The sequence below is a fragment of the Rana temporaria genome, chromosome 12 (genome assembly GCF_905171775.1).
Source record: "Rana temporaria chromosome 12, aRanTem1.1, whole genome shotgun sequence".
Classification (NCBI taxonomy): domain Eukaryota; kingdom Metazoa; phylum Chordata; class Amphibia; order Anura; family Ranidae; genus Rana; species Rana temporaria.
In genome coordinates, this window is record NC_053500.1 from 47,818,236 (window position 1) to 48,106,593 (window position 288,358).

Genomic DNA, 288,358 nt, shown 5'->3' on the forward strand with positions numbered 1-288,358 from the left:
GGAATGCATTATTTATAATGGTAACCAAACACTTGGGACACCAACATAAGAAGACCCACCTATAGGGAAGGATTTATATATCATGGAATGCATACTTCATAATGGTAACCAAACACTTGGGGCACCAACATAAGAAGACCCACCTATAGGGAAGGATTTATATATCATGGAATGCATTCTTTATAATGGTAACCAAACACTTGGGACACCAACATAAGAAGACCCATCTATAGGGAAGGATTTATATATCATGGAATGCATACTTCATAATGGTAACCAAACACTTGGGGCACCAACATAAGAAGACCCACCTATAGGGAAGGATTTATATATCATGGAATGCATTATTTATAATAGTAACCAAACACTTGGGACACCAAAATAAGAAGACCCACCTATAGGGAAGGATTTATATATCATGGAATGCATACTTCATAATGGTAACCAAACACTTGGGGCACCAACATAAGAAGACCCACCTATAGGGAAGGATTTATATATCATGGAATGCATACTTCATGATGGTAACCAAACACTTGGGAACCAACATAAGCATATCTATCTGTAGGAAAGGACTTATATATCACAGAATGTATACATCATAATGGTAACCAAACACTTGGGACACCAACATTAGAAGACCCACCTATAGGGAAGGACCTATATATCATGGAATGCATACTTCCTAATGGTAACCAAACAATTGGAAAACCAACATAAGCAGATCTATCTGAAGTGAAGGATTTAGATAATACATAAAATATACTTTTTAATGGTAATCAAATACTTGGGGCACTAACATAAGAAGACCTACTTATAGGGAAGGACTTATATATCATGGAATGCATACGTCATTTTTGAACCAAACCCTTGGGACACCGACATAAACAGAACCTTCTGTAGGGAAGGATTTATATAATATGCAAAATATACTTTATAATGGTAATTAAAACACTTGGGGCAGCAGTATAAGCAGACCCTTTTGTAGGGAAAGACTGATATAAAGAGGAATACTGTACATAATTTTTAAATGGTACCTAAACACTTAGGGCACCAGCATAAGCAGACCCATCGATAAGGAAGGATTTGGTCATAATAAACACAATGGGCCAGATTCAGAAAGCATTTACGTCGGCGTATCTCCAGATACGCCGCCGTAATTTCAAATGTGCGCCGTCGCATCTTTGCGCCGATTCACAAAGCGAGATACGTCCAAAAACATGGCTTCAGCCGTCCGACGTAACTTGCCTAGGCCGGCGTATCGTGGGCGCATAGTTCCGCTGGACGCATTCGGCGTTCCCATTATAAATATGCAAATGAGCTAGATACGCCGATACGCTGTTTACGTAAGGCGTACGACCGAAGTAACTTTACCCCTCATAAAGCAGGGGTAAGTCATGTTAAGGTATGGACGTCGGAACGACCGTCGAAATTTACGTTGTTTACGTAAGTCGTACGTGAATAGGGCTGTGCGTAAGTTACGTTTACGTCGTAGGCAGTGTTCGACGTATCTTAGGCATTCTAGCCGACGTGATTTTGAGCATGCGCACTGGGATACGTCCACGGACGGCGCATGCGCCGTTCGTTCAGCCCCTCATTTACATGGGGTCACGGCTCATTGTAATACAACACGCCCACTGCCTTGATAATTTGAATTAGGCGGGCTTACGCCGGTCCATTTACGCTACGCCGCCGTAACTTAGGGCGCAAGTTCTTTCTGAATACGGTACTCGCCTCTCTAAGTTACGGCGGCATAGCGTATATGAGATGCGCTACGCCCGCCGAAAGTTACACCATTCTTTCTGAATCCGGGCCATTGTGTTTATATTATATATCATAAAGGGCTCATTCTGGTACCCTCTAAATGTATTCTGAATTGCATCTTTGGGTTTCCCCCAGAAAATGGAAAGGGAGTCTGGTACGTCATCCTCCTTTAAATAAAAAAAAAACTGTCAACCTTGTGAGCTGCCCAAAAAAGATAAGCAATGAACAAAGGTCTAGACGCCATTGTTACCTGTAGGCTCACTGCAGCTGTTTTCGTCCCCAATATTGACTTATTGTATTTATTTATGGTATTTTTATAGCGCTAACAATTTGCAAAGCCTTTACATACAGTATATATTGTACATTCACATCAGTCCCTGCCCTCATAGAGCATACAATCTGAGGTCCCTAACTCATATTCATACATACATATACTAGGGTCAATTTACCTACCAGCATGTATTTGGAGTGTGGGATGGAATCAGACAACCCAAGGGAAACCTTTACAATCTCAGGTAGAACATGCAAACCCCAGACAGGTGGTGTCATGGGTTGAAATTTGAACTGATGACTACAGTGCTGTCAGATAGAAGTGCTAACCACTACATCACTGTGTTGGCTTACCATGCCATATTCTGTACTGTGTCCCTGTACAGGAGTGACCATTATGTCAGAGTTTCCCCCCATGATGACTGGTGATCTTATAACTGGTGGAGGAAATATTCAAGAAGCAACATGAGAAGTGTAAAAACCACAGATCCAGAGAAAAATGAAACAGAAGTAGTGAGATCCGAGCACTGCAGCTTTCTCTCCAACAGCGAGCAGTACAGTAGTGTTTATTATCACCAAATCTACCAAATCACTACCAATTTCAGTGCTTTAGAAAATCTCACATATAAACAGGAAGACAAAACTAGACAAGACAAGACAAAAGCTACGTTTTTTAGAGCCGGTTCACACAGGCGCGACTCGTCAGGGGACATAGCCGCCTGACAAGTCGCGCTCCCTTCTGTACTATGGAACCGTTCTAATAGGAGCGACTCAAGTCCTGTACTACTTTGGGACAACTTCAGGGCGACTTTTATTGACTTCAATACAGAAGTCATTTTGCAAGTCGCCTCCGAACTCGTGGGCAGATCGCCTTGCCGAGTCGTTCGGCAAGTCGTGCTGCCTCTGTGTGAACTGGCTCTAAGGCCCCGTACACACGAGAGGATCGATCCGCTGGAATTGATCCGCGGACCGGCTCCAGCGGATAGATCCCCTGGTGTGTACGATCCAGCGGATCTGTTTCCGCGGATTTTTGTCCCCGGGGATGGATTTCCAGCGGATCAAAATTTCTTGACATGCTAAGAAATCGATCCGCTGGAATCCAGTCCAACGGATTGATCCGCTGGTCTGTACAGACTCACCGGATCAATCCGTCCGAATCCATCCCCCGCATGCGTCGTAATGATTCGGCGCATGCGTGGAATTCCTTATATGACAGCGTCGCGCACGTCGCCGCGTCATCATCGCGGCAACGGCGCGACACGCCACCGCGGACGGAATTCCGCGGGGATTTTGATCTCGTGGTTAGTACAACCATGAGATCAAAATCCGCCAGAGGATCCAGCCCTGTGAGCACATCCAGCAGCCGTGGTTTGCTATCATATCGGGACGGGGGCACTGCAGATATGGATTTGATTAGATCTTTACTTTGTGAGTTGCAATAACAGTTTAATAGTGTCCCCGTCCTGCCAATGATAGCAAACCACCGCCGCTGGAGGTGCTCACAGGGCTGGAGGAGATGTCCGCCCCCAAGCTGACATCACTTATACCCACAGGAGTCCCAGAACTTATCCTCCAGCCCTGTGAGCACCTCCAGCGGCCATTGTTTGCTATTATCGGCGGCGACGGCAGGACAGAGACATTGCAGATATCGATTTGATTGGATATTTACTTTGTGAACTGTTATAACATTTTAATAAACTATTGCTGTACTACATGGTGCTTCGTTTTCTTTCCTGGATTCACACACACAGTAGGGGTGGGAGAAATCACATGCAATTCTGACAGGAATCGCACTGCATTCCTGTTTAAATCGCATGCAATTCTTTGTATTCCGATTTGTGCCCAGTCATTTTGTATGGACGCAAATTGCACCGCAAAGAATCAGTACTTGGTATCGGCGAGTACTTAACCAAAAGTATTGGTACTTGAAGATAAAAAATGGTATCGGTGCATCCAGGGCCGGCCCTATGATGGGACCGGGTGGTACCATGGGTACCAGGCAGCACTTTTAGGGGGGAAGCATACTGATGCCCGCCAGCCCGTTCCGCCAGTTCCGCTACCCAAATAAAATTGATATCCTTTTTTTCCCACAAATAGAGCTTTCTTTTGGTGATATTTGATCACCTCTGCGGTTTTTATTTTTTGTGCTATAAATATATATATTTTTTTACTTTTTGCTATAATAAATATCCCCAAAATTTTGAAAAATAAACGATTTTCTTCAGTTTAGGCCAATATGTATTCTTCTACATATTTTTGGTACCAAAAAAACCCACAATTAGCATACATTGATTAGTTTGCGCAAAAGACATTGTGGTCGCCGGCAATTCACAGGTCCCTTTATACTCCTGGATACATGTATAGAGCCATGGCAGGTCCTTTTATACGCCTATATGCATGTATAGAGACATGACAGGCCCTCTTTATACATCTATAGAGCCATGACAGGCCCTTGTTATACTTCTTTATACATGTATAGAGCCATGACAGGTCCTCTTTATACATCTATAGAGCCATGACAGGCCCTCGTTATACTTTTTTATACATGTATAGAGCCATGTCAAGTACTCTTTATAGTCCTTTATACATGTATAGAGCAATGACAGGTCCTCTTGATATTCCTTTACATGTAAAGGGTCTCAACAGGTCCTCTATATACATGTATAGAGCCATGACAGGTCCTCTTTATACTTCTTTATACATGTATAGAGCCATGTCAAGTACTCTTTATAGTCCTATATACATTTATAGAGCCATGACAGGTCCTCTTGATATTCCTTTACATGTAAAGAGTAATGACAGGTCCTCTATATACATGTATAGAGCCATGACAGGTCCTCTTGATATTCCTTTACATGTAAAGAGTAATGACAGGTCCTCTATATACATGTATAGAGCCATGACAGGTCCCCTTTATACTCCCATACATGTATAGAGCAATGACAGGTCCTCTTTATACTCCTTTATACATGTATAGAGCCATGATGGGTCCCCTTTAGTTATCATGATATAAAATAATGAATGTGGGGGCCTTTTGATTGGCGTGATTTTTTTTCTGGGGGGGGGGTGGGGCAGCATTTCATTCTTGGTCCCAGGCAGCATAATGTCTTGGGCCGGCACTGGGTGCATCCCTAGTATTGGCCAATGGAGAAAACTATCATCTGTTACATCATTTGTTGCTATAGAGAAGCACTAATCTGCCCAAATTGAGCTACAAAAGTACAGTAAAACCTTGGATTGCAAGTATAATTCGTTCCAGAAACATGCTTGTAATCCAAAGCACTTGTATATTAAAGCAAATTTCCCCTTAAGAAATAATGTAAACTCAAATGATTCGTTCCACAACCATTTATTCATAAGTCCTTCAGTCTATAGTCCATATAAAAAGATTATAGCAATGTGATAGGTTGTGTAACCATAAAATGTCCATCCACAAATGGAAGCCTCCTCAAGGGAATTAGAAGCAAAATCCAGTAGGCGCTACAGAGAATAAAAGAAGAGAGACGCCTCTAAGTGTAGCAATATGTTGCAAAATGTTGCACCTTCATTAAATGTAACCATATTGCTACACTTAGAGGCTTCTCTCTTCTTTTTTATAGCCAGTTGTGACATGACGCTACTCTTATATCAAGACATCGCTTGTATATCAAGTCAAAATGTATTTAAAAATGTAGCTTGTCTTGCAAAACGCTCTCAAACCAAGTTACTCTTAAACCAAGGTTTTACTGTAGCTCCAAAACTTTTTTGTGCTTCGGGCCTTTGGCCTCAGACATTTTTTTTTCTCCCTGAATGCTCCAAAACTTTTAGATGTGAATGGGGCCCTAGAGTGGCTTCCAGGAACATGCAGAGTGACAACAATGTGCCAGGTGCTGGAACCTTCTCTGTGCTAAAAAGCACCAGAACCCTTAGGTGGAGTAATCTCTGCTTGACAGTAAAACTATAGCACTGGCCCAACTGGGCTTAGTACGGGAGCAGGTGTTCAGGTAGGTAAATAACACTTATACTAGAGGGGTTATTATTATTCCAGCCAGCCACTGACCAACAATGCTGGAAGAAGGTTATTTTTTACAGCTTTTATCCAGCATGGGGGTTATTGCAGCCACCCACACTAGTGCTGGAGATTAATATTCCTGCCAATGACGCCAATGCTGGGGTTATGACTACTGCCTAGGACACCAATGCCAAGGCTTATTTTACTCTCACACTACAAGCCATACACAGTAATTCCACACCCATTTTGTTGGTTATGCCTCCACGTGTTCAGCATCCCTCCTATTTTCAAATGTTGGTAACGATGAAAGTGAGAGTCTTTGGGCTCCTACACTATGGACAAAATGCTAGGTTCAGTATCTCTGCAAAAAGTTGCAACCATACTTACAGCTGCTGTTGTCCACCCCAACTGGCTAATTCTACTCCCACCCCTAGTGTGCGCGACTTTTAATTTAATTATTATTGAAATTAATTGTGATATATGAGGGGTCTGTTAAAAAAAATGTACTTTCCCCAAGTCCAGAAACCCCACTAAATGAAAACCCAGATCTATAGGACTTGAGCTTAGTAGTCATATTAAAATTTTCTTCATTCCTTTTTATGTTTTGTTTTTCAGGAGCACATGGTAAAATAGCTGGCGGTGACCATGGTCCATAAAAGCAAAGCATTTTGGATTGGCAACTTTAAAGATCACGCCATTAACATAAATATTGGAGGATTGAAGAAGCGGATTAGCTCCATCATGCTATCACAGTTTCCAAACACCAGGCTGGGGCGATTGCTTTTCTGCGATTCTGAAGAATCCATCCTACAGATCTGTGATGACTATGACTTGGTGTCGAAGGAATTCTACTTTGACCGAAACCCTGGCTTGTTCCCATATGTTCTTTATTTTTATGAGACGGGAAAGTTGCACATGATGGATGACTTATGCGCTTTTTCATTCTCACAAGAAATTGAATACTGGGAAATAAGTGAATTTTTTTTAGACTCTTGCTGTAGTTATCGATACCATGAGCGTAAGTTAGAAAGTAGAAGACGGAACTGGGATGAAGAGAGTGAAGTAAGCAGTGTGGATACATCTGTAGATGAAATTTCTGACTTTAATCAAGACCTCATGCACTTCAACACACTGCAGTGTGGCAATTTGCGGAAAAGGCTCTGGCTGACTATGGAGAATCCCGGCTATTCAATACCAAGCAAAATTTTCAGCTTTATTTCTATCTGTGTAGTTATTCTATCTATATCAACAATGTGTATTAACAGCATGCCAGAATATCAACAAGTAGACAAGGATGATGTTCCCATCGATGACCCTGTCCTCCACAATCTGGAGTATTTCTGTATCTCCTGGTTCACATTTGAAGTGTCTTCTAGGCTACTTCTTGCTCCCAGCCTGAAGAAGTTCTTTAAGCATCCATTAAACCTGATAGATATTGTGTCTGTTCTACCCTTCTACTTCACTCTTTTGGTAGACTTGACCATTGGCAGTGATTATGAGTTGGGAAATTTGGGTAAGGTTGTACAAGTGTTTCGACTTATGAGGATTTTTCGAGTCCTCAAATTGGCACGACATTCAACTGGCCTTCGGTCACTTGGAGCAACGCTTAAGGTAAAATACTATGTAAATTATGTTTATAATTTTCTTGGTTTTTCACAAAGACATCACCTAAAAGTATTGGGCAACATCGTAAAATTAAAGTTAGAAAACAGAATAACAACTCTGATAGAATACCAACTGGCTTGGACAATATTTACAATTTTTGCACTGAATTGTATTTAAACCCAAAAACAAATATATAATATATTGCAATTTACCAATCCTTAGATGTGGTGGCTGCTTTAGTTTGAAGGCTATTTTTCCTTTATTTTAATTAGATGGGCTGACCAATAACACACTTGCCATCGTAAGCTGGCCATAAACGAGTAGACTTTTCCTTTAAAATGTTTAGTTTTAAGGACATTCATTTGACCTTCTAATCATTAGTGGGGTCAAACGGACGTATGTTTTAGACTGCAGTAACATGAAATTTACTGGATGGAAATTTTTTCTCGAACTAACAGATTTCAAACAGTGTACACACGATAGGATTTTCCGTTGGAAAAAGCTTGGCTTGCATACACATGGTCACACAAAAGTTCTCTGAACTTTCATCCGGCAAGAACGCGGTGACATACAACACTAGGACGAGCCTATTGCTTCAGACGATCAGATTTTCCAGATTTTCCGATGGAGCCTACACACGGTCGGAATTTCCTTTCAAAAGCTCACATCAGGACTTTTGCTATCGGAATTTCCGATCTTGTGTACGGGGCATAAGTGTCAGGTTATAGTCAGACCATTGTTCCTAATATTCCTGGACAGCATACCAGCTGATTGGAGAAAAGCCAATGTGGTACCAATATTCAAAAAAGGACAGAGACAAATCCATGGAAACTACAGGCCAGTCAGCCTAACATCAATAGTAGGTAAATTATTGGAGGAGATAAGGGACTATATCCAAGAATTTACAGAAGAAAAAAATATCATTAGTAGTTATCAGCAAGGGTATACGAAAGGTCGTTCTTGCCAGACCAATCTGTTAATATTGTACGAGGATGTGAGCTGCCAATCTAGACACGGGAAGGAGGCTTGTGGATTTAGTGTACCTGGATTTTGCAAAAGCATTTGATATAGTCCCCCATAGAGGTCTGCAGGCAAGGACCACAAGGTTTGTTCTCGGGTAAAAAAATGGTTACAGGGGCATGTCCAAAGGGTGGTGATAAACAACATATGCTCAGACTCGTCTGGAGTGGTGAGTGGGGTACCCCAAGGTTCTGTCTTGGGACCAATTCTATTAAATGTATTCATAATACAGGATAAGATACATAGTTCAATCTCAGTTTTTGCAGACGACACAAAATTATGCAGGGCAATAACTTCCCATCAGGATATAGAAATTTTACAGAAAGACCTGAACAAAATAATGGAGAGGGCAAATACATGGTAAATGAGGTTTAATATGGAGAAATGTAAAGTAATGCACTTGGGGGGCAAGAAACATAAATACAAACTACTCACTAGGGGGAGAACCGCTGGGGGAATCAAGGAAGGAGAAAGATTTGGGGGTCCTAGTAGATGAAATATTAAGCAATAGCATGCAAGGTCAAGCTGCAGCTACCAAAGCTGGTAGAATATTAGCATGCATAAAAAAGGGGATATTCTCCAGAGATAAAACTATAATCCTGCCACTTTATAAAACTCTGGTTAGGCCACATCTAGAGTATTCTGTCTAGTTATGGTCACCAGTCCTCAGAAGGGATGTTCTGGAACTGGAGAGAGTCCAAAGAAGGGCAACAAATCTAATAAGGGGACTGGAGGACCTCAATTACGAGGAATGCCTGCAAGCACTACATTTTTTCTCGCTGGAGAAACAACGCTTGAGAGGAGACATAATAGCGATTTACAAAAATCTCAATGGTGACCACAACATAGGAAAAAAACAATTCAGTCTCAAGAAGTGTAAGAGGACACGGGGCCACACAAAGAGATTAGAGGAGAAGAAGTTTAACCTTAAGCTGCGCAGGGGGGTTTCACTGTCAGGGCAATAAGGATGTGGACTCTTGGATGTGCATCTTAGAGAACAAAACATACAGGGATATGGGAAATAACTATAGACACTGACACATGTACACCTACACAGGTTAAACTTGATGGGCTATTGTCTTTTTTCAACCTTACCTACTATGTAACTATGTAACTATATGCATTTGTTCGGGAAAGCCTGTTCATTCCAAAATGAAATGTGAAAAGCAAACAAAACTTTGGTTGACCTGCATATACTGAGAATCCTCATATAACTTTTCATATAAATGTTCCTTCAAAAATCTACTAGTGTATACTTAGGGTGACTCACCTATATAATATATATAGAGGATCAACAGAGACACCTTTGACAGCAGCATTGTCGGAAGACAGTATTGTTAAATGGACTGGTTTATTTAGATGGATTTAATTAAGTGACTAACAAATTAAATTCAACTCCAGCTACCACTTTTTAAGCAGTTACAGTTTTTTTTCTTTTGAGATAAAGATTTTACATGAATAAATAAAATCTGACCATTGTAAGTACCCCAATTAGTGTTAAAGGGTTTGTCTCAACCCTCTAGCTGCCACTTTTGCTGTCAAAGGAATTTGAAAGATATCATACTTAGGCTTGCTTCACATATATGTGAGCATTTTTAACCGCATTCAATTTGCATAACATGTGAACATGTGAACCGTCTTTTGATGGAGCCAGTTCATACACGTGTGGGGGTGGCCGCGGTGCAGTTTTGAAAAGGGTCCTGTTTTTGGGTCTGGTTTAGGTGTTATTTCAGGTAAAAATTTGCACCTGAATTGCACCTGAACCGGTGAACAGAACTCCACCGGACTGCCACAATGAAACTATGGCCACATATGTGTGAACCCGGCATAACTGACTGAATCAATGGGTGAGCATAAATAAAAAAAAGCCTAACAAATAAAATGAATGCAGCCACCACATTTCTAGCATTGGTAAGCTGCAATACAGTATATTACATTTTTGCTTTTGGGTGAACTAAGGTTCACCCAAAAGTAACTTCAGACCATGGGTCAGGAGTCTATTAGAAAAGAGATGGTAATCTGCTACTACCCCTCAATACAATCACATAGGGGGCTTGTCAGCCCACTTGTGATAGTAATAAAGTTAAGAAAAAATAAAATTAAAATGATTAAAAAAAGAAAGCACAAAAAAACAATGTAAATATGTATGTGTCATACCTGGACGATCCCCTGGAAGCTGAAAAACACTGTAGCAGGCACCACTGCTGGAGTGATCACCGATAGTTTCTGGGTCACAAACGCCATTCAGAGAACACTTTCTCTGAATATCCCCACCTCCGCCCAGCCTCTCCACTTCGTCCAATCAGAGAATGGTTTACGTTAATTGAGAAAATGCAAAGTGTTCTTTGAATGGCTCCTATGCCGAGCATCCATTCCTCTCCATAATATATCCCCATCTCCACCCAGCATCATCCATCCCTCTCTATAATAAATCCCCACCTCTGCCCAGCATCATCCATACTGGGTGTGGATGGGGATATATTGTGTAGAGGGAAGGGTGATGCTGGGCGGAGGTGGGGATATATTGTGGAGAGGGATGGATGATGCTGGGCGTAGGAGGGGACATATTGTGGAGAGGGATGGATGATGCTGGGCGGAGGTGGAGATATATTGTGGCAAGGGATGGATGATTCTGGGCGGAGGTGGGGATATATTTTGGAGAGGGATGGATGATGCTAGGCGGAGGTGGGGATATATTGTGGAGAGGGATGGATAATGCTGGGCGGAGGTGGGGATATATTGTAGCAATGGATGGATGATGCTGGTTGGAGGTGGGGATAAATTATGTAGAGGGGTGGATGATGCTGGGCGGAGGTGGGGATAGTGTTTAAATAAAAATGGGTGCACCAAAGTACTCAGTGGGACGGCCAGTGGGCGGGCCCTGGGGAATGTTGGGGGTCAGGCCCCTCTGGGCCCAGGCCTGAAGCTATGTAGGGGGCCCCAACATTTTTGATGGCTGCCCTGCACAGGTGTGACACACATACTTATATTGGTCAAGGCTGGACCAATGCAACTATGTAAAAATAGCCGTAGCTTTGTGGCGCACTATAGCGCAAATAGGTCTACTGTGTATGTGTGTTGATGTTCCATTCAGTAACATAGGGGATTTTAACACACATTACTGCAAGACAACCATTTGGAGCCTATCCAAAAAGCCTAATACATACTATTAGAATGGAAAAAAATGCCTATATAGCAAAACATTAGGTTTGCCCAGATTCCTTAAACATTCACACAAGATCTCAATTTCTCTGTATTTCCCAAATTTGACTGCCCACTCTGTACAATAATCTATGGCATATTTAGTGTATTGGGCCATCAATGTGCCTACATATGAACTGTAATTTAATATGTACTGTAATTTCCATAATGTGCTAAACATTCATTCACCAGTCCAAATGAACTCATTGATTGTGGAATATACAGCACAGTGCTCAAAGAAAATTGAAAAAATAATCTAATGTAAACAGATCTTGTGTATGGCTACAATACCTGGTGAATAATGAGAGTTGAGTCTCACAATATCAGATTATAGTGAAAAAAACAATATGTGACACAAAAAACATATAAGTATAAGTGCAAAAAAGTTAAAAAGGAAATAAAGAAGAAAAGTCCCACTACATTTGATGAGTAAAAAAATATAAAAAATCTATCCACATGGGATAAAGCTGTCCTCATGGAGTTAATCCAAATGGTCATCCAAAAGATTGGTAGAAGGATAGAGCGAACTTCATCCACCAGAAAAAGGCACCCATGAGTAGTATTGCAGTCTCCTTACCCTAGTTACGTTCACAGATTTGCTTTAAATTGCTCTGAAATTCACAATCGTTCCTAAACTTAGGAATTTTCAAAGCTGTAATATCCTTAAGAACCATCTCCTTGAAAGTTTGAATAGAAGGGGCAAGGAAACTCGTGTATTAAATAAAGAGGCATTTGAAAAGTTGGTATGACGAGTTGGGACCGTATTAACGGTATTGGTCAAAGTACTATTTACTGGCAAAGCTTCTGATTCTGATGTTGGAACTCTAATTGCAGGAGCTATTTAACTAGAATTCCCCATAGGGTTGAGCAAAAAATGCCTTCTAATATTCATTTTGCGAATAAATTCAAGGGCATCTATAAATGTCTCAAATTTGTTCAATGTATGAGAGGGTGCAAATTTGAGACCTTTACTGAGCACCAATTGTTCACCCTGTGATAATTGAGCAGAGCTCAAATTAATGACACCATTGATGGTTATTGCTTCCTTTTTTTTGGACCTGATCCTCCTACCCCCTCTAGTTCCTCTCTGTCGTCGTGTCCCCTTTTGGGTCTGAAGTTGGCCAATTGAAAAAAACGACGAGATTGATCGAATCTTCCAACATTAGAGGGGGTTTCCTGTTGAACCTGTCTATACCCAGTAGAATGTTCAACATACTGATTGGGATGTCTGGAGATAACAGGGTCATCAACTAGATTGTCCTCATACTGCTGCGAGAGAGGGGCAAATCTATTATATGTAGAGGCCGTGTTATTTCTAGATGTAGATTTTGGAGGCTGATTTAGAAAGGAATCCCTAAGGTCATCTCTCGAATTATCATATCTGTGACGTCTGTCATATGGGGAACCATAACTGCCTCTAGGGTCACCATACCCTCCATGGGTAGAGTTATAAGAGTGAGTTGATCCCCTCATCGGAGGCCCTCCTCTATGGAATTCCTGAACTCATTGATTGCCATATGCCAAATTAGAGTTGTGCACTGTCCCTAAATCTCACAATTACTCTAAATTGCTTTTACAAGGTCAGGCTGCACATTAAAGCAAACTGTAGTTTTCCTGTTCATGGTAAATAACCGATTTTCTCGCTACCTGAGCATGGAGCAGCTCAGCAGCTATGAAAGGAGGGGGAGGAGAGGAGAAGCTGGATTGAACTACAGGTTTCCTGGCCATTCCCGGGTGTGCTGTGGATGTTCCGCGAGTGATGGAAGGTGTTTCTGAACTTTCTGGTGCTGTGGAGAGCCTTAGTTAGCTGGTATCTTCGGCGGTGATGTGAAGGTGTACACCGCCGAAGATACCAGCTAACTAAGGCTCTCCACAGCACCAGAAACACCTTCCTCCGCTTGCGGAACATCCGCAGTACACCCGGGAATGGCCAGGAATAAATGCACCCTACCAAGCTCCCACTACTCATTCAGCACACCTCGAGCGCACCAACTGACACTCCCCTGTCTAAAGCTATTTGTCCAACTGTGATGGGGCCCCAGGTGAACGTGGGGCCCCCGGGCTGTGCCCAGGGGTGCCCACTCAGTAAGATGGCCCTGGGCAGTGGAGGAATCCCACTGTCAGAATACAATAGCGCAGCAGGTAGGATTCCTTTACCAACCTTGAATTTGTGGATGAGGGAATCCGCTCCGTGTTTTTTGATCAGCCGGCCAGCTGATCAAAAATAAGTCACCTATAGTCTACTTTAGCCAGCCTTTCTCAACATAGAGGAACCCTTGAAATTATTTTAAGGTCTTGGAGAACGCTTGCTAAACCCAATTTATTGGTGATCAGTGTTAAAAAATGTCTCTGAAATGAATGGCTACTGGAAAAAATGCCCTCTTTACAGTGGTGGTCAGAATGCCACCTTTAACACAGCCAAACAGATCATCTGGGTTCATTCAGCTGGCTCTGCCAAGTGACATTGACCCCAAAACTATGCAGGCACCATCAAATGGGAGGTCAATCAGAAACAGCTCAGGGAAACCCTAGCAACCTTTGGAGGAACCCTGGTCTAAGCGAATCAAGACACCCTAATTCACTTCAAGGAACTGTGGTGAACTATTCAGATAGTTCACATATAATAGCAATACCCTATGATGCTCACAAACTACAAAATATCTTCACTAACCTAAGTGCCTTCAGCCTTTTTAGAGAAATATAATGTAATTGCCCACAGGTCTAGAACAAAGAACAATGTCATGTTTTTGTGAAGAATTCCAGGCCAGAGGCGGCTCTCTAATTAGGCGGTCGCCTAAGGCCTTGCACTCACAGGGGCCTTGCGGCCGCCTTATTTGCTCGTGATCAATACTAATGTTGGTGCCATCGGATCTCTATCACCCCTCTCTCTTTCTCACCTCCCCCTCTCTTCCCCCCTCTTGCATTGGCTGAATATGTCTGAAGGGTGAGGAGGGTGCCCTGGAAATGGTGCTGATCACCTGTGTGCTAGATCCGTGCATTTTCTGCAGCCATTTTTCTTGCTTGAATTATTTTTCCCATTATGGGCGTGAGTGGGGCCTCATGTCTAATTTTTGCCTAAGGCCTCACAAAGCCTAGAGCCGCATCTGTTCCAGGCCATGCTTACAAATCCCACACAACTGCCATATATCATAGAAGAGGATTATTCTTTGTGGTTAGAGATGTTTGGGGTAATTTTAATATTGGTAAATTTGAGAATTTTGTGAGTTAATTGCAGGCCCTGTGTTATATAGCATCCATGGAAGCACAGGTCTGGGGCGTAAAAGGTTGGTTATTTACAGGGGTTCCCTGATGAGATTATACAGTGGGTATAGAAAATAATCACCCCCCTTTAAAATAATCACATTTTGCTGCTTTACAGCCTGAAATAAAGACAGACACAGTTTTTGTTTCATCCAGCTGTATTTACTAGTACAACGTATAACTTCCAAGTGAAAGATATAAAACCAACATGTCAGAAAAAAAACATAAACAAAAACAAAAAACAGAATCACTGAGTTGGAAAAAGGATCACCCCCTTGTGTTAGTATTTTTCTGAATGACCTTTTGCTTTAATTACAGCCTTTAGTCTGTTGGAATATGTCTCTATTAACTTTGTCCATCTAGACTTTACAATATTTTCCCACTCTTCTTTGTAGAACTGCTCAAGTTCAGTTAAATTTGATAGTGACCGTTTGTGGACTGCAGTCTTCAAATCATTCCACAGATTTTCAATGGGGTTTAGGTCTGGGCTCTGACTAGGCCATGCAAGGAGATTCACCTTTTTCTCCTTCAACCACTGCATGCTCATTTTTGCTGTGTGCTTTGGGTCATTGCCATGTTGGAAGCCTTTCTGGCAGAGGGCAGCAGATTTCCCTCAAGAATTTGATGGTATTTTGCCCCATCCATTTTCCTTCTATCCCGACAAGTGCTCCAGTCCCTGCTGCAGAGAAACACCCCCATAACAGGATATTATCACCTCCATGCTTTACTGTAGGAATGGTGTTATTTGGATGGTGAGCTGTACCGGATTTCCACCAGACATATTTGGGTAGATTCAGGTAGGGGTGCGCAAAACTAGGTCGGCGTAGCCTAGCGTGTTTACACTACGCCACCTTAAGTAAGAGAGGCAAGTACATTCTCAAGGCACTTACCTCCTTACTTAGGGCGGCGTAGTGTAAACACGGCGGGCGTAAGGGTGCCTAATTCAAATGGGTTGGAGGGGGGCGTGTTGTATGGTAATGAGGCTTGACCTCACGTTTTTGACGTTTTTTGATATTGCGCATGCGCCGGGCGCCTACATTTCCCAGTGCGCATTGCGGCTAAGTACGTTGTACGGGCCTATTGATTTCGACGTGGGCGTAAACAGCGTAAATCCCGATTCGCGGACGACTTACGCAAACGACGTAAAAAATTCGAACCTCGCGGCGGGAACGGCGGCCATACTTTAACATTGTTATTCCACCTCATAGGTGGAAAAACTTTAGGCCGCCTAAGGCCTTACGGAAACGGCGTAAAGCGACTGCGGCGGCCGGGCGTACGTTCGGGAATCGACGTAGAAACTCATTTACATATTCTACGCCGGCCGCAATGGAAGCGCCACCTAGCGGCCGTCCGAAAAATTGCAATCTAAGATAGGACGGCGCAAGCCGTCGTATCTTAGATATGTTTAAGCGTATCTCTGTTTGAGCATACGCTTAAACATCCGTCGGCGTAGATTCTGAGTTAGACCGGCTTATCTACTGATAAGCCGGCCTAACTCTTTGTGAATCTACCTAATTGTTTGTTGTCGAGGCCAAATAATTCAACTTTAGCCTCATCGTACCATAACAAAATTTCTCCATGTGGCCTTAGAATCTTCAAGGTGCGTTGTTTAAGGTGGTCAGATGGTACTCTCTATGACATATGGCATCCACAGATGATACAGATCCATGGGATACAAGAGAACAGTTGTCCTTGTTTGTCTGAAATGGTTGAAGGTAATGGGGCTAGTTGTCAGAAACCATGAATCAGAACGAAACAGAAGTACAGTTAAATCACACTTGTTTAATAATAATAAAAAGATAAACAGAGTAAGCGTAGTCAAAACATAGCCAGAGTTCAGGAACCGGATTGGATAGTCAGCCAAGCCAAATGTCAGAGAGCCAGAGATAAACGTAGTAGAACAGCATGTAGGGTCTGGAGCCAGAAGGAACATCAGCCAAGAAAGTCTTCAACAGGAACGCAGGAGATAGTCTCTGTGATGTTGACCAAGGCGAAGGCAGAGATCATCTGAGCTGGAAGGCTTAAGTAGGCAGGACTGACGAGCAAGATCATCAACAGGTGAGTCACTGTGGAGAGATAGGAGCTGGCAATTAGCCGACAGCTGAGCGGCCAGCTCAGAGAAGGAAGGGCTGAGCCCAGCCCTGACAGTAGTTTAGAAATTTAGAGGTTACGTAGAAATATGCTATGGTGTGAGAAAGGGAAGAAGATAAAATTACATGATGTATGGCAACTATGAATATAGTATGTTCCTAGGGTACATGGTATTGTTCTCCCCATAAAGTTAGTAAAATTAGACATATTGCAGAAACGTACCAGGCTGTGGGGATAGAAAAAGGCATGAAAGGTGCCATCCTTTTCATTAGATATGGAATCCCCTGGTGCTGCAGGTCCCAGGATGCATGACAGAGGTTTTTCTTTATTCCCCAATGGTTAGTGAGACCAATTTTAGTATTTTACAAGCTCAAAATACTGCAAAACTGTTAAAGTGTAGGAAAAGGGGAAATCTATGAAGTTGTTTATCCCCACTCAGATATATGGCATGCCTAGATGATAAAGGTCCCGGAAATGCATGAGAAAAGTTGAACACACTCACCAAAAATTGATAAGGCTCCATTCACACTTGTGCAACCTGTTATGCAACTTTGGACATCAAAGTCGCATGACAAGTCGTTTCCCATGTTTTCCAATGATAACCATTCATATACACTATACTGTCAAAAGTATTGGGACGCCTGCATTTACACACACACAAATTTTGATGCCATCCCAGTCTCACTCCATAGGGTTCAATATTGAGTTGGCCCACCCTTTGGAGCTATAACAGCTTCAACTCTTCTGGGAAGGCTGTCCACGAGGTTTAGGAGTGTGTTTATGGGAATGTTTGACCATTTTCTCAGAAGCACATATGTGAGGTCAGGCACTGATGTTGGACAAGAAGGCCTGGCTCACAGTCTCTGCTCTAATTCATCCCAAAGGTGTTCTATTGGGTTGAGGTCAGGACTCTGTGCAGGCCTTTCAAGTTCCTTCACCCCAAACCCACTCATCCATAACCCAGAAAGGGGTCATCCCAAAACTGTTCCCACAAAGTTAAGAGCATGAAATTGTCCAAAATGTCTTGGTATGCTGATGACTTAGGAGTTCCCTTCAAAAACTGCTGATTTTATGGGATTTCCACGCACAACCATCTCTAGGCTTTACAGAGAATGGTCCAAAGAAAATATTCAATAAATGGCAGTTGTTAATGTCAGAGGAGAATGGGCAGACTGGCTCGAGAGGATAGAAAGGCAACAGTCACTTAACCACTTCATCCCCAGAGGATTTGGCTGCCCAATGACCAGGCCAATTTTTGCGATTTGGCATTGCATTGCTTGAACTGACAATTGCGCGGTTGTGCGACGTGGCTTCCATACACAATTGACGTATTTTTTTTCCACAAATAGAGCTTTCTTTTGGTGGTATTTGATCACCTCTGTGGTTTTTATTGTTTGCACTATAAACCATAATGTTTTTAAAAAAATTGGAAAAAAATTTAATATTTTTAACTTTTTGCTATAATAAATATTTAAAAAAATATATTTTTTTCTCAGTTTAGGCCAATACGTATTCTTCTACATATTTTAGGTAAAAAAACGCGATAAGCATATATTGATTGGTTTGCGCAAAAGTTATAGCGTCTACAAAATAGGGGATAGTTTTATGGCATTTTTACAAATATGTTTTTTTACTTGTTATAGCGGCAATTAACGATTTTTATCGTGACTGCAACATTATGGCGGACATATCAGACACTTTTGACGCTATTTTGGGACCATTGTCATTTATACAGCGAACAGTGCTATAAAAATGCACTGATTACTGTGTAAATGATACTGGCAGGGAAGGGGTTAACCACTAGGGGCAGGGAAGGGGTTAACCACTAGGGGGCAGGGAAGGGGTTAAGTGTGTCCTAGGGAGTGATTTTAACTGTGGGGGGATGGGCTACCAGTGACACGACATTGATTGCTGCTCCCGATGACAGGGAGCAGAAGATTAATGTCCTATCACTAGGCAGAACAGGGAAATGCCTTGTTTACAACGGCATCCCCCCCATTCTGGCATGATCGTAGAAAACCGGTGGACATCGAGTCTGCAGGTGCGGCGGGCACTGTCACGGAGCTTGTGGCGGGCGCGTGCACGGCTGGAATTTCAAAGCAACGTACCCATACGTTGCTTTGCGCAAGGTGTACCTAATAAAGTGGGTGTAGATGCCCATGATTTCATCTCCCAATTAAATAGACCATTGCTTTAAATGGAGTGGTACCCACTGTTGTTGTCTGTAGTGTTTTCTGTATGGGTGTTCACTGCCCAGGAGGAATTTCAATATCTATAGAGTGACTTGATGACACTTCCACTTTAAATGTGAGCACTGAGCAGGGAAGCACTACTTATTAGAGATGCACACTAAACAATTCAGCTCTGAATTAAGCTTATGAAATAAAGATAAGCAAAGCTTTTATGGTGCTTTCACCCTAGCCACTACTTACTGTGAAAAGAGTGCGATTATCTTGTTGGAAACATTCCCACTGAAGTAAAAGGCAAAGGAGATTTTAGCACCACTAAAACAACCCAGTGTTTCACCTAATGCATTCCGCAATAGGTTACCCGGAATAACTTTGGTAATTCAAGCTGAGCTCCGGGCAAACCACTAAATGCACCGATCACATGCTTAGAAAGAAGCTGTTTTACCTGCCCAGATTCACAGAGATCGGCGTATCTCTGTGCTGGCGTAGCGCATCCCATATGCGCTACGTCGACGTAACATAGAGAGGCAAGTACAGTAAGCACTTGCTCCTTAAGTTACGGCGGCGTAGCGTAAATGGGCCGGCGTAAGCCCGCCTAATTCAAAGTAGGCTGGTAGTGGGCGTGTTGTATTGAAATGACTCGTGACCCCATGTAAATGAAGCGCCGAACGAACGGCACATGCTCAGAATCATGTCGAATTTACGCCGTAGGATACGACGGCTGAATGGCAACAACGTGAACGTAGCCTACGCCCAGCCCCATTCACGTACGACTTACGTAAACGACGTAAAATCCGACGCTTGTTCCGACGTCCATACCTTTGCATTACTTGCGCCTCATATAGCAGGGGCAACTTTACGCCGGACGTACACCTTACGTAAACGGTGTAGCTTACTGCGACGGGCTCAAGTACGTTCGTGAATCGGCGTATCTAGCTCATTTACATATTCGACTCGTAAATCAACGGAAGCGCCCCTAGCGGCCAGCGTAAATATGCACCCAAGATTCGACGGCGTAGGAGACTTACGTCGGTCGTATCTTGGCAAAATTCAGGCGTATCTTGTTTCCTGAATACAGCGCATAGATACGACGGCGCATCCTTGAACTTACGCCGCGTATCAATAGATACGTCTGTGAATCCGGCCCCTTGTATTTATGTCAATCCAGTTCTCAGATTTACACAGCTCTACCACACCACTATGTCTGGCAGGGATGGAGAACTCATTTTTCTCTGCTGCAAGAGTTAAGTTACTCACACAGGTCTCCTGCCTGTCTTGTGATTTGACAGTGAAAAGAGAAGCAGCAGACAGCATGACAATTTTTTTTAAAGAAAAACAATATTTTTTACTTTTTGCTATAATAAATATCCCCAAATTAAAAAAACAAAAACAAATTTCTTCCTCAGTTTAGGCCGATATATATTCTTCTACATATTTTTGGTAAAAAAATTGCAATAAGTGCATATTGATTGGTTTGCGCAAAAGTTATAGCGTCTAGAAAATATGGGATAGATTTATGGCATTTTTATTGTTACTTTTTTTTACTAGCAATGATGGCGATCTGCGATTTTTATCTGGACTGCGACATTGTGGCGGATCATTGACATTTATACAGCGATCAGAGCTAAAGATAGCCACTGATTACTGTATAAATGTCACTGGCAGGGAAGGGGTTAACACCAGGGGCCGATCAAGGGGTTAAATGTGTTCCCTGGGAGGTGTTCTAACTGTAGGGGAGAATCTGGCTGACTAGAGGAGAAGACAAATTTTTGTTCCTACTTAGTAGGAACACACGATCTGTCTCCTCTCCCCTGACAGAACCATGATTTGTGTGCTTACACACACAGATCCCGGTTCTCGCTCTATCACAAGCGATCGCGGGTGCCAGAGTTCATCGTGCCCGCTGGACACTCGTATCGGCTTCGGGGACAGGTTGCGGACGCCCACAGTTTGACTTTAAACCACTAGAACACATTTCGGCACAACAGTCCAGCATACAGGGGTAGGTAACCTTTTGAGCTGAGTGTGCTGAAAAATGTTTTCAAAGAAATTGAGTGTGCCGATTTTATAACAAAAAAATTTCAACTTCACGCTCCACCTCCAGTGCTCAGGATCAGCCCCAATTTCTGCACCTCCAGTGCTTAGATCAGCCCCAATTTCTGCACCTCCAGTGCTCAGATCAGCCCCAATTTCTGCACCTCCAGTGCTCAGATCAGCCCCAATTCCTGTACCTCCAGTGCTCAGTTCAGCCCCAATTCCTGTACCTCCAGTGCTCAGATCAGCCCCAATTCCTGCACCTCCAGGGCTCAGATCCACCCCAATTCCTGCACCTCCAGTGCTCAGATCAGCCCCAATTCCTGCACCTCCAGGGCTCAGATCCGCCCCAATTCCTGCACCTCCAGTCCTCAGATCAGCCCCAATTCCTGCACCTCCAGGGCTCAGATCAGCCCCAATTCCTGCACCTCCAGTCCTCAGATCAGCCCCAATTCCTGCACCTCCAGTGCTCAGATCAGCTCCAATTCCTGCACCTCCATTGCTCAGATCCGCCACAATTCCTGCACTTCCAGTGCTCAGATCAGCCCCAATTTCTGCACCTCCAGTGCTCAGATCAGCCCCAATTCCTGTACCTCCAGTGCTCAGTTCAGCCCCAATTCCTGCACCTCCAGTGCTCAGATCAGCCCCAATTCCTGCACCTCCAGGGCTCAGATCCACCCCAATTCCTGCACCTCCAGGGCTCAGATCTGCCCCAATTCCTGCACCTCCAGTCCTCAGATCAGCCCCAATTCCTCCACCTCCAGGGCTCAGGTCAGCCCCAATTCCTGCACCTCCAGGGCTCAGATCAGCCCCAATTCCTGCACCTCCAGGGCTCAGATCAGCCCCAATTCCTGCACCTCCAGTCCTCAGATCAGCCCCAATTCCTGCACCTCCAGTGCTCAAATCAGCTCCAATTCCTGCACCTCCAGTGCTCAGATCCGCCACAATTCCTGCACCTCCAGTGCTCAGATCCGCCACAATTCCTGCACCTCCAGTGCTCAGATCCGTCACAATTCCTGTACCTCCAGTGCTCAGTTCAGCCCCAATTCCTGTACCTCCAGTGCTCAGTTCAGCCCCAATTCCTGCACCTCCAGTGCTCAGATCAGCCCCAATTCCTGCACCTCCAGTGCTCAGATCAGCCCCAATTCCTGCACCTCCAGTGCTCCGATCCGTTCCAATTCCTGCACCTCCAGTGCTCAGATCCACCCCAATTCCTGCACCCCCAGTGCTCAGATCCGCCCCAATTCCTGCACCTCCAGTACTAAGATCAGCCCCAATTCCTGCCCATCCAGTGCTCAGATCAGCCCCAATTCCTGCATCTTCACACCTCAGATCACTGTACCCCCTGCAAATCTGTTTCACCACTGTACCACCCTGCCCATCTGTAGTAGGAGAGAGGGTTACCACTAACAGATCACTTACAGACTTCTTGGATCTAGAAAAAGTACAGCTTCACAGTACCAGAATCTTTAACCACTTGACCACTGGGCACGTAAACCCACTTAATAACCAGATCAATTTTCAGCTTTCGGTGCTCTCACAATTTGAATGACAATTACTCAGTCATACAACACTGTACCCAAATGAAATTTTCGTCCTTTTTTTCACACAAATAGAGCTTTCTTTTGGTGGTATTTAATCACCGTTGGGTTTTTTATTTTTTGCGCTATAAGAGAAAAAAGACTGAAAATTCTGTAAAAAAAAATAATTTTTCTTTGTTTCTGTTATAAAATTTGGCAAATTTAGTATTTTTTCTTCATTCTTTTGCATAAATGTGAAAGATGAAGTTACGCCGAGTAAATAGATACCCAACATGTCACCCTTCAAAATTGCACATGCTCGTGGAATGGCGCCAAACTTCGCTACTTAAAAATCCCCATAGACGACGTTGCAGGGTATTGTGGGGTATTGCGGAGTATTGTGGGGTATTGCGGAGTATTGTGGGGTATTGCGGAGTATTGTGGGGTATTGCAGGGTATTGCGGGGTATTGTGGGGTATTGCGGGGTATTGCGGAGTATTGCGGGGTATTGCGGGGTATTGTGGGGTATTGCGGAGTATTGCGGGGTATTGCGGAGTATTGCAGGGTATTGCGGAGTATTGTGGTGTTTTGGGAGGCATTGCGGAGTTTTGCGGGGCATTGCGGAGTATTGCGGGGCATTGCGGAGTATTGCGGGGCATTGCAGAGTATTTTGGGGCATTGCAGAGTATTTTGGGGCATTGCAGAGTATGGGGGCATTGCAGAGTATGGGGCATTGCAGAGTATGGGGGCATTGCAGAGTATGGGGGTATTGCAGAGTATGGGGGCATTGCAGAGTATGGGGGCATTGCAGAGTATGGGGACATTGCAGAGTATGGGGGCATTGCAGAGTATGGGGACATTGCAGAGTATTGCACAGGGAGGGATGGATGGCTGGATCTGTGACTACATGTGTCACAGATCCAGCCCGCAGCAGCAGCTGCTGCTGCTTCCGCTCTCTCCCCTCTCCTCTCTCACACTGTACCGTTCGGTACAGAGAGGAGAGGGAGGAACCGGCGTCATCACATGACGCCGGTTTGTTTACTAGTGATCGCTCCGTCATTGGACGGAGCGATCACGTGGTAAACCGCCGCTATCAGCGGCGATTTACCGTGATCCGTGATCAGCCGGGTCCGGAGGACCCGGCGTTCACGGAGACTCCCGTGTGCGCGCCCTGGGAGGACGTACATTGACGCCCTCCCAGAGTTAAGCAACCGCCTTGTAGACGTATTTTGTCTATAGGGCGGTTGCTAACTGGTTAAGCCGACCTGGCGATATTGCAAACACATTTTAGATGTAGAACAAGATTCAGCTTCACAGTGTCAGAACCTTTAAGCTGACCCGGCAACACTGTAAGCACACTTTAGTTTGCATCCTCCAAAGGAGTCACTAGGTCCTTCTGAGAGATCAGCCTTCATTCTGGCTCTCTCCATCAAGGGTCCTCCCCTGGATCTACTCATCTTGGCTTGGCTTCTTCCACGCCAGGCAAGACAGCCTAAGGACCACCTCAGGATTGGTAGGCCCCACACAGCCTTCTAGGCCTACTTGCAGAGCTCACTTGAGCAACGTGTCCTCAGGCCAGGAGGGCCTGAGGCAAAAGAGCTGAAGTACATGGCCCGCCATAATATATATCCTCTCCCAGAATGCACCAGTGGCCAAGAACCTCCTACTGGGCTGGCTGGAAGAAGAATAAATATTCATAACCCAACCTAGTTATACTATGTCATACTGGTCTGTGGTTTCAGTGACACCTACTGGCAACAGTGAGAAATGCACAACCTAATTACTATTAGGGAAAGATCAGATAAAATGTACAATCAGTCTGAGCTGTCTACAGGCCAGCCAAAACATAAATTTACATTATAGCCCCAGTTTAGGACCAGAGGGCTACACACATATATATATATATATATATATATATATATATATATATATATATATATTCTGAGGGGGTTAGCCCGGCAGCGGGTGTGTGTGACCCCCTGGATGGGTTCAGCACACAAAAACAATTAGGCACAGCAGACGGTGGTAGGAGGAAAACAAAAAGGTGCAGGTTTTATTTGAACTATATACAAAAATAAATGTGACAGAAACAAAAGAAACACAAAATAAACCCTGGTCACTTGACCGCTCACTAAACACATCGGTGTCCCTAACTAACACCTGGGTACAGCCTAATGCTGCCCCAGTCCCTAACTCCCTTTGTCTCACCGCACAGAAAACACTCCCCAGACTATTCACACAGGTCTGGTTCCAAGTTGGAGCACATCTCTCTGCATGCTGGGAGTTTTTGTAGAGGACCTAACAAGCCCACCTAATTCAGCTGGGCTCATAAAGTCCTCCCAGCAGGACTCCCAGCACTCCCCCTAGAGGTATAAACTGGCATAAAGCCTGAACCTAGGGGATATATACATTGTATCCTGGATGCAACCAGGGAATTTAACCTGCCTGCTGCCACAATATATATATATATATATATATATATTTCAACAAAGTTCCCAGAAGCTCAACAGTAATTCCACAAACTGTCACCTGATTGTGGTTTTCTCAATCATAGTGAAATCCCTTCTTTCTGAGATTGGTAGTGGCAACCAAGCGACTCATCTTCCTCCAAATGGTGGGTGGGGCTAGCAGTACTGTTATTTGGCTTTAGCAGTGGCCAATGACAGTGCTCCCTCCCTGGAAACAGGGCCCCCCCCCCCCCAGCAGAACTGCACCCAATCTCTTTACCATCACAAATACTGACTATCGCATCTACAGCGAAGTTAGAGAACAAAACAATGTTTCCCATCTTTTACAATGTGTGGGGACACAGTGCCTCCCCCTCAGTGAAGGTGTGGGGGCACAGTGCCTCCCCCTTAGTGCAGGTGTGGGGGCACAGTGCCTCCCCCTTAGTGCATGTGTGGGGGCACAGTGCCTCCCCCTCAGTGCAGGTGCGGTGTGGGCCGTGGACTTCTGAGATTGGAATGCAACAGTGCGGCAGAAGCTATTTCTTACTGACACTTCCCTGCGCTGCTCTGCTGATGGGGAGGGAGTCGTGTTCTGGCAAAAGAGGCTTTACGTGCCACTTGTGGCTCCCATCCCAGGGGTTGCCTATACCCCTGGACTAACATATCAATTATTAGCAAGTGAAAATGTTTAGTCTAGTAATCTAGTCCAGTCAGAGCAACTCTCAGTTCGTCTCAAAAAAAAACTACCTGAAGTTCACAGCAAAACAACAGCCATTATACTCACCTCTCCAGGGATTGGAGGAATAATGCATTGGTATCCGACACTCCTGGAAGTGTCAAATGCTGAAGAGCCTTATGGAGGTTGCAGCTCTGGAATGGAGAAAGGGTAGGAGACCAAGGCCATCAGAGATGTAGGTAAACTTGCTCTATTGTTGCAAGGAACCTGGGATACAATTGTTTGGGGGGACTGAGTGTGTTTTTGCAGATATCTGACAGCTTTTTAGGGAGATCTGCACTCTGTAGAGAGTAGTGCCCTCAGGATGCTGGTTGAGTGTGCTGGCTTTAACCACTTGAGATCCGCGCTATAGACGAAATACGTCCGCAGCGCGGCTCTCAAGTGCCAAGTGGCCGTTTAAAAACGGCCTTTTATGTGCATTACCCGCGCGCGCCACTGGGTGGCGCGCGGCGGGTAAAAACTGTCCCGACGCATCGCCGAAGACCCGATGCGTGTACCTGGCGGCCGCGATGTCCGCCGGGTACACGCGATCGTCGGTGACACGGCAGGTGACAGCAGGGACGTGGAGCTCTGTGTGTAAACACAGAGCTCCACGTGCTGTCAGAGGAGAGGAGACCGATCTGTGTCTCTTGTACATAGAGACACAGCATCGGTCCCCTCCCCCAGTCACCCCCCTCCCCCCACACAGTTATAACACACCCAGGCTACACAGTTAACCCCTTCCTCACCCCCTAGTGTTAACCCCTTCACTGCCAGTCACATTTATACAGTAATTCGTGCATTTTTATAGCACTGATCGCTGTATAAATGTGAATGGCGCCAAATTTGTGTCAAAAGTGTCCGATACGTCCGCCGCAATATCCCAGTCCCAATAAAAATCGCAGATCGCCGCCATTACTAGTAAAAAAAATAAATAATAAAAAAAATCATAATTCTGTTCCCCATTTTGTAGGCGCTATAACTTTTGCGCAAACCAGTCGCTTATTGCGATTTTTTTTTTTTTTTACAAAAATATGGGATATTGGGATATTTATTATAGCAACAAGTAAAAAAAATATATTTTTTTTTTAAATTGTTGCTCTTTTTTTGTTTATAGCGCAAAAAATAAAAACCGCAGAGGTGATCAAATACCACCAAAAGAAAGCTCTATTTGTGGGGAAAAAAGGACGCCAATTTTGTTTGGGAGCCACGTCGCACGACCGCGCAATTGTCAGTTAAAGCGACGCAGTGCCGGACGCTGAGATTTCGCCTGGGAACGAAGGGGGTTTATGTGCCCAGTAAGCAAGTGGTTAATGCTCTGCATACATTCCTATGGACTGGACTCTAGAAGGCATAGAATGCCTTAAGATAAAAAAACGTTCTGCCCTTACAACTCCATTAAGTCTGGCAGGTCAGGCCACATGCCCTCGACATGGGGGGGGGGGGGGTGCTTTGGGACACCTTATCCCCATGCCCCATGTTGATGGGGACAAGGGCCTCTTCCCCACAACCCTGGCTGGTGGTTGTAGGGGTCTGCAAAGCGCACTAAAAAACAGATAGGTGTGAACCTAGACTTACAACTAAACATTTCTTTGAAACCAATAGGTTACACATCAATTATCAACATCACTGCACATTAAAATGGATAATCTGACAGAGAAAATGATATACAGGTGAAATTCGAAAAATTTTAATATCGTGCAAAAGTTCATTTATTTCACTAATGTAACTTAAAAGGTGAAACTAATATATGAGGTAAACTCATTACATGTAAAGCAAGATAGTTCAAGCCGTGATTTGTCGTAATTGTGATGATTATGGCTTACAGCTCATGAAAACCCCAAATCCACAATCTCAGAAAATTAGAATATTACATGCAATCAATAAAACAAGGATTGTACATAGAACAATATCGGACCTCTGAAAAGTAGAAGCATGCATATGTACTCAGTACTTGGTTTGGGCCCCATTTGCAGCAATTACTGCCTCAATGCGGCGTGGCATGGAAGCTTTCAGCCTGTGGCACTGATGAGGTGTTATAGAAGACCAGAATGCTTCAATAGTGGGCTTCAGCCAGGGCCGATCCTAGGGTCACAGACGCCTGGGTGCAGAAAAATTTCTAGCGCCCCACATGGGCGTGGTCATCTTACTAACTCCTCCCCTATACAAATGTTTCTATGGCTACGACTCAAACACAGAGATGCTCTTCTAAGAAGTCTTCATTAGTGTCCCCCATTAGAGCCCCCCACAGCAGGTGTCCCCCATCAGAGCAACCCCACAGCAGGTGTCCCCCATCAGAGCCCCCCACAGCAGGTGTCCCCCATCAGAGCCCCCCACAGCAGGTGTACCCCATCAGAGTCCCCCACAGCAGGTGTCCCCCATCAGAGCCCCCCACAGCAGGTGTCCCCCATCAGAGCCCCCCCACAGCAGGTGTCCCCCATCAGAGCCCCCCCACATCAGGTGTCCCCATCATAGCCCCCCACAGCAGGTGTCCCCATCAGAGCCCCCACAGCAGGTGTCCCCCACCAGAGCCCCCCCCCACATCAGGTGTCCCCATCATAGCCCCCCACATCAGGTGTCCCCATCAGAGCCCCCACATCAGGTGTCCCCATAGATCAGTTCCTGTCCAATAGATCCCTGTAGCTCGGGCGTGCTGGGAGCAGAAGCCCATTACAGGGGGCGGGGCATACGTGGCATCTTTGGTTACTTGGAAGGTGGCACTCGGAGAGCATTTCTGGGAGTGCACGGGATGATTGGCAGCAGCTCCGGCCAACCCAGAAGCCTCTCATCACACCACCTATGGGAGAAGAGCCGACACACGCAGAGGGGGCGGGGCAGACAGGAGACTGCTCCATGCACACCGGACAGAATTAATTAGTGGAGCCTAGTGCCGAAACGTGTTCCGGTACTAGGCTCTGCTGTGGTACCCAGCCCGGATTCCGGGGACAACAGGAGGTATGCACTCTTGTCAGTTGCCAGCGGAGAGAGCAAGCGGGATGGGGAACTGCAGCACCCGCTGCATGCGCTCCACCTCTGGACAAGGAGGAGGGAGGGGAGCACTTTGGAGCTTCGGTGCCCCCACCTCTGCAGCGCCTAGGATCGGCCCTGCCTTCAACTCTTCTGCATTGTTGGGTCTCATGTCTCATCTTTCTCTTGGCAATGCCCCATAGATTCTCTATGGGGTTCAGGTCAGGCAAGTTTGCTGGCCAATCAAGCACAGTAATCCCACGGTCATTGAAGCAAGTGTTGGTGCTTTTGGCAGTGTGGGCAGGTACCAAGTCCTGCTGGAAAATGAAGTCAGCATCCCCATAGAGCTCATCTGCGGAAGGAAGCATGAAGTGCTCCAAAATCTCCTGGTAGACGGCTGCGTTGACCCCGGACTTAATGAAGCACAGTGGACCAACACCAACAGATGACATGGCTCCCCAAATCAACACAGACTGGAAACTTCACACTGGACTTCAAGCATCTTGCAGTGTGTGGATCTCCATTCTTCCTCCATACTCTGTGTCCTTGGTTTCCAAATGAGATGCAAAATTTGCTCTCATCAGAAAAGAGGACTTTGGACCACTAAGCACCAGTCCAGGTGTGTTTTTCTTTAGCCCAGGTAAGACACTTCTGACGTTTGTTGGTCAGGAGTGGCTTGACAAGAGGAATACGACATTTGAAGCCCATGTCCAGGACCAGTCTGTGTGTGGTGGCTCTTGATGCACCGACTTCAGCCTTAGTCCACTCCTTGTGAAAGTCCCCGACACTTTTGAATGGCCTTTTCCTGACAATCCTCTCCAGGCTGCGGTCATCCCTGCTGCTTGAGCACCTTTTCCTTCCACATTTTCCCTTCCACATAACGTTCTATTAATGTGCTTTGATGCAGCACTTTGGGAACATCCAACTTCTTTTGCAATTACCTTTTGATGCTTTCCCTCCTGATGGAGCGTGTCAATGATGGTTTTCTGCACAACTGTAAGGTCAGCAGTCTTTCCCATGATTGTGATTCCTGCTGAACCAGACTGAGAGACCATTTAAAGGCTCAGGAACATTTTGCAGGTGTTATGGCTTAATTATCTGATTAGAGTGGGACACGTTGAGTCTAGAATATTGCAACTTTTCACAATATTCTAATTTTCTGAGATTGGGGATTTGGGGTTTTCATGAGCTGTAAGCCATAATCATCACAATGATATTAGTTTCACCTTTTAAGTTGCATTAGTGAAATAAATGAACTTTTGCATGATATTCTAATTTTTCGAGTTTCACCTGTAGAAAAAATTCTACCAATTTGTCCTCCATCCAGAGGTAGTATATAATAACAGATCAAACGCATTCCCTATGCTAGACTGTTCCCTGTACACAAAGCAAGGTCAATAAAGACATGGATGAGCGCGTTTGGGGTGGAGGAACTTGACTAGCCTGCACAGAGACCTGACCTCAACCCAATAGAATACCTTTGGGATGAATTAGAGTATAGACTACAAGCCAGGCCTTCTCGTCCACATCAGTGCCTGACCTCACAAATGCACTTCTGTAAGAATGGTTAAACATTCCCATAGACACTCCTAAACCTTGTGGACAGCCTTCCGAGAAGAGTTGAAGCTGTTATAGCTTCACAGGGTGGGCCAACTCAATATTGAACCCTACAGACTAATAGGTAGATTCAGAAAGACTTAGGCCGGCATATCAGTAGATACGCCAGCCTAAGTCTGAATCTGCGTCGACGCAAATTTAAGCGTATTCTGGTAACCAGATACGCTTAAATTAGGCTAAGATACGAGCGGCGTGTATCTTAAAGTGTAATTTTTAGGCTGGCCGCTAGGTGGCGCTTCCATTGCGTTCGGCGTAGAATATGTAAATCACTAGATACGCCTATTCACGAACGTACGCCCGGCCGACGCAGTACAGATACGCCGTTTACGTAAGGCATTTTCAGGCTTAAAGTTGTTCCAACAAATAGCTGGCCTAGCCAATGTTAAGTATGGCCGTCGTTCCCGCGTCGAAATTTGAAAATTTTACGTCGTTTGCGTAAGTCGTCCGTGAATGGGGCTGGACGTAATTTACGTTCACGTCGAAACCAATATGTCCTTGCGGCGTACTTTGGAGAAATACACACTGGGATATGTACACGGACGGCACATGCGCCGTTTGTAAAAAACGTCAATCACGTCGGGTCACCAAACATTAACATAAAACACGCCCCCCATCCTCATTTGAATTAGGCGCGCTTACACCGGCCCCATTTACGCTACGCAGCCATAAGTTAGGAGGCAAGTGCTTTGTGAATAGCCTCTCTGACTTAAGGTGGCATAGCGTAAATACGATACGCTACGCCGCCTTAAAGATACGCGTCCCTACCTGAATCCGGCTAATAGTGTGTTTTTTAAATTTGGAGAAATCCCTGGCTTAACATGTTGCAACCTAACTGTGTTTTGCTCTTATTTTTCAGCACAGCTACAGAGAAGTTGGCATCTTACTACTGTACTTGGCTGTTGGAGTCTTAGTCTTTTCTGGAATGGCGTACACGGCAGAGAAAGATGAAGACACGGGGTTTGACACCATCCCATCCTGTTGGTGGTGGGGAACTGTAAGCATGACGACTGTAGGCTATGGCGATGTTGTCCCAGCCACCGTAGCTGGAAAATTAGCCGCTTCCGGCTGTATCCTGGGTGGGATATTGGTGGTGGCCCTGCCGATAACTATAATATTCAACAAGTTTTCACATTTCTACCGGAGACAGAAAGCCCTGGAGAACGCAGTGAGGAACAGTGACAGGAGGCCGAGCCAGGAACCACAAGACGATAGCGATAAAATATCAGAGAGCCTTACAGAACTATAACCAGCAAATGGAAGCTGTGCGGCAAATGAATAAACAGAGACATTGCACACCCTACAATAGTGAGCAGCCAATGAATAGTTCCAGGGTCATGACCATAAGCCAGTAAGGTCCATGATCCTGTATTATATATAAAATATGGTGTATATATGGTAATTCCATTGTGCAGTGTTGAAGATGCCACTAATGTTACCTCCTTTAGTAATAAGCATAGGCATGCGCAGGGGGTGTGTAATCACTCTGTACAGTGCAGTTTCCCCCTACTATCTGGGCTTCCCCCATGTTGCCCTCCGCCCCACAGTGCTGCTGGTTTCCCTCATCTGCTGCAGGGGATAGTTCAAGATGGAGAGTGGGGGGAAAGTGATAGTCAATATGTAGTTCACCACCCCCTTACTTTTTTAAATCAACACAGTGAACACAATCACTCACTGTGTTCATTTACAACTGAAGCATAGTAAACTGTGTTTGTGAATGAACAGGAAGCCTCTCAGCACAGAGCACTTCCCATCCATTCACTGTCCAGTGCAGCTGAGGCTGCAGAGGAAATCATGGCCCGTATTCACATACATTGGCGCATATTTATGCCGGCTTAGCGTATCTAATATGCGCTACGCCGACATAGCGCAGAAAGGCAAGCACCGAATTCACAAAGCACTTGCCTCCCAAACTACGCTGGGTTCCCTGGGCGTAAGCCGGCGTAGGTGGAAGTGGGCGTGAGCCATGCTAATGAAACGTGACCCCATGCAAATGATGGGCCGAGTGCCATACAAGTACTTAAAACGAACGGCGCATGCGCCGTCCTATGGACGTATCCCAGTGCGCATGCTCAGAATCACGTCGGAACTACTCCCTAAGATACGACGGATCACTGCCTACGACGTGAACGTAACCTAGGCCCAGCCCTATTCACCTACTACGTAAACAACGTAAAATACGACGGCTGTGTTCCCTGGTCCATACCATAGCATGAGTTGCGCCTCATATATGGGGAATAACTTTACGCCGGACGTACGACTTACGCAAACCGCGTATATTTTGTGCCGGGCACAAGTACGTTCGTGAATCAACGTTTCTCCCTCATTTCCATATTTGAATAGGAAATCAATGGGAGCGCCACTTGCGGCCAGCGTAAATATGCGACCACGATACGCCGGCGTAGGAAAGTTACGTTGGTCGGATGAAGCCTATTTTCAGGTGTATCTTGGTTTCAGAGTCCGGCGCATAGATACGACGGCGCATATTTACACTTACGCGGTGTATCTCGAGATACGTCGGCGTAAGTGCTTTGTGAATCCGGGCCCATGTGTGCTTGAGCTGTGGGCTGCACACCCTGATGAAATAGGCTATGACAAAAAGATTTGCCTTCTGTTATACTTTAAAGTGGTTGTAAAGGCAAAAGATCGTTTTACTTTGCATGCATTTCCTGCATTAAGGTAAGAAAAAAAATCTTCCAATATCAGCACCCCACAGCCCCCCTCTAACCACTTGCCGACCAGCGCACGCACTTTTACGTCGGCACAATGGCACGGACAGCCAAATGGGCGTACAGGTCCCTTTAAATTTGCTGCTGTGCGGGCGCGCAAGCACCACCGGCGGCGCGCGCGCCCCTCCCGCGAGCTCCGGGGCCGTGCCCACGGGACCTGCAGACTCGATGTCCGCCAGTGTCCCGCGATCGAGTCACAGAGCTGCAGAACAGGGAGAGGCAAGTGTAAACAAGGCATCTCCCCATTCTGCCTAGTGACACTGTCACTGATCGTCTGCTTCCTCTCATCGGAAGCAGCGATCAGTGACGTGCCACGCCCCCTAACAGTTAGAATCACTCCCTAGGACACACGTAACCCCTTTATAGCCCCCTAGTGGTTAACCCCTTCCATGCCAGTGTCATTTACACAGTAATCAGTGCATTTTTATAGCACTGGTCACTGTATAAATGACAATGGTCCCAAAATAGCGTCAAAAGTGTCCGATGTGTCCACCATAATGTCGCAGTCACGATAAAAATCGCTGATCGCCGCCATTACTAGTAAAAAAAATGATTAAAAAAATGCCATAAAACTACCCCCTATTTTGTAGACGCTATAACTTTTACGCAAACCAATCAATTTATTGCTTATTGCGATTTTTTTATCAAAAATATGTAGAAGAATACATATCGGCCTAAACTGAGGAAAAAACTTTTTTTTTATATATTTTTGGGGATATTTATTATAGCAAAAAGTAAAAAATATTGAATTTTTTTCAAAATTGTCACTCTATTTTTGTTTATAGCGCAAAAAATAAAAAAACGGCAGAGGTGATCAAATACCACCAAAAGAAAGCTCTATTTGTGGGAAAAAAAAGACATCAATTTTGTTTGGGAGCCATGTCGCACGACCGCGCAATTGTCAGTTGTGCCGAATCGCAAAAACGGCTCTGGTCTTTGGCCAGCCAAATGGTCCGGGGCTTAAGTGGTTGTAAAGGCAAAATATATTTTTACCTTGCATGCTTTTCCTGCAATAAAAACATACTTGATTTCTGTATCGATCCATGCCCAGCTGTAGTTCTGCTCTCCACTCCCTGTAATCTGACAAGCTTGGTTGAGAGCATTCAGGAGTCATTGGCTCCTGCTGCTGTCAGTCAAATCATGCGAGGAAGGAGCAGGGGGTGGGGCCGCGTGGTGTGTGTCTATGGATGCACAAAGCCCAGCTTGCACAATTGCCTTTATTGCCAATTGCTGCTTACTATGGGGCACTCACAGAAGAAGAAGAGCCAAGAGCGCCACTGGGGGACCCCAGAATAGAGGGGTTTGGGCCGCTCATTGCATAGAGCAGGTATGTATAAACATTACAATAGCACAGTAAAATGTCTAAACATTTTTTTTTTTACAAACACTTATATTTACTCCTATTAATCTGAACCTGAACTAAAAAAATAAATAAAATAAGATTTTTTCAGGAGATTTGGTGATACTTTACTACTGTGCTTCTCACTGTTCTCCTTGCTGGAGAGGAATCTGTACCTAAAGACCTGCAGTTCAAGGATCCCCTTGTTCCTGCTTCAATCATTTTGTGAATCTGTGCTTCCTTTGCTGCTTCTTGCGTATTCCCCCACCAGTTAATGGGGGTCAGTTCTGACATGATGAAGTTAAAGCATAACTAAAGACAATAGCCTGGATTCACAGACGCTGGCACACATTTAAGCCGCCGTAGCGTATCTCCTTTACGCTACGCCGACGCAACGCAGAGAGGCAAGCACTGAATTCACAAAGCCAGTGTTGCCAAAACTGTGCTGGGTTTCCTAGGCATAAGCCGACATAGGTGGAAGTGGGCGCGAGCCATGCAAATGAGGCGTGACCACATGCAAATGATGGGCCGAGCGCCAGACAGATACGTATAACGAACGGCGCATGCGCCGTCCCGTGGACGCACCCCAGTGCGCATGCTCAGAATCACGTTGGTACTACTCCCTAAGATACGTCGGATCACTGCCTACGGCGTGAATGTAACCTACGCCTAGTCATTTTCACGTCCTACAAAAAATACGTCGGCTTGTGTTCCCTGGTGCAGCCATTTGCATGGATGCTGCTGAGTTACACCTTCTTTATGGGGCATAACTTTACGCCGGACGAATGACTTTACGCGCACTGCGTCGGACGGACGTACGTTCGTGAATCGGCGTGTCTCCCTCATTTGCATATGTGCATTTGCAAATACGTCCAGCGTAAATATGCGCCCACTCTACGCCGGCGTAGGCAAGTTACGTCGGTCAGATAAAGCCTATTTTCAGGCGTATCTTAGTTTCTGAGTCCGGCGCATAGATACGACGGCGCATATTTGCACTTACGCTGCGTATCTGGAGATACGTCGGCGCAAGTGATTTGTGAATCCGGGCCAAAATGTTTTATTTTTATTTTGTAAAGAGTGGAGATGGATTAGAACACTTGTCAGTTTGTATTGCTGTCTTCGCCCTCGTTAAGGAGAATCTCTTTCTCTCTCTGTTTACCATTATTATTGAAAGTAAAAGACAAAAACAAACCTTGGCTTGTCCCCAAAAAAGTATTAGAGGGGAAATCTTCCACAGTCGCCATTTCTAAAGTGCGCATGCGCCATAGACATCGGCGCCCGTCTCATTTGTAAATATCTCCTAAACCGTGGAGGTTTGGGAGATATTTCAAGCACCTACAGTACAGGTAAGCCTTAATATACAGTAAGCTTACCTGCAGGTAAAAGTGGTTGTAAAGGGTTTACGTCGACTTTAAGCCCCGTCTCTGCCAAAATGGTCACTACTACTCTGTGACACTGGGTAGATTTACTAACACTGGAGCACTCAGAATATGGGGAAGCTCTGCATGGTAGCCAATCAGCTTCTAACTTCAGCTTGCCCAGTAATCTTTGGCAATAAAACCTGGAAGATGATTGGTTTCTATGCAGAGCTGCACCAGATTTTGCACGCTTCTGTTTTAGTAAGTGAACCCCACAGTGTTAAAAGTATCATGGTAAATCAATTATGATGGAACGATCAGATGCAGAAAGACTGGTGACTTAGTCCTTTGCTCCCTTCTTGCCTTTATGGGCACAACTTCCACAGTTCAGATCCTATTTATCTTGAAAAGGCTGCTGGCACAACTATTCTGTATGAAGTAAATATTGAAGAATGAATGCAGACAGATGTTATTAACAGCAGGGATTACCTCCGTTATTCACACTTATTTCTACATCTTGGCCATACATTGACCTGCTCCTAATCTCCCAACACATCATGTATGTTATAAAGTGGATTGCATCTAACATTGATTAGATCATTATTGAGTTCTGTGATTTGTAGAGTTGATGCAGTTATACAAGGATGTCATTAGTCTGTGGATGAATAAATAAATTATATAGTGTATATATATATATATATATATATATATATATATATATATATATATATATATATATATAGTATCTCACAAAAGTGAGTACATCTCTCCTTTTTGTAAATTTTATTCTATCTTTTCATGTGACAACACTGAAGAAATGACACTTTGCTACAATGTAAAGTAGCGAGTGTACAGCTTGTATAACAGTGTAAATTTGCTGTCCCCTCAAAATAACTCTTAATGTCTAAACCACTGGCAACGAAAGTGAGTACACCCCCCTAAGTGAAAATATCCAAATTGGGCCCAAAGTGTCGATAGTTTGTGTGGCCACCATTATTTTCCAGCACTGCCCTAACCGTTATGGGCATGGAGATCACCAGAGCTTCACAGGTTGCCACTGGAGTCCTCTTCCACGATGACATCACAGAGCTGGTGGATGTTAGAGACCTTGCGCTCCTCCACCTTCCATCTGAGGATGCCCCACAGATGCTCAATAGGGTTTAGGTCTGGAGACATGCTTGGCCAGTCCATCACCTTTACCCTCAGATTCTTTAGCAAGGCAGTGATCGTCTTGGAGGTGTGTTTGGGGTCGGTATGTTGGAATACTGCCCTGCAGCCCAGTCTCCGAAGGGAGGGGATCATGTCTGCTTCATTATGTCACAGTACATGTTGGCATTTATGGTTCCCTCAATGTAGCTCCCCAGTGCCGGAAGCACTCATGCAGCCCCAGACCATGACACTCCCACCACCATGCTTGACTGTAGGCAAGACACACTTGTTTTTTTTACTCCTCGCCTGTTTTCCGCCACACACACTTGGCACCATCTGAACCAAATAAGTTTCTCATCTGACCACAGGACATGGTTCCAGTAATCCATATCCTTGGTCTGCTTGTCTTCAGCAAACTGTTTGCAGGCTTTCTTGTACATTATCTTTAGAAGAGGCTTCCTTCTGGGACGACAGCCATGCAGACCAATTTAATGCAGTGTACGGCATACGGTCTGAGCACTGACAGGCTGACCCCCCACCCCTTCAACCTCTGCAGCAATGCTGGCAGCACTCATACGTCTATTTCCTAAAGACAACCTCTGGATATGACGCTGAGCACGTGCACTCAACTTCTTTGGTTGACCATGGCGAGGCCTGTTCTGAATAGAACCTGTTCTGTTAAACCGCTGTATGGTCTTGGCCACCCTGTTGCAGCTCAGTTTCAGGGTCTTGTCAATCTTCTTATAGCCTAGGCCATCTTTTGTAGAGCAACAATTATTTTTTTCAGATCCTTGAGAGAGTTCTTTACTATGAAGTGCCATGTTGAACTTCCAGTGACCAGTAAGAGAGTGAGAGCGATAACATCAAATTTAACACACCTGCTCCCAATTCACACCTGAGACCTTGTAACACTAACAAGTCACATGACACCGTGGAGAGAAAATGGCTACTTGGGCCCAATATGGACATTTTCACTTAGGGTGTAATCACTTTTGTCTCCAGTGGTTAAACCCTAATGGCTATGAGTTGAGTTATTTTGAGGGGACATCAAATTTACACTGTTATACAAGCTGTACACTCACTACTTTACATTGTAGCAAAGTGTAATTTCTTCAGTGTTGTCACATGAAAAGATAGAATAAAATATTTACAAAAATGTGAGAGGTGTACTCACTTTTGTGAGATACCGTGTATATAGATATATCTATATTCACACAAACTTACCGAGATTTGTATTTGAAGGCACTTAAACTTGGTGCTGCATATTTTAAAGCCCAATTCCAACTATATACACTTTGGGGCAGAGTCATAAAGACTTACGACGGGCGTATCATTAGATACGCCGTCGTAAGTCCGAATCCGCACCGTCGCAACTTTAAGCGTATGCTCAAACTGAGATACGCTTAAATGTTGCTAAGATACGGCCGACGTAAGTCTCCTAGGCCGTCGTATCTTAATTGCATATTTACGCTGGTCGCTAGGGGCGTGTACGCTGATTTACGCCTAGAAAATGTAAATCAGCTAGATACGCCTATTCACAAACGTACGCCCGGCTGTCGCAGTAAAGATGCGCCGTTTACATAAGGGGTTTTCAGGCGTAAAAATAAATTACCAAAAACATGGCGCAGCCAATGTTAAGTATGGACGTCGGAACCGTGTCGAATTTTTCAAATTTTACTTCGTGAATGGGGCTGGCCGTAATTTACGTTCACGTCGAAAGCATGACGATTTGCCGACATCATTTGGAGCATGCGCACTGGTATACGTCCACGGACGGCACATGCGCCGTTCGTTAAAAAAGTCAAATACGTGGGGTCACGAGTATTTTACATAGAACACGCCCCCAACCAGCCTATTTTGAATTAGGCGGGCTTACACCGGCCCAGTTACACTGCGCCACCGTAAGTTACAGCGCAAGTTCTTTGTGAATACAGGACCTGCTGCTCAAACTTAAGGCGGCGTAGTGTATCTGAGATACGCTACGCCGGCCCAAATCTACCTGAATCTAGCCCTTTATTACCAAAAGTATTGAGATGCATGCCTTTACACGCATATGAACTTCCCAATGCCAGTCTCAGTACGTAGATTTCAATATTGAGTTGGCCCACTGGTTGCAACTATAACAGCTTCAACTCTTCTGGGAAGGCTGTCCACAAGGTTTAGGAGTGAGTCTATGGGAATGTTTGACCATTCTTCCAGAAGCGCATTGGTGAGGTCAGACACTGATGTGGACAAGGAGTCCTAGCTCACAGTCTCCGCTCTAATTCATCCCAAAGGTGTTCTATCGGGTTGAGGGCAGGACAGTCAAGTTCCTCCACCGAAAACATTCATATCCATGTCTTATGGACCTTGCTTTGTGCACTGGTCCAAATCATTTGGTGGAGGGGGGATTATGGTGTGGGGTTGTAGTTCCAGTGAAAGGAACTCTTAAGGTGTCAGCATACCAAGACATTTTGGACAATTTCATACTCCCAACTTTGTGGGAACAGTTTGGGGACGGCCCCTGCCTGTTCCAACATGACTGCGCACTAGTGCACAAAGCAAGGTCCATAAAGACATGGATGAGCGAGTTTGGGGTGGAGGAACTTGACTGGCAATGCAAAACCCATTTGAAGCCGGTCAAATGTAGGGCAAAGGAGGTCAATGCACCTTCCAATGAGTTCTGAATGATCTCCGAAGTACCAGTATCTCAAACTCATTCTATCAACACAGGCCCTGTCAGGATCCTATTGGATGTTCACTGAAACAGAAAAAACAGTTGAGCCAAACAAAAACCCGTCTGACACAGGCTCTTGCTTGCTGAAACATGAACTTTTGTCTGGCTCCATTTTGTATCTTTTAAAATATTTATCTAAATTTTGTATCGCCAAATTTTCTCTTTAATCTAACATGATGCCCAGTCTATGCTGAAGAAGAACAGCTCCACAGCCTATGCTACCGCCATTATACTTTGCATTAGGCATGTGTGGTGGGCAGTGCTGAATTTAGGTTACATTTACTGCTATTAACTTTGGCTAAAAACCTCGGTCTTATGCCACGTACACACGATCATTTTTCAGCATGAAAAAAAACTTAGTTTTTCAGCATGTCGAAAAAACAAAGTTTTCCCAACCTCATCATTAAAACGATGTTGCCTACACACCATCGTTTTTAAAAAATGATCTAGCAAAGCGCGGTGACATACAACACGTACGACGGCACTTTAAAGGGGAAGTTCTATTCGCCTTTGGGCTGCTTTTAGCCTATTCCTTGTTAGTAAAAGACGATTTGCGCTTTTCTGTCTGTTACAGCGTGATGAATGTGCTATCTCCATTATGAACGGTAGTTTTACCAGAACGAGCGCTCCCGTCTCATAACTTGCTTCTGAGCATGCGCAGGTTTTTTACGTCGTTTTAGTCCACACACGATCATTTTTTACAACCCGAAAAACGACATCGTTTAAAACAACGTTAAAAAATGTAGCATGGGACGTACATCATGGCGGGATGTGTGAGAGAGGATTGTGAGGTGAAAGCTCTGAGGAACTGTTTTTCTTCATTTTCACAGCCCTCATCCCTTCCATGTCAGTGGAGCATCACCTACTCAAGTCAAGTCACGTCAGATCAAAGGACTTGGCACCTCCCACACTGACAAAAGTACCAATACCTGGTCACATGATCATGGTATCACTGTGCTTGATTGGCCAGCAAACTCACCTGACCCAAACCCCATAGAGAGTCTGAGGAAGATGAGAGACACCAGACCGAACAATGCAGACAAGCTGAAGGCCATTATCAAAGCAACCTGGGCTTCCTTCCATAAGACCTCAGCAGTGCCACAGGCTGATCACCTCCATGCCACGCCGCATTGATGCCGTAATTCATGCAAAAGGAGCCACGACCAAGCATTGAGTGCATTCTATACTGTACAATGGACAGACTTTTCTGTGAGCCAACATTTCTGTATTAAAAATCCTTTTTGTATTGGTCTTATGTAATATTCTAATGTTCCGTGATACTGAATTTTGGGTTTTCACTATCTGTAAGCCAAAATCATCAAAATTAAAAGAAAGAAATTCTTGAAACATCAAAAAAAAAAAAAAAAAAAATGTAGCATGTTCTAATTTTTTTTTGTCGTTTTTCAGAACCTGAAAAATGATGTTAAGCCCACACACGATCATTTTAAATGACAATTTTGAAAAACAACATTTTTTTCATGCCGAAAAATGATCGTGTGTACGCGGCATTGGTCTCATCCAAGAAACCCTTCCCCACGTCACAGCTTGGTAACTCGCTTTTTTTTTTTTTTAACGTGGTTTATTTTGAATGGAGCTATGTGAAAAATGAAATGCGCAAATCAGCACTCAGCGGAGTTCCAGTGCCCTAAAATATACTGTAGCGTAGGATTTGTTATTCAGTAAAATAGAAAAAGAGGGTTCAGCAATATATTTTTACATATACAGCGATACAAGATGCACACATATATGTATATGTCCATTTGCATACATTACAATATGCTTGTCTTGTTTATTTGTCACCTTGGAATTCTGAACTGTAAAATATATCTTGCTCTGTGCTGCTAATGCCTGTATACAATAAATGGACAAAATCGTTTTTCCCTTCATGGTTCCAATTATGAACACTTACAGACTGAGTCACTCACTATACAAGGTCCATATGAATATGTGCATATTGCAGTATCTATGATTTTTATTTGACTGCAGTCAGATCAATAAAAAGCATTCTGTTACCAATTTGGCCTACTGAACTTTCTATGATTCTCCGTCTTGCTGCATAAAGAACGTGCAAAGCATTGCACTGGTTACATGAGTAGAGGTCGACCTATTTGGGTTTTTCTCTGGCCGATGCCAATATTTAGAAACCGCGGCGGCCGATGCCCGATATATGATGCCGATTTTTTTTTTGGGCCGATATATTTATTTTTTCCCTGCCCTTCATCTCATGAAATCTAACAGTTAGACCCCTTTCACACTGGGGCGTTTTTCAGGCGCTTTTGGGCTAAAAATAGCGCCTGTAAAGTGCCTGCAAAAACGGCTCCCCTGCAGTCTGTGTAAACGCCCGAGTGCTTTCACACTGAGGCGGTGCGCTGGCAGGATGTTAAAAAAAAGTCCTGCAAGCAGCATCTTTGGAGCGGTATATACCGCTCTTCCACCACTCCTGCCCATTGAAATGAACGGGCACCGATGCCGAAGAGCCTGCAAAGTGCAGCCAAATAGCGCCACTAGAATGACGGTCCAGTGTGAAAGCAGCGGAGTTCCGCTGAAAAAGAAATTTAAAGTCAGCAGCTACAAATACTGCAGCTGTTGACTTTTAATATATGGACACTTACCTGTCCTGGGCGCATGCGATATCGGCACCCGAAGCCGATCTCTCCCTCAGGTGCTGCCGCCGCCATCTTCGGTAAGGGAATCAGGAGCAGCTTCATTTCCTGGTTCCCTACTGTGCAATGCGTGAGTCCCGCTGGTCCCTGCTGTCTTCTGGGACCTGTGTGTCTCCCAGAAGACAGCGGGGGGCGGAGTAGGCACCAGATTACACAGGTATCTGCTCCCTCCTGAAAGCTGCCAAATGTGACACCGGAGGGGGGGAGGATTCCGAAAAGTTCCATTATTACTCCACTAAGTAATAAGTGATACAGAAAATTTCTTACATTTAAACATTTATTTTAAACACAACAAGCCTCCAATCAGCGCACTTGTATGTATAATTTAGATTAAAAAAATAAAATAATTGATATCTTAAATACACAAAAACAGGTAATCAAAACTTTGACGGAAAAAATAATATGGGCTAACTTTACGTTTTTTTTTTTTTTTTTATTAGTTAAAGTGTATTTTTTCCCCAAAAATTGCGTTTGAAAGACAGCTGCGCAAATACCATGTGACATAAAATATTGCAACAATCGCTATTTTCTTTCCTAGGGTCTCTGCTAAAAAAAAATTATATATATAATGTTTGGGGGTTCTAAGTGATTTTCTAGCAGAAAATACAGGATTTTTACTTGTAAGCAACAAGTGTCAAAAAAGATTTAATCTTTAAATGGTTAAACTGAGAACTTCTACACACGGAGTTCAAAACTTCCCAGGCAACTTGCATTGACTTCTATTACAGAAGCCATTTGAAAATCGTGCTGAAGTTTAATCAGCTTTTTTTCCCAGCACAATCGGCCGATGCCGATTAATTAAAAAACGCCAAATATCGGCCGATATATCGGTCGACCTCTATGCAGGAGTATAAAAAGGGAAATCACTATCACCAATGAACTTGACAAAACAAAATGCAGAGTGCCATATACAGTACGTATAATTGTGTAAAAACCTAACCATGTAATCATTGTATAATAAATACTGAGGAGGTCGACATGTGAGATCTTGGTGTTCTTCATAAACTAGTGAGCAGTAAGGATGGATTCGCCCTTCATATGAACAAAATGGTAGGACATGCAGACATTTAAGGCCGTTGTTAGTCCATTATTATGTTGTCCAAACAGATGCTTCTGTCCATTAGTTTATATGTGTAGTTTACAGAATGTTTCATTGTGCTTTTAACAGATTTCCTTCAAAAGAAAATATTCCACACCACAAACCCAGTGGCGGTGCGTCCATAAGGGACACCGGGGGCGCCGACACTCTCTCCTTCCTCTGTTCTCCATCCTGAAACACAGCCGGGGGGAAGGGAGAGGATGGAAGCCAGCAGCACTTTGAGGTCGGGGCCAACAAGTGATTAAGGTGTGCCCAGGCACACCCCCTACAACTCTCCTTGGGGCACCCAAAGGCGTCCCAGGTCTTTTATAATTCTATAGTGTATACTACAGAAAAAAGAAATTGGCTTTGTGCCGCTAAAGTGTTCGGGTTGGCTTGAAGAAAAGGTGGCAACCCTAGGTAGGAAGTGTGGACCATAATAAGAGAAAACAAATCCAACATTTTTTAAAACACAGCACTGCCGACTCCACACCGCACCCTATGGACTCTTTTACAGGGGGCGGATCATTGATGATCCGCCCCGTGAACCTCCGCTTGCTCAGTGGGGATCGCTCTGCTGATTCCCGCTGAGCCGGCGGATGACAGGGCGGTCCCCGCACACTGTGCAGTGACCGCCCTGCCTTTTCTCCGCTCTCCTCTATGGGGGGATCGGATGAACACGGACCGTCTTTCCGCGTTCACCTGATCCGATCCACAGACGGATGGGAAAATTAGGGTTTTCCTCTGTCTGCAGAATCGGAGGATTGCGGAACCGGGTGAGATCAGGTGTCAGCGGATGTTCATCTGCTGACACCTGAAATCTCATAGGGACCAATGTATGTCCCTTTTTCATCCGTACACGGATGGATGAAAAAGCGGACATACGGTCCGCCCATGTGAAAGAGCCCTATTCAATCAATCAATCAATGTCAACAAAGAGTGGAAAGCAAGATCTACTCTCCATTATACTGTAAATGGGCCCTAAATATGCACATTACAAAACACAAGCAATTTTCCATTTCATACACAAAACATTGTTTTAATCTTAATAAATTCTATACATCCGAATGAAAATCAATAAGACTCATCTCCAAAATATAAAATATTTAGCAATAAAAAAAAACACAAAAGTTATATATTACAAAATATAAAAGTCAAGTCATATTTAAGATGGTATTAAAAAAAAAAACACAAAAAAAAGTAATATTCTAAAGTAAGTTAACTACAAATACTCTCCAAAAAACTGCATCTGGCCTAGAGTTAAAAATCTAGCTCCTCGTACCTAGAGATTTTCTGACTGTGAAATGGTCCTGCCTTCAGACATGGTGACTGACCAAGAGGGGGGCTAAGTCTACAGCATAAGTGGCCAAGGTCTATACGTAGGGCAGAAAAGATTGTGAAGACATGGTAGAGACAGTTGGGAATAAGGTGATGCACTCAGTTCTCCAGAAGGCTTAGGCGCAAGATGAGAAATACCGGCCTCCACTTCTCAACCCAGGAAATGAGGTTCATTTTTTCTAGAGCAACTCAACTTCTTGTTGTGTTGATGAAAAGCTGAGCCCCTGGAAACGTAGAGTTTGTCCCATGTGTTCTTCCATGGCTAAGCTTAAAAATTTTGCTGCCTTCGTTTTTTGGAATCAATGGCTTCTAGTATAGGCTGCCGCTTCGATTGGTATCTTTGATGAATTTCTTCAATTTCCCGATTCATCATTGGATCCAGTTCGTTTAGTTTCGTCTGGAGTTCATCAACACTCCAGTCTTTTAACTAGAAAGATAAAAAATATAAGAATGAATAATTCTGCATTGGACACACAGTATAGAATGAAATACCGTATTTATCTGCGTATAACACGCACACTAACTTTAACCTCTTGACGACCGAGGACGTCCTCGGCTTTGTGTGGTGATATCTGAATGATGGGTGCAGCTACAGGCATCATTCAGATATCGCCGTCTTCAGCCGCTGATTCTCTGCACCATAAGAACCATCAAAGCAGCGGTTCCGCCGCTTGATCATTCTTAGAGGCAGCGGGAGGGGACGTCCCTCCCGCCACCATCCGGTGCTTCTCCGGGCTCTCCCGTGCCATAGGGGGCCCGGAGAGCGAATCGGGTGGCGCTGCTGGAAAGCATAGAGATGACTGGTGACCGGAAGTAAACAAAGCCACAATCGCGGCTGTCGCATGTGATCGGTGATTTTTTTTTTCACCGATTTCATGCTTGTAAGCCTGGAGGAGAGATGTGGGGTCTTATTGACCCCCACATCTCTCCATAAAGAGGACCTGTCACACTGATTCCTATTACAAGGGATGTTTACATTCCTTGTAATAGGAATAAAAGCGATCAAAAAAAAAAATGTAAAAAAAAGTGTAAAAATAAAAAAATGAAGTAAAATAAAAATAAAATAAACATTTTTTTTTTCAAAACGCCCCTGTCCCCGTTATCTCGCACAAAGAAGCAAACACGCATGCAGGTCCCGCCCACATATGTAAACGCCGTTCAAACCCCACATGTGAGGTATCTTTGCGTGCGTTAGAGCGTGTGCAACAATTCTAGCACTAGACCTCCTCTGAAACTCGAAAATAGTAACCTGTAAAAAATGTTAAATCGTCACCTATGGAGATTTTTATGTACCGAAGTTTGGCGCCATTCCATGAGTGTGCGCAATTTTAAAGCGTGACATGTTGGGTATCTATTTACTCAGCGTAACATCCTTGGGCAAATTGGGCAAACTTAACTGTTTTGTTATTTTTTAATTCATGAAACCGTTTTTTTCCCCCCCAAAAAAGGCATTTGAAAAATTATTGCGCAAATACCGTGCGAGAAAAAGACAATGACTGACATTGTATTCCCTAGGGTGTCTGCTAAAAAAATATATATAATGTTTGGGGGTTCTGATTAATTTTCTAGCAGTAAAAAAATGTGATTTTTACATGAAGGAGAGAAGTGCTAAAATTGGCCCACTGGTAAAGTGGTTAAGAGAGAAGTTTCAGGGGGAAAAAAAACCTTTCCATAGCCCCCTGCGTATAACACGCAGGCACAGTTTACCCTCTATTTTCAGGGTAAAACAGTGAGTGTTATACACCAATAAATACAGTATATATATTGTTAATAGTAAGTCAATGCCAGGCTTCTCCCACTCTGCTTCTTGAAACATAGTCCTTCCTGTGCAGGGATTATAGACAGTAAAACGGATGTGGGTAACCATTTAGTACAAGTGAGAACAATTGCAATAGATTTCCTCCAGTCCGTTGGACCGCCATTCATTTAGAAGAGATGATGCAAAAATGTATGGTTACTAAACTTTATGAATAATTTATAAAAATTACAATCTAAAAGCTATGATATTTTCAAACATGCTCTGAGCAAATTTGCAACTTTTTTTTTTTTTTTTCAATTAACAGTTTTTATTGGACACGAGGTAACCCCCGTGCCAGAAAAGATACGGTACAAGGATGCCATCAGAGCATCAACAGAAAAGGAAACAGTGCATAGCATATAACAGTACAGTACAAGGCAGGTATCAGGGGGAGCTCAATAACTCCGCTCGTAAGCAGCCAACCTAAAAACACAAGCTGCCAAAAGACAAAAGTAAGCACGTGTAGAACAAACCCCTGAGTAGCAGAGGCAAAGGAGGAAACAAAAAAGAGGGAACCAAGAAAAAAAAAAAAAAAAAAAAAAAAAAGGAAAAGGGAAAGAAAAAAAAAAAGAGGTGGAGAAAGAGCAGAGGAAGGAGACTGCAAGCGCAGATAGACAGGGAGAGAGAAAGAGGGGGGGGGGGGGGGTTAAGGGGTGGCTCGACTCGTGGTTCAAGGCGGATCCTCCCGACGATGCCATTCCGCCCAAACTGCATCATGAGTGTCCAAACTATCTCGTAACCTGGCAGTCATTTTTTCCATTAGTTCAATATCTTTGATCCTGGCGTAGAGGTCAGATTGAGAAGGGGGTGACAGGCGCTTCCAATGGAGGGCAACTAGGCATCTCGCAGCCGTCAATACATGCCTCAACAATTTCTTGGAGGACTTGGAGATCCGCAGGGCTGAGACTCCTAGTAAAAACAGTTTCGGGGACCAGGGAACCAGCACTCCAAGGAGGCGAGATAGCAACTGCTGGGTCTCCGTCCAAAACGGTACTATCTTGGGGCAGGTCCAGTAAATGTGGTACAAGGTTCCCCTGGCTCCCTGACAACGCCAACACCTGTCTGAACTGGATGGATAGATAGCGTGGAGGATAGCCGGCGTCATGTACCAGAAATACAATATTTTATAGGCATTCTCCTTATACAACGTACAAAGAGAGCTTTTAGCCGCCTGGGACCAGATCGTCTGCCACTCTGTCTCCGAGATCTCCTCCCCGAGCTCCCTCTCCCATCGCAGCATGTATGCATGCTTACCCTGGGTGGGGAAAGAGCGAGAGTTCAGCAACCGATACGTATCAGATATCAACCCGCGTCGAGCCGATCCCTCCAGTACCAGTTTTTCGAAAGGCGTTGGCGTTGAAAATTGGAGCCCAGGGGCAAATGATTGTGCATAGTGTCTTATCTGCAGATACCCATAGAACACCTGGCGGGGTAGGTCAAATTTCTTTTGCAAATCGGAAAACGATAGGAGTTTCCGTGTTATGGGGTCCACTAAATGGCCAAAATTAAAAAGATCACGCGACGCCCAAGGCGACGACATCTGATGGGTCAAACTATCAGGCATCCTGGGGTTGAACAGGAAGGAGGTCAAAAGAGACCGCTCCGAGCTCAGGCTATGCGTCCGGGACAGTCTGCGCCAAAGCGTCCTGAGGTGAAGCATGGGCCCCAAGAGTCGGCCCGGATCCACCTCCGCGCCTGCATTCCATAGTAGGCTATTCGGGTGTGCGGGAGCCATCCAAATTTTCTCGATTTGTGTCCATATATTATAAGAGCGCTGAGGGAACCAAGAGGTAACGGCGCGCAGCTGAGCTGCCTGATAATATTTAAGCAGGTCAGGGAACCCCAGTCCCCCGTCAGTGCGGGATGCTGTCAAGACCGTCCGTGGGACTCTGTGTCGCCCGTAATTCCAGACGAAGCGGACCAGATCCGCTTGGAGCTTACGTAGGTCCGCGTATGGGACTGGTATGGGCAACGTCTGGAATAAATAGAGGAGTTTGGGAAGGATGACCATCTTAACAGATGCCACCCTACCCAGAAGGGAAATGTGATGGGCCCTCCACTTCTGCAAAAGTTCTCTTATGGAGCGATAGAGGGGGGGGAAGTTGGCCTTATATAAAGAGTCAAAGGACGGGGTGATCTGCACCCCCAGATATTTCAACCCCGCTGTAGCCCAGTGGTAGGGAAAGCACTGCTTTAGATGTCGAACCTCCTCGTCGGGGATGTTAATGGGGAGAGCTACCGACTTGGCCGCATTTATCTTATAACCCGACAGGGACCTATACAGATCGAGTTCAGCGTGGAGGTTAGGCAGGGAGATTCTAAGTTGGGTCAGGGTCAGAATAACGTCGTCTGCGAAAAGCGCCAGCTTGAATTCCCTACCCCGCACCAAGACACCCCGGATATCCGGGTTCCTGCGAATCGATGCCGCCAGGGGCTCCACGCAAAGCGCGAACAGAAGTGGCGAAAGTGGGCATCCCTGGCGCGTTCCATTTGCTATCGGGAAAGAGGGAGAGTGGGCAAAGGGGGTCTTAACCTGAGATGTAGGATTCGTATAGAGGTGCTGTATGGCCTGCAGGAAGGGGCCGCGAAGTCCTATGTGTTTTAACGTGGCAAACAGGAAAGGCCAGCTGAGGCGATCAAATGCCTTTTCTGCATCCAAACTAAGGGCTAACGACTCCTGGCCCTCCCTGTTCACCACATCTATCAGGTCGATAACCCGTCTGGTGTTGTCCCCCGCTTGGCGGAGAGGGACAAAGCCCACCTGGTCCTTATGAACCAATGAAGGGAGCAGCACATTTAGACGCAGTGAGAGGAGCTTGGTGAAAATTTTTAAATCTGAGTTAAGTAACGCGATTGGCCTGTAGCTAGCGCACAGCGAGGGGTCCTTGTCGGGTTTGGGGATCAGAGTTAGAAACGACCGCTGCATGTCCGAGGGGATAGGGGTCGTTTGAAGGAAGGCATTAAACAGCTTGCACATGCGCGGGAGGAGGATGGGGAGAAACGTCTTATAATATTCATAGGGGAGACCGTCTGGGCCAGGGGATTTATGTGCGGGCAGGGACTTAATGGCAGCCGTGAGTTCCTCCTCTGTCACAGAGGCGTTAAGGGAGAGGAGGTCAGCAGGCTGGATCTTAGGGATTCCACTGTGTTCCAAGTAGTCACGCAGACGATCAGCCAGGTCAGGGGGTGAGGGGTCATGCGGTATGTCAGGGTCGCTATATAAGGCTGTGTAAAATTCCTCAAAAGCCCGAGCTATGTCCCGAGGGTGGGTCAGAAGGCGGCCCGTACCATCTTTAATCTGGTGAGGGGTGGTCATGTGGGAGCGTTCCGATAGCTTACGCGCCAGCAGAGAGTGAGCCTTATTTCCCTTGTCATAGTACCTTTGTTTTAGCCGGAGTAGGGCCTTCTCCACCTGGCCTAAGGCCAAGTCCCGAAGTGTTGTGCGTAGGCATACTATCTTTTTAAGAAGGGGTATGGATGGAGAAGTTTGCAGTTGGCTCTCTAGTGTCCTCAAGTCCCTCTCTGCCTGCACTTTGGCTGCTTTCGCATCCCTTTTCATGGCCGAGGAGAGCGCCATGCAACGACCCCGAAGGACTGCCTTATGGGCCTCCCAAAGAGTGGCCAGGGAGACGTCCGGGGTATCGTTTTCGACGAAATAGTTTTGCAATGTCTTCTGCATTTCCAACCTAGAGGGGCTATACTGGAGTAAAAAGTTGTTCAGCTGCCAGTGACAGGGCCTGTGGTTAGGGGCACCCAGGTCCAGAGTCAGGACCACTGGGGCGTGATCAGACCAGGAGATCGGTAATATTCGGGCCTCCCTAGTAACACGGAGGGTGGCGTTGTTAACAAAAAGGTAGTCTATACGGGAGTGCATGCGGTGCGGAGCAGAGTAGTATGTAAACTGTTTATCCCCCGGGTGAAGGGCGCGCCAGGAGTCAAACAGGGCATAACGTCTAGTAAGCTGGCGAAAAAGTTTAGAGTCTCTGTGGGCCCGGGTCTGTGGGTCCGACGGGTTCAGGACCAGGCGGTCAAGGGCCACCGACTGGCACAAGTTGAAGTCTCCTCCAAATAGCAAGTATTCGTTGGGTGACCGGAACAACCGCGCAAGTACTCTAGAGAGAAAGTGAATCTGGTGGGTGTTGGGTGCATATAGAGTGCATAGCGTAACTGGTTGCTGCTGCCAGAGGCCCCTCAGGATGATGTAGTGCCCTCTAGGGTCAATAAATGACTCTGAGCATTTAAAGGGGGAACCTTTCCTAAAAAGTATGGCCACTCCCGCTCGCTTTCTAGGATTGAACGCCTGGAAAATCTGGGGGTACTGTCTGGACGCAAACCCAAAGGAGTCCCCTTTGTCGAAGTGCGTTTCCTGGAGAAAGACAACGTCCGCCCCAGAATGCCTGATCTCCCGCAGTGTAAGATGTCTCTTCCGATTTGAATTTAGGCCGTGGACATTGAGGGACATAATCTTAGCCATGGTCATGGGTATGTGCAAGCAAGAAGGTACTTATCTGATCCCGCCGCGAGGATATGCCGGGGCCCGCCTGGGGGAGACGCCATTCCGCAGACACAGTCCGGACAGCCGCCAGGAGCACGAGCCGAGCCACGGGAGCAAGGGAGGGGAAGAAGAAAGAGAAAGAACAAAAGGAGGAGAAAAAAAGGAAAAAGACAACATTAAATGCAATGCAATCAAAATGACATTGAGTAAAACGAGGCCCGAGTGCACCGCGCCACTCAGGGCCCAAAGGGTTCCAATAAGTCCTCCCGACCAGGGCCCCCCAAAAGGGAGAGGGTCCAGGCCGGGGGGACATAGAGAACTACAGTAACCAGTAACAACAAAGTACAATAGGGTACCAAGGGAACTTCTAGTAGGTCGGACCTACAGGGGGGGTGGGTGACCAGAAGTCTCCAACTGCACGTGCCCAATGAACAAAGCAAGTGTCAAGTGGTGGGCCCAGGGGAGGAGGGGTTACAAATGGAGCTGATGGGTGGGTCAGGGGGGGTCAAGCAAAAGAGGAAGTCCGATAGAATCAGTCATCAGCCATGACCAGATTGAGGGGGACCGCGGGGGGAGCCCCGGTCCCGGGGTCGCTTGGTCGGGGGGACCTTTTGCCAAACCGTGGGAGGGGGCGGGGGTGTAGCCACCAGGTCCCACTCTTGAAGGCGGGGGACAGGAATGTCCATAGTTTCGCAAAAGGTGTCAAGGTCTTCAGGATAGCGGAGCACCGCTGATTGACCCTGTCGGCGGGCTGTGAGGCTGAAGGGGAAACCCCAGCGGTAGACTATGTCGCGTTCCTGCAACAGGAGCAGAAGGGGTTGCAAGAGTCTGCGCTTCTGCAGGGTTATCCAGGACAGGTCCGGGTAAAGCTGCAGTGGGACGTTGCCCAAGACCACCTTTCTGGCGGTGCGAGCTTTACGCATGATGTCTTCTTTCAGGGGAAAGGAGTTAACTTTGCAGATGATGTCACGAGGTCTGGAGGCAGGTCCCTTGGGGCGTAGGGCGCGATGCGCCCGGTCCATCTCTATTGGTTTGTCCGGGGGGTCTCCCAAAAGGTCATTGAAGAGGGTTTGCAAGGTATGGTGGAGGTCTTCAGGGCCCTCCGATTCAGGCAGGCCTCTAAACACGGATGTTGTTCCTGCGCCCCCTGTTGTCCAGATCTTCCAGCTGGCGCTGCATATCTCTGAGCATTAAACGATGATCAGCACTCTGCATTTGCGTGCGATGAACTGCGATTTTGGTTTCCTGGATTTCCTCCTCCGCCATTTCCACCCTATCAGATAGATGTTTAAAGTTGGCATGTAGAACTTGAATTTCGGCTCGGCAGGCCGACTTGACCTCCTCAATGAGCAGCTTAAAATCATCTTTAGTCGGTATGGCCTGGAGATACGTCTGCCATGGAGGGACAGCTTGGGGAAGGGGGTCAGCCCCCTGGACGGGCTGGGGAGATAACAGAAGTAAGGGGGGGTCCCGACGTGACATCGGATGAGCCCCAGGCTTGGGTTGCACCCAGGAAGGCGACCGGGGTCCCCGCGCGTTCGACCATTCTGGAGTGCACGGAGTGGGCGCCCGGCCATCCATGGAGGTCACAGCGGGGGATCCAACTGCTTGGGCATAGGAGGCTGCTGTGTCTATCCCCCGCGAAGCAGACCTGGGCCCCGTACTGCGGGAGAGTCTCTGTGGCTGGGGGGGAGCAGATGGCAAATGAGGGGCATGCTGGGGCTGATGGAGAGAGGGGTGCTCTATCCGTGGACTTCCCAGGGTCCAGGCTGGATTGTGCACTGACAGGGGGGGGAATTCCTCTGACATGGTGGGGGAGGCAGAGGAGACGGGGCTCCCGAGAGTCAATTCTGAGGGAGTCATTTCTGTGGGAGTCATTTCTGTGTCCGGGGCGGTTCTGAGCAGTCTTGGTACTGCCTCTGAGCACTGTGTCAGTGGGGTTCCAGCGAGGCCCAGCGGGGCTTGTCCGGAGCTATGCTGCAGGAGTGCTGTCTGAAGAGACTGGGGAGGGGGAGACGCCGGGCGCAGTGCAGGCTGAGGCCTATGCAGGCAGGGGTGTTGCAGGCCCCCCAGAATCCAGGCCTGGCTGGGTTCCGTCAGGGGGGGAAAGTCCTCTGATGTGGCAGGGGGGACAAGGCTCCCGAAGGTCATGCCCGGGTCCGAGGCCGTCCGGAGCAGCCTCGGGACAGCCTCCGAGCACTGCGTCGGCGGGGTCCCATTGAGGCCTAGTGGGGCCTGCCCAGAGCTGTGCGGCGGCGGCGCCGCCTGGAGTGGCTGGAGCGGGGACAGACTCACGGTTCCCGGGTCCTGGCGGTGGTGGGCTGAAGGTCCCCAGGCGGATGGCGGCTGATCCCCCGAGCCGGCAGGCGAATAGACGCTGTGGGAAGGCGGCGGCCGCATGGAGGAGTCCGGCGCCATCTTGGGCCCCCCACCTCGTGCCAGAGGCGGCGGCGAAAAGTACCCCCGGAGGGTCGCAGAGGATCCGGGAGGCGGCTGAGAGGACCCCCGGATCTTAGAGGAGCGGGTGCGCCGTGATCCACCCATTTTCATGCGGTAGGTGTCCCCTAAACAGGCCAAAGTGCTGCGGGCTGTGAGAGAGCTAAGGGCTCACACGTCCATGCAGGGCTACGTCCGGCCACGCCCCCTTCAAATTTGCAACTTTTAATGACTGACAACACAGGTACAGTGGTCTCTGTGGTCAAAACATTTTTTGAAGCTGGTTGGTGACTCAACCAATAGCATTTAACTGAATCTGATGTATTTTGGGAGACTTGTAAACCTTCGTGTTTTTTCACCTTAATGCATCTTATGTATTAGCCACTTAAGGACCGCCTCCTGTAAATATACGGCAGCAGAATGGCACGGCTGGGCAGATGTACGTACCGGTACGTCCTGTACATCTACCCAGCCGTGGGTCGTGGGTGCACGCCGGCGACCCGGTCCGAAGTTCCGGGACCAGGACCGCGGGACCCGACCGCTGCTGGGGTCCCGCGATCGGTCCCCGAAACTGAAGAACGGGGAGAGCCGCGTGTAAACTCGGCTTCCCCGTGCTTCACTGTGGCGGCTGCATCGATCGTGTCATCCCCTTTATAGGGAGACACATTAGATGACGTCACTCCTACAGCCACACCCCCCTACAGTTGTAAACACACACTAGGTGAAACATAACTCCTTCAGCACCCCCTGTGGTTAACTCCCAAACTGCAACTGTCATTTCCACAATAAACAATGCATTTTTTGCTGTGAAAATGACAATGGTCCCAAAAATGTGTCAAAATTGTCCGAAGTGTCCGCCATAATGTCGCAGTCACGAAAAAAATCGCTGATGCAATAAAACTATCCCCCATTTTGTAAACGCTATAAATTTTGCGCAAACCAACCGATAAACGCTTATTGCGATTTTTTTTTACCAAAAATATGTAGAAGAATACGTATTGGCCTAAACTGAGGAAAAACACATTTTTTTTAATATATTTTTGGGGGATATTTATTATAGCAAAAAGTAAAAAATATTGAATTTTTTTCAAAATTGTCGCTCTATTTTTGTTTATAGCGCAAAAAATAAAAACCGGAGAGGTGATCAAATACCACCAATTTTGTTTGGGAGCTACGCCGCAAGACAATGCAATTGTCAGTTAAAGCGACGCAGTGCCGAATCGCAAAAAGGGGCCTGGTCCTTTACCTGCATTTTGGTCCGGGGCTTAAGTGGTTAAGGTGAAAAAACACCTTGCAGTCACCCCCCCCCCCGGTTTTACTTACCTGAGCCCCGAATTTCAGTGGGAGCGATCCCGCGTCATTCTCCCCATGCCTAATCGGCTCTTCATTAGATAGATTGATAGCAGCGCAGCCATTGGCTACCGCTGCTGTCAATCAAATCCAATGACATGGCCGCTGGTGGGTGGGGCCGAGTCATACAAACAATGGCTATGGACGCTGCATGTATGAGACGGGAGCACGCCCGCAAGGCTAACCCCCTCGGGAGAGCGCTTCCCAGAGGGGGTTATCTAATGCGAGGAGGAGATGCAAGAGCTGCCGTGGGATCCCAGAAGAGGACGATTGGGGCCACTCTGTGCAAAACTAACTGCACAGTAGAGGTAAGTATGGCATGTTTGTCATTTGAAAAAAATAATAAAATAAATGTAAGCTTTAGTACCACTTTAAGCCACACTATGAGCAGATCAGACATCCGATTTTCCACAAAAGTGCATACTGTATCATGATGTAGTCAGAATGGTATTGACGTAAGGAAATTCTCCGACAAAGGCAACTGTAGCTACGTTCTAGTGTAGTAGAAGAGGAAGTGTAGGGTGGTTCTTTGCTTCTGATCATGCATGTTTTTTTTCCATTTGATTTCCGTATGATTACTGTACACATTAAATAAAAATCAGATGTATGTGTTCACGTATAATACAATTTTTGTAGCTTGCACCCTCAAAAGCACTATATTAACCATCAGATAATCTTATTGTGTATACCTTTTACTTTTAATTTTGCAAACAACAACCCGACAAGAGAGAGGTGTGTATGTGTTGGGGGGGGGGGGGGGCTAATGGGGATAGCTCTAGGACAGGGGTCTCCAGACTTTATAAACAAAGAGCCAGTTTACGGTCCTTCAGACTTTAGGGTGGGCCAGACTAGGGCCATTGGGAGTAGAAAATGTCCAGTGGGAGTAAATAATGCCATATCTTTGGTGTCAGTGGGAGGACTAGTGCCCCATCATTGGTGTCAATGAAAGAATTGATGGTGTCAGTTGGAGGAGTAGTGCCCCATTGTTGGCAGCAACAAGAATTATGCCCCATTGGAGTTGGATGGAATAGTGTCCCAAGGGCTGCATTAAGGTACGCAAAGGGCCACATTCGGCACCAGGGCCGCAGTTTGGAGACCCCTGCTCTAGGAGATTAGACACTAGTCAAAGCCCCATCTAGTGCCTATACATCTAAGGCCCCGTACACGCGACCGAGTTTCTCGGCAGAATTCAGCCAGAAACTCGGTCGGAGCTGGATTGTGTACACTTTTCAGCGAGGAACCCGTCGAGGAACTAGTCGGGCCGAAAAGAGAACATAACTATAAACAAGTGATAAGCGCTTCAAATCGGTGATCGTGACCATAACAGAGGATGATTCCAATAATATGTGTACACATATAATCAATAACTGCACTGTGATAAGTGAAAAATTATCAACTGGGACACAAACAAACCCAGAATTAACACAAGGATGTGGACATGAAATGATAAAATGAATGAATAAATAAATCTCTGTGTGCTCAAAAGTGTCCAGAGATGGTAAAGTGCAAGTGCTGAAGCTTCAAAAAATATATTAAAATAAATAAAAATAAATAAATAAATGAATAAAGAAGATCCAAAATGATAGACAGTCTCTATGCCAGGTGAGTCTGAAAAGGTGAACTTCTGAAACTCTATTTTCCTCCCTTAGACAATTAGTGGACTATCCTGATAGGTAATGTAGTACCCTTACCTGCAGGGTGCTATATATAAGCATATAGTAAGGACTCCACAATGAATAATCTTGCGTGCCCGACTGTGGATCACTCCTACTGCTCCGGCTGTTAAATAGCTCCAGGCTCCATGGTCCTCAGTACGGGTGGAATGGGGACAGAGAGGGAAGAAAAAATGCCTCCGATAGTGTAGTATATTAAAGCTTGCGCGCATTTATTTGTAGCAAAAAAATATTGAAATCAAGTAAAGCAAACAGAGCAAGGATGGGCGCATGCAATGTTGTGTGTTTAAAATTCCCGGGGACGCGGCGTTCTATGTACCGCCTGACGTCCAGTGGCCTCCGGCTTGTGCGGATGTAAATCTCGGTCTGACTCCCTACGGCGTTACGTCACGCACCTCGTGACTTCATCAGGGGAACCCTATTGGCTGTCAGGCCGTCAATTAAATAGTGACAAACCGGAAGTAAACAAGCTTCCATTTTCTTGTAGTCCATATCAATGGATATAGTGATACATGAAGCGAGTCTAGTAAGGCATCGCTGAACGTTGCTGAGTTCTGTATATGTGGTCAAAGCTACAAAGTGACAGAGCTGTTGTTAATAGGCAACACGGACAGTGCAAATATAGTTATGAGAGTGCTTCTCATTATATATAACAATGGAATAAAGTGTACTGGCCATATGTATATTTAAAAATTAAATAAATAAATCAAGCTCTGATGTGCACATTGTATATAATGTTAAAATCAATAAATAGGGATTGCATAAGAGTTAAAATATGAATAGGATAAAATGAGGTGAAGGCATTTACTGATAGTTAGATGCAGGACATATATTGGCAATACAAATGTCCAACATTAGTGTAAATGCACATATCAGTGTAAATGTCATCTGGTTAATAAATGATGATTAGACCACATATTTAATCATAGTACCAATATAATATTGAAACCATTCAGGTTGACTGAACTATATGTAACAATAGAGCCAACTTGAGAGGAAATGAGAATTAGAATATATATATAAAATTAAGTTAAAATACACGTAAAAATGAGGATAGCAGTGGAATGTGTTTTTCTACAAATATATATATAGTTATGTGTCCATAGGGGTATGTATATGTCAAAATATTGTTATTGGAGTATTGTGGGGCCTGGTGTACTGGACAATGGGGATACTCATAGAGGGGCATCTCACACAGTTAGAGGTCCATAAGGTTGCGGTTATAACCCAAAATGTCTCGGGGGTAAAGTGTAGCAGTGCCATAGGTGGATTCACCTACACCCCCACAAACCCGAGGCCACCACATCAAATATAACATACTCTATCAATGAACACAATAAATGAAGAACATATATAGAACATCAATCCTCTATATAATACCATTCATGTTCTACTGGTTAAAATGAAATAAAATATAATTAAAAGTTGTTTAAAAAACAATTGAGATCGAAATCCACATTCATACCCCCCGGGGTAAGTGTGTTGAGGGTATGTATCCAGCGGGATTCTTTTTGACTAATAACCCGTATTTTGTGGCTACCTCTCCAGGATGCCTTATATTTTTCTATACCCCAAAATTGTAGTGTACTGGGATCCTGGTTATGTTCTTTTGCAAAATGTCGTGATACACTGTGTTTGGGATAGCCCTTGGTGATATTTCGTACATGTTCCTCTATTCTTAATTTAAGTTTCCTTTTTGTCCTGCCCACATATTGTAGATTGCAACTACATTGGAGCACATATATCACACCCTCCGTGTGGCATCCAATAAAATCTCTTATTTGGTGTGTGTGCCCTGTGTTGGTGCCAATGAAGTCTTGCCGTTTGCCTTGAAATAATTTGGCGTGTCTACAGGCAAAACAGTTCCTACATGGATAAAATCCCTTTCCATTAAAGAAAGAGAACATTAGTTTCGGGGGCGAGGCAATCACAGATTTGACCAACATATCTTTAAGGGTTGGAGCCCGTTTATATATGATTTTAGGCTTAGTAGGGAGTATTGTGTTAAGATCCTTATCGTTCAATAACACATGCCAGTGTCGTTGGATGAGTTTGTTTATGTCTCTATATTGGACATTATAGTCCAATATGAGACACGGTGCCAAGTCTGCTTGAGATTTTCTATTGGTTGTCTTGTTTTCAAGCATAGGTCTTCTGTCCAGTTCCTGTACATTCCGTATTTGTTCATTTAACCAGGATTTATCATAACCCTTTTCTTCAAACCGTTTTCCGATGAATTGGGCCTGTTCCCTAAAGTCATCTTCCCTCGTGCAGTTTCTTTTTAGCCTGACAAGTTGTCCTTTCGGGATATTATAGAGCCATGGTTTGTGATGGCAACTTTCAACTGACAGGTAACTGTTTGTATCGACGGCTTTGAAATAGGTTTTGGTTATGATTTTATTTCCTTCTAATGTTATGCTCAAATCCAAAAAGTCAACCGTTTTTTCATCTATTTTCCAAACCAGCTTGATGTTTTTCTTGTTCTTATTTAGATTTTCCATATATTTCTCCAAACTATCTTTACTGCCATTCCATAGAATGATATCATCTATGTACCTCTTATACAATAGAAGTTCAGTCGGTGTATGGTCATAGATGGCAGATTCTTCCCATTGAGCCATAAAGGCGTTGGCTATGCTTGGGGCAAATTTGGCGCCCATAGCTATGCCTATGGCTTGTTTAAAGTAGGTCTGGTTGTGCCAAAAATAATTATATTTAAGGCAAAACTCAAGGCATTTGATTAAATATTTACGTTGTTTGCATGCCATTTTACTATGTTCACGTAATAGCCACTTGGCTGCGTGGCATGCATCGTGGTGGCCTACTATAGTATATAGTGACGAAACGTCCGCTGTGGCAAGGATCGTACTTCCTTCTGCCACAGGGACTGTGTCGAGAAGTTGGAGAATATGTTTGGTGTCTTTTAAATATGCTCTCGTATTTTGTACGGCCGGTTGGATGAAAAAGTCGATATATTGTCCCATTCTGGAAGTGAGTGACTCGATGCCGTTAACTATCGGTCTTCCAGGGGGGTTATCTTTGGACTTATGGATTTTGGGCACAGTATATATTACTGGAATTCTACAGCATTCCGGCACCAGATATTTGGCCTCTTTTTTGTTCAGTATATCTCTCTTCACTCCTAGGTTTACCACCAATTTAAGTTCTTTCTTATACGTGTTGGTGGGATTTCCTGGTAGTTTGACATATGTCTCTTCATCCGACAATTGGCGATCTAGTTCTCCCAAATATTGAGATTTAGTTTGTATAACTATTGCTCCCCCTTTGTCCGCTGGGCGGATAACTACGTCGTTTCTTTCGGTCAATGACTTAATTCCCTTTTTCATATGTATCGGGTCAAATTTTTTCTTCACTTCCAATGTGTCAAGGTCTGCTAGGACTAATTTCTTAAAGACCTCTATATGTTGATTATCTGACACTTGTGGATTAAAAGTGGAATTGTTGCGTAGCGTACTGTATGTTGGTTGGTTGTTTGGAGGTTGTTGTACAAGATGTGAAACCTTATCACCAATGAAATATTTCTTCATATTGAGTTTTCGGATATATTTCCGAATCCCAATATAGGTATCAAATTTGCTAAGATTTTTTACTGGTGCATGTTTTAATCCCCTATCTAGGACAGCTAGTTCTTCAGATGTCAGTTGGATGGAGGTTAAATTCACCACGTTCTCTCCTCGTCTTTTCTTTTTCTTTTGTTGTCCCTTTCCTGCTCTGTTTCCCCTCTTGTTTCTGGACTTGGTTTTGTTGTCGTTTCCTGTGTTCTTCTCCTGGGTGAGCAGTGCGGGTCTGGTATCAATCTTCGTGGGGAATGTTCCCTCCTTTCCCTGTCTAAAAAAGATGACCGAGGTGCTGTATATTGTTGGTCATAGCTTGAACGTGAGTCCTCATAATATTGTTCCTGTTGTCCTCTAAGGGGTTCAAATCTATTATGGGTTACTATTGGTGTTCTATAGTATCCTCCATATTGGTCCTGTGCCTGCGGAGGTCCTCTGTTGTAATTTCCATAGTAATCATAAATTTGTGGGGGTGGAGGTGGTCCTCTATGGTAGCCACCATATGGGTCATGTGGTGGAGGCGGGGGGCCTCTGTTGTCTCTTGGATTTCTTTCATTCTGTTGTCCATTGTTATGTTGTCCATTGTTATACGGTTTCTTGTTTGGTTTCTTAAATGGTTTCTTCCACTGTTTCTTAGGTGTATGATAAGTATATTGACCATTGTGATGATGGTCATATTGTGGTCTATTATTTTCCCTGTATCCAGTTTGATCCTCCCATCTAGGTGGGGGTCGCATCTGTGATGCTGTGGGATCTTGGATTCTCACTTCTTTGACTGGAGTCGATTGTGTAGAGCTTGGTTGGGCCAGTTCTAACTTATGTTGCCATTTGAACACACGGTCGGTTTTGTAGTCGGCCACGTCTCGTTGGAATTTTTTGATTTTACGTTGTTGCACTTCCTGATCTTTAGCTACCAAGTCTTTGTTCAGTAATGTGGACAACTTCTGGAAGTCACTAGACTCTTTAAAAGGCTCTAATTTCAATTTTATGTCTTCAATTTGTTGTTGTACTGTTCTTAATTTCTTTTGTTTTCTTTTTAGAAGAAATTTAACTCCTTCTACACTTCTGTTGTTAAAAAACTCAAACCATTCGTCTAGTGATACTTTGTCATCTAGTCCATCATTCGGTGGCATGTCCCATCTGACTCGTCTGGGTGCTATGTTATCTTTGATATATTGGTCAAAGGTGTGTATATCCCACCAGAGGGATACCTTTTTTTCCATAACATGTCCCAATTTCCTGATCAGACTGTCTACATCCGTGTTGTGCGTTATAGTGCGTGTATTAAAAACCTCTTCTAGATTAACATTTCTGTTCTCTATGAAAGTAAATACTTCCATCGTGGCTGCACAGAATGGAAGTGTGAATAACCGTGAATGAAAAAGTGAAAAAATTCAATGCGCTACTGTGAGTATACAGTGATGATAATGAAGCAGTGATCATACATATATATCTGATGCAGCTATATCTAAGAGTGTTCACATAACACAAAAATCAAATAACTATAAACAAGTGATAAGCGCTTCAAATCGGTGATCGTGACCATAACAGAGGATGATTCCAATAATATGTGTACACATATAATCAATAACTGCACTGTGATAAGTGAAAAATTATCAACTGGGACACAAACAAACCCAGAATTAACACAAGGATGTGGACATGAAATGATAAAATGAATGAATAAATAAATCTCTGTGTGCTCAAAAGTGTCCAGAGATGGTAAAGTGCAAGTGCTGAAGCTTCAAAAAATATATTAAAATAAATAAAAATAAATAAATAAATGAATAAAGAAGATCCAAAATGATAGACAGTCTCTATGCCAGGTGAGTCTGAAAAGGTGAACTTCTGAAACTCTATTTTCCTCCCTTAGACAATTAGTGGACTATCCTGATAGGTAATGTAGTACCCTTACCTGCAGGGTGCTATATATAAGCCTTTTAAAGAGTCTAGTGACTTCCAGAAGTTGTCCACATTACTGAACAAAGACTTGGTAGCTAAAGATCAGGAAGTGCAACAACGTAAAATCAAAAAATTCCAACGAGACGTGGCCGACTACAAAACCGACCGTGTGTTCAAATGGCAACATAAGTTAGAACTGGCCCAACCAAGCTCTACACAATCGACTCCAGTCAAAGAAGTGAGAATCCAAGATCCCACAGCATCACAGATGCGACCCCCACCTAGATGGGAGGATCAAACTGGATACAGGGAAAATAATAGACCACAATATGACCATCATCACAATGGTCAATATACTTATCATACACCTAAGAAACAGTGGAAGAAACCATTTAAGAAACCAAACAAGAAACCGTATAACAATGGACAACATAACAATGGACAACAGAATGAAAGAAATCCAAGAGACAACAGAGGCCCCCCGCCTCCACCACATGACCCATATGGTGGCTACCATAGAGGACCACCTCCACCCCCACAAATTTATGATTACTATGGAAATTACAACAGAGGACCTCCGCAGGCACAGGACCAATATGGAGGATACTATAGAACACCAATAGTAACCCATAATAGATTTGAACCCCTTAGAGGACAACAGGAACAATATTATGAGGACTCACGTTCAAGCTATGACCAACAATATACAGCACCTCGGTCATCTTTTTTAGACAGGGAAAGGAGGGAACATTCCCCACGAAGATTGATACCAGACCCGCACTGCTCACCCAGGAGAAGAACACAGGAAACGACAACAAAACCAAGTCCAGAAACAAGAGGGGAAACAGAGCAGGAAAGGGACAACAAAAGAAAAAGAAAAGACGAGGAGAGAACGTGGTGAATTTAACCTCCATCCAACTGACATCTGAAGAACTAGCTGTCCTAGATAGGGGATTAAAACATGCACCAGTAAAAAATCTTAGCAAATTTGATACCTATATTGGGATTCGGAAATATATCCGAAAACTCAATATGAAGAAATATTTCATTGGTGATAAGGTTTCACATCTTGTACAACAACCTCCAAACAACCAACCAACATACAGTACGCTACGCAACAATTCCACTTTTAATCCACAAGTGTCAGATAATCAACATATAGAGGTCTTTAAGAAATTAGTCCTAGCAGACCTTGACACATTGGAAGTGAAGAAAAAATTTGACCCGATACATATGAAAAAGGGAATTAAGTCATTGACCGAAAGAAACGACGTAGTTATCCGCCCAGCGGACAAAGGGGGAGCAATAGTTATACAAACTAAATCTCAATATTTGGGAGAACTAGATCGCCAATTGTCGGATGAAGAGACATATGTCAAACTACCAGGAAATCCCACCAACACGTATAAGAAAGAACTTAAATTGGTGGTAAACCTAGGAGTGAAGAGAGATATACTGAACAAAAAAGAGGCCAAATATCTGGTGCCGGAATGCTGTAGAATTCCAGTAATATATACTGTGCCCAAAATCCATAAGTCCAAAGATAACCCCCCTGGAAGACCGATAGTTAACGGCATCGAGTCACTCACTTCCAGAATGGGACAATATATCGACTTTTTCATCCAACCGGCCGTACAAAATACGAGAGCATATTTAAAAGACACCAAACATATTCTCCAACTTCTCGACACAGTCCCTGTGGCAGAAGGAAGTACGATCCTTGCCACAGCGGACGTTTCGTCACTATATACTATAGTAGGCCACCACGATGCATGCCACGCAGCCAAGTGGCTATTACGTGAACATAGTAAAATGGCATGCAAACAACGTAAATATTTAATCAAATGCCTTGAGTTTTGCCTTAAATATAATTATTTTTGGCACAACCAGACCTACTTTAAACAAGCCATAGGCATAGCTATGGGCGCCAAATTTGCCCCAAGCATAGCCAACGCCTTTATGGCTCAATGGGAAGAATCTGCCATCTATGACCATACACCGACTGAACTTCTATTGTATAAGAGGTACATAGATGATGTTATCATTCTATGGAATGGCAGTAAAGATAGTTTGGAGAAATATATGGAAAATCTAAATAAGAACAAGAAAAACATCAAGCTGGTTTGGAAAATAGATGAAAAAACGGTTGACTTTTTGGATTTGAGCATAACATTAGAAGGAAATAAAATCATAACCAAAACCTATTTCAAAGCCGTCGATACAAACAGTTACCTGTCAGTTGAAAGTTGCCATCACAAACCATGGCTCTATAATATCCCGAAAGGACAACTTGTCAGGCTAAAAAGAAACTGCACGAGGGAAGATGACTTTAGGGAACAGGCCCAATTCATCGGAAAACGGTTTGAAGAAAAGGGTTATGATAAATCCTGGTTAAATGAACAAATACGGAATGTACAGGAACTGGACAGAAGACCTATGCTTGAAAACAAGACAACCAATAGAAAATCTCAAGCAGACTTGGCACCGTGTCTCATATTGGACTATAATGTCCAATATAGAGACATAAACAAACTCATCCAACGACACTGGCATGTGTTATTGAACGATAAGGATCTTAACACAATACTCCCTACTAAGCCTAAAATCATATATAAACGGGCTCCAACCCTTAAAGATATGTTGGTCAAATCTGTGATTGCCTCGCCCCCGAAACTAATGTTCTCTTTCTTTAATGGAAAGGGATTTTATCCATGTAGGAACTGTTTTGCCTGTAGACACGCCAAATTATTTCAAGGCAAACGGCAAGACTTCATTGGCACCAACACAGGGCACACACACCAAATAAGAGATTTTATTGGATGCCACACGGAGGGTGTGATATATGTGCTCCAATGTAGTTGCAATCTACAATATGTGGGCAGGACAAAAAGGAAACTTAAATTAAGAATAGAGGAACATGTACGAAATATCACCAAGGGCTATCCCAAACACAGTGTATCACGACATTTTGCAAAAGAACATAACCAGGATCCCAGTACACTACAATTTTGGGGTATAGAAAAATATAAGGCATCCTGGAGAGGTAGCCACAAAATACGGGTTATTAGTCAAAAAGAATCCCGCTGGATACATACCCTCAACACACTTACCCCGGGGGGTATGAATGTGGATTTCGATCTCAATTGTTTTTTAAACAACTTTTAATTATATTTTATTTCATTTTAACCAGTAGAACATGAATGGTATTATATAGAGGATTGATGTTCTATATATGTTCTTCATTTATTGTGTTCATTGATAGAGTATGTTATATTTGATGTGGTGGCCTCGGGTTTGTGGGGGTGTAGGTGAATCCACCTATGGCACTGCTACACTTTACCCCCGAGACATTTTGGGTTATAACCGCAACCTTATGGACCTCTAACTGTGTGAGATGCCCCTCTATGAGTATCCCCATTGTCCAGTACACCAGGCCCCACAATACTCCAATAACAATATTTTGACATATACATACCCCTATGGACACATAACTATATATATATTTGTAGAAAAACACATTCCACTGCTATCCTCATTTTTACGTGTATTTTAACTTAATTTTATATATATATTCTAATTCTCATTTCCTCTCAAGTTGGCTCTATTGTTACATATAGTTCAGTCAACCTGAATGGTTTCAATATTATATTGGTACTATGATTAAATATGTGGTCTAATCATCATTTATTAACCAGATGACATTTACACTGATATGTGCATTTACACTAATGTTGGACATTTGTATTGCCAATATATGTCCTGCATCTAACTATCAGTAAATGCCTTCACCTCATTTTATCCTATTCATATTTTAACTCTTATGCAATCCCTATTTATTGATTTTAACATTATATACAATGTGCACATCAGAGCTTGATTTATTTATTTAATTTTTAAATATACATATGGCCAGTACACTTTATTCCATTGTTATATATAATGAGAAGCACTCTCATAACTATATTTGCACTGTCCGTGTTGCCTATTAACAACAGCTCTGTCACTTTGTAGCTTTGACCACATATACAGAACTCAGCAACGTTCAGCGATGCCTTACTAGACTCGCTTCATGTATCACTATATCCATTGATATGGACTACAAGAAAATGGAAGCTTGTTTACTTCCGGTTTGTCACTATTTAATTGACGGCCTGACAGCCAATAGGGTTCCCCTGATGAAGTCACGAGGTGCGTGACGTAACGCCGTAGGGAGTCAGACCGAGATTTACATCCGCACAAGCCGGAGGCCACTGGACGTCAGGCGGTACATAGAACGCCGCGTCCCCGGGAATTTTAAACACACAACATTGCATGCGCCCATCCTTGCTCTGTTTGCTTTACTTGATTTCAATATTTTTTTGCTACAAATAAATGCGCGCAAGCTTTAATATACTACACTATCGGAGGCATTTTTTCTTCCCTCTCTGTCCCCATTCCACCCGTACTGAGGACCATGGAGCCTGGAGCTATTTAACAGCCGGAGCAGTAGGAGTGATCCACAGTCGGGCACGCAAGATTATTCATTGTGGAGTCCTTACTATATGCTTATATATAGCACCCTGCAGGTAAGGGTACTACATTACCTATCAGGATAGTCCACTAATTGTCTAAGGGAGGAAAATAGAGTTTCAGAAGTTCACCTTTTCAGACTCACCTGGCATAGAGACTGTCTATCATTTTGGATCTTCTTTATTCATTTATTTATTTATTTTTATTTATTTTAATATATTTTTTGAAGCTTCAGCACTTGCACTTTACCATCTCTGGACACTTTTGAGCACACAGAGATTTATTTATTCATTCATTTTATCATTTCATGTCCACATCCTTGTGTTAATTCTGGGTTTGTTTGTGTCCCAGTTGATAATTTTTCACTTATCACAGTGCAGTTATTGATTATATGTGTACACATATTATTGGAATCATCCTCTGTTATGGTCACGATCACCGATTTGAAGCGCTTATCACTTGTTTATAGTTATTTGATTTTTGTGTTATGTGAACACTCTTAGATATAGCTGCATCAGATATATATGTATGATCACTGCTTCATTATCATCACTGTATACTCACAGTAGCGCATTGAATTTTTTCACTTTTTCATTCACGAAAAGAGAACATGTTCTCTATTTCCTCGTTGTTCAATGAGGAAAGTCGGCCAGCCGAGCTCCTCGGCGGCTTCCACACTGAACTCGACGAGGAACTCGATGTGTTTGGCACGTCGAGTTCCTCGGTCGTGTGTTCGGGGCCTAACTGTGGGAACAGGTCAACAATGCAAAAAGATTAACATAAGAGGTAAGGCAGCTGTATTCCAGAATTAAATATTGAATAAAAAAAATAAAAAAATTCAGTACCTACATAAAATTCTGTGTTAACTGTAAAACAAAGGCAGTTAAAGTGGTTGTAACCAAAACATAAGGCACCTCCTATGGGACTTTAGGGCACTAGATAGAGCGTAAACAAAGTATATAAAAAAGTATACATTTTATTACAAATGATTAAAACCAGCAATTCATAGGTATTGAATAAAAACATTGAACCATCATATAACAATCAACGTACAATCGCATACAATACTCTGAAATAGAAGGTTGGTGGCCCCAGGTCATATAAATATGGACTTAGTCATACATTGGGGTTCACCAAGGAGTCACCCACCTTCTATTTCAGAGTATTGTATGCGATTGTATGTTGATTGTTATATGATGCTTCATTGTTTTTATTCAATACCTATGAATTGATGTTTAAATCATTTGTAATAAATGTATAATTTTTTATATACGTTGGTTACGCTCTACTACCCTCAAGCACTTCCATACCAGGCCTATTTTGGCACTTCTCTCCTACATGCAAAAATCATATTTTTTTTTGCTAGAAAATTACTCAGAACCCCCAAACACTATATATGTTTTTTTAGCAGACACCCTAAGGAATAAAATGGCGGTCATTGCAACTTTTTATCTCGCACAGTATTTGCGCAATAATTTTTCAAATGCATTTTTTTTGGGGGGAAAAAACGGTTTTATGAATTAAAAAATAACAAAAAACAGTAAAGTTAGCCCAATTTTTTTGTATAATGTGAAAGATGATGTTACGCCGAGTAAATAGATACCTAACATGTCAAGCTTTAAAATTGCGCACACTCATGGAATGGCGCCAAACTTCAGTACTTAAAAATCTCCATAGTTGTCGCTTAATTTTTTTTTTACAAGTTACCAATTTAGGGTTACAGAGGAGGTCTAGTGCTAGAATTGTTGCTGGCGCACTAACGCACGCGGCGATACCTCACATGTGTGGTTTGAACGGCATTTACATATGTGAGCGGGACTTGCGTGTGCGTTCGCTTCTGAGCGTGAGCTACCGGGATAGGAGTGCTTAAAACATTTTTTTTTTATTATTTTATTTTACTTAAAGGGGTGGTTCACCCTAAAAACTAATTTTTTTTATTACACTGGCCCCCCACATTACAATACGATTAAGGCTATTATTATTTTTTTTATGCTGTACATACCTTTGTACAGCATATTCACCCGTGGCTTCCGGCTTGCGAGTCCCACGGGAGTGGGCGTTCCTAACCTGTCTGTGATTGACGTTTTGACCGAAAACGAGCTCCCCCCCGTCGCGTAAGCCGCGTCACGGTTGGCGAAAGGAGCCGAACGGCGAGTTGGCGCTATACTGCGCATGCGGGACTCGCAAGCCGGAAGCCACAGGTGAATACGCTGTACAAAGGTATGTACAGCATCAAAAAAATAATAATAGCCTTTAATTTATTTAATTTTTACACTTTTTTTTACATTTTTTTTTTTTGATCACTTTTATTCCTATTACAAGGAATGTAAACATCCCTTGTAATAGGAATGGTTCGTGACAGGTACTCTTTATGACATGAGGGAGATGGTGACATCACCCACCCAGTGAAAGCTTGGACACCATAGAACATAGAGCTTACACAGGGATTGACTTCTGGCTCTGAAGAAGGAATATTAGCGTATCATGGCAGAGATGGGTATGAAAGAGATCTGAATAGAAAAAGTGACAGGGCCTCTTTAGCAAAGAAATTTGAGGAAATCTATTGCTTGGAGCACTGCAAATACAGATCTGACAGCTGATGGGAATACAGATATTACTGGTGTAACTTTCTAATGACCTTGGGGCAAATCCACGTATGCATTATGTTTAAAATAAACATGGATTGATTTAAAGGAGAGAAAACACATCACAACAGAAACCCATACTGAGCTGAAGTAAAGACTTTAGACCTTATTGATCTCTGACTTCAGACCTGCTGTATCGAATTACAGCACTTGCTCCACCATTGAAGATAACAACGCTTTTTAGCATGAAAACATCTGATATTAACCAGGGAGAATTCTGTTTATGTTCTCATATATCCTGATAATCGGACTTTCAGAAAATAGCGCGGGCAGCGCTCTAAAGCTGCATATTGAGAAATATAGCATAATTCAAATGTTACTCTACCCTTTGGACATTTTTTAACCACTTCCATACCAGGCACTTACGCACCTTCCCGCCCAAGCCAATTTTCAGCTTTCAGCACTGTCGCACTTTGAATGGCAATTGCGCAGTGGCTCCCAAACAAAATTGGCGTCCTTTTTTCCCCACAAATAGAGCTTTCTTTTGGTGGTATTTGATCACCTCTGCGATTTTTTTTTGCGCAACAACTAAAAAAAGACTGAAAATTTTGAAAAAAATATTACGTTTTTATTTTTTTCTGTCAATTTTTTTGTAAATAAGTATGTTTTCTCTTTCAATTACGGGCACTGATATGGCGGCACTGATGGGCACCGATGAGATGGCACTGATGGACATCGATGAGGTAGTACTGACGGGCACAGATGAGGTGGCACCGATTGGTGGCGCTGGTATGCGGCACTGATGGGCACACATAGGCGGCACTGATGGGCACACATAGGCGGCACTGATGGGCACACATGGGCGACACTGATGGGCACTCATGGGCGGCACAGATGGGCACTCATGGGCGGCACAGATGGGCACTCATGGGCGGCACTTATGGGTGGTCTGATGGATACTTATGGGTGGCACAGATGGGCACTGATAGGTGGGCACTGGGCATGGATGGGCACTGTGGGGTGGCACTGATGGACACTGTGGGGTGGCACTGATGGACACTGTGGGGTGGCACTGATGGACATTGTGAGGCAGCACTGATCTACCCATGTTGCCAGTCAGTGCCCATTTGTGGGCACTGATTGGCATCTTTTTTTTTTTTAAGACTTTTTTTTTTCAATGCTTTTTTTTTTTTTTTGGCCCACCCTGGTGGTCCAGAGTGGGCTTCCCTGGTGGTCCAGTGTGACGATCCGAGGGGGGGGTGCGCTGATAAAAAATCAGCACGAACCCCACCTGTCAGGAGAGCCGCCGATCGGTTGGACACGGCTGATCACGTGGTAAAGAGTCTCCGCCGGCCGCATCGCCGCGCTGCGCACCCCCACTGGCGCGCGCGGCATGAAATCCTGCAGGACGTCCATGGACGTCCTGTCAGGATTTCAGAACCACTTCCCGGACATAAATCGGCCATAGGCTGGGCGGGAAGTGGTTAATAAATACTGCCTACTCACAAAATTGTATTTTTAATAATCTTATTCCTTAAAGTGGAGGTTCACCCTAAAAACATGTATATAACATTACATTCTGCATACTTCCAACATTTACAGTATGCTGTTTGTTTTTTGTTTTTTCTGTACATACCGTATTATTGCTATTTTCCACCCGGCTTTCGGGTACTCACTCCCGCGGGAGTAAGCGTTCCTATGCAGAGGCGCAGTGTCATGTGGGACTTCGCCCAGATGATTGACGTCTTGAGAAAAACTTCCCCCCGGTGGATAAGGCGTGTCACGAGTTTCCGAAAGTAGCCAAACTGCGAGTCGGCTCTAAACGGCGCTATACGGCGCCTGCGCACCGACTAGGAGCTGTGTAGAGCTGACTGTGCAGGTGCCGTATAGAGCCGACTCCCAGTTTGGCTACTTTCGAAAACTTGTGACGCCAAGGGGAAGTTTTTCTCAAGACGTCAATCATCTGGGCGAAGTCCCACATGACACTGCCCCTCTGCATAGGAACGCCTACTCCCGCGGGAGTGAGTACCCGGAAGCCAGGTGGAAAATAGCAATAATACGGTATGTACAGCAAAAAACAAACAGCATACTGTAAATGTTGGAAGTATGCAGAATGTAATGTTATATACATGTTTTTCGGGTGAACCTCCGCTTTAATGTCCAAGCTTTTTGCAAATTGGTGGGAAATGTTTACGGTCCCCTTACTGATGAGCATGTGCTCCATTAGCAACCGAAAGATGTATGAGGATGTATGAGTTCATGATGGTTTCTGCCCTCTAGTGTTCAGTACCAATTTTGTATATAAGTAAGTGACGAGAGAACCGATGACCCATACTGCCTCACAGAAGAAGTCCCATTGGACGAAACGTACGTCAGGCTAGGCACGGAGTAGTGGTGACGTCGTGGCACCCGTGGAGGGTGTAGGACGAACATTTGTTTCCAATAAGCCTATTGTTACATCTTTGTTGTAAGTAGAACCTTGAAATAAACTTGTGTGCTCTTAACCACTTGCTTACTGGGCACATATACCCCCTCCTGCCCAGGTGAAATTTCCCCACAAATAGAGCTTTCTTTTGGTGGTATTTGATCACCTTTGCGGTTTTTATTTTTTGCGCTATAAACAAAAAAAAGAGCGACAATTTTGAAAAAAAATTCAATATGTTTTACTTGTTGCTATAATAAATAGCCCAATTTTTTAAAAAATACGTTTTTTTTCTCAGTCTAGGCCGATATGTATTCTGCTACATATTTTTGGTAAAAAATAAAATAAAAATCGCAATAAGCGACTGGTTTGCGCAAAAGTTATAGCGCCTACAAAATAGGGGACAGAATTCTTTTTTTTTACTAGTAATGGCGGCAATCTGCGATTTTTATTGGGACTGCGACATTATGGCGGACACATCGGACACTTTTGACAAATTTTTGGCACCATTCACATTTATACGGCGATCAGTGCTATAAATATGCACGAATTACTGTATAAATGTGACAGGCAGGGAAGGGGTTAACACCAGGGGACAAGGGACACAGCATCGGTCTCCTCACTCCCTGACACAGATCCACGTTCTTGTCTGTGTAACCGCCGATCGCGGGTTACACACGCGCATCGGCATCTCAGTGATGCGGTGCGCTCTCGCGCCCCCCCAGTGGCTGGAGGCCGTATATAGACGGCCTCCTGGCAATTGGGATCCACACTGCGGCCGTACAAAGTCGTACGGCCGGCAGCAAGTGGTGAATGTTGCGCAGTGAGTTTGTTTTCCTCTTCCATACGATATACCGTGTTATCGGGTTTTGGAGTTCCCTAAAGGATGATTACTGTGGGGAGTTGCATCATTGGAGTCCACTAAGTAGGCTGAACAGCTGAGGCGGTATATACCCAAAGTGAGGGGTGATTGCTGACTGATGCGCATATAGACCTTGGAAGGTCTTAATATCTGGTAAGCAGATATATTTGCCATATCCATCCTGTGGGAAGTACTGGGTGTTTGCACCGATTGAAATTGGAAGGACACTCTTGACTTTCACCTTGTGGATCTACAATTGGTTTTGGACTTTTACATTTATAAGTTTGCACATCTATTGTAAAGATGGACTTTTGTTTGCCTAATCATAGATAAGGCATGGTATCACATATACAGTGGGGCAAAAAAGTATTTAGTCAGCCACCAATTGTGCAAGTTCTCCCACTTAAAAAGATGAGAGGCCTGTAATTGTCATCATAGGTATACCTCAACTATGAGAGACAAAATGTGGAAACAAATCCAGACAATCACATTGTCTGATTTGGAAAGAATGTATTTGCAAATTATGGTGGAAAATAAGTATTTGGTCTCCTCTACAAACAAGCAAGATTTCTGGCTCTCACAGACCTGTATCTTCTTCTTTAACCACTTAAGGACCGCCTCCTGCAGATATACTCCCTTCAGAGACTGGGCTGCAGGGCAGTATTCCAACATAACGACCCCAAACACACCTCAAAGACGACCACTGCCTTGCTAAAGAAGCTACAGAGGGTAAAGGTGATGTACTGGTCAAGCAAAAAAAAAAAAACAGAAAAAAAAAACCCAACAAAAAAAAAAACAGCATGGGGGTTCCCCCCAGGATCCATACCAGATCCTTATCCAAACACGTAGCCCGGCAGGTCAGGAAAGGGGGCGAACGAGCGCGCCCCCCCCCCTAGACCATACCAGGCCACATGCCTTCAACATGGGGGGGGGGGGGGGGTTGGTGCTTTGGGGCAGGGGGGGCACTGCACCCCCCACCCCAAAGCACCTTGTCCCCATGTTGATGAGGACAAGGACCTCTTCCTGACAACCCTGGTCGTTGGTTGTCAGAGTCTGCGGGCGGGGGGCCTTATCGGAATCTGGGAGCCCCCTCTAATAAGGGAGCCCTCAGATCCCGGCCCCCCCACCCCATGTCACATTGGGTTTAAATTAGTGGTATTGCCACCTCTTCCATGACTTCCAGGGCTTTCCACCAGTCCAAGCATGGTTATCGGCGCCCTTTCTCTATGTCAGACCAGCGAGCCAGTTGGATGGTTTTAACCCTTTCCCACCCGGATGTCATAAGTGGTATCGTTTGCTTTAATAATTTGTCATCCATTTTGTCATATATGTTGGAGACTTATGAGTGTAGTTCTTTTCAGTTTTTCAAGTGTTTTGTAGCCAATCTCATCTTGGTTTGGCCAATAAAAACAGTTTTCTCATATACTAACTTTATTTACATGTACTCCTTGGATTTAACCCATAGAGCGCTGCTCTAAAGTTCTAAAGAAATGTTTGACCCCTGTGATTGCAAACAAGGGCTTTGCCACCAAGTACTAGGTCATGTTTTGCAAAGTGGTCAAATACTTATTTCACTCATTAAAATGCAAATCAATTCATAACTTTTTTTGAAATATGTTTTTCTGGATATTTTTTTTGTTATTCTGTCTCACTCTTTAAAATAAACCTACTATTAAAATTATAGAGTGAGAATTTCTTTGTCAGTAGGCAAACCTACACAATCAGCAGGGGATCAAATACTTTTTCTCTCACTGTATAAGTGTACACCTAATGCTCAAGGTAATCTAATACACCAGAGGAGGACGTAGCATAATTAAATATGGAAGTATCTATTGTTAAATGGGTTTCTATCGAGCATGCATTCCTTAATATTGAGACACACTGTACTGCACAAAGAAGCTCAAAGTGCAGGTTATCATATCATTCCTGCATTAGAGTACCTCACTTCCTAATTTTATAATCCTAGAATAAAAAGTATGTTAAGGCCTAGTGCACACTGAAGCATTTATTGAATATGGCAGCCTTACCAGAGAACCAAATTTCCATTACAAACTTGGCTTACAATCATGTGAAAAAGTAAGTGCACCTCATAGAGGCTGCCCGATCACTTTTATGGGGTTCTGAAAGCTAATCATCCACAATCTACGCTTGATTAGCTGCAGTGGGGGGCAAGAGACATCATAGACCTCCTGATGTCTCCATAAGGAGGACCTGTCACCTGCCATTTCTATTACATAGGGGGGCTTGTTAGTCCCTTTGTTATAGCAAAAAAGTAAAAAAAAAAAAGTGTAAAAAAAAAATGATTTATATAAAATAAGTACAAATAATAAAAGACATGTATAGCAAACCATAACACGATGTCCCATGCGCTACTCTGCAATGCATGTGGTGGGAAAAACAAGCACAAAAACGCACAGTCCAACAAGTAAAGGAGTTATCCCTCATTTCGTGATAGTGAATGGAACCATGCAAATCATTTCTTTAAGCTCACTAGCTACTGTTCATCCAGAGCCGCTGGTATGTAGCATCCTATAGACATTACATGAATTCTGCTGTGTACCTGCACATAAGCATCAAGTGAATGTACATGCATGGTCCTTCTAAAGCAGTGGTTCTCAGCCTGGGGGTCGATTGATGATTTGCCAGGGGGTCACCAAATCCTGGGCTGTCCCTGAAGCCTGCACTGCTCTCCCAGCCTTTTCGCAACCGCCTATTCAGTTCACGTCATGGCTGGGGGGCAGAGACTAGAAGTCAACTGACTGGTGAGGAATGTGAAGTGGGAGGGGCTGGAGGAGACCCTATCTCCTGATATTGGCATAGGTGTCACTGCTGCGAGACACCACAAAGTCTGAGACACAGTGAGTAACACTACCTGTGATTATAGTTGCCATTAAAAGTCCCCACTACAGTTCTCGGATCAGCAGATGACCTTGATCAAGACCCCCTAAGTTGGCTAATCAGGTTTCCCCCAGCACTGCCACTGATCCCCCCCCCCCCCCAGCACTGCCACTGATCCCACCCCCCCCCAGCACTGCCACTCATCCCAACTCCCTGCCAGCACTGCCACTCATCCCAACTCCCTGCCAGCACTGCCACTGATCCCACCCCCCCCAGCACTGCCACTCATCCCAACTCCCCAGCCAGCACTGCCACTCATCCCAACTCCCAGCCAGCACTGCCACTCATCCCAACTCCCCGCCAGCACTGGCACTCATCCCAACTCCCCGCCAGCATTGCCACTCATCCCAACTCCCCCGCCAGCACTGCCACTCATCCCAACTCCCCCGCCAGCACTGCCACTCATCCCAACTCCCAGCCAGCACTGCCACTCATCCCAACTCCCCGCCAGCACTGGCACTCATCCCAACTCCCCGCCAGCATTGCCACTCATCCCAACTCCCCCGCCAGCACTGCCACTCATCCCAACTCCCCCGCCAGCACTGCCACTCATCCCATTACCCCCTGCCCCCCCCCCCCCTTAACATGAATTTCCCCCCTCTGCATCACACTGCTGCCTTACAGACTCATTGGATCTCTCCTCCTTATTAAGTCATGTGCTCGGTATCGTGCTTCCTCCCAGTCTGTGATCAGCGCTGCCATTGGAAGTCCCCTCCTTCACCTCCTGCTCTCCGTGCTACTCCTGGCGTCTCCCTCTAAATTTATAGGAGCTGTAACTACAGAGAATGTATCGGTATCAATGCACGCTGATAGTATTGAATTTTAGCACGCATTGAGAACACCAATGGACACAACATTGGGTGGTATGCATCTGCCACAATGTTTATTTGGGGCAGAACCTCTGTGAACCACCAACATTTTCTTGTGGACCATTAGTGGTCCACAGACCACCAGTTGTCGTCTGCTGATATACTGTATAGTACATATGACCTTTATACTTCAGGATTAATCAATACTCACAAAGCTGTAGTCTCCATTCAGGGGTATCTTCCATTCAAAGGAACTGGGAGACTCTACTGCACTGCTCTTTTCTGTGGCACCCAACTGGCTCTCATTCTTCTCAAAATACTCCATGAATGATGGTTTGGAAGGCTGTTCAGGTTGACTGCTTTCTGTATTAGTAAAAGGACAAAGTTTTGTAGTTTAATTAAAAATCCATTATCATTCTAGGTTTTCCTACACAATACAGTCATTTGATTAAAAGCCACAAATGCATTTAAACACAGCTTGTGTGTTGGGCACCAATAAGTGTGTATTTTAGAGTGTACGGGGCACTAGGGTACAGAAGCTGCATAAACCAGCATTCTCTTCCATTCATAACCCTTGTACCATTAGTTATCTGCTGTTATTAACATGGCAAAATAAAAAATAAAACATCTTCAGTACATCTCCACAATACATGCACATTTCTGCTATTGGTTAATACTTACGATAACAAAGCAATATATATAAAAATATAACATTTTAACGGTTAGAAAAATAGAAATGAAAAAACATTTATTAGGAAAATTAATGTTTAGGGAAGAAGGGGGAGGAGTTAGAGGCTGATTGCAAGGACCATGCACATTTTGGTTGGGGTGGGGGCAGGAATCCTGCTTGTGTGGATGAGAAAACGCGTTAATTTTTTTAATTTTTATTTTTATTCAGCCAGCTAGCGGAATAAAAAGAAATACCCGTCTAGGGCCAGCTTAAAGTGGTTGTAAAGGTTCCTGTTTAAAAAAAAAAATAACATATTATACTTACCGCCACTGTGCAGTTAGTTTTGCACAGAGTGGCCCCGATCCTCCTCTTCTGGTGTCCCACGGCGGCTCCTCCCCGCAATAGATAACCCCCTATGGGAAGCTCTCTCCCGAGGGGGGTTACCTTGCGGGCGCGCTCCCGTGTCATACACTTGGCATCCATACCCGCTGAGTGTATGACTTGGCCCCGCCCCCCGGCACCAGCGTCATTGGATTTGATTGACAGCAGCGGGAGCCAATGGCTGCGCGGCTATCAATCTATCCAAGGAAGAGCCAAGAACCCATGGAGAGAGCAACGTGGGGCTCAGTGGGGGACGACGACACTGAAAGGTGTTTTTTCACCTTAACGAATAGGGTGCATTAAGGTGAAAAACACGAAGGTTTACAACCCCTTTAACCACTTCCAGACCTTAGGTGTTTTTCAGATTTGGTGTTTGCAAGACTAAAACAGTTTTTTCTGCTAGAAAATTACTTAAAACCCCCAAACATTATATATTTTTTTTCTAACACCCTAGAGAATAAAATAGTGGTCATTCCAATACTTTTTGTCACACCGTATTTGCGCAGCGGTCTTACAAGCGCACTTTTTTTGGAAAAAAATCACTTTTTTGAATTAAAAAATAAGACAACAATGAATTTGGCCCAATTTTTTTATATATTGTGAAAGATAATGTTACGCAGAGTAAAATGATACCCAACATGTCACGCTTAAAAATTGCGCCCGCTCGTGGCATGGCGTCAAACTTTTACCCTTAAAAATCTCGATAGGCAATGTTTAAAAAATTCTAGAGATTGCATTTTTTGAGCTACAGAGTAGGCCTAGGGCTAGAATTATTGCTCTCGCTCTAACGATCGCGGCGATACCTCACTTGTGTGATTTGAACACCGTTTTCATATGCGGGCGCTACTCGCGTATGCGTTCGCTTCTGCGCGCGAGCTCGTCGGGACGGGGCGCTTTAAATTTTTTTTTGGGGGTTTTGTTATTTATTTTTATTTATTTTATTACTTTTTACACTGAAAAAAATAAAATAAAAATTGATCACTTTTATTCCTATTATAAGGAATATAAACATCCCTTGTAATAGAAAAAAGCATGACAGGTCCTCTTAAATATGAGATCTGGGGTCAAAAAGACCTCAGATCTCATATTTAGACTAAAATGCAAAAAAAAATAAAAAAAATTTGAAACTGTCATTTTTTCAAATGACAAAAAAAAAATTGTCTCTTTAAGAGGCTGGGCGGGACTGACGTTTTGACGTCACTTCCGCCCAGCAGAGCTATGGGGACGGGCGAAGGAGATTTTTCCTTCAGTCTCGTCCCCGCTCAGCTGCCGAACGCACGCGATCTCTTCCGCCGCTACAGACGGCTCCGGTAAGCGGCGGAGGGCGCGGGAGAGGGGGGGGGGGGGCACCGTTATCGTGTACCAGACCGCAAACACTAAAGATCGATACCTCGGTTGTGGCAGCAGCTGCTGCCGTTACCGAGATATCAATCTTTAAAAATAGGACGTACATCGTCGTGCGCAGGTCTGGAAGTGGTTAAAAGGGGTTGAATGGGAACAAATTTTATTTAGAAAAAACACTTATTTTTTTACTCCTCAGGTTTTCTTTAAAGCAGAAGTTTAGTCATATTTGTTGGGTATACAGCACCAAGCACATTATATACCGTATTTATCGGCGTATACCGCGCACTTTTTTGCCCTGAAAATCAGGGCAAAATCGTGGGTGCGCGATATACGCCGATATACGCTTTCTTGCGCCGAGTTTGAATACTGCGCCGATATATACCGAGCGCAGTACACTCGTGTATAGTCGGCCAGTCTCGGCTCCTCTCACGCCGACGTCCTGGACGTACAGGACGTCAGCGCGAGAGTAGCCGAGCCTGCCCGACCATACACGAGTGTACTGCGCTCTGTATATGTCGGCGCAGTATTCAAACTCGCCGCGGGAAACGAGCGGGGAGGACGCCGCAGAAGGACGCTGGACCCGACGAAGGACACCCGAAGCCGCAGAAGGACGCCGGACCCGACGAAGAGGACATGGAAGCCGCAGAAGGACGCCGGACCCGACGAAGAGGACACCCAAAGCCGCAGACGGACGCCGGACCCGACGAGGCCGCCGATGGATGCTGCGCAAGACACCATAACTGTAAGTACAAAAAATCTTTTTTCCACAGGAATTTCGGGCAACTTTAGGGGTGCGCGCTATACCCCAATAAATACGGTACTTGCAATCAGGGCACCTTTTCAGCAGGAATGCAGGTGGGGGTGCGGTTTTGGCACCTCCAGCACTAAATGTATGTAATGACAAGGGGTGCTGAAGGGTTTATTGATGCTGGCTGCTGGGGGATCTATTGTTGGTGGAGGGGATCTATTTTTGCAGGCAACGTGTATTGATGCTGGCTGCTGGGAGATCTGTTGTTTCTGCTGCGGGTCTATTGTTACTGGGGTGGTATTTTGTTGTGGGGTCCAATGTGAGGATCATTACCGAATTCCATACAAAATTACTTAGCACCCCAAAATAATACTTGACTTTGGGGCGGTACTGAGATGTGGGAAGGGGGTGGAACTAAGGGATGGTGCTCGGAGGTAGGTAGGGGGGGAGTTCTTGCACCCATTACTTGAGAAAAAACGTGCAATTGTGTGTATCCCATCTCCTGCTGCTTCTTGTAAAAATTCTCCCTTCCTAGTAGAGCTGCACGATTAATCGTCAAGAATCGTTATCGCGATCTTTTTCCTGTTGCGATTCTTGACACAGGGTTTTACCATCTTTGACATGAAAAGAATTTTCTCTCTGCACTTTGGTATGCAAAGAATTTCCGCTCTGCTCTCAGCCAAAAGTCAAAGTCTGGGCAATCTGCCAAGTTTTGAAAACATTCTTAATCAGTGGAAAGTAAAGTCTAAACATTGTATCACATTTACTTTTACATCAAAGAAATAAACTTCTGTATGTAAATTAGGAACGTTTAACCACTTAAACACCAAACCTTTTTCTGACAGCTCTTTTCAAGTTAAAATCATTATTTTTTTTTGCTAGAAAATTACTTAGAACCCCCAAACATTATATCATTTTTTATTAGAGACCCTAGAATAAAATAGTGGTTGTTGCAATATTTTATGTTGCACTGTATTTGCGCAGCAGTCTTTTTAAATGCAATTTTTTTGGAAAAAATTACTTTAATGAAGTAAAAAAAAAAAAATAGCCAGTAAAGTTAGCCCATTTTTTTTTTTTTTTGTATAAATGTAAAAGATTTTACTCCGTGAGAATCGTGAGAGAATCGTGATCTTCATTCTAAGCAAAAAAATTGTGATTCTCATTTTGGCCAGAATCATGCAGCTCTACTTCCTAGCCAACAGATATTGCTCTGAGCGGCTATCCTCTGAGGCTGAGCCACTGCTAGTACGAGACGTTATAGCCCTTAGCCACCCCCTTCTGCACTCTCTGCCATTCAGAGGCCTCACACTAGTATTCTCTCACAAAGTATCATGGTCTGTGAATGGAGGAGGAGTGGATGAATGACGGGATCTCCCCCGCTCAATCACAGAACATGGTGCATTGTGGGAGAGTATTAGTACAAGGTCTCTTAATCGCGGAGAGGGCAGAAGGGGGCAGCTGCTGTTAACCCATAAAGGGAGCTATGAAGGCAACATGAACAGGGATGTTTTACAAGAAGCAGCAGCCTGCAGAAAATGTTAGACATAAATTATGTATCTTTTGCTGTATTAAAAAAAAAAAGAAGACTAAACTTCAGCAATAACTGACATCCTATGCAGATCAAAGCCCATACCTTTGATCTGCAGATGAATGAAACTGAACACATAAAAGTAACAATGTCAGCTTGTGTCTCTATCTCGTATCTTTTTTTTTTTTTTACAGTACGTCATTTTGACAGCTGGGAATTGCCAGCAAGTGTGTGTTTGTGCGTGTGTGTGTGTGTGGGGGGGGGGGGGGGGGGGGGATTGCGACTGCATCTAGGCTACACCTTTCTGTTCTCCAACAAACTGTTTGGGAGTGTGTAACGCGCCCAAGGTCCACAACTGGTTAATATACAACAGACTGGGCTCAACTGTACAGAAAATGTATATTCAATGGTATTTATTGAAAAGATTTAAAAGATATATACACAACAGTACAAAAGCATTTCCAGAAAATTTAAATATGTCATCACACATCTCCCATTTACAGGTGTGGACATTTTTACCTGCAATTTATGAAAGTTACTTGTTTCACGTAACGTTATTAGGACGTTACATTTAAGTCTCTCTTAGGGCCTGTGTTGACAAGCGTTTATGTCTAAATGGTTTTATACAAGTCAACGGGATTGCAAAAGCAGTTTGTTGCAGTTTAACCCTTTTCGCTGCCAGAGCAATTTTTGCATTTTTTGCACACGTTTAGAAAATCATTTTACATAAAACCCCCGAACCATTATATATTTTTTGAAAGCAGATATCCTAGAGAATAAAATGGTGGTAGTTACAATTTCTTAAGTCACACGATATCAGCACAAGGGTTTATGAAATACAAAATTTCAGTCAAAAATACGCCTAAAGCGGACCTTCAGTAATTTTTTCATCTTTCCATCTATTAAATAATTCTGCCTTTGTTGTGTTAACTTTTGTAAAACATTTTTTTTCTGCCAGTAAATACCTTATACAGCCCACTTCCTGTTTCTTGTCTGGTCATTAGCCTAGGTTTATAACATCATGCACAGCTCTCTCTCTCACTCTCGTGAGAGTTTGCCAGGAAAGGAGAGGGGGACGAGTCATTAGAGAGCTAATGAGAGCTGCCGATGCGCGTCTCTGTGTCTGTGTAAATCCAGGAAGTGAACAGGCAGCAGCTTCAGCTGCCCACAGTTAAAATGGTTGCAGCCAGACTCAGTGGAGGGAGATTTCTGCAGCATATTTGACAAGTACAAAATCGCAGTATATATAAAATAATGTGCAAAGTGGTTGGAGGGATCCAACATTAGAGCTGGGGTCGATTTTGGCCCCCAAAAACATCTGCGATTTAAAAAAAAAAAAAAACTTGATTGGCGATTCAAATCGAGTTTTTTTTCCTATTAGACACCACGGCGGTCCTAAGATTTTAGGCAAGGCCGCGGCTTCAGCCAAGTCCGTCGTGATCCTGGGAAAGGGCTGCGGACTAGGCCGAAGCCGCGGCCTTGCCTAAAACATCCTGCCCGCAGATCGCTGCGATTTTTTAGGGGAGGCTGCGGCTTTAGCCTAGTCCGCGGAGCGCTGGTCCTATGGAAAAAAAAAATCGATTTAGTCAAAATCTGAATCGATTTGCCCTCGCAACTCGATTCAAGATTGAAATCGTTTTTTTCCCCAGCCCTACGCAACATATTGCCCAATTGTTTGGTAAAGTATGAAAAATGAAATACGAACTTCAATCGGTTAACGTGGCACCAAGTCCAGTAGGAAAAATTTACAATACCTCTATAAAGATAGAAAAAAAAAAGACTTTAAAGTCTGCCACTCATAACCCCAAACAATATACAGGAAATAAAGCACTAGAGATTGTCATATAGCAAAACAATATACAAAGTTTATTAAGCATACATTAAAAGGTATTGTACCGTTTGTCCCTGGCAACTAGGGCCCACAAGAACTTCAAACTCATCTCCCAGTGGTATCAGTTCCCGACGCTGCTCAATCTGATTTTTTCTGCCCGTTTCAGAACTATGCTGGTGTTACCATTCTGCCAGGGGCTCCCTCTTGCATATCTGGTGGGAATGCCCCCCATCCATGATTTATACCACTGTTACAGGGGTAACTGTTCCCTACACTCCACAAATCACTTTGTTCTCCATCTTAGCCAGCTCTTTTAAATGTATCCTTAGGCATTATTTGACAGCAGCGAGATTCCATTGGTGGACGACCCAACTTCCTTCTTCGACTTAGTGGGTTACAGAGATGGATTACATTGAGGGGATGAAGTCCCTCCTGGAACACGAGCTGGATACATACAAACAATGCCATCAAACATGGCTCTCTTGAAAGGTGTCCATGGAGTCATATGAACTGCGAAACGTCCTTGTCGGACAATCGTAGGCCTTTACTTGGTTTGAGCTTGTGTGAAGTCTCTTCTGGTTGTCCACCCCTGGCTGTCTTAGCCTTTCTTTCTTCCCCTGCTCTGTTTCCTGCCGTTTCTTTACCTCCTGGCCTCCCCCTCAACCACCCTTCCTTCACCTTTTTACCTTTCTCTCCCCCCCCCCCCCATTTTTTTTAAAATTCTTTATTCAATATTAAAGACCAGTTAATATTGGATTATAATTCACACCGATGCTGTGAGTTCGTGGCGTGCTCACATTTCTTTTGAGCGTAGTAATTGGTGCTCTATAGATTGAGACAATGTTTCAGATATATGTTTTTTTATTTTATATTCTGAAGACCGGTTGTTGCGTTTTCCTTTTAAAACTGAAAAGCTTGCGGTTGCACCTCTCATCGCTGCAATTATGCAGGTAGCCTCTGGTTTCCATGACGCATGGGATTGTGTGTATACAAGTGTGGGTAGACTACGTGGCTCCGTTCCCGCTGTCAAAGTCCCGCCTACGGACGTAACGCGTAGGGGGAGGGGCTATGTATGACGTCACCTGTGGAAACCTTATTGTTTTTTTTAGCTATAACCAGAGCGCTGTTCAGATGCACCAGGTACAAGTGCTTTACTTGTAAGTTCTTTTAACAGTTTTTAAATTAATTTTGAGATAAAACAGAGCAGATTCTGGTATTATTTTATCCACATATATATTCCGCAGAGAGAGATCGTCTTCTGTGCCATTGATTGACCATTGGAGGATTGTTATCTCCACAATGTGGGAAGGCTTATTCAGACTTTTTGGTCATATTAATGAGGTGAGCGGCTGATATTTTTGGTGGATGGGCTAGACTCACTTTGACACTTACATGCTTGGCTTAGACATACATCCTCACAGTGGCAAACACCCAGGGCCGTTTGAAGGAATTAGGGGGCCCCAAGCAAAATGGAGGCCCCCCCGCACGCACAGCGCAGAACCACAGCAAGCAGAAAACCAACAGCCGGGTGGATGGAAGGGGTGATGGTGGGGCAAGATGAATCACTAGTACCCCAGCATAGCATGAAATATAAAAGAGGGCTCCATATGGTGTAGATCAACCAATGAATTTTATTTATAAAAATATCTTACAAATCAGTGTAAATATAGCCAATAAAAGTTATCACAAAATGGTAAAATATGAATAAAAGCAATGTGGGAAGCATAAAGATGCCAGCATGACCTACCTGATCCCTACACTGACCAACCTGATCCCTACAGTAACCTATCTGATCCCTACACTGACCTGCCTGATCCCTACACTGACCTACCTGATACCTACACTGACCTACCTGATCCCTACACTGACCTACCTGATCCCTACACTAACCTACCCGATCCCTACACTGACCTACCTGTGATCCCTACACTAACCTACCCGATACCTACACTGACCATTACACTGACCTACCTGATCCCTACACTGACCACTACACTGACCTACCTGATCCCTACACTGACCACCATTACACTAACCTACCTGATCCCTACACTGACCATTACACTGACCTACCGGATCTCTACACTGACAAACGATGTCACTGTTCCATCAAATGCTCCTACTGTGCCCCCCCTGTCTGATAGAGGGGGTGGCTGGAGAGAGGGGGGTGGCGCCCTTATGGACACACTGCCTCTAGATAAACAAGACCCCCAGCTAGGAAGACTGTGTGTGTGTGTGTGGGGGGGGGGTGATAAGAAGGGTCCCTAATAAAGGAATCCCCCTCTCTTCCCCCTCCAGTTATGAGGATTGCAGAGGGTGATATTAGGGGACCCCCATCCAGGAAAATAGGAATTCCCCTCCCTCCCCCACCAGTTAAAAAAGACCCCCAGCTTGGAGAACTGCAGGGGGGTGATGGGAGGACCCTGCTCACCCCCTCTAATAGAAAAAAAGAGCACTGGCCAGGAAGACTGCAGACCCCCCCCCCCCCCCCCAGAAGGTGAATAGTGTGTGGTTACTAGTGACTGTGAACAGATGCAGAAAGTCATTATACACACAGCAGCCCCAGGGGGGGGGGGGGACTCACAGTAAGATAAGGAGGAAGAATTTCTGCACAGCTCCGATGTCTGCAGCTCTGGGCTGTCACTGCTGCCTCTGTTTTCCATGCTGCTGAAACTTCTCTCCCTTCACCAAGTGTGGACAGACGATCCCAGGCTCTGCACAAGGGGGAGGGTGGAGGCGGGGAGAAATTTGTGCAGGGAGTTGAAGTGCCCCCTTCCCTTATTGGTCAAAGCTGTGAAAGCGGATAGTAAGGGAGAGGAGGATTGGTGCTACAGGGCTGCCACTGATTTGATCGGGTCTCAGGCAAATTCAAAACCAAGCACTAGTGCAGAGGAGGAGGAGAAAGTGAAATCCTCCTCCACCTTCAAGCTGGGCAGTGACGTCACTGGTTGCCAGACGCTAGGCGGCTATAGCAACCAGTGATTTGGTGTATAGTCAGGTGGAGGCAGAGCCAAAGCTATGGTGGCTCAGTCCGCCTCTGTCCCATGATTTCCTGAATGTTCCCAGTGTTCTTTTCATTCTGGGACAATGTACGTGGGCACCCTAGTTGGGGGCCCCAAGCAATTGCTTGCTTTGCCTGTCCTGTAGTGACGGGCCTGCAAACACCCTGTTTATTTTTCTGTCGAGCTGTTGTGTATTGACCTTGTAGTGTTCAGCCAGCAATCAGAATAGATAGAGATATATATATATATATTTATATATATCTATATATCTCTATATCTATATATCTCTATATCTCTATATCTATATATCTCTATATCTATATATCTCTATCTATATATCTCTATATCTCTATATATATATATCTCTATCTATCTATCTATCTATATATATATATATATCTCTATCTATCTATCTATCTATATATATATATATATCTCTATCTCTATATATATATATATAGATAGATAGATATACATACACATACGGTATATAGATAGATAGATATATAGAGATATATATAGATAGATAGATTATATATATATCTATATATCTATCTATCTATCTATATCTCTATCTATCTATCTATCTATCTATCTATCTATCTATCTATCTATCTATCTATCTATCTATATATATATATATATATATTAGGGTTGTCCCGATACCACTTTTTTAGGACCGAGTACAAGTACCGATACTTTTTTTCAAGTAGTCGCCGATACCGAATACCGATACTTTTTTTTAATGTCATGTGACCGTTTTCAAACCACAATACAGACCAAAGATATTTTCTTTAGAATTATGAAGAACTGGTACATCATGGTGTGGGGCTGTTTTTTAGCATACGGTACTGGAAAACTACATATCATTGAAGGAGTGATCACTGTCAGTGCAGCTCATCGGTGCCAGTGCCCAAGCGTGCAGCTAGCCAGTGCCAGCTATCAGTGCAAATCAGTGCCCATTAGTGCATCAGTGCAGGGAGGCAGCTTATTAGTGCATCTCATCAGTGCCACCCAATCAATGCCAGTGCCACCTATCAGTGCCATCCATTTATGAGTGCCATTCAATCAATGCCAGTGCCACCTATCAGTGCCATCCAATGGTGCCATCCAATTTGTGTTCGATGTCACAAAAAAAAAAAAGTATTCTATTTTGGTATCGGGAGTATTTGCGCGAGTACGAGTACCAGCGCAAATACTCGGTATCGGTCCCGATACCGATACTGGTATCGGTATCTGGACAACCCTAATATATATATATATATCTCTATCTATATACTGTATGTATATATATATATATATCTCTCTATCTATCTATCTCTCGATCTCCATCTATTTATGTGTGTTATTTGGGTTGTTGTCTGCGCTGAATATATTTCTTTATTTGCTATCTGGCCTATCATCTCCTTTTATAGTTATGCTCCTGTTTCGCCCTATTTTCTTTTGTATCATCACTGGTTTTCCCCAGTAAACTCAGATTGAACATAAAATTCTAATCAAAAAAGGTGAATTGCAGGCTAACTGCTCCTGTCAATGAGTTCTGAATATTGTCAGAACCATTCGAAAACGGATGTTAAATTCAAGCCAGAATGCACCTGAACGTAAACGACATGTTCTCATTAACGCAAGGTTTGTACAACGCCTGGGGTGCAAATTCAAGTTTAGCGTAATATACTTATCAGCGGAAAAAGGGAAGCAATTTAAACCAACTTCTACACCTCTCCCAGCTTACATTCAGAACACCAAATACTCTCTTCTGACCGATCAATATTTTATTTTGCGGTTAGAAGTATTTCATTTCAAACTTTCTTCTTTGTGATTTGGTCTCTTCGATTTCATTGTTTACTAGAACGTTTTAGCATCCGTATTATTTATTTGAGCTGTGGAATTGTTCTACAAGACTGATGGAAATTCTTTTTGCGCACTGTGGTCTAGAAATAATTAGGAGCCTGTGACCTTGACAGAGCCGAGAAGGTTCTGACAGCAGGAAAAAGCCTTTCTTCCTCTGGGAGGATAGTCTTTCACATGGATGTATTGGTGAACTTGCTAAGAACAAATTAAAGATTGCTGTGAGATACCATTACCTTATGTCAGTCTACAAGGAGAGATGGAAGAGGAAACTAACAGAAAAGAGCAAAAAAAGGGCAAAATGGATTTCACAGACAAGGACACAAGACAGATACAGTACAGGGACAAACTTCAATTTTTTTTTTACTAAATTATTATTGTTATTATTCAGGATTTTTTATAGCGCCAACAGTTTGGGCAGCGCTTTACAATATAAAACGAGATAATACAGCAACAATAATATTCAATATATGAGGGTTAGGAGGGCCCTGCCCCGGTGAGCTTATAATCTAATAGGGAGGGACTGGTGAAACAAAAGCTAGTAACTGAGAGGGATGAACTGATGGGAGAAATAGAAGATTTGGTTGTTAGCTGAAGGCAGGATAGGCCTCCCTGAAGAGGTGAGTTTTGAGGAATCGCCTAAAAGTGGACAGAGTAGGAGATATGCGGACAGATTGGGGTGGGGTGTTCCAGAGGATAAGGGTAACTCAAACTGTGTGGAAAATTTGAGCAAATATATAAAATAATATAGCATTTACAACAACTGCAACACAGGCCATATTGTAATTTAACGAGAGGTACTCTTTATAGAGACATCTGGGGTCTATTGGACCCCTGATGCCTCCTCTGACCTCCAAGGCAGCTGATCAATCACAGATTTGAAAACGGAATTGATTAAATCCTTGTCATTTTCGGCTTTATCACAGAGAAGATGGGGAACGTATGTTGCTCCATCTTTTCTGTGGGCACCTGATGGCAGCAGTGGAGGGGGGGGTCTGAATCACTGTAAAAGTGATCGGGCGGCTGTATAGCTGCCGGGATCACTTTCACATTAAAGTAGTCTGCAGCCATGGTCCTGGTAAAACCACTTGGCAGGTCTCAGGATGGGAGGAGAATCAGGAAGACAATAGTGAATATTAATTCGCTATTTTCACACAATTGGGTGGGCTCTGCGCCCCGAGCCCACGTTTTTTTGAAGCCTACAAGAGCCTCTGGCTCTAATCACATGCTGCTAAAAAACAAAACATTGGAATCCATGCGTTCGGTTAGGGTTAGGTTTCTAAAAGTAATGCAGACGCTGCAGCTTTCCTCATTAGAACACTGAGAGTGCAGCTGGTGTATATAATCCAGACCCTCCATTCAGAATCAGTCTGCAAAGGACATGATGAAACAAACAGCTATTTCCTAAGGAGTAATAAACTGTAGGAATCTGCTACAAAATTTGTTAAAAATCCTTGAAATGCACATTGATCATCCATAGGGGATATTTTTTTACAACAAAATGTATGTTACTTCTTAAATAATAAAAATATGGAAGGGAAGTTAAAATAATTCAAAATTAGAAGGCCTGCTTATATAAAATGATAAACTGAATCCTGTATGTCCGTTTTCATATAAATTATTTTTGCCAAAGTATTTAAAAAATAAAAAATTGAAAACAGTGCCCAGGTTTAGGTGCGACGTTATTTCCATAAAAAAAGCAAGTTGCAGAGGTAGTCAGTGCTGTGTAGGTTAATATATTTTTGCTTAGGAATAGACATAACAATGATCTAAAGAAAGCCATTTTAATTCTCCATTGGGTCCATAGATTGAGAGGGGTGGGATTGAATAGATTACATAAAGTGGTATGAACCAGTAGGGGATTGAGCCAAGTCCTTGCTAGCTCAGGTGTAATGTAATGAATTGAAGAACATGATGGATTAACCCAATTGTTCCGACTCCTTCTACTTATTTGAGTATGTAAGTGCATAGTAGGCTGAATGTTGGAGAACAGTTTGACTTTACAAAGCGGAATCTACTCAAACTAAAATTTTGCTCTTACTGTATATTCTTATTTTGTGGATTTTACAGTGGAATTCAGTAAAATAACTACCCCGCTGGGTCAACCGGACACAGCGGATGACTGTTCAGTGTACCCGCCGCTGCCAGTAGCATGTGATCACTGTGACCAATCACAGCAGATCACATGACAATTTACATGAATAAAAGCTATCCATTCTGTACATTTGTTGTATACTGTGTTGATCTCTGATTAGTCGCAGTAATCACATAGTAAAGTCACCTCCCATCTGTATCATGTGATTAGCTATGGCCAATCACAGCTAATCACAATAGTACACACTGAATGAATGGATTTCATTCAGAAAAAAATTGTTGATTATAACAGTGATCAACACGGTTATAAGTGATCATAGTGTGAAAGAAAAAAAAATCCTGTTCACCTCCTCAGAGTAGTACAGTGTTACTATGCTCAAAGTATGTATATGTAGAACTACCCCCGAAGGAGCTGCTGGTTTGTTTTGGGTGGCATGTTACCTCTGTATCTCCGCCGTCTAGGGTACTTGATGAGAGTTGTAGTAAATGGAATACAAGAAAAAAAGACAAGAAAAAGACTTTGACAAAGCGTCTGGCACGCGAAACATGTCAGTCACGGCTCACCCCCATCTCGTTTGATGCCCCCACTTGTTCATAAGAAGCCAGTTTTTGAGACACTGATATTCTGGGAATCCCTCCAGTGACGCCAGCGTTTTGACCTATACTGCTTGTTTGTCTCTTCCACTGATTGGCCCCTGGAGTCACATGATCCTTGAGGGATAGAGTCCGGACTTTACTCCCTTCCCCTTTGTGTGACGCAGCGGAGATTCCGCCCCTCCCTCCTCGCCTTTGACCGACGCGGCGGCGTCTTCATACTGGCCCGGTGGTTCCCATCCAGGATCTTCCCCACTGCCCTACACCTTCGTCGCGAGGAGTGATCTCGCTCCCATCGGCCTCCCTGTTGGTCTGGATCCACAGCATTATCTTCCTCTGCAGGTGAACCGCACTAACGTTTACTTTCAGCGTGGATGTCATCTCCCCACTGCTTGTTTCCATCTCCCTGCATAGAGGCATTCAAACGGCTGTATCACCTCCACATACCACTGTATGTACACCAGTTGGAAGCTTTTAACATCCTCCCAGTAGTGATTTGAGGTTGTCATCCCACTATCACCATATGACTTCTGTACATGTGTTGGGGACCATTAATTAGATTCCATTTTAACTGTTTGCCATCTGCATATTACTTTTTTTCAGTTCATGTATATACATTGCACTAATTTTAAGACTATAAAGTGATTCTTACCCCACCCCTGAGCGCTGTATTTTTTGTTGTAGTAAATGGAATGTCCACTCAACAGGTGTCTTTTCTGTGCTTTTATTACCCAGCCAGGTAAAAACAAACAATTAAAAGGTGAAGGGATAGCAGAAATGGTGAACAACAGATTCAGGTGTATGTAGATGGGAAACAGTCCTGCTTCCAACGACACTGTACTTCGCCACTCCAGCTGGAATGGATTTAGCGCACCTGGACAGGCCTCTCTCACAAACCTGGCAGCCAGAATGTCACTCGGAAGTTGGGGCTAAGTCTCTGCCACAGACCCTCCCAATGGTTGAAGAAACAAAGTGGTTCAGAATCCTGCCTATTAGATTCAACACCCGGATCTCCTTCAGGTAGTTTTGGTTAGGTTACAGACTGATAGGCGACCAACGTCCAGCCTCTCAGTACCCGGTTTTCCTGGTCCCCCATGGATGGGCAGGCCCGTATTGGAACACCAGCCTCTCTTGGCACTCCTCAGGCAGACTCTCCACTGGACAGCTTCCTCCAACAGTACGGACAGCTTAGGACCTCAGCAGATTGGGGACCCAGTCGTTCACTGGGCCCCGGCATTAGATCAGATGCTCCGGGCCAACGTGGTCCCGGAACCAGGATCGCTGCATAGCACGCACACCCCAGAAGGCCATTTGCCGGGGTCCCGTGGAATGGCTACCCTGAAGGTGGGCGCCCCACGAGGAGAAGACCCAAGAAAATGGCGTCTGCCCCATAAATACCCCTCCCCAGCATGCACAGCGAGGAAGCCTCCTCCTGATAGGCATCCAAACCCTTGACTCCGCTGCTGCCACCTGTCGGCCTAAATACTGAAATTTGCACTTAAACCTGCAACTTTATAACTTTTGGAAATGCCAGTAAAAGTTTGGCTGTGCCAGTAAATTTTGGGTGTTGTGTCAGTAAATTTCAATCGGTTAGGTTGGCAACACTGCTTCCAGCAGGACAACAACCCTAAACATACAGCCAAAGCTACAATGGAATGGTTTAGATCAAAGCATATTCATGTGTTAGAATGGCCCAGTCAAAGTCCAAACCTAAATCCAATTGAGAATCTGTGGCAAGACTTGAAAATAGCTGTTCACAGACGCTCTTCACCCAATCTGACAGAGCTTGAGCTATTTTGCAAAAAGAATGGGCTCTCTAGATGTGCAAAGCTGGTAGAGACATCCCCAAAAAAACTTGCAGCTGTAATTGCAGTGAAAGGGGGTTCTACAAAAGTATTGACTCAGGGGGGCTGAATACAAATGCACACCACACTTTTCACATATTTGTAAAAAAAAAAATTAAAACCATTTATCCTTTTCCTTCTACTTGACAATTATGTGCCACTTTGTGTTGGTCTATCACATAAAATCCCAATAAAATACAGTTACATTTTTGGTTGTAACATAAAAAAATGTGGGAAATTTCAAGGGGCATGAATATTTTTTTAAGGCACTGTATAATTAAAGTCTTTGCAAATTAAATTTTTACGAAACATGTCAGGGCGGAGCTACGCACTGACGTCACCGCGCTCTACGTGACCCCGGAAGCACGGGCGATCGTTTTTTTGTTGTTATTACTGCCGGCTTTTTTAAATTGTTGTGCTTTTATCCATTGTTGCCATTGTAATTCTTTTTTTTTCATAAAAATTGTGGAAAACTTAAAAGGATAACGCACTATAGTACTCCCTTCCGTTCCCCCACAAGCTGTTTTTTCACATCCGCGAGCGAGTTCATCACCCCACTAGAGGGAAGTACCCTCTCCTTGCTGTTCGGATATCAGACGTGGTAAGAGTGGAGGAGTTCGGGAGCTGTGAGACATCCGTTCCTGGGATTCACTAAAGACCCCGCAGAAGGGTATGTCTGCAGGCGTGAATGACCTTGCTCTTATAGAAGGTCCACCGCAGCTGGTAAGGGTTTCATTCTGCATTTAGATGTGATTTAAGGAGCACCGTTTTCTACATCACTCTGGTGGCGGTGGGATTACGTCTCAATTTTTGGTTTCATCCCAAAGCAAAAAAAAAAAACGTTTTCTTCATTTGTTCCTTCAAATTGGATGTATTGACTTCATTTGTTGGACTTGGCTCTGTGCATGGACTCATTCACATATATATATATTCTCTGTTGTCTACATATATTATTTATGTCTTGGATTCACTACTTTGCTATTTGTATATATATGTGTGTGAACTTATTCAATTGAATTTCCTTTGCACTATTTTTATTAATGTGGCTACCCATTTATTGCATATTTGTGGGTAGAGGACACTTTTACATTATTTAGTGGTCCTTCCATACACACATTTTGTTTACTTTTACCAGTTAGACACTGTATTTGAAGTAGCGCAACTCTTTTTTCCCATTCCATAAATTATATATACAATTTCCTTTTTTTCAATTGTACAGTTTCGAGCATCCCTGCTCTTCATCAAGCTGTGTGATGCTCGAAAATGTACAGTTCATGACTTGTATGGATAATTTATATTCAGTAAACCTTTTGCATTGAAGACCACTCGTGTATATATACACAGTACACACACACACACACATACACGTTTTTAATAGCGATCTTACGTTTCATAGTGCCAGATTCCTCCTCCTCCTCATCATCCTTGTTTATTAACATGGTGCCAAGCTGGGTCGTCAGATGTTCATTTTCCAACATTGTGTTAGCAGCTTCTTCATTCATGGTACTAAACTCCTGCATTGTGCCCATGTCTCTGCCTCGCGCATTGACCATTGTCCCAGAATCTGGTTCATCATCATCATCCTAAAATAGAGATGCAATGGTAAACGACTACTACCGCAAGCAGTATTGTATTCTGGCAACTGTGTGTGGGTTACATTTGTACATTTGTTCAGTATAGTCACTTACAGTAAAACCTTGGTTTGCGAGCATAATTCGTTCCAGAAACATGCTTGTAATCCAAAGCACCTGTATATCAAAGCATTTTTTTTTACAGGGTATAAAAGAGAAGAGAGGCACCTCTAAGTGTAGCAATAAGTTGCTAAATGTTGTACCTTCATTAAATGTAACCATATTGCTACACTTAGAGGCTCCTCTCTTCTTTTTTATACTCAGTTGTGACATGACGCTACTCTTATATCAAGACATCCCTTGTATATCAAGGCAAAATGTATTAAAACATTCTGCTTGTCTTGCAAAACGCTCTCAAACCAATTTACTCTCAAACCAAGGTTTTACTGTATTTGTATTTCTTGTTCCTTTAATTATATCGTATCCGCATGTACATGCAGACCTATTAAGGGCTTGTTTATACGTGCTTTGACCCCTGAAGAGCAATACACATTCGGATTGTTCTTCAAAGAGCCTTTGACAGGTGGTGAGGAGGAGCTGTATCACCTCCTCACCACCTGCTTTAACCTCTTAAATGCCCCACTTGTGGGGTGCTTGCAGAGCAGCCCCATTGCCTTGAATGAGTGCTGCTGCAGCCAGGAAACAAAGCATCACGCCCGCAGCATGTGTACGCTGCTACCCGCTGCAGCCAAAAGGGGAGCAAGTGGTGGGCGATCAAAACACTGCTTAATCGCGGGAACGAGTCCTCAAAGTCAGAGAAACAGAGATTGGAAAAAAGTATAAAATAGTTGGGGTCAGCTTGTATGCTCAATGTTATAATCTTCTTGTTTAATTCAGTAATGAGGAGAGATCATCTGGCAGGGGAAGATCAGTATAGGTTTATCCCCGGCCAACCCACTAGCATGAATATCTGAAGGCTCTTTCACAATCTACAATATCCTCATGGCTATTCCAATAAATATGTAATGGTGTCTTTAGACACTTGTAAGGCCTCGTACACACGCTCGGGATATCCGACGGGAAAAAGTCAGTCGGGAAGCCGTCTGACTCAGGACCTGCCCAGGACCACGAGTAAGCCTCTCAGGACCACCAGGATGGCCATCCACACTGGACCACCAGGTATGCCCCCCTAGACCACCAGGGAATGCAAATCTGTGCCCAAGCAGCTGTCAATCAATGCCCACTCACAATGCCTACCACTGCCAGTGCCACCAGGGATGCCCATCAGTGCCACATATCACTCAGCATCACGTATCAATGCCCATCCGTGCTGCCTATCAGTGCCATCTATAAGTAGCCATCTTTGCAGCCTTTCAGTGCTCAATGTAGCCTATCAGTGACCACCAGTGCCACCCATGAGTGTTCATCAGTGCCACCTATCAATGCCCATCAGTGCTGCATATCAGTGCCAGCCAGTGTCCGCTCATTGGTGCCACCTCATTGGTGCCGACTTATCAGTGAAGGAGAAAACGTACTTATTTACAAAATTTTATAACAGAACGAATGCAAAACCTTTTTATTTTTAATTCAATCTTTTTCCATTTGTTTAGCAAAAAATAAAAACCTCAGAGGCGATCAAATAACCACCAAAAGAAAGCTCTATTTGTGGGAATAAATTCTGTTTGGGTACAGTGTAGCATGACCGCGCAATTGTCATTTAAACAGCGACAGCGCTGAAAATGGCCTTGGGCAGGAAGGGGGTGTAAGTGACTGGTATGGAAGTGGTTAGAGTGTTGTGTATGCTATTGTACTCTGTACCTGCTTTTTTGACTAGAATATCAATAAAAATCTATCTTTAAAAAAGTAAAAATACCAACCGCATTTTCTTCCTCTTCAGCTTCCAGTTCACGCTGCTGTAGTTCGTTCCGTATGATCTGTGCCTCCATGGCTTCATTTATTAAATGTCGTAAGATGGCTGCTCCTTTGGTTGTTTTCACAAATGGGTGCTAAGTCATAGAAATATCAATATGCATTAGATATTTTGAACTCTATAGCATATAGGTGCAATATTAGAGACTGAAGAGAAAATTAAATCAATGAGGAGATACAAAAAGATTGAAATAAGTCCCCATAGGCAACGTGCTATATACATTTTGCAACTGGTAAGTTATTTGAAAATCTCCATTGCTTGACCCATAACTCCATGTTGGATTCCCCTTGCTTTCTACTTGTTTGTGGACGAAGCCCATGGCTTTTTTTCAGTGGGGAAACGCAGTTCCGGCACCTCCATTAATGAATGTATGTAATGCAGAGGTGTCCAAACTTTTTTCAAAGATTTGATTAAGTGAACATGCGCGAGGGCCGACTATTTTGCCTGACATTCTTTGAACCATTAAAATTCGGTCTAAGTGTGTTCGTCCAAGCACTAATACACTGCCCAACAAGAATTCTCTTGCCTTTATTGCTGTGTGTGGTGAAGAGATGAGCTTGGGTGTGTTATTTGGATATACTGTATATCAGGGCTCAAAATTTCAAGTGAGCTACTAGCCAGGCCTCAAGAGTTACTCGCCACCAGTTGCCCCACCTAATTCATACACTGCCCTGCGCCTAATTGCACCCATAAACACGCCCTCGTAGATTATCTCATGGAATGACAATGTTTTATGCATAATCAAGTTACAAAATTAAATATTACCAACAACAACTTTAACAAAATGGGACAGGGCACTGGGGGCAGACCAGAGGGACAGGGCACTGGGGGCAGACCAGAGGCACAGGGCACTGGGGGCAGACAAGAGGGACAGGGCACTAGAACTGGGTCTCTTCCCCATTCTCTTGCTGTCTCATCCATCCTCTCTCTCTCTCCCATTCATCTCATCATCAGGAGCCTGTGTGTGCGGCTCCACGCTTGCATGTCCCCACTTCCCCCTTTTATTCAGGCTGGCAGAGAGGAGAGGAGCTGCAGCACAGCGGGGGGGGGGGGGGGGGGGAGTACAATCCAGCACTGAGATCCACACAACTGCACAGCCATTGACACCATAGCACAGCGCACACTGACAGCGCACAGCACACATTGAGACCAGTCTGTTCACAGTGCTCAGGCTAAACTGTTGGACACCTACATAGAGCACAAGGAGAAGAAAACTGCACAAACTGGAAGGCTGCCGCTCTCATGTCAGGGCAACTTTCAGTGAGCGCTGCACCGGAGTGGTAATTTTTGCAATCCTCCACCTCAGGCTCAGAGAGGTCATACTGTTAGGTCCCATGGCTTAATGAGAATTGTAAGGAGAGCACCTGTGTACTGCTCTGCCTGTGCGGCTCACCAGACTACTTTTCCCGAGGATGCACCTTTCCTCTTCGGCCGCCAATCTCATCTGGACTCTAAGTGTAGGCACAGATTGGAGGGAGATTGTTCATGCAGCCCTGTCATCACTCGCCCCCAGCTTAAATCCACTCGCCAAATGCTAGTAGGCGAGTGGAAATTTTGAGGGCTGCTGTATATATTTCTTTTGTGGCCCCAACGAATCCCAGAGCGTTGTTCAGGACTAAGGATGAGCTTGGGCGTATTATTTGGATATATCGTATTTATCGACGTATAACACGCATGGGCTCACCATTGCCATGAATGCAGCCTCACCATTGCCATGAATGCAGCCATACCATTGCCATGAATGCAGCCATACCATTGCCATGAATGCAGCCATACCATTGCCATGAATGCAGCCTCACATGTGCCATCAATGCAGCCTTACCGTTACAACCAATGCAGCCTCACATGTGCCATGAATGCAGCCTTACCATTGCCATCAGTGTAGCCTGATCGATGCCCATCTGCAGCCTCGGTGGGCAGAGGGAGGGGGGCGGGAAGAGATTGCCGACAGATTACAAACAGGAGAATCTCTTGTTTACTCTGTGGCCTCTTTAATACAAAGTCCAGCCTCCTATGATAGACAGAACAGTCATCCTATGGCATCCCAGGAGGCGGGACTTCCAATATAGACGCTGCTGAGTAAACAGGAGATTCTCTTCATGTAATCTGATGGCGCTCGTCCTACCCCTCCCTGTCCCCTCCAAGGCAGTGCCGATAAATACGGTATATATTTTTTGTGGCCCTGGGGGCCACAAACAATATATACATCGAAATCCCCAGGGGTTCAATATCAAATCAACAGGGGGGGCCGCATTTGGCCCACGGGCCTGACTTTGGACATGCCTGATGTAATGGCAAGGAGTGCTGGGGTGTGCTGGAGGGTCTATTGATGCTTGTTACTGGTGGGGATCTACTTTTGCTTGGAGGTCTATTGTTGCTGGGTAGATCTTTTGTTGCTAGTGGGGGGGGGGGTCTTAGGTTTTTGGGTAGGATCTACTGTTGAGGGAGAGGTCTATTGTTGCTGCCTCATGGAGGGTCTATTGATGCAGTCTGCTTTGACATCTGTTGTTGCTCCAGGGTGTCTATTGTTGATGGGGTGGCATTTTGTTGCCTTCCATTGTTGTGCGAGGGCCCTATTTTTGCTGGGTTGAGGGTCGACTGTTGCTGCGGTAGGGTCGATTTTTGCTCATATTACTGTCTTTGTTATCATTAACAAATTCCCTGCAAATCACTTAGTAGCAAAATATATACTTGGTTCTGTATTCTCTAAAATGGGCAGCACTGGGAGGTTGGTAAAAGGTGGAACCAAGGAACGGTGCTCAGGGGTGGGTAGGAAGCAGAAATAAAGGGTGAAGGTTGGAGTTCCTGCACCTATTCTCTGAGAAAAAGCCCTGACTAAGCCAATAAATGTACATATAACTGTGCACATAGTTTTTAATCAGTTTATTTCCATTTCTTATTACATATAGATATTTAAAGAGTACATAGTCCTAATGACATCAGCTAATGTCCTTACTAGAGTTATACAAACACACATACATACTGGGTTGAGTTTCATCAGAAACCTGACGCAAGATTTTGTGCTGAATCCATATTACCATATGTGAAAATAGCACCACTTCCAGCCTGAGGTTGAGGTCCTCAGTGGCCACAAAACATACTGTAGCTCGGTTTAATGGTGGTAAATAAATGGCTTGCCTATAACTTCTCCTTATGGTATGCCAGTAACATTTCTACAAATGGACCCTGCAATTTGATGGTTCCATCTGTCATTGCCCCCAGGAACTCATGGTCTATGGCTGCAAGATGTGCACTGAACTACAGAAGAATTTTGGAAGCCAGATTATCAACACAAAATCCACACAATTTAACCACTTAAGGACCCGCTCATGTACATACCGTATTTATCGGTGTATACCGCGCACTATTTTGCCCTGAAAATCAGGGCAAAATCGTGGGTGCGCGATATACGCCGATACCCGCTTTCCCGCCACGAGTTTGAATACTGCGCCCGCATATAGCGAGCGCAGTACACTCGTGAATCTTCGGGCAGTCTCGGCGCCTCTCGTACTGACGTCCTGACGTCCTGAGCGTACAGGACGTCAGTGCGAGAGGCGCCCGAGCCTGCCCGAAGATTCACGAGTGTACTGCGCTCGCTATATGCGGGCGCAGTATTCAAAGTCGTGGCGGGAAACGAGCGGGAGGACGCCGGACCCGCCGAAGATGGACACCGGACCCGCCGAAGATGGACACCGGACCCGCCGAAGATGGACACCGGACCCGCCGAAGATGGACACCGGACCAGCCGAAGATGAACACCGGACCCGCCGAAGATGGACGCCCGACCCGCCGAAGATGGACGCCCGACCCGCCGAAGATGGACGCCCGACCCGCCGAAGAGGACACCCGACGAGGCCGCAGAAGGACGCCGGACCCGACGAGGCCGCAGAAGGACGCCGGACCCGACGAGGCCGCAGATGGACGCCGCGCAAGACACCAAAACTGTAAGTACAAAAAAACAAAAAATCTTTTTTTCCCACAGGATTGGGGGCCACTTTGGGGGTGCGCGGTATACGCCAGAGCGCGTTATACCGCGATAAATACGGTATACGTCGGTACTTTAAAGATGGATATCTCGGTAATGGCAGCAGCTGCTGCCACAACCGGGATATCCATCTTTTCTTTGAGCGGTCCTGTAAACGATAACGGTGGTCTCTGCGGCGGATTCGCCGCGAGATCGGCGACGGGAGAGGGCCCCCCCTCTCGCCGCTCTCCCGCGCCCACCGCCGCTTACCGGAGCCGTCGGCAGCGGCGGAGGCGATTGGGTCCCTTTCTCTCCTCGGCTGGGATACGAGTGAGGGCAAGATGGCCCCCACCCGTCCCCATAGCATAGCAGGGCGGAAGTGACGTCAAAACGTCACTTCCGCCCATGCTTCTTAAAGCAATATTTTCTAGTTGTCATTTTTTTGCATGCAAGTCTAAATCAGGGTTTGACAAATTTGCTTGGAATCTAGGAGCCAGCTAGAAAAGTTAGGAGCCAGAAAACGCACCCCGTCCCGACGAGCTTACGCGCAGAAGCGAACACATACGTGAGCAGCGCCCGCATATGTAAACGGTGTTCAAACCACACATGTGAGGTATCGCCGCGATTGGTAGAGCGAGAGCAATAATTCTAGCCCTAGACCTCCTTTGTAACTCAAAACATGCAACCTGTAGATTTTTTTAAACGTTGCCTATGAAGATTTTAAAGGGTAAAAGTTTGTCGGCATTCCACGAGCGGACGCAATTTTGAAGCGTGACATGTTGGGTATGAATTTACTCGGCGTAACATTATCTTTCATAATATAAAAAAAAAATGGGGATAACTTTACTGTTGTCTTATTTTTTAATTAAAAAAAGTGTAATTTTTTCCCAAAAAAGTGCACTTGTAAGACCGCTGCGCAAATACGGCGTGACAGAAAGTATTGCAACGATCGCCATTTTATTCTCTAGGGTGTTGGGATAAAAAAATATATAGAATGTTTGGTGGTTCTAATTAGAGGGAAGAAGATGGCAGTGAAAAATAGTGAAAAATTACATTAGAATTGCTGTTTAACTTGTAATGCTTAACTTGTAATACCAACGGCCACCACCAGATGGCGCCAGCTCACATCTGGTGGTAATAACTTGTAATACCAACGGCTCACCACTAGATGGCGCATGCCCACCTTCCAAGCCAAGACGCCAGGACACTATTTCTAGTCGCCATGGCGACCTGGCGACCGGGATTTGTCGAGCCCTGGTCTAAATATGGGATCTGAGTTTTTTTTTACCCCAGATCTCATATTTAAGAGGACCTGTAATGCTTTTTTCTATTACAAGGGATGTTTACATCCCTTGTAATAGGAATAAAAGTGACCCATTTTTTTTTTGTGTGTAAAAATTAATAAAATAAATAAAAATAAATAAGAAAATAAAAATATTTTTTTTAAAGCGCCCCGCCCCAACGAGCTCGCGCGCAGAAGCGAAAGCATATGTGAGTAGCGCCCGCATATGAAAACGGTGTTCAAACTCCATGAAATCCTATATATCCATGTACGTATACACTTTTAGCAGAGTTTAGGAGGTGCTGTGGTTAGGAAAGCTTCAACCTCCCTCTCCTGAACGTGGAAGAATCACATTCAGGAGAGGAACGCTCTGATCGCCGGCTGCGGGAAACCGGAAAGCATGGCAAAACCGCATTAAAATTGCGGCAAGACTTTGCCACGTTTTACGTAGTACATTACGCCCAAGTGTACATAAAGCCTATTAAAGGAGAAGAGACCCAGAAGGAGGAGAGTCCTAAACACTGAGGTATGACGGCAAGGGATGGATTACCCGTCAACCATGCTTGGTTTCCAGAGGATATTGTACCATTGTCTCTATCCACATATTTTCTCTTTGGTTATTAATATTTCGTCTAATATAAATATTTTTTCCTTACACTTTCACCTGCAGTAGTGCTAAAAAGGAGACGTAACTTTTTGGAGTGACCAGTAGGCTGATGTATAAAGCACTCTCCAATAGGGGTCAACTTTGAGTCGTAAAACTCTAAAAACATACAAACACCGGATCCTCTCGTCATTTTATTTTCTCAATTACATTTAGCTTTTTCAACAACATTTCTGTAAATCAACCCCCATGTCCTTGTGCTAACAAGTAAATGACTGAACAGCCCATATTGACCTAATTGCTCTTCCTACAACGTAAATGCTGAAAAAACATCAATTTTCCCAATATATTCAATGGGTTAACATCCCTTCCAATTAATAATGGATAACGTTAGCCTGGCCACACATTACACTTCTATTTATTTTGCATTTATTATGTGTTGTATTTGGCAGAAGGCATGTTAAGGGTCTATGAATAATTTAGTGAAATATTAACAGAACACACTATTCCCAACATGTCATGGCCTAGATTTTCCCGAAGTCACGTCTTCTTCCAGACGGTGGAGAACCAGGAACGGTTAAACGCGCCAGAGGAGAAAAGCTGAGGATTCCGCCTGGTTATGGAGGGAAATCCTCACCCGGAGGAGATTCCGAAGAATCAAACATCTCATCCTGAACTATACATGAAATTAATTGAAAACAGCTTCCCCAATGCCTCTCGTTATCCAAACTGTTGAAGATGCAATACATGTGGGAAATAAAAGACTCGCTAAAATGCAAGGCAGGGTTGGGTATACTTAAAGCGCATTTTTTGCATCTGTCCATACCCTATAATGTTGATTACGATTGCACTGGTGTATATCACAGCAGTTACTTACTCTGGGCATCGTACAATACAACAGAACCTGACTGGCTCAGGATTCTGGCATATACATCTCAAACTACTTTGCTGTGTGATGGGGATTAGGGATGAGCTCCAGGATGTTCGTACACTCCACGTGCAGAGCCCGCCAGGAAGTTGGCACTGCGCTGCCCTAATCACAGGCAGTGGGACATTTCCCGATCTCTGCAGCCACGCATCGGGACAATGTCTCCCGGCGTGTGATTAGCGCAGTGCCATGCCGACTTCCTGGTGGGCTCTGCACGTGGAGTGTGCGAACACGCTGGAGCTCATCCCTAATGGGGATTATGTCAAGTGGGGATGAGCTTGGGCATGTTCGGATCCTAGTACAAACCCACCTGATCAAACCTGCCTCTACTGGGCGAGTCATCTGTGGGCAAGGCATTCCTCTTCCCACAGCCGCACATATACATACCCTGTGTATGCTTGTGGCTGTGAGGTGGGGGAATGCTCTGGCCGCAGATAATTGGCCCAGTACAGGTGACATGTTCCTAGCAGGCTCACCCAGGTGAGTTTGGACTAGGATCAAAACATCCCCAATGGCAAGTATAAATACACATTTATTTCAGCAATTTTGCTTGCAGCTAATTTTGGAATAAAAAAAATGTTGAATTTAACTCTTTATGTTAACCCCTTTTAGCATTTTTTTTAGCAAGAAGGGCCTTCAAGTCAAACCAGGACTTTTAATTTTGCAGGTATAAAAAGGGATGCTAGTGTGGCGGTACTACATGCAGTAATAAGTGGCAAGTGTATCCTATCACTGATAGGTGTTGCACATATAGTGGGTCAGTTAATCAAGATGACAGACAATAGTGTTAGGGTGTGCATGGAACAGCATGTGATGATGTTTCTTAACCACTTCCCGCCCAGCCTATAGCAGGATGCCAGACAACAGTGTTAGGGTGTGCATGGAACAGCGTGTGATGATGTTTCTTAACCACTTCCCGCCCAGCCTATAGCAGGATGACAGACAACAGTGTTAGGGTGTGCATGGAACAGCGTGTGATGATGTTTCTTAACCACTTCCCGCCCAGCCTATAGCAGGATGCCAGACAACAGTGTTAGGGTGTGCATGGAACAGCGTGTGATGATGTTTCTTAACCACTTCTTGCCCAGCCTATAGCAAGATGACAGACAACAGTGTTAGGGTGTGCATGGAACAGCGTGTGATGATGATGTTTCTTAACCACTTCCCGCCCAGCCTATAGCAGAATGACGGCCAGGCGGTGGTTCAGTTATCCTGACTGGGCTTCATATGACGTCCAGCAGGATAACAGCCATTGCACGCCCGTGGGATTGATGTAGCCAGTCAGTCTGACACACCGCTACACCGATCTCGGTAAAGAGCCTATGATGGAAATTGAAAATTTCAAGGGGTATGAATACTTTTTCAAGGCACTATAAATGCAGTTTCCACTTTTTTGAAATTTGTTCTTTTTATTATATAAACTCCAAAAGTCCCGGTTTGATTTGAACGCCCTTCATATTTTACTTGCAGTTTAACAGCATCTTATACATAGTCCAGTGAATTTAAAACAGGACAACAGAGAGATAATGAATACGAGAGGACATTGATTATGTTTTTGTAATTTAATGGTTGTGTAATGTATATTTATTTTATTTATAATTTTTTGTTGCTCTGTTGCTATCTTTGTAAGGTGACTTTGGGTGTTCTGAAAGGCGCCTATAAATAAAATGTATTATTATTTATTATAATTGAATGGTCTGTCTGTGAAACTGCAGGGAGTTGGCAAACCTGCAGCAATACAGGGACCACATTTTTTAATCTACAGCCGATATATATACATCTCAGTCCTGGTTAAGAAACACTGAACTATACTGTTGTTGTACAGTCAGGTCCATAAATATTGGGACATTGACACAATTTTAATCTTTTTGGCTCTATACACCACCACAATGAAATAAAACAAACAATGGCTGCGCTGCTATCAATCTATCCAATGAAGAGCTGAGAACAGCTGAGAAGACCGGGCCGAGAAGCCATCGTGTTCACAACGCGGGACTTTCGAGGGCTCAGGTAAGTGAACAGGGGGGGCTTGTAAGAATCTGATGTTTTTTTTACCTTGACACAATTCTAATCTTTTTGGCTCTATACACCACCACAATGGATTTGAAATGAACAAGATGTGCTTTAACTGCAGCCTTTCAGCTTTAATTTGAGGGTATTTACATCCAAATCAGGTGAACGGTGTAGGAATTACAACCGTTTGTATATGTGCCTCTCACTTTTTATTGGACCAAAAATAATGGGACAATTGGCTGCTCAGCTGTTCCATGGCCAGGTGTGTGTTATTCCCTCATTATCCCATTTACAATGAGCAGATAAAAGGTCCTGAGTTAATTTCAAGTGTGCTATTTGCATTTGGAATCTGTTGCTGTCAACTCTCAATATGAGATCCAAAGAGCTGTCACCATCAGTGAAGCAAGCCATCATTAGGCTGCAAAAATAAAACAAACCCATCAGAGAGATAGCAAAAACATTTGGTGTGGCCAAATCAACATCCTCAAAAAAGAAAGAACGCACAGGTGAGCTCAGCAACACCAAAGGACCCGGAAGACCATGGAAAACACTCTCCAGGAGGTAGGTGTATGTGTGTCAAAGTCAACAATCAAGAGAAGACTTCACCAGAGTGAATACAGAGGGTTCACCACAAGATGTAAACCATTGGTGAGCCTCAAAAACAGGAAGGCCAGATTAGAGTCAACATCTAAAAAAGCCTTCACAGTTCAGGAACATCCTATGTACAGATGAGACCAAGATCAACTTGTACCAGAGTGATGAGAAGAGTATGGAGAAGGAAAGGAACTGCTCATGATCCAAAGCATACCACCTCATCAGTGAAGCATGGTGGTGGTAGTGTCATGGCGTGGGCATGTATGGCTGCCAATGGAACTGGTTCTCTTGTATTTATTGATGATGTGACTGCTGACACAAGCAACAGGATGAATTCTGAAGTGTTTCGGGCTATATTATTATCGGCTCATATTCAGCCAAATGCTTCAGAACTCATTGGACGGCGCTTCACAGTGCAGATGGACAATGACCCGAAGCATACTGCGAAAGCAACCAAAGAGTTTAAGGGAAAGAAGTGGAATGTTATGCAATGGCCAAGTCAATCACCTGACCTAAATCCGATTGAGCATGCATTTCACTTGCTGAAGACAAAACTGAAGGGAAAATGCCCCAAGAACAAGCAGGAACTGAAGACAGTTGCAGTAGAGGCCTGGCAGAGCATCACCAGGGATGAAACCCAGCGTCTGGTGATGTCTATGTGTTCCAGACTTCAGGCTGTAATTGGCTGCAAAGGATTTGCAACCAAGTATTAAAAGGTGAAAGTTTGATTTATAATTGTTAATCTGTCCCATTACTTTTGGCCCCTTAAAAAGTGGGAGGCACATATACAAACTGTTGTAATTCCTACACCGTTCACCAGATTTGGATGTTAATACCCTCAAATTAAAGCTGAACGTCTGCAGTTAAAGCACATCTTGCTTGTTTTATTTCAAATCCATTGTGGTGGTGTATAGAGCCAAAAAAATTAGAATTGTGTTAAGGTGAAAAAACATCAGATTCTTACAAGCCCCCCCCTGTTCACTTACCTGAGCTCTCGAAAGTCCCGCATCGTGAACACGATGGCTTCTCGGTCCGGTCTTCTCAGCTGTTCTCGGCTCTTCATTGGATAGATTGATAGCAGTGTAGCCATTGGCTCACGCTGCTGTCAATCAACTTCAATGATGAGAGGGTCGGGGGTGGGCGGAGTCCTGTAGTTGGCGGCTATGGATGCCAAATACAGGACTCGGGAGAGCGCCCGCAAGGTAACCCTCTTGGGAAAGCGCTTCACGGGGGTTAGCTGATGCGGGAGGAGCCGAGACAAGACTAGGATTGGGGCCACTATGTGCAAAACGAACTGCACAGTGGAGGCAAGTATAATATGTTTGTTATTTAAAAAATAAAAATAAAAGTAAACCTTTACAACCCCTTAACTTTTTTTCTTATAAAATGAGACTACAAAGATTCTTACCTGTAGAAGTTCAGTTGCACTGGCTCTTTGCTCAGGGTTCTTAACTAAACACTGGTTAATAAAATCTATGAATTGCTTTGACCAAAGCTCTGGTTTCCGTAGCGTTGGTGGAGGGTTTGATGGGATCATAAAAATTGCCTTTAAAGGAGAGATAAGAAGAATAGTTTTAGATCAACAAGAGCACACTGTTAAAACTAAACTTTAGTTAAAAACAAAAGAAATAGCCTATTAAAAGAGAACATAAAAAAAAGCAGCTTTTACTGTGATATTGATTGATTGAAATCTGGAGCTACCACTATATGTACTTATCTGGCATAAGACACCCTCAGTTAATTGGGTTAAAGGATCACAGCATCATTCAACCCCCTTCTTATGAGCCCAGGTCATCATGGACCTGCCACCAGTCTTTGGCTGGTTAGAGCAGCAGAAACAGTAATAGGCTCATCTCTCTGTCATGCTCCTTGTCAGCACATGGCTTCTTGTACGGCTTCTTAACCACTTGGGAGCCGCGCTATAGACGAAAGACGTCCACAGCGCGGCTCTCAACTGCCGGGTGGACGTCCCTGGATGTCCCTTTATGTGCATTCCCCGCACGCCCCACTGGGGGCGCGCAGCGGGGAAACACTGTGCCCGGCGCATCGCCGAGATGCCGATGCGCGTGCCTGGTGGCCGCGATGTCCGCCAGGTGCCCGCGATCGGCGGTGACAGCAGGGACGTGGAGCTCTGTGTGTGTAAACACAGAGCTCCATGTCCTGTCAGGGAAAGAGGAGACCGATGGTGTGTCCCTTGTACATAGGGACACAGCATCGGTCACCTCCCCCAGTCAGTCCACCTCCACACACAGTTAGAACACACCCAGGGAATACATTTAACCCCTTCCCTGCCAGTCACATTTATACAGTAATTTGTGCATTTTTATAGCACAAATGAATGGTCCCAAAATTGTGTCAAAAGTGTCCGATATGTCCGCCGCAATATCGCAAATATCGCAAATGCCCTCTATCTAGGACTCCCCAAATACCAAATCACTCGTCTGCAAGTCGTTCAAAATACGGCCGCTCGACTAGTGACCGGAAAAAAACCATGGGAATCAATCTCACCTTCACTGAGATCCCTTCATTGGTTGCCAGTAAAAGACAGAATCACTTTCAAGGCACTCTGCCTAATAAATAAGTTCATTCAAGGCAACGCCCCCCAATATCTATGCAAAAAAAAAGCCCATAACCCCAATCAAAACCTCCTCCAGATACCCAAAGCCAGATACAAGTCCAAAGGAGATCGAAGATTTGCAGTCCAGGGACCTCGCCTGTGGAATGCACAACCAACCACCATCCGACTGGAGTCGGACCACTTGGCCTTCAGGAGAAAGATTAAAACCCATCTCTTCTGAGGTCAAGGGGTTCCTTACCCATAAAATGGATACAGCGCCCAGAGGGGATTCAGTTCGCATGTGTTGCGCTTTACAAGTTTCTCACTCACTCACGCAGGCCTGACAGAAAAAAAAAAAAATCGCAGATCACCGCCATTACTAGAAAAAAAATAAAACAAATCATAAATCTATCCCCTATTTTGTAGGCGCTATAACTTTTGCACAAACGAATCAATATACGCTTATTGCGATTTTTTTTAACAAAAATATGTAGAAGAATAAGTATCGGCCTAAACCGAGGAAAAAAATTTGGGATATTATTATAACAAAAAGTAAAAACATTTTTTTTTTAATTTTCGGTCTTTTTTTGTTTATAGCGCAAAACATAAAAATCGCAGAGATGATCAAATACCACCAAAATAAAGCTCTATTTGTGGGGAAAAAAATGATAAAAATATAATTTGGGTACAGTGTTGTATGACTGCGCAATTGTCATTCAAAATGCAGCGCTGAAAGCTGAAAATTGGTCTGGGCAGGAAGGGGGTTTAAGTGCCCAGTAATGAAGTGGTTAAGGCCCGTACACACGATCGGATATTCCGACAATAGTCCGACGGACGTGTTTTGCCGGACAATCCGACCGTCTGTATGCTCCATCGGAAAATTGTTTTCGGAATTTCCTACAACAAATGTTGGTTGTGCATGCTCTCAAATTGTCCGACAAAACATGTGTTCCATCGGATTGTCTGATCGTGTGTACATAAATCCGTCAGACTAAAATCCAAAGTACAAACACGCATGCTCCGAACCAATGCTAACCATCAGACAACAATAGCAGAAGTTGCCCAAAGGGTGGCGGTAAAGAGCTGAAAAAAACATGTGATTTGGTGTATGTTGGCTGAAAATTTTCTGCCGTGTGTACGCAGAACAAGTTCACGGCCAGCGGCCCTTCGCACAAAAATCCACGGAAAAGTCAGATGGATGTCCGATCGTGCGTATGATGCTTTACACTCACATTCTAAGCTTTGCTGTGGACGGAACTGCAATAGGCTTATACCGGCTCAGATTCAGGTACTTGCAATGACTACATTTAAAATACAGTGCTGTGAAAAAAGTATTTGCCCTCTTCCTGATGTTTTATTTTTTTGCATATTTGTCACACTTAAATGATTTAGGCCCCTTTCACACTGACGGATCCTGTGAGGATCCGTACTTTCTCATTCGCTTGCTCAGCAGGGATCGCTCCGTTGATCCCAGCTAAGCTGGCAGATGACAGGGCGGCCCTGTCAGATCTCCGCTCTCCCCTATGGGGGGGATCGGATGAACACGGACCGCCTGTCCGTGTTCACCCGATCCGATCCAGATAACCCAAGTTGATACAAAATGCAGTTTTTAACCACTTAAGACCCGGACCTTTAGAAAGGCTGAAGGACCTGGCCAGTTTTTGCGATTCGGCACTGCGTCACTTTAACTGACAATTGCGCAGTAGTGCGACGTGGCTCCCAAACAAAATTGGCGTCCTTTTTTCCCCACAAATAGAGCTTTCTTTTGATGGTATTTGATCACCTCTGCGGTTTTTAGTTTTTGCGCTATAAACAAAAATAGAGCGTAAATTTTGAAAAAAAAATCAATATTTTTTACTTTTTGCTACAATAAATATCCCCCAAAAATATATAAAAAAACATTTTTTTTCCTCAGTTTAGGCCGTGTACGTATTCTACATATTTTTCGTAAAAAAAAAAATCTCAATAAGCGTTTATTGATTGGTTTGCGCAAAAGTTATACGTTTACAAAATAGGGGGTATTTTTATTAATATTTTTTTTTTACTAGTAATGGCAGCGATCAGCGATTTTTTTTCGGTACTGCGACATTATGGTAAACACTTCGAACACATTTTTGGGACCATTGGCATTTTTATAGCGATCAGTGCTATAAAAATGCATTGGATTACTATAAAAATGCCACTGGCAGTGAAGGGGTTAACACTAGGGGGCGGGAAGGGGTTAAGTATGTTCCCTGGGTGTGTTCTAACTGTAGGCGGGGGTGGACTGACATGCGGAAATGACTGATCTTCTGTTCATACATTGTATGAACAGAAGATCAACATTTCTCTCCCCTGACAGGACCGGGAGCTGTGTGTTTACACACACAGCTCCCAGTCCCCGCTCTGTGACGAGCGATCGCGTTAGGTACGAGGTACATTGAATGTAACAAAATAACAATATGTGGCACTGCCCCATCCACTCCTTGGTTACATTGTAAGCTTGTAAGATACTTCAGCCTCCTATCCAACCCATACATACAGTGCACCTCATCACTGTACTTATCCAGCTTCTAAACACAGTGGTCACTGGAAGGGGTACTGCATCCCAACATAGCGACAAAGAGGCGTGGTCACTGGAAGGGGTACTGCATTCCAACATAGCGACAAAGAGAGGCTCATCATATGATGCAGTTTTCCACTTTTACTTGAATAATAATTTAGTGTCCATGAAAGTGACTGGTATTCACGAAGTGTAAAACATGTGGTAATGAAAGTATTTTTCCCACAACTGAAAGTCACACTAATGTATGGTAATGAACCCTTCTACTTTTGGTCTAGCAAACTCATAGTAGTTTTGGACAGGGCATATGGCTTCGGCCAATTTGAAGTTCCAATAGAAAAAAAAGTGGCTAGTATTTTCCAAAAGTTGGAGACCACTGAGCACATAAATACTGTATTTATTGGTGTAGAACACTCACTTTTTCACCCTGCAAATCGGTTGCAAATAGTCTGTGCGTGTTATACGCCGATACTGCAATTTGGGCTGCCCCGGAGAGAACGAGGAGGGGGCAGGACGAGCACCATCAGATTACATACAGCGAGAATCTCCTGTTTACTTAGCGGCCTCTGTAATAGGAAGTCCCGTCTCCTGGGCCGGCATTAGACCAGTGTTTTGTCTATCATAGAAGTCAGTCCAGGAGGCGGGACTTTGTATTAAAGAGGCCGCCGAGTAAACAGGAGATTCTCACTGTATGTAATCTGACGGCGCTCATCCCGCCCCCCTCCCTGAGATGGGCATTGATCAGGCTGTATTTATGGCAATAGGGAGGCTGCAGTTGGGCAATAATCAAGCTGCATTGACGGGCAATTTTGAGGCTGCAGATGGGCATTAATCAGGCTGCATTGATGGGCACTGACCAGGGGTCAAGTCCTGGGGAAAAAAGTGTGGGAACTCCCACCCAAGATCCACTCCACCACCAAAAAAATTTTATTTTATTTTTTAAACAAGTTCTTTCTAAATCCCGCGATAACTCGCAGCAGACCTCCGCAATGTCTCCTGGGAACAATGACAAAAGCTCCCAGGACACATTGCGGCATCGAGGAAGTGACGGAATACCTGCACACTACCCAATGAATCCATATACAGGAAGCGGCCAGTAACATAAAGGATTAATAAGGTTCGCCTGCCCCTGACAGTGAGTCAAGCTGGACATCGCCGCTCAGTGAAGGATTGGCTCGGCTGCTTTAGTCCTGCAAAGGGAACTGCTTTCCTGCTGTGAAAAAAGTGCAGGAACTCCGTTCCCACGCGTTCCCGCAGGACTTGAGCCCTGGCACTGACCCTTATTTTGCTTCAAAGTTCTTTATTTAAAATTTAAGTTTTGTTCCTGAAACTTCCCTTTAAAATGAAGGTGCGTGTTATACGCCTGTGCGTGTTGTATGGCGATAAATCCGGTATATACTTTTGAATGGAATTCGAAATGGATACCCTTCCTTGATCTTTTAGTCATCTTTATAGATGTTCTTGGACTAAAGTCTGTGGGAGATGCATTTTGCGTTTCTCCTCCCTTTTATCTATCCTCTTGTCCTGGTCCTTGGGCTTGAGTCCATGTGGCATGCATTTTGTGTCTCTCTTCTCCTCTATCCCCCCGTTTTGTTCTTGCTTCCTAGCATCTATTACTGTCCTCTGCTGATTTGCCTCGGCTTTCCCCTTTTCCCCTGGTTTCCACCTTCTTTTCCCTCACCCCCTCCCAATCCCTCTTCTCCTTGCCCCTCTTGCACCTCCTTTCTTTTTTCTGGATTCATTTCCTTAAAGTGGGGTTCCAACCACAATTAGCATTTTTTAAATGTATGTCCTTTCATTATGCGTTTTTATAATATAAATCCGGTCACTTACTATTTTACAATCCGCCGCCGCTCCGCATAGTTATTCAAAAAAGATTGTCCACACCGTTGTCATTTTGCTTGTGGGCATTGTGAAGCCCACAAGCACTTACTTCCTGAAAGTCTTGGATGGGGAGTTCTAATGGGGAAGCGCACTGCATCCTGGGAAATGATGACACACATTTCCCAGGAGCATTAGAGGGAAATGATGTCAGAATCCTAGGTGATTCCAAAGGCAGATTTCGTGGGACTGCATAGCAACAGGTATTTCCAGGTGAGTAAAAACATTATTTTTAATTTTTTTTAGGTCTAATGAGCACTATAATGAAAAAAAAAATTGGGATGGAAACTCCACTTTAACCAGTGAATCAGGTCACTTATCCGAAAAAAAAGAAAAAGAAACGGCCCCTCAAAGGACCAACTAGAATTAACTTCATATAGGTCCTGAATGTTCATCGATGCACATGTGTGGCCATTCATTTATATTAGATGTTCAGATTGCAACAGAAATGAATGCCCTTCTTGAACATAGCCAACATCAAAAACAAATCTGCCCTTTCAGTTTCTATTTAATCGTGATGCCCAAACTGATTTTGGCCACCCTAGATTTAAAAGCAGAGCTCCAAGAGAGGGAAGATACTGGATGAATTTACAATATGGCCTATATTTAGATCTACTAACCAAGATCAATGCATTTTCCATTAGGCCTCAGATTCATTTAGATTCTGCTGTGCTAGGAGAAGCTAAGACCACACTGTAAGTGGAAAAATCTATTTTAAAAAAGCAATGAAAAATAATTCATTTTGAAATTCAATGGATTCAGTGGCACTAAAGGGGTCTACCTGCACGCTCCTGTTTTTAATGGTTGTGGTTTTACAAATGAGCAAAAAGGTACTAAAACCTGGCACCCAGAGTGCTTAACCACTTAAGGACCCCTTCACGCCCATATACCTCGGCAGAATGGCACGGCTGGGCACATCAACGTATAGGTAAGTTGCTCTTTAAGCCCAGCCGTGGGGTCGCGGGCGCGCTCCCGCGACCCGGTCCGAAGCTCCGTGACCGTGGGACTCGCAGACCCTATCGCCACTGGAGTCCCGCGATCAGTCCCCGGAGCTGAAGAACGGGGAGACCCGTGTGTAAACACGGCTTCCCCGTTCTTCACTGTGGCGGCGGCATCGATCGTGTCATCCTTTTTATAGGGGGACACAATCGATGACGTCACACCTACAGCCACACCCCCCTATAGTTGCAAACACACTTCAGGGAACACATAACCCCATCAGCGCCCCCTAGTGGTTAACTCCCAAACTGCAATTGTCATTTTCACAATAAACAATGCATTTTAAATGCATTTTTTGCTGTGAAAATGACAATGGCAGTGATCAGTGCATTTTTATAGCACTTTTCGCTGTGAAAATGATAATGGTCCCAAAAATGTGTCAAAAGTGTCCTATGTGTCCACCATAATGTTGCAATCACGAAGAAAAAAAAAATCGCTGATCACCGCCATTACTAGTAAAAAAAAAAAATATTAATAAAAATGCCATAAAACTACCCCCTATTTTGTAAACGCTATAACTTTTGCGCAAACCAATCAATAAACGCTTATTGCGATTTCTTTACCAAAAATAAGTAAATAATACGTATCGGCCTAAACTGAGGGGAAATTTTTTTAATTTTTTTCAAAAATGTCGCTCTATTTTTGTTTATAGCGCAAAAAATAAAAAACGCAGAGGTGATCAAATACCACCAAAAGAAAGCTCTATTCGTGGGAAAAAAAGGACGACAATTTTGTTTGGGAGCCACATCGCACGACCGGGCAATTATCAGTTAAAGCGACGCATTGCCGACTCGCAAAAACTGGCCAGGTCCTTTACCTGCATAATGGTCCGGGTCTTAAGTGGTTAAGGTCCTGGAGTGGTCTAGCCAGTCTCCAGACCTTAATCCTATAGAAAATTTATGGCTGGAGCTGATACTTTTGGAGTTGCCAAGTGATAGCCAAGTAACCTTAAGGATTTATAGAAGATCTGTAAAGAGTGGACCAAAATCCCTCCTGAGATGTGTGCAACCTGGTCACCAACTACAAGAAATGTCTGACCTCTGTGCTTGCCAACAAGGGTGGTTTCTCCACCAAGTACCAAGTCATATTTTGCTTGGGGATCAGATACTTATTTTACTCACTGAACTTAATTTATAACATTTGTATCATGTGTTTTTTCTGGATATTTGGTTGATATTCTGTCTCTATCATTTAAAATGTCCCTATGATAAAAATTATAGACCCTTCATTTCATTGTAAGTTGGCAAACTCACAAAATGTGCAGGGCATCAAATGGTTATTTTCCCCACTGTATAAATACCAATTATAGATATAGCAACATCCCAAAAATAGATAAAAAAAAAAAACTTATCAGAACTAAATATATTTCGATGAAACTCTAATCCAGTGGTTCTCAACCTGTCTAGTGCCGTGACCCCTTGATAAATGTCCCAAGTTGTGGGGACCCCAACGGTAAAATTATTTTTCTATAGTGGGTTGTCGGCACCCAAGACAAGACCTAACCCATGGACATTTAGCGCTCCCCGAGTCCCTTCCACTCAGTATTAAAACCCCTTATAGTACATTTTAGGATGTACCACTCTCTCTCTTTTTGTTCCTCTTTTCTTTCCCTTTTATATGTCTCTATCCTAATTTCTTGTTTGTTATCCCCATCCCTCTCTAGACGTCTTTCTTGTTATTTCTCTTATTCTTTCTCTTCCTTTTTCTTTGTTCCTCCCCCTCTTTTCCTCTCCCTTCCATGTAGTCTCTATTTTTATTCCTTCTCTTACTCCCTGGTGGGAAGTTGGGATCAGTGGCAGTGCTGGTGGGGAGTTGGGATCAGTGGCAGGGCTGGCGGGGAGTTGGGATCAGTGGCAGGGCTGGCGGGGAGTTGGGATCAGTGGCAGGGCTGGCGGGGAGTTGGGATCAGTGGCAGGGCTGGCGGGGAGTTGGGATCAGTGGCAGGGCTGGCGGGGAGTTGGGATCAGTGGCAGGGCTGGCGGGGAGTTGGGATCAGTGGCAGTGCTGGCGGGGAGTTGGGATCAGTGGCAGTGCTGGCGGGGAGTTGGGATCAGTGGCAGTGCTGGCGGGGAGTTGGGATCAGTGGCAGTGCTGGCGGCACTGGGATCAGTGGCAGTGCTGGCGGGGAGTTGGGATCAGTGACAGTGCTGGCGGGGAGTTGGGATCAGTGGCAGTGCTGGTGGGGAGTTGGGATCAGTGGCAGTGCTGGCGGGGAGTTGGGATCAGTGGCAGTGCTGGCGGGGAGTTGGGATCAGTGGCAGTGCTGGCGGGGAGTTGGGATCAGCCAACTTAGGCGCTCTTGATCAAGGTCATCTGCTGATCTGAGAACTGTAGTGGGGACTCTTAAGGGCAACTCTAATCACAGGTAGTGTTACTCACTGTGTCTCCGACTTTGTAGTTTCTCGTAGTAGTGACACCTATGCTGAAATCAGCAGATAGGGTCTCCTCCAGCCCCTCCCACTTCACATTCCTCACCAGTCAGCTGACCTCTAGTCCCTGCCCCCCAGCTATGCCATGAACTGAAGGGGCGGCTGTGAAGAGGCTGAGTGGGCGGCCGCAGGCTTCAAAAACAGCCCAGGTTTTGGGGACCCCTGACAAATCCTCATTTGACCCCCAAAGGGGTCCCGACCCCCAGGTTGAGAACCACTGCTCTAATCCAAAATACAAGGGGGCAGATCCACAAAAGGATTACGCTGGCGTATCTATAGATACGCCGGCGTAATTTTAAAATTCCCGCGTCGTATCTTTGTTTTGTATCTACAAAACAAGATACGACGGCATCTCGGGTCGATCCGACAGGCGTACGTCTTAGTACGCCATCGGATCTTAGGTGCATTTTTTCTGCCGGCTGCTAGGTGGCGTTTCCGTCGAATTCTGCGTCGAGTATGCAAATTAGCTATTTACGGCGATCCACGAACGTACGTCCGGCGCATTGTTTTTACGTCGTTTGCGTTCGGCTTTTTCCGGCGTATAGTTAAAGCTGCTATTCTGAGGCGTACTCAATGTTAAGTATGGCCGTCGTTCCCGCGTACAATTTTGAATTTTTTACGTCGTTTGCGTAAGTCGTTCACGAATAGGAATTTGCGCCAAATGACGTCACCGTCGTAAGCATTGGCTTGTTCCGGTTAAAATTTCGAGCATGCGCACTGGGATACCCCCAGGGACGGCGCATGCGCAGTTAAAAAAAATACGTTGTTTACGTCGGGTTACGACGTATTTACAGAAAACACACCCCCATTACAACCATTTGAATTCCACGCCCTTACGCCGCCCAAGATACACTACGCCGCAAATTCTTTGTGGATTCGGAAAAAAAGAAAAAAGTTACGGCGGCGTAGTATATCTTAGATACGCTGCGCCGCTGTACGAGGATCTGCCCCAAGAGATCTGCTTGTATATAGCCGACTTCCTGTCCGTATTTCCACTGAAAGTAGTATCTTCTAGCCATCTGGGGCTTGCATTAGTTTATAATGGGATAAAAGTGTTTCAGCTGCATAGTAAATGAATATACGGTGTTAAATATCCGTAGCTAAAAGCACCAGAACTTCTGCATACATACCAGTGAAGTCAGTTTTAGCTCTTTTATATAACCCCAACAGTGACCATGAACATCAAGTGGTCTTGACCTAATTTTAATATTTGTGGCCCAGCTCTTCAACATCATGAAAAAATTGATGAGGAGCACTTAAGGGAACTTAAAAGTACAAGGAAATGTTTTAAAGCTGAAATATTGGCCAGAAAATGTATTACCTGAAACGCAGTCACGCCAATCTCCAATGGGGGCTGGTAATTTTCCCTAGGACAGTCATTGTGCAGAAAAGCTGGGGTGCAGTCAAAGGTGCCATCGCCCCTCCGGAACGTATTCTACAGATTCAATGTGGCTTAAAGTGGATGTAAACCCACTCTCATCCTTTCTAAACTACTGCCATAGTGCTGATCTATAAGGATATAGACGCCTCCTGCATGTATCCTTACCTGTTAAATGTCTCCCCTCTGTCTGTTATAAGAACTGAAAAACTGCAGATTTTGTGGGTGGGTCTGTTGTCTGGAGCTCGGTGGGTGGAGTCGTGATGTCAGTAGACTCCCTGCCCTCCTCTACTCTCCCCTTGTCAGCATGCATTTTCAAAGTATGAACAGCGATCTGTCATTTCCTCTAGTCAGTCCCATCCTCCCTTCAGTTAGAACACACTTTAGGGAACATAATTAACCCCCTGATCGCCCCTTACTGTTAACCCCTTCCCTGCCAGTGACATTTTCACAGTAACCAGTGCATTTTTATAGCACTGATCGCTGTAAAAATGCCAATGGTCCTAAAAACTTGTCAAAGGTGTCCGATGTGTCCGCCATAATGTCGCAGTACCAATAAAAATAGCAGATCGCGGCCATTAGTAGTAAAAAAAAAAAATATTAATAAAAATGTCATAAAAACTATCCCAAATTTTGTAGACGCTATAACTTTTGCGTAAACCAATCAAACGCTTATTGCGATTTTTTTTACCAAAAATATGTAGAAGAATACGTATCGGCCAAACTGAGGAAAAAATACATTTTTATATATTTTTTGGGGATATTTATTATAGCAAAAGGCAAAAAATATTGATTTTTTTCAAAATTGTCGCTCTATTTTTGTTTATAGCGCAAAAAAAAAAAAAAAAACAGCAGAGGTGATCAAATACCACCAAAAGAAAGCTCCATTTGTGGGAAAAAAACAACGTAAATTTTGTTTGGGAGCCACGTCGCACGACCGCGCAATTGTCAGTTAAAGCAATGCAATGCCGAATCGCAAAAAGTGGCCCGGTCTTTGGCCAGCCAAATGGTCCGGGGGTGAAGTAGTTAAAAGGAACCTATGGAGTTTAAGGGTAAAAGTTCGTCGCCATTCCATGAGCGGGCGCAATTTTGAAGCGCGACATGTTGGGTATCAATTTACTCGGCGTAACATTATCTTTTACAATATATAAAAAAAACTGTTGTCTTGTTTTTTTTTAAAGGTGTTGTAAAGGTAAATGTTTTTTCACCTTAATGCATTAAGACGAAAAAAAAACGTTCAAGTATTAGCGACATTTACATATTGTCACCAGCGTGCCTCCGTGCAAAAAAAAAAAAACATACCTATGGCACGCAACCTAAAAAATGCATTAGTCCAAGGGGAAAAATAAATGCTTTTTCAAATAGTCCTCAATCTTATTAACTGTCCAGCTGAGGATTTGCAGCGTTTTCCCCTTTTTTTTGTTTACGTAAGTTGGTAAAAAATTGTGTGCGCAATAATCCATTGAACAGGTTTATCTCAAAATAGGGCACAAATGATCTGTTCCCGGCCAGGGAAATGTTCAAGCGAATTTGAACCCTTACATAACATCAGACATTTGCTGTAAGTAACAAAAAACAACCGAATAGAACGTGTTTTGTAGAAGAACCCCTTGAAATAACCAAATGTACCTCTGGCTACACAGACAGATGCTGCCACCTAGTGGTCACAATATGTCCATACAGAAAGTAATATGGAGTTTCCTTGTAAATTAAGCAGCACATAAATAAATGGACAGTGATGTGGAACTCTGCTTATTGCCAATTCCAAATCTGCAATCCCCAACTACATAGAAATCCATAAATCCAAAATGTAACTGCATATTTGCCTGTTAGCCAATATAACGCACCATGCTATAATTGTAAGTTCTTCCTGCACACATCAATATCATTTTATCATGTGCATACATTTCAAGTGGTGGGGGTGTGGCGTTTCCAGTTGGACACAGCTGGTACTTTAAACTAATATGTAAATCTATATCTGTAATAAATATTACAGAACTTCACAAACTCACAATAAAGCAATCAATTTGTAAAGCGCAATTCATCCCATAGATGTTCTATCAGGTGGAGGTCAGGACTCTGTGCAGGATAGTCAAGTTCCTCCACCACAAACTCGCTCATCTATGTCTTTATGGACCTTGCTTTGTGCACTGGTGTGCAGTCATGTTGGAACAGGAAGAGGCCACCCCCAAACTGTTCCCACAAAGTTGGGAGCGTGAAATTGTCCAAAATGTCTTGGTATGCTGGGGCCTTAGGAGTTTCCTTCAATGGAACTAAGGGGCCAAGCCCAACCCCTGGAAAACCCCACACCATAATCCCCCCTCCACCAAATGATTCAGCCCAGTGCACAAAGCAAGGTCCACAAAGACATGGATGAACAAGTTTGGGGTGTCTTGGTATGCTGATGCCTTAAGAGCTCCCTTCACTGGAACTAAGGGGCCAAGCCCAACCCCTGAAAATCAAGGTTAAAAAAAAAAAAAAAAAGCATCTTTAACCACTTGCTGACCGCCGCACGCCGATATACATCAGCAGAATGGCACGGGCAGGCAAATGGGTGTACCTGTACGTTCCTTTAAATTTGCTGCGTGCGCCCGCGGGTCGTAAACAAGGCATTCCCCCGTTCTGCCTAGTGACATGTCAGTGATCTACTGTTCCCTGTGATTGAGAACAGTGATCACTGACGTGTCATTGGTAGCTCCTCCCCCTAACCGTTAGAATCAGTCTCTAGGACACGCTTAACCCCTGCATAGTCCCCATTCACTGCCAGTGTAATTTTTACAGTAATCGGTGCATTTTTATAGCACTGGTCGCTGTAAAAATTACAATGGTCCCAAAAATGTGTCAAAAGTGTCCGCCATAAAGTCGCAGTCACGATAAAAATAAAATCGCAGATCGCCACCATTACTAATAAAAAAATATATAATAAAAATGCCATAAAACTATCCCCTATTTTGTAGTTGCTATAAATTGTGCGCAAACCAATCAATATAGGCTTATTGCGATTTTTTTTACCAAAAATATGTAGAAGAATACATATCGGCCTAAACTGAGGAAAAATTTGCGTATTAAAAAAAAAAAAATGGGGATATTTATTATAGCAAAAAGTACAAAATATTGCTTTTTTTCAAAATTGTTGCTCTATTTTTGTTTATAGCGCAAAAAATAAAAACTGCAGAGGTGATCAAATACCACCAAAAGAAAGCTCTATTTATGGGAAAAAAGGACATCAATTTTGTTTGGGAGCCAGGTCGCACTTGTCAGTTAAAGCGACGCAGTGCCGAATCGCAAAAAGTGGCCCGGTCATTTGGCAGCCAGATCCTCCGGGGCTGAAGTGCTTAAATTCCAAAGTGACAGACACACCCACCCCACTGTGGCTGATCATATAATTTGGTTGTACTACTTACCCTCATGGGATGAATATCGGCATATGGAGGCTTCCCTTCAGCCATTTCAATGGCAGTTATACCAAGTGACCAAATATCTGCAACACAATTATATCCGATCTCCTGGATCACCTCTGGAGCCATCCAAAATGGAGTGCCGATTACAGTGTTTCTTTTCGCCATGGTGTCCTGAAGAAACGAAAAATGGAGATTTACACTTAAAGGAGTTGTAAAGGAAATTTTTTTTTTTTTGCTGAAATGACTGTTTACAGGTTATAGACATAATAGTTAACTGATTCCTTTTAAAAAAAATGATTAAAAATAGATAAAAATCAATCATATAATGTACCTGTAGTTTCAGTTTCATTTATGCATGCTTTTTCATGCTTCTGTGAAGTACAGAGACACAGAGCCAATAGAGGGCAGTGATGGTTTGTAAAACGAAAGTGATTGGTTCTGAGGGGTTTAAGACACACAGTAAGCACACCTCCTTGATTAGTGCCACAGAGAGAAAGCTCCCATGACTTTTTTTATCAGGAAACAGACTGTTCAGAACAGAGAAGGATTACAGCAACATCAGAGCAAAAACGAACAATTAGGACATGAAACCAGGACTGCAGTAAGGTAAAGGAAGCTATTTAGCTAAAAAAAAAAAAATTCCTTTAGTGACCCTTTAAATCAGCTTTTACCAGAAAATAAATGTCATCTAGATCTGGGCTTCTCAATCTTTTCGAGAACAAGGCCTTAACAATTCTTTCAAACCATTCCATGTCCCAATAGTAAAACATAAACTTTATACTTACACAAAAAAAGTTTGGGATTGCAAAACGTTTCAATGAAAGAAGTGAAATTCTGGATGGGGCTGGATGGGGCTGGGTGTCGCTGTTGGGGGACGGGGGCTGTGGATTAGGTTAAGAGACTCTGCGGCAGACCCTGTAGGGATGAGGTTTCTGGAAAATGCTTGGGGGCAATGTAGGGCAATGTAGGAGGTTGGGGGCACTATGGAGGGTTTGCAGTAGGCTAGGGGGCACTATGGGAGGTTGGAGGGTACTGTAGGAGACTAATGACCCGTACACACAATCTGAAAATCGGGTCATAAAATACCACTTTTGACGTGATCGTACGATAATCGGATCATTAGTACAGAGCTTTTGAGTGTCGATCACGACAGTTCTTTCGATATGATTTGATCGGACAAGAACTAAAATTTTCCTCGTACGATACCCGATCGTACAATTTTTGTTTAGTCAGTACAGTTGTCGCCCAAAAATACAATAGAAATACATTTCAACACATTACATCACTTCCTAATTTTTTTTCCGTCGTACGAGAATTTTTTTGACTTTAGTAGCCTATTCAATTTCTACTTGTGACTAGCAAGAGAAAAAAGTCAGATGATCTGTCGTCTGATTTTTGGATCGTGTGTACAGGGCATAAGGGATTGGCAGCTGTCTAGAGGTCGGCAGTGGGCAACGATTTGAGAAAGAGGAGAACCAATGATCTAGATCAGTGGTCTCCAAACTGCATGACTTCAACCGGCCCTTGGGGCACGGTTTCTAGAACGGATATTGTGCAGGGGTCAAGTCCTGGGGAAAAAAGTGTGGGAACTCCCACCCAAGATCCACTGTCCCACCAAAAATAAATAAATGATGCGCTCATATGCATAATTACTAAACCGTATGTTTTTTTTCTTTCGATCCACTGTACCATAGTAATCCTTTAAGCAAGTTCTTTCTAAATCCCGCGATAACTCGCGGTAGACCTCGGCAATGTCTCCTGGGAACAATGACACAAGCTCCCAGGAGACATTGTGGCATCGAGGAAGTGACGATATACCCGCACACTACCCAATGAATCCATTCACAGGAAGCGGCCAGTAACAAAGGATTACTAAGGTTCGCCTGCCCCTGACAGTGACTCGAGCTGGGCATCGCTGCTTAGTGAAGGATTGGCTCGGCTGCTCTAGTCCTGCAAAGGGAACCGAGTTCCTGCTGTGAAAAAAGTGCAGGAACTCCGTTCCCACGCGTTCCCACAGGACTTGAGCCCTGGATATGAGGCTCTGTTACTCCCACTGATATGAGGCACTATACCTTCCAGTGGCACCAACAATGGAGCACTATTCCTTCCAGTGACACCAACATTGGGACATTATTCCTTCCAGTGACACCAACATTGGGACACTATTCATTCCAGTGACACCAACAATGGGAAACTATTCCTCCAACGGATACCAATGATGGGGTAATATTCTACCTCCTATTGACCACCAAGTCTGAGACATTGCCTACTCCCAATGACACTGGGGCATTACTCTTATAGGCCACAGCCTGGACCTCCTAAAGTATGATAGACCAAAATCTGGCCCTTTGTTTATAAAGTTTGGACACCCCTGATCTAGATCAGATTTTGCAAAATGGTTGTATGTTTTGGACCCACGGAGCCACATTCGGCTTTAGTGGCACGGACACCTTCAGACTACCCCCTGAAATTTAAAAAAATGTACATTTCCATTGATGTTTCATTTTGTTAGAAGCCATATCTCAATATATGTAACAGTCTTTGATCTTTCCAGTGATTTCCAAAGTATTGAGTGATCTGTGCTAATTAACAGCAGCAGACTCCAGCTGCTTTATTTTTTTGAATAACTCTGACAAATTTTTAGGATGACAGCAATGCACAAAAATAGAACAGAGTAAAACATAAGAACAGGTCAGTATATACTTCTAGCAAAGACTATAAGGGCCAGATTCATGAAAAATTACGGCGGCGTAACGTATCCCCTTTACGTTACTCCGCCGCAAGTGCTTGTGGCGGCGTAGCGTAAAGCCATCCGGCGGAAAACGGCCCAATTCAAATGGGGCGTGTACCATTTAAATTAGGCGCGTTCCCACGCCGAACGTTCTGCGCATGCTCCATGTGAAAATTTACCGCCGTGCTTTGCGCGAAATTACGGCGCCCGACGTATTTTTTGAATGGCGACGTGCGTTACGTCGTTTCGTATTCCCGGACGTCTTACGCAAAAAAAATGTGAAATTCGACGCGGGAACGACGGCCATACTTTAACATGGCTGGTCTAAATGTAAGCCATGAAAAAGCAGGCTTGTTTGCGAAGGGAAAAACCGACTAGCGATGACGTAAGAGAATGCGACGAACGCGGGTACCTTCGTGGATCGCCGTAAACAGCTAATTTGCATACCCGACGCTGGAAAACGACGCGAACTCCACCCAGCAGCCGCCGGAAAATTACACCTACGATCCGAAGGCGTATGAAGCCGTACGCCTGTCGGATCTATGCCAAAAGCCGTCGTATCTTGGTTTGAGGATTCCAAATCAAGATACGACGCAGCAAATTTGAAAATACGCCCGCGTATTACTGCTGTGAATCTGGCCCAGAATGCTTATTTTGGCCCCTAGTAATCTGTTTATAATTCCTCAACATCGTGCTTCTCGTGGCAACTCAACACATTTCATTGCTGATCTGTGTATAGTGAAACCGTTTTTCATTATGGCTATGTGATCGGCAAAAAAATATTTTGTTCTGTTTGTGATTCATTCTGTACTAGGGTGACAACGATTATCCTACACAAATAGGGTAGTAGTATAGGGAGAGAGCGTTGTCACCTAAGGACAGGAAGTGTATTACAAGAAAGGGAGCATTAGGTGCACTGGATCCGAATGGGGGAAAAAAAATGTTTGATCTCCAGCCAAGAGAGGCAGCTCTCTGTTATTTTGGGCATCCCTGAGGGTAACCGAAAAAATATAGACAAAGGATAAGAGAGCTGCTGGAGCCCCACCCTGCAAAATAAATAGGTGCGGGTCACCATCAAAACGTGGAACTAGGGTTGGAAGTTTAATTCAAATACTCTACAAAGCTTCCAAGCTCCAGAACCTACTAGGACTTGCTAATCTTGGAGAAAACTGAAAGACCAGTTTTCTTCTGAGAGACACATACCAGGTTCCCTCCAACCTACATGCGAAAATCCTGGGTGCTACAAAACTTTTATTACACTGTGACACAGAGCAGAATTGCAACAGCACCCACACACATTGTTACTGACCACATATCAACTCACACATTTCTTCACTGACCGCCACTGAACCCACACAGTTCCCTGCTGACCACCACTAAACCCACACTATTCTCCACTGAACCCACACAGTTCTCCACTGATCACCACTGAACCCACACATTTCTCCATTGACCACAACTGTACCCACATAGTTCTCCACTGACCACCACTGAACCCACACAAATCTCCACTGACCACCACTGAATCCACACATTTCTCCATTGACCACCACTGAATCCACACATTTCTCCATTGACCGCCACTGAACCCACACAGTTCTCCACTGATCACCACTGAACCCACACAGGTCTCCACTGATCACCACTGAACCCACACAATTATCCACTAAACCCACACAGGTCTCCACTGATCACCACTGAACCCACATAGTTCTCCACTGACCACCACTGAACCCACACAAATCTCCACTGACCACCACTGAATCCACACATTTCTCCATTGACCGCCACTGAACCCACACAGTTCTCCACTGATCACCACTGAACCCACACAATTATCCACTGAACCCACACAGGTCTCCACTGATCACCACTGAACCCACACAGGTCTCCACTGAACCCATACAGGTCTCCACTGATCACCACTGAACCCACACAATTATCCACTGAACCCACACAGGTCTCCACTGATCACCACTGAACCCACACAGGTCTCCACTGACCACCACTGAATCCACACATTTCTCCATTGACCGCCACTGAACCCACAGTTCTCCACTGATCACCACTGAACCAACACATTTCTCCACTGAACCCACACAGTTTTCCACTGAACCCACACAAATCTCCACTGACCACCACTGAACCCACACAGGTCTCCACTGAACTCACACAGGTCTCCACTGACCACCATTGAACCCACACAATTCACCACTGAACCCACATAGTTCTCCACTGATCATCACTGAACCCACACATTTCTTCACCGACAGCCCCTATTACATAGATTAAAGTGGTTGTAAACCCTTAGTGGGGAAAAAAAACCTGCAAGACAAAGGCATAATGAGCTAGTATGCATAGCAGATATAAAAAAGTAAAAAAATTCAGAAACAAAAAAAAAATGGCTCAAATTATTGAAGTTTCAATTTATGAAATGTAATTATTATGAAAAGCACTTACGGTCAACTGACCGGCTACTCCAAAATCTGCCAGTTTAGCAATCCCCTCAGAATTCAGTAGTATGTTCCCGGCCTTGATGTCTCTGTGTATTTTTCGCATAAAATGAAGGTACTCCAATCCTTTCAGAGTTGACTGCAATATCGTCGCAATTTCATCTTCTTTCAACTGCAAGAGAAAATCGGCAAAGTCACAGAATGGATGGGAGAGGTTGGAAATGGTAACTTAAACCTTGGGGATTATTTCTGGGCCATCTTAAGTTTTCTTTAAATTTATCTCTATCTAAAATTAATACATTTGTTATGGGATGAATCAATGACTGCCTTCTAGCTGGCTGGATTTATCGTAATGGCTCTAATGCCAAGGGAAGCAGGGTAAGGGGAAGCAGCGTCAAGTCTCATTTTACCTTATTTTGTTTCCACTTCTGGTCATTATTGGACATCTGTTGCTAAAGGTTTTCAACAAGATAACTGGTATGCCGCGTACACATGTCGGAATTTCCAACAAGAAAAGTCCGATGTGAGCTTTTGGTCGGAAATTCCGACCTTGTGTAGGCTCCATCGGTCTTTTGTTGTCGGAATTTCTGCCAACAAAAATTTGAGAGCTGGTTCTCAAATTTTCAGACGGAAAAAATTCCAATCGGAAATTCCGATAGTCTGTAGCAATTCCGACGCATGTTCAGAAAGAATTAGACGCATGCTCGGAAGCACTGAACTTCATTTTCTCGGCTCGTCTTAAGTGTTGTATGCCACCGTGTTCTTGACGGTCGAAAGTTCAGAGAACTTTTGTGTGACCGTGTGTATGCAAGCCAAGCTTGAGCATAATTCTGTCGGAAAAACCATCCAAGGTTTTCCGACGGAAAATCCAATCGTGCGTTTGGGGCATTAGGCTCAACATTTAATGTCTATCCTATTCATTAGCCAAGACAGAAAGCATGTGTGGCCTTTGCATGATGAAGGGGTGCAGGTCTGCAGAAGGTGGAAAGTGGGTGCTCTTGCTACCAGTAGCACTCTTTACGATGGCATCCAGAAAGCCCTATATAGACGACATTTCCTTTTCCTTTTGAACGTTAGCTGGTACAGGAATCTTCTAAATGCCTGAGTCAAAGTACCCACCAAAGAACCATAGTTGCCAAAAAACTGTAGGCTTCTATGCCCTGTGTCTAAGGAGGTGTCACAGGTTAACTTTAATATGCCTGTACCAACTAATCCTTCAAGTTGACAAACCCTCTGTAACAAGTTCCTGATGCAGCATTCCAACCTATAAAAAGACACAAGTTTGAAAACCCAGGTACAAGAAAATGCTGGCCTGAGGGCAGTGCCAGCACTTGACGACCTGTCCATAGTATAAATACTGTACTTCATTACTTTTGACATGTGTCATTAAATACTGGTGTTATGGCAACAACTAACCCCCATTTTTTTTACTATGGCTGATTCGGTTTCTGATAAAAACAGATCCCGCGGATTTGCCACGAGATCACTTTTAAAAGCGGTGGGAGGGGTGCCCCCCCGGTCGTTCCCAGGCTTACCTGACCCATGGGTAATGCCCAGGAATGATCCAATGTGGCCGTTAGCTGGGCAGGGAGACAAGTGAGGCCAATACTCGTCTCTATGTCCTTGGAGGACCGGAGTGACGTCTGATGTCACTTCTGGTTCCCGGGCCATAACAATTTTTATTTTTATTTATCTTTTAAGTAAGAGCCGGTTCACACAGGGGCAACACGACTTCCAGCACGACTTTGGGAGGCAACTTGAACACGACTTGAGTATGCATCACAACGCGACCCACAACACGACTTAAAGACGCCTCCAGGAAGGGGAACTCAAACAAACAAATTTTTAATAAAAAACAGGCATGGGGCCCTTAGGTCTGGTATGGATTTAAAGGGGAACCCCCTATGCCGAAAAAACGGCGTGGAGGTACCCCCCAAATCCATACCAGACCCTTATCCGAGCACGCAGACCGGCCGGTCAGGAAAGGGGGTGGGGACGGGCGAGCACCCCCCCTCCTGAGCCGTACCAGGCGGCATGCCCTCAACATGGGGGGGTGCTTGGGGGCAGGGGGGCGCCCATGTTGTTGGGGACAAGGGCCTCTTCCCGAACAACTCTGGCCGTTGGTTGTCGGAATCTGCAGGTGGGGGGCTTATCGGAATCTTGGAGCACCCTTTAATAAGGGGGCCCCCAGATCCCAGCCCCCCACCCTATGTGAATGAGTATGGGGTACATTGTACCCCTACCATTCACCTGGTGGTAGAAAAAATGTCAATAAAAAAAACACTACACAGATTTTTAAAGTAGTTAATTAGGCAGCTCCGGGGGTCTTCTTCCGACTTCGGGGTCTTCCGACTGCCGGGCACCACCGCTGTCTTTCAGCTCTTTTACCAGCGGTGGCCCGGTCTTCTCCCTTCTTCCGACTTCGGGGGGGGGGGGGTCTTCTTCTGACTTCGGGGGGTCTTCCGACTTCTCTGCTCTCTTCTCCCGCTCTCCTGTTCTTTTTCTCTTCTGCCGGGCACCACCGCTGTCTTCTTTCAGCTCTTTCACCAGCGGGGGCCCGGTCTTCTGCGTCGCCACCTTCTCGTCTTCGATGTCGACTCAACGCTCCCTCCTGCTGTAATGCCGGGTGTGCGGTGCGCAGCGATTTATATAGGCCTCTTATGACGTCACAGTCTCAGCATGCTCCGGGTGGTGTTTTTTTTTTTTACATCTTTATTTCTATTACAAGGGATGTTTACATTCCTTGTAATAGGAATGGAAGTAATTTAAAAGATAAAAATAGAGACATTGTAAAAATAAAAAATAAAAGCGTAAAATAAAAAAATATATATTTTTTTTTAATCGACCAATCCCTCTGTGCTCACGTGCAAAAGCGAACGCATGCCTAAGTCGTGCAAGCATATGTAAACATTGTTCAAACCACACGTGAGGTATCGCCACGATCATTAGATGGAGAGCAATAATTCCAGCACAAGACCGTGCCTGTAACTCTAAACAGATAATCTGTAAAATAAAATTAAAGCCCCTCACCGATGGAGATTTTTAAGTGCCGTAGTTTGTCGCCACTTCACAAGCGTGCGCAATTTTAACGTCTAGTTATCTATTTACTGGGCGTAACATCATCTTTCACATTTTACAAAAAAATTGGGGCAACTATTGTGTTTTGTTTTTTGTTTCTTTTTAATTCATTAACTACTTGCCTACTGGGCACTTTAACTACCTTTCTGCCCAGGCTAATTTCCAGCTTTCAGCGCTGTCGCAATTTGAATGACAATTGCACAGGTATGCAACACTGTACTCAAACAAAATTTTTAGCATTTTTTGGAGACAGGTAGAGCTTTCTTTTGGTCATATTTAATCAGCATTGGGTTTTTTATTTTTGCTAATAAAACGAAAAAATACCAAAAATGTTAAAAAATAAATGAAAAATATGTTTTTCGAAGTTTCTTTTTTTTTTGTTTCATAAATTTTATTGAAGGAAATGCTGCATATAAAAGAGCATATATCACACCAGCCAATACGTTTCTGTACGAAAATGTTGTAAATAAGTAATTTTTCTCCTTCACTATTGTGTACCGATAGGCGGCACTGATGGGCACTGAGATGGTACCGATCGGTGGCATAAAATGCCACTGATCAGCTCTCCTCACACACGGTCATGTCCCAGGGACAGAGCACACCACTGAACAGCACACAAGCACGACAAGAGTGGGACGCCGTCATAAGACGAAACAAAGAAAACATTTTTTTTCCCAAATTTTCAGTCTTTTTTTTTTGTTTAGTTACCAAAAAATAAAAAACCCAGTGGTGACAAAATACCACCAAAATAAAGCTCTATTTGTGTAAACAAAATGATAAAAATTTAGTTTGGGTACAGTATTCAAAGTCCAACAACGCTGAAAGCTGGCCTGGGCAAGAAGGGGGTAAAATTGCCCGATATTGAAGTGCAGGGGATGTACAGTATCTCACAAAAGTGAGTACACCCCTCACATTTTTGTAAATATTTTATTCTATCTTTTCATGTGACAACACTGAAGAAATTACACTTTGCTACAATGTAAAGTAGTGTGTGTACAGCTTGTATAACAGTGTAAATTTGATGTCCCCTCAAAATAACTCAAAATTTCCAAATTGGGCCCAAAGTGTCAATATTTTGTGTGGCCACCATTATTTTCCAGCACTGCCTTAACCCTCTTGGGCATGGCGTTCACCAGAGCTTCACAGGTTGCCACTGGAGTCCTCTTCCACTCCTCCATGATGACATCACGGAGCTGATGGATGTTAGAGACCTTGCACTCCTCCACCTTCCGTTTGAGAATACCCCACAGATGCTCAATAGGGTTTAGGTCTGGAGATATGCTTGGCCAGTCCATCACCTTTACCCTCAGCTTCTTTAGCAAGGCAGTGGTCACCTTGGAGGTGTGTTTGGGGTCGTTATGTTGGAATACTGCCCTGCGGCCCAGTCTCCGAAGGGAGGGGATAATGCTCTGCTTCAGTATGCCACAGTACATGTTGGCATTCATGGTTCCCTCAATGAACTGTAGCTCCCCAGTGCCGGCAGCACTCCTGCAGCCCCAGACCATGACACTCCCACCATCATGCTTGACTGTAGGCAAGACACATTTGTCTTTGTACTCCTCACCTGGTTGCCGCCACACACGCTTGACACCATCTGAACCAAATACGTTTTTCTTGGTCTCATCAGACCACAGGACATGGTTCTAGTAATCCATGTCCTTAGTCTGCTTGTCTTCAGCAAACTGTTTGAGGTTTTCTTCTGGGACGACAGCCATGCAGACCAATTTGATGCAGCGTGCGGCATATGGTCTGAGCACTGACAGGCTGACCCCCCACCCCTTCAACCTTTGCAGCAATGCTGGCAGCACTCATATGTCTATTTCCCAAAGACAACCTCTGGATATGACGCTGAGCACATGCACTCAACTACATTGGTCGATCATGACGAGGCCTGTTCTGAGTGGAACCTGTCCTGTAAAACCGCTGTATGGCCTTGGCCACCGTGCTGCAGCTCAGTGTCAGGGTCTTGGCAATATTCTTATAGCCTAGACCATCTTTATGTAGAGCAATAATTCTTTTTTTCAGATCCTCAGAGAGTTCTATGCCATGAGGTGCCATGTTGAACTTCCAGTGACCAGTATGAGAGTGTGAGAGCGATAACACCAAATTTAACACACCTGCTCCTCATTCACACCTGAGACCTTGTAACACTAACGAGTCACATGACACTGGGGAGACAAAATAGCTAATTGGGCCCAACTTGGACATTTTCACTTAGAGGTGTACTCACTTTTGTTGCCAGCAGTTTAGACATTAATGGCTGTGTGTTGAGTTATTTTGAGGGGACAGCACATTTATACTGTTATACAAGCTGTACACTCACTACTTTACATTGTAGCAAAGTGTCATTTCTTCAGTGTTGTCACATGAAAAGGTATCATAAAATAATTTACAAAAATGTGAGGAGTGTACTCACTTTTGTGAGATACTGTATATGGCTACAGAACAGGAAGTCACAAGATCCCAATTATATGAAAAAAAAGCATCAAAAAGTAGGAACTGCTGTAATATAGAAGGCCTTTCTGGTTCCACCTCGCCATTCATTATATTAATGGTTCGTGCTTTGCTTTGTAAATTTGCTTGTATTTAACAAAACCTCTTAAACATTAACGCTTGTTTTACTCATTAACATTGCAATATCTAAGGGTCTAAAAGCAAAAGACTGTGCACCTGCCTGTGTAAAACAAGAAGTGAAACTCATAAATGATATTTACAGTCTACATTCTAAGTACTTCCTCTTAGGTTACGACTATTATTAGAGCTCTCAAAATGAGAATGAAGATGCATGTTTTTGCCTTTTATGTGTCAGTAAAAAACTGGTTCAGAACATTGGGAAATTCTAGCAAGGTGCAAGGCTGTGCAGAAGATGGTTGGTTGTCACATAGGAGCTTGAAAAAAAAAATGTAAGTACAGTGCTGTGATAAAGTATTTGCCCCCTCCCTGATTTTTTTTTTTTTTCATATTTGTCACAATTAAAATGATTCAAATTATCAAAACAAATTTTAACACAAAGATGATCCAAGTAAACACAAAATGCAGTTTTTAAATGATGATCTTTTTTTTTTATTATTAACCTTTTCGCTGCCAGAGGCGTTTTTTGCACACGTTAAAAAAAAAAATGTCACACCTTATTACCGCAAAGGTTTAGTGAACGCAAAATTTCAGTAGAAAACACAATAAAGCGAATTTTAGGGCAAACAAATGCAATAAACTTCTCAATTTTTTGATAAAATATAAAAGACAAAGACATGTCCAATCTTAAATTTGTGTGCACCCGTGTGAACCTGGGCTCAAAGATCTCAAAAAGCAACACATCATGCCGTGATCTAAAAAAATTCAAGAACAGATGAAAAGCAAAGTAATTGTATCAACATTTATCAGTCTGGAAAGAGTTACGAAGGCATTTCAATGGCTTTGGGACTCCAGCGAACCACGGTGAGAGCCAGTATCCACAAATGGAGGAAACTTGGAACATTGGTGAACGTTCCATAGAATGCATGAAGGTAAAAAAATCTTTCCAAGGTGCTAGTGTGGCCCACCAGCCGTACTTCAAGAAACAATGATGCACAGAATACATGTACTCTTCTTGGACTTTATTGTGCATTCACAACTAAAAATATCACATAGTGGGGGTACAACCGAACAAGGGAAGATTTATTCCAGGTTCAGAATATGCACTGTTTAGAGTAGAGGTAGAACAATATAATCGGCCGATATTTAGCCATTTTTGATAAATCGGCATCGGCCGCTTATTATCAAAATTAGGCAGATATTTGACACTGACCGCCGTTCCTCCTCCATTCTCCACACTCAGCGGCTCTGGCAGCATCAAGCGCCATGCTGAGTGTGAAACTGACACATAACAGAAGGGAGAGAGAGAGAGAGAGAGAGAGAGGAGCTGTCAGCTCAATGTCGGGGGTGGGCGGGACCCAGCAGCTATATTACACCAGTCAATGAAATGTGCCACCCGCCACTGCCAGCCAGTGCCGCCTAACAGTGCCACCTGCCAGTGCCAACCAGTTCCAATTGCCAGTGTCACCTGCCAGTGCCATCTGTCCCAAACTAGTGCCATCTGTCAGTTCCATACCAGTGCCACCTGCCAATGCCAACCAGTACCAACCAGTGCCATCTGTCAGTTCCAAACCAGTGCCATCTGTCAGTTCCAAACCAGTGCCATCTGTCAGTTCCAAACCAGTGCCATCTGGCAGTCCCAATCAGTGCCATCTGTCAGTCCCAATCAGTGCCATCTGTCAGTCCCAATCAGTGCCATCTGTCAGTGCCAAATCAGTGCAAACCGCCAATGCCAGCCATTGCCATCTGTCAGTTCCTAACCAATGCTACCTGCTAGTGCCAATGCCACCTGCCAGTGCAAATAGTGCCATCTGTCAGTTCCAAACCAGTGCCACCTGCCAGTGCCATCTGCCAGTTCCAAACCAGTGCCACCTGCCAGTGCGGAGAGAGGAACTGTGAGCTCAATGTCGGGGGTGGGCGGGACCCAGCAGCTATATTACACCAGTCAATGAAATGTGCCACCCGCCACTGCCAGCCAGTGCCGCCTAACAGTGCCACCGCCAATCAGTGCCACCTGCCAGTGCCAACCAGTTCCAATTGCCAGTGTCACCTGCCAGTGCCATCTGTCCCAAACTAGTGCCACCTGTCAGTTCCATACCAGTGCCATCTGTCAGTTCCATACCAGTGCCATCTGTCAGTTCCAAACCAGTGCCATCTGTCAGTTCCAAACCAGTGCCATCTGTCAGTTCCAAACCAGTGCCATCTGTCAGTTCCAAACCAGTGCCATCTGTCAGTCCCAAACCAGTGCCATCTGTCAGTCCCAAACCAGTGCCATCTGTCAGTCCCAAACCAGTGCCATCTGTCAGTCCCAAACCAGTGCCATCTGTCAGTCCCAAACCAGTGCCATCTGTCAGTCCCAATCAGTGCCATCTGTCAGTCCCAATCAGTGCCATCTGTCAGTCCCAATCAGTGCCATCTGTCAGTGCCAAATCAGTGCAAACCGCCAATGCCAGCCATTGCCATCTGTCAGTTCCTAACCAGTGCTACCTGCTAGTGCCAATGCCACCTGCCAGTGCAAATAGTGCCATCTGTCAGTTCCAAACCAGTGCCATCTGCCAGTTCCAAACCAGTGCCACCTGCAAGTGCCATCGGTACTGAGGACATCAAGTGTGTGCTAGAGTGACAGGAGTAAGCAGGAAGGAGTGGAGTGGGTGAGTTTTTTTTTTTTAAATCGGCCTAAAATCCACAATAATCGGCATCATATATCGGCCATCGGCCTCCCCAATTTCTAAATATCGGCATCGGCCAGAAAAAAACCCATATCGGTCCACCTCTAGTTTAGAGCGAAACACGTCAATATTCCTTAGTTCGGCTGTACCCCACATCGTGTTTTTAATTGTGAATACACAATAACGTCCAAGAAGTGGGCAGCTATTCCATGCATTGTTGTATCTTAGTGCCGATTTTGGCACTTTGGTGGTGCTGGAGGGATTGGCAAGAGGAATTTATGTGCAATTTACCTTCCTTAACTGTGTATTGAACTGCTGCAGAATACATTATAAGACAGAAAGATAAAAAAACATTTTTGATAAAATAACAACCTTTCCTCCTGTAAATGACTATATATAAAAAAAACTATTAATGTGGAATTCTTTTTTTTTTTTTTTTGGGGAATGGTGAGAACCTCTGTCAAGTTTCTGTTGTCTGTGATTCCACCAGTGTTGACCTCAGGTATGTTCAGAAAACCCATGTACGCAAGTCCACCAGGAAGCCCTTGCATGTATGGGTCAATTTTGGCTTTATCGGTAACCCATGCACACAATACTCTATATTGCAATCTCTATAGAAAGGGTGCAGTACTCGGCTTTTTGGTTTATATTTTGGCATGAATTCCATTCTGCTCCATTGTATGGCCCAATTGTCTGTGGCAAGGGCATTCCCCACCCCACAACCATTCATATACACGCCCCTTGGGAAAGCTTCCTGACTGGTTCGCAATCCTAGTCTGGACATGCCTAAGCTCATCACTAATGTCCACTGAGACACCCCCACGTTCTGTCTGGAAGATACTAGAGGAAGTGATCTGAAATCTCAAGAAAAAAGAAAAGAGGAAATACGGACTTTGCCAACTGTCACTGGAACTCCTGTGCCAACTGGAGGAATTTTGCTAAGCTCCCAAAAGTTAAATAAAGAGTCTTTGGGTGAGGCCGGGGGAGCGTGGACGGGATGGTGGGCAGAGCAGACGTGTTTTCTGAGCTCTCCTGGAGCATGATCCGTTTATCAATCCTCACCTAGTGACTGAGTGGATCGAGGAGATCCTGTTATCTCTGGATGCCTTCTAAATCCGCTGAGAGTCAGAAGAGGGGTAAGAGGCTGAGATTCCCCCTGTGTGACTTGGTAGAAGCCACTCCGGTCTCCTGTGCCCTGAGATCTCCTGCGCGCCTTTGCTTCATGGTGTCGCAGACTGACCAAGAGGAGGGACCCGTCCCAGCGTCCTGCCTTAACATCCACGATAGAGGAGGTTCAGATGTATGTGGGCTTGATTCGCCAGAACTTGGATAAGATCCGTTCCCGGGTGACCAAAGCTGAACGGAGTGTGGGAGAGGTGGAGTATACCTGACTGACCATGCAGCCTCCATCCGGGCCCTGCAAACAAAGGTTAGAGCCCTGGAGTATAGAGCGGAGGACGCCGAGAATCGGAGCCGCCGGAACAATCTCAGGATTGTGGGACTCCTGGAGGGGGTTGAGGTCAGTCCCCTGCTCTATTTAAGGAACTTCTCCTGCGCTCCCTGATGCCAGTGGCCCAGCTCTCCCCATATTTTTCTGTTGAGAGGGCCCATCGTGTTTCACCCAAGCCTGGACCTGAGGGGGCTCCACTCCGTACATTCATACTCCTGTTACTCAACTTTTGGGACCGGGGTGAGCTACTCGGGGCTGCCCAGGCAGCTGGTGCAACGTTAAACTCCTCATGTTTACGGATTAGACGATGGAGACTCAGAGACAGTGCTGGTTCTTCGAAAGTGTCAAAGCAGCCTTGCGTTTCAAAGACTTTGGGTGAGGCCATGTATCCCAGATGAAGCAGATGAAAAAATGACAAATTCTTCCTCATTCCACCCAACACAAATGCTAAACACAACTGAATATTTCTGAATAGAGAATCAAAATAAAATAAGGTTTTATAAAGCAAAATGAATCAGAATATGAAATTGTTGGTTCATCACGCAGGGCATCTGTATCTCATTGAGTAGGCAAAAGGCTGGTTCCTCAGTGGGTGACACCAACTGTTAAACATGGAAAAATAGACTTGATGGCATGGGGCTCTTTAAAGTGGATGTAAACCCACTCTCATCCTTTCTAAACTACTGCCATAGTGCTGATCTATAAGGATATAGATGCCTCCTGCATGTATCCTTACCTGAGATATGTAAATAACCTGTCACTCACAGTGTCATGAATATGCATCAAGTCTGTCCACTTACCTGATCTCCATGTGTTGTTTAGAGGCAGATCCTGTTCTGGTTTCCCTTTTTATCACTTCCTCTTCCTGTATGGCTCCACCCTAGTCCATCCCAGGAAGCCTATATTAACCTTTGCTCTACAGGTCTGCAGTGCTGTTCAACAGTGTTCCTATGCTTACTTCCTGTCTGCAGTGTATTGCTAGTTCCTGGTTGCAGAGTGCTACGATCATCTTCCGTGTACCGTTTTGGCTTGTCCCCGACTTCCCTGTCTGCCTGTGCCCCTGACTATTTGCATGTTCCACGGTTATCCTTGTCTGCCTGTTGCCCTGACCTCGGCCTGTCCATCACCACTGTTTGCTGGCTGCTTCCCCCTTCTCCCTGCGGAGTGTGACCTGAGGAATCCCGGGAACGCGACCTGGACCCAGTTGCGGCCAAGACCATCCCTACCACCAAGGGCTCTGGTGAATACAAAACTGGGTCTTAGACTCCGCGCCCTGGGTGATCTTGGGTCACGCTTCCTCCCTGCCAGCAGTAGTCGGCTATAGGGTTCACTTCCCTGCGGTGCATCCCTGACCCCTACAGGGTGCACTTGTCACCTGGCCACAGGTGACCTGACAGTTTGAACAGCCATGAATCCGGCCGACATGCCGCTTCCCGCAGATGATCCATTACAGTGCATTGTTCGCAGACTCGAGACGCATGAAGCTAATCAGGATCAGGTGATGCGTTTCCTTCAGGATCTGGCTTCCCGCTTTGATCAGCTTCAGACCTCGCTGGGAACCCCGAATCCGCAACCCCAAGTACAACCAGCAGCTGCACCTGTTGCACCAGTCGCAGAGTCGCATTCACTGAAGTTATCACCTCCAATCCGTTTTTCTGGAGACTCCAAAGCCTGCAGGGGATTCCTTAGCCAATGCACTATTCATTTTGAGCTCCTGCCCCAGTACTTCTTGTCTGACCGGGCCAAGATAGCCTATATCATTTCTCTCCTCTCCGGGGAAGCCTTAGCCTGGGCTGCCCCTCTGTGGGAATTGAATGATCCAGTGGTTTCTAGCCTGCCTGTTTTCTTGAAACTTTTTCGGAATATCTTTGAAGAACCGGCTCGTGTCTCTTCAGCAGCCAGCGCCCTTTTACGTCTCCGCCAAGAATCCCGTTCAGTGGGACAATATTCTCTTCAGTTCCGTATCCACTCAGCTGAACTGAGTTGGAACAATGAGGCCTTAGTCGCAACCTTTTTGCATGGCCTATCTGATAGAGTGAAGGATGAACTAGCAGGAAGAACCATCCCCACTGATCTGGACGGAGTGATCTCCTTGTGTAATCAGATCGATATCCGCTTTCAGGAAAGGACCCTAGAAAAGCGACGCCAACATCCCTTGGCCCTTAGTCAGCCTGAGCTCCCCTCTCTTCGACCCGTGGAGCATCCCTTGCCAACTGAGGAACCCATGCAGCTGGGTCGGACCAGACTATCCCCTGAGGAACGTGCCAGGCGCAGAACTCTAGGCCTGTGTCTATACTGTGGGGGCAAAAGTCATTTTCGTGACACTTGCCCTCTTCGCCCCGAGAAACGCTCGGGTTCAATACATCTGGAAGGTGGAGTATTGGATCCAGAAATATCTCCTTCACCTTCTCGTCTTTTTCTTCCTGTGTCCCTTCATTTTGGTGCTTCTTCTCATTTGGTCTCGGCATATCTGGATTCCGGAGCCGCTGGCAATTTCATAGACTGGGAAATCGCATCGTCCATGAGACTTGCCCTTTTGCCCCTCACCACACCATTGGTGGTCTCGGCGATTGATGGCTCTGTTCTCCCGGGGGGTCCTATTCGCTTCCAGACAGTCCCTGTTAAGATGTCAGTAGGCACACTTCACCAGGAGTGGATATCCTTCCTTGTTCTACCTAAAACCTCAGCTCCTATCGTTTTGGGTCTTCCTTGGTTAAGACTCCATTCTCCTCACATTGACTGGACTGCCGGACAGATCCTGGCTTGGGGTCCTTCCTGTTCCACGTCTTGCCTACCCAAGGTTGCCCCAAAAGAGAAACTTCCTGTTGCCACCATTCCAGAATCTTTTGCTCGTCCTACCACATGTAGTGGTGTCCGGAATGTGCCCTGCAATAGTCAGGCTGATGCACTTTCTAGCCAATGTAGCACTCTGGATGAGGAGCCCGTCTGTGAACCTGAGCCGATCATTCACTCCAGTTTACCGTTGACTGTCCCTAAAACGCATAGCCAGGCTAACTTGTCTGCGAGTTCTGCAGTCACTACGCCTTGTGATGCGATTCGGGTAATCACTACACCTGACTATGCTATTCGATCGGCCTCTGCATCAGCTATGCCAGGTCAGCCCATGCCCAGTGAGCCTCCTACCTTTTCTTGTTCAGGTCCTCCTGCAACCTGTCTAAGGGGCTCAATCCATCCTTTGGATAGATTGCCTCATTCGGCCAAATGGGGTTTCCTACCTTGTTTTCAGGGCTCTCTGCATTCTGCTGGTTTCCCTACTATCCAGCTTGACTCCTGTGCCCTGTCACCTTCTAACCAACCTGACTTCAGGGTTCCTCTGACCTCTGCCCAGTCTGATAGTCCTGTGCTTAATCCCCAGTTCATCTTTAAGGGTCTGCTTGATCCTCCTCGGATTCCTGTTGACCCTCTCATGCCCTTACTTATTCCTAAAAGGCCTTTGGTCCTCAATAAATCCTCTCCTCCTGTCCCTACTTCGGTTCTGGTCAATGAGGATACTCAAGTTCTGGATTCTCGTCTCCGCAGAGGCGTTCTTCAGTACCTTGTGCTTTGGAGAGGATTTGGTCCTGAGGAGGCGTCTTGGATTTCTGCATCTGAGACCTTTGCGCCCCATTTGTCGAGGAGGTTTCTTCTGGGATTCCCCTTTAGCCCTGGCTCCAGGCTGGGGAGGGGGAGGGGCCTTAAGAGGGAGGGTACTGTCATGAATATGCATCAAGTCTGTCCACTTACCTGATCTCCATGTGTTGTTTAGAGGCAGATCCTGTTCTGGTTTCCCTTTTTATCACTTCCTCTTCCTGTATGGCTCCACCCTAGTCCATCCCAGGAAGCCTATATTAACCTTTGCTCTACAGGTCTGCAGTGCTGTTCAACAGTGTTCCTATGCTTACTTCCTGTCTGCAGTGTATTGCTAGTTCCTGGTTGCAGAGTGCTACGATCATCTTCCGTGTACCGTTTTGGCTTGTCCCCGACTTCCCTGTCTGCCTGTGCCCCTGACTATTTGCATGTTCCACGGTTATCCTTGTCTGCCTGTTGCCCTGACCTCGGCCTGTCCATCACCACTGTTTGCTGGCTGCTTCCCCCTTCTCCCTGCGGAGTGTGACCTGAGGAATCCCGGGAACGCGACCTGGACCCAGTTGCGGCCAAGACCATCCCTACCACCAAGGGCTCTGGTGAATACAAAACTGGGTCTTAGACTCCGCGCCCTGGGTGATCTTGGGTCACGCTTCCTCCCTGCCAGCAGTAGTCGGCTATAGGGTTCACTTCCCTGCGGTGCATCCCTGACCCCTACAGGGTGCACTTGTCACCTGGCCACAGGTGACCTGACACACAGCAAGGGGGCGGAACAGACTATGGTCTTTCTCTGTAAGTCTGTTTTATTTCACTGAACAATAAAAGAGGATTGCTCAGAGCTGGATTAACTCTGTGTGGCAATACTGGGCACAGATGATAGGAAATCTTATACTCTACATTGTGACATCAAAAATAAATAAATACATTTTCGTGGTTTACATCCACTTTAAATCTAGGGTTGCCACCTTACATAAAATAACTTGCACCCCAAGCCAAAAGGTCAACTACAGAATTTTGCAGCTTAATATAATGCCTTTTGATCTGCGCCTAAATTCTTTAAGTTCATCCTACAGCAAGATAATAACCAAAACACACTTCTAGGGTAGATCAAACCCACCTTAGAAGAGAACAACAAGATGGCAACCCTATTGTGATAGTTTAGGATCTACTGTGCAGGAGGGTGACAGCAATGTATCCTACAAGTAGAAAACCTTTGTGGGAACTTCTGCGACAGTGTTAGAAAGAACTTGGCAAACAATATTTAATTTCCAATGTAAACATAATGGTAGAAGTCTGTTTGGGTGTTAAATCTGCAAAAGGTGGCCATTTGATGGAATCAAACATTTTTTTAATACATTTTGTTAAACAATCACCTGATTATTTTTTTTATTTACAGCTATTTATTTTTAATACATTTGAAGTAGGCACTTTTTTGGCTACTTAATGCAACAGTGGGAAACTTACTGTTTTTTTTCTTAGTCGAATGATATCAGAGACTGATCCTCCTCCACAATACTCCATCACAATCCACAGGTCAGTATTTTTAAAGTAGCTGCCATAATACTTCACAACATGAAGGCTGCAACAAGAAAGAAAGGAAAGAAGATATTTCATGTGCCGGTGATACTATCACATCTCAATAAACGGTAAAACTTACATAAGAGCTACAAAAACTCAAAGAGTGCGAATATAGATTAAAAGCCTTGTAATAATGATCAAAGTAGACAACAAAAATCTTTTTATACATTTGAGACGTTTTCTGTCAAACCAAAAAATACATAAACAAAAAAAAATATAGAAAACTTTGTCACCTACCAAGATACAAGGATGCTTTGATCCTCCTGTTCAACATTTGATCAATTGCCTAGCCTTTGAGATAATGGAGGGACACCATTTTCTCTAAGGTAAAGCAGTTTTATAAAACAGAGGTTCTAACTCTTCCCCAAACAATTAAGGCCCCTTTCAGACGTCCGCTCCGCCTGTCCGTTATTACAAGTCCGTTAACGGACTTGTAATACATCCCTATGGGATCGCGTCCGTTAGCGGATGGAGCATCCGCTAACGTCCGCGTCCGTCGGACGGAAGAAACCCCTATTTTTCTTCCGTCCGGCGGAACGGAACTGATGCAGACGGACAGGGTCCATCTGCATCCGGTTCCCCATAGGGCAGAGCGGAGCTCAGACAGGGCGGTCTATGCACTGTGTGCGGGGACCGCCCTATCCACCGACAGCTCAGCGGGGATCCCCGCTGAGCCGAGGGAGACACACGGAGCGGACCCAGAAACGGTCCGCTCCGTGTGAAAGAGCCCTTAAAGTCAAAGAAAAATGTGTTGCCTTGAGTTAAGCTTTAAATTTTGGCCGTGGTCCTACGGTCTTTTGTAGCAGGTGCGCCATTTATCGCTAAAAATGTATCTTTTTCTTGTTTTCTATATCATCTCTTACCTCACAAGTTAAGTGTGCAGATCCATGTTTCTTGAAGTAAAATAATGCACCTACAGAAATTATTCCATTGATAGACTACAAAATTTGGACACATTTTTGGCAAGTTCAACCATAATTTTTTTTTTATATCCTTCAGGTGATGAGCAAACAATGTGGCCCAATAGTGGGAAAAATGAATATGATTCAGGAATGATTTACTAGAGCAGGGGTGTCAAACTCAATTTCATTGTGGGCCGCATCAGCATTATGATTGCCCTCAAAAGGGCCGGTTGTATCTGTAAGATTAGATGGCCAGCACATCCCCTCCCCTTACATTAGATGTCAAGAGCAACTCCACCATCAGATGTTGAGTCCCCCACCCTCTGTTACATCACAGTGCACCCCCTTTCTTTATGCTGCTGCTGGGAAGAAGCTGGATGCATTGCTTGAAAGCACAAAGTAAGGGTCTGCAGGAGAGGTGCGAGGGCCACATGAAATGGCCTGGAGGGCCGGATTCGGCCCGCGGGCCTTGTGTTTGACACCTGTGCACTAGAGGGATCAGTAGCAGGATGAAGGAGGTCTTGATTCCTCTATATAGATCTTTAGTTATCGCTAGAGGATTAAGAAGCAGGAGGAAGGAGGTCCCGATTGCACATATATATATCACAGGTGTCAAACACAAGGCCCACAGGCCGAATCCGGCCCTCCAGGCAATTTCATGTGGCCCTCGCACCTCTCCTGCAGCTGCAGGAGAGCTCCACCCCTCCTCTGGTCCTCCTACAGACCCTTAATTTCTGCTTTCAAGCAATGCATCCAACTTATTCCCAGCAGCTGCATAAGGAAAGGGGGTGCACTATGATGTAAGAGACAGTAGGGGACTCAACTTCTGATGGTGGGGTTGCTCTTGACATCTAATGTAAGGGGAGGGGATGCGCTGGACATCTAATCTTACAGTTACAACTGGCCCTTTTGAGGACAATCATAATGCTGATGCGGCCCACGATGAAATGGAGTTCGACACCCCTGCTCTATATAGAGCTTTTTTATCACTAGAAGGTTACCAGTAAGAAGGAAGGAAGTCCTGATGGATTACCACCAGGAGGAAGGAGGTCCTGATACCTCATATATATATATCTCTTTAGTTATCCCTAGAAGGGCAGCAGCAGGTAGGAGGCCCTGATTCTCCAAGATAGATCTTTAGTTATCCTTAGATGGAGCACCAGCAGGAGGAAGGAGGTTCCGATTATTCTGCATAGATATTTAGTCATCACTAGAGGGATCAGAAGCAGGAGGAAGGAGGTCCCGATTCCTCTATAAAGATCTTTACTGATCATTAGAAAGTCACCAGCAGGAGGAAGGAGGTCCCGATTCTCCAATATAGATCTTTAGTTATCACTAGATGGGGCCCCAGCAGGAGGAAGGAAGACCTGATTCTCCAATATACAGTAGATCTTTAGTTATCACTGGATGTAGCACCAGCAGGAGGAAGGAGGTCCCGATTCCTCTACATAGATATTTAGTTATCATTAGAGGGGTCACCAGCAGTAGAAATGAGGGCCAGATTTGCCTATATAGATCTTTAGTGAGACCACATTTAGAATACAGTGTCCAGTTCTGGAGACCTCTCTTCCAAAAAGATATTGATAGGATAAAAGGATTGCAGATAGGGTTGTCCCGATACCACTTTTTTGAGACAGAGTACAAGTACCAATACTTTTTTTAATGTCATGTGACAGTGGCAGTATTTTTTTTTTTACTATTTTTTTTACAGTGATTTTTTATTTATTTATTTTTTTAGGGGGGGGGGGAATTGTCAGTGTGCGTTTCTTTTTTTTCTTTTTTAATATTTATTGCAATTTTTTATTTTAATTTTAATCAGCCCTGTTGGGGGTCTTTGGTGAGATTTCAGGGGTCTTAACAGACCTCTGGCATCTCCCCTTTAAGACAGAGAAAGGGACTAGGGAAACAGATTCCCCAGTCCCTTTCTCAGCAGCTTCAGCTGAAATGAATGGAGGGGAAGCTCCTCCATTCATAAACTGAAGCATCGTAAACACAGGAGGTTACGATACTCAGTTATATGAATGGACAGAGTCGGTAATCACCGACTCTGTTCATTCGAAAAAAGAAGGAGCCGGGCTTAGCGGCTCCTACCTCTGCTCTCCCCCCTGACAGATTGAGGGGGGAGAGCGGCACGGACGGGGACGGGGGGGGGGGGATGGATGGAGAGAGAACTGCACGGACAGAGAGAGATCTGCACGGACGGACGGACGGACGGACGGGGGAAGAGAACTGCACGGACGGGGGGGGGGGGGGGGAGAGAGAACGGGACGGACGGACGGGGGAAGGGGAGGTGAGAGAACGGCACGGACGGACGGGGGAAGGGGAGGAGAGAGAACGGCACGGACGGACGGGGGGAGGTGAGAGAGCAGCACGGACAGGGGAAGTCAACAGCAGGGGGGGACACAACACTGACCATGGGGGAGAGAAGATTTGCAACTCCCCTGCCTGCCCGCTCAGGTATCGAGTGAAGCATCGGGAGCATTTCCCCGAGTACAAGTACTCGGGGAAATGCTCGGTATCGGTCCCGATACCGATACTAGTATCGGTATCGGGACATCCCTAATTGCAGAGACAGGCAACAAAAATGTTGAAGGGTCTGATAAAACATATCAGAAGAGACTTCATATGTACAGTCTGGAGAAAAGAAGACAATGGAGAGTAGGATCCAGGATGCTAGCCACTTGACGCCAAATCACGTATATGTACGTCATTTGACTTCAAGTGGTTATACCCGGATTTTGTCTGCAGCTACAGGCATCATCCTGGAAAAGTTTTTTTCAGGAGGCAACCAGATTTTATGTAAAAGCCATCCTAGCGGCTATCTAGCAGCTGAATGGCTTTTAGAGGTGGTGGGAGGGATTCCCCCCCCCCTTCCTCCTGCACAGCTCTGGGCTCAACCTTCCCACCAGCAAGCCCGGAATGAAGCAGGCGGTTCTCCCAGTTTACCACTGAGTTAGTAGAGGACCGGAAAGTCCCCGATGAGCTCTATGGTATAGCAGTCCAGAAGCGATGAGCATTTTCGTCACGTCCTGTTTCCCCAGATGTAAACAGTGCCATTTTTAAATATTGAAAGTAATAATAATTAGGAAACAGTGCTTGCAAGCAAAGGCCAACACACGCCTTGGTCCAGCAAGCATATGTAAATGGCTATCGCACCACACGTGAGGTATTGCAGTGAGCTTTAGTGAGCTTTAGATCGAGAGCATTAGTTCTAAAACTCCTCTAACTCTAAACTGGTAACCTGTTTTAAAGCATTGCCTATGGAGATTTTAAAATACTGTCGTTTGTTGCATTTCACGACTCTGCACAATTTTAAAGCATGGCACGTTAGGTATCTATTTACTCTGCGTAACACCATCTTTTATATCTTACATTGAGTATCATATTGTGTTTGTGTGCATTAAAAAAAAAAAAAAAAAATTACAAAATGCTGCGTAAATACCCTGTGACATAAAAAATTGCATTTTATTCTCTAGGGCCTCTGCTAAAATTTATTATATATATATATATATATATATATATATATATATATATATATATATATATATATATATATATATATATATATATATATATATTGTAATGTTTGGGGGACCAGCTTGATCGCAGGACACAGGCTTCTTAAATCAAAACGAAGGTTTATTAAACTTAAATGGCTTAGCAGCAGCAAAAACAAAAGAAATAACAGTCTCACCGACTTGTACAGCTCAGAACTGCTATCGCAGGTAAACAGTCCTTTCAGGTAAGTCCTTCAGTAGCAGGTTTTTAGGCAGGACGCTGCCAAGTCCTTTCACAGCTTTTCATAGCTTCCACAGCTTTCCTTGTCCACCATTCACCATGCATTGGACTCTCCTACACTCCTTCATTCTCACCTGCACTTCCTGTCTGCTTTAAACTACTTCCTTAGACAGGTGCATTAACCCTTTCCGTTCCCTTAAAGGCACCACAGTCCAAACAGAGGGGAAATATAACGTCCTTCCAGGACCCAGCCATGGCGTCCTGTACAAATATATATATATATATATATATATATATATATATATTTTTTTTTAGGTTCCAAGAATTTTTTTCTAGCAAAAAATACTAAGTAAAAAAAAGCCTGGTCTTCAAGTGGCTAGTCCATCCTTAAGCGGTATGGGCAGTGGGTGTTTATCTGCTATCTTGATATCCACAATGGAGGCTTCATGTTATTTCTTATAATGCAAGAACACAAAGCTAAGGATTCAGTAAAAAAAAAAGAAGTACACACGTTTTCAAACCTCAGCGATTAGGAATCACCCCCAATTGCTTAAAGCATCTTTATCAAAGTATGAGTCAGCTGTCACGGTCCAGCCTGCAGTTTTCTGTTTGTGAGGTTCTTATCTCTTTGCTGCAGTGGTTCTGCTAGATGTGTGATTACATTCACATGTGCTTCTGTGTTCACCTATGGGCATGGGTGTCGCCTGCTCTACTGTGGATTCTCTTCTCCCTTTCATCACTTCCCGAGCAGCACTCATCGTCAGCATACGTGTCTGGCTCTTCAGTGTTTTCGGGACCACTGCCTATACACAAAGCTGGAGAAATGCCTCTTCAAGCCCAGGTCTCTTTCCTTGTTAACATAGTAACAGACAAAGGACTGTTTATGGACCCAGTAAAACTTCAGGCCATCTCTAACTGGCCTGAGCCCCCTGGTCTGAAAGCAACGCAGAGCTTCTTGGGATTCACCAATTTCATTCCTGTTTTTTCCACCTTGGTGGCACCAGTCACTTCTCTCACCTGAAAGGTTGTTGATGCCAGAACCTGGCCTCCTGAAGCAGACAAGGCTTCCCACATACTTAAAATGGCCTCTCTCATCATCTATTCTCATGCGTCTTAACATTCACCAGCCCTTCTTCTTGGAGGTACAGTAAATGCTTGATCCATGGGTGTGGGAGCTGTTCTTCTCCAAGTGCCTAACAACAAGCTCCGGCCCTGTGCCCTCTTCTCCAAGAAGTTTTCAGATGCCAAAAGAAATGACACCATAGGTGATCGGTAATGTCTGGCTATTAATCTGGCGCTGCGGGAATCTCCACACCATATCCTGATGTTTACCGATCACAAGAGGCTCATGTACTTGCAATCTGCCCAACACTTGAATCCCAGACAGGCGCTATGGGCTCTCTTTTTTGCCATGTTTAAAGGAAGAGTACAGCCAAAGCTTGTTTGGCTGTACTTGTCCAGTGGATCACAGGAGTGCAGTTCATTCTGCATTCTTGTGAATGCCCACCGTCGGCTGACACAGTACAAGTCCAGACTCAGCAAGATCGTGACAATGAAGTGGGGATCTGCCTACATGACTGGTCTGGCACCCGGCTCAGCCTCTTGGAGAGCCGCTGAGAGCCTGAGCCGGGTGCTCCTGCCCCCTCCACAGCCCAGCTCTCCAATAAATGGGGGGCACCTAGGTAGGTAGATGGAAAAAAAAAAACATACTTCTCTTAACTTTGACAATACTCTTCGGGCCTGGTTCCAAAAATGGCCACAGTGATGCCCTGTACAGATCATTTGGCATTGCAAGCGTTGTTGAACCAAAACCTGCCCTGCGCTCCATGCTTCTCAAATGGGTACAGTACATGACTCCAAACTCTCTGGGCAGCCTGCTGTACAAAATATCTGTGCTTTTCTGCAGTGTCACTACTGGTGGCCCTCCCTGTGTAAGGATGTTAAAGATTATGTTTAGAAGGGAAATATTTTGTCTTCATGGTATGCCCTCACACATTGTCTCTGATAGAGAAGTTCAATTTACAGCTTGCTTCTGGATGGCTCTGACCACATCCTTTGGGATCAAGTTTGACTTCTCCTCAGCCTTTCACCTGCAGTCTAATGGGCAAACTGAAAGGGTCACCCAAAATGTTGAACTGCATCTTTGTGACTTCATTCCTACCCATCAAGATGATTGGGTAGACCTTCAAACCTGGGCTAAGTTTGCCCTCAATAACCATACTAATGCCAGCACTGGGGAGTCTACCTGTTTCACTGTGTATGATCATCATCCTGTGAATGGGAAAAAAGGCTGTATTGAATATGTATTTCATTACAAGCCATATTATTGAATGAATGACTTGTATAGCGCTACACATGCAAACTGAATCGCCTCTAGGCGCTTTTTGCAGCCAGTGTCTTCCTGGCTGGTGTGGTCATTTACCCCGTAGGATCGTGACATGCTTGGGACACACAGTCGTACACACATATTAAGGGCCAATTTGGACAGGATCCAATTAACCTACCAGCATGTCTTTGGAGTGTGGGAGGAAACCAGAGTACAAGCCAGATTATTGATCATGATGTTTTATACGGGTAAATTTTCTTTGGTCTGTGACCAACTGTGTGGTGTATTCCTTTGGGGTGAACCTGGTTGTGCCCCTTGTGGGTAGCCAGAGCTAGGGCCTACGACTCCCCCACTCTTTTGGACTTGCAGTGTCTCAAGGCGGCAAATTTACTTGGTTTCAAATGATGCGTTGAGGATATGAACCCATATCCATATGGTGCAGTATATAGCCCTGAAGAAGAATTATGCAAGCCTTCTGAAATGCGTTGGATACTATTCTGGTTGTACCATCGACAGATATTTGTATTTATTCAAAATTGTGCATGTGTCATGTACTCACTGTAACCGCATTAATATGTTCATGTTTTAATCTTGCATCAATCTTTTGTACTGTATATTGGCATAATACACTTTGTACTTTTAAGTCTATGCCCCCTTTAAGTCCCATTAGAGGGTTTTTCTGGAATTTTGATCATCCTGTGTACCATTTTCCCATTCCCGTCCCTCCTGTAATGCAGCTGCTGCAGAGAGTTAATGGTTCCTCAATTCCATCTTGGCAGATGTTTCCAAGAACTTATATGTGGCAGCTTCCAGGTACAAAGTAGCTGCAGATCGTCATCACCGCGTGAGTCCCAAATTTCTTCCTGGTGACCAAGGATGAGCTCCGGCGTGTTGGCAAAGCCCACATGCAGAGCCTGCTAGGAAGTCGGCACTGCGCTGCGCTAATCACACATAGTGAGACATTTCCCGATCTCTGCAGCCGCAAATCGGGACAATGTCTTACTGCCCCTGATTAGCGCAGCGCCGACTTCCTGGCGGGCTCTGCGAACATGCCGGAGCTCATCCTTAGGCCTCGAACACACGATAGGTTAACCAGAGGACAACGGTCTGACGGACCGTTTTCATCGGTCAAAACCGATCGTGTGTGGGCCCCATAGGTTATTTAACCATAGGTTAAAAAAAAGCCAACTTGCTTTAAAATTAACCTATGGATTCCTAACCGATAGGTCAAAACCGATCGTTAGTAGGCACGACCATCGGTTAAAAATCCACGCATGCTCAGAATCAAGTCGACGCATGCTTGGAAGCATTGAACTTCATTTTTTTCAGCACGTCGTTGTGTTTTACGTCATCGCGTTCTGACCCGATCGGTTATTTAACCTATGGTGTGTAGGCGTGACGGACTATCAGTCAGCTTCATCGGTTAACCTATGACAACGGTCCTTCAGACCGTTGTCCTCTGGTTAACCTATCGTGTGTACGAGGCCTTACTGGTGACAAGGTTTGGCTCTATACTTAGAATATTCATCTCAAAGTACCCTCAATAAAATTTGCGCCTCATTTCACTGATTCTTTTACAATGCTCTGCCAGGTTAATCCTGTTGCTTTCAATCTCCGTCTTCCTTTACATATAAGGATTCCTCCTGTCTTCCATGATTCATTCCCAAGACCATACATCTTTACTAGGTTTTCTCGTCCGCTTTGTCGTCCTCCTACGGTCATTACTACGGATCAGTATGAAATCAAGCAACTCTTGGGTACTAAATACTTTATTGGAAGGCTTTTGTATCCAATTGACTGGAAGGTATGTGGTCCTGAGGAAAGATGTTGGATTCCATCTACAGGTATTTATACTCCCCGGTCCATGAAATCTTTTGATTTGTAGTTTCCTTTCAAGCTTGGCCCTAAACAGGTGGGGACAGGGCCGATCCGCCCTATAGGCTCACTATGCAAGCCGCTAAGAGCCCCCGAAAAGCTGCAGAGGGCCCCCCAAATTACTAGAGGCCCCACCTGGTGAGAAGTCATTTTTGGCCCCTCACCCCGCTTCTCAACTGGCTTCTGGCTGCATGGGAGAAGATGTAATGTAAGAACTCAGCTTCCCCATATATGAACATGCTAAGTGCAGCCCAGGTTGTCTGAGCAACTTTTCTAGTTTCTCTGTACTTGCCTTGTATTCTTTGCCTGACTACCTGTATACCAACCCTGGCTTCAAATGCCGTTTCTACTTGCCTGCCACCAGCCCTGGCTTTGGCTTGTTTCCCAGATTCTCTTCAGTCTCCTGCCATTTGTACTTGCATACGCACGTACTGTGCACATGCGAACTCATGCATTGTCAGCTGGGAGTACCTGGGGGCCACGACCTGGTTCCAGTTTTCTGAAAGTCCACCCGGGGGGGCCCTGGTGAAGACAGGCTGGGGCTTAGACTCCATGACCAGGGGTACCTCGAGTTGGCCTTCTAAGAGGGCTCAGTACCATGGAAACCTGACATCGGTATAATCAATAAGTGCCATCATACGCTAATTGATTTTGAATTGGACTGATAAACATAGCAAGTTTGTTACATAAGAGTTGAAGCTGTTATAGCTGCAAAGGGTGGGCCAACTCAATATTGAACCCTACAGAAGTTGCCACTAAAAATTAATGTAAAGGCATGTGTCCCAATACTTTTGACAATATAGTGTAGCTCTATCAATCAAGTTTGTTACAGCACAATGGAAATCTATTTTGCACTAAGGTACCCATACAAACACATTCTTTGCAGTCCTTTTTTAAACCCAAGACACCTTATAGTCACTAAACTTGATCATATCAGATCTCTATCACAGGCCACATCTAAAAGTAGCACAGAACAAAACGGAAGCCATAGACTAAAGAGATTATGTACTTTAGAGGTGTAGTTCTTTCTTCAGTGTAAAGAATTTATTTTTCATGTCAGATTTCTTACATACAGCCGAGTTTACACAATTGCCAGTACAGCACCCATAAAACGCATACGCACGCAGTAATTTAAAAGGGAACTGGGACTAGGCCTTACAGTATCTAAAGTGCAGATACCATAATGCACTGCCCCCCTAAACACATTCTGTATTTTCCAGTTCCAGACACACATTTTCTACGTACTCTGTTGCCCTAATGTATCTATTATTAATTGCTTTAGTATGCATTAATTTCCTTTGGTTAGCTGTAAAATGTGTTCATGCAGGAAGGACCATATATATCCACCTTCTATTCCCTGTGGGGCCATATATCCACTGTGTTCCCCCTTTTGTCACTATACACTATATTGTCAAAAGTATTGTGACACCTGCCTTTACACTCTCACAAACTTTAATGGCATCCCAGTCTTAGTCTGTAGGGTTCAATGTTGCGTTGGCCCACCCTTTGCAGCTATAAACAGCTTCAACTCTTCTGGAAAGAAAGTCTACAAGGTTTAGAAGTGCGTTTAGGAAGACCTGGCTCACAGTCTCCGCTCTAATTCATCCAAAAGGTGTTCTACTGGGTTGAGGTCAGGACTCTGTGCAGGCCGGTCAAGTTTCTCCACCCCAAACTCGCTCATCCATGTCTTTATGAACCTTGCTTTGTGCACTGGTGCGCAGTCATGTTGCAACAGGAAGAGGCCCTCCCCAAACTGTTCTCACAAAGTTGGGAGCATGAAATTGTCTAAAATGTCTTGGTATGCTGATGCCTTATAAGTTCCCTTCACTGGAACTAAGAGGCCAGGCCCAGCCGCTCAAGAAACACCCTCCACCAAATGATTTGGACCAGTGCACAAAGCAAGGTCCATAAAGACATTGGGCCGGATTCAGATACATTGCAGTATCTGTCGGCGCGGCGTAACGTATCACATATACGGTACGCCGCCGTAACTTAGGGCGCAAGTTCCGTATGCAGATAGAATTTGTGCCCTTAGTTACAGCGGCGTAACGTATGTGTGTCGGCGTAAGCCCGCCTAATTCAAATTGGGATGATGTGGGCGTGTTTTATGCAAATTCACTGTGACCCCGCGTATTTGACGTATTTTTCGAACGGCGCATGCACCGTTCATGAAAAAATCCCAGTGCGCATGCTCGAAATTACGCCGCAAGTCGTCATTGCTTTAGACGTGAACGGAACTTACGTACAGCTCTATTCGCGAACGACTTACACAAATGACGTAAAATTTTCAAAACTCGACGCGGGAACGACGTCCATACATAACATTAGCTATGCCTCATATAGCAGGGGTAACTTTATGCCGAAAATAGCCTAACGTAAACTACGTAAAAAAATGCGCCGGCCGGACGTACGTTTCTGAATCGGCGTATCTACCTAATTAGCATATTCATTGCATAACTATACGGAAGCGCCACCTAGCGGCCAGCATAAATATGCAGCCTAAGATACGACGGTGTAAAACACCTACGCCGGTCGGATCTTAGGGAAATCTATGCGTAACTGATTCTCTGAATCAGTCGCATAGTTACGACCACGCACACTCAGAGATACGCTGTCGTATCTCCGTTCTGAATCTGGCCCATGGATGAGCATGTTTGGGGTAGAGGAACTTGACTGGCCTGCACAGAGTCCTGACCTCAACCCGATAGAACACCTATGGGATGAATTAGAGCAAAGACTGCAAGCCAGGTCTTCTCGTCCATATCAGGGTCTGACCCCACAAATGCGCTTTTGAAAGAATAGTCAAACATTCCCATAGACACACTCCTAAACCTTGTGGACAGCCTTCCCAGAAGATTCGAAGCTGCTATAGCTGCAAAGGGAGGTCAACTCAATATTGAACCCTACGGACTAAGACTGGGATGCCATTAAAGTTCATGTAAAGGCAGGCGTCTCAATACTTTTGACAATTTAGTGTAGCTCTATCCTTTTCCCAGTGTTATCATATAGCCATTTCCTATATTTCTTTCCTACAGTGAAAAGCTAGCATTTCCATTCTGCAACCATATGTCCACACCCCATGAGCTTCTTCTCCAACTCGGCATGCAGTACAATATATCCAATTCCTCCTTATATTTATGTACCCCCCATTCCCCACAATGATAGATTTACAAGGAACATCTTTATTCACTCACTGCAATTGCAGCTCAGGACTGGCAGGGAGCCTGGCGATATATATATCACAGTGGCTGTGCTCGGTGGCACAGCCACTACTACGTCTCTTGTTTGCCCACTAATATTCTCCAGTAACATGTCAGCCAGACAAGAGAATTATGGGCAGGGGAGTGTTGCCTGGTTCTTGGGATTTTCATAAGGGCCACAAATCAGCTAGAGAGCGCTTGCCTCCACTTCATCTCCCCTTTCTCTTTACTAGGCTGTCCCTGACCACTAATAGACCTATGGCATAGTCTCATTTGATTACTAGTCCAGCCCTGGGATGTAGGATGGGTCCTTTTAGACTACAGTCCATGACAAAAGTCTTGTCGCTTCTCTATTTTGTAGAAACTCCTGCTATTAACCTGACTTTTAATTAATCAATTGGTGTTAGAAATAGATCATATGAAAAGCTAAAGCCCTCCCAAATGATGTTTAATGCACTGAAATAAATTAGTTTCACTGAAAAAAGATTTATCATTTAATCAAGACAGAAAGGTCAAATTTTGGCAAGACAAAAGTTTTGTCGCCTATACAGAAATTCAACAACTTTACTGAAAATCCAAAAATATGTAAGCAAATTAAAGTAGTGGTGCTTTGAGATCCAAATTTAATATCTTGTATGTCTTCCATGAGCTTGAAGGACAGCATCCATGCAGTTTGTCAAGGATTCATACAATTTATTGATGAAGTCATCAGGAATAGCAAAGAAAACAGTCTTGCATGCCTCCCCATCAATATTCTTTGGTTTCGTCTTCCAGCTTTCATCCTACAACACATATTGTGCTGTCACGCAGCTTTTACTGTCTAGCAGTTATTACATGTTATGTTATTATGTTATTTGGTATGATCCTTACCCCCCTGCTGTTCTGACTAGTTTGGTTGCTCCCACCCACCATTTCCTGCTCTAAACCCATTTTGTCTTAGTTGCTTGAAAAGTCTGCAGAGTGTGGGAGCTGTGTATCTTCATTGGAAATTTACCTATGCAAAAGCCTCTATGTTTATATCCTTGTTATCTTGAAGCATAAAGAAGCATTGGAAAACACCTCTGGAGTCTTTATTCATTGAGTAAGCTGTCTGTTAAAGTCATCATTCAACCTGCTGCATACATCCTTACAGACTGGGTCTACAAGAAGCTTGTCACAGGTACAACCGATGCTTGAAACAGAACACATATGCTCAATGATGTTCATGTCTGGTGACTGGAGCATCTTGATCTTCTTCGTCTTAAGGAACTTTGATGTGGAGATGGAAGTATGCGATGGAGCACCATTCTGCTGCAAAATTTGGCCTTTTTTATGATTGGGAATATAAGGAGGTAGCTACAGTGAGGAAAATAAGTATTTGAACACCCTGCTATTTTGCAAGTTCTCCCGCTTGGAAATCATGGAGGGGTCTGAAACTGTCATCGTAGGTGCATGTCCACTGTGAGAGACATAATCAAAAAAGAAAAATTCCAGAAATCACAATTTATGATTTTTTAACTATTTATTTGTATGATACAGCTGCAAATAAGTATTTGAACACCTGTCTATCAGCTAGAATTCTGACCCTCAAAGACCTGTTAGTCTGCCTTTAAAATGTCCACCTCCACTCCATTTATTATCCTAAATTAGATGCACCTGTTTGAGGTCATTAGCTGCATAAAGACACCTGTCCACCCCATACAATCAGTAAGAATCCAACTACTAACATGGCCAAGACCAAAGAGCTGTCCAAAGACACTAGAGACAAAATTGTACACCTCCACAAGGCTGGAAAGGGCTACAGGGAAATTGCCAAGCAGCTTGGTGAAAAAAGGTCCACAGTTGGAGCAATCATTAGAAAATGGAAGAAGCTAAACATGACTGTCAATCTCCCTCGGACTGGGGCTCCATGCAAAATCTCACCTCGTGGGGTCTCAATGATCCTAAGAAAGGTGAGAAATCAGCCCAGGACTACACGGGAGGAGCTGGTCAATGACCTGAAAAGAGCTGGGACCACCGTTTCCAAGGTTACTGTTGGTAATACACTAAGACGTCATGGTTTGAAATCATGCATGGCACGGAAGGTTCCCCTGCTTAAACCAGCACATGTCAAGGCCCGTCTTAAGTTTGCCAATGACCATTTGGATGATCCAGAGGAGTCATGGGAGAAAGTCATGTGGTCAGATGAGACCAAAATAGAACTGTTTGGTCATAATTCCACTAACCGTGTTTGGAGGAAGAAGAATGCTGAGTACCATCCCAAGAACACCATCCCTACTGTGAAGCATGGGGGTGGTAGCATCATGCTTTGGGGGTATTTTTCTGCACATGGGACAGGGCGACTGCACTGTATTAAGGAGAGGATGACCGGGGCCATGTATTGCAAGATTTTGGGCAACAACCTCCTTCCCTCAGTTAGAGCTTTGAAGATGGGTCTTCCAACATGACAATGACCCGAAGCACACAGCCAGGATAACCAAGGAGTGGCTCTGTAAGAAGCATATCAAGGTTCTGGCGTGGCCTAGCCAGTCTCCAGACCTAAACCCAATAGAGAATCTTTGGAGGGAGCTCAAACTCCGTGTTTCTCAGCGACAGCCCAGAAACCTGACTGATCTAGAGAAGATCTGTGTGGAGGAGTGGGCCAAAATCCCTCCTCCAGTGTGTGCAAACCTGGTGAAAAACTACAAGAAACGTTTGACCTCTGTAATTGCAAACAAAGGCTACTGTACCAAATATTAACATTGATTTTCTCAGGTGTTCAAATACTTATTTGCAGCTGTATCATACAAATAAATAGTTAAAAAAATCATACATTGTGATTTCTGGATTTTTTTTTTTTTTGATTATGTCTCTCACAGTGGACATGCACCTACGATAACAATTTCAGACCCCTCCATGATTTCCAAGTGGGAGAACTTGCAAAATAGCAGGGTGTTCAAATACTTATTTTCATCACTGTAAGATTTCTTGGTATTTTAGACTATTGATGTTGCCTTCTACCCTTCAGATCCCTCGCACACCCCCATACTGGATGTAACCCCAGACCATGATTTTGCCTCCACCAAACTTCACTGTTTTCTGGGTAAATCTCGGCTCCATGCGGGTTCCAGTAGATCTCCTGCAATATTTGCGGCGACTGTGGTGTAATTCAACAGAAGATTCATCTGAAAAATCCACCTTCTGCCACTTTTCCAGAGTCCATCCTTTTAGCAGACTGTGGCCCTTGGCAAATGCCACACTTTTTTTCAATTGTTTTTTGTTTAGTGCTGGCTTATGGGCACTGATTCGACCATGGAGGCCATTTCGAGACAGAATACAACAAACTGTTCTGGTTGACACAGGGACTTTCAGGTGACCAGGTCTCATGGAGCTCTGCTGCAGTGGAAAATGGGCTGGCCTTGGATTTCGAGCAGTTGTCTTGCGGGGTCGGCCTGACCTGGCCTTGTCCAAAACGTCTCCAGTCTCTTCAATTCTTTTTTTATCCTCTGAACTTGACGCTGAGACACATTGAAGGTGTCTGCCACATTAGCAGTGGATCTGGTCTTCAGCCTCTCGATAATCAGCACTTTAGTCTCCGGGTGAATCTTGGGCATGTTTGCAGAGGTCTAGTTGCAGTTGAGAAGGTCTAGTGTACTGGTGTTCTTTTTATACACACCTGAGACCTAATTGATCCATTATTAGTCACAGGTGAAGCTCATATAACAAGGCGACAACACTTATGTCTTGGCAAAAATTGTCTCAATGGGCTTTACCAAGCTGTGAATATTAGAATACAAAATTGTCCGGAAAAGCCAGAGGACACCTCAGCTGACCTCGGCAAACCTCCGATCGGCTCGAAAACTGAGTATTTCCCGAAGACCATACCCTATTTTGTAAACGCTATAACTTTTGCGCAAACCAATCAATGAACGCTTATTGCGATTTTGAGGGGAAAAAAAGTTTTTTTTATATATATTTTTGGGGGATATTTATTATAGCAAAAAGTTAAAAAAAATATTAATTTTTTTCAAAATTGTCGCTCTATTTTTGTTTATAGCGCAAAAACTAAAAACCGCAGAGGTGATAAAATACCACCAAAAAGAAAGCCAATTTTGTTTGGGAGCCACGTCGCATGACCGCGCAATTGTCAGTTAAAGAGACGCAGTGCCGAATCGCAAAAAGTGCTCTGGTCTTTGACCAGCAATATGGTCCGGGGGTTAAGTGGTTAAACACACTTCACACGATGAAGGTAATACCAGCTGGCTGTCCGACATCAGATCCTTGACAGCAGGCTTTTATTTTTAAACAACTTAAAAAGTTTGGCCAAACTTTATCAAAGTGTTTTTTGGGTTGAACTGGATGGACATGGGTCTTTTTTTCAACCTAACTATGTAACGATTTTCTAATAATTGTCTGCATCCCCCCAGAGTAAGTAATCACAATGTAATATTCCTTAGCTAACATTTTCCACTGCAAGTTTGGTTCTCATGTACCAAAGCAGACATTTTTGATAAATAGGCCACATATGATTTTATTGTATCTAAACGCATGGCTTATCTTCATCAGAAACCATTTTAGGAGAACCAGAGAGGAATTAACTAGATGCATAAAAAGGTCAAGTTTTAATAATTTATTATAAACTTAAATATTACATGACTACTTTTTCCCTTGCGTCCTGGCTGAAATTTCTCTACAGAATTATTACTGCTCTTCAGAAACATGAAGAGACATTTCGGTCAAAGGCTTATGTAAACTTGAACACACAGCAAGACTTATAATATAATCATTTAATGGTTCCAGTTAGCTGGTTGGAGGTTGTCCAACTAAGCAATCTAATAGAGTTTGTTCTGCCACTGAAGTGGCCTTAAACACTCTTTCACTGAAACAAGTAGCAGATATAGATGCCAATATGTCTCTTGTAAATTGGACCGCCATTAAAGTGACCCTGTCATGGAGTGCAAAACTTGGGGCAGCAATACCTGTTATAAAGTAGCATTATACTTTTCTAACCAGTGCTTTGTTCCTTGCAGAGCTCAATGCAGTGAGGCCCCCTGTACACACGAGGAGACATGTCCGATGAAAACGGTCCGCGGACCGTTTTCATCAGACATGTCTCCTGGAAGCTTTTGGTCTGATGTGTGTACACACTGTCAGACCAAAATCCCCGCGGACAGAGAACCCGGTGACGTAGAAGACACCGACGTTCTGAAACACAGAAGTGCAATGCTTCCACGCATGCGTCGAATCAATTTGACGCATGCGCGGGATTTCGGGACGCTGGTTACACGTCATAACCAGCGGACATGTCCGATTAGGTGTACTAACCATCGGACATGTCCGACGGACAAGTTTCAGGCGGACAAGTTTCTTAGCTTGCTAAGAAACTTTTGTCCGCTGGAAACCTGTCCGCTAGGCCGTACACACGGTCGGACATGTCCGCGGAAAATGTTCGACCGTGTGTACGCGGCCTAACACTACCCCTCCAACATTTTTGGATTAACGCATCCATCAATATCATTCCTCCTGTTGGCCCCTACATAAATACCGTGTCCTGCAGAGACAGGGGTTTGAGACAAACCCCAGTGACCAGTGGGGGGGGGGCGCCCTATTCAAAACACCAGAGATCAGACAGAGATAGCTTCTTTAGCAAGCTATTGATTATTCACATTTTCACCCTATGAGATGGTCTCTTTATGTTTTTATGAGTTTTGCACCATAAGCAGTAGCCTGTAGGTGGTGGTGGTGGTGGTAGCCACAGTTGGGAGGTTGTTCATGCAAAATAAACATCTGCATGTGAAGATAACACAAATTAGAGCTTCACGATTCTGGGAAAAATTAGAATCGCAATTCTTTTGCATAAAATGAAGATCACGATTCTCAATTTTTTTTTTATTTAAAGCATTAGTAAACCCCGTTCTTGCCCATGTTGTCACCATTGCCCATGTTGTCACCCCTATCCATATATGTATACTCTCGCTCAGGCCCCCAGGTAGTACAATGGTTCTCTCTCTCAGGCTCCGGATTACACGGAACCCCTCTGCCGGCCCTCACCTTGGTGCCCCCCCGTCTTCTGCCTCCTCCAGCGGTAAAGCTCCGGCCGGGCTCCCCCAGCACCTGCCCTCATCTCCCCCACTCCGGTCAGCATTCTCTGCTCCGCTCTCTGTCTGGAACCAGGCCCGCTAAGATTCCTGGGATTGGTAGTTCTACAAGGAGACCTCACCCTTCACTAACAACAGAGGCGGGACTACATATTCCGGCATGCCATGCAGCGCGGCAGCGGGTGGCGGATGATGACGTTCCTGCTGCGGATTGGAGGGTGGTGGTGATGTGAGCGACTTCCAGGACACATGCACATGGGATGGGACAGGTGAGAATAATTTAGGCCGCACCCGAAAATCGCGGGTCATCCCGCTGGTGGGGAGAATCGAGATCGCGATTCTCTCCGCGATTAATCGTGCAGCTCTAACACAAATCCAATAGTGTATCAAAGCGGTTTTCAACCTCAGTCCTCAAGCATCCCCAACAGGCCATGTTTTCAGTTATTTTTTTTAGCTTACACAGGTGCTTTAAATCAGAGTCAATGGCTTGGTATTTTGGACAGCTATTTTATCTAAAATAAATTCCCAAAGCATGGCCTGCTGGGGGTACTTGAGGACCGAGGTTGGGAACCACTGGTGTATCATATAGGGTTGGAGAGTTTGTAGTTGACACTGCCCCCCTGTGAAGCCTCCAATCAAGATGGGCTGAAGTTAGATGCAAAGGAGGAGTCCTCAGGATTGTGATCCCTTCCTTTCACTGTGCAGGAAGCAGCATTAAGCTGCTGTATGTTAAAGCAGGGGTCCGCCGACAATACAATATTTTTTTTTTTTTTAATCAATTTAGACCCTTACATATGGTCAACGTTACACTCAATTGTTTGGTAACCGATATTCCCCGATGTCCAGTTTGGTAGCAAAATAGTATTTATAAAATCAGCTGCTGGCAGGTTTCATCTTGCTTGTGGTCAAGTGAATCCCACAAGCAGAAACTTCCTGAATGTGGTGAATGCTGAGCAATCACCGCTCGTTCCCGCGCATGCCCAGTTAGTATGGCACAGAGTGCGTAAGCTTCCACGTTGCCATCACAATGGGCGGCGGCGTCGGAAGTTCCTGCCCTGTTGTGATGGCAATGAAGATAACACAGACAAAGCAAAGCTCGTCACAGGGAGAGAGCGGCACAGCAACAGTCATCGCGTCACTTTCCGTTTCCGAATCCCGCGAAAATTCGTGGCTGGGGCTCCACACTGACTCCTGGGAACAATGACACAAAGCTCCCAGGAGACAGTGCTGCGCGCCGGACATTACGAACATGCCCGACCATACCCGCGGGGGTAATAGACAGGAAACAAATAGGAAAGCACAGATATACAGATACACCCTCATAAAAAAAAAACAAAAAAAAAACGTCCATTTAACAATGTAAACAATACGATAATGCGACGGAGCTAAACTTAGAAATTTAGGTGGACCTCCGCCTTAACATCAGTGACAACATTGTAATGTTGACAATGCCAAGCGCCAAAGGCTACAGGAAGCCCAATCAAAACTATTCAATGGGGCTCCATGGCCATAAGCATATCCTTTTGCCAATATGGCACCTTCCCTTAAGTGAAAAGAAATATGCCACACCACATTAAACAGGTGTTCCCTTGGTAATTATATCTACATCCATTTCAGTACCAAGACCCATGGCCTTATTGACCATAAGAGCTTTTGTGGGCCAATACCTAGGGCCCTGGTGCCCAACTTATGGGCTAAGCCACATGCTGCACCTTGGTACTAATTGTGCGTGTCTCTTCTTTAGCAGTCAGTAGTAGCTTGACTTACTCAGGTCTCTTCATGCTAAGGATTAATGTAAGCTTCATTTTAAGCTGGATTCACATTGAAACACGCAGTGGCTCCCAGCAGGAGTCCGATGCGTCTCCATTCACGGTTTCAGGTCCAATTTCAGCCCAAATTTTTGGCTGAATTCAGACCTGAAATGGACCAAAAGATGCACGGGGCTCCTGTGCAATTCGCACTAGAGCCGATGCAAAAGATGAGTGAACCGGTTCCATAGAGAGGCAGTCACAATCTCCTGCTATGCGAATTGGATGCGGGAAAACCTGCATCCAATTTGCATAGGTGTGAACCCAGCCTCACAGTTCTCCCTAAAATATTTAAAGATTTACAATACCTTACTCTTCCTCATGATGAAGTGGCATGGCCCCTAAACATATAATTGCAGTGGAGATACCTTAACTACCCAGGTTACAACTTTGGTCCTTTCTTTGTACCAGTGCATTTTAATATTTTTTTTATCATTAAAAGGGATCTATATCTGCATTATCTAGTGCACTGTTTTCTGTTTCTGGTGTATGAACATGTTCTATAGCATTACATTTGGAAAATACATTTTTTTGGAATATTATGAGCCCACTGGGAATGTTAGGGACCACAGTTAAAACTCTGTTCATTTAGCAAACTGACCTAGGGTAGCAGGGTAATAAGAGACAACATGAGGATTGCAAAGAGCAAGAGGAATGCATAGGGAGGTGAGGTTGACATACTTCACTTCTTCTGCATTCCTCTTCACCAGTGCTTGCCTCAGGAAAGTGCTGGGATTCTAATGCCACATACACACGATCGGTTAAACCGATGAGAATGGTTTGATGGACCGTTTTCATCGGTCAAAACCGATCGTGTGTGGGCGCCATTGGTTAGTTAACCATCGGTTAAAAAAAAGGCAACTTGTTTTAAATTTAACCGATGGATTCCTAACCGATAGAACAAAACCGATTGTCAGTAGGCACGACCATCGGTTAAAAATCCACGCATTCTCAGAATCAAGTCGACGCATGCTTGGAAGCATTGAACTTCATTTTTTTCAGCACGTCGTTGTGTTTTACGTCTGAGTTCTGACACGATCAGTTTTTTAACCGATGGTGTGTAGGCGCGACGGACCATCAGTCAGCTTCATCGGTTTACCAATGAAAACGGTCCATCGGATGGACTGATCGTGTACGCGGCATTAGACAAATTCTCAATATCAAAGCAGTCATCTCCTTGCTAGCTAAGGTGTTGGGCAGCCATGTGCAATGGGGGTGCATAATGACACAGCAGCTAATATTACAGGGCACCTAGCATGATGGGACAAAGCACTAAACATATAAGCGTGATAATTCCTCTTTAAGTCTATGATCTACCAGAACAGCCAGATCCTTATCAGCTATTGACTCCTCTAGCTGTACTCCCCCTATTCCCTATTGTCTTCCGGATTCTCCTCCCGGACAATCAGGAAGCGGGTCCTGAGACCCGATTGGCCATGAGTCTTAGGACTCCCGACCAATCGGGTCTCAGCACCCACTTCCCGTTCGGGTGGGAGGAGAAACAAAGGCCCCGAAGCAAGGTCTCCTCACCTTGGAACACTGAAGCCATCAGGGTGAGAGTCAGGGACCAGCTCAGCCAGCGGCATGGTGCTCTTCAGCCGGGAGCCATAATCCAGTGGATCAGCATCAGATCCTCCCAGAGGGAAGAAGAGCGACCAACCTTCCCGGGACAGCTCACCCGCAGTCATATCCAGCACCCCCCGGCTCAGACAGTGCAGGGAGGAGGAGGGGAGATCAGAGTGTTATCCCGGCCAGCACTCATCATCTGCCTTCTAAGGTAGAGAGGCCTCCGATTGCTGCCTTCCCATTCGTCTCCAGCGGGGGGGCGAGGGGTGATTGCTGCATTCAAGTCCGTCTTTCCCATGGTAGGGGGGTGGTTGACATTGGTATGCCCCGCCAAAATTGAGCACCAGCCGACACTGAACATTGGGGTAAACTACTAATGACCCAAGACTATGAAGTATGAGTATGAAGTCTTCATCAATACTCTCTGAATACAGACTTTAAGTCAGTTTTCTTTACATTTACAGACTAAACATTTCTAATTCTTTAGGCATTAAGTTATGCATTAGTGTGTGGAATCCTGTGTCAAACACTTTTGCAAAGTCCAAGTTTACTTTATGACCACTCTAAGTTTTTGCTTACTTCCTCAAAAAAAGAAAGTGGATTGTTTTACAACTTTGTTCAGTCCATGCTGATAGCAGCTTAGAATATTGCCTTCTAGCAAAAGCTCTTCTATGTGTTCTTTTATCAAACTCTCAAGTATCTTCCCAACTATAGGTGCATCTCAAAAAATTTGAATATCATCGAAAAGTTAGTCCATTTCAGTAATTAAATTTAAAAACGTGAAACTCATATTATATAGAGATTTATTACACACATTGATTGGGATATATTTCAAGCATTTCTTTCTTTTAATTTTGATGATAATGGCTTATATATTGAGTGAAAACCCAAAATTCTGTATCACAGAAAATTAGAATATTGTGAAAAAGTTCAATATTGTAGACTCATGGTGTCACACTCTAATTAGTTAATTTACTAAAACATGTAAAAGGTTTCCTGAGGCTTTAAATCAGGCATGTCCAAAGTCCGGCCCGAGGGCAAATTGTGGCCCGTGTTCTGGTTTAATACGGTCCCACTGGTAATTTGGAGATATATATATATATATATATATATATATATATATATATTAGGGGTGTTGAAAATAATCGTTGCATCGATGCATCGAGATTATGCCCTGCCCGATTCTGCATCGATGCGGTAGCCTGTGTTAATCGATTATGCATGACGTCATTGCCGCTCCTCCCCCTCACTCACAGCAGCGTCTTAAGCCATCAACCGGCTGGCTGAACCTAGCGCCGTTCCCCGTCAATGGGTGTGGTAGCCTCTGCCTCAGAATGCTGCCCCCACCCAGGCTCTCTCCCTCCTCAGAATTTGTACCTCGGGACACTGGACAGTGACACTTCTCATCTGCCTGACGTGTAGTGCAGAGCCGCATGGAGCCGTGAGACAGATTACTGGCTGTCATCACATCTGTGGGAGTGGCGGAAGAATCAGGGTTGCCGAAGTCCCTGGAGATCCTGCACTGTGGGGGTTCAGTGCAGTGTTTCCAGACTCCATTATCCCTGTAACAGTGTGAGAAAACAGACTGATCTCTCCCGTCCGTCCGTAGGACAGAAGAAATCAGTCTGTACATTTAGGGGCTGGTGGCTGCAGCAGAGTGTCTTCTCTGACACTCGGCTCACACACAGCCCAGCAAAGTTCACTCCCCCCCTCCCAGCAACAAAACTAAGCATTGCATACAGGCTACGCCTCCTCCTCTCCCCCTCTGTGTCTGCCCAGCCCGCCCACTCTCCTATCCCGATGTACAGCTGTGAAGGAGAGAGGGGGGGGGGGTGCGCGGGAGATATGAAGAACAACACAGTCGGCAGCTACACATTCCAAGCTGTGAACTTCTAGCCTCGTCCCTGAATGAGTGAGCACTGCATTTTTCATTGTACATACATAACTGAACTGTCCCTTTCTCTCCTCCATCTGTTTCCCTCTCCTGCTATCCTTCCAAGATCCAGCTAGCACTCATACTGATCGCTTTTTTTTGTTAGTTTGGGCTTTACAGTGAAAAAACAAGTCCCCCATCGCATCTACACATTCCAGGTGGATGGGTGAATCCGACAGTGAACCATTGGGCAAACAACCATGGTTGCTATTGACAGCGCTGGTCTCTGTCTCCATGGCAGCAGCAGCGCATCAGAACCCAATGCTGGCTACTTGGCGCATCATGTCCGCAGCCTCTGACCATCTCCTGCACCATGTCCGCGGTCTCTGACCGTCTCCTGTACCATGTCTGCGGTCTCTGACCGTCTCCTGCACCATGTCCGCGGTCTCTGACCGTCTCCTGCACCATGTCCGCGGTCTCTGACCGTCTCCTGTACCATGTCCGCGGTCTCTGACCGTCTCCTGTACCATGTCCGCGGTCTCTGACCGTCTCCTGTACCATGTCCGCGGTCTCTGACCGTCTCCTGTACCATGTCTGTGGTCTCTGACCGTCTCCTGTACCATGTCTGCAGCCTCTGACTATCTCCTGTATCATGTCTGTTGAAAATAAAAAAATTGAGGAGTTCTCGAAGTTCTCCCAACTGCTTGCATTTTTTTAATGAAAACCGCACGCAGTAATCTTGATGTATCGTGATGCATCGCGGAATCGAATCGAATCGTGGCCTTGATAATCGTAATCGCATCGAATCGTGAGACCGGTGAAGATGCGCAGCCCTAATTATATATATATATATATATATATATATATTTATTTATACACCATATTTATCGTTCAGTTCTGGCAGGCTCGGAGGGGCCAGGGAGGGGGCGGGAAGAGTGCCGTCAGATTACATACAGGAGAATCTCCTGTTTACTCGGCGGCCTCTGTAATAGGAAGTCCCGTCTCCTGGGCTGGCATTGGATGACTGTTCTGTCTATCATAGAAGGCAGGACTTTGTATTAAAAAGGCCGCTGAGTAAACAGGAGATTTTCCTGTATGAAATCTGTTGGCACTCGTCCCGTCCCCCTCCCTGTCCCCTCCGAGACTGCAGATGGGCATGGATCAGGCTGCAATCATGGCAATGGTGAGGCTGTAGATGGGCACCGATTTGCTTCATAGTTCTTTATTTAAAATGTACGTTTTTTCCTGAAACTTACCTCTTAAAGTGAAGGTGCATGTTATACGCCAATAAATACAATATGTCCAAATAACACGCCCAAGCTCATCCTTAAACTCTTCACCACACACAGCCACAAAGGCAAGATAATTCTTGGGCAGTGTATTCGTTAATTTTCATTTATTGTAATGTTTCAAAGATTGTCAGGCAAAATGGTCGGTCTTCACGCATGGTCACTTCATCAAATCTGGCCCTCTTTGAAAAAAGTTTGGACACCCCTGATTTAAATGGTCTTTCAGTCTGGTTCAGTAGGCTACACAATCATGGGGAAGACTTCCAACTTGACAGTTGTCCAGAAGACAGTCATTGACACTCTCTTGACACAAGGAGGGTAAGACACAAAAGGTCATTGCTAAAGAAGCTGTCTGTTCACAGAGTGCTGTATCCAAGCACATTAATGAAAAGTTGAGTGGAAGGAAATAGTGTGGTAGAAAAAGGTGCACAAGCAACAGGGAATTTGGGGGAGATGCACAAGGAGTGGACTACGGCTGGTGTCAGTGCTTCAAGAGCCACCACACACAGACGTATCCAAGATATGGGCTACAACTGCCACATTCCTTGTATCAAGCCACTCCTGAACCAGAGACAACGCCAGAAGCGTCTTACCTGGGCTAAAGAGAAAAAAGGACTGGATTGTTGTTCAGTGGTCCAAAGTCCTCTTTTTGGATGAAAGTACATTTTGCATTTAATTTGGAAATCAAGGTTCCAGAGTCTGGAGGAAGATTGGAGAGGCACAGAATCCAAGTTGCATGAGGTCCAGTGTGAAGTTCCCACAGTCAGTGATGATTTGGGGAGCCATTTCATCTGCTGGTGTTGGTCCACTGTGTTTTATCAAGTCCAAAATCAGCGCAGCCCTCTACCAGGAATTTCTTTTTTTTTTTCAAATAACAATTTTTTTATTTTCGAAAAAAAGGTCAATACAAAATGTAGCAGCATTTCAAGTGTAAGATAAAAGTGGTAATACAAAAATTCCAGCTGAATGTGCTTACACAGCGGCCACATTCTTGGTTATACATTCAGTAACGTATAAAACAACTAGGTAACAAAGAGGAGAGGAGAAGAAGTGAGAGGGTAGAGTAGAAGAAGAAGATGGGGAAAGAAGAGAAAAGAAAAAAAAGGGGGGAGGAAAGAGAGAAAAAGAAAAGAGAAGGGGGGAGACGAGGGGGGGGGGGGAGCAGGCAGGAGTGTCGGGTGAGGTAGTGTACCTTGGTGGTCTGTTGTCAGCTCACGGCGGGTCCTCCACCGAATGCCACCTCTCCCAGACCAGGTCATGGTCCTCCAGCCTATCCCGAATCCTAGCTGTCATTTTTTCCATAAGCTCTACGTCCTTGACCCTAGCATAAAGGGCTTCCTAGGGTGGGGGCGTTGGTTTCTTCCAATAAAGTGCTATCAGGCACCTCGCAGCTGTGGTTATGTGTCTCAGGAGTTTCTTATAGGGTTTAGCTATGCGGGGTTGGGATAGGCCCAGTAGGAACAGCTTCGGGGAGAGGGGTATGGGTGCCTCCACGAGGCGGGTCAGGAGCTCTTGCACCCGAGTCCAAAACTGGACTATCAAGGGACAGGTCCAGTAAATGTGGAACAATGTGCCCCTGGCCTGGTTGCACCGCCAACATCGGTCAGAGGTGGAAGGATAAATCCTGTGGAGGACGTCTGGGGTCAGGTACCAAAAGAACAGCACTTTATACGTGTTTTCCTTATAGAGGGTGCAGATTGAGCTCTTGGCCGCCTGCCTCCAGACCGCCCTCCACTCATCCTCTTCGAGCTCCCCTCCCAGCTCCTTCTCCCAACGGAGCATGTAGGTGTGTTTGCCTTTAGTTTGTAAGGGGTATTCATTTAGAATTTGATAGATATCTGATATGAGGCCCCTGCGGGCTGTGCCCTCGAGTATGATGCGCTCAAATGGGGTCGGTTTTGAGAAAAGGAGCCGGGGGGCCATCGTGTGGGCGTAGTGGCGGATCTGTAGGTAGCTGAAAAAGGCTTGTCGTGGAATGTCGTGTTTGGCTTGAAGCTCAGTGAAGGAGTGGAGGGTGCGGGATCTGGGGTCTACTAGGTGACCAAAGTGAAACAAATTTCGCGATGCCCAGGGCCATGACATCTGGTGGGTGAGACTCGTCGGTAGTTTAGGGTTATAGAGGAAGGAGGTCAGCAGGGAGCTATCAGACGTGAGTCGACAGTCTTGGGCTAGCCTCCTCCAGGTGCTTTGCAGCTGCCGCATGGAACCCAGCAAACGTCCGGGTTCCACCGTCGCGTTTGCGTTCCATAAAAGATTATTGGGGTGTATTGGGGCCAGCCAAATCTTTTCCACCTCCGTCCACCTGTTGTAGGACTTCTGGGGAAACCATGATGCCACCGCTCGAAGTTGCGAGGCCTGGTAATATTTGACCAGGTCAGGGAAGGCCAATCCTCCCTCGGTGCGCGCGGCCGTCATGACCGAACGTGGGATCCTGTGGCGCTTGTAGTTCCACACATACCGGAGGAGGTCCGCTTGTAAGGCGCGCAGGTGAGCGTACGGGACCGGGATTGGTAAGGTCTGGAAAAGGTACAGCAGTTTTGGCAGGATCACCATCTTTATGGCTGCTATCCGGCCCAAAAGGGATATCTGGTGAGACTTCCATTTATGGATCAACGCCCTTATTGAGCTGTATAGGGGGGGGAAATTGGCCTGGTACAAGGATGCGAAGTTCGGGGTGAGCTGGACCCCCAGGTATTTCAGGGAGGTTCGCTCCCAGTGGTACGGGAAAACGGACTGCAAGTGCAAGGCCTCGGGTCCGGGCATATTAATTGGCATGGCCATAGACTTGGACGTGTTGGTTTTATAACCCGAAAGGGCCCCGTAGCGTTCCAGTTCCCTTTGTAAGTTGGGTAAGGAGATGCGGGGACGCGTCAAGGTCAGAATGATGTCGTCGGCAAAGAGGGAAATTTTAAATTCCCTTCCCCTTACTGGGATACCCCGAATATCCGGGTTGCCGCGAATCGTTGCTGCTAGGGGTTCTATGCAAAGGGCGAAGAGGAGGGGGGACAGAGGGCACCCCTGGCGAGTGCCATTAGTAACGGGGAAGGAGGATGAAGTGGCAAAGGGAGTTTTCACCTGTGAAATCGGATTAGTATAGAGGTGTCGGACCGCCTGGAGGAAAGGTCCCCCAAAACCCATGTGTCTTAACGTGGCGAGCATGAAGGGCCAGCCAAGGCGGTCAAACGCCTTTTCTGCGTCTAGGCTCAGGAGCAAGGACTCCGAGCCCTCCCTGCCCGCCACGTCAATTAGGTCAATCACCTTTCTCGTGTTGTCTCCCGCTTGGCGGAGGGGGACAAAGCCCACCTGGTCTTTATGGACCAGGGAGGGTAAGACTACGTTTAAGCGGAGGGAGAGGACCTTCGTAAAGATCTTAAGATCTGAGTTCAGCAGGGCTATTGGCCTGTAGCTGGCGCATAATGCGGGGTCCTTGTCTGGTTTAGGGATAAGGGTGATAAATGATCGCTGCATGTCTTGTGGGATGGGGGTACATTGTAGAAAGGCGTTGAAGAGCTTCGTCATATGGGGAAGGAGTGTGGGGAGGAAGGTCTTGTAATATTCGTATGGGAACCCGTCTGGGCCTGGGGATTTGCGAGCGGGTAGGACCTTAATGGCCAAGGTCAATTCCTCTCCTGTAATGGGAGCGTTTAGGGAGGCCAGGTCCTCCGGTTTTAGCCGAGGGATGCCCGCCTGTGTCAGGTATCGTGTCATCCTATCTAACAGGTCGGGGGAGGGGGGGTTATGGGGGATTTCTGGCTTGTTGTACAAGTCCGCGTAAAATGCTGCGAATGCATCCGCAATACTTTGGGGGTGTGATACAATATTACCCGATCTGTCCTGGACCTGGTGCGGGGTGGAGGCGAGTGCGCGGTCTACCAGGAATTTCTAAAGCACTTCATGCTTCCCTCTGCTGACCAGCTTTATATAGATGCCGATTTTAATTTCCAGCAGGACTTGGCATCTGCCTACACTGCCAAAAGTACCAATACCTGGTTTAATGATCACGGTATCACTGTGCTTGATTGGCCAGAAAACTCACCTGACCTGAACCCCATATTGAATCTGCGGGGGATTGTCAAGAGGAGACACCAGACCCAACAATGCAGACAAGCTGAAGGATGCCATCAAAGAAACCTGGGCTTCCATAACACCTCAGCAGTGCGATCACCTTAATGCCACGCTGCATTGATGCAGTCATTCATGCAAAAGGAGCTCCGAGTATTGAGTGCATACTATACTGTACATGGACATACTTTTCAATAATTCAACATTTCTGTATTAAAAATCCTTTTTTTTTTACTGGTCTTATGTAATATTCAATTTTTCTGAGATCCAAAATTTGTTTTTTTTCACTAGCTGTAAGCTATAATCATCAGAATTAAAAGAAAGACATGCTTGAAATGTATCACTCTGTGTGTAATGAATCTATATAATATATGAGTTTATTTTTTAATTGAATTACTGAAATAAATAAACTTTTCGATGATATTCAACTTTTTTGAGACGCACCTGTATATAGAAGGTAAATTGTCTGTAGTTACTTTGTAGACTTTGATGCCTTTTTAAATGGCCCTGTGCCAATTCATTGGTGCCAAGCCAGTCATTAAAAAGTCTCCAAAAATTAGAAACAATTAGAAATAACAGAGCTCAGCTCTGAGAACTTTTGTTGCCAGCGTTTTAGACATTAATGGCTGTGTGTTGAGTTAGTTTGAGGGGACAGTAAACTTACACTGTTATACAAGCTGTACACTCACTACTTTACATTGTAGCAAAGTGTCATTTCTTCAGTGTTGTCACATGAAAAGATAAATAAAATATTTACAAAACTGTGAGGGGTGTACTCACTTTTGTGAGATAATGTATATTTGGTTCCATAAAATGGGCTGCTGTGCGGTCTTTATGGGTGTAATATTTGTTTATTACTACCTTAAGACCCGGTTCACACATGGGTGGCACGACTTTGGGGGCGACTCGGCAAGGCGACCTGAAGACAACTTCAGAGGCGACTTGCAAAATGACTTCTGTATAGAAGTCAATGCAAGTCGCCCCGAGTCGCCCCCAAATATCATACAAGAACCTTTTTCGCGACTTGTCAGGCGGCTGAGTCGCCCCAGTGTGAACCGGCTCTTACCAACTTTATTTTGGCAAATTATCTGCATTTCTTATACCAGACTAGATGGATTTGCATTCAGTAACCTTAAAGCTGTAGAACACTTTACCAGACACAGCCTCTTCCCTTCATTATGATAAAATGGAGCATTTGTTTAAAATTCTACTTTTACTATATACATTTTGTAATGTCAAGAATTTATACATACAGACTTGTAGAGTTAGGTCCACGTGGTAAAGCAGGGGGTCGCCAAACTGCGGCCCTTTGGGCAATATTCCTCCCACTAATACCAATGATGGGACTTCTATTTCGGTCCCACTAATACCAACGATGGGACATCTATTACTCTCCCACTAATACCAACGATGGGACTTCTATTCCGCTCCCACTAATACCAACGATGGGACGACTTCTATTCCGCTCCCACTAATACCAACGATGGGACTTCTATTCCGCTCCCACTAATACCAACGATGGGACTTCTATTCCGCTCCCACTAATACCAACGATGGGACTTCTATTCCGCTCCCACTAATACCAACGATGGGACTTCTATTCCGCTCCCACTAATACCAACGATGGGACTTCTATTCCGCTCCCACTAATACCAACGATGGGACTTCTATTCCGCTCCCACTAATACCAACGATGGGACTTCTATTCCGCTCCCACTAATACCAACGATGGGACTTCTATTCCGCTCCCACTAATACCAACGATGGGACTTCTATTCCGCTCCCACTAATACCAACGATGGGACTTCTATTCCGCTCCCACTAATACCAACGATGGGACTTCTATTCCGCTCCCACTAATACCAACGATGGGACTTCTATTCCTCCCACTAATACCAACGATGGGACTTCTATTCCGCTCCCACTAATACCAACGATGGGACGACTTCTATTCCGCTCCCACTAATACCAACGATGGGACTTGTATTCCGCTCCCACTAATACCAACGATGGGACTTCTATTCCGCTCCCACTAATACCAACGATGGGACTTCTATTCCGCTCCCACTAATACCAACAATGGGACTTCTATTGCTCCCACTAATACCAACGATGGGACTTCTATTGCTCCCACTAATACCAACGATGGGACTTCTATTCCGCTCCCACTAATACCAACGATGGGACGACTTCTATTCCTCTCCCACTAATACCAACGATGGGACGACTTCTATTCCGCTCCCACTAATACCAATGATGGGACTTCTATTCCTCCCGCTAAAACCAACGATGGGACTTCTATTCCTCCCGCTAAAACCAACGATGGGACTTCTATTCCTCCCACGAATACCAATAATGGGGCACTATCCCTCCCACTAATACCAATAATTCCGTATTTAAAGATACATTGAATGCACACATAAAACGACCTTACCTGTCACATTGCTGCATAATGGAGATTTCCTTAATGATTTCTTGAAGATCTGACTCTACTGGAATCTGCTTAATTGCCACAATCTGGCTTGTTTCTTTATGGCTGGCTTTAAAAACACTGCCATAGGACCTGAAGGAGAAATAATTTATTTTATTTAAAGGTTTTATCATGGAAGGTATTAGGGATAGATGGAATAGAATAGATGGACATATAGATAGATATATCTATTTATTCATCAATAAAGAATTACTCCAGTGTAACATAAAAACAGGTCAATGTTTTTAAGCAAAAAAAATTAAAAAAGGAGCTACCGTATATACTCGAGTATAAGCCGACCCGAATATAAGCCGAGGCACCTAATTTTACCAAAAAAAATGGAAAAATGTATTGACTTGAGTATAAGCCTAGGGTAGGAAATGCAGCAGCTACTGTAAGTGCAAAAGAGGGTCAACAATGCCCATTTGCAGCTTCACTGTGCCCATTTGCATATCTGATCTCTGTGTTATGCAGTCAGACGATGGCCGTCCAGTGTAACAAAGCCCCGCCTCCTCCACGTCCTCGTCTGTGATAGACCGAACACTCCGTTTCCCAGCAGCGAGTCAGTGTTCGGTGTTCTGCCTATCATGGACGAGGGGGCTTTGTTACACTGGATGGCCATAGTCTGACTGCATGACACAGGGATGATCAGGTATGCAGATGGGAGAGACTTGAGTATAAGCTGAGGGGTTCTTTTTCAGCATAAGAAAAATGTGCTGAATAACTCAGCTAAGTATATACCTTACCTGCAGGAGAAGCCTGCGATGTCCCCATCTTCCTCGCTAGTAGCGAGCGGCCATTCTTCACCCCTCTTCCTTCTGGGGCTCTGTGACTGGCCGGAGTCGCGTGACGTCACTGTCGCGCATGCGTGCAGGAGCCACCTTTAGCGGCATGACCCGAGATAGAAACGGCACAGTGTGCCCTTTCTAACTCCGGCGCAAGCGCAGGAGAAATCTCCGTAGGGCGATTTGCAAATATCTCCTAGACCTTGCAAGTCTGGGAGATATTTCAAGCACCTACAGGTAAGTCTTAATCTAGGCTTACCTGTAGGTTAAAGTGGTTGTAATGGGTTTAAATAAAATACTGTGCATTAAGGAGTCCCCCAAAAGGCACAGGGAATCACCAACCACCATCACTGAGCAGGTAGTAATATACTGCTAAGAACACATCCAAGGCTAAAGGCACAAGTAATCAAGGTAACAAGTCTTCCATTTGTTTTGAAATGTTAAAAAAACCTTGGCCCAGATTCACGTAGGGCAGCGTAACTTTGTGCCCGTGTAGTGTATCTTATTTACGCTATGCCGCCGCAACTTGCGTCCTAAGTTACGGCGGCGTAGCGTAAATGGGCCAGCGTAAGCGTGCGTAATTCAAAGTAGGCTGGTAGGGGGTGTGTTGTATTTAAATGATTCGTGACCCCACGTAAATGACGCGCTTTATGAACGGCGCATGCGCGCATTGCTCAGCATCACGTCAAATTTTCAAAGTAAATTACGCCCGCTCAATGCTTAGGCGCCCCATCCACGGACGACTTACGCAAACGACATAAAATACGACCTAACATGACTTACCCCCTGCTTTATGAGGGGTAACTTTACGCCGATCCGCCGCCTTACGTAAACGGCGTATCTTGATACGCCGGGCGCACGTACGTTCGTGAATCGGCGTATCTAGCTCATTAGCATATTCTACGCGGAAATCAACGGAAGCGCCACCTAGCGACCAGCGTAAAAATGCACCCCAGGATACGACGGCGTAGGAGACTTACGCCACTCGTATCTAGGCAACAGTGAGGCGTATCTGATTCTATGAATCAGGCGTAGAGATGCGACGCCTCACACTCAGAGTTACGACGGCGTATTTGGAGATACGCCGTCGTAACTCCTTTGTGAATCTGGGCCCAAAAGTCCCAGCATCACAATATGAATGATAATATACAATAACAAGTTCCGCATGACAGTTGTGTTGATTGGATACTGCAGTTTGGACACAGAACCAAAAATTACAGCAGGGAGATCTCAATTCCTAATACACAAACATGCCGACCCCATAAATGGTTCCTCGAATTTAGTCGAACCCCCAGCAAAGTCCGCTGTATGTGGTTCACGCTTATGTTCTTCTGTCCTATAGACAAAATTTGAAATATTAGCTGCACACCAACATCCATCCAACAGGTTTATTGAAAGACAAAGCACAGTGTCTGTGTGAAATATCCTCACCCCTTGGTCCGTTGTTATAGTCCTGGTGGCAATCTTTCAATAAACCTGTTGGACGGATGTTGGTGTGCAGCAAGTTTTTCTAATTGTGTCTATATGTCCACGATTGCGAGCCGGAGCTAGCACCTAGCCCAGTGATGGCGAACCTTGACACCCCAGATGATTTGGAACTACATTTCCCATGATGGTTATGCACTCTGCAGTGTAGCTGAGCATCATGGGAAATGTAGTTGCAAAACATCTGGGGTGTCAAGGTTCGCCATCACTGACCTAGCCCCTCCTTTTTGGTGGATCATCATACTCACCTGGAGCAGTGGTCCGTCTCATTGTTCTTCTGTCATATAGTATTTCCTGAGTGATGATATATTAAGCTTTTTTTTACCCAGCTGACTAATGCTAAAGTAGAAGCTTGAATCTACAAATATTTAGGAGGGCCGGCCAGGCCAGCAGGTTTCTTACATCTTCAAGGGACACCGGTGGGGAGATCTCCAATGCTTGAGTTGCATCATCGTCTAGAACAGGCATGTCCAAAGTCCGGCCCGCGGGCCAATCGCTGCCCGCGTTCCGGTTTTGAACGGCCCGTCTGGTTGTTTGGACATATATATCTTTTGTGGCCCCCGACGATCTCCCTGCGCCGGGGCCACAAAGCTGTATATGCCTTGGAGAACAGGGAGGAGGCAGGACGAGTGCCGTACACACACACACACACAGGAGAATTTCCTGCTTACGGGTGGCCTCTGTAATAGGAAGTCCCATCTCTGGCGCTGCAATTGGACGACTGTTCTGTCCACCAAAGGAGGCGGGACTTTCTATTAAAGAGGCTGCCGTGTAAACAGGAGAGTCACCTGTAGGTAAACTTTGGCGCTTGTGGGTGCATTCCTGGCAATTGTGCTGCATTCCTGGCAATGGCGAGTGCCATCTTGGAAATGGCGAGTGCTATCCTGGCAATGGCGAGTGCTATCCTGGCAATGGCGAGTGCCATCCTGGCAATGGCGGGTGCCATCCTGGCAATGGCGGGTGCCATCCTGGCAATGGCGGGTGCCATCCTGGCAATGGCGGGTGCCGCATTCATGGCAATGGCGGGTGCCGCATTCATGGCAATGGCGGGTGCCGCATTCATGGCAATGGCGGGTGCCGCATTCATGGCAATGGCGGGTGCCGCATTCATGGCAATGGCGGGTGCTGCATTCATGGCAATGGTGAGTGCTGCATTCATGGCAATGACCCTTATTTTGCTTCACAGTCCTTTATTTAAAATTAAAAAAAAAATCCTGAAACTTCGCTCTTGAAGTGAAGGTGCGTGTTATACGCCAATAAATAAGGTATATCCAAATTATACGCCCACGCTCATCTCTTTACCCACACACAGCCACAAGGGCAAGAGAATTCTTGTTAGGCAGTGTATTAGTTGCTCGGAGGAACACACTTAGACCAAATTTTTATGGTTCAAAGAATGTCAGGCAAAATGGTCGGCCCTCACGCATGTTCACTTCATCAAATCTGGCCCTCTTTGAAAAAAGTTTGGACACCCCTGGCCTAGAACAAAATGGTTTTGCTCACCCTGCTAGATCGTTATTAAAAACAATTTACAAAAGGAGGAGTGGGAACACCCAAAAGGTGGACAGGAACGCTCAAAACTTTTTGGTAGATGGCCACAGAACTAAAAATTGCGGCAGGGAGATCTCATTGCTGAAGGCTCCAATGCATAAAAAACATCTTTCAGCCATCGGCCCCCTTTGAAGGACATTTTGGAAAACCGTTACAAGTTTCTTCTCAAGTTGTAGATTTTTATACAACTGAAAAAATGTAATGCTCACCCTTCGCCAAGTTTCTCCAGCACATCAAAAACTTCTTCAGGCTGCTTATTCAAGTTGTCTTCACTCAACTTTTTTAATTGCCTATGTGAAAAAGTAAAAAGAAATTCTACAGTTTACTTCATCAGTTCAAGATGCACAAAATGACATTTTCTTATCTCCACCATTTCAAAAATGCTAAACAGGTATTTCTAAAGCCTCGTACACACGTGTGAGTGTTGGCGGGGGATTGCCTGTTGACAGACTGTTGTCCTAAAATCTTACCATTAATACGCTCTTTTGTGCCAATTGTCCAATTTTCTGCCAACAAATGTTGGATGACAGGCTAGTAAATTTTCGGCGGACAACAGTTTGACGTCAGATTTTCGCATGGTCAGTACGCAAATCCGTCACACAAAAGTTTAAAGTACAAACACGCATGCACGGAATCAATGCTCCGCAGACACGAAATTAGCAGAAGGGGCCCAAAGGGTGGCGCCCAACAGCTGAAATTCCCCGTAGTACGTCACTACGTTTGTGTTTGTGGCACAACAATTGTACAACGTTGGCATGCAAGACGAGATCCTGGCACACACCCTTTTTGACAAAAATTAGACGCTTGGTTGGCCAACAATCGTACCATGTTGCTTTAGAGCCACCCTTTAACCACTTAAGGACCGCCTAACACCGATATACGTCGGCAGAATGGCACGGCTGGGCACAATCACGTACCTGTACGTCCTCTAAGTGCCCAGATGTGGGTCACGGGCGCGCGCCCACAACCCGGTCCGAAGCTCCGTGACCACGGACCCGATCGCCGCGAGAGTCCCACGATCGGTCACAGGAGCTGAAAAACTGGGAGAGGTGTGTGTAAACACACCTTCCCCGTTCTTCACAGTGGCGCTGTCATTGATCGTCTGTTCCCTGATATAGGGAAAGGCGATCAATGACGTCACACGTCCAGCCCCGCCCCCTACAGTTAGAAACACAAATGAGGTCACACTTAACCCTTTCAGTGCCCCCTAGTGGTTAACTCCCAAACTGCAATTGTGATTTTCACAGTAAACAATGCATTTTTATAGCAATTTTTGCTGTGAAAATGGTCCCAAAAATGTGTCAAAATTGTCCGAAGTGTCCGCCATAATGTCGCAGTCACGAAAAAAAAAAAAAAAAAATTGCTGATCCCCGAAATTAGTAGTAAAAAAAAAATAATATTAATAAAAATGCAATAAAACTATCCCCTATTTTGTAAACGCTATAAATTTTCGATAAACGATTGTTTTTTTTTTTTTACCAAAAATAGATAGAAGAATACGCATCGGCCTAAACTGAGGAAAAAAATAGTTTTTTTTATATATTTTTGGGGGATATTATAGCAAAAAGCAAAAAAATATAGATTTTTTTTCAAAATTGTCACTCTATTTTTGTTTATAGCGCAAAAAATAAAAACCGCAGAGGTGATCAAATACAACCAAAAGAAAGCTCTATTTGTGGGAAAAAAAGGAGGCCAATTTTGTTTGGGAGCCATGTCGCACGACCGCGCAATCGTCAGTTAAAGCTACGCAGTGCCGAATCGCTAAAAGGGGCCTGGTCCTTTACCTGCATATTGGTCCTGGTCTTAAGTGGTTAAGTAAAATATAGGCACAACTTATTTTTTTTTAATAGAGTGAGAGAGGGTTATAACTAGAGCTGCACAATTTATCGTTAAAAAATCGTGATCTCGATTCAACCCCCCTGATGATCTCTATTGCAGAGTTTGCCTAGCCTTTCATACAACAAGAAAGACTTTATCTGATCAATCAGCTGTCAAAAGAAAATATCCGGGCAGTCTGCCAAGTTTTTAACAACATGAAACATTATACCCAACACTTTCTTCTTAGATAAAACTTCTGTGTGTAAATGCAGGAAGTTTAACCACTTAACCACTTCAGCCCCGGACCATTTGGCTGGCCAAAGACCTGGCCACTTTTTGCGATTCGGCACTGTGTCGATTTAACAGACAATTGCGCGGTCGTGCGACGTGGCTCCCAAACAAACTTGACGTCCTTTATTTCCCACAAATCGAGCTTTCTTTTGGTGGTATTTGATCACCTCTGCGGTTTTTATTTTTTGCGCTATAAACAAAAACAGAGCGACATTTTTGAAAAGAATGCAATATTTTTAACTTTTTGCTATAATAAATATCCCCAAAAAATATGTAAAAAAAACTTTTTATTTCCTCAGTTTAGGCCGATATATATTCTTCTACATGTTTTTAGTAAAAAAATAAATACAAAATAAATTGCAATAAGTGATTGATTGGTTTGCACAAAAGTTATAGCGTCTACAAAATAGGGGATAGTTTTATGGCAGTGAAAGGGTTAACCTGTAGGGGGCGCTGAAGGGGTTAAGTGTGACCTAGGGAGTGCGTCTAACTGTTAGGGGGTGTGGCTTGCCGTGACACGTCACCGATTGCTGTTCCCGATGACAGGGAACAGACGATCAGGGACATGTCACTAGGAAGAACAGGGAGGTGTTGTGTTTACACCGATATCTCCCTGTTCTTCAGCTCTGTGACCCTATCGCGGGACACCGGTGGACCACGGGTCCTGCGGGCGGGGAGCGAGCGACCACACGCCCATTTGCGCAGCCGTGCCATTCTGTCGACGTATATGATCGTGCGGCGGTCGGCAAGCGGTTAAAGTGTAAATCTTTTTCTGACACTTGTTTCTTAAAGTGGATGTAAAGCCACTTTCATCATTTCTAAACTACTGCCATAGTGCTGATCTATAAGGATATAGATGTCTCCTCCATGTATCCTTACCTGTCAAATGTCTGTTATAAGAACTGAAAACTGCAGATTCGGTGGGTGGATCTGTTGTCTGGGGCTCGGTGGGTGGAGTCGTGATGTCAGTAGACTGCCGCCCACCTCTACACTCCCCTTGTCAACATGCATTTTGTCCTGTGTATTCCTAACACAGAATTCTGCTATGATCACTAACATCCAGTCAAAATCCAGAAAAGTAAACACATGACTTCAGAAAAGGAGTGGGGGTGGGAATTAAAAAATAATGCCTGTCTCCAGGTTAGTGCATGAGATATGTAAATAACCCGTCACTCACAGCAAGGGGGCGGAACGGACTAAGGTTTTCTCCTGTTTGTCTGTTTATTTTACTGAAAAAAGAAAAGAGGATTGCTCAGAGCTGGATTAACTCTGTGTGGCGAGACTGGGCGCAGATGATAGGAAATATTTTACTCTACATTGTGACACCAAAAAAATTAAGAAAAAAAATTTGGGTTTACATCCATTTTAAGTTAAAAATTGATATTTTTTTGCTAGAAAATTACTTGGAACCCCCAAACATTATATATATTTTAGCAGAGACCCTAGGGAATAAAATGGCAATTGTTCCAATATTTTATGTCACACTGTATTTGCCCAGCGGTCTTTCAAACGCAATTAATAATTTAGATTTTCAAAGTCGGGCACCCCTTCCATAGACTCCCATGTTAAAGGGTAATTTCTCTGGTAACTTTGGGTACCCGGTACTGGCCGGCCGTAGGTCCCCTGGACCCGATACTTGGCACACATGTAGCCCCAGTTCTACTCTACAAGTGTGCAAAGTTTGCTGTCTGGGAGAGCACCGATTTTTCAAAGCCGGTCACACCTTCTATATACTCCCATGTTAAACGTAAGTCTAGTCATGGGAACAATGAGGCACGGGCACAGTGAGGCACGGGCACAGTGAGGCACGGCACAGTGAGGCACGGGCACAGTGAGGCACGGGCACAGAGAGGCAGGGACACAGAGAGGCAGGGACACAGAGAGGCAGGGACACAGAGAGGCAGGGACACAGAGAGGCAGGGACACAGTGAGGCAGGGACACAGTGAGGCACGGCACATGGACACCCTAGGCTTATACTTGAGTCAGTAAGTTTTCCCATTTTTTTTGTGGTAAAATTAGATGCCTCGGCTTATATTCGGGTCGGCTTATACTCGAATATATACGGTAGTTGTTCAAAAAAGAAATATAACATTGTTTTTGCTCTCTTTTTAGCTCACATGAAGTGGCAAGGGCACTGCATTTCTGGCAAGATCAACTTTTTTTTTCTGTACTTGCTGAAAAAGTTCTTAGCCTGAAAAGGGAAAACTAAAGCAACAACCCAATTTTAAGACTGGTAATCTGCAATATACAAAATGACTGTTTTGGGATTTAGATACACTTTAGTGAACCGCTTAAAATAGTTGAAGGAAATCACCAAGGAGTTTTTGTAGACATGACAATTGAAAGCTCTTTTAGGGAAGCAAAACAAAAAGTCTCTGAAATAGTAATTTGTGTGCCAGAAGCATTCATTATTTTTTTTTTTTTGTGTGTGCATTTAGTACTTTTTGGGGTTTTCTTCATTTGCTACTCATTACATATTATTCAAATTATTTGGGGGGAAAGGGGATTTTTATGTCTTTCTTATGTTCCACAAAACCATGTATGATGATGAGGATGATAAAGCACACTCCTAAAGCCCCAGTCCGAGGGTCTCCAAACTTACTGTCCTGGAGGGCCCAGACTGTGGCCAGTGGTATTAAAAAACATCCTGCTGTCAGTGAGAGTAAACAGTGCTCCATCATTGATTTTAGCGGGGTAAGGGGGTAGTTACCCATTGTTGGTATTTAAAGTAGGAATGGTGACCCATCAGTGGTGGCTGTGGGAGGAATGGCGCCCCTTCATTGGTGGCTGTGGGAGGAATGGCCCCCCTTCATTGGTGGCTGTGGGAGGAATGGCCCCCCTTCATTGGTGGCTGTGGGAGGAATAGCCCCCCTTCATTGGTGGCTGTGGGAGGAATGGCCCCCCTTCATTGGTGGCTGTGGGAGGAATGGCCCCCCTTCATTGGTGGCTGTGGGAGGAATGGCCCCCCTTCATTGGTGGCTGTGGGAGGAATGGTGCCCCATCATTGGTGGCTGTGGGAGGAATGGCGCCCCTTCATTGGTGGCTGTGGGAGGAATGGCGCCCCTTCATTGGTGGCTGTGGGAGGAATGGCGCCCCTTCATTGGTGGCTGTGGGAGGAATGGCGCCCCTTCAGTGGTGGCTGTGGGAGGAATGGCCCCCCTTCATTGGTGGCTGTGGGAGGAATAACCCCACCTTCATTGGTGGCTGTGGGAGGAATAACCCCACCTTCATTGGTGGCTGTGGGAGGAATAACCCCACCTTCATTGGTGGCTGTGGGAGGAATAACCCCACCTTCATTGGTGGCTGTGGGAGGAATGGCGCCCCTTCATTGGTGGCTGTGGGAGGAATGGCGCCCCTTCATTGGTGGCTGTGGGAGGAATGGCGCCCCTTCATTGGTGGCTGTGGGAGGAATGGCGCCCCTTCATTGGTGGCTGTGGGAGGAATGGCGCCCCTTCATTGGTGGCTGTGGGAGGAATGGCGCCCCTTCATTGGTGGCTGTTGGAGGAATGGCGCCCCTTCATTGGTGGCTGTGGGGGGAATGGCGCCCCTTCAATGGTGGCTGTGGGGGGAATGGCGCCCCTTCATTGGTGGCTGTGGGAGGAATGGCGCCCCTTCATCTGTGGCTGTGGGAGGAATGGCGCCCCTTCATTGGTGGCTGTGGAAGGAATGGCGCCCCTTCATCGGTGGCTGTGGGAGGAATGGCGCCCCTTCATTGGTGTCAGTGGAAGGAATGGCGCCCCTTCATTGGTGTCAGTGGAAGGAATGGTGCCATAAGGGCAAAATAAAGACAAACAAAAGGCCACCTCCAGCCCTCGGGCCGCATTTTGGAGGTCACTGCCCTAGTTCATGGTTTGCAAAAAAGTAATACATTCAGTAATATTGATCCATGTGCATTTGCTACCTGTGAATTGAAGTCAGCAGAGCATTGCATCCATGACCAGGGCATCGCAGGTGTCGCACATGCTCCATCAATGTCTTCCTCCTAACCTGAGCTCTATTGGGACATACAGACTTGCTACTATTGGACTGAAGGAATTTGCGGCTGAACAACAAAGCAGTGCGCTCTGCCTAATCCCTTTGCCACAATGGCAGATGTGACACAAGATACAGTGTTGCAGAAATCTGATGACATGAATAAGGTGCGATAGTGCAGAGAAGAATATTTTTCTTTGGGAATATATTATTTAACCACTTGGTGCCCACAGGCCATCATATGACGTCCTTGACTTTCTGGGGCTAAATCTGAATGATGGCTTCATCTACTGGCATCAGATATCGGCATTTCCAGACGGCGATTCCCTACACCATAAGAATGATGATAGCAGCTGTTCCACCACTTGATCGTTCTTATGGGAGACGAGACGAGATGGGATGGGATATTTTTTTTTTAATATGTCAAAAGTAAAAAAAAAGAAAGTATAATTAACAATACATTATTATTATTTTTTTAAGTGCCCCTGTCCCCATGTGCTCGCATGCGGAAGCGAACGCATACGTAAGTCCCGTCCACATAAGAAAACCACACATGTGAGGAGTCGCCGCGAACGTTAGAGCGAAAGCAATAATTCTAGCCCTAGACCTCCTTTGTAACTAAAAACATGTAACCAGTAAAAATATTTAAGGTGTCGCCTATGGGGATTTTTAAGTACCGATGTTTGGCGCCCTTCCACGAGCGTGTGCAATTTTGAAGCGTGACATGTTGGGTATCTATTTACCCGGCATAACTTCATCTTTCACGTTATGCAAAAAAATTGGGCTTACTTTACTGTTTTGTTTTTTTTAAAGCATAAAACGGTTTTAAAAAAAAAAAAAAAACATGTTTGAAAAATTGCTGCGCAAATACCATGCAAGATAAAACGTTGCAATGACCGACATTGGATTCTCTAGGATCTGTACTGAAAAAAAAAAATATCTATAATGTTTGGGGGTTCTATGCAATTTTCTAGGAATGTAGGAGCGAAAAAAGGCAAAAAAAAACTCCAATGCCACCCCAAATGTTGATATCCTTCAGCCTCCGGCATGAACCATTAGGAACAAGCATCCTAGTTTCTTTTTGCTCTATATTCCAGGTACACTCCCTTACAGGCAGAAGTAAACAATAGCCTGAACTTAGGGGAACCCCCAACAAATACACAGGACTATAACAAAACTACAAGCCAACCTACAATAATAGAACTCCAACCATAGAATATCAATTGCAGCCAATGTGCTATCAAATGCAGCCAGTGTAAACCCCCGCCCGGAACTTACCCTGTCTTGGTGGGGCAGCGAGTGATGGCGATGAGCGGGGTGTTTCAAGCCAGCATCTCCTGCTGTCCTCATCTCCTGACTACCGTCCTCTCCTCCCGATAGGGGTCCAATAGCGGCACCTGTCGTTTCAGCCAATCAGGTGACGGGTAACAGACCCAAGCCCCTGATTGGTGGAGAGGCGGTTCAGCATGGTGCTCGCAGGTCACCATTTTTTATGCCGATTAGATCCTATGGCTCTAATCAGGTGCTTCAAAAAAAGAAAAGAAAAGGGGCCGGACGCCTGAATGGGGGGTGGCAGCGGCAGCCACGGATAGAATCATGCAATGCATGAATCTATCCATAGTGCACAGAGGGGGTGACTGGAGACTGGTTAGGCCGCCACTGCCCGGAAGGATTTGCCCCCTTAACTGCTTGCCGACCAGCCGCCGCAGTTCTACGGCGGCAGGTCGGCTCTGCTGGGCGAGAGCACGTAGCTATACGTCACCTCGCCCAGCAGCCAATAGGGGCGCGCGCCCCCCGCTCGCCCCCCGACTCCCGTGCCCACCGGGCACACGCGATCGCTCGTTACAGAGCGAGGACCGGGAGCTGTGTGTGTAAACACACAGCTCCCGGTCCTGTCAGGGAGAGAAATGCTGATTTTCTGTTCATACAATGCATGAACAGCAAACAGTCATTTTTCCCATGTCAGTCCACCCCCACTACAGTTAGAACACACCCAGGGACATACTTAACCCCTTCCCCGCCCCCTGGTGTTAACCCATTCACCGCCAGTGGCATTTTTATAGTAATCCAATGCATTTGTATAGCACTGATCGCTATAAAAATGCCAATGGTCCCAAAAATGTGTCAAAAGTGTCCGAAGTGTCCGCCATAATGTCGCAGTACCGAAAAAAAAAATCGCTGATCGCCGCCATTACTAGTAAAATAAAATATTAATAAAAATGCCATAAAAATACCCCCTATTTTGTAAACGCTATAACTTTTGCGCAAACCAATCAATAAACGCTTATTGCGATTTTTTTATAGCAAAAAGTAAAAAAAATTTTTTTTTTTCAAAATTGTCGCTCTATTTTTGTTTATAGCGCAAAAACTAAAAACCGCAGGAGGTGATCAAATACCACCAAAAGATAGCTCTATTTGTGGGGAAAAAAGGACGCCAATTTTGTTTGGGAGCCACGTCGCACGACCGCGCAATTGTCTGTTAAAGCGACGCAGTGGCGAATCGCAAAAAGTGCTCTGGTCTTTGACCAGCAATATGGTCCGGGGGTTAAGTGGTTAAAGACCAGGCCATTTTTTGTAATACGGCACTGCATCGCTTTAACTGACAATTGCGCGTGCAATGTTGTACCCAAACAAAATTTTACCCTCAAATAGAGATTCCTTTTGATTTTTGCACTATTAACAAAAAAAGGCAGACAATTTTGAAAAAAATTAATAAAATACTTTCCGCGGCTATAAATATATATATATATATATATATATATATATATATATATATATATATATATATATATATATATATATATATATATAATGTGTATGTATGTATGTGTATATATATATATATATATATATATATATATATATATATATATATATATATATATATATATATATATATATATATATATATATATATATATATATATATATATATATCGGCCTAAACTGATGAATACGTTTTTTTTGTTTTTTTAATATAATGTGTGTGTTTTTTTTTTAATATAATGTGTGTGTTTATATACAGTGATGAAAATAAGTATTTGAACACCCTGCTATTTTGCAAGTTCTCCCACTTGGAAATCATGGAGGGGTCTGAAATTGTCATCGTAGGTGCATGTCCACTGTGAGAGACATAATCAAAAAAAAATATTCCAGAAATCACAATTTATGATTTTTTAACTATTTATTTGTATGATACAGCTGCAAATAAGTATTTGAACACCTGTCTATCAGCTAGAATTCTGACCCTCAAAGACCTGTTAGTCTGCCTTTAAAATGTCCACCTCCACTCCATTTATTATCCTAAATTAGATGCACCTGTTTGAGGTCATTAGCTGCATAAAGACACCTGTCCACCCCATACAATCAGTAAGAATCGAACTACTAACATGGCCAAGACCAAAGAGCTGTCCAAAGACACTAGAGACAAAATTGTACACCTCCACAAGGCTGGAAAGGGCTACGGGGAAATTTCCAAGCAGCTTGGTGAAAAAAGGTCCACTGTTGGAGCAATCATTAGAAAATGGAAGAAGCTAAACATGACTGTCAATCTCCCTCGGACTGGGGCTCCATGCAAAATCTCACCTCGTGGGGTCTCAATGATCCTAAGAAAGGTGAGAAATCAGCCCAGGACTACACGGGAGGAGCTGGTCAATGACCTGAAAAGAGCTGGGACCACCGTTTCCAAGGTTACTGTTGGTAATACAGTAAGACGTCATGGTTTGAAATCATGCATGGCACGGAAGGTTCCCCTGCTTAAACCAGCACATGTCAAGGCCCGTCTTAAGTTTGCCAATGACCATTTGGATGATCCAGAGGAGTCATGGGAGAAAGTCATGTGGTCAGATGAGACCAAAATAGAACTTTTTGGTCATAATTCCACCGTGTTTGGAGGAAGAAGAATGATGAGTACCATCCCAAGAACACCATCCCTACTGTGAAGCATGGGGGTGGTAGCATCATGCTTTGGGGGTGTTTTTCTGCACATGGGACAGGGCGACTGCACTGTATTAAGGAGAGGATGACCGGGGCCATGTATTGCGAGATTTTGGGCAACAACCTCCTTCCCTCAGTTAGAGCTTTGAAGATGGGTCGAGGCTGGGTCTTCCAACATGACAATGACCCGAAGCACACAGCCAGGATAACCAAGGAGTGGCTCTGTAAGAAGCATATCAAGGTTCTGGCGTGGCCTAGCCAGTCTCCAGACCTAAACCCAATAGAGAATCTTTGGAGGGAGCTCAAACTCTGTGTTTCTCAGCGACAGCCCAGAAACCTGACTGATCTAGAGAAGATCTGTGTGGAGGAGTGGGCCAAAATCCCTCCTCCAGTGTGTGCAAACCTGGTGAAAAACTACAAGAAACGTTTGACCTCTGTAATTGCAAACAAAGGCTACTGTACCAAATATTAACATTGATTTTCTCAGGTGTTCAAATACTTATTTGCAGCTGTATCATACAAATAAATAGTTAAAAAAATCATAAATTGTGATTTCTGGATTTTTTTTTTTTTGATTATGTCTCTCACAGTGGACATGCACCTACGATAACAATTTCAGACCCCTCCATGATTTCCAAGTGGGAGAACTTGCAAAATAGCAGGGTGTTCAAATACTTATTTTCCTCACTGTATATGTATGTATATATATATATATATATATATATATATATATATATATATATATATATATATATATATATATATATATATATATATATATATATATATATATATATATACACACACACACACACACACACACATATACATACACACACACACACATACATTATATTAAAAAAAACAAAAAAACGTATTCATCAGTTTAGGCCGATATATATTCTTCTACATATTTTTGGTTAAAAAAAAATAAAAAATAGGCGTATAGTTATGGGTTATTGGGTTTGCGCAAATATTGTCTACAAACTACGGGATAGATTTAAGGACTTTTATTTATTTTTTGGTTTTTACTGGTAATGGCGGCGATCTGTGATTTTTAACGGGACTTCGACATTGCGGCGGACAAATCTGACACCAAATGACACTTTTTGAGGACCAGTGACATTATTACATTGATCAGTGCTTTAAAATGCACTGATCAATGTATAAATTACACTGGCAGGGAAAGAGTTAACACTAGGGGGCAATCAAGGGATTAAGTGTGTTCCCTCAGCGTGTTCCAACTGCAGGGGGGATGGGCTCACTGGGACATGACAGAGATCACTGTTCCCGATCACTGGGAATCTCTGGGATCTCTGACATGTCATTAGGCAGAACGGGGAATCGCCTTGTTTACATGGGCAGTTCCCCGTTCTGTCTCTGTACACCATGATAGTGGGTCACCGGCGGACATCGAGTCCGCCGCAGGAGCGCCCGCTATCCTCCTTGCACAAACTGATGTACACCTACAGTGATTTGCACAGGAGAGCCGACCAGCCACCGTCATTATACTGCGGCAGGTCAGCAAGAGGTTAAATCAGATATTTTTTTAGCAAATTTATTTTAATAAAATGCTTTTGGAGTAAAAATCTATCTAAAGATAGTTTTCTATTTAGGATACATAAATAATTTAGTTTATTCAGCATGAAAAGGAGCTTAGTTATGTAGCATGAGGCTGTATATTCTGCAATATTTTCTACAAGCTGAAGTAACATGCACTGCATTGATGCATTCACACAATGTCACAGTAACCATGAGATAAAACAAAGTTCAGGAATATTCCTTTATCCCATTGTTTTGCAAATCTATGTACACTACAAACTGTATGATTGAATCGGTTCGGATATCACCGTTTTACTAACCTGAAAGCTTATTGTTATAAATAAGAGACCTTCATTTTGTTTGCAAATATTAAAGATTCTAAATACCAGCAAGAATAAGTCCTTACATTTAAAGAGCACCTGTCATTTCAGATCCATCATGGCAGCGCCCGTTAGCGGGCATCCACCCACCTGCTGCCGCCACGTCCCTCACCTTGTTGTGTCACTGCCGCATCACCAGGCGTCCCATTAAAGTGAATGGGACTGTTGTGAGTCAACAGCGAGTCAGAGGAGGAGCATTTGCGCTTTAAAAATGATAAAGAAATGTCCACACACACACGGGGTGTCACTCGATAATCGTCACTTGATTTTATCAAGTATTTCACATTTAAAGTGGCAGTTGGTGTGTGCATAGCCCTAGGGGAATTGGCAAAAAGGTTTTTATCCAAAAGGTTATTCTCGTCCTGCGATTCAGCAGGCAATAGAGAAGGTAAGGGCCACAGAAAGGAGTACAATAGTATCTGATAAGCCCCAAAACCTAGATAAGGAGGTTGCCAGTAATTATAAAATTGTGTTGGATTTCAGTATACAACATAAAAAGTTTGAAAAAATTGTGGCCAAATATTGGCCGATCTTGAAAGGAGACGGAATTTTAGGTCCGGTTCTCCCTGATCGTCCATAATTTATTCACAGGAAAGCCCCTTCACTCAGGGATAGTTTGGCTCCACCGATCACAGCTCAGCCTAAACTTTTTGGTTTCCTGTCTGGCTTTTATGCCTGTGGCCGTTGTGCGACTTGCAAGCATGTAAAGACCAATATCAAAAAACGTAAATCCTTTTGTTCTACAGTTACACAGATCGAATATCCCATTAAGCAACTGATCACGTGTACTACAGTGGGTGTGGTTTATATGCTTCAATGCAAATGCGGTCTCCAATATGTGGGGCGCACCTCTCGTGCGCTACACGTAAGGATGGGGGAACATATCAGCAACATTAAGCGAGGAATCAAAACCCATAGTGTTTCTAAACATTTTAGGCAGTATCACCAACGTGATCCCAAAGGTCTCAAATTTTGGGGTATAGAAAAAGGTGAACAAGCACTGGCGAGGGGGGCATTACATTCGCCAATTAAGTCGCCGCGAATCATACTGGATATACGAGACCAAGGTCTCCTCGCCAGCGGGCCTTAATGTAGAGTTCAATTTGAACTGTTTTATTTCAAATAGGTACATTTTGGCCCAGATTCAAGAAGCTATTGCGCCCGCGCAACCATAGGTTGCGCGGTGCAATAGCTGTTTTGCTCCCGCGTAGCGAATGCCCCTGATTCAGGAACATCGCTACGCGGACTGCAGCCTAGGATATGACAGGCATAAGCCTCCTTATGCCTTCATATCTCAGGCTGCATTCTTGCGTTGGCCGCTAGGGGGCGCGGCCATTGTGATCGGCGTATAGTATGCAAATTGCATACTACCACCGATTCACAAAAGTTGCGCGGGCCCTGCGCACGCAAGGTACGGAGTTTCCGTACGGCGACTTTAGCGTAAGGCTGCTCCTTCTCATAGTAGGGACAGCCAATGCTAAAGTATAGCCGCCCTTCCCGCTCGTGAAATTTTTAATTTCACGTCGTTTACGTAAGTGAACGTGAATGGCGCTGGACGCCATTCACGTTCACTTAGAAGCAAATGACGTCCTTGCGACGTCATTTGCCGCAATGCACGTCGGGAAAGTTTCCCGACGGAGCATGCGCTGTTCGCTCGGCGCGGGAGCGCGCCTAATTTAAATGATTCCCGCCCCCGGCGGGATCATTTACATTAGGCGCCCTTACGCAGGGCTAATCAGCATAGCGCCCGGCGCAATTTACGGAGCTACTGCTCCGTGAATCGCGGGCAAATCCAAATATTTGCGTGGGCGCAGAGCAAAATCTTTGCCCTTTGCCCACGCAAATATTGCGCGGCTCTACCTGAATCTGGGCCTTTGTCTAGTGTAATTTTGCTATTTTGCATTTTTGTATGTTTTTATGGTTTTTATATTTAGCCTTTTTGGCTTATTTTATGTAATATGATGCATTTTAATGTACTGAGGAGGTGATCACGGATGACGTCATGTAAAGTTTATGAAAGCCGTTTTCCTTACGGTTTTTTTATATGATTATTTTTGCCTGTCAATGACGATTTACTGTGTTTTTTATTGCTGGCTGTCATCCGATAAGTGACTAGATTGGGTGTTTTCTCAATTATATTGAGCGGCTGCCTCTATATATCTTCTTTGCATCCCTTATAGTGGTTGCATCAGGCTGTGCTGGGTGGCTGTTGTGGTGGTTACCATGACAACGTTAAATTGCCTTGGCTATATATTCCTTTGAACAGCGGGACGTCCGCGCTAATTTCTGACCCTACGCTGAAGAAGTCCCGCCTACTGGGACGTAACGCGTACGAGGGGAGGAGCTAACGTGTGACGTCACCCGCGATCGCCGCCTCACGATGATCCTGGCCGTTTCACACTTTTTGAGTGTACCGCTTGGAGCTTAGCACTCGGCTGAGAGTGCCATACAATGTGAGTGTATTTTAATCACTTTTTACCTGAATAAATTGCTGGTCTAGCTACAGAGAGCACTAGATTTCTTTCCTCTTTTGTTCTACATGTCCTATTGCTGCCAAACCTTGGGCTGTTTGTCTTTGGATACGGAGTTACCAGACATCTGCTGACCCTTGATACCAGGATCTGTGATATCAGCTTACTATGCTTTGTGACCTCTTGGAGGTCGAATTAAGGAGGTGAGGGGCCATCCGTACTTTCTGGTGGAGGATCTTTACTCTAGTCACGTTTCTGGATTCACACCTGTATATGAAATTATTGGATTTTTTCTTGCACTTATTTCACCTATGGACTTTTATTTATATATTTATTGATTTTTTATTATTAAGTATTTTTTTGCGCTGCACTTTTTATATCACATGTTACTTTGGGATGTTTTATTTGAATTTGTCCTAAGTGCTGGCTAGCATTCTTATTGTATAGTTTGTTGTGTATGTTTTCAGCGCTGAATAATCTTTTTATCCATAGCCCTAGAGGGCCTGAGCTCAGGAGTAATAGGTGCAAAGCAATATAGGGGACTGCCCAGGAGAACTCAGCATAAGGTCATGAGGTACTTTTAGTCTAAAAATCACCATATGGGTTATGAGTCAGGTAGCAATAAACAACATCTTCCCAGCTGGCATCACAGAGAGTAACGCAGTCTCAATGTGATAATGTAGGTTCCTCTAAAAATTCCTGAGGAAATCCCTTTTGCTCATTGCAGTTGTTGAGGGGGCCCTCGTGGTCTAAGGCAGCGATCTCCAAACTACAGCCCTCCAGTTGTTGTGGAACTACACATCCCATGAGGCATTGTAAAACTCTGAAATTCACAGAGATAACCAAGTTGGCATGATGGTAATTGTAGTTCCTGGACAAGTGGACGGCCATAATTTGGAGACCCCTGCTCCAAGGCAAGATTTCTCAACTCTAGTCCTCAAATACCCCCAACAGGTCATGTTTTCAGGAATTCCCTCAGATGAAACTGATCAAATCACCTGTGCAAAACAATGGAAAGCCTGAAAACATGACCTGTTGGGGGTACATGAGGACTGGAGTTGAGAAACATTGGTCTAAGGCACTGTTCTCCAAACTGCGGCCCATTGCTTGCATTTATCCGGCGCTTGGGCACTATTCCTCCCACTGACACCAACGGTGAGGCACTATTCCTGCAACTGACACCAAAGATGAGGAACTATTCCTGCAAGTGACACCAACGGTGAGGCCACTATTCCTGCAACTGACACCAAAGATGAGGCACTATTTCTCCCACTGACACAAATGGTGAGGCACTATTTATGCAACTGACACCAAAGATGGGGAACTATTCCTGCAACTGACACCAAAGATGAGGCACTATTCCTCCCACTGACACCAAAGATGGGGAACTATTCCTGCAACTGACACCAAAGATGGGGAACTATTCCTGCAACTGACAACAAAGATGAGGCACTATTCCTGTAACTGACACCAAAGATGAGGAACTATTCCTGCAACTGACACCAAAGATGAGGCCACTATTCCTGCAACTGACACCAACAATGGAACACTATTCCTCCAACTGACACCAAAGATGAGGCGCTATTCCTGCAACTGACACCAACAATGGAACACTATTCCTGCAACTGACAACAAAGATGAGGCACTATTCCTGCAACTGACGCCAAAGATGAGGAACTATTCCTGCAACTGACACCAAAGATCAGGCACTATTCCTGCAACTGACACCAAAGATCAGGCACTATTCCTGCAACTGACGCCAAAGATCAGGCACTATTCCTGCAACTGACGCCAAAGATGAGGAACTATTCCTGCAACTGACGCCAAAGATCAGGCACTATTCCTGCAACTGACGCCAAAGATCAGGCACTATTCCTGCAACTGACGCCAAAGATCAGGCACTATTCCTGCAACTGACGCCAAAGATCAGGCACTATTCCTGCAACTGACACCAAAGATGGGGCATTGTTTACATCCATTAATACCAGACCATTTTCTACTCCCACTGGCCACACTCCGGCCCCCCCAATGTCTGAAGTCAGTAAACTTTGCCCTTTGTTTAGAAAGTTTGTAGACCCCTGGCCTAGGGCACTGAGATGTAGCGATGTTTTCTAGGAGAGGACATGGTGGTCGCTGTATAGTAAAGCAGCATTTGGTTAACCCGCTAACAGTAATATCAGTGTAGCCGCTTGTCTGTCACAAAAGTAACCTCTTTGTTCTCCCCGGCAGCTCTCTACCAGGGATTCTGTAACATATGCAAGTATAAGTAGCCCATATCTCACTATAGACTTGTCTTGGCATATGGCAAACAAAAGCAGAACTAATGGAAAGTTGCCCAATTGTGTCTTGCACAATGACGGCTAGAGTTACCAGAACACAAATGTCATAGCAGCAGCTACACAGAGCGAGGCTCAGCTCTCTTCTACAATGCAACTGTGTATATGAAATAAATGGGGCTGACTTTCTGATCTCCGATTATGACAACACATCCTGTATTATTCCTCCTACAAAGCAGACTTTTACTGGTTGTGTGAGAAACCCGCAATACAGAGAACAACCGCATTCATGCAAACATACCAAATACATATGTTACACACAGAGCTGGTCAAAAAGGAGCTAAAAAAACTAAAAGAAAATTAAAGTATTGCATTTTATAAATATATTAATATAATAGTACACACATATATATATATATATATATATATATATATATATATATATATATATATATATATATATATATATATATATATATTTGTGAGGGGTTAGCCCGGCAGCAGGTGTGTGGGACCCCCTGGAAGGGTTCAGCACACAAAAACACAAGGACAGCAGACAGTGGTAGGAGGAAAACCAAAAGGTGCGGTTTTATTTGAACTATATACAAATACAAATATGACAGAAAACAAAAGAATAAATCCTGGTCAACTTGACCTGCTCGCTATAAACGTTGGTCCCCCTAACTAACAACTGGGTACAGCCTTGTGCTGCCCCAGTCCCTGACTCTCTGCTGTTTAACCACTTAAAGGAGTTTGTCATGGATCTTAAGATATTAAAGTGTTTCTACTTGACATCTGTTACACAGGAGAGGGACATTCAATGCAAGGACACCGGTTATTGAAATGCTAAGTGGAACCAGCTAGAGAAATACCTTTTATTGTGTTCTGCAGGTTAAGAGCGGGTGTCGGAGACGCTCCGTCTGGCTAAAAACTATGGATTGAAGGTTAATTGAATCTAGATGTATGTGTTTATTGTTCTAAAGGTCAGAAGCCTCCTGTCAGCTGTATTGAATTAGCATTCTATTGTCTAAAGCAATGTAACCTCTCAGAGGTAGTAATTAAGTAGACCGGGTTATTGTGTACATTGATTACCCCCTGGGGCTTCTGTCTCAATACACAAGTCTTTCTATCCAAGCTATTGGACCAATCCCTGTTGACAATTTCAAGTCCTCATTTGCATGGTCAAGGAGGACTTGAGTGAAGACTGGATATACTTTACAATTGACCAATAGGAAAGCGGTTGTTGGGAGTGGGATGTTCCAAATTCTGTATAAAAGTGTGCTGTGTATTTGAAAATAAAGAGTCCTGCTTGAACTTACATACAGCCTGCCTGGTGTTTGTTCTTAATGGGTCTGAATGGCACATAGCTGTAGTTCGGACCCCGGAACCTTGGATGACTGGACCATCAGACGCTGCAATCTGCAAGCTGACTCACTGGTAGCAGAGGAGTGTCGGGAGAGCAGGACCTGGGCGAGCAAGGATCTCGTCACATTGGTTGGCAGCGGTGGGATTTGCTCTCCAGTTACTGGGACAACTCCAAACCACCACCATGAATGACCAGCTATGCAGCCTGGAGGAGAACCATGCTAAAAGACTTGCTTGAGAGCCGTGGAGGGACCGGTGGGAAGAACAAGGCCCCCCTGATCATTGCGCTAGCCGAGATGGATCAGAGGGATGGTGATGCAGGACCCCGGTCAGTTGAAGACTTGTTCCAGCAGCGAGTTCAACAGCGGTTGGCATTATATGGTGCGAACCCATCAGAGACCGCCATACAGAATACCATTAGAGACCTCCAGTGGCAGGATGAGAGAGAACGAGAGCGACAACAGAGAGAACGAGAGCGGCAACAGGAGCTGAGAATTGCAGAAATACGGCGATCGGTAACAACGCCTAAAGAAGCAGCACCAAATGAAAGAAGAGGAGAGGTACAGATATCAGTAACCATGGAAGAGGAATTCAGAAGGAGGTTGCGAGAGAAGCAGATACAGCGCAGAGGACCAGTATCAGAGGAGGTCCTGCTTGGATGGTCTGATTCGATCCGCTGCGAACTCTGGAAAGAAGCGCTAGCCCGCGAGCAGCGACACCAGGGAAAAGCTCTCCCCTCCATCCATGTAAGGTACTGGTCACAGTATGAAGTACGGATGCTGTTATTGGGGGAACAACCAAAGCAGGAGTGGACAGCAGAGTTAAGCAGGCTGATCCGGGAAGAGATGCGGTTGGACGAGAGCTACAGAGCCCTCCGGTGGTATGTAGTCCAAGAGTGCCCGTGGTCAGCGGATGACAGCCCCACGGAAGGCTTTGACTATGATGGCCTGGGATTGTTGTATTGGAGGATGTCCAGGGATCCCAACTTTGGGAGCGATCGGGAGTGGCGTTGGGAGGAAATAATGGAGCACAGAGAGCGAAGACTGAATGTTCCGGAAGTGCACTGGTTACAGGAAGATTTGGAATTCCTGGCCGCTCAGGAATGGGAACTGGAAATCGCCTACAAACAGCTGCTAGACTCCGCTCAGCAGCAGGGTGAGGTTCCCTTTACCTGGGACTATGAGGAAATATCAGCTGACAGTGATGAAATCCTGGCTGATGAATCAGCAGTGGAAAATCGGGAGCTTGCCATTCCCAAAGCTGAAGTGCTGACCGCAGGGCCGAGCTCTGCTAACCTCTGCTCAGTACCCATAGCATCTTCTGGGTTCCATGGACAGGAGATGGTGAACCTCTATCCCCAGACACCAGTTGTAGAGACAGGGGATTTGATAGACTTTTCTGCTGAGGAAGAACAACCTGGGGAGCCTCCAACAGAAGAGCTGGTATCAGGGCCAAACTTCACTGTGCTCTGCCCAGCACCAAGGACAGTATTTGTGGAGTTACAAGGAACTTCCCCAGCTGAAGCGCTGGTCACCGGACAGAGGGATCAAGACCTCTGCCCCACCCCTGTGGCAGTTCCGGAGGCTCAGGGTGAGAAGATGGCGATCACTCCCCAGCCACAGATTACAGAGTGTATGGACTGTTCAGAGGATGTTATGGATTATGCACCCCCAGCAGAAGTGCTGGCAACAGGGCAGAATGCTAGCCATCTCTGCCCAGCACTGGGACCAACTGTGGAGTTCCAGGGAGCCGGGGCGGTTGGCCCCCCTCCCCAGCAACAAGCTGAGGTGGTAAAGCTCGTACTCCCAGCTGAATCACTGGCAGCAGGACAGGATGCTACTGGCGGCTGCACCCCACTACAGCTTGAGCGGATATCGGTGGATGGGACTGTGGTCTCCACTCACAGCAACCCAGCGGAAGAGCTGGCAACAGAGCAGAGTGCCCCAGGCCTCTGCTCTCAACTAACAGGAGAGGGGGTTCCTGTGGTAGTGGATGGGACTGCGATCTCCACGGACACAACCCCAGAACATGGTGCGGCACTGAGACAGGAGGATGTCGGCTTTGCTTTGCAAGCACCGGGGGATTTTTACCTAGCATCAGTGGATGGGACTGCAGTCTCCACTGGTATACCCCAGGAATGGTGGCCAGTTGGCCCAGATTCCCAACGGCATGATGAACTGAGCCCAGCCACCCTGTCTTCTCTCCAGCGGCTGAAAGGACTCCAGGGAGAAGGGCCAGTCCAGGCCTCTCCCCAGCGGCAGGCGTGTTCTCTGAGAGAGGCAGAGATTGGCTGGGTGAGTAATGCTCTGTTTGGGACAAGTTATCTGGGGTACTGGGTGGGTACCGGAATTGGGGTCTCTCCCAGTGTTAGTCTCCTGCCAAAGGGGGAGATGTGTGACAGACCTAGCCGGGACAGGGGCTTTTGGAGAGGACTGAATGTGAGCCTCTTGCCGTCCGATTATGGGCCAGGACCTCAAAACAGGAAGGCAGATGGGTCATCCCAGCAGACAGTCCTGGAACTTTAAGACTATTTTTCCAACATCCTCGAGTTGACCCGTTTGGGTCCCACTGCGGCTGTTGGACTGTTTCCCAGGGGAAGTAATGTCATGGATCTTAAGATATTAAAGTGTTTCTACTTGACATCTGTTACACAGGAGAGGGACATTCAATGCAAGGACACCGGTTATTGAAATGCTAAGTGGAACCAGCTAGAGAAATACCTTTTATTGTGTTCTGCAGGTTAAGAGCGGGTGTCGGAGACGCTCCGTCTGGCTAAAAACTATGGATTGAAGGTTAATTGAATCTAGATGTATGTGTTTATTGTTCTAAAGGTCAGAAGCCTCCTGTCAGCTGTATTGAATTAGCATTCTATTGTCTAAAGCAATGTAACCTCTCAGAGGTAGTAATTAAGTAGACCGGGTTATTGTGTACATTGATTACCCCCTGGGGCTTCTGTCTCAATACACAAGTCTTTCTATCCAAGCTATTGGACCAATCCCTGTTGACAATTTCAAGTCCTCATTTGCATGGTCAAGGAGGACTTGAGTGAAGACTGGATATACTTTACAATTGACCAATAGGAAAGCGGTTGTTGGGAGTGGGATGTTCCAAATTCTGTATAAAAGTGTGCTGTGTATTTGAAAATAAAGAGTCCTGCTTGAACTTACATACAGCCTGCCTGGTGTTTGTTCTTAATGGGTCTGAATGGCACATAGCTGTAGTTCGGACCCCGGAACCTTGGATGACTGGACCATCAGACGCTGCAATCTGCAAGCTGACTCACTGGTAGCAGAGGAGTGTCGGGAGAGCAGGACCTGGGCGAGCAAGGATCTCGTCACAGAGTTCTCTAAGCTAAAACTTTTAACCCCCGCTGTGCCCGGGCTGTAAAAATATACAAAATAAACTTTCACTTACCTGCCTACGATCCCCCGTTGTTCCGATATCGCCGTCCCGTTCTCCGGTCTCGGTCTCTTCCACTTCCTGCGGGTCGGTGACTCACAGTGCGCTCAGCCTATCAGCGGCCGCGACGGGACATTGCTGCGGCCGCTGATAGGCTGAGCGCACTATGAGTCACCGACCCGCAGGAAGTGGAACAGACCGGGACGGCGATATCGGAACAACGGGGGATCGTAGGCAGGTAAGTGAAGGTTTATTTTGTATAGTTTTACAGCCCGGGCACAGCGGGGGTTAAAAGTTTTAGCTCAGAGAACTCCTTTAAGGACCTTGGGTGTTTTTACAAGACTAAAACATTTTTTTTGATAGAAAATTAATTAAAACCCCCAAACATTATATATTGTTTTTTTTTTCCTAACACTCTAGAGCATGGGTCTTCAAACAACGGCCCTCCAGTTGTTCAGGAACTACAATTCCCATCATGCCTAGTCATGTCAGTGTGTTACAATGCCTCATGGGATGTGTAGTTCTACAACAGCTGGAGGGCCGTAGTTTGAGGATCCCTGCCCTAGAGAATAAAATGGCGGTCATTGCAATACGTTTTGTCACATCGTATTTGCGCAGGGGTCTTACAAGCGCATTTTTTTTTTTGGAAAAAAAAAAAAACATTTTTGAATTAAAAAAAATAAGACAACAGTAAAGGTAGCCCAATTTTTTTATATATTGTGAAAGATAATGTTAGGCCGAGTAAAATGATACCCAACATGTCACACTTAAAAATTGCGTCTGCTCGTGGAATGGCGTCAAACTTTTACAAAAAACTTTTACCCTTAAAAATCTCGATAGGTGACGTTTCAAAAATTCTATAGGTTGCATCTTTTAAGCTACAGAGGAGGTCTAGGGCTAGAATTATTGCCCGATCGCCTCCGCCGCTACCGACGGCTCCGGTAAGCGGCGGAGGACGCGGGTGAGCGGCAGGAAGGGGGGCCTCACGGCGAATCTGTCGCGGAGACCACCGTTATCGTTTACAGGACCGCTCACACTAAAGATGGATATCTCGGTTGTGGCAGCAGCTGCTGACGTTACCGAGATATCCATCTTTAAAAAAAGGACGTATATGAATGAATGAATGAATGAAAAACTTATATAGCGCGGCACATGCGAACTGAATCGCCTCTGGGCGCTTGTTGTTTGTGTCTCATGCCTTTCAGAAAAGCAGGGTCTTGATCTGCCTTCTGAAAGACAGGTGGTTTTGCTCCAACCGAATGCTGGTTGGTAAAGCATTCCAAAGCCTGGGGCCCTGGAAAGCAAACCTTCTTTCTCCTTTGGACTTGTATTTGGTTTTAGGAACCTTGACCAGATTTTGGTCGGTGGATCGCAGAATGCGGTTGCAATTGTGCAGTTTGATCTTGTCGCATAGATATCTAGGAGCCTTCCCATGGATGCACTTATGTGTCAGGCAGAGTGCTTTGAATGCAATTCTGTCTTTCACTGGCAGCCAGTGAAGGGATCTCAGTGAAGGTGAGATTGATTCCCAAGATTTTTTCCCAGTCACCAGTCTAGCGGCCGTATTCTGTACGACTTGAAGACGAGCGATTTGGTACTTGGGTAGCCCGAGGTAAAGGGCATTTGCATAGTCCAGTCTGGAATTCACGATAGATCCCACCACGACTGCTACGTCTTCTTTGGGGATAAATGGAATCAGTCTGCGTAGTAGGCGCATCAAATGGTGCGACCCGCTGACTACTGACCCTATTTGTGCGTCCATTGTCATGAAGGTGTCAAACGTGACTCCCAGACTTTTGACTTTGGAGCTAGGGGCGATGATTTGGTCCAGAATGGGCGATGGTGTCCAGTTTGTTGTCGGTGGTTTCTTCCGACTGGCATCGAAGATAAAGAGTTCTGTTTTTGCACTGTTGAGTTTGAGATAACTCTTTGTCATCCAGTTTTCTATTGAAGAGAGACATTTCTCTAATCTGAGATGATGATCCTTTTTATGGCAGATGCGAAAGTACAACTGCGTGTCGTCTGCATAAGAGTGATAAAGTAGTTCATGGCTACTGATAATATCAAAGAGAGGACGAAGATAGATATTAAACAGCACTGGTGATAGGGGGGATCCTTGGGGGACCCCACATGGCACCGTGCGTTTTTCTGACGTGAAGGATCCCAGTTTCACTGTTTGTGATCGGTTTCCAAGAAAAGAGGAGAACCATGGTAAGGCATCTTCTGAGACTCCGGCGACTTCTGTTAGTCGTCTCAGTAGCAATTTATGGTCTACTGTGTCAAAAGCTGCGCTTAGGTCCAGCAGAACCAGGAGACAGGATTCTCCTTCGTCTGCGGCCTCGAGCGCATCGTCCCATATTTTCAGTAAGGCCGTTTCTGTCCCGTGACCGGGACGGAACCCGGATTGAAATGGATCGAGTAGGTTGTGGGTGTCCAGATGCTGTTGCAGCTGATTTACCACCACTTTCTCCATTATCTTGGACAGAGCATTTAGACCTGTTATGGGACGGCGGTGAGTTGGGTCCATAGGATCCAAATTGGGTTTTTTCAAGATCGGCAGGATTGTGCCCTCTTTCAGCAGGGAAGGCACTATGCCTTCCTTAAATGACTGATTTATAAGCTGCGTGATCGGAGGCGCCAGGATGTCGGCACATTCCTTCAGTAGCTTGGTGGGAATGATGTCATTCGGTGCTGTGCTGTTGCGCAGCACACCAATGAATTTTTTTGTTGCATCGATGGAGATGGGTTCCAAAGTGAACTTAGTTGATTGTAGAGGCGTTCCGTCGTTGTTTTGATTGAAGACGGGGCTGAGTGGAGTATTGTTTTGCTGAATACTTACCCGAATTTTTTCAATTTTGTTGATGAAGAAATCCGATAGTTCATTGCAGAACTCTTGGGTGTCTGAAGTGGGGACTTCTAGACATCCCGGATTCATGGTCTGGGTGACCATCCTGAAGAGTTCGCGTGGGCGATTCATTGCGCTGTTAATCACCCTGGAGAAGTGAAGTTTTTTGGCTTTGAAAATTTCCTTGTGATAGCGCGTTGTTACTGCTTTGTAGAAGTTGAGGTGGTCTTCTGACGGACTTCTTTTCCAGGCGGCTTCCGCCCTTCTGCGCTCTTGCTTCAATAGCGACAGCTGGTTATTGAACCAGCTGGACTTTTTTGCCCGGCTGCGGAGTTTGCGCTTTGGTGCTGCTAAGTCGGCTGACTGTAGCAGAGCTGCATTAATGGCATCCAAAGTATCTGATGCTGCTAGCTGAGGAGGAATAGCCCCAATTCGGTTTCCCAGGGTAGATCTGAAGAGTTCCGAGTGGAGCTTCCTCTGAGATCTAGCCCAGTGTATTGTCACCGGCTTGGGTACTTTCCTGACTAATGGAGTTCTGGGGATTATGAAGCTAATTGCATGGTGGTCTGTCCATGGCAAAGGTTCATTTCCTAAAATGTTTATTTTCAGATTTTGTCTGAAAATTAGGTCGAGTGTGTGACCTGAAGCATGCGTTGGTCCGCGTATGAGTTGTTGAAGTCCTAATCCTTCCAGGTGGTTGATGCAGGCGTCCGCGATGGGATCCTGTGAGGAGTTAGCCCACAAATTGAAATCCCCGAGCAGCAAAAGATGATTGCTGCTAAGGGAGTAGGTGGAAATGAACTCCGTTAATGCTGATATCAACTGCGATTTGGGCCCAGGGGGCCTATAGCAGAGGAGAATATGAACGGTCTCCTGAGAATGAGCTTGAAGTTGAAGCGTAAGGGTTTCCATAAAAGGTAGAGGATTTTGAAGGACCGGTTTAGTGATTGCAATATGCGACTTATGAATCACCGCCAGGCCTCCTCCCCTTTGCCCTATTCTATTTTCCGTTAGGATGCGATAGTTTGCTGGCACCAGTTCTCCGAGAATGGTGTTGCAATCGTCCGACAGCCAACTTTCCGTAATAAAGAGGCAGTCTAGATCGTATTGTAGTAAGAAATCATGGATTTCTGATCGGTGTTTAACTGCTGATCTAGTGTTAAGCAAAGCACATGATATGTGCTTGAGCTGTGGTGAATGATTGAAACTTTTGATGATCGATCGATGATCGAACCTCAAAAGTTGATCTGATTTTAAGGCTATTGTGGTGGCGGCAGGTAATGTAGTTGCGAATTGTCTCAGACCCCAAATGGTTTCTGCAGAGTATCGCAACTTAACCATTGTTGCCAGTCACCGAGGGCTGGAGTGCGGGCGTAGGGTGAGAGAGGATTCGAGAATCCTAGCTCAAGGGAAATTGGGTTTTATTTTTGGTCCAGAGGAAGGCAAAAAAAACCCTGGGCAAGCTGGCCAATGTGCTGCGGCAGGGAAAAAAATTCCTTCCTGATCCCTAAAGGCGATCGGCTTAAAACCCTGGATCAAAAGACTGACGGTTTATGGAGGGAAAAAAAGGGGGGGGGATGCTGGGTGTCACTGCTGCTGGGGTGTACCAAAATAATGGCTGCCAGGCAAAGCACAGGACCCGGGCTGGGGGGGGGGCTGTCAGCTTGGTAAAAATGATATTTACCGGTGAAGTTGCTGAACAGGGGGCCTCTGGGGGTGTGGGGGTGAGTAACCAGAGCAAACTGTGCTTAGGAATTTAGTGTAGGAAGAGAAGAACGGCGCGCCGGTAGGCCGCGGCTGAAGCCGCGGACTTTCCTAAGGTGCGGCGGCCGCGAGAAGGAGCAGGCTGGCGCGGGGGTGCAAGAGCACCAAAAAACGCCGGAAATACACCCAGGGGGGGTGACTTGGGACTACCACAAAGCGGGTGGCCGTGCGGGCGATAGATGCCGGCGAGAGATAGTATTAGAACGCCGCAGTGTGGGGTCTGTGTGACGGCTGCCCTGATAAGGACGGCCGTCAGTGGATCCCCAAAATGTCAGGCCCTGAGAGGCAGGGTCTTACCTGCGGAAGAGTGGAGTCCGCGTGGAGAGCGAGGTGCTGGTTCCTGGTTCCTGGTTCCAGGGAGCTTGTTTCCTGGAGCGTCTAGCCTAGCAGCTGCCTAGCCTCTGACTGCCAGGTCTGGGTGGAAGCAGGCTCGTATGCGGAAGGTCCGAAGCGCCCTACTCCACCGCTGACACTGACTGACTGACTGACTGACTGACTGATTGACTGACTTGTATTGCTTAGTAGGCATTGTAGTATTGCTTAGTATATCTGCGTGGTTAGATCTCTTAGCAATAGCCACACGGGCTTGGTCTCACCGCACAAACATCACACTCCGCACAGACTATCCACACAGATCTGGTTCCAGGTTGGAGCACATCTCTCTGCATGCTGGGAGTTTTTGTAGAGGACCTAACGAGCCCACCTAATTCAGCTGGGCTCATCAAGTCCTCCCAGCACTCCCCCTAGAGGTACAAACTGGCATAAAGCCTGAACCTAGGGGATATATACCTTGCATCCTGAATGCAACCAGGGAATTTAACCTGCCTACTGCCACATAATAAATCTATCTATCTATCTATCTATCTATCTATCTATCTATCTATCTATCTATCTATCTATCATGAAGATTAGGTTTTAGGGGGTTAGGATTTATTTTAGTTACCGTATATACTCGAGTATTAGCTGACCCGAATATAAGCCGAGGCACCCAATTTTACCACAAAAAAATGGGAAACCGTATTGACTCGAGTATAAGCCTAGGGTGTCCATCTGCATGCCTCACTTTGCCTCACTGTGTCCCGGTGCATGCCTCACTGTGTCCATGTGCATGCCTCGCTGTGCCCATGACTAGACTTACGTTTAACATTGGAGTCTATGGAAGGGGTGCCCGGCTTTGGGGGAAAAAAAAAAAATCGGTGCTCCCCGGCCAACAAACTTTGGGGTCCAGGGGGACCTACGGCCGGCCGGTACTGGGTCCCCAAATTCCAGGAGACCAGGCGCAAAAAGGTGACTCGAGTATAAGCCGAGGGGGGCATTTTCAGCACCAAAAAATGTGCTGAAAAACTTTATACTCAAGTATATACGGTAGTTCAAGGATCAGGGTTGAAGTAAATGCTGAACTGGCCCGATAAGGGTCCCCATGATTCTTGCTGAAAGGTGCAAAACATATGTGCACATTACGGCACACTTTGCTCCCTAAATGCACTGCACAAACCCCCCCAATTGATCTGCCACTTGAATCATCTCCCGGTCTTCTTCCAGACTTCCTCTGAGTCTGGAGTATTCAGAAGTCTTCTCTATTGGTTGACCATGGGTGACATAACATCTGAGCGCCGGTGTTAGTTTGTCCCAGCACCCAAACTAGACAGATCCCCCCCCCCCTTTTTTTTTTTAATTAACAGAAATTAATCGAAATTTTAGTAAAAGCTTAAATATATGCAAGCAAAGGAAAACAGAATGACCCTGCGGGTAGAGATAGGAATTATGGCCCCGTTAGGCTAGGTTTACACAGGCAACAGTTTCTACCACACCTCAGAATTGCAATTCCAGGTAGACTTTTTTTTTAAATTCTTTTCCTTTTTTGCCAAACAAGAATTTTGCACTGAAGAAGCGCTCCACGCCTGCCAGCCAAGCATTTTGCTTGCAGTTGCGTTGCGGTCCCGTTGACTTTCATGGGCGAGTTTAATAGGCGGCGCTGCCTGTCAAACTCGACAAGTTGAGTTCAATTTACAACAAGTGTACGATTCCCTCGAGCTGCCATATTAAGCTTTCGGCGGGTGGTAAAAACGTGGGTGAACCACCTGTTTTTACTGCCTAGGGCAGCCTCCCTCAACCTTTTTACCTCAGAGAAACCCTTCAAAAAAAAATTTAGGTCTCAGGGAACCCCTTGCTAAAACCATTTATTTGGTTGACAGTGCCCTTAAATTAGTGTTAAGAAGAAAACCCTACATTAGTCTTTAGGAAGTCACCACCAAACGTAGTTGGCCCTGGAGGGGACATCATGCAGGGGGCAATATCAAAAGGGGGGGGGGTCAATAATTGACAGCTCAAGAAACCCATAGCAAACTTCGGAGGAACCCTAGTCGAGTAGAGAATCGCTGCCTTAGGCTGCATACATACGATCAGTCAAAACCGATGAAAACGGACGAAGGATTGTTTCAACGGTTAACCGATGAAGCAGACTGATGTGCCTACACACCATCGGTTAAAAAAACGATCGTGTCAGAACGCGGTGGCGTAAAACACACGACGTGCTAAAAAAAAAAGAAGTTCAATGCTTAAAGTGGAGTTCCACCCATAAATATAACATTACATCAGTAGTTTTAAAAAAATGTCATTAGTCCTTTACGAAAAAATTTTTTTTTTTTAGATGCCTTCAAAGTGTTGTTGCTAGGCAGAATAGTTAATCTTCCCACTTCCTGCACCTAGGTGCTTAATGCACCGCACAGACTCCTGGGAATATAGTGGGTGTAACTTACCAGGAGTCTGTGCACTCCCCAGTCTCAAAGAATCATGTGACTTGGACAGCACAGGTGCTGAAACCTGATCTGACACTGCTTGTGCAGCACTGAGCATGTGCAAGGCTGAAATCCAGGAAGTCATACAGTCTGACTTCATGATGCCCACACTTAAGATGGCCCCAGTCAATTTCTATTTTATAAAGTGTCTAAATGCTGTAACAACCTAACAAAACGGACCTTAGTTTACAGACTAACTTTACTAGAATACATTAAAGGGGTGGTTCCCCCTAAAACAAATTTCTAACAAAACATTCGTAAGACCCGTTACACTGCGAGTAGGCTGGCTTTTGTTTTGTTTTTTTAGTACATACCTCGATATCGCCATTTCGTCCCTTGGCGGTGGGCGTTCCTAGTTGATTGACGTTCCTCCGACGGGCACATACGTGACGTCACGACTTTCCGAAAGAGGCCGAACGTCGCTGCGCAGGCGCCGTATAGAGCCGACTCTATACGGCGCCTGCGCAATGACGTTCGGCTTCTGTCGGAAAGTCGTGACGCGCAGTATGCGCCCGTCGGAGGAACGTCAATCAACTAGGAACGCCCACCGCCAAGGGACGAAACGGCGATATCGAGGTATGTACTAAAAAAACAAAACAAAAGCCAGCCTACCCGCAGTGTAACGGGTCTTACGAATGTATTTTTAGAAATTTGTTTTAGGGGGAACCACCCCTTTAAGCTTGTGTATTACAGGGGTATTTATATTTAAAAAGTGAAATTGTGGCCGGAACTCCGCTTTAAAAGCATGCGTCGACTTGATTCTGAGCATGCGCGGCCTTTTGACCGATGCTTTTGCGTACTAACCATCGTTTTTTTTGACCCATTGTTTAGGCGTCCATCGGTCAAATTTTAAAGCAAGTTCTCTTTTTTTTGACCGAAGGATAACTGACCGATGGCGCCCACACACGATCGGTTCGGACTGATGAAACGGTCTTTCAGTCCGTTTTCATCGGTTTTGACTGATCGTGTGTACGCGGCCTTAGAGTGTCCAAGACATATAGTAAGGCCGAGGCGGCTCCTGCCAACTGGTAAGAGATCTTTTTTGGGCAGACTGGCTCTTAAAAACTAACAGCACTGACCAAGTTGACTGCGTTTACGATCTTTCTATCCTAATAAAAGGAATACAGTTAAAGGGGTTGTAAAGGTTCGTTTTTTATTTTCTAAATAGGTTCCTTTTACCACTTAAGACCCGGACCTTTCGGCAGCTAAAGGACCTGGCCAGTTTTTGCGATTCGGCACTGCGTCGCTTTAATTGACAATTGCGCGGTCGTGCGACGTGGCTCCCAAACAAAAGTGGCGTCCTTTTTTTCCCACTCCCTCTGCGGTTTTTATTTTTTTGCGCTATAAACAAAAATAGAGCGTCAATTTTGAAAAAAATTCAATATTTTTTACAATAAATATCCCCCAAAAATATATAAAAACATTTTTTTTCCCTCAGTTTAGGCCGATACGTGTTCTTCTACCTATTTTTGATCTAAAAAAAAAAAAAAACGCAATAAGCGTTTATCGATTGGTTTGTGCAAAATGTATAGCGTTTACAAAATAGGGGATAGTTTAATTGCATTTTTATGAATTTTTTATTTTTTACTACTAATGGCGGTGATCAGCGATTTTTTTCGTGACTGCGTCATTATGGCGGACACTTTGGACAATTTTGACACATTTTTGGGACCATTGTAATTTTCACAGCAAAAAATGCATTAAAAATACATTGTTTACTGTGAAAATGACAATTGCAGTTTGGGAGTTAACCACAAGGGGGCGCTGAAGGGGTTAAGTGTGACCTCATTTGTGTTTCTAACTGTAGGGGGGTGTGGCTGTAGGTGTGACGTCATTAATTGTGTTTCGGCTGGGCACTTAAAGAGGACGTACCTGTACATGCTTGTGCCCAGCCGTGCCACTCTGCCGACGTATATGTGCAGGAGGCGGTCCTTAAGTGGTTAAGCTAGTGCATTGTTGGTTCACTTACTTTTTCCTTTGATTTCCCTTCTAAAAAAAAATGTTTTCTTTGTCTGAATTTCTCACTTCCTGTTCCTCCTCGGTAAGCTTGCACCCATCACCTGAGCCATTCTGGCTGGGGGTTAGTCAACGTGTTCGCCCCCTCCCTTGGGACTACATCCCTGCGGGGATGTAGTGTGTTCACAGCCTCTCCCCGCAGGAATGTAGTCCCAAGGGAGGGGGTGAACACGCTGACTAACCCCCAGCCAGAGCGGCTCGGATGATGGGGGCAAGTTTACTGAGGAGAAACAGGAAGTGAGAAATGCAGACAAAGTAAAAAAACATTTAGAAGGGAAATGGAAGGAAAAGGTAAGTGAACCAACAATGCACTAGCTTAAAGGAACCTATTTAGAAAATAAAAAACAAACCTTTACAACCCCTTTAACTTAGGAAAAGTGAAACCAAACGTGAGGTAAGTTCATGAACATTCCCTGCACACAAGGTTGAAGTGCATACAGTAGGCGTTATAAGTCTAATATATTTGGATGGAGGACATGGAAGCACAACAGGTGCCATCGTTCTTTTGGTGTGGAAAGGAATCCAAGGACCTTCCAGGCTAGTTTAAAAAGAAGCTCTGGTATCACATGTTAAGGTTCAACAATGGGGATTTTTGGTGGCAACTGCAATGGAAGAAAGAAAGAGAGGTGAGTGGAAGCGGGTGGAGGGTGTGTTTTACACAGACCTGAGAGACAAGATGGCGGTGTCTTTGTAATGTCAGATGACTTGGTCTCTGGTATCAGGTGCAATGTGGGTGTTTAATATCATTAGAGCCTGCTTAAAACGTACCTATTTATTGAAAAAAGGAGGCAGATTTACTAAAAGATGAGAAGCTCACACAATATTGTGTGTGAAGATTAATTTCAATTAGTCCATCAGGTGAAAAGAGTATCCCTGTTTCATTGCATGTGATTGGATAATTGAAGTGAACACTAGTATTGTCTGCATAATTTGTAATGTGTAAATGATTTTGTCATATGCAGTAATACAATCATACCAACGGGGCGAAAATATATATCATGGCACATGAAAAACAAAAATAAAAATGTAAAAGGTCAGTCCTACCAAAGCTCATACTTCAGTTGTGAGTGAAAACAAAACCGATGTCTCCCCTGCAGTCTCTGCTGCTCCGCAGTCCATGGCGGCTTACAGTTTCCACTGCGATTCAATCGTTCTTTAAAAAGAAAAGCCCAGGAAGTGAAAACGAGAACTAGCAACGCCACCCTTCTCTGAGCTATAATCACAGCGTACTGACTGTCACTGTACCCAAGTGCTGACTGCCACTGTGCTGACTGCCACTGTGCTGACTGCCACTGTACCCAAGTGCTGACTGCCACTGTACTGACTGCCACTGTACCCAAGTGCTGACTGCCACTGTACTGACTGCCACTGTACCAGAGTGCTGGTTGTCACTGTACTGACTGCCACTGTACCCAAGTGCTGACTGCCACTGTACTGACTGCCACTGTACCCAAGTGCTGACTGCCACTGTACTGACTGCCACTGTACCCGAGTGCTGGTTGTCACTGTACTGACTGCCACTGTACCCAAGTGCTGACTGCCACTGTACTGACTGCCACTGTACTGTCACTGTACCCAAGTGCTGACTGCCACTGTACTGTCACTGTACCCAAGTGCTGACTGCCACTGTACTGTCACTGTACCCAAGTGCTGACTGCCACTGTACCCAAGTGCTGACTGCCACTGTACTGTCACTGTACCCAAGTGCTGACTGCCACTGTACTGACTGCCACTGTGCCCAAGTGCTGACGGCCACTGTACTGACTGTCACTGTACCCAAGTACTGACTGCCACTGTACTGACTGACACTGTACCCAAGTGCTTGCTGCCACTGTACTGACTGCCACTGTACCCAAGTGACACTATAGTGATTACCACTGTACTGCCTGCCACTGTACCCAAGTGCTGACTGCCATTTTACTGTCACTGTACCCAAGTGCTGACTGCCATTTTACTGTCACTGTACCCAAGTGCTGACTGCCACTGTACCGACTGTCACTGTACCCACGTGCTGACTGACACTGTACTGACTGTCACTGTACCCAAGTGCTGACTGCCACTGTACTGACTGTCACTGTACCCAAGTGACACTGTAGTGATAACCACTGTACTGCCTGCCACTGTACCCAAGTGCTGACTGTCGCTGCACTGACTTTTAGTTTACCCGAGTGCTGACTGCCATTGTACCAAATGCTGACTTCCACTGCACTGACTATCACTGTACATGAGTGCTGACTGCCACTTTTACTGACTGTCACTGCACCCAAATACTGACTGCTACTACACTTATTGCCACCTTACCCAAGTGCTGGCTGTCACTGTACTGACTGCCACTATATTGGAGTGCTGACTGCCACTGTACCCGAGTGCTGATTGCCAATGCTTAAAATGTGTTTGTTAGGCATTGGTTTCCCCTGAAATCAAGTGTGTTGTAAAGCATTAATGTACGTTGCAATGCATTAGGCAATACAAGGCAACATACATAACAATGCATACATATCAATATGCGCAAACTTTGTACACAAATGCAAAACAATATTGTTTGTTTTTGATGTGCAATTACAGAGCATGGGGTCATGTGTTTTCATGCAGAAATGTGCAGGAACATGCATGTGACTCTGGACTGACAGGAAGCAGGCCTGTAACCACCAAAGTAAAGAAAATAGCATTTTACCTAAGTGGTTAGTAAAAGAAAATGCAGAGAGGAAGCTAAAAATATCAACGTGATTAGTGAGAATTCTCCTTCCATTGGCGATTATAGCAGGAGACAGTATGCCACTTACATTGGCGATTATAGCAGGAGACAGTATGCCACTCACATTATTATTATTATTATACATTGGTGATTATAGCAGGAGACAGTATGCCACTCACATTATTATTATTATTATACATTGGTGATTATAGCAGGAGACAGTATGCCACTTCCATTGGTGATTATAGCAGGAGACAGTATGCCACTTCCATTGGCGATTAGAAGAAGGAATAATCTCTGTTACATTGGTGGCAAAAGGATGAAGGATCCTTCTTAAATCGGTGGAGAGCAGGAGGAAGGGTCTTCTTACATGATTAGCGGAAGGAAGTATCCTGCTTACATTGGTGGTCAATATGAGGATGAATCCCCCCGAACATTGGTGGTCAGTAGGAGAAGTGCCCCTAATCAATTTGTGGCAAGCGGTAGAAAGAATCTCCCTTACTCTGGTTGCCAGTGGGAGGGAAGAACACCACCAACATTGGTTGCCAGTGGGAGGAAGAACACCACCGACATTGGTTGCCAGTGGGAGGAAGAACACCACCGACATTGGTTGCCAGTTGGAGAAAGACTCCCACCAACATTGGTTGCCAGTGGAAGGAAGAACACCACCGACATTGGTTGCCAGTGGAAGGAAGAACACCACCGACATTGGTTGCCAGTGGGAGGAAGAACACCACCAACATTGATTGCCAGTTGGAGAAAGACTCCCACCAACATTGGTTGCCAGTGGGAGGAAGAACACCACCAACATTGATTGCCAGTTGGAGAAAGACTCCCACCAACATTGGTTGCCAGTGGGAGGAAGAACACCACCGACATTGGTTGCCAGTGGGAGGAAGAACACCACCGACATTGGTTGCCAGTGGGAGGAAGAACACCATCGACATTGGTTGCCAGTGGAAGGAAGAACACCACCGACATTGGTTGCCAGTGGGAGGAAGAACACCACCGACATTGGTTGCCAGTGGGAGGAAGAACACCACCGACATTGGTTGCCAGTCGGAGAAAGACTCCCACCGACATTGGTTGCCAGTCGGAGAAAGACTCCCACCGACATTGGTTGCCAGTCGGAGAAAGACTCCCACCGACATTGGTTGCCAGTCGGAGAAAGACTCCCACCGACATTGGTTGCCAGTCGGAGAAAGACTCCCACCAACATTGGTTACCAGTGGGAGAAAGTCTCCCACTGACACGGATTGTCAATGGGAGGAAGAACTACCACTTATATTGGTTGTCAGAGGGAAGAACTCCACTTACACTGGTTGTCGGTGGGAGGAAACATCTTTCTAACATTGGTGGTTAGTGGGAGGAAAACCTCACTTTTGTTGATGGTCAGCAGGAGCAAGAATCCCCCTAACACGAGTTGTCAGCGGGAGGAAGAATCCCCCTAACACGAGTTGTCAGCGGGAGGAAGAATCCCCCTAACACGAGTTGTCAGCGGGAGGAAGAATCCCCCTAACACGGGTTGTCAGCGGGAGGAAGAATCCCCCTAACACGGGTTGTCAGCGGGAGGAAGAATCCCCCTAACACGGGTTGTCAGCGGGAGGAAGAATCCCCCTAACACGGGTTGTCAGCGGGAGGAAGAATCCCCCTAACATGGGTTGTCAGCGGGAGGAAGAATCCCTCTTATACTGGTGGTGGAAAATACAAAGAGGCATCTAAAAATATGAGGTGCGTTTAAAGTGTTGCCTATGGAAAATGGAAGGTACTTAAGTTAGTTGCCATTTCTTAGAGAATTTTAACCACTTGCTTACCGGGCACTTTCACCCCTTTCCTGCCCAGGCCAATTTTCACTATTCAGCGCTGTCACACTGTGATTGACAATTGCGAGGTCATGCAACACTGTTCCAATATGAAATCTTTATCATTTATTAATTTTTTAGACAAATAGAGCTTTCTTTTGGTGGTATTCAATCAACACTGGGGTTTTTATTTTCTGACAAATGGAAAAAACACAAAATTTAAAAAAAAAATTCACTGATGAGGCAGCACTGATGGGCACCCATAAGGAGGCACTAATGGGCACTCATGAGGCTGCACTGATGAGGCTGCACTGATGGGCACCCATGAGGAGGCACTCATATGCTTCACTGATGAGGCTGCACTGAAGGGCACCCATGAGGAGGCACTGATAGGCACTCACAAGGCTGCACTGATGGGCACTCACAAGGCTGCACTTGTGATCAATGCCCTGATTATTAGTGTAAATGTATCGGCTTCCCTTTCCTCACACAGCAATAGTTATTGGACACAGGGGGCCAGATTCAGATAGGTCAGCGGATCTTTAGATCCGCGTAACCCATCTTATTTACGTTACGCCGGCGCAAGTTTTAGAGGCAAGTGCTTAATTCAGAAAGCACTTGCCTCTAAAGTTGCGGCGGCGTATCGTAAATCCCCCGGCGGAATTCAAATTCCGCGGCTAGGGGGCAAGTAGAATTTAAATCAGGCGCGTCCCCGCGCCGAACGAACTGTGCATGCGCCGTCCGTAAACTTTCCCAGCGTGCATTGCTCCAAATGACGTCGCAAGGACGTCATTGGTTTTGACGTGAGCGTAACTTACGTCCAGCTCTTTTATGAATCGACTTACGCAAACTACGTAAAAAATTCAAAACTTGGCGCGGGAACGACGGCCATACTTAACATAGGATACCCCTCACATAGCAGGGGTAACTATACGCCGGAAAAAGCCGAACGCAAGCGACGTAAAAAAAATGCGCCGGGCGGTCGTTCGTTTCTGAATCGGCGGAAATCCTCATTTGCATATTCGTCGCGTAAATAAAGCGAAACGCCACCTAGCGGCCGGCCTGGAATTGCAGCCTAAGATCCGACGGTGTAAGTCACTTACACCTGTCGGATCTTAGGGAGATCTATGCGTAACCTTATTCTATGAATCAGTCGCATTGATACGACGGACGGAACTCAGAGATACGACGGCGTATCAGGAGATCCGCCGTCGTATCTCTATCTGAATCTGGCCTAGAGTTCATAGAGTGAGGCGCAGGGTTGTGGGAGGACTGTAGCCGTCTTTCCACTATAGCGCGGTTGGCAAAGTGGTTAAGCCTTGACATGTTAGATATCTATATACTCGGGGCAACCTCACCCTTTATGTTTTACCCAAAATGGAGAATATACTGTGTCTGGTTACCCCAAAAGTATCGTCAGTGTATTTGATACACCCTTGTTCTAATATCACGTGACATAAAAATTGGTAGCTACCATCATTTTATTCTCCAGGGTGTCTGCAGGAGGTTCAGCACAGGCTGATAGCGGCACCTGCTTGCGTGTGATCGACCCTGTGTCCGATCGACCAATGCAGACAATCTGATCCCCTCTCATAGTCCATTGCTACTTCCTTCACCCCCATGACTTTAGTTCAGATCTGCAACTGGGAGAATAGTCTGCAAGATGCAGAGTATTGCACCCACAACTCCCTCATTGAGGCTGCTATACAAAAAAAACTGCAAATGTTTGCAATATGGGTGCATTTATTATTATTTTATTTTTTGTAAAAAGGTGGAAATCACCTTATAAAGCTTTTCCTATGACAGTCCCACCTGTGTGCTCCTCTCCCCCCAGAGTGTATATAGAGCTGTCCATCCAGTACTATGGAGGAGGGAGGGAGCCCTACAAGACACCCCTCCCCCACACACACAAACTTCTCTTGCTGTTGTTGTGTGATGGGGGAGATCGGAGTGTATGTGTGATCGCTGGAGATCGTACAGATCTTACCTCCTCGGATTGTGTCTCATCTGGACGGTGTCCATCCCTCGGGGACCTGTGATGGAGGATCGGACCTCCCCGGTGCTGCTCCCGATCTACATACACCTGATCGTAGCGCCGGTGTGCTCAGCCTGTGCTTCCCCCTATACACTGACAGGCAGGCAGCACACAGCTACATGGCAACGGAAGTAGGAACAGGAAGCGGCTGTGAGTGTGTACACCGACATGTGCAATGTGTCATCATCACCATCACCGCTAGTGCTACATCTCCTCATCATCATCATCATCACATACTACTACTCCCATCACCATCACCGCTAGTACTACATCTCCTCCTCATCATCACATACTACTACTCCCATCATCGTCACAGCTAGTACTACATCTCCTCCTCATCATCACATACTACTACTCCCATCATCGTCACCATCACCGCTAGTGCTACATCCTCATCATCATCACATACTACTACTCCCATCGTCATCATCCCCGCTAGTGCTACATCTCATCATCACACACTACTACTACTCCCATCATCATCACCACCGCTAGTGCTACATCTCCTCCTCATCATCACATACTACTACTCCCATCATCATCACCATCACCGCTAGTACTACATCTCCTCCTCATCATCACATACTACTACTCCCATCATCGTCACCGCTAGTGCTACATCCTCATCATCATCACATACTACTACTCCCATCATCGTCACCATCACCGCTAGTGCTACATCCTCATCATCATCACATACTACTACTCCCATCGTCATCATCCCCGCTAGTGCTACATCTCATCATCACACACTACTACTACTCCCATCATCATCACCACCGCTAGTGCTACATCTCCTCCTCATCATCACATACTACTACTCCCATCATCGTCACCGCTAGTGCTACATCCTCATCATCATCACATACTACTACTCCCATCGTCATCATCCCCGCTAGTGCTACATCTCATCATCACACACTACTACTACTCCCATCATAATCACCACCGCTAGTGCTACATCTCCTCCTCATCATCACATACTACTACTCCCATCATCATCACCATCACCGCTAGTACTACATCTCATCATCACATACTACTACTCCCATCATAATCACCATCACCGCTAGTACTACATCTCATCATCACATACTACTACTCCCATCATCATCACCATCACCGCTAGTACTACATCTCCTCCTTATCATCATCACATATTACTCCCCCATCATCATCGCCGCTAGTATTACATCTCCTCATCATCATCATCACATACTACTCCCCCCATCATCATCACCGCTAGTATTACATCTCCTCATCATCATCATCACATACTACTCCCCCCATCATCATCACCGCTAGTATTACATCTCCTCCTCATCATCACATACTACTCCCCCCATCATCATCACCATCACTGCTAGTACTACATCTCCTCATCACATACTACTACTCCCATCATCACCATCACCGCTAGTACTACACCTCCTCCTGATCATCATCACATACTATTCCCCCCATCATCATCACCATCACCGCTAGTATTACATCTCCTCCTCATCATCACATACTACTACTACCATCATTATCACCATCACCGCTAGTACTATTTCTCATCATCACATACTTCTACTACTACTACTCCCACCATCATCACCATCACCGTTAGTACTACATCGCCTCCTCATCATCACATACTACTACTCCCACCATCATCACCATCACTGCTAGTACTACATTTCATCATCATCATTACTACTACTACTCCCATTATCACCACCATCACTGCTAGTACTACATCTCCTCCTCATCATCACATACTACTACTCCCATCATCATCACCATCACTGCTAGTACTACATCTCCTCCTCATCATCACATACTACTACTACTCCTCCCATCATCACCATCACTGCTAGTACTACATCTCATTATCACTACCACTACTACTCCCATCTCATCACCACTACATGTCCTCATCACAAACTACTACTCCCCCATCTCATCATCACTACATGTCTCCATCATCCCACTACTACTCCCCCCATCTCATCACCACTAAATGTCTCCATCATCCCACTACTACTACCCCACCCCCCATCTCATCGCTAAGTCCACCACTACATGTCTCCATCATCCCACTACTACCCCCCTTATCTCATCATCATCACCACCACATGTCTCCATCATCTCACTACTACTCCCCCCATGATCTCATCATCACCACTATATGCCTCTATCATCCCACTACTCCCCCCCCCCCCATCTCATCATCACTACTACATGTCTCCATTATCCCACTACTACTCCCCCATCACCTTCACCACTACATCACACACTACTACTCCCATCATCATCACCGCTAGTGCTACATCTCCTCATCATCATCATCATCATCATCATCCCACTACTACTCCCCCATCACCACTGCATGTCCTCATCACACATTAGTACTCCCCCCATCTCATCACCACTACTACATGTCCTCATCACCCCACTACTACTCCCTCCCTCCATCTCATCATCATCACTACTACATGTCCTCATCACCCCACTACTACTCCCTCCCTCCATCTCATCATCACCACCACTACATGTCCTCATCACCCCACTACTACTCCCTCCCTCCATTTCATCATCATCACCACTACATGTCCTCATCACCCCACTACTACTCCCTCCCTCCATCTCATCATCACCACCACTACATGTCCTCATCACCCCACTACTACTCCCTCCCTCCATTTCATCATCATCACCACTACATGTCCTCATCACCCCACTACTACTCCCTCCCTCCATCTCATCATCATCACCACTACATGTCCTCATCACCCCACTACTACTCCCTCCCTCCATTTCATCATCATCACCACTACATGTCCTCATCACACATTAGTACTCCCCCCATCTCATCATCACTACTACATGTCCTCATCACCCCACTACTACTCCCTCCATCTCATCACCATCACCACTACATGTCCTCATCACCCCACTACTACTCCCTCCATCTCATCATCATCACCACTACATGTCCTCATCACCCCACTACTACTCCCTCCCTCCATCTCATCACCATCACCACTACATGTCCTCATCACACATTAGTACTCCCCCCATCTCATCATCACTACTACATGTCCTCATCACCCCACTACTACTCCCTCCATCTCATCACCATCACCACTACATGTCCTCATCACCCCACTACTACTCCCTCCCTCCATCTCATCATCACCACCACTACATGTCCTCATCACACACTACTACTCCCCCATCTCATCACCACTACATGGCATCGCTACCCCACTACTTCTACTCCCCACATCTCATCATCACCACCCCTACATATCCTTATCACCACTCTACTACCCCCTCATCTCTTTGCCACTACTACATGTCCTCATTCCATGCTACTACTCCCACCATCTCATCACCACTACATGTCCTTACAATATAACAAATATATTATTTATATCCTTATTCTAAATAAAAGTATTATAAAGTATATACAGTATGTATAGAACTTTTTTTTTCTGAAGGCTATCTGAGCACCTACAGGCTGACCTCCTCACCCCTTCAACCTCTCCAGCAATGCTGGCAGCACTCATACGTCTATTTCCCAAAGACAACCTCTGCATATGATGCTGAGCACCTGCACTCAACTTCTTTGGTCGGCCATGGCGAGGCCTGTTCTAAATGGAACCTGTCCTGTTACACCGCTGTATGGTCTTGGCCACCGTGCTGCAGCTCAGTTTCAGGGTCTTGGCAATCTTCTTATAGCCTAGGCCAGGGTTTTTCAACTCCAGTCCTCAAGGCGCCCCAACAGGTCATGTTTTCAGGCTTTCCATTATTTTGTACAGGTGATTTGATCAGTTTGACTGCCTTGCAATTACCACAGCCGTTTCATCTGAGGGAAATCCTGAAAACATGACCTGTTGGGGCGCCTTGAGGACTGGAGTTGAGAAACACTGGCCTAGGCCATCTTTATGTAGAGCAATAATTCTTTTTTTCAGATCCTCAGAGAGTTCTTTGTCATGAGGTGCCATTTTGAACTTCCAGTGACCAGTATGAGAGAGTGAGAGCGATAACACCAAATTTAACACACCTGCTTCCCAGTCACACCTGAGACCTTGTAACACTAACGAGTCACATGACAACGGGGAGGGAAAATGGCTAATTGGGCCCAATATGGACATTTTCACCTAGGGGTGTACTCACTTTTGTTGCCAGCGGTTTAGACATTAATGGCTGTGTGTTGAGTTATTTTGAGGGAACAGCAAATGTATACAATTATACAAGCTGTACACTCACTACTTTACATTGTAGCAAAGTGTCATTTCTTCAGTGTTGTCACATGAAAAGTTATAATAAAATATTGACAAAGATGTGAGGGGTGTACTCACTTTTGTGAGATACTTTGTGTTATAATTTAATAGGAATCCAAAACTATTTTAGAGGCACTCGCAGGTCTTGCAGAAAGATGGACTGAGCTTCATCGAAGCATTGACAATAAAAACACTGGGCTAGATTCAGATAGCCCGGCGTAATTTTCTGCGGGCGTAACGTATCTCAGATACGTTACGTCGTCGTAACTTGGGGCGCAAGTTCTGTATTCATAAAGAACTTGCGCCCTAAGTTACGGCGGCGTAGCGTATGTGGTCCGGCGTAAGCCCGCCTAATTCAAATGTTGATGATGTGGGCGTGTTTTATTCAAATTAAATGTGACCCCACGTTTTTTTTTGTTTGTTCCTTCTTCCCTTTTTTTTCTATGTGCCTATGGGTATTATATGTTACAGATAAGAAAATATGTATTATGTACATGTATGCTTGACTGCTACGATTATAGTAGTAATGTATGTCTATGTAGATACTACTAAAATTCAATAAAATTCAGATTGAAAACTAAATGTGACCCCACGTATTTGACGTTTTTTACGAACGGCGCATGCGCCATTCGTGAAAGAATCCCAGTGCGCATGCTCGAAATTACGCCGCAAATCGTCAAAGCTTTAGACGTCAACATAACTTACGTACAGCCCTATTCGCGAACGACTTACGCAAACGACGTAAAATTTTCAAAATTTGATGCGGGAACGACGTCCATACTTAACATAGGATACGCCTCATATAGCAGGGGTAACTTTACGCCGGAAAAAGCCGAACGTAAACGACGTAAAAAAATGCGCCGGGCGGACGTACGTTTCTGAATCGGCGTATCTACCTAATTAGCATATTCCTCGCGTCAATCGATGGAAGCGCCACCTAGCGGCCAGCGTAAATATGCAACTAAGATACGACGGCGTAAGAGACTTACGCCAGTCGGATCTTAGCCTAATTTCGGCGTATCTTGCTTTCTGAATACAGAAAGAAGATACGCCGGCGCAGCTTTGAATTTACGCGGCGTATCAATAGATACACCAACGTAAATTCTTTCTGAATCTAGCCCACTGCTGTTTTTGATCTTCCTCTTCTGCAAGATCTGTGAGTGCCTCTAAACCAGTTGTGGATTTATATACTGTATATACACATATATATATATATATACTCATTGCCTTGAAAAAGTATTCATACCCCTTGAAATTTTCCACATTTTGTCATGTTTTCCCACAAGAAAACCTTGGATTTTTTCTGACGGAATGTTGGCTCAAACTTGTGGTGCACACACACGGTCCCACAAATCTTGTCGGAAATTCCGACCGCCAAGAACGCGTGACGTACAACACGTATGACGAGCCGCGATCAATGAAGTTCAATAGGCAGTTTGACTCTTCTGCTTGATTCTGAGCATGCATGTTTTTTTGAGCGTCGGAATTGCTTACAGGCGAGCAGATTTTACCGTTGGAAAAATAGAGGACCTGCTCTCAATCCTTTGTTGGCGCAAATTCCGACAAGAAAAGTCAGATGGAGCATATACACGGTTGGAATTTTCGACAAAAAGCTCACATCTGACTTTCCGAACGTGTGTACACGGCAAAAGTGGCACATAATTGTGAAGTGGAAAGAAAATGATAAATGGTTTTCAAAGATTTTGTAATAGAACCTCCTTTCACTGCAATTTCAGCTGCAAGTCTTTGTATATCTAGAGAGGGACATTTTTGCCAATTTTTCTTTGCAAAATAGCTCAAGCTCTGTCAGGATGCAGAGTGTTTGTGAACAGCAATTTTCAAGTCTTGCCACAGATTCTCAATTGGATTTAGGTCTGGACTTTGACTGGGCCATTCCAAAACATGACTATGCTTTGATCTAAACCCTTCCATTGTAGCTCTGGCTGTATGTTTAGGGTCGTTGTCCTGCTGGAAGGTGAACCTCCACCCCAGTCTCACGTCTTTTGCAGACTCTAACAGGTTTTCTTCTAAGATTGCCCTGTATTTGGCTCCATCCATCTTCCCATCATCTCTGACCAGCTTCCCTGTCTCTGCTGAAGAAAAGCAACCCCGCAACATGATGCTGCCACCACCATGTTTCACGGTGGGGGATGGTGCGTTGAGGGTGATGTGCAGTGTTAGTTTTCCACCACACATAGCGTTTGGCTTTTAGGCCACAAAGTTCAATTTTAGGTCTCATCTGAGCAGAGCACCTTCTTTCACATATTTGCTGTGTCCCCCACATGGCTTCACCCAAACTGCAAACGTGACTTCTTATGGCTTTCTTACAACAATGACTTTCTTCTTGCCACTCTTCCATAAAGGTCTGATTTGTGGAGAGCATGACTAATAGTTGTCCTGTGGATAGATTCTCCCACCTGAGCTGTGGATCTCTGCAGCTCCTCCAGAGTTACCATGGGCCTCTTGGCTGCTTCTCTGATTAATGCTCTTCTTGCCCGGTCTGTCAGTTTAGGTGGATGGTCATGTCTTGGTAGGTTTGCAGTTGTGCCATACTTTTTCCATTTTCGGATGATGGATTGAACAGTGCTCTGTGAGATGATCAAAGTTTGGGATTTTTTTTTTATAACCTAACCCTGCTTTAAACTTCTCCACAACTTTACCCCTGACCTGTCTGGTGGGTTCCCTGGCCTTCATGATGATGTTTGTTCACAAAGTTTCCCTAACAAACCTCTGAGGGCTTCACAGAACAGCTGTATATCTACTGAGATTAAATTACACACAGGTGGACTCTATTTACTAATTAGGTGACTTTTTGAAGGCAATTGGTTGCAATAGATTTTAGTTAGGGGTATCAGAGTAAAGGGGGCTGAATACAAATGCACGCCACACTTTTCAGATATTTATTTGTAAAACATTTTAAAAACCATTTATAATTTTCCTTCCACTTTACAATTATGTGGCACTTTGTGCTGGTCTATCACATAAAATCCCAATAAAATACATTTATGTTTTTGGTTGTAACATGACAAAATGTGGAAGATTTCAAGGGGTATGAATACTTTTTCAAGGCACTGTATTGGATTTTTTTTTATACTAGTAATGGCGGTGATCAGCGACTTATAGAAGTACTGCGATGTTGCAGTGGACAGTCTGACACTAACTGACACTTTTGATCCTTTGTGGGAAGCAGTGACACTAATACAGTGATCAGTGCTAAAAAATAAGCACTGTCACTGTACTATGTGTTTATTTGTACACAGTGATGTGTCTTTACTAAGGTATGTGCTTAATTTTGTAGTGCCTATACACCTGTTTTCTTTTAGAGCTCAGTGGGTGCCAGCGGACCTAAAATCTAATGTAACCAATTGCCTTCATAAGTCACCTAATTAGTAAATAGAGTCCACCTGTGTGTAATTTAACTGCTTGCCGACCTGCCGCCGTCATTCTACGTCGGCTCTCTCGCAGGTTACCAGGAGCGCACTCCCGTGCGCGTCCCGTGATGCATGTTTACAGAATATTTTCTTTCCACTTTGTAACAGAAAACTCCTATTGCTGATGTATACTTGTCCTCCTGTCACGTTACTTCCTATTTCCACTTTTACACATTTAATCAGTAACTTATCTGGTATCATATATCAGTATTTTTAGCGTGTACTTTTTTATTGAGTAAAGCGAGGCATTACAGAATGTCAAGCATGTTGTTTTTTAAATACTTCCATCTATTTACTAACGAAGAGCAGATTCAGTAAACTGAAACAACAGACAAGTGTCAGAAACCATGAATTAGATGCAACAGAAATACAGTTAAATCACACTTGTTTATTAATAATAATACTAAAAAGATAAACAGAGTACGCTTTAGTCAAAACAAAGCCAGAGTTCAGGAACTGGATCGGATAATCAGCCAAGCCAAATGACAGAGAGCCAGAGATATACGTAGTAGAACAGCAAGCAGGATCAGGAGCCAGAAGGAATGTCAGCCAAGCAAGTCATCAACAGGAGAAAGTCTCTGTGATGTTGACCAAGGCGAAGACAGAGAGCAACTGCGCTGGAAGGCTTAAAGCAAGGGTCTCAAACTGGTGGCCCTCCAGCTGTTGTAAAACTACAAGTCCCATCATGCCTCTGCCTGTGGGAGTCATGCTGGTAACTGTCATTCTTGCAATGCCTCGTTGGACTTGTAGTTTTGCAACAGCTTGAGACGCCTGGCTTAAAGGGTTTGTAAAGGTAAACAAAATGTTGCCTAAATAGCTTCCTTTACCTTAGTGCAGTCCTCCTTCACCTACCTAATCCTTCGATTTTGCTTTTAAATGTCTTTATTACTTCTGAGAAATCCTCACTTTCTGTTCTTCTGTCTGTAACTCCACACAGTAAAGCGACACTTTCTCCCTGGTGTGGAGAAAGCCTCTTGAGGGTGGAGGGGGCAAGCAGGAGTGTCAGGACACTCTACTTTGCAGATAGAGAAAGGAGCTGTGTGTTAGTGGGTGTCCTGACACTCCTGCTCGCCTGCTCCCCCCTCAAGAGGCTTTCTCCACACCAGGGAGAAAGCCTTGCATTACGGTGTGGAGTTACAGACAGAAGAACAGGAAGTGAGGCTTTCTCAGAAGAAATAAGGACATTTAAAAGCAAAATCGAAGGATGAGGTAAGTGAAGGAGGACTGCACTAAGGTAAAGGAAGCTATTTAGGGAATTTTTTTTTTTTTACCTTTACAGCCCCTTTAAGTAGGCAGGACTGACGAGCCGGATCATCAACAGGTGAGTCACTGTGGAGAAATAAGAGCTGGCAATTAGCCGACAGCTGAGTGGCCAGCTCAGAGAAGGAAGGGCTGAGCCCAGCCCTGACAACAAGTGCATAAAAACCAAATAGTGCATCCATGTCTTTATGGACCTTGCTTTGTGCACTGTTGTGCAGTGATGTTGGAACAGGAAGGGGCCATCTCCAAACTGTTCCCACAAAGTGGGGAGCATGAAATTGTCCAAATGTCTTGGTATGCTGGGGCCTTCACTGGAACTAAGGGGCCAAGCCCAACCCCTGGAAAACCCCACACCATACCCCCCCCCCCCCCCTCCACCAAATGATTTAGCCCAGTCTATAAAGCAAGGTCCATAAAGACATGGATGAACAAGTTTGGGGTGGAGGAACTTGACTGGCCTGCACAGAGTCCTGATCTCAACCTGATAGAACGCCTTTAAGATGAATTAGAGTGGCGACTGAGAGCCAGGCCTTCTCGTCTACATCAGTGCCTGACCTCCCAAATTCTGGAAGACTGGTCAAACACTCCCATAGACACACTCCTAAACCTTGTGGACAGCCTTCCCAGAAGAGTTGAAGCAGTTATAGCGGCAAAAGGTGGGCTAACGCAATATTGAACCCTACGGACAAAGACTGGGATGCCATTAAAGTTCATGTGCGTGTAAAGGCAGGCGTCCCAATACTTTTTGTAATATAGTGTATAAACGTGACAACCAAAATAAAAGAAATATGAAAATGCAAAACCAAAATGAATAGTGGCCAGCTAGAACACTGTAAAGGTGATTCCACAGTGCCCCCTAGGTTAACAATACAGTATAATAACAGTGAAGCGCAACTTCAAAGAAAATTATCAATAAAGTCCAAACTAAACAGTCCTTGCGCAAATGGTGCAAACAAATCACCGCTGTGACAAACATGGAAAAATATCTTCCAAATCTTGAAATTAAAATTCCACGCGTGCATCCACCCAATGTGCAGATTGAAGGCTCACCTCCACGGTTGACCTCACCAGGTCAGACAATGCTTTACGTTGCCCTCTGGGCAGGTCCTGGAATTGGATGATGGGATTACGTTTCTCTAAAACACAACCTCTGGGTAAATGCAGGCCTCAGCTAATAACTGCTTTCTTTACCTCCCCATATACCACTCACATAGATGTTTAGACATAGGCAAAATAGAAAAGAGGACCCATAGTACTCTCTATATAAAAACATATTTTATCTTAAAAGGAGTAAAAACACTTACAAAAAAAAGCAATGCACATGATGTGCTGATATAAACATGTTAAAATGAGACTGTCCCAATCTCAACACATCTCCAATATGGCCAAGGCGCCCCCCTTTCCCCTTTACACGTTACGTCTTTTGATTGGACTTCCTCAGTAGGACCCATGCATGAATGGCACTTAAATTTCAAGATTTGGAACATATTTTTCCACGTTTGTCACAGTGCTTATTTGTTTGCACCATTTGCACAAGGTCTGTTTAGTTTGAATTTCTGAAAATATCCATGGTTTTAAAGTAGGGTTGTCCCGATACCAATATTAGTATCGGTATCGGGACCGATACCAAGCATTTCCCTGAGTACTTGTACTCGGGGAAAATGCTCCGATACTTTACCGATACCTGACTCTCCCTCCATGCTCCTGTGTCCCCCCTCCGTGCCGCTGCCGTTCTGCTCTCCCCCTCCGTTGCGGTGCCATCCTCTGTCCCCCCCTCCGTGCCGCTGCCGTCCTCTGTTCCCCCCCCACCATGCCGATGCCATCCTCTGTTCTCCCCCTCCGTGCCGCTGCCGTCCTGTTCTCCCCCTCCGTGCCGCTGCCGTCCTCTGTTCCCCCCCCCCTCCGTGCCGCTGCCATCCTCTGTTCCCCCCCCTCCGTGCCGATGCCGTCCTCTGTTCCCCCCCTCCGTGCCGATGCCGTCCTCTGTTCTCCCCCTCCGTGCCGCTGCCATCCTCTGTTCTCCCCCTTCGTGCCGCTGCCGTCCTCTGTTCCCCCCCCCCTCCGTGCCACTGCCGTCCTCTGTCCCCCACCTCCGTGCCGCTGCCGTCCTCTGTTCTCCCCCTCCGTGCCGCTGCCGTCCTTTTCTCCCCCTCCGTGCCGCTGCTGTCCTCTGTTCCCCCCCCTCCGTGCCGATGCCGTCCTCTTTCCCCCCCCCCCACCGTGCCGATGCCATCCTCTGTTCTCCTCCTCCGTGCCGCTGCCGTCCTCTGTTCTCCCCCTCCGTGCCGCTGCCGTCCTGTTCTCCCCCTCCGTGCCGCTGCCGTCCTCTGTCCCCCCCCCCCTCCGTGCCGCTGCCGTCCTCTGTTCCCCCCCCCTCCGTGCCGATGCCGTCCTCTGTTCTCCCCCTCCGTGCCGCTGCCATCCTCTGTTCTCCCCCTCCGTGCCGCTGCGGTCCTCTGTTTGCCCCCCCTCCGTGCCACTGCCGTCCTCTGTCCCCCACCTCCGTGCCGCTGCCGTCCTGTTCTCCCCCTCCGTGCTGCTGCCGTCCTCTGTTCCCCCCCCTCCGTGCCGCTGCCGTCCTCTGTTCCCCCCCCTCCGTGCCGATGCCGTCCTCTGTCCCCCCCCCACCGTGCCGATGTCATCCTCTGTTCTCCCCCTCCATGCCACTGCCGTCCTCTGTTCTCCCCCTCCGTGCCGCTGCCGTCCTCTGTTCTCCCCCTCCGTGCCGCTGCCGTCCTCTGTTCCCCCCCCCCTCCGTGCCGCTGCCGTCCTCTGTTCCCCCCCCCTCCGTGCCGATGCCGTCCTCTGTTCTCCCCCTCTGTGCCGCTGCCATCCTCTGTTCTCCCCCTCCGTGCCGCTGCCGTCCTCTGTCCCCCCCCCCCCTCCGTGCCACTGCCGTCCTCTGTCCCCCACCTCCGTGCCGCTGCCGTCCTCTGTTCTCCCCCTCCGTGCCGCTGCCGTCCTCTTTTCTCCCCCTCCGTGCCACTGCTGTCCTCTGTTTTGCTCTCCCCCTCCGTGCCGCTGCTTCCCCCCTCCGTGATCTGTGTCCCAACTCCGTGTCCTCCTCCGCCCCCTCTGTCAGGATGGAGAGCGGCGGTAGGAGCCGCTAAACCCGGCTCCTACCTTTTCTGAATGAACAGAGTCAGTGATCACTGACTGTCCATTCAGATGACTGAGCATTGTAAACTGTGTTTACTATGCTTCAGTTTATGAATGGATAGGAGCCTCTGTCTCCTCTCCATTCATTTCCAGTGCAGCTGAGAAAGGGACTGGGGAATCTGTGCCCCTAGTCCCTTTCTCTGTCTTAAAGGGGAGATGTCAGAGGTCTGTTAAGACCCCTGATATCTCACCAAAGCCCCCCAACAGGGCTAATTAAAAAAAAGAAAAAAAATGTTGCAATAAATAATTTAAAAAATAAAATGTAAATAATAATAATAAAAGAAAAAAAACACACACTGACAATCCACTACCCCTCCCCCCCCCCCCCCCTAAAAAAAAAAAAAGTAAAAAAAAAAATTGTGTAAAAAAAAAAAAACTGTCACATGACATTAAAAAAAAAGTATCGGTATTCGGTATCAGCGAGTACTTGAAAAAAAGTATCGGTACTTGTACTCGGTCTCAAAAAAGTGGTATCGGGACAACCCTGTTTTAAAGTGTTACTAAACCCACAACAGTAAAAGCAGTCTGTATATGCAGTAAAGAATGTTCCCTGTGGAATCCTGCGCATTGTGTAAAAAGGCTATTTGATCCTGTCTTTTCTGTTCCCCCCCTTCTTCCACAGTCCCTAATCCATCTCCCATACCTCCCAACATTTTGAAATGAGGGAAAGAGGGACACCTACTAACAATTGTATGTAGGCATAGGACACGCCCTTGTCACACCCCCTTAAAGGAGAATTAACCAAAAAAAAGGTTATTTACCGCCCCAAGGACTTTATTCTATTCTGGCACTTCTCTCCTTCATGTAAAAATCATAATTTTTTGCTAGAAAATTACTCAGAACCCTCAAACATTATATATATTTTAGCAGACACCTTAGGGAATAAAGTAGCGGTCATTGCAACTTTTTATCTCGCACAGGATTTGCACAATCATTTTTCAAACGCCTTTTTTTGGGAAAAAAAAAACGGTTTCATGAATTAAAAAATAACAAAACAGTAAAGTTAGCCCAATTGTTTGTATAATGTGAAAGATGATGTTACGCCGAGTAAATAGATACCTAACTTGTCACGCTTTAAAATTGGGCACACTCATGGAATGGCGCCAAACTTCGGTACTTAAAAATCTCCATAGGCGACGCTTAAATTTTTTTTTTACAGGTTACCAGTTTAGAAGTACAGAGGAGGTCTAGTGCTAGAATTGTTGCACACGCTCTAACGCAAGCAGCGATACCTCACATGTGGGGTTTGAACAGCGTTTACATATGTGGGCGGGACTTACGTGTGCGTTCGCTTCTGAGCGCGAGTTACCGGGGACAGGGACGTTTAACATTTTTAATTACTTTTTTTTTTATCACTTTTATTCCTATTACAAGGAATGTAAACATACCTTGTAATAAGAATCTATTGTGACAGGTCCTCTTTATGGAGAGATTCAAAAAGACCCCACATCTCTCCTCCAGGCTGGAAAGCATGGGATGACAGCCGCGATTGCGGCATTGTTTACTTGCGGGTACCCGGGCATGACGTCATAACGTTGTGTCCGGGCCTCCGACGGTCATATCCTCGTCATCCGGGAACCGGCTGATTCTATCTCCAGGCCCCCGATGGCACGGGAGAGCCCAGAGAAGCACCGGATGGTGGCGGGAGGGGGGACATCCCCTCCCGTCGCCTATAAGAATGATCAAGCGGCGGAACTGCCACTATGATCATTCTTATGGTTGCGCAGAATCGCCGCCTGAAAAGAAGGATATCTGAATTATGCCTGTAGCTGCAGGCATCATTCAGATATCCCCCCCCCCCCCCCACAAAAGTCCAGGACAGCATATGACGTCCAGTGGTAGGGAAGTGGTTACAATTTACAAATGCAGCAATTTAGAATTTGGATGAAAGGTTTAGCACTGGGAAACACTTTTTGAAAGATAAAACGTGTATTTTATATACAACTATATAGATCAGACCAAAATGAGGGACAAATGAGGGGGAAAGAGGGACAGAGGGACATTGCTCCAAATCAGGGACAGTCCCTGGAAATCAGGGACAGTTGGGAGCTATGCATCTCCTGATAGTACAGAGCCTAGTGAGCACTCTGCACATGCTCAGTTTAGTGTGTAGTGCTAGAGAGGATGCATGTGATCAGCACATGTCCAATTAACACTGTCCAGACAAAGGGTCAGGGGTCCTAGGACAGTCAGAGGAGAAAGTAAACTCTTCCTACAAGCTTTAGCCAGACACTGATAGAAGTCATAAGACTGCTATATACTGCTGATGAAAAAAGGTATTTAGCAGTTTATATTTACTAAAATAATTGCATTTCCATGTTCTGTGTACTGTGGGAGACCAGATATAGTGAATACAGGGTCCTGGGTTTAGTAACACTTTAAAGCGGAGTTCCGGCCACAATTTTAAATATAGAAACTTTTTAAATATAAATACCCCTGTAATACACAAGCTTAATGTGTTCTACTACAGTTAGTCTGTAAACTAAGGTCCGTTTTCTTAGGTTGTTACAGCATTTAGACACTTTATAAAACAGAAATTGACTGGGGCCATCTTAAGTGTGGGCATCATGAAGCCAGACTGTATGACTTCCTGGATTTCAGCCTCGCACATGCTCAGTGCTGTACAAGCAGTGTAATGGTTTCAGATCAGGTTTCAATAGCAACGGGAGTGTCAGAGAAAGTTGCCGCCCCTTATCTATGCAAACCTCTCCTCCCCTCCTCCCCTCCTCCTTCCAGGAACCAGTAAATATACTAAATAATTTGTTCCTGTGCAGATATATCTACATAACAAGATTATATACATCTCTTGTTATATATGTGGTGTGTATACATATACCAGACATGTGCACTGTCAATAAATTCATTTTGTTTAGTTCCATTTCGCATTATTAGCCGTTATTTCGTATTTTGTGCCCGAAACTCAATTCGGATTCGTACGCTCATAATGAGCACAGCAGGAGTACAGCCACAGGAAGTCAGCACAGAACAGGGATGGTGGGAACCCTTCATGAGGGGTTCCCACCATCCCTGCACTGACTTCCTGTGGCTGTACTCCCGCTGTGCCCATTATGAGGGGTTCCCACCATCCCTGTACTGTGCTGCATACCCCCCGGCGCCCCGCATCGGCCCCAGCACCACGCATTGGCCCCCGGCACCCCGCATCGCCCCCCCCCCGCATCGGCCCCGGCACAGCACCCCGCATCGGCCTCGGGAACTCCTCATCGGCCCCGGCACAGCACCCCGCATCGGCCCCGGCACCCCGCATTGGCCTTGGCACCCCGCATCGTCCTCGGCACCCCGCATCGGCCCCGACACCCCGCATCGGCCTCGGCACCCCGCATCGCCTCCCGCATCAGACCCGACACCCCACATCGGCCCCGACACCCCGCATCGGCCTCAGCACCCAGCATCGGCCCGACACCCAGCATCGGCCCCGACACCCCGCATCGGCCCCGGCACCCCGCATCGGCCCAGGGACCCCGCATTGGCCTCGGCACCCCGCATCGGCCTCGGCACCCCGCATCGGCCCCGGGAACCCCGCATCGGCCTCGGCACCCCGCATCGGCCCCGGCACCCCGCATTCGGCCTCCCGCATCGGCCCCGGCACCCCGCATCGGCCCCGGCACCCCGCATCGGCCTCCCGCATCGGCCCCGGCACCCCGCATCGCCCCCGGCACCCCGCATCGGCCCCAGGACCCCGCATCGGCCCCGGGACCCCGAATCGGCCCCGGCACCCCGCATCGGCCTCGGCACCCCGCATCGGCCTCGGCACCCCGCATCGGCCTCCCGCATCGGCCCAGGGACCCCGCATCGGCCTCGGCACCCCGCATCGGCCTCGGCACCCCACATCGGCCTCCCGCATCGGCCCCGGCACCCCGCATCGGCCTCGGCACCCCGCACCGGCCCCGGCACCCCGCATCGGCACCCCGCATCGCCCCCGGCACCCCGCATCGCCCCCGGCACCCCGCATCGGCCCCGGGACCCCGAATCAGCCCCGGCACCCCGCATCGGCCTCGGCACCCCGCATCGGCCTCGGCATCCCGCATCGGCCCCGGCACCCCGCATCGGCCTCGGCACCCCGCATCGGCCTCGGCACCCCGCATCGGCCCCGACACCCCGCATCGGCCTCGGCACCCCGCATCGGCCCCGACACCCCACATCGGCCCCGACACCCAGCATCGGCCCCGACACCCAGCATCGGCCCCGGCACCCCGCATCGGCCTCGGCACCCCGCATCGGCCCCGGCACCCCGCATCGGCCTCGGCACCCCGCATCGGCCCTGGCACCCCGCATCGGCACCCCGCATCGGCCCCGGCACCCCGCATCGGCCCAGGGACCCCGCATCGGCCTCGGCACCCCGCACCGGCCCCGGCACCCCGCATCGGCCTCCCGCATCGGCCCCGGCACCCCGCATCGCCCCCCGGGACCCCGCATCGGCCCCGGGACCCCGAATCGGCCCCGGCACCCCGCATCGGCCTCGGCACCCCGCATCGGCCCCGGCACCCCGCATCGGCCTCCCGCATCGGCCCCGACACCCCGCATCGGCCTCGGCACCCAGCATCGGCCTCGGCACCCAGCATCGGCCTCGGCACCCCGCATCGGCCCCGGCACCCTGCATCGGTCCCGGGGCTGATGCGGGGGGCCGGGGCCGATGCGGGGTGCCGGGGCCGATACGGGGTGCCCAGGGACCCCGCATCGGCCTCGGCACCCCGCACCGGCCCCGGCATCGGCCCCGGCACCCCGCATCGCCCCCCCGGCACCCCGCATCGGCCCTGGGACCCCGCATCGGCCCCGGGACCCCGAATCGGCCCCGGCACCCCACATCGGCCCCGGCACCGCGCATCGGCCTCCCGCATCGGCCCCGACACCCCGCATCGGCCTCGGCACCCAGCATCGGCCTCGGCACCCAGAATCGGCCTCGGCACCCCGCATCGCCCCCGGCCCCCCGCATCAGCCCCGGGACCCCGCATCGGCCTCGGCACCCCGCATCGGCACCCCGCATCGGCCTCGGCACCCTGCATCGGCCCCGGCCCAGCACCCTGCATCGGCCCATGTACCCCGCATCTGCCTCGACATAGCACCCCGCATCGGCACAGTGAGGGCACAGTTACGGGCACAGTGAGGCAGCGTTGGGCACAGTGAGGGCACAGTTACGGGCACAGTGAGGGCAGCATCGGGCACAGTGAGGGCACAGTTACGGGCACAGTGAGGGCACAGTTACGGGCAAAGTGAGGGCACAGTTACGGCACAGTGAGGCAGCGTTGGGCACAGTTACGGGCACAGTGAGGGCAGCGTTGGGCACAGTGAGGGCACAGTGAGGGCAGCGTTGGGCACAGTGAGGGCACAGTGTTGGGCACAGTGAGGGCACAGTGAGGGCACAGTGTTGGGCACAGTGAGGGCAGCATTGGGCACAGTGTTGGGCACAGTGAGGGCACAGTGTTGGGCACAGTGGGGGCACAGTTACAGGCACAGTGAGGGCACAGTGTTGGGCACAGTCAGGGCACAGTGAGGGCAGCGTTGGGCACAGTTACAGCACAGTGTTGGGCAGAGTGAGGGCACAGTGAGGGCACAGTTACAGGCACAGTGTTGGGCACAGTGAGGGCAGCGTTGGGCACAGTTACGGGCACAGTTACAGCACAGTGTTGGGCACAGTGAGGGCACAGTCAGGGCACAGTGAGGGCAGCGTTGGGCACAGTTACAGCACAGTGTTGGGCACAGTGAGGGCACAGTGTTGGGCACAGTGAGGGCACAGTTACAGGCACAGTGAGGGCACAGTGTTGGGCACAGTCAGGGCACAGTGAGGGCAGCGTTCGGCACAGTTACGGGCACAGTTACAGCACAGTGTTGGGCAGAGTGAGGGCACAGTGTTGGGCACAGTGAGGGCACAGTGTTGGGCAGCGTTGGGCACAGTGAGGGCAGCATTGGGCACAGTTATGGGCACAGTGGATGGCAAGCTCCGCTCTCCCACTAACTCTGTGACACCAGTGCAGAGTCGGGAGAGTTACAGATCATCAGGATGACAGAGGAGCGCATCTCTGATAGATCTGTATGTGAGAACACCCGCTCGTAGTACAGCCCCGCCTCCCTGCACTAGAATTGTAACACAGTGCAGAGCGCGCTGTTTCTATGTACAGGGAGGCGGGGCTGTACTACGAGCGGGTGTTCTCACATACAGATCTATCAGAGATGCGCTCCTCTGTCATCCTGATGATCTGTATCTCCGCGAACCGGAGACAGATAGCGGGCGGGTGGTGGAGGCGGGGGGGGGGGGGCGGTGCTAGCAGGGGGGAGTTGGAGAGGAGGAAGAGGACACCACCTCTATGGGCGGCACTGCCCCCTCCCTCCCGCCCCCGAAATTCAACTACGGCGGCGCTCGTTCAGCCCAGCCTCCTGGGAATGACACACTTCTCCCAGGAGGCATAGCAGCGCTAGAAGCGGCGGGGAGACCATTCCGCCGCAACGGGGGAAACAAACTCACAGGAATAAAACCGTGAGTTTTTAAAAAAAAAAAAAAAAACATACCAATTCTATTTAAGGGGGCAGTGTTAATTCGAATGCAAAGATGTTGAAAAATAGGGTGGAACTCCGCTTTAAGTACTTTATATAATAATAGTGTAGTACAACTCATAACAAAATCATGACTAAAAGCTCCATGCTGCTATTGGAGTGGATGATATTAAACCTCCAGAGGAGCGATTGCTTCTCTAGGTCTCCTGGAGGAAGTTTAGTATAGTCATCCGTGGAGAAGCCAAATTTTCTTGAGAACTTTGATGTACGCAAGTATGCACACATCAAGTACGTGGCGTGATTCACGCTGGCCAAGGATTATGGCGCTGGAAAAATTTGGTGTTCCTTGTGAGAAAAAATAGAATTTTTATAACAGCTTACCTGTAAAATCCTTTTCTTGGAGTACATCACGGGACACAGAGCAGCCATAGTAATTACTATGTGTGTTATAGGCCACCTCTAGGTGATTGGACACTGGCAACCCAAGACAAGAAGTCCCCCTCTATATAACCCCTCCCACACAGGAAGTGCCTCAGTTTTTGTAGCAAAGCAATATATATATATATATATATATATATATATATATATATCCCAACAAGAGGGGAGGGACCTTGTGTCCTGTGATGTACTCCAAGAAAATGATTTTACAGGTAAGCTGTTATGAAAATCCTATTTTTTTTATCGTACATCACGGGACACAGAACAACCATAGTAATTACTATGTGGGGTGTCCCAAAGCAATGCCACTGACGGGAGAGGGGACACAAATAAAAGCACGCCGCCATCAGACATGAGGACCTATACTGCTGCTTGCAGTACACTGCGCCCAAAGGCGACATCCTCTTGGCAATTTCCATCCAACTGATAACATTTTGTAAATGTATGGACTGACGATCAAGTTGCAGGCCTTGCAAATCTGAGTCATAGAGGCTTGGTGATACACGGCCCATGAAGCACTCACTGCTCTAGTAGAGTGCGCTTTAACTTGAAAAGGCGGAACCTTTCTTTTCAAACCATAAGCCTGGATTATAACTTGCTGAATCCACTTTGAAATAGCCGATTTCGACGCTGCCTGCCCTTTCCTGGGCCCTTCTGGCAGTACAATCAAAGCATCAGTTTGTCGTATCTGAGCTGTCACTTTCAGATAAAGCCTGACAGCTCTCACTACATCAAGAGAATGTAACAATTATTCCTCTGGAGACTGAGGATCTGGAAAAAAGGAAGGCAGGGAGACATCGTCAGACACTGGCGAAAAAACTGAGGTACTTCCTGTGTGGGAGGGGTTATATAGTGGGGGACTTCCTGTCTTGGGTTGCCAGTGTCCAATCACCTAGAGGTGGCATAAAATCCACATAGTAATTACTATGGCGGCTCTGTGTCCCGTGATGTACGATAAAGAGATTTTGCAAGGGGTCTATGAAATCCAGTATAAGGAAATTTTGACTTTGCTGAATTATCGTAAGTGAAGTGTCTTCGATGTTGTATTGGTTGTGAACTAAAAATAGAGACTTTCTTTCCATGGCTAAGAGGAGTTGTGAGGACAAGAGTTTGAAAGACATAAAGATTATTCTGTATTAGAAGGAAGGAATTGTGGTGCATTTGCCCCAGTACAGTAGAGATCATCGCCCTTTTTTTGCTTGAATAGGAGATACGTGGGCAAATTTTCTAAAGTTTTTGACAAATGGTAAGTATTCATTTGTTTTTTCGAGCTTTAAGGAAGGCTCCCACACCGCAACTAAGTTCACATTGATGATGATCAATGTAGACAACTTCTTTGATAGCATGGGTCATTCCTGCAGTAACTACAAGAAGTATGGATACAAAAAAGAGGAATGCTGGGAAGTATAGAAAAATTGTTTGGAAACAACTGCGCTAAGGTGAAATGTTAGGATTGATAAGCAGCAATTAAATTGTGTATAAACAAAGTAAGTACAGGAAAAAAGGAAGGATAATTGCGCTAAACCAAATAGTGAACTTATATCAAACAAACAGATTGGGCGTGTGCCCAAGTGCGTGTGTTAAAAAATGTCTAAATTAACACTCTAAGATATAAACACTTCTATAAATCGCATAAAGTCAGGGGGCCCAAAGCCACCTGGCCCTGCTGGGCAATATTGTGCAAGCCCAGTGATAAATACCACAATAAATGTGTAATAACGTGACAACAATATTGGATAAATTAATAATAATAAACCACAAAGTGGTGTGTACAGTCCGTGAACTCCAAAATTGAAAATTGAAAAATTGAATAAAATTCTGTGATAAGTCCGTATGACAAGGAAGACACCCGTGAAAGCTTCAAGAATGCTGTTGTAGGCACCAGACGTGAATCCACCACCAATCATGCAGCTGCTTACCAGAAATCAAGGTCCTGCCGGACCACTATCAACATATCTTTCAACCATAGATGTTAAATCAGCAGTAGATCCTCCACTTGCGCTGAGACCATGCCGTGCTCAATGATTGATATAAAAAAACAAAACAAAGCTCCACATAGCATAAAATCCGGGTGATTTATTTAAAACAGGAGTAAACAGATATACAACTCACATTTGGGTTGAATAAAACCAGCATTTGGCCTGTAACGCCGGCCGGACGTATCCAGGAACAAAAGCCACTCGTTGGAGAAATGAAGGGGATGGCGTCCACACGTCACTCACTCCACCCGACGCGTTTCGTGAAAAGATCACTTCGTTTCGGGGTACGAGTGGCGTGGGACGCCACCCCTCTTTATAGGAACACATTAGCAATTAAACAATCAAGTCATATTGGTTGCACTGACCAAGCCTCGCTCCGGGATCCACACGTGCGCCGGAAGTGTGGGTAGCCTATGGGCGCTGAATTCCGGTGAACCTGGTGACCCGGATGTCAATCGACACACTTCCGGCGCACGTGTGGATCCCGGAGCGAGGCTTGGTCAGTGCAACCAATATGACTTGATTGTTTAATTGCTAATGTGTTCCTATAAAGAGGGGTGGCGTCCCACGCCACTCGTACCCCGAGACGAAGTGATCTTTTCACGAAACGCGTCGGGTGGAGTGAGTGACGTGTGGACGCCATCCCCTTCATTTCTCCAACGAGTGGCTTTTGTTCCTGGATACGTCCGGCCGGCGTTACAGGCCAAATGCTGGTTTTATTCAACCCAAATGTGAGTTGTATATCTGTTTACTCCTGTTTTAAATAAATCACCCGGATTTTATCCTATGTGGAGCTTTGTTTTGTTTTTTTATATCAATCATTGAGCACGGCATGGTCTCAGCGCAAGTGGAGGATCTACTGCTGATTTAACATCTATGGTTGAAAGATATGTTGATAGTGGTCCGGCAGGACCTTGATTTCTGGTAAGCAGCTGCATGATTGGTGGTGGATTCACGTCTGGTGCCTACAACAGCATTCTTGAAGCTTTCACGGGTGTCTTCCTTGTCATACGGACTTATCACAGAATTTTATTCAATTTTTCAATTTTCAATTTTGGAGTTCACGGACTGTACACACCACTTTGTGGTTTATTATTATTAATTTATCCAATATTGTTGTCACGTTATTACACATTTATTGTGGTATTTATCACTGGGCTTGCACAATATTGCCCAGCAGGGCCAGGTGGCTTTGGGCCCCCTGACTTTATGCGATTTATAGAAGTGTTTATATCTTAGAGTGTTAATTTAGAAATTTTTTAACACACGCACTTGGGCACACGCCCAATCTGTTTGTTTGACATAAGTTCACTATTTGGTTTAGCGCAATTATCCTTCCTTTTTTTCATGCTGGGAAGTATGGTGTGCTAATTGCAGAGAGGATGGTCACGTTTCAAGAAAAACATTCAAATAATGTATAAAATCAGTACAGTAGTTCCAAAAGAAGGGGAACAAAAAGCAAACTTAGAATAAACAGGGGGTTGAAGAACAAGAGTAATGGACAGATGTCCCAGAAGAGAAAGTCCCTTCTAAAAGGGAAGTTGAGAATCGGGAGGCAGAAATGGAAGAACCTGTGGAGCTTGAGGAAGAGGAAGAAGCACGTACAAGCACAACGGCAAACATAACACTACCTGATAAGGATGAAGCAGGAAGGATTTCAACATGGGAAGAAACAAAGGCAATTACCGAAAGTGGAACTTTAGCCCTGCTAGATCACTTCAGGGTGGCCCCTTTTGTCAGTTAAAAAAAGTGCATTAAAAATAAGTACCTATACCGTTAAAAATTCAGTAATACACTGTCTCACCCTGCTCTGAACATGCTCAGTTGCGATCTGTTTTTTGGCATTGTGACAAAAATGTAGATGTTGATCTGCAGACAGCCTAAAGATTTACTGCTGCTTAGGGGCTCTGGGGTTCTGAAAATGGCAGCCTCAAGCAAGTAGAAACAGGAGCAATGCCGGAGGCAATTTACAGCACACACTATTTTGGTAGCATAATTATTGATGTGGAATGTATGTTCCTTGCTAAAGAACATCATTTTATCAAGTTATGAGAAAAGTTCCACTTTAAGGAAAGTAAACTGCTAACTCCTGATTTGCAGTTCCTGTATAGGGGTGTCACAAAAGCGGAAGCAGTTGGATGCTTCAGGGGTTTAGGAATGGAGAGAATTTACATTAAACCATAGCTTGTATCTCAATGCAGGGAAAGAAACATCTTCTGCAGTCTCCACCACAATATCATGGTCTTCAATATCTTCTCTCCATAATATCCTCAAGCAAAGGAGGTTCCACCTCTGAATCCTGAACAAAGACAAGGGGAATAGAACACATGTAGCGTGTCTGGCCTCTGGAAACCAAGGGTTCTAGAAGTGCCAATCATTATCCAAAGAATTCAGACATTGTGGCAGAGAAATCTAGTTTTATCCTGAGAGGAAGCCAGAGTCAGATAAGGGGATCGGTGTAATAATAGCATATTGCTCTGTAACAAGAGAACAGCTATCATCTTGAGCAATGTTTTGAGTTTCCTATAGGCCAGGGGTGTCCTAACTTTTTCAAAAGTGCTGACCATTTTGCATGACATTCTTTGAACCTTTTAAATTGGGTCCAAGTGTGTTCGTCCAAACACTAATACACTGCCCAACAAGAATTCTCTTGCCTTTGTGACTGTGAGTGAGTAAAGAGATGAGCTCTGTGTGTTATTTGCATATACAGTATTTATTGGCGTATAACAGGGGTACTGAATTAAAATTCACAGGTGTCCGGTCAGTAAAATTTTCTTCCAGCAGAAGTCCGAGTGTCATATTGGTGATGACTGAGATCATTCACATCACAGCCTCTCATGCACGCCATTATTGTTTTATATTGCCCTTGTAGATACCTGTGCTTTTCTAGGGCAGAAAAACATAGATCTCTGCACAAGTGTGAACAAGCCCTTACATCAGCGCCCTCAGTCCCCCTTCACAGCACAACTCTCCCTTTTACATCACAGTCCCCCCAACCCATTACAGACCATCCCATCACAGCATGTCCCTTGAAAGACCCCCGTCCATCACAGACCACTCCACCCCCATCACAAACACAGATCCCCCAATCACAGACCCCACTCCACCACAGATCCCCACTCCATCACAGATCCCCCCCATTACATACCCCACTCCATCACCGATCCCCCATCAGACCCCACTCCATCACAGATCCCACTCCATCACAGATCCCCCCCATTACATACCCCACTCCATCACCGATCCCCCATCAGACCCCACTCCATCACAGATCCCACTCCATCACAGACACTACTCCATCTCAGACCCCACTTTATTACAGACCCTACTCCATCTCAGACCCCACTCCATTACAGACTCCCTCCATCACAGTCCTCCCTTGATATTACAGTCAGACTGTCCCATTCATCAACGCAGCATTCCCCCTTCCTCCCCAAACTGCCCTACCTTAGTCACACAAGCCAGGAAGCAAGCATGGCAGGTCCAGACAAAGCGTGGGACTTTTCAAGTTAAAGGTGGGTGATTGGTTGCTGGGACCGCCCCACTTTCTAGCAACCAATCACCTGCTTTGTAACTTGAAAAGTCCCAAACTTTGTCCAGACCTGCAGCGCTTCCAGGCTTGTGTGAATAAGGTGTGTGGGGAGGGGGAGTGATGCGATGATGTAAAGGAGAGACCTACCGCACCTCCCATGTAATCAATGATGTTAGCGGCGGGCAGGCGAGAGCCGCAAGAGGAGAGAGAACACTCAAGGCAACTATTTAGCGAGGCTGCAGGCCGCATAGGGCTGCTACTGGGTCCGGATTCAGCCCGCGGTCCACCATTTAGTGATGCCAGATCTATCTCTTTTGTGGCTTGCAGTGCTGGGAGATCGTTGGGGGCCACAAAAGATATGTCCAGATAACCAGACAGGCCGGACTTTGGACATGCCTACTATAGGCCATCTGCAAAATCCATGTTATTTGGCCATTTTGGCCAGACACCTTTGCTCCTGTGATCTGCAATTGCTAAGTGAGGTACTTATGGTTATGTTCCTTCCACTGACACCAACAATGGGGCATAATTTCTGCTACTGACATCATCAATGGTGCACTATTTCTACCATTGAAGCCAACGATGGGGCACTTTTCCTCAAACTAACACAAATGATGGGGCACTCTTCCTCCTACTGACTCCAGTGATAGGGCGCTATTTCTGCCCCTAATACCAAAGATGCATTGCTTACTCCCACTGATGCTAGGACAATTTCTACTCCCAATGGCTGCAGTCCAGCCCCCCTAAAGCATACTTTCCAACTGTCCCTGATTTCGAAGGACTGTCCCTGTTTGGAACAATGTCCCTCTGTCCTCCTCCTTTGTCTCTCATTTTGGTCTGACCTATATAGATGTATATAAAATGCAGTATTTATCTATCAAAAAATGTTTCTCAGTGCTAAATCTTTCATCTGTATTCTAAATTGCTGAATTTGGAAATTACAAAAGCCAATATAACGGAAGAGTAGTGTTAAAAAAAGCACTTGTGGGTTTAACCAATCTTATTTTTTTTGTACAATTCTCCTTTAAAGGGCGTAGCACAGGGTGTGTCCTATGCTTGCATACTTTTGCTGATAGGTGTCCCCCAATCCCATCTCAGAAAATTGGGAGGTATCCTAAAGTGCCTGGAGGACAGTAAACTCGCCCCTTTTTTTTTTAAGAAAGTTTGGAGTCCACTTCTCTAAAGGCTGGTAAACTACAATATATTAAATTGTTATTCTTGAATTTTGAGATCCTTTATCTGTGGCAGGCCAAGAACACAAAGTAAGAGAGAAGGGGCAACCAAATGTATATAGGTGCCTTATCGCAATGGTTACAAGAAATGTCATCCTGGAGCGTGCTGCTTGAATGCTGCATGCCCCCTACTCTGTATCCTGGGCTCCGCTTGCTCATCTGCGGACCTGGGACTGGCATAGCAGGTGTAAGGTGGAGGCGAGCGGACACAGAAGTGTGTGACGTCACTTCCGGGTCCCCGTTGAGTTTCCCTGGCCATCAAGGCCAGAAAAGAATGTAATGCAGTGTGACGTGCATTGCACTACAATCAGTGGAGCATGGGGAGACGCACAGGATCTTTTAGACCAGGGATCCTCAAACTACGGCCCTTCAGCTGTTGTAGAACTACACATCCCATGAGGCATTGTAAAACTCTGACATTCACAGACATGACTAGGCATGATGGGAATTGTAGTTCCTGAACAACTGGAGAGCCATAGTTTGAAGACTCCTGTTTTAGACCCTGGATGTCTCATTATAGAGAACCTGTCACCCAAAAAATCATCACATAGGAGACTTTTTGCCCATTATATGATGAAAAAGTATGCAGTAAAAAATGTGTTTATTTATTAAAATGCTTAAACCTACAGTCTTGCCTTAAGGCCTTGATGCGCAAAACAAAAGACATTGACATTAAAAGACCTTAGAAAAAAAAACAACATACCATAATGACAACACACAAAGTAAAAACCTGGGGGTCTGTCCGTCACACCCCATTAAAAGTAGGCGACTCCAAAAGCTTGTACAAAAAGTACGGTTTTTAATTTCTTTCCGAATTTCAAAAGGTCATTCTCAAGTCCCAGTTTCAGAGGCAAGGAGTTCCAAAATTCAGCTCCTTGTTCTTCACTCGTTCTCCCTCCGCATTTTTTCTTTTGGAATTTTGGAATCTTCAATTTAGCCAGATTCGCCGATCTTACGGATTTGGTGGGTGAATACTTATGTTGCACTCAAGCACATCAAACTACCCCCCCAAAAAAAAGTTGAGCCCCCCACCCCTACATATATGCACATACAAACGCACGCACTTAGCAGGTGCCTATGATACACATGTTACATATCACGGCACACGCTAGAGCAGAGCAATAATTCTAGGACAAAACCTCCTTCGTATCACTAAACCTATGGGGGGATTTAAAGCACTGCCTATGAAAAATATATTGTAGTTTGTCATTTCACAGGCGCGCGCAAATTTAAGGTTTTACATGTTGGGTATCTATTTACTCGGTGCAATGCCAGATTTTATATTTCACCAAAAAATTGGGCAATTTATTGCATTTTTGTGCCCCTAAATTTTACTTTTGTGTTTTTTACAAAAAAAAATCTTGTGTTTCCTAGAGTTTTGTGGTAATATCGTTTGACGTAAAAAAAAAATTGGAACTACCACCATTTAATTCTCTAGGGCAGTGATGGCGAACCTTGGCACCCCAGATGTTTTAGAACTACATTTCCCATCATGCTCAGGCACTCTGCAGGGTGGTTGAGCATCATGGGAAATATAGTTCCAAAACATCTGGGGTGCCAAGGTTCGCCATCACTGCCCTAGGGTGTCTGCTTTCAGAAAATATATACTGTTTTGGGGGTTTTATGTAACCTTCAGGCCTTAAATTATTTTTTTAAATGTGTGCAAAAAACTGCTCTGGCTAAAGAAAAATTGGCTCCTAACTTTTTTTAGCTGGCTCCTAGATTCAAAGCAAATTTTTAAGCCTTGTATTTATATGTATATATATAGCGCATTTTAGGATCTCTGCCGACATTGGCAACAGTATTAAACTACCCGAGCGTTTGCTTGTAAATTTCCACATTAACCACTAGCCGACCAGCCACCGTCATTATACGGCGGCAGGTCGGCTCTCCTGGGCGAAAGCCCGTAGCTATACGTCCTATCGTATAGCCGCCACTAGGGGGCGCGTGCGCGCCGCCGGAGGCGCGCGCGCGCGCCCCCCGCTCGCCCCCGACTCCCGTGCGTGTGCCCGGCGGGCGCGATCGCCGTCGGGCACACGCGATCGCTCGTTACAGAGCGGGGACCGGGAGCTGTGTGTGTAAACACACAGCTCTCGGTCCTGTCAGCAGGGGAAATGCTGATTTTCTGTTCATACACTGTATGAACAGAAAATCAGTGTTTCCCCTAGTGAGGCCACCCCCCCCCCACAGTAAGAACACACCCAGGCATACTTAACCCCTTCCCCGCCCCCTAGTGTTAACCCCTTCACTGCCAGTGGCATTTTTATAGTAATCTAATGCATTTTTATAGCACTGATCGCTATAAAAATGCCAATGGTCCCAAAAATTTGTCAAAAGTGTCCGAAGTGTCCGCCATAATGTCGCAGTAACGAAAAAAAATCGCTGATCGCCGCCATTACTAGTAAAAAAAATATATTAATAAAAATGCCATAAAAATACCCCCTATTTTGTAAACGCTATAACTTTTGCGCAAACCAATCAATAAACGCTTATTGCGATTTTTTTTACGAAAAATATGTAGAAGAATACGTATCGGCCTAAACTAAGGAAAAAAAATTTTTTTTTATATATTTTTGGGGGATATTTATTACAGCAAAATGTAAAAAATATTATTTTTTTTCAAAATTGTCGCTCTATTTTTGTTTATGGTGCAAAAAATAAAAACCGCAGAGGTGATCAAATACCACCAAAAGAAAGCTCTATTTGTGGGAAAAAAAGGACGCCAATTTTGTTTGGGAGCCACGTCGCACGACCGCGCAATTGTCAGTTAAAGCCACAGAGTCCCGAATCGCAAAAAGTGCTCTGGTCTTTGAGCAAGTAGTTAAAAGGATGTTCATCTTTCGCATGTTAAAAAGTTATGCCCTCTGGATACAAGTTTTTCTATCAGAGACAGAAGTCATCAGCATTTTGTGGGTAATTGACAAACCAGCTATACCTGACTAGACTTGCACATGTTGCATTAAGTTCCAGCATTAAACTTCCACATTCCTCACCCAGTTGCCTGGATTGTTAAACTTCAAGTGATTGCTGCAATAGAGACTGTAAACAAGAACTTTGTAACCTAATTGTGTTTTTTTACAGTTCGGCTTTTCACATTATACAAAATACGGCCACATCAACTTTAACGCGCCCGATCTCGTCTGTTCTCGGAGGCCAAGCAGGGTTGGGCCTGGTAAATACCTAGATGGGAGCTTTTCACATTTTGAAGTCATTGTTGTCAGTCCATCACAAAGAAAGTGTTACAATGGAGGAAGGGAAATGTAGTGATTTTAGCTTTCAGCCCATGTTTGGTTGATACCTTAATTACAACTTTTTTTTTTATTTCAAAATGGCCACAACATCCTAACGATCAATACAAAGAATTGAGGTTATTTCTCTACAGCGGGGGTTAGCAACCAGTAGATCGCGATCTGGCCAGGTGACTGGTAGATCGCGGCCTGGGTTTCCTTACCCGCCTTCCCAGAGCATTAAACAGAGTGAAATGCAGAGGCACTACTACTTGTAAAGTTCAAGCTGTAGTAGGGAACAAGAGCCACATAAGCCGATGCCTCCTCAGTAGTGCCGGTGTTCTGTCGAGAAATGCCCCCTATCGAACAATGCCTGGCCGGAACTGCCGAACATCTGAATTGACGTTTAGCTGTAGACGGCGCCTGCGCACAATAGCCGACATTGTGCCACACGCTCCCGATGCTCGTGCAAGTCTGCAAGGAGCGGATTTGTTCACAATAGGCAGCAATACACTGTAAATGCCCTGCAACCTTGGGCAGTACAGCAAGCAAGGGGTTAAAGCAGGCAGCGCTACATTGCTTTAAGCCCTTGGACCCCGCAGAAGCAGCAGGGGGGTTTCATCCCTGCTGCGGCATGTGTCCACCTTTGGCTATTGCCTCAGCAACTAAAGTGGGAAGGGATTGCGGGTGGTAAATCCACAAATCAATGGCAGGGTTTTTACCATCCCCCAACTTTGTGAGAACGAGCCCTAAGGGTGCTGCTGCTGAATGCAACCAAGCGCTCATTTACAGGTGCAGCAGGCAGTGAGGAGGCAATAAGTTGCCTCCTTACCACCTCATTTAAACCCATGATTGCCATGCAATGAATGCGATTGCAACAAGGTAGTATGGCAATTAGAGGTTTGAAGTGATTGTAAAGGTTGGTTTAAAAAAACAAAAAACGTCATACTGAGCACAGAGCTGCCCCAATCCTCCTTTTCTGGGGTCCCCCAGGCGGCACTCATGGCTCCTCCTCCACATCGAGTGCCCCCATGGAGAGCCACTTTCCATGGGGCCACTCATGCGGGCACGCTCCCGAGTCCTGCTGCTGCGTCCATTGACACTGTCCATTCCTATACAATATGACACTATTGGGGGCATCCTCTATTTTGACATGGCATGGCAGTAACCATACATTGTGCGGGTAAGACACTCATAAAAGGGACCAGTACCCAACTACCCAGGAGGAACATCTGACAGGATACAAGTACCCTAATTAGTGAGAGGCCTTACTACAAGTACATATCGATTGGAGAGAACCAAACAGGATATGATTATACATGTGTTGTATATCATACCAACAAGGTGAGGGCACTGATAGCACAGTGATGAAAAAGGAAGGGGTGGTTTAAAAGTTTATGAAGATTTCTGGATAAGAATCTCACCATTAACATTCTGTAGCTGCAGACTCTTAATATTAGGACACTTGCGAAGTGCGCATGCGCGCGGCGCCGACATCAGACATGTTCTGAGAAGCTCCGCACACCTCCGGCCCTAAAGAGCGTTTCAATTAGCAACTAGAGCGAGCGGATCGGCCTTTCTACCGCATTACCCCACGGAGAATGCAGCGGAGGACAGCTGGGAACAAGCACCACCAGCGTAAGCCTTCACAGAGTGCCCGGCAGACCAGATCCTCACAGGCCCAGAAGCCGTCCCCGCCAGGCAAGATGGCGCTGGGGAAGGGGGATTCGACGCGCGGCGGCTTCCAGGCCCAGCCTTCATCTCCCCGGACCGCCGAGGAACACAGCAGTGGGATTGAGGTGAGGGAGAGTCCCCAGCTGAATCCGGGATCCCCTTGGATGGCACAGCCGCCGATGGAGGTGGTGAATGACTTCCCACCCCTGCAGCCCTCCATGACTCAGATGGCGATGAGAGACTCAGGTACTGGGAAGGGGGGCTGGCTCTGCGCCGACAGCCACAGCGTGGGGTCCTAGCTCTGTCTCGATCCAGGCTGAGGTGCACAGAGATCCCTTTTCCTCACAGTCCCCAGACCCGCTCCCCTCCCCACAAACTGGCTGCTCACAGCACTCTCCATCTTCCAGCTCCCCTGACAGAGCACTGCTATTCTCTGCCTCCCCTGTCTCCTCCACTGATAGACAAATGGCGGAACTTGTTGAACTGACCTACAGCCAGACTAGCTCTGCGCTTTCGCAGGCCCCAGTGACTGCTGCTGCCCATTACTCTGGAGATACGGTATTGCTGGCTAGGTTTTCCGCCCTTTTACAGCAAGAATTGACGAAGGCTTGTACAATGATCACATCCGGAATGAAGGCTGATTTTCGAAATATTGGAGAGCGACTGGACAGTATTGAGACTAAAATGGATGGCACAGTTAAACGTGTGAACCAAAACTCCAGGATGATCACTTCCCTGCAAGACCAACTGGACCAGGCCAACGCAAAGATCGAAGATCTAGAGAATAGATCCAGGCGCTACAATTTTCGCGTGCGTGGTCTCCCGGAGACGGTCCTTGACTTAGAGGAGGCTGTCCATGCTTTGATGACACAGCTGATACCGGACATTTCTCCTCATCAGTTGGAGTTAGATAGGGTCCATCGTGCCCTAACGGCTCCCAGGCCTGACGGTTTGCCACGAGATATTATCGTCAAGCCACATTACTATAGAATCAAGGAGAAGGTGATGATGGCGGCTAGGTCACAGGGAAACGTGCCCATCTTGGAACATTCGGTTCAGATATTTGCCGACATATCCCAATCGACGATTCAGAAGAGGAGGGCGTTGAAGCCTCTTTTGAGCCACCTAATTAATCACTGCATTAAATACCGATGGTCGTTCCCGTTTAGACTCTCCTTCTGATACAAGGGGAAACCCCATTCCTTTTCCACCTTCCAGTCTGGAGAAGAGCTGCTTCGGGAATTGGGATTACTCTCGACGGATCCGAGGGTCCCCTCCAGCGCTTCTGAGATGAGAGATAGGCCAGTGTCCCCTCTCTGGTCCCAGCAAGGCCGCCCTAACAAGAGCAAGAAGTCCACCTTGAACACCTGAATGCCTGTGAATTTGCTTACCTTTTCTTACAGGTTGTGGTGGTTTGGCCCTCTCTGAACGACGGCCGTGGTTTGGTTGGACAGTGATTGAGACCATCCTGAGATTACGTTCTCTGCCTTAACCTTTATGTTTCTTATATATATTTTATGTTTTTGGTTCTTAGTTTGTACCGATTTTTTAGCTTTCCGGTAAGGTGACGGACCTAGATATGGCCTGAGCCCCTCCTTGCTCTCCTTATGGACCTCAATTGACCGATTCAGCCCGCTCTTCTCATTTTGCGACTGAATTGGGCTGAGGTGGAAACGCGTGCCACTTGAAGTGAACTTGCCTCCTCCTAGCTGGTGGAGGCGACTTTACGTTAAGTGCTGGGAGTTGATTGCTCCCAGGGACACACCGGTTTACGGTGTGTTACAAAATATTCTGCAGCTGTTGTTTATGCTGCAGAATCTCTTTTTTTTTGCTATTTCCTCTTTCTCTTTTCTTCTTTTTCCTTTTTTGTCCCTCTTTTGAGGGTGGGGAAGAGGAGGGGAGAACGAGGTGATGATCACTGTTTTGATTTATTTGTACTTTTTTTTTTCTCTACCCTGACTTCTTTTTCCTTTCTCCAAGCTTCTCTTTTCTGGGGTGCACTCCTACATCGAAACAAAGTATGGTGGGGGCTTCGGGGGACTTCTGGAGCTCGATTTCTGAGACTTTTAAACCGTGAGTACAGTAGACCGAACCATTATGACCCCTAGACATCCAGCAGGCTACACTATTTTGACCCACAATGTTCAGGGCCTTAATTCCCCTACCAAACGGTCTAAAGCATTTCAGCACTATTACAAAATGAGGGCGGACGTCCTACTTTTACAGGAGACACACTTTTCTAAGACCTCGGCCCCTAGATATTTACATTCGAGATACACAACGTTTTTTCTGTCTAATGGCCCTGATGAAAAACGCGGCGTTGCGATCTGTTTCGCCAAGAAGGTTCCCTTTACACCCTCAACAGTGATTAGAGACAAGGAAGGCCGCTATGTCATGGTGGTGGGGAAGGTTAACGATAGGGAGGTGACCTTTCTCTCCTATTACGCCCCTAATGTAGGCCAATTGTCCTTTTTTCGCTCCATGTTAGACGTAATAATGCCTCACGTAGCGGGTCATGTGGTGTTTGGGGGAGATAGCAATACCTCGTTAGATCGGGTTCTCGACAAATCTAACCCTGGGAGGGATGTTCTGAAACACGTCCCTAGGCGGAGCAGCGCTATGGCACGTCTACTTCACAGCTATGACCTGATAGACATTTGGAGGGACTTCCATCCTACCGCCAGGGATTTTTCGTATTATTCCCATGTCCATAAAACGTACTTGCGCATAGATCACCTGTTTACACTTTCCCCTTTGCTTCCGTATGTCTCGTCGGCTAAAATATCTCCTATGGCGTGGTCAGATCACTCGTCGGTTCAAATAGTGTTGACAGACCTTTGGTCTAAGTCAGACCCGTCGCCGTGGCGATTAAATGAGTCCCTGTTGAATGACCCTGTCCTTGAAAAGGAGGTGGAGAGGGCTATCCAACTTTATTTTCAGGAAAATCTTTCCCCGGGGGTTTCTCCAGGAACACTCTGGGCTGCCCATAAGGTCACCATTCGGGGGGTACTACTGCAATTGGCCTCTAGAGTGAAACGGGAACGGGAGCAAGCTATCCGACACCAGGAGGATGAGCTTAATCGCCTTATGCGCGACCAAACAGCTAACCCACATATTGACTTTAGAAACCAGATTGATGAGGCCCGGACGGCCCTGAACTTGAGCCTGACCACTAAGGCGGAAAAATCCATCCGATGGGACCGCCACCGATATTATACCTTAGGCGATAAACCAAATACGCCATTAGCAAGAAAATTGACTCTGGATTGACCACTCAAAATCCCCAGTCCATACTCCAAGAATTCTCCGCGTTCTACTCTAAATTATACACACCCCCGAGGACCTTCGATGCGGTTGAGGCGGAAGACTTTCTGCGAGACTTGCCCCTTCCCATGCTGTCCACGGACCATGTGGAGATAATGGAGGCGGAGTTTACACCGGGTGAAATTGCAGCTGCTATTAAATCCCTAAATCCATCGAAATCGCCGGGCCCGGATGGCTTCACAGGTCATTATTATCGTAAGTACGCCGAGATATTGATCCCACATATTTGCGCCTTTTTTAATGACCTGAGAAAGGGTTCTCCCCTCCCGCCACACGAAAATAGGGCCTTTATACACGTCATTCCCAAACCTAATAAGGATCTCGGCGATTGTGCGAACTACCGCCCCATATCGTTGATAAACATCGATCTTAAATTGCTAACTAAGGTGCTAGCCACACGTATGAATGTGTTTTTACCTAAATACATCCATCCAGATCAGGTGGGTTTTGTGCCCCATAGGCAGGCCTCGGATCAGACCAGACGCGTCATAGACATAATATCGGCCCTGAATTCTGGTTGGGATGGGGGAGGGAAGCGGGGTGCCTTGCTGTTGTCATTGGACTTGTGTAAGGCATTTGATTCCCTGTCTTGGGATTACCTTTTTTTCATACTTGGGCGGTATGGGTTTGGGTCAAATTTTTTGACGACGCTTCACTCGGTTTACACAGCCCCTACTGCAAGTCTTTCGGTTAAAGGCCATCGATCCCCGGACATACACATAGGTAGAGGTACCCGACAGGGCTGCTCACTATCCCCCCTGCTGTTCATTATGGCCTTAGAACCTCTCGCTATTAAGATTAGAACACATCCGGACATCCTGGGGCTCAGCTGTGGGGGCCGAGAGCATAAATGCGCTATGTTCGCGGATGACATCCTCTTGCTCCTTTCTTCCCCGGTTGCCTCTATACCTCATTTGAATCTCGTTTTAGGAAAATTCGCAACATTTACGGGGTTATCTGTGAATCAGTCTAAATCCCAGGCCCTCAATGTCTCCCTACCACCTCACATAGTTCGAGCCCTTCGCTTTTAACTGGCAGAAGGATGCCCTGCCTTACCTGGGCATCTTCCTGACCCCGACCCTCTCCACTCTTTATAAGAGGAATTACCCCCCCCTGTTTCATAGACTGCTGGATGATCTTCAGAGATGGTCTCGGAGTCCTCCGTCGTGGTTCGGTAGGCTGTATTCCATTAAAATGACTATTCTCCCCAAGGTGTTGTACCTATTCAGGACCCTTCCGATTGCAATAGTGGGTGCGGATCTCAAAAGATTCCAGGCTAAACTGCTTGATTTTATATGGGCTCACAGGAGGCCCAGAGTGAACAGACGGACATTGTACACTCCTAAATTGGGAGGGGGTTTGGGTGTGCCTGATCTTCTCAGATACTTTCATGCAGCTCAATTGGCCCATCTGACCCCCTTCCATACAGCCCGACCCAGGCCGCTCTGGATGGAATTGGAGTCCTCCGTATGCACGGACAGAGAGATCTCCCACTTAATGTGGCTTAGGGGGAGGGACAGGCCGCCCATAATGTGTCCGTCTCTGTCATTCTCTCTCAGCCTATGGGACCGCCTAACGGCCAAACATAAGTTTAAGTCCCCACATACGCCTCTGGCACCACTGTTTCGTAATCCTCCGTTTATCCCGGGTCTCCACCCCCAGGACTTTACCTGGTGGACCAACAAGGGTCTATTGAGGATAGCGGACTTTTGTGACCATAAAGGAGCTCTCTCAAGGTCCGTCCTGCAGGAGAAATATAAACTCCCAAATACTGAGTTTTTCCGTTATACGCAAATTGCCCATTTTTTGTCATCACTGAATCGTGCTTCTGACGTTACTACTAGTACTCCCATGGAGCACTTCTGTACGACCTTTGACAAACATGCGGGACATATATCCCTGATTTATGGTCTTCTATCCTCTAGCTCCCAAAAGTTAGACTATATGTTGAAATGGGAACAGGATACGGGTGAGTTACTGGACCTTGCTGAGTGGGGTACATTGTCGCAAAGTGCCTCTAAAACTTATATTAACACCTCTTTGATAGAAGCAAATTACAAGGTATTGATGAGGTGGTACATGGTCCCGGCGCGAGTGGCAACCTTTGTCCCTGGGGCGTCCCCGCGGTGCTTCAGGGGTTGCGCTGCAGATGGTACTATGTACCACGTTTGGTGGCTATGTCCGTAGGTTGAGACGGTTTTGGCTCTGTACGTACAATTTTATATACTCACTGACTCAGGTCAATCTCCGTAAGTCGCCACTGGATGCACTGTTGGGACGTCCGATCAAGGGAACATCGAAATGTACAAAAAAGCTAATAGCATACATATTTACAGCGGCTAGGATTTCAATAGCAAGGTCCTGGAGGTCCCCCACCGTTCCTTTCTACCTGCTGAAGGCTAAATTATCTTGGATAATGGTGAACGAGAGGCTATCTGCCATCCTGGCGGACAAGGTTGCAGTGTTTCACAGGATTTGGGACCCTTGGATTGACTATCTCACGACTACGTGAGATGTAGATTACTATTGGAGGATGACCCTTTGAGGCTGGAGTGCTCCCCCCATCTCTTCTTTCTTTCTTCCCTCTCCTGTCTTTTCTAGTCTTTTTCTCTTTGGTGCTTTTCTATTCTTTTTATTTTTCTTATTATTATTTTATTGCCGATACATATTACTCTTATTTTACTGAGTAACGGGTCCTTGAGATCAGTTGGGCTCCCCGCTGGGAGGCCCGTAGTAGTTCTGATTAATCCCCTTTTTTTCCTATATATCCGTTGACGGTTTTGTGGTATAAATTTGGGTAACTCTCATACGCTGGTTATACTGTTGTATTCTCATTGACTCGTACCTGTAACTTGAATTATACTGCATGGACAGATTATATCTGTCCTATTGTATTTTTACTTTGAAATTTAATAAAAACATTGGAAACAAATATTAGGACACTTGCCTGACCTGGAATCCAGCAATGTCGGCACCCCATCCGCCGATTTTTCCATCTGCCATTGGGTGCTGCCGCCGCCACCACCATATGTGGTAAGGCAAACCAGCTGTGAAGCCGTGCCCTACTGCACACGCGAGGCACACTGTGCTTTCTGAATGGCCTGGCGGCAGGGGAAGGAGGTGGAGGGACAAAATTCTGAGTGACCTCACCATGGCAAAATCTCTCGGAAGTGGGGACAGGTACCTGTAAAAAAAAAAAACAACAGGTACCTGCTCCCCCCCCCCCCCAAAAGGTGCCAAATGTGGCACCGAAGAGGGGGAGGAAGCAGGGAAGCGAAACTTCCACTTTTGGGGAGTTTATTAAAAAGGTAGCGCAGAAGTTTTTCAAACACATTTATAGCCACATAGGTTACTCATTAGCGTGGTTGAAACCCCACTTTTGATTAAAAAAAACACAACACCTGCAAGCAGGGCTGTCTTAATGAGAGGGCACACCTGGGCACTGCCCAGGGGCCCCAGCTGCATGGGGGGCCCCTGCACTTCCCAAAGCAGCAGGTCCTTAAGCCCACGCTGCCCCGAAATTGGGGGCTCCATGATGGCACTGAGAGTGATACACAGGGGAGGAAGTCTGCCTCCTACCTACTTGATGCCTGTTTACCTGCACTGTCATCATTGTAGTTGCCACAGAGCATTACTTTGCCCAGGGGCCCATGATGCTATCAAGACGGCCCTGCCTGCAAGACAAAGGCATAATGAGCTAGTATGCATAGCATACTAGCTTATTATGCAATACTCACCTGGGATCAAAGCCCCCGCTGCGGTGCCCGATACAGCAACGGCTGGCGACATGCCATCCCGGAGTTACTTCCGGGTATCGCGGCTGCGTCGCTGTGATTGGCCGGAGCCGAGATGACATCGCACAAGCGAGCCTCCAGTCATGGCATGACTTCCTCCTGCGTCGTTGTCTACGGCGCATGCACTGTAGACATCGGTGCTTGTGTCTATTGTAAATATCTCCTAAACCGTGGGGGTTTAGGAGATATTTCTAGCACCTACAGGTAAGCCTTAATCTAGGCTTAGCTGTAGGTAAAAGTGGTTTTACAGGGTGTACAACCACTTTAACATTAATGCAATCACCACGTAAAGTATCAACTCAGATACTAGTGACAATGGTGTCCCCCTAGTGGCAGAAATGCATATTTCTCTTGTTTGAAAACTGCATTGAGGAGTACAGTGTTACTTGAATTGTATTCCAGGATTTATTTTAAGCTGAGAGAACTTATAACTTACATAAAGTCTCAGACGTCTTTCTTTACAAAAGGTTTATTGGCTGCAAGCACTTGTACAGACATGGGTAGCCAACAAAGACCACAAAAAAGACAGATAGCAAAATGCAGGCACTGGCTATAAAGAACAGCAAAAATACTGCCAAATCAGGCACAATTGAACATATACAAAAAAAGGCAGTCTTGCATACATCAGTGAGGAAGAAACACAACATATAGTAAAACACCAGTATGCAAAACGTTATTCAAGGGGGAGGTCAGGTTAATTAGAAACTGCCAGTACCAGTAGATATCTTACCATCAAAAAATAAATAAAAAATCAGAGGGGTACCAAAGAAATAAGGAAAGAAATATGTAATTAAGATCTTCATGTTATATATATATACACACCTTGTCAAATATAATATTTATCATTGTAAAAATATATTTAACTTTTTTTTTCTGGAAAACCCCAACCAAACGGCTTTGAGAAAAAAAAAAAAATTCCCCAATGTTTCTGTTTTCTTCCCATCTCTAAGTGTCTCCCATTGTAGCCAACATGTACATGGATGAGGTGGAAGAGTCTTGGACTCATTCAGGGGAGCAGCAAGTCTCTTGGTTCAAGTATATGGATGATACGTGGCTCAGAGAAGCTAAAAAACATCTTCAACATTACAGAACAAGTCCATCTGAACTACTAGCTGCACCACAACTTGGATAAACGAGAGTTATCAGAGGCTGGGGGACTGGCCTTGCAGTGCAGTACCATAGGCTCAGGAAAGTAAAACTGCTCTGCCCAGTGCCCTAGACATAAATGGGCATTTAACCCTAGCAGTGCTGGGGCAACCCCAATGCAAAGAAGGATTTTTACTTTCCCCGGAGTTAAGCTTTAAAAAAAAAAGTCCATTCTACTACAATCTAAAAAACAGGCAACACAATTATTTTAAACAATAAACACAACTTTGCATTTGCAAGTTTTTATTTAATGCAGAAAAAAAGACAAAGAACAAAAACTAGAACCTAAATTAAATACATATAGTTAGAACTTTCTTTATAGTTATATGTAATTTACGTAACTTTACACAACATTGACACACATAAAAACAAACAAAACAGTCGTTTCTTCTGTGAAGACATTCGCTCCTCTTCTCTTGTGAATTTTATACAACGTGTACATAAGTTATTAGTCAACTTATATCTTCTTATAGTCTGGACGTTACAGGAGGACCTGGGTACAGGCTTGAAGGGCTCCTTCCTTAGCATGGTGTGCTTGCAGGACAGCAACAGCTTCCTCAACCTGATATGAAATGCATTTTAGCAAAGAAATCATCATGTAAGAAAAGCTCTATAATATGTACATTTTTAGGTATGTATTGATTGCTCCGGTGCAAAGCTCAGTCATGTGCTGCAATCGCATCAACCAATTACAAATAAGCTTTCATTAAAACGGCAAGCTCACTCAACTATGATATACCCTTTATTGTAACAACTCCTTTTTTTAAGAGATGAGAACTGTAAATACCAGAAAATAATGATCATTAAAGAAGATCTATCATTCTATTTTACAGTTCTGGGAAAATGGAGTACTTTGTCCTCGCTGCTTTTTAACACTAGTTATGAGTACCAACCTGCCCCCCCTCCCTTCTTGCCATGGCAGATCCGACAACAACTTTAAAGATGATTGATTCTTAGCTGCATCTTATTTTGGCTTTGAACGCTTTCCTAAGACAAGCAATGGCAAGAGGAATGAAGTGGTGGACACGCCCCTCTTTTGCATTCCTCTTGCCATTGCTTGTCTAGAAAAGTGTTCACAGCCAAAACAAGCTGCAGCTTTAAATCAACCCATTTCCTTCAAAGGTGTTGCCTGATTGGGGGCTTTGTTAGAAAGATTTCCTGTCAACATCACAGCGACAATAGTTTCTTCCTGTCAACATCACAGTGACAATAGTTTCTTCCAACCGAAGGGCACCAATTTTTGTTTGCATCTCTGTTGCAGATTTTCCACTCACTTTTCGTCTGATTAAACAGTTGTCACTGTAATAGATATGGCTGGACATAAGCTCTAATGCCGCATACACACGATCGTATTTTCCGTCGGAAAAACCTTGGATGGTTTTTCCGACGGAATTCCGCTCAAGCTTGCATACACACGGTCACACAAAAGTTCTCGGGAACTTTTGGCCATCAAGAACGCAGTGACGTACAACACTACGACGAGCCGGGAAAATGAAGTTCAATGCTTCTGAGCATGCATCAAATTGTTTCCGAGCATGCGTCGGAATTTTGCGCATCGGAATGGCTACAGAATATAATTTTTTTTCCGTCTGAAAATTTGAGAACCAGGTCTCAATCTTTTGTTGGCAGAAATTCCGACAGCAAATGTCAGATGGAGCCTACACACGATCGGAATTTCTGTTCAAAAACTCACATCGGACTATTCTTGTTGGAATTTCCGATCGTGTGTATGGGACATAAGGCCTAATACAACCAAATGGGACACCATGCAGCTGGTCTATAATAATGGTGATAGACACCGTGTGGTGCCGGTCTTTGGCAGAACTTTGCTTTAAGTCTTAAAAAGTTTAAATGAAATGTGCCAAAACATTGCAAGCCTACACATTTTATTTTAAACCTTCAAATGCCAATTGTTTTTTGATTACAGACTGTTGGTGGTATGTTTTGATCGATTTAATTGTTTTTTGCGCTTGATGGTAATTGAAATAGGACAAAAGTTGTCCAGTGCATGATCAGTGCCAAGATAGCAGTGGGGAACTGTATGCATCAGCCATTTACTAACTGAATTAATGCAGCAGAGCAGTCTGAAGGTGCAAAGAGAGAAGCATTGTCGCCCGAGTCAGCTTACATGTACCTTCCATGTAAATCAAGGCAATGCAGTTGGTCATATTGATCCTGGCTGGCTACCTATTTCTTGAGGTTGCTGACCTCTGACTTGCCATTACCTGGCTTTCAGAAGAAAGCATCCATCAGTCTAGGTTTCCTTTAAAGTGTTAATCGAATGAAGAGATTCATACCTTTAAATGAAGAGATTCTGGAGATTCCAGCATGTGCAGTAGTTCAGAATTGTCTATCTCCAGTAACATGCCTGTGATCTTTCCAGCAAGTGCTGCATGCATGCCGTGTATCATGGGATAAAGCCGTTCACCTGTAGACACATGATTAATACGGTTCATATTATGTACTATTTAAAAAAAAAAAAAAAAAAAAACGACACTTCAAAAAGGTAAACTTTCCCTTGGCATTACACAAAACACACACACCTCTTTGGCCAAGCTGTCTTCAGCAAGCCAAAATAAATGAGGTCAGACTGGACCTTCAGGGCTTGTTCACTATGCTAATTGTGGGCAGAAACGGCTTCCATGTTAAATCCAAATCTTCTTAAGACATACTAACAATATAGGGAGAACTTGACTGGTTATAAATTGATAGAATTTTTTGATAGGTCCTTGCACTACATGGATGTTGGTACATATAAAAGGATTCTACCGATACGGTTACGCGCAAGGCCCGATTGATGGAAGCAAAAATCTGGATTTAGGGTCTTCGGACCGGCCATATATTACTCTTTTTTTTCATTCAACCCACAGATTGAAAAAAAAAAAAAAAAAAAAAAAAAAAGAAGGTGGATGGGGGAATCCTCCCGCTGTGGCTGTGTGTTTAGACAGGGGGGAGTTCCCTGCTGTCAGAATACAATGATTAGTGCTGCCAGCTATTGATCAGGACAAAACCTCAATCCAAATATGCCTGGCTATTGTCCAAGTACAAAGTAGTTGTACACTGCCCCATATCCAGAGGCATAGCTTGAAGCTTGTGGGCCCCCGATGCAAAAGTTGACCTGGCCCCCCCCCCACTACTTTCACTTTGTGTGAAGATACACCCACAGCACGCCAAGATACTCAAAGTGGCTTAAGAGTTTTGAATTCCCAGAGTTCCTCCTTACATTAGAGGACAGGGATCACCGCTGGAGAATCAGAGGACAGGGACTCCTGGCATGTTACTTGGCAGAGCTCATTTCCCTATCCCAGCACTGTATACAGCTCCCCCCACACTACACAGGGCTGAAATCACATTTCTTTACACAGTCTGTCAGCCTTCACAGGGTGTTTCTGGCTTTTATGTTGCTGTTCTGACTTGAAACAGCAACTGTGAAATTCTCTGGTCGGAACAGTGTAGTTGCAGTAGGAAGATACACCTTGTACAGATTGTGGTTAACTGGCTTTGTTGTAAAGGAATGCGATTTGTGATTTCAGCGCTGCGGAGGAGGAACGGTATAGAGTGATAGAGTGCTATAATGGGAAAGGAGCTGATCAGCTAGGCATAGCATCCAGGGCGGAGGGGGTGGTCAGGGGGCTTTGTGGGGGGGCGCAACTTAGATGGGGGAGGGGGGGAGTCATGTGACAAAATCTGGAGTCTGCAGACCCTAAGGAGGTGGTAAGGGATTTGTTTTATCAATTTCAGAAGGTTTCTCTGTCAGTGTTGGCATGTGTTGGGGGAAAGTCACCTCCCGGAGGTTTGTGTCTTTTCCCCAGTTGACAGGGAAGTGGGGTAAGCGTACATCCCCGGGTGGGGTACAGAGAATCCCAGCTAATGACTAGGAGACAATGAGCAGTGTCTTACCTCACCAGTGACATTGGTCCCATTGTGGCTACAGGACAGACTCCTCTTAAAGTGGAGGTTCACCCTAAAAAAAATTCTAACAATACATTGAGAAGACTGATTACACTGCGGGTATGCTGTTTTTTTTTTTTTCCGTACATACCTCGTTATCGCCGTTTCATCCCTCGGCTTCCGGGTATGATTCTTGCTGGACTGGGCGTTCCTAGTTGATTGACGTTCCTCCGACCGGCGCATACTGCGCGTCACGACTTTCCGACAGAAGCCGAACGTCATTGCGCAGGCGCTGTATAGAGTCGGCTCTATATGGCGCCTGCGCAGCGACGTTGGGCTTCTTTCGGAAAGTCGTGACGCGCAGTATGCGTCGGTCGGAGGAACGTCAATCAACTAGGAACGCCCAGACCCACAAAAATCATACCCGGAAGCCGAGGGATGAAACGGCGATAACGAGGTATGTACAAAAAAAAAAACCAGCATACCCGCAGTGTAATCAGTCTTCTCAATGTATCATTAGAATTTTTTTTTAGGGTGAACCTCCACTTTAACTTGCTGAGCTTGGGTACCATTCCATGCACACAGCACAGACACTTCCCCCATTCTGGGCTTTCCTCACCCCATGCTCCTCTCCATTCAGGAAATGTCTCACAGCTTCTCCCCAGCCAATGAAAACGGAGGGATGTGGAAGGCAAAGTGGAAGCCCAGTACTGGAGCCTAGCTGTGGGGCCCTAGGGCAGATTGGAGCTGGACTTTGTGGAGGATATAATATGACAGGGAGGGTTCAGGGGCCCCCTGAAGCTAGGGGTGGGGATGCGATTGTGACCCCTGCAACCCCTTACGCTCATGCCCATATCAGAGATTACGATTTTTTGACTTACAATAAAATCCTTTTCTTGGAGAACATTAAAGGAAAATATTGATTTTGTCAGATTAATGGTTGAACACCCAGTAGGATTGGCACCTCATCCCAGAGAGAAAATGGATTAAATGAGGAGGGATTTTGACGGTGCATATTGTATATAATGGATGAGAAAAATGTGTGTATTCGGATAAAATAAATTATTTTATTAAATATAAAATTAAAAAGCGTAGACAAAGACCATGTTGTCCAAGAATATACAGTGGTTCATACAATAGGTAGTCATACAGGTAAAGATCGAATTTTTGGAATTCATATACTATCCCGACATGTTTCGCAGAGTCGCTTCATCAAGGGATATACAAATTAAATGAACAAATTTATGAAACTATACAAAAATAAAAAAAACAAAACAAAGTGACAAAGATTTTAGTATACAACATCATTATGAATAGGAGTGAGTCAGAGTACCACCAGGTCAGTCTCAAGGCTTGCTTACCCCGTAATATAGTCCACCAATAATAACCACTGTCAAAAATCAGGATTCCTCTTTGGGTATATGTTTACATGTCGGAATAGTATACAAATTCAAAACAATTTTTTATTTACCTGTATGACCACCTATTGTATGAACCCCTGTATATTCTTGGGCAACATGGTCTTTGTCTACGCTTTTTAATTTTATATTTAATAAAATAATTTTATCTGAATACACAACTTATTCTCATCATTATATACAATATATACAACCCATCAGGTTGGACGGAGAGTGTCAGTGCAGTCATTTTCAGATCTCTCCAGAGATGTTCAATTGGGTTCAAGTCAGGGCTCTGGCTGGGCCACGCAAGGACATTCACAGAGTTGTCCCATAGCCACTCCTTTGTTATCTTGGCTGTGTGCTTAGGATAGTCGTCTTGAATCTTTGCCCCAATCTGAGGTCCAGAGCAGATTTTCATCCAGGATGTCTCTGTAAATTGCTGCATTCATCTTTCCCTTGATCCTGACTAGTCTCCCAGTTCCTGCCAATGAAAAACCTCCCCACGGCATGATGCTGCCACCACCATGCTTCACTGTAGGGATGGAATTGGCCAGGTGATGAGTGGTTCCTGGTTTCCTCCAGACATGATGCTTGCCATTCAGGCCAAAGAGTTACATTTTTGTTTCATCAGACCACACAATTTGTTTCTCATGGTCTGAGAGTCCTTCAGGTGCCTTTTGGTAAACTCCAGATAGGCTGTCATGTGCCTTTTACTGAGGAGTGGCTTTCGTCTGGCCATTCTACAATACAGGCCTGATTAGTGGAGTGCTGCAGAGATGGTTGTTCCTTCTGGAAGGTTCTCCTCTCTCCAGAGAAATGCTGGAGCTCTGTCAGAGTGACCAACGGGCTCTTGGTCACCCCCCTGACTAAGACCCTTTTCTCCTGATAGCTCAGTTTGGCTGCGCGGTCTGCTCTAAGAAGAGTCCTGGTGTTTTCAAGCTTCTTCCATTTACGGATGATGGAGGCCAATGTGCTCATTGGGACCTTCAATGCTGCAGAATTTTTTTCTGTACCCTTCCCCAGGTCTGTGCCTCCTTGGACTTCATGGCTTGGTTTGTGCTCTGACATACACTGCTAAATATATAGACAGGTGTGTGCCTTTCCAAATCATGTCCAATCAACTGAATTTACCACAGGTGGACTCCAATCAAGTTGTAGAAACATCTCAAGGATGATCAGTGGAAACGGGATGCACCCGAGTTACATTTTGAATGTCAAAGACTGTGAATACTTATGTACATGCGATTTTTTGTTTTTTATTTTTAAGAAATTGTCAAAGATTTTAAACAAACTTCTTTCACAATGTCATTATGGGTTATGTTTTTTGAGAAAAATAATGAATTTAATCCATTTTGGAATAAGGCTGTAACATAACAAAATGCTGAAAAAGTGAAGCGCTCTGAATACTTTCCGAATGCACTGTATTGCTTTTTTTCCCAAGCGTAATTTGCACTGTTGTGATCTGCGGGTTATATATTTGTATTCTCATATGTTGGACTCTGCGCTACCTCAGATCTTCTATGAGCAAAGGTAACCAGTGGGAGCCTTGAAAAAACTGTTGTGGTATCACCAACATAAGTGCTTGATCACCGACTGTCTAAAATATACCCAAGCAAACAAACTCTCAGTTTCCCAATATTAATTGTTTCATAGCTAGTGTGAGCCTGAAGATACGGTGTTTCCCTGAAAATAAGACCTACCCTGAAAATAAGACCTATCATTATTTTCCAGGAGGGCTGCAGTATAAGCCCTACCCCGAAAATAAGCCCTAGTTTAAAATGCTTGTTAAATCCTATAATTCACTCTATTACAGTAATATATAATGTACAATGTTTGTGTTTCTGTAATATAATTACAGGGAACAGTCCAGGCGGGTCACAGAAGTGCAGATCGGTGCTATAATGAAGATATTTGGCACAATTATATTACAGAAATACACAAATTGTACATTATATACTACTGTAATAGAGTAGATTATAGGATTTAACAAGCATTTTTACTTCGTTCACACTGGGGATTCCTGACAGGCAGGGGGAGAGAGGGAGAGAAGGCAGCACATTGCATGGTAAGACCTACCCTGAAAATAAGCCCTACTGTGTCTTTTATTGCCAAAATTAATATAAAACCAAGGCTTATTTTCGGGGTAACACGGTAGCCAACGGTTCTATTTTGGTATCAACTGCAATACATTTCAGCCAATGAAAGTATGGACGCAAAACTATACAAACCGAGCATTTGCTTCTGTTCTTGTGGCGGGGCTCCCGCGAGAATAGATGCCGTTAGTGGTTCTTCTTGCATTTGGATAACCGGTTCTGCGACCTATGGAGGAACCAAAAAAAAAAAACATTTTTTTTATAGGATTCTCACAAAGTATGGCTATGAAAGAATCGATGGATCATGGATTACAGTCATTTTTTGAAAACATCAAAAAAACAATATTCTAATATTAAAGCGGGGGTTCACCCAAAAAAAAAAAAAAAATTTAATTGCATCTAGCAGATCCAGCATGTTAAGGACATTACATTTCGGCATTTTTTTTTTCTCGGTACATACCTTTATATCCTGATGTTGTCCAGGGCTTCCGGGTTCCGATGACTGCGTGACTGGGCGTTCCTATCCTTCCGTTCGATGATTGACGTCTTGTGAAACAGGTGACCTGTCGCACAACGCGCGTCACCAGACGTCGGGAAAGAGCTGAGCTGCGAGTCGGCACTATACGGCGCCTGCGCAGTCAGCTCTACATGGCGGGCGCAGTATAGTGCCGACTCTTAGCTCGGGTATTTCAGGAAATCTGGTGACGCGCGTTGTGCGACAGGTCACCTGTTTCACAAGCCGTCAATCATCCAACGAAAGGATAGGAACGCCTAGTCCCGCAAGCATCAAAAGCCTGAGGCAGGGATAGGAACGCCCAATCCCGGAGTCGTCAGAACGTGGACACCCTGGACAAAATCCGGATATAAAGGCAAGTACAGAGCAAAAAAAAAAAAAAAAACTGCCGAAATGTAATGTCCTTACTATTGTACTTTTTAATGTAAAAAAAAACGTTTTTAGGGTGAACCTCCACTTTAAGTTTCTCATCTATAAAAGTAAAAAAAAAAAAAGCACATCAGCCTTTGTTTTTAACTCTTACATTTCTTTATAATTTGCAATGCCGTTCTAATATTTCTTATGGCAATTTATGTTAAGATCCATAGGTGTATCACAGGGCCAGTCACAGAGTCAGTCCAGGCTCGGGCAAGATCGCGTCAATGAAGTCGGGATCCGACTACATGCCTGGACTAGTGTTTTGCCGAAATCTCCTACCCACAAAAATCTCCAACCATGTCATTTCCGGTGACATTCCAGCAGCAATAAACGGAGATCTGGACAAGTTGGCTGTTTTGACAGAAAGTTGTCACCGGCTTAGAGACGGCCATGTTGTTGGTTAGTATCTGGCGGACCAACAATGTCCACTCATTATATGGTGTACCGTAGTGTACACGCTGCCGCTGTTCCGTCAAAACAGCCAGCTTGTGGTTGGAGATATTGACGAGTTGGAATTTTCGGCAGAACACCGGCACCCAGCCTCTCAGCGAGCCTGAGCCAGCAGCTTCTGTCCCCTCTACAGCGTCAGCAACGGGTGCGGGGGTTGCTGGCAACTTGGGGGGCGACGACGGACTGGCAGAGCACATTAACTCACAGACACCAGCTCTCTGCTCAGGGGGCCCTGAGTACTGAGCGAACATTGGCGTTTGATCGCTCAGTTCTCAGTGTTAGAGCCAGCGGAGGACCGATGCTGCTTCCACCTAGGTAAGGATCATTCAGAAAAAAAAGAAAAACAAACTCCATACTTCTCTTTTTAATTACAATGCAGCAAATAAAAAAAATTATAATAGCAATATTACTTCGTAGAACACGAATAACGATAGGTAAAATTCTGAACGACAATATACTTGCTTATGCAAGTGATTGATGCTCATACAGTAAAAGAAAATGTCATCCTCTTCCGAGCTTCAGAGACTTAGTCTGCACCCCGCTGTGATCTAGATCGGGATTCATGCCAAGCATTGGTAAACTATGTGTTGGGCACCAGGGCTGTGGGGACCATTTGATATTACATCACTGACCCCAACCAGATACATTTCTCCAAAAAAAGTAGTGCAGAAGGAAGATACATGAAATTGGAAGCTGAAAAACAACTAGTTTGAGCAGCATTTTGATGAAAAAAAAAAATAAAAAAGATCACAAGAAACAACTGTATAAAGATGCATTCTTATAAAACAGTGATGGTTTCTGAGAAAATACCTGTTACTTTAATCATAATACAAAGCTCCAATTTTAACTCAAGTCTTATACCCTTTTAATTTGCATGAAATCAGATAGGGCCTTGTACTACATCATGGGTGCTCAACCTGTATCCTCCATCTTTAGCAGAACTACAAGTCCCATAAGGCATTGCAAAGCTGATCGTTACAAGTATGACCCAAAGGCATGATGGGAATTGTAGTTTGGCAACAGCTGGAGCACCCATGTACTACACAATTGAAGGTAAATCTAAAGGAAACTGAAGAAAAGTGTATATTGTATAACCAGCAACATCTTCAGCAGATATGCTACCAAAGCAAGTTCTTAAGCACTGTACACACAGGCAGAAGGTCGGGAGACTTTTGTTGGTTAAAAAAAAAAAAAAAAAACGGCCGTCATTCTGCCCGTGTGCATATCGGTCTGTCCGACAGAAGTTATCCGTTTGGCTGGCTTCTGACAGGCACGCATGCTGGAAAACCAGCAGCCGACCGACTCCCCATCAGCACTCTCAGCCAATGGCGGAGAGCGTTGATCGGAGTATTCTGGCCTATTGGCTGTCCCGTATTCAGAACACAACAGCTTAGCAGGGGAGATCGTTGAACTAACTCTGCATAGTTAGTATAGCGCCTCCGACCGGAGCCGACTTTTTTTTTTTTTTCGTTCAACCTGGCTTTAGTTTTACTGTTCGGTGTCGTGACTTGCAGGCTAAACTACATGGTTGATTTAAATCTCTTGCTAATGATTAAGCCTCTTGTTGGCAATTGCCTAAATAGAATGGCATTTTTTTTTTAGTGCCGTGTAAACAAAGTGGCTGCCAAAAAGAGGTTGTATTGTTCAGTACTAAGGAGATAAAAATTGACAGAGTGGCTTAGCTTTAAAGTAGAAGTCCAACGTATATACAGTGGAACCTCTGTTTACATGCAACATGGTTAACAAGCATTTTGAAAGATGAGCAACTTTTTTTTTAAATGTCTGACTCCGTTTGCGAGTGTTGTCTCGCAAAACAAGCAGAATTCAAGCTAATGGGGTGTGCAGTATTTGGCCTGATGTGCGGGGGCGCCGGAGCAGAGCCGATCGGAAATACTCAGGTTTTTCTGAGGTCAGCCGAGCTGTCCTCGTGCCTTTCCGAGTCTCTCTGGCGCCCCCCACCTCTGGCCACATGTGGTATTGCATGCCAATCAAGTCAATGCGGAACTAATTATTTTAGTTTCCATTGACTTCTATGGGGAAACTTGCTTTGATATGCAAGTGCTTTGGATTACGAGAATTCTCCTGGAATGGATTATGCTTGTAATCCAAAGTTCAACTGTATATGTATATATGTATGTATATATATATATATATATATATATATATATATATATATATATATATATATATATATATATATATAATAGGTTTGCTGTGTGAATGGGAACACGAACATACAGTTTTCCCAAATTTGACTGCAAAAGTGACACTACCCTTTAAAGCTGACCATATAAGGCTTGAATTTCAGCTAAACTGAGCGAAATTTAGACCATTGGTGGCCCTGTCAGCATCACCCAGCTTGGCAAAAATAAAGTTTAAGCCTAGGTTCACACTGCTGCGAATTCAAAATCGCGGTAAAATGCGCGATTTTACCGCGATTTCGGCCACAATTTAATGTAAATCGCGGCCCGAAATCGCAAAAAGTAGTACAGGAACTACTTTTTGAAATCGCAGATGCGGCGTCGCACTGATAAGGACAGTGCCATTGCCGACAATTGCCGCCGATTTGAGATGCGATTTGACATGTCAAATCGCATCTCAAATCGTTCCAAATCGTACCCAGTGTGAACCAGGGCTAAAACTGATTTAGGCTAGTGGAAAATTATTAATCTTATTCCATCGCATTAACTATTTGAGTACCATGTTGCATGGCAAGTCTGACAATCTATTCTCCTAGTTCCATAGCTCAGTTGGTTTACCGTGCAAAATTATCAACAGTGAATGACGTTCCTGTTTAGAAACCAGTGATTCAATCAGTAGTGGTGAAATTGCAACCTCCAGCCTTGCCTAGCCCTTGAGCTGATTGGTGCTTTTATAAATTAACCAGTACTCCACTTTAGTGCTGTCTAAGTGCATACACCACTGGATGTCCTGAATTATTATTTACATTTTTTGCACTTATTGTAGTAAAACCCTTTTCTTGCAGTCTATTAAGGGACACAGAAAAAGTCTTTAAACTCTGGGTTATAATGCTGCCTACAGGAAAAGGCACTGGCCCACAATGAAAACTGTACACAGCCCAGGATAACCCCTCACCCCACCAGCATGAATCAGTTTACTAGAAAAATCAGCATCAAGAACATACAGAGTGGTTGGCCCTGTGTCACTTAATGAAGCTTCAAAAAACTTTTTTACAGAAGGCACAAAATCGCTTCCTATCCAGTCATTGACACTGCCCAGGCATAGCTACAGGAAGCAGAAAATGTATCCATGGGATGGAAACTCTGATTCGTACCAAAATTAAGTATGCCTTCCACAGTTAATGATAGACTTTGTGAGAAGTAGATTTCCTACTTTTAAGCATCGTAGGAATCTTAGTGGAACCTTCACTTCAAAAGCCATGGTAATAAAGACAGTGACCGCAATGCATGATCGAAATCCATCCTTTGAACAGCAGGTCCTGATGATCTGGTAGAGCCCATGTGGTTGAGGCCAAGAGGTCCACATTCAACATCCCCATCTGCGGCACAGGAGCCTGTAACAAGCAACTCCCGGATCCCAGGTCCAGATGCTTTCAGATGAGGAAGTCTGCCTGCCAATTGTCTACATCTGAAATGTGCGAGACAAAGTGGTGACTATGGAGAGAAAAAAAACGGGAACACTGTCACCATGAGTGAAAGTAAAGCCATCATTACAAATGCCGACATGTCGGAGATGCAGCAGGACGCGGTTGAGTGTGCCGCCCAAGCCCAAGAGAAGTACAACATCGATCAAGATGTTTCCAATCCCATTGAGATTGGAAAAAGCAAGTGCAATTGTTAAAGTCTTTGTGTCCTTAGGAGTCTTAAATGGCAAACGGCTGAAAAAAGCACTGGCAAAAACAGGCTAAAATTTCTCTAGTTTATCAATGGCGAGCACAGCATCAACAAGAGTTGAAATGGTAAGAACGGTAGACTGCCCCTGCAATCACAGTCCGCAAAGAACTAGGTAATCTGGGTCAAAATCTTGCATGATCATGATAAACACCTCAGTCAAGAAGGGAGAAGGCCTCACTAAGGCTCGATTCACATCTATGCATGTTGCTTTTGAGCGTTTTCTGCAGTGCATTTTGCGGTGCTTGCCGTGTTTTTGGACATGCCTTTTTTTTTTTACACTGTATCTAGCTGGTTGATAAGGAGGGGGCCAGGAAGCCGGCCGCAGCGTCTTTAACAACCGATGAGTCATAAGCGGTCAGCGGCTTCCCGCTGAATGTATATAAAAAAAAAGAATTGGCGGCAAATAAAATAAAAGATAGAGAAAATAAAAACAGCGTGGGGCCCCACCCCCCGGTCCATACCAGGCCCTTTGATTTGGAGGGGACCCCCCACACCATATTATTTTTTTTTATTTAAATGGCATGGGGTCCCCCCAAAACCCATACCAGACCCTTATCCGAGCATGCAGCCCGGCAGATCAGGAAAAAGTGGGGACGAGCGAGTAACTCCCCCCCCCCAGAACCATACCAGGCCACATGCGGACATTGTTAAAAACAACAGTAGACAGCTTTTGACAAGTATTTTATTAAAGCGGTTGTAAACCCAAAAAATGTTTAAAAAAAAAAAAAAAACCTGCAAGACAAAGGCATAATGAGCAGGGGAATGGGTAGGGGTACAATACCCCATACGCATTCACATGGGGGGCGGGATCTGTGAGCCCCCCCTTGTTAAAGGGGGTTTCCAAATTCAAATATGCCACCCGCCCGCAGACCCTGACAACCACCGGGCAAGGGTCGGTGTCCCCATCAACATGTTGAGGGCATGCGGACTGGAATGGTTCAGGAAGGGGGGGGGGCTTGCTCGTCCCCTCACTTTCCTGACCTGCTAGGCTGCGTGCTCGCATAAGGGTCTGGTATGGATTTTTTTTTAAACCTCCGAATCCATACTAGACCCAAGGGCCTGGTATCAACCAGCTAGATACAGTATAAAAAATAAAAATAAAAAAACCCGCAAATCACTGCAAAATTGCAGTAAAAACGTGGTACTTGCGTTTTGGATGCGGGTCCATTAAATTCAATTACATGCAAAACGCTGCTTTTTGCGGGAAAAAAAATCCCCAACCCTTTCCAAAAACGCAGAGGCACAAACATGCATTGATGTGGACATGTTCCATAGGAACCCATGTTAAAAAATTTCCCTGCATTTCTTCAAAACTCATTAGTGTGAATCGAGACCTTAAAGGCCTTGTCTGAATAGCAGAAACCTGTGCGTAATGGCAGATAGTCACTGAGGTCTAAAGGACCATTGCAGAGATAACACACGTCTACATAATGTACTGGTAAATCTGCACTTGTGTTTGGCTGACAGGAGAAACTTCAAAGAATTTAGGGCTGTCACCAAAAATCTGTAGAAAAGATGTCCATCCTCCTAGGACACTAGAAAACAACTAAGGCATGCTGGTAGTGGGATGGGTTACCCTAGTTGCCTAGCGTTTGCCCATCCTCCTGTAGGTGGAGGTATCACCCAAAGGCCCAAAAAGGATGGGAAAGACCATTTCTTTTATCCCCCCCAGTCGCTTATTCAGATTTAGTTTATTACTGGGACTTTAGTTGCTCTGACTTCACAGCTGCCAATGAGGTCACTCATTTGACAAAGATAGCAATGGCTTAAACTTAAAGGGATTGTAAACCTGAGTCACGGAATTTGAGCAAAGCATATATCTGCAGTGTTTAGTTATCTCTCGCCAAAGCTCTAAGTGTGGTTTCCCTCTTGTGCTTTGTTCCTCTGTTATCAGCAGGAGAAGTTTTCCCCACACATGAGATAACTGTGTCGGCAGGGGGCTCAGAACAGAGCTGGTCTATTCACAACATGGTTCTGCTGTGTGGAGGAGGGTGCGTTCCTTTCCTCCAATCAGCTCTCACAGACTATTACTACAGTCTCTCCTCCCTCTTCTCTGTGCTGCTGACCGACGAAGAAAGATTTTTAACACAATCTGCACTCTGGAAGGGGTGTAGAGATGGGAAGACTGCAGGATTAACAAGTAACACTTATGTAGGAGAATTTGTTTAATCCCTGTGAATCATTTGAGGCTGTTCACTTCACTGGGTATATGTGAGAATTTACATTCACTTTAAGTCAGCCACAAACTGATTGAATCTTGGCCGGTTCAGCAAGGACCAGCTGAGATTTGAACCATGCATGGGTATTCTTATTGTACCCAACTCAAACAATGAACTGACCTGGGTATGACCAGCATGTAGGATTTTTAGGATGCGATTATTAAAAGAAAAGTAGGTTTATTTTTTTCATTATTCATACTTACCTAGATGGATGCAGTTGCATCTGTTTCTCTGTGCCTCTACACTGAGAATCAAGCAATCGAACACTGCCGATGGCTCAGTTCTCACAGCTCCCAGAGCAGAGAGCTGGTGACAGCCAATCACCGGCTCTCTGCCCCCTCCTCGCTTACTGGAGCACTGGGGAGAGGGCGGCCTCGGCTCAGCCTCTCAGTGGCTCGCTGAGAGGCTGAGCCAGGTGTTGGTCCAGGGATCTAGGCAGATCCCGACTCAATGGTCTTGAGGATGCAGAGCCTGGACCGACTCCAATGTCAGCAGAGAGCGGACTTCAGCCCGCTCTCTGCTAAAAAAAACGGGTCAAAGGAGTGCAAAACAGACTGCACCCCTGTGATCCATAGGAGAAGTACAGCCAAACGAGCTTGGGCTGCACTTTTCATTTAACCACTTTACCGCCCGGCCTATAGCAAAATGACGGCCGGCCGTGATTCAATTATCCTGACTGGATGTCATATGCCCACATTGGACCACCACACAATAATAAACAGGTATGCTCTCCATGGCCACCAGGGATGCCACACAGTGCACTAAAAGATGCCAATCCGTGCCCACAAATGGTGCCAGTCAGTGCCCACTATGAATGCCTGCCAGATGTCTCAGTGATGCTCAGTGCCACCTACCAGTGCCCATTCATGCCACCTACCAGTGCCCATTTATTCCACCCAGTGCCGCCCGTCAGTGCAGCCTCATCAGCGCCCGTCAGTGCAGCCTCATCAGCGCCCGTCAGTGCAGCCTCATCAGTGCCCGTCAGTGCAGCCTCATCAGTGCCCGTCAGTGCAGCCTCATCAGTGCCCGTCAGTGCAGCCTCATCAGTGCCCGTCAGTGGAGAAAACTTATTTACAAAATTTTATAACAGAAACAAAGAAAAACTATTTAAATTGGTTGCGCAAAAAACAAAAACCCCAGCAGTGATCAAATACCAAACAAAATCTATATTTGTGGGAAGAAAATGATAAAAAAAAAAAAAAAAAGGATTTTTGTACTCCCCATAAAATCCATTTCTCCGAGTTCATGGACGGACACAGCAGCATTGACCTTAGGGTTATATATCCTTATTTCAGGAGAGACTAGGCAGAAAAAAACAGCACTTCGAGTGTTAAAACACCTCCCTCAGTACAGCACCTCCCAGGGGGCGGGTCCCCTGGGTACATCTCACTCTCTGCATCATGCAGCTCCAGTTCGTAAACAAGCAGTACAAACAAAGGAGGGGTGGGTGCTGTGTCCGTCCATGAACTCAGAGAAATGGATTTTACGGTGAGTACAAAAATCCTATTTTCTCTTCCGTTCATGGACGGACACAGCAGCATTGACCTTAGGGACGTCCCCAAGCAGTGTACATTTTTTTTTTTTCGAGGGGTGGGAAAAAACACAGCAAACAAAGCTTCAACCCAAACAAACCAAAGTTCCTCAACGGAGGAACTTCAACCTTAAACAGCCGCCTGTAAAACCTTGCGGCCAAAGGAGGCATCCGAAGATGCACCCACATCCACCTTGTAAAACTTTGAGAAGGTGTGGCTTGACGACCAGGTCGCTGCCTTACACACCTGTAAAACAGACGCTTAATGGCGAAAAGCCCAAGAGGCACCAATCGCCCTTGTCGAATGCGTCGTAACCTGAAAGAGGAGCGCCTGCCCCTTTAGGGCATAGGCCTGGAGCACGACCTGTCTGATCCACCTAGAAATGGTGGCCGACGAGACCGCCAGACCTTTCTTAGGACCAGTCACCAACACGAACAGTAAGTCCGACTCCTGAAACGGAGCCGTAGCAAACAAGTACACCCGTAGGGCCCGAACCACGTCCAAAGAATGCAAAGTGGCCTTCTTTGGGATTTTCGGCCAAGGACATAAGGATGGCAGAACAATGTCCTCAATGTGAAAAGCCGAAATAACCTTTGGAAGGAATGACGGCTGCGGCCGCAGCACCACCTTATCCTTATGGATGACCAAGTAAGGAGCCTTGCAAGACAAGGCCGCCAGTTCAGATACCTGTCTGACCGAGGTAATTGCCACCAGAAAAACCACCTTCTGGGACAGTCATCAAAGAAATCTTTCGAATGTCCTCAAACGGAGCCTCTTGAAGCACCTAAAGGACTAAATTCAAGTCCCATGGAGGCAGTGGAGGACGCACAGGAGGGGCCACATGCCGAACCCCCTGCACAAACGTACGCACCAGGGAGTGCGCCGCCAAGGGTCGCTGAAAGTAGACAGCTAGAGCCGGAATCTGAGTCATAACCGTACTTACAGCGTGGAGTGGATCAGGCTCTCGCCTTAAGAACAGCATAATCCGGGACATCGCGTATGTACAGGGGTGCCATTTTATCTCTTCACACATAGAGATGTAGGCCTTGCACGTACGATGGTAAATCTTTTGTGAAGTAGACTTCCGTGCTCGTAGCATGGTAGAGATCACCGAGCCCGACAGGCCTCGGTCCTTCAGCACCTGGCTCTCAACAGCCATGCCGTTAAAGCCAGCGACTGTAAAGCAGGGTGAAAGATAGGACCCTGCGACAGGAGATCTTCTCTCAGGGGTAGACGCCAGGAGACGTCTGCCACCAGACGCACCAGGTCCACGTACCAGGGATGGCGCGGCCAATCCGGAGCGATCAGGATTGTTGGTATCCCCTCGGCTTCCACTCTGCGCAGCAGGCGAGGAAGAACCTACAGAGAAGGAAAAGCCTAGATTAGGCGATAGTGACCCCATGGCGCCACCAACGCGTCCGCCCGCGGGTCTCTTGACCTGGCCACGAATTGTGACACCTTCTGTTTGAGACGGTACGCCAGAAGATCTACGTCTGGAGTGCCCCACTTGTGACACAAACTCCGGAACACGTCCGGGTGTAGCGACCATTCTCCTTGGTCTAGTGTTTGGCGACTTAGGTAGTCGGCTTGCCAGTTCAGCACCCCCGGAATGTACACGGCCCACAGAGCCGGAATGTACCTTTCGGCCCACCGGAGAATGTGCGCGACTTCCGTTGCTGCAGCCGAGCTCTGTGTGCCCCCCTGATGATTGACGTACGCCACGGCCGTGGCGTTGTCGGACTGGATCCTGACCGGTCGGCCCTGCAGACCCAGAGACCATATGGAAAGGCACAGCTTGATCGCCCGGAGATCCAGGACATTGATCGGTAGGCGGGACTCCTCCTGAGTCCAGCGCCCCTAGGCTGACTGGACACCTCCCCAGCCGAAGAGGCTGGCATCCGTCGTGACCACCGTCCAGTGGCACGGCAGAAACGATTTCCCGGTCCGAAGTACAGGAGATGTCAGCCACCACACTAGGGAGGACCTGACCAGTCGACTCACCCGAATCTGGTAATCCAGAGACGAAGGAAGCTTGTCCCAACGTGACAGAATCTCTTTCTGCAACACTCAAGTGTGGAATGGAGCATACGGACCCGCCTCGAAAGAGGCCACCATCAGACCCAGCACTCTCATGCAAAAGCGAAGCGACGCCCACTTCTGGGTTGCCAATCGCTGCACCGCAGACTGCAGTGTCTGTAGTTTTTCCGTTGGGAGGAAAACCCTCGCCTCTGAGGAGTCCAAGTCTAACCCCAGGTATTCCAGCCGCTGAGACGGTACCAGTACCGACTTCTGGGTATTCAGTAGCCAACCGAATTCTCAGAGGGTCTGACAGGTGATGGACACATCCTCTTCTAATTCTGAGCTTGAAGAAGCTCTCAGGAGAAGGTCGTCCAGGTATCCTACGATATCGATCCCGCGCTGCCTCAGCAGGGCCAGAATAGGAGCGAGCACCTTGGTGAAAACCTGTGGTGCGGAGGCCAGGACGAACGGGAGGGCCACAAATTGAAAGTGGTCCTCTCCGACCGCAAAACGCAGAAATCTCTAGTGTTTTGCGCATATGGGGATATGCAGGTACGCGTCCCCGATATCCAAGGATGCTAGGAAATCCCCCTGATGGAGCGCTGCCACTACTGAGCGGATCGACTCCATCCTGAATTTTTGCACCTTGACAAAACAATTGAGGGCCTTGAGGTCCAGGATTGGACGGACCCCTTCCTTCTTGGGGACTACAAACAAATTGGAGTAAAACCCCTGAAACCGTTCCGTTGAGGGAACCGGTACAATCACTCCCCTGACCAGCAGATCCTGGACAGCCCCTGACAGAGCTTTCCGGCGTTCCGGAGGTTGGAAGGGAGAAATCTTTTCGGTGGACAAGAGTGGAACTTTTGCCCTTCAGCGAGCGCCTTGGCACCCTGAAAACGTTTTCCTGCCGCACTTGGCGGGGCGAAAAAAAAACGCTTGGGGGTAGTTAAGGAGGGCCCTTGCTTACGGCGAAGCTCCTTACCCTTTTCAGATTGCAGGAGCAGAGTGCTCTTACCACCTGTGGCATCTTTTATTATGTCATTCAGGGACGCCCCAAAAAGCCGTTCACCCTTAAAGGGTAAGTCCACCAAGGCCTTTTTAAAGACTGGTCCGCAGGCCAACACTTCAGCCACACAAGGCAGCGTAGCACCACCGCATAGGCGGAAGCCCTGGAGAGCAAGGGGAGCGTATCCAGGGCCGACTTTAACTTTAAGCCCTGCACCAACTGGTCGGCCAGGTCCACACGGGCCAGGACCGGTCTCACTGCCGACCCCACCACTGTGAACATGGAGCGGGCCACAGCCTCAGCTCTCCTATCTGCGGGGTCCTTAAAAGCGGGAGCCCCTTCCACAGGCAACGTGGTAGCCTTGTTCAGTCTGGACACAGGGGGGTCCACTGACGGAGGAGATACCCGTTTGAGGAGGATTTCCTAAAAAAGTGGGTAACGGACTGCAAAGTATTTTGGAACAGCAAAATCCTTCTGCTGCCGATCCCATTCCTTGTACAACAGTTTGTCCAGATATGGAACACAAGGAAACACTTTTGCGGTGTGGGGTGGCTTGCGGAACCCAAAAAGGGACCGGCATCTCTGATGCCTCCGCCGAATCCTCAAGTTTCTGAGTATCCCGCACCGCAGTGATAAGAGCTTCAACAAACGCCTTATCATGCGCTGACACTGAAGCAGAGTCAGCCTCACTATCCGTGTGGGCTAAGCCTGCATCATCTGATATAACGGAACCAGGGCCAGACACAGTAGCAGGGCCCCGATTCCGTGTCAGAGACATCCCTAGAAGAAGGCGTAGGGAGGGGGCGCTTTTTACCCCTCTTCTGGCCACTCGCCGCTTCAAACCTGGCAACAAACGCCTCAAGGACTGCCATCATAGCATCCACTGAGGCCGCAGGAACAGGGGCACTAAGGGTTAACTCTGGCATGCTTGGGGTAGAAGCCTCCGGTTCGGACGCCATGCTGACCCACCGTAAATGTCGCCCTTGTACTGCAAGGCAAGACCCACAGGCCACCCTCCCGGCTGCAACAGAGAGCAGGGGACCCCCTAGAGGACTCACCACCCGTCCAGGCTGTAGTGCTGCTGAGAAGCTGAAAACGCTGTCCGTGCTGTGCCGTCCCTCAGGAAGTGTGCTGAGAGCCTTGGCGCCGTTATTCTGGTCACTAGAGGCCAAAACCCTTTCCAAGATGACCACCGACACGCAGAAAAACAGCATGTGGGCTACAAGAAAATGGCTGCCGATTCAATAGGAGCGCGTCACTGGCAAAATGGCGGCCATACACGTGTTTTAAAACATAGTGACAAAAACACAGCAGAACACAGCAAATGCACCAGACCCTGCAGGTCCCCCCCAGCACAAACGGCATCATAAAAGACAAAAAAAACAGCACCCCACAGCAGCGCAGCACCCTGACAGTAACGGAGCCCCCCAGGCGGACCCCCCACCTCATGGCCAGGGCTCGACAAATCCCGGGCGCCAGGTCGCCATGGCGACTAGAAATGGGGGGCAAAAAAAAATAAAAAATTTTTGTGAGCTGGCACCATCTGGTGGTGAGCCGTTGGTATTACAAGTTATTACCACCAGATGTGTAAGCTGGCGCCATCTGGTGGTGGCCGTTGGTATTACAAGTTAAGCATTACAAGTTAAACAGCAATTCTAATGTAATTTTTCACTATTTTCACTGCCATCTTCTTCCCTCTAATTAGAACCCCCAAACATTATATATATTTTTTTATCCTAACACCCTAGAGAATAAAATGGCGATCGTTGCAATACTTTCTGTCATGCCGTATTTGCGCAGCGGTCTTGCAAGCGCACTTTTTTGGGGAAAAAAATTACACTTTTTTTTTAATTAAAAAATAAGACAACAGTAAAATTATCCCCATTTTTTAAAATATTATGAAAGATAATGGTACGCCGAGTAAATTGATACCCAACATGTCACGCTTCAAAATTACGTCCGCTCGTGGAATGGCGTCAAACTTTTACCCTTTAAAATATCCATAGGCGACGTTTAAAAAACTGTACAGGTTGCATGTTTTGAGTGAGAGGAGGTCTAGGGCTAGAATTATTGCTCTCGCTCTACCAATTGCGGCGATACCTTATATGTGTGGTTTGAACACCGTTTACATATGCGGTCCCTGCTCACGTATGTGTTCGCTTCTGCGCGCAAGCTCGTCCGGACGGGGCGCGTTTTCTGGCTCCTAACTTTTTTAGCTGGCTCCTAGATTCCAAGCAAATTTGTCAACCCCTGCTCATGGCCGTCACCCAGAATGCGGGGAAGGAAGGGAGAGAGGAAAGCAGGGCGGACCCTCAATCGACCTCCACAGGAATGCATCAGCCGAACCACCATGCCAAGGTAAGGGGATACTACTTACCCATCCTGTGACCACCGGCTGGAGGCATTCCAGACAGCAGACACGGCATGGCTGTCGGCCAGGCACACTGAGTCAGCCATAGAGACCGGTCATATGTGTGCCCTGTAGCATATAGCTCACCAGCCACCCCTGGAGCAAAGGGGCATGTCGTGGATGGCCCAGCGCGTAGCTAAAGGCCAGAACACGCTCGATAGCCGAACATGGGGGGGACTACAAGGATCGCAGATCCATCCTTTCACCCAGTCCGCAGTTGATTGTAGATCCCAGGATCCAAAAATGCAGGAACAACTAAATAAAAGCGACAAAATTGCAGAAAAATACCTCCAGAGCACATGGGCCCAGAGGAGCCATGTCTTCTCCTAACGCTAGGCAGAAAAAAAACTGGAGCTGCATGATGCAGAGAGTGGGATGTAACTGGGGGACCCGCTCCCTGGGAGGTGTTGTACTGAGAGAAGTGTTTTAACACTGGAAGTGCTGTTTTTTTCTGCCAAGTCTCTCCTGAAAGGAAGGATATATAACCCTAAGGTCAATGCTGCTGTGTCCGTCCATGAACGGCAGAGAAAATGCATTTTTTGAGTACAGTGTAGCATGACCGCGCAATTGTCAAAGTGAGACAGCGCTAAAAACTAAAAATTGGCTTGGGCAGCAAGGGGCCAAAGTGCCTGGTATTGAAGTGGTTAAGTAAAATTCACTGAAATTTGCCTGTTTGGTAATCACTAAGCACTTAAAAACACAAGGAGGGGAATTTATCAAAACCGAAGCAGCCAGAATCTGGAGCAGCTGTGCCTGGCAACCAATTAGCTTTCATTTTTAAAGCTTAACTGAACAAAGCTCTTTTTTTTACCACCTCCTTGCATTTGGCTTTGCATCTTTTTTACACTGCTTTTGTTCTGGTTAGTCAAAGGTCTAAAAACTACTATACATGGTAAACTGGGGACAATTCATTGATACAACAAATAACCAGCTACTATCCATGGACGGACACAGGTCCTTAAATCTTAACAAGTGGGTTATGTTCCCTGATTACAGGAGAGGACTAGGCAGAAATATGTTAGATAATTAAATACATGTTACATTAACAGAGTTGAACAGCCCCGCCCAGGGGGCGGTCCCGCCAGACATAACCCTCCTCACTGCAGCATGCGTTCGCAACAAGCAGTACAAACCTAAAAAGGAGGGGTGGGTGCTGTATCCGTCCATGGACTCAGAGAAAAGGATTTTACGGTGAGTACAAAAAAAAAAACTATTTTCTCTTATCGCCCATGGACGGACACAGCTCCTTAAAGCTTGACAAGTGGGACGTCCCCAAGCAGTGTCAAAAACGAGGGGTGGGAAATATATCAGTAAAACCAATTTTAACTTCACCCCAAAACAAGCAGAGCTCCTCAACGGAGGAGGTGCAACTTTAAACAGCCATCGGCAAAAACTAGCGGCCGAAAAAATGCATCGGAAGATGCACTCACAGCAACCATGTCAATTCTGGAAAAAGCGTGAATGGACAAGCAAGTCGCCACCTCGCACACCTGTGAGACCGACGCATGATGTCGAAAAAAAAAAAAAAAAAAAACAGGAAGCACCAATTGCCCAGGTCGAAAGTGCCGTGACCGGAAAAGGGGGGCCCGCCCCTTAAGAGCCTGTATGACAGCCTGCCTGATCCACCGAGAAATGGTGGTCGACGAGACCGCCAGGCCCTTTTGTGGACCAGACGACACAAAAGACAGTCAGAACTCCGAAACAGAGCCGTAGCAGGCTGGTACACCCGCAAAGTGTGTACCACACCTAAAGTATGAAAGGCAACTTCCGTAGGATGCGCCGGCCGAGGACAGAAGGATGGAAGAACAATGTCCTTATTGCGGCGAAAGGCCAAAACCACCTTCGGAAGAAGGGAAGGTCGTGGGCGCACCACCACCTAAACCTTATGGAGGATCAAGCATGGCGGCTTGCAAAACAAGACCGCCAACTCAGAAACCCCTCTAACAGAGGTAAAGGCCACTAAAGGGGCCACCTTCTGAGATAGTGTCAAGAGAAAATCTCTCTGATGTTTCCAAAAGGAAGGTTCCTGAAGAACCGAGAACACCAGAGTCAAAACTCATGGGGGAAGAGATGAGCCAAGAGGGGAAAGTATATGACAAACCCCCTGCACACAAAAAGGGACCCACCAGGGAACGGGCCGCAAAAAGTCCACTGAAAGAATACAGCCAAGGCTGAAATCTGCCCGCAAACGGTGCTTTAAGAAATTTTTAGATCCACTCCAAGCTGTAAAAACAGCAGGACCCTGGAAACCGAGTACGTCCGTGGACGTCACTCCATCCCTTCGCACAAAGAGATGTAGGCCTGCCAGGTGTGACGGTAGATCCGCTGGAAGAAGACTACCGTGCACTCAGCATTGTTGAGATGACCGAGTCGGACAGACCCCGGTCACTTAAAGTCTGGCTTCCAATAGCCATGTTGAGCAAGTCAGTGACTGTACAACAGGAGGAAGTATGGGACCTCAAGACAGAAGGACCTCCCGCCCTGGCAACCGCCAGGGTACCTCCGCTACCAGGTGCCCGATATCGGCGTACCAAGGACGCCGAGGTCAATCTGGAGCGATTAGAATCATCGGGATCTCCTCAGCCTCCACTCTGTGGAGAAGCCGAGGAAGCAACTACAATGAAGGAATGGCAAAAAGTCGCCGATACAGACCCCACAGTGCCACCAGCGCGACCTACACGTCTGTACCAGATCACTAGACCTGGCCACTAACTTCGACACCCTTGCGGTGGAGACGAGCGGCCAGGAGATCCATGCCCTGTGAGGCTCACCACCTGCAAGGGAGCCGAAACACCCTAAGCACAAAGACCAGTCGCCTTGGTCCAGCATCTGGCGACTCCAGTAGTCCGCCTGCCGGTATACCTGATGGTAGACCGAAGCCCCTGCTGTGGCGTTGGCTGGCTGAAACCAGATCGGACAACCTTGCAACCTTCCTCGACCACGAGGAGAAGCATAGCCTGATCACCTAAAATAGTTGGACAATGAACGGTAGAAGGCACCTGGTATTCCCAGGCGGTCTCCCACCCAGGCACTAGCCAGGTCCGACCCTGGGTAGCAACTGAGACCAGACGAGAGCAGGAGGTGTGGCCGTAGGTCCACGCAAGTCTAGCGACTCAGGGCCAACTAGACCCCCCAGGTTCACAACCCGTGAGGATGGAATCTGTCGTAAACACCGACCACTGGAAGGAAGAAACAACTTCCCGGACCGAAGAGTCGGGGATCTCCGTCGCCAACTCAGAGAGGCCAACTAGGTGGCGCACCGGAATCTGATGATTTCAGAGACAAGAGATTTTTACCACCTGGACAGTATTTTCCGTGGAAAACCCAAGTGTGGAACTGGGCATACAGTACCGCCTCGAAGGAGGCTACCCATAGGCCCCGGACCAGCAGGCGCTCGGAGAGAAGACAGATTGCGTGATGCCAATACCTTTACCGCAGACTGGAGAGTCTGCAATTTCTCAAGGGGAAGAAGGACCTTCGCCACGAGGAGTCCGGATCAACCCTAGATACTCCAACACTGAGTCGGAACCTAGCATGCCCAGGATTTGAACCCTGGGTCGCACACATGGAGGGCAGGCTTGCTGCCACTGAGCTACACCTTCTGGCCTAAACGTTTAACACCCACCCGAATCTTCAGAGGGTCTGAATGGGAACACATCCACTAGGTCTGAGACAGAAGCTGCTCTCAGAAGAAAGTCGTCCAAGTAGCCAATGAGACAAAGCCTCGCTGTCCCAACCAAGTTAGTATAAGTGCGAGCTTGTAACGGCTACCCAGGTAGTGTGAGGGTCTCAGCCGTTGGAGACGTCCTTTTCCCTGGCAAAATGCGATATGCAGGTACCGCCGGTATATCCCATCGAACGCCCTTCCAAGAAACGAGACGGGCTACGTTTGAAGGGTCAAGCAGACTGACTTTATTTGCCACATTTTTTCTCCTTATATCTGGTTACAACTGTACAGAAACAAATGACACCCCCCCCCCCCCCCCCCAGGGGGGACTTCAATACACACACTTTGAAACAATGACACTCCCTTGAGCCAATCAGCCGCTAGCCGTTTTGGCTCCTTAACTTGGACAATAGAATTCAATTAACCTTTAAAACAATTATCACTCACACATAATCCCCCTCAGCAGACACCTCACAGGGGGGCTGTTTACCTCCACAAAAGAGAGAGTTCATTAGCTATGCGAAGGGAACATTAGCATTCAGCAATGAAAGAGACTCCAATTAACCCTTTGAGCTCAGAATACAATGTGGTACATCCAATTGTGACAAGCCATGCAGTTCCTTGTAGTCCTCATGAAGATTATAACTGTCCCGGCAGCATAGTCCATGATCCGTTACACTGCCCCCCTTTTGTGGAACACTCCGGCAGACCCGGATTGATCCTTTTCGGATCAACTTGGGGATGTCTGGTCTGCTGTTAGGGTAAAAGTTCCGTTTGCCTGGACAGTCCGTCGGCCTTCCCATTGGCTTACCAGGTCGGTAGCTGATGGTGACGGTGAATAATAGAATTCAATTCTGGAACAGTCACTTGCTTTGCTCTCTCAATGGCTCCCAAAACCTGTTGCTGATGCTCTTGGGACAGATACGGCACCACCTGGATGCAAATCCCATTTAATCTTTTGACAATTTCCGCCTGTTTGTGCATTTCAATGTTCAAGCCACGGGACATCTCATAATACATGACATAGTGTCGGTGCATCTCTGATTTCTCACTGGCCAACTTGTCACATTCCCATTTTAGACTGTGATATTGTGCCGGATCTACAGTACATGTCGGGGAAGGTAGTCTTACCCGGTTCTCAGCAGCAAGTGGGTTGATTCCAGCAACGCGGGTGGTCACGGCACAAGCAGCAGCAGGTGTAGGTAAATAAGCCGAAGTCAGAGGGCCAATGTCGTTGCCCAGCACCACCTCGGCAGGTAGGTTGTCCATGATACCAACTGTGGTCTTTCCTGACCCGGCTCCCCAGTCTAAGTGCACCCGGGTGGTGGGTACGCGAAATACAGCACCCCCTGCGACCCGGACGGCAACTGTGCGAGTGGACACGTTCTCTGGCTTTACCAGATGTTTTTGAATCAGAGTGATAGTAGTCCCGGAATCCCTTAGGCCTTGTGCTACTTGTCCATTCACTCGTACCTCCTGACGGTGATGCTGACGGTTATCCGGAGAGGCCGCTTGTATTGGGTCTGCCTCATACCAAATTCCCAGACATTCCTCAGGGCCCCCCTCGGTCTCCAGGCAGTGGGCCGCAGAGGGACGTGATGGAGTGACCTCTGTGTTGGGTGTTGTGCGTCTCCAATCGTTATTTGTAGCTCTCAAAGGGCAATAACGAGCAATATGTCCAGTGTCGCTGCAGTGATGGCACGTCACCCTAGGCGAATCCCGGGGGTAGTTGCTAGGCCCCTGAGGACGTGGTGGGACTGGAGCCCGAAACTCTGGGCGTGGGGTGACGGTTGGAGTACGCGGTTCTACCTTCTGAGCCAGCCGCATAGTACCCTGGCTTACTTTCCTTGTCTCCGCGTACTCATCTGCTAGCCGAGCCGCGTCGTTTAAGTTAGCGGGACGGCGATCTCGTACCCAGTCTTGTATGTCTGCGGCCAGGTCTTGAAAGAAATGTTCCATTAGGAACAGCTGCAATACTTCCTCCCCGGTGTTGGCCTTGCACCCTTGGACCCAAAGGGATGCCACCCTTTGTAACTGGTTGGCCCATTCCATGTGGGAGTCCACAGCCATCTTCTTGGACTCCCGGAAGCGCCGGCGGTAGGCTTCTGGAGTTACGGCGTATCGGGTTAGCAGCGCCTTTTTAACTTGCTGGTATTGTAAAATATCCTCTGGAGCGAGAGCCTTGAAAGGCTTCATTGGCTTTGCCCGACAATTTCCCCGACAAAATAGTGACCCATTGGTCTGGTGGTACCTGGTGTAGTGAGCACTGCCTCTCAAAGTCCGCCAAATATCCATCGATTTCCTCCTCACTTTCTACAAAAGCTTTAAATGCAGTGAACGGTATTTTCTTTCCTGTAGCAGCAGGTGGGGGGGTAGGAACTGCAGGTGTAATGGGCTGTCTCGCTCTTACCAGTTCCAGTTCTTGTCCCCTCTTCGTTTGTATCTCTTCCCTTGCTTCCCGGAACAGCTGGTTGATTAGTTCCACGGACGTTTCTGGATACAAGGATAATCTCCGCTGTACAATCCCAGTAATTACATCTTCTTTTCTGACAGGTGCAAGGGGCTCTGTTCCTTCCATGGATCCATCCATTTCGTCCAGCTCCAGCAGTTCAGCTATCAGCTCCCTCCGTGGTCTGTTGCTGGCGCTCCTACCACGACTCTCCAATAGATCTTTTAGTGTGGATCTTTTCAGCCTGGCATACTGCGACTCCATTCAGCACTTGCTCTTTGGATAAAAGGACCATCTCACCGCTGCCAACCAATGTAACGGCTACCCAGGTAGTGTGAGGGTCTCAGCCGTTGGAGACATCCTTTTCCCTGGCAAAATGCGATATGCAGGTACCGCCGGTATATCCCATCGAACGCCCTTCCAAGAAACGAGACGGGCTACGTTTGAAGGGTCAAGCAGACTGACTTTATTTGCCACATTTTTCCTCCTTATATCTGGTTACAACTGTACAGAAACAAATGACACTCCCCCCCCCCCCCAGGGGGGACTTCAATACACACACTTTGAAACAATGACACTCCCTTGAGCCAATCAGCCGCTAGCCGTTTTGGCTCCTTAACTTGATCAGACAATAGAATTCAATTAACCTTTAAAACAATTATCACTCACACATAATCCCCCTCAGCAGGCACACCTCACAGGGGGGCTGTTTACCTCCACAAAAGAGAGAGTTCATTAGCTATGCGAAGGGAACATGAACATTAGCATTCAGCAATGAAAGAGACTTGTCCAATTAACCCTTTGAGCTCAGAATACAATGTGGTACATCCAATTGTGACAAGCCATGCAGTTCCTTGTAGTCCTCATGAAGATTATAACTGTCCCGGCAGCATAGTCCATGATCCGTTACAGAGCTCCTAGCTGAAAACCCATGGTGCCGACGCCAGATCACGTCTCATCACGAAGCACATAAAAAAACACTGACATGCGCAAAACGGGACATGCATGTATGCGTCCCTGATGTCAGAGGATGCCAGGACATCCCCCGGATTGAGAGCAGCTACCACCGAACTAATGGATTCCATGCGGAACTACTCGACGTTCACAAAAGGTATTTAGGGCCTGATTAAATTACCCCGCAGCTTAGCAAGTCCCACACTACCCAAGGCAGACCTACGGACCGGGAGAGGAAGACACGAGGAAAGAACTTTGTTCTGTGGATAGGAGGAAACCCTATCTAGTACTCCGAACAGACCACCTCGCAGACCCACTGGTCGGAGAGCAGGGAGGTTTCACCGAATTGTGAACCTGCAAGCCGCCCCTCCCACCTAGAGACAGGGAGGGAAGGCTACATACATTGGCAGGATTTGGGTGCCGGCGTGATCGGCTTACGCACCCAGGGACGGATTAGTCCCCCAGCTGGGCCTTTGACAGCCTGGGAGGGTTGCCTCTAAATAATACACACACAGTGTGTATGTATAATATGTAGGTGTATGCACACATGCCTTTGGAGGAAACCGGAGTACCCGGAGGAACCCACGCAGACACAGGGAGCGACAATGCAAGCTCCAGGCAGATTGGCGTCAGTGTCCGGATTCGAACCAATGACTCTCTTGCTGCCAAGTAATGGTTTTATGCACACCTCCATGTGCATAAAACCATTCTGAAACAGAAGCCCTGGATAACAAGGGCGCAGCATTCAATGAAGCATCACAGACCTATATGAGGCCCTGGACCAGCAGGTGCTCCTCCACTGTCTGGTGCAAAATGCTCACTCCGTGAGTTGTATATAGCACTAAGGGTCAGGTCTACTCCAAGATGGGCGCCGAGCGTTCAGAACGCGGTCACAGAAAAATGACTGATCGCAATGTAAGCTGCGCCATAGCGCGACTACGACAAAATGGCCGCCAATGGAAGTTTTCAATGTAACTGAAAAACCTCCCATAAAATGGCGCCAGCGCCAACTGAGACCCCAGAGTAGTGGCCACAATAGGCCGCAAGTCAGACCCTCAGCATGGTAAACATGGAACGGGTCAGTATTTCGGATCTTCTATCAGTCAGATCCATACAAGCGGGGGTTCCCGCAAAAGGGAGAGTGGCCACCTATACATGACACCCGGAGGGTCCACCACCGGAGAAGAAGCCCACCTTTTGAAAAGGCTCTCCTCAAAGGGGCACTGAACCGCCCGGCGGTGAGGGACTACAAAAGCCCTCAGCGGCTGTTCCCAGTCCGCCTCTTAGAAGTTATCAAAGAAGGGCACAGAAGGAAAAAACCTACACAGAGCAGTCTGATTTGTGTGATCAAAAAAAGACTGAGCCCTCGGCAGAAACCAAGCTGCACTATCCAGCTTAAGAGAGTCCCTTGCAGCAGTTAGAAGCGCACCCATAAATGCCTTATCCTGCTTGCTTTTTTATTTATTTTTTTACTACCCAGGTACCTGGTCCATGGCTCCAGAACAGAGCATTCCCCAGGGGAAAGGGGGCACTTTTTTACCGCCCGTCCGCAGTCCACCCACACCCTGGCACAAACGTATCCAGGACTAACAATAAGACCTCTGTGGGAATCCCAGGGGCTAACACCTGCTGCCACCACCAGCATGTTGGGGAAGGACCCAGATACGGACTCCAAATAATAATATTTACAGTGTTATGTATAATATGCACACCTGTCCTTACAAATAAACAAAAGCTCCTAGAGCCCTCTTTTTAGGGCCTCTCACCCACTTGCTGCGCTGATCAGGGGTACCCAGGAGACTCACCTCAGGAGGAGACTGCACAGCGCTGCTGTCTGCTCTCAGCACACAGTGTGTGAGAGGAAAAGAACCGTGAGGTAACTGTGCGGCATCTGCAGGGACCTGTGTGCCAAATGGCGGCAAAACGCAGCGTTTAAACAGGAAAAGCCTCCTAGAGCTTTTTAACAGTGAAAAACCCCTCACAGGAAAGCCCAATACAAAAAAGAAAAAACACAGGCCAGATAACACAGTCCCCTCAGGAAGGCCCCCTCCCCCCTGACAGCGGCAATGTTAGCAATGCAGCAAGGGAAAAGGAGCAGGGAAGGGAGAAGAAGAGGACCCCCGAACCCCAGTAATGCCCAGCCATACCAACCCACCGAAGCGGGAGGGACTGTACTTACCCGTCCGAGTGAGGACTCGCTGACGCATTCCTGATAGAACTACAACCGCAATGGAGGTAACTGTCAGTCCGGTCCACTGTGAGTGAGACGACAACACCACAGCCCAGTCATATGTGGACTTCGGAGCAAAGCTCACCGGCCACCCCAGGAGTCATGGGGTATGGGGTGGCAGACCCAGCCTCTTTGCAAAGGTGTGCCCACGCTTGCTGGTCGGACTGAGTAGACTACAAGGATCTATATTATCCAGCCTGTCTCTCAGCCGACAGTTGAAAGAAGATTCTTCAAAAAAAAGTAAAATAAAATTTCTCCTTAGGGCGCTGGGCCCAAAGGGAGTCATACGTCCTTCTCCTTGCTAGGCAGAACGAAACTGAGGCTGCATGCTGCAATGAGGAGGGTTATGTCTGGAGGGACCGCCCCCTGGGCGGGGCCGTTCAACTCTGTTAATGTAACATGTATTCAATTATCTAACATGTTTCTGCCTAGTCCTCTCCTGTAAACAGGGAACATAACCCACTTGTCAAGATTTAAGGAGATGTGTCTGTCCATGGACGATAAGAGAAATATGAATACACAGTGAATAATTACTAACAGCTACAATTGATAACAACAATGTAAGATATTAATATAAGATTACTAGGATCACTAGATCAGTTTATTTCTCAAATGCTATAGACCAGTGGGGGGCTACATTATATTATTGGACTCTCTGCGTTTTTCCAGCAGGCACAGATCACGGTAGTTTATCAATTTCAAAGATGAAAATGATGTGCAAGTTATTTTTTTCTTACAACACCTAACTTGTCTTTCTGAAATGTAGTGTTTCCTTAAAGCTTAACTCCTGGGAAAACAAAACTCCTCCCTTGCAGTACAAGGGTTAAATGCTCGTAATGGTCTAAGGTACCGGAAAAAAAAAAAAACAAAGAACAGTCTTACTTACCTGATCCTCTGTGCTGCTAGACCAATCCCCACAGCCTTTACTTTTCTGCACTCTGGCAGTCTCAGATCCTCCGACATCATGAAGTACAATGCAAAGACCATAGCCCTGCATTAGATGTGTGGCTGCCAAGAGACAATCTAGCTTCAGAGCATAAGGGAGAAGAGTGCCAGCTGTCCGGGGATTAGGTAAATAAAATAGCTTTCCCTGGTCCCCTAGACTTAAACGAGCATTTATAATGTGAAAATAAACTTTATCAATCAACATGAACTATTTTTAATCATAGTGGCAAATAGATGATACACTATAAAACAGAGGAAAAAAAAAAAAAAAAAAGGATATTGTCAAAAGTATTGCCTTTACATGAACATTAATGGCATCCCAGTCTTAGTCTGTAGGGTTCAACATTAAGTTGGCTCAGCTATTATAGCTTTACCTCTTCTGGTTTAGGTTTGTCTATGGGAATGTTTGACAATTCTTCCAGAAACGCATTTGAGGCCAGGCAGTGGTGTTGGACGAGAAGGCCTGGCTCGCAGTCTCCACTCCAATTCATCCCAAAGGTCAGGGCTGATCCTAGGCAGGGTGCACGGGGTGCTCCACACCCAGGAGCCACAAAAGGTGAGGGCGCCGAAGCTCCAAAATGCTCCCCTCCCTCCTTGTCTGTATCCAGAGGCAGAGCGCATGTAGCAGGTGCTACGGGTTCCCCATCCCGCTTGCTCTCTCCACTGGCAACCGACAAGAGCGCATACCTCCCACTGTCCCTGGAATCCGGACTGGGTAGCACAGTGGAGCCTAGTACTGGAACACGTTCCGGTACTAGGCTCCACTAATTAATTATGCCTGGTGTGCATGGAGCAGTCTCCTGTCTGCCCCACCCCCTCTGCGTGTCGGCTCTTTTCCCATAGGCAATGTAATGAGAGGCTTCTGGGTTAGCCAGAGCAGCTGCCAATCATCCCGTGCACTCCCAGAAATGCTCTCCGAGTGCCACCCTGCAAGCAACCAAAGATGCCACGTATGCCCCGCCCCCCCGGTATTGTGCTTCTGCACTCCCAGCATACCCGATCTACATGGATCTATTGGACAAGTACTGATCTATGGGGACACCTGCTGTGGGGGGCTCTGATGAGGGACACCTGCTGTGGGGGGGCTCTGATGGGGGACACTAATGAAGACTCCTTGGGGGAGCATCTCTGAGTCGTAGCCATAAAAACATTTGTAAAGTGGAGGAGTTAGTAAGATGACCACACCCATGTAGGGGGTGGCAGAAATATTTCTGCACACAGGCGTCTGTGACCCTAGTATGGGCCCTGCCAAAGGTGTTCTGTTGGGTTTAGGTGAGGACTGTGCAGGCCAGTCAAGTTCCTCCACTTCAAAAGTGCTCATCCATGTCTTTATGGACCTTGCTTTGTGCACAGTGATTTTGGAACAGGAAGGGTCTATCCCCAAACCGTTCCCACAAAGTTAGGAGCATGAAATTGTCCAAAATGTCTTGGCATGCTGACACCTTAAGAGTTCCTTTCACTGGAACTAAGGGGCCAAGTCCAACCCCTGAAAAACAACGCCACACCATAATCCCCCCTCCACCAAATGATTTGGACCAGTGCACACAGCAAGGTACATAAAGACATGGATGAGAGAGTTTGGGGTGAAAGAACTTGACTGGCCTGTAGAGTCCTGACCTCAACCTGATAGAACACCTTTGGTATGAATTAGTGAAACATCGGTGCCTGACCCCACAAATGCGCTTCTGGAAGAATGGTCAAAAACTCCCATAGACTCCTAAACCTTGTGGACAGCCTTCCCAGAAGAGTTGAAGCTGTTATAGCTGCAAAGGGTGGGCTAACTCAATATTGAACCCTACGGATCAAGACTGGGATGTCATTAAAGTTCATGTGCGTGTAAAGGAAGGTGTCAATACTTTTGACAACATAGTGTAAAAAAAAAAAAAAATGAGATTTCTTTTTCAAAGTTTCTAAAAAAAAAATAAAAAAATTCAGTTTATTCCTGTTTTTTGGGCAAAATGGTATCATGCATTCCATGGGAATTTCTTTTATCTGGAGGAGGATCTTTCTCCTAAGCACACCCTCCTGCCTGCATGTCCAAGATGAGGGCAGACGGTTTCCAGGAAGTAAATGCTACATGGACCAGTTAGAAACATAAGGGGGCATTTTTCATAGAGATTTCTCAACAAAATAAAACATGGAGACATGGATGGGATAAGGGAATTTGCTCTGAATATTAAAAATTAATTAAATAGTGGTTTCAGTTTGTGGTGCTCAGACACAGTTTAGTTCCACTTTAAGGAGTTTAGCTTTCCCTGAACATAGGCTTTAAAGGACAAGTAAACATAATTTATAGAAAAGTATTTTAAATGGCATAAATAGAAAAATATGTAAGGCTAGTCTTCGCATATAGTCTTGAGAATGACTAGCAGAGAGATATTGGCCTTTCTTTAAAAGACATGGGAGGACCAGTACGATCCCTCACTATGCCAACAGCAGTTCAGGTGCATACTCCTGGTCCTTCTCTTCTACATAGAAGAGTAAAGGTAAACTAGTCACCAAACTAGTCACCACTGCAATAAATCCTACATATAACCCTAAATTGGGTTGTCCCGATACCACTTGCTTAAGACCAAGTACCGATACTTTTTTTTCAAGTACTCGCCGATACCAAATACCGATACTTTATGTCATGTGACAGTGGCACGTCAGTATTTTTTTTTTTTTTTTTAATACCATTTTTTTGTTATTTTTTTTTTACAATGCTTTCTTGGGGGGGGGGGGGTCGGGGGGGAGTGGATGGTGTCAGTGTGTTTTTTTATTTTTATTTAGCAGACCTCCGACATCTCCCCTTTGAGACAGAGAAAGGGACTAAGAACACAGATTACCCAGTCCCCTTCTCAACTGCACTGAACATGAATGGAGAGGAGACAGCGGCTCCTCTCCATTCATAAACTGAAGCATCGTAAACACAGGTTACGATGTTTCAGTTACATGAATGGACAGAGTCTGATCACAAGCTCTGTTCATTCGGAAAAGGTAGGAGCCAGGTTTAGCGGCTCCTACCCCCGCTCTCCATTCTGACAGAGGGGGCGGAGGAGGATATGGAGGGTGACACAGAGCGCAGAGGGGGACACCGAGCATGGAGGGGGAGAGCAGCAGCATGGAGGGGGGGACACGGAGCGTGGATTGGGAGAGCAGAAGAACGCAAAGGACAGCAGCAGAACGGAGGAGATAAACAGAATAATGGAGGAGGACAGCAGCAGCACGGAGGGGGAGAGTAGCACAGATGGGGGAACTGGAGGAGGATACAGGGACAGTCGGGTATCGGGTGACAAAATGCTTGGTATCGGTACCGTTACTAGTGTCGGTATCGGGACAACCCTAGTCCTAAATAATATTTTTTTGCAGGTTTAATTATGAAAGATTTTTTATTTATTCCCTAACTTAGCGACCAAAATAAAATTGGCCAAAAATCTGTGCCTGCAGGGGGCAAGAAAAACCTCTACTGCGGCCAATACCATTGAACGCCGGTTTAATAAATAGAAAACATCTGCTAAAATTTGTTCAGAAACAGACACTTCCTGGAGTTTCGCTCTCCTCGGCCCCTACTTGGCTTGGTGGTTCCTCCCTACATCACAGCGTCACTGCAAGACACAGGGAGGAACCACTGAGTGTAGCAGGGGACCAGAAGATTGCCACTCCAGGATGTGTCCGTTTCTGAACAAATTTTAGCAGATATTTTCTCTTCAAAGAAGCGGCATTTGGTGGCGTGGGTAGTGGGAGACGTACAAATAAACGTTCTTCTTTCGCAGGACTGTCAAGAGCCTGAACTTGGACTGCATTGGTTCAGGTTAACAGGGAATTTGTTAGCAAGCTAGCCACAGACAGGCAAATTGATCAGCACAAATTTGACCAATTTGACAAATTTTGTGCATAGTGGTACAATGTCAAAGTGACAGTCAAAAATTATACTTAGACTACAGTGCCTGTTGGAGGTGTGCGTTGCCTCCCACTGGTTGTGCATTTCTTACAGAGTTGGAGTACTTGTACTGGTGCACTGCACGCATAACTGATGGGTTCACCTGGGCCCGAGCGCCAGCTGTCTGGGTACCAATATTTGCTACAAAAAAAAGGAAACACAATATCAAATAAGAATTTCCAAGCTTTTTTTCCCCCAAACATCAATGTTTCCCCTTCCCTGACACTATTACCCTAAAGTAGCCAGAAGCAGCAAGCATGTGCTTACCCAATGCCGAGAACAGCCAAAAGTGGTGCTCCCATTTACATATTATACATTGCATCAGAAATCCCATTACCTTCTTCAGGTTGGACAGGTCAGTAGCAGGCTCGAAAAGGGCCGTCAACATCCCAATTGAGTGTTACTGACCTTGGTCTTTTCCTGGCCACATCTGCAGTAGCTACAGCCCTTTCTACTGGACAGGATTGACTGCATATGCTGCTGCAGCTACAGTCAAGTCTATGGTTTTACAGTGACTCCAGAAGATGTCAATCCTTCCATGTGTCACT

At 45.6% G+C, this 288,358-nt stretch overlaps 3 protein-coding genes across 7 annotated transcripts in view; 1 reads left to right on the plus strand and 2 right to left on the minus strand.

The window, feature by feature from the left end:
• The first annotated feature begins 6,455 nt into the window (after positions 1-6,455).
• KCNS1 (potassium voltage-gated channel modifier subfamily S member 1) lies at positions 6,456-32,414 on the plus strand. The gene is made up of 2 exons (XM_040331307.1): positions 6,456-7,636; positions 31,549-32,414. The coding sequence occupies exons 1-2, from the start codon at positions 6,671-6,673 to the stop codon at positions 31,936-31,938; spliced, it is 1,356 nt and encodes a 451-aa protein (XP_040187241.1). The 5' UTR covers positions 6,456-6,670; the 3' UTR covers positions 31,939-32,414.
• A 12,325-nt stretch (positions 32,415-44,739) lies between these two features.
• LOC120919202 (serine/threonine-protein kinase 4-like) lies at positions 44,740-212,984 on the minus strand. Its single transcript, XM_040331245.1, has 11 exons — positions 212,790-212,984; positions 175,641-175,721; positions 171,575-171,703; positions 140,332-140,446; positions 125,522-125,686; positions 120,334-120,501; positions 106,552-106,689; positions 95,706-95,834; positions 93,645-93,840; positions 76,585-76,736; positions 44,740-45,486 (listed from the first exon to the last, which is right to left on the minus strand). Exons 1-11 carry the CDS (start codon positions 212,822-212,824, stop codon positions 45,328-45,330), a joined length of 1,467 nt encoding a protein of 488 aa, XP_040187179.1. The 5' UTR covers positions 212,825-212,984; the 3' UTR covers positions 44,740-45,327.
• Positions 212,985-251,542: 38,558 nt separating this feature from the next.
• Positions 251,543-288,358, minus strand: part of LOC120919568 (embryonic polyadenylate-binding protein-like) — a 154,664-nt gene continuing 117,848 nt past the window's right edge. For 2 of the 5 annotated variants that reach the window (XM_040331776.1, XM_040331775.1), the window contains exons 12-15: positions 287,818-287,951; positions 259,334-259,424; positions 254,112-254,242; positions 251,543-252,376 (exon numbers count right to left, since the gene is read on the minus strand). In XM_040331776.1, the coding sequence (XP_040187710.1) occupies positions 252,296-252,376; positions 254,112-254,242; positions 259,334-259,424; positions 287,818-287,951 (437 nt within the window). In that variant the 3' untranslated portion in view covers positions 251,543-252,295. Of the gene's footprint in view, positions 252,377-254,111; positions 254,243-259,333; positions 259,425-287,817; positions 287,952-288,358 lie in introns of those variants that run through there. The other 3 variants (XM_040331779.1, XM_040331777.1, XM_040331778.1) reach the window with 2 other exon arrangements.

Coding starts and splice junctions, on each gene's coding strand:
- KCNS1 (XM_040331307.1), top strand. CDS start 6,671: ATGGTCCATAAAAGCAAAGCATTTTGGATTGGCAACTTTAAAGATCAC. Junction 7,637..31,548: donor CACTTGGAGCAACGCTTAAG/GTAAAATACTAT, acceptor CTTATTTTTCAG/CACAGCTACAGAGAAGTTGG.
- LOC120919202 (XM_040331245.1), bottom strand. CDS start 212,824: ATGGACACCGTCCAGATGAGACACAATCCGAGGAG. Junction 171,704..175,640: donor CTGGAGAAACTTGGCGAAGG/GTGAGCATTACA, acceptor TTTCTCCTTCAG/GTCCTATGGCAGTGTTTTTA. Junction 120,502..125,521: donor GAGTAGCCGGTCAGTTGACC/GTAAGTGCTTTT, acceptor TCGTTTCTTCAG/GACACCATGGCGAAAAGAAA.